This window comes from Heloderma suspectum, chromosome 2, assembly GCF_057233095.1.
Source record: "Heloderma suspectum isolate Gila_16-S chromosome 2, 16-S_ref, whole genome shotgun sequence".
Taxonomy (NCBI): domain Eukaryota; kingdom Metazoa; phylum Chordata; class Lepidosauria; order Squamata; family Helodermatidae; genus Heloderma; species Heloderma suspectum.
In genome coordinates this window covers 404,802,513-405,032,587 of record NC_139459.1, presented here as the reverse complement: position 1 = coordinate 405,032,587, position 230,075 = coordinate 404,802,513, and the positions used below count along the sequence as shown (strand labels likewise).

The window sequence follows — 230,075 nt, the reverse complement described above, 5'->3', positions numbered from 1 at the left end:
AATAATTCCGATTATTACAGGCCAGATTAATTGCAAGCCTGTTGACGGATGTAGATGGATTCAGAGGGGGGAAATCCACTCAGAGGGGCCCAAAGAGATCAAAATGCAAGGTGCTTTCAATATAAGCACAGTGACAACTCACAAATTGAGATAATTTAGCCTTCCTAGTTTTGCTATGCTAATTTAACACTTCCAAAAGGGGAGGTACCTCCTTCGTCCCAATTAAGTCCTAAAAGGATAGAATCAAACTTGCGGGTCATTCTAAGATAGCCACTTCATTCTGGAGCCTGTCCAAATATGGTCTGTCAAAAATGTCTCCCTTTGGGTCAGCAGCAGAGCATCCGAGGAGGCTGATGGGGTGGGGTCCCCCTCACTGGGCTGCAGCCCCCTGCCCTGCATAGCCTGCCAGTCTGGAAGGTCCGTCAGTCACTCAGAGTGGGCTGGTGGTGGCATGTGAGGGCTGCAGTGGGGAGGGGGGAGATGGGAAAGCCCCTGGGCAAGTCAACATTCCCATCCCTCCCCTCTTCTTGCGCATCATCCAAACATGCATTTTCCTATTCGTTTATGTGTTTCACTGTACGTTTTCATTTTTCCCTCCCAGCACTCATCAGCTAGTCCGTCCAGCTTCGAGTCCCAACATGGAAAATAACTCTTTTGAAAGCTGCTGGAGCTCTTTCCTTCCTGGAAGATGCAAAACTGGAGGGGGTGAAAAAGAGAGCCTGCCGCCTGGACCTCCTCCTGCCGCCACCTCCAGCACTGGCTGCCTTCTCCTGTGTCTCTGAATGTGCTTCTGGGGCTTTCTTTGGGGGGTGGGGTGGAGTGGGAGGGGGATTCGTCCTGCCAAGTGCTGAGAAGATCCCTCTCCTTCCCTGGATTTCTGATCAGGAGCAGAGAACGGGTCAGAGTCCATTCCTCGCCTGGCAGGACCCCGCAGACAACCCCATTCCCAAGGGGGGGTGAGACTCACTCCGGGGTCAGCTGTCTGCATCCAGGAGCTGCTGCATCTGCACTGCAGGCAGTTCTGAGCAACATCTCTGACACACTGGGCCCCTCGGATGTCTCGGACTCTGACTCCCGCCGCCCCCGAGCACTGGCCATGCTGGCTGGGGCTGGTGGGATTGTAGTCCAACGCATCTGGAGGGCAGCGCATTGCCTCCCCCGGTGCAGACACTGCTGAGCGAGGTGGACCAGGGGCCTGACTGCGCACGGCCTCATATCTGCGTTAGGCCCGTCCTGTCGCCCGTGTGATAAATGCGGTTAAGCCTACAGGCGTTAAATACCAGTGGGAAATGAATCTGAATTTTTTTTCTTTCAGGTTTGTGCTAATAGTTTGCTGTGATACATTATTCCAGGTCTAGGTCCAGGCGCTTACTGGAACCAGACAAGTTAGTGCTCTTTCCCAGCTTTTCTGATCATTACTAATTATAAGATCTGAATCTAAGAGAACTTTACAGGGCTTGCTTAATAAGGCTTCCTGATTTTGTATCATCAAAATTTCAAAAGCGTTTTTTTCCCGGAGAGACCCGGCTTTCCTTAAGAACCTTAAGGCTATGCTTCTAAGCTGTGGATGCTGAAAAAATAAAGGTTGGGAGTACTGCATTTCATTCTGTATTTGTTCGTATGATTTAAATGTTCCTTTGTCTATGACTGCGGTTATTTCTATTAGCCTATGATGGTGCCATAAGGACAGGCTGCTGAACTGCGTTTCATCTGTCATCTCTTCACTGTACATAATAGCTGTTAATGGAGATAAACTGGACTTAATACCCTTTTAAATTTCAACCAGTTGTTAAACATGGTTTTGGTACATGGGTTCGTTCTTAATATCTTTTTGTCAAATTTATTACAGGACCATAGAGTATTTTTCAACTCTGTTGAGACATGATGTTTTAATTCAGTTGCTCTATCTGGATTAAACCATGTCTTCAAATGCATAAGCATAGCCGCAACGTAATCATTTTTTATGGATGGGAAGGCTAATACACCCTTCTTTGTTGCTTTTATTAAAGTTTTTTGTGCTCCTCTTGGTTTTTTCCCATTCCAGACAAAATCTAAGAACATTGTTTGCCAGTCTCCAAGTATCTTTTGTGGGGGGTAGCGCACTTCAAGGACTTGAAAGGTTGTCACAGAGAGGAAGGCCCGGATCTCTTCTCGATCCTCCCAGAGCACAGGACACAGAATCATGGGCTCAAGCGGCAGGAAGCCAGATTCTGGCTGCACATGAGGAGAAACCTCCTGACTGTCAGAGCAATACAACAATGGAGCCAATGACCTAGGGAGGTGGCGGGCTCTCCCACGCTGGGCGCGTTCAAGGCGAGGCTGGACAGCCACCTGTCAGGGATGCTCTGACTTGCATTCCTGCACTGAGCAGGAGGTTGGACTCAATGGCCTTGTAGGCCTCTTCCAGCCCTATTATTCTATGATTCTATCAACTAGTACTTCACTTGATTTGGACGCTTTGTTGTTCAGTCGTGTCCGACTCTTCGTGACCCCATGGACCATAGCACGCCAGGCCTTCCTGTCCTGCGCTCTCTCCCGGCGTGTGCTCAAGTCCATATTGATTTGGACGCTATACTTCTATTAATGCAGCCAAAATAGCATTTGCCTATTTTGGGCTGCATTTTACACCATCCCCCTGGCTTGTCTCAGCCAAGCTTGAGGGCCTGGGGCCAGTCAGTCGGCCTGTTCGTCTGGTGATCTGTGGCAAACAGCAGCTCTGAGATGCCCAGCAGGCCCCGTGACCTGGGATGGTGCATTCATTCAGCTCTTAGTCATCATGGATAAATTCACACATACTGAGAAATGTATGTGTGAATACGTGACTCAACAACACTACTAGCGAGAAGGATCTTGGAATTGTTGTAGTTCACAAGCTGAATATGAGCCAACAATGTGATGTGGCTGCAAAAAAGGCAAATGCTATTTTGGGCTGCATGAATAGAAGCATAGCTTCCAAATCCTGGGAAGTACTAGTTCCCCTCTACTCAGCACTGGTTAGGCCTCATCTGGAGTACTGCATCCAGTTCTGGGCACCACACTTGAAGAAGGATTCAGACCAGCTGGAGAGGGTTCAGAGGAGGGCAAGAAAGATGATCAGGGGACTGGAAACAAAGCCCTGTGAAGAGAGACTGAAAGAACTGGGCATGTTTAGCCTTGAGAAGAGAAGACCGAGGGGAGATAGGATAGCGCTCTTCAACTACTTGAAAGGTTGTCACAGAGAGGAGGGCCAGGATGTCTTCTTGATCATCCCAGAGTGCAGGACACGGAATAATGGGCTCAAGTGACAGGAAGCCAAATTCTGGCTGAACATCAGGAAAAACTTGCCTTGAGAGGAGAAGGCAGAAGGGAGGTAGGTTAGCAAGATAGAATCATAGAATAGTAGGGTTGGAAGGGGCCTACAAGACCACTGAGTCCAACCCCCTGCTCAGTGCAGGAACCCAAGCCAGAGCATCCCTGACAGTTGGCTGTCCAGCCTCGTCTTGAAGGCCTCCAGTGTGGGAGAGCCCACCGCCTCCCTAGGTCATTGGTTCCATTGTCATATTGCTCTAACAGGAAGTTCTTCCTGATGTTCAGCCGGAATCCGGCTTCCTGTCACTTGAGCCCATTATTCCGTGTACTGCACTCTGGGATGATCGAGAAGGGATCCTGGCCTTCCTCTCTGGGACAGCCTTTCAAGGACTTGAAGAGCGCTATCATATCTCCTCTTCTCAAGGCTAAACATGCCCTGTTCTTTCAGTCTCTCCTCATAGGGCTTTGTTTCCAGTCCCCCGATCATCTTCGTTGCCCTCTTCAAGGACTTGAAAGTCACTCACTGGGTGACTTTGGGCCAGTCACAGACTTTCAGCCCAACCCACCTCACAGAGTTGTTGTTGTTGTGGGAATAAAATAGAGACGAGGAGGATTATGTATGCTGCCTTGGGTTTCTTAAGGAGGAAGAAAGGGGGGATATGAATGGAATGAATGAATGAATGAATGAATGAATGAGTGAAGAATAAAAAAGCTAGTTATAAAGGCACGTAAAGTGGCAGGAGACCCAGCAAGGCAGCAGGTGAGACAGGCAGCCCTGTGGCACTTAAAGACTGGCAAATGTATTGACGATGACGATGAACCCTTCTATTCTGTGATTCTGTGATTCTAGGATCTCTTTCGAAGGGGCAGAATTGAGACCCCTCGTCTCCCTCGGCCCTTTGAGAGGAAGGGGAGGGCCTCCGCTCGCTGGCACGGCGCCCGCCTTGGACGCAGAGGGTGCTGGGTTCAGCTCCCGGCACCTCCAGTTAAGGCTGGAAAGGCCTGAACCCCTGCAGGGCCACTGCTGTCGGTCAGTGTCGATGCTACGAAGAGAGGGGCTGAGGGGGCATTTTGAACGGCGGCCCATCCGTTTGAGCAATACATGAAGTAAACATGACTCTGTCTAAGGCAGCCGGCAACGTTGCTGATCCAACGGGAGAGGATGCTCTGGAACGGCCATTACGGCTACTCCCAGGAAGAGCCACGCAGACCGACTCCCCCGGCTGCTTGGGCTGGATCCGGGGGGTGGCGGACGGCGCAGGGCAAGCAAGGGCCCAGGAATGGCTGCCTCCTCCCTAGAAGGTGGAGGCTCTGCGTCCCTAAGAAGGCCGTGAGGTTCTGCCCAGGCCTGGGCGACCCACAGGGGCTCGTAGCCTTCAGCGGCAGGCCCTCCAGATGGCTCGAGCAAGTGCGCCCAGTCGCGTGTTTCAGGGGAAGGCAGACGTCCCCCAGACGCGGGAACCCTTCCTGGCCCCGGGGTGGCGATCCGCCAGAGCCTGAGCGTGGGGAAACGGATCCACGGAACGGCCCCCCTCGCAAATGGGGCCGGGCCATGCTCCACGCTCAGTCGGCCCTGTGAGCCTGGGTGGCGGGTGGGCTCCCCTCGCTTACGGCGTCCACGCCCAGCCATTCCGGAGGACCCCTCCGGGGGAACTGGCGACGTCGGTCCCTGCGGGGGAGGTGTGTGCGGGCGGGGCACTGGTTCCGGGGTGGGAGCTGGAGCGGCTTTGCGAGGAGGCTTCGCTTGTGCTGGCCACAGCCTCTTGGACTGTGGCCAGTTTCTCTGAACGAACGCTGAGCCCCGCTGGGTGCGTGGGGAAGCGAAACCTGAGCGCCTCTGCCGCGCCGGCGGGGGTCTCTGGGGAAAGGATGCTGCTGCTGGGGCGCGGGGGGGCAAGCCCCCAGAGTTGCTGCTTCTGCCACCAGAGAGGTGGAAACACATGGACGGGGGTGGCGGTGACTAGTCCCCGTGACCAGTGTGCATGAGTGTGTGTGTCTGCCCTGCCCTGCCCTTGTATGTAGCTGAAAAGAGGTACAGAGTGGCGGAATTTCAGGCTCTGATGCTGGAGAGCCACCCCCCTCCCTCTCTTACTTCTCTTCCGTTCTCTTCCCAGTCTCAGTGAAGCAGCATCTGCACCTGAAGTGGTAGAGTAGACTAACTCCCTGCAAGTAGAAATCTAGCACACCAGGGAGAAAGGTTGTCGTTCGAACTGTTGCTGGATTAGACCAAAAGGCCTCTCGAGCTCAGCACGCTACCTGGACTCTTTATCTTCCAAATTAAGTCTGGAAAATTACGGTTAATTGTGGCATAGCACACATTTAATAGGTGGAATATGGCCCAAAAGAGAGAGAGAATTATTTATCTTCTGTTACAAAAATGCAACAGATTCCAAAATTATGTGTTAATGGAGTCTGATATCTTCCAATTATATTCTCTCCCAATTTTGATAGCTTGTTAGCTGTAACTTCAGTATCACAGGAATTGAAGATACCTGCCCCAGTTCCCATAGCTCTCAGAATAGTGCCTCGTAACTCCCGCTTCCTTCTGTGGAGGATCTCGCTTGTGCCTTGATTCCACCATCCCTCAAATATAGGATCAGCTGAATGTTTGCACTGTGGGTGGGTTCTAGTTCCATTCACATTATGGAAATACAATAATACAGTGTCTTGGGAGATTCGAGGGGCTTCCAAAATTCTTTGTTGTAACTCTGTTTTGTTAATTCGGGCTATATGAGGAACATGTTTAAATTAGGGATGTTGGAGAATTCCGCCACGGACTCCAGAGAGGCCGGATTCTTTAGAATCCGTCGCTGGAGTCTGTGGCGGAATGGACTACCCCCTCACCCCCCACCCCGAAATCCTCCCCAGAATGGACCTACCTGGCTCCGGTGGCGGCAGCTCTGGCGGCGGCTCTGGTTTGTCTTCCGGCGCTGCTGGCTGGGCTGCAGCCGCAAATGGCGGCCGCTATGCTGGCCGCCATTTGTGTCCCTGCCAAGCCGTGACAGGCTACGTAAATACTTAGGTAGCCTATCATGGCCTAATGCAAGGACGCAAATGGCAGCTGCTACGACGGCCGCCATTTGCGGCCACAGCATTTTGCAGACTACCCCCCGCCGAAATCCTCCCCGGAATGGGTGCGGCCGGCCCTGGCTGGCGGCTCTGCGGCCTTGCCGCGGAGTGAAGCCGGCCAGGGAGGATTCCGGGGGAGAGGACCGGATCGCCTCCCTACCCCCGCAGACCCCAGCGGAACAAGGTAAGTGGGGTTTCGTACACCCCTAGTTTAAATATAGGAGACACTGGAGCCTTCAAATAAAAATATGTCCACACATATGGTACATGAAGTAAAAGATTGCAAGTCATGTCTTTACCTTCTACCTTTACCTGAAAATTATCTTTTCCATGAGTGATTGTTGACCATGTTTTGCTATTATTAAGCCACTGTTGTTCAATAGGACCTTTACTGGTCCATTTTTCCAAGGACGTGTTCCACATTTGTACTGTGAAACCTAATGTGGATGGTAAACTTAGGCTACTTGTATGCAGCTCAAACCCCTTCATGGATCACTGCATTGTTGTGGCGAAGGGGCTTGCGTAACTCAGTGAAGCCATAAGCTATGCCGTGCAGGGCCACCCAAGACGGACAGGTCATGGCAGAGAGTTCTGACAAAATGTGGTCCACTGGAGAAGGAAATGGCAGCCCACTCCAGTATTCTTGCCAAGAAAACCCCATGGAACGTATCACAAGGCTAAAAGAGATGACGCCGGAAGATGAGCCCCTCAGGTCGGAAGGTGTCCAATATACTACTGGGGAAGAGCAGAGGGAATTTGCAAGTAGCGCCAGAAAGAGTGAAGCGGCTGGGCCAAAACTGAAAGGACACTCAGCTGTGGATGTGTCTGGTGGTGAAAAGAAAATCCGATACTGTAAAGAACAATCTTGTTTAGGAACCTGGAATGTCAGATCAATGAATCAAGGTAAGCTGGAGGTGGTCAGACATGAGATGGAAAGATTGAACATCGACATCTTGGGAATCAGCGAACTAAAATGGACAGGCATGGGCGAATTTAATTCAGGTGACCATCATATCTACTACTGTGGGCAAGAATCCCTTAGAAGAAATGGAGTAGCACTCATAGTCAACAAAAGGGTGGGAAAAGCAGTACTGGGGTACAATCTCCAAAACGATAGAATGATCTCAGTACGAATCCAAGGCAAACCATTCAACATCACAGTAATTCAAGTCTATGCCCCAACCACTGAGGCCGAAGAAGCTGAGGGTGATCGGTTCTATGAAGACCTACAACAACTTCTAGAACTAACACCAACAAAAGATGTCCTCTTCATCATAGGGGATTAGAATGCTAAAGTAGGAAGTCAAGAAATCACCAGGATAACAGGCAGGCATGGCCTTGGTGTACAAAATGAAGCAGGACAAAGGCTAATAGAGTTCTGCCAAGAGAACACGCTGATCATAGCAAACACTCTTTTCCAACAGCACAAGAGGCGACTCTACACATGGACATCACCAGATGGTCAATATCGAAATCAGATTGATTATGTCCTTTGCAGCCAAAGATGGAGAAGCTCTATAGTACAGTCAGTAAAAACAAGACCGGGAGCTGACTGTGGGTGAGATCATGAGCTTCTCATTGCAAAATTATGGCTTAAATTGAAGAATGTAGGGAAAACCACTAAACCATTCAGGTATGACCTAAATCATATCCCTTATGAATACACAGTGGAGGTGAGGAATAGATTTCAGGGATTAGACCTGATAGACAGAGTGCCTGAGGAACTATGGACGGAGGTCTGTAACATTGTTCAGGAGGCAGCAACTCAATCCATCCCAAAGAAAAAGAAATGCAAGAAAGCCAAGTGGCTGTCTGATGAGGCTTTACAAGTAGCTGAGGAAAGAAGGGAAGCGAAAAGCAAGGGAGAAAGGGGAAGATATATCCAACTGAACGCAGAGTTCCAGAGAATAGCAAGGAGAAACAAGAAGGCCTTCTTAAATGAACAATGCAAAGAAATCGAGGAAAACAACAGAATGGGAAAGATTAGAGATCTTTTCAAGAAAATCAGAGATCTCAAGGGAATGTTTTGTGCAAAGACGGGCATGATAAAGGACAAAGAAGGCAGGGACCTAACAGAAGCAGATGAGATTAAGAATAGGTGGAAAGAATACACAGAAGAACTATACAGGAAAGATCTGAATGTCCCTGATAGCCATGATAGTGCGGTCACTGAACTTGAACCGGACATCCTCGAGAGTGAAGTCAAGTGGGCGTTAGGAAGCATTACTTACAACAAAGCTAGTGGAGATGACAGTATTCCAGCTGAGCTATTTAAAATCCTAAAAGGTGATGCTGTTAAAGTGCTGCACTCAATATGCCAACACATTTGGAACACTCAACAGTGGCCACAAGACTGGAAAAGGTCAGTTTACATTCCAATTCAAAAGAAGGGCAATGTCAAAGCGTGTTCAAACTACCGCACAATTTAGCTCATTTCACATGCCACCAAGGTGATGCTCAAAATCCTACAAGCTAGGCTTCAGCAGTATGCGAACCGAGAACTACCGGAAGTACAAGCTGGGTTTCGAAGAGGCAGAGGAACTAGAGATCAAATCGCCAACATTCGCTGCATCATGGAGAAAGCAAAAGAATTCCAGAAAAATGTCTATTTCTGCTTCATTGACTATGCTAAAGCCTTTGATTGTGTGGATCACAACAAACTGTGGCAAATTCTGAAAGAGATGGGGTACCAGACCACCTTACCTGTCTCCTGAGAAACCTGTAGGAAGGTCAAGAAGCAACAGTAAGAACCAGACATGGAACAACCGATTGGTTCAAAATTGGGAAAGGAGTACGACAAAGCTGTATATTGTCGCCCTGCTTATTTAACTTATATGCAGAGTACATCATGAGAAATGCCGGGTTGGATGAATCACAGGTTGGAATTAAGATTGCCGGGAGAATTATCAACAACCTCAGATACGCAGACGATACTACCCTAATGGCAGAAAGCGAAGAGGATCTAAAGAGCCTCTTGTTGAAGATGAAAGAGGAGAGTGCAAAAGCTGGTTTGAAACTCAACATTCAAAAAACTAAGATCATGGCATCTGGCCCCATCATTTCCTGGCATATAGAAGGGGAAGACATGGAAGGAGTGAGAGATTTTATTTTCTGGGGCTCCAAGATCACTGCAGATGGTGACTGTAGCCATGAAATTAAAAGACGCTTGCTCCTTGGGAGGAGAGCTATGGCAAACCTAGACAGCATAGTAAGAAGCAGAGACATCACCTTGCCGACAAAGGTCCGTCTAATCAAAGCTATGGTTTCCCCAGTAGTAACATATGGCTGTGAGAGCTGGACTATAAGGAAGGCTGAGCGCTGAAGAATTGATGCTTTCGAACTGTGGTGCTGGAGAAGACTCTTACAAGTCCCCTGAACTGCAAGGAGGTCAAATTAGTCCATCCTCAAGGAAATCAACCCCGACTGCTCATTGGACGGAAAGATACTGAAGCTGAAGCTCAAATATTTTGTCCACCTAATGCAAAGAGAAAACTCTGGAAAAGACCCTGATGCTGGGAAAGACTGAAGGCCAAAGGAGAAGGGGACAGCAGAGGATGAGATGGCTAGATAGCATCACTGATGCAATGAATATGGACTTGTGCACGCTCCAGGAGAGAGCGCAGGACAGGAAGGCCTGGCGAGCTATGGTCCATGGGGTCACGAAGAGTCGGACATGACTGAACGACTGAACAACAACAATGCAGATCAAATTGGAATGTTATATTACTTTTCTCTCCAGTTATGATATGTTTATCACCATCTTTTCTCCACCATACACATCCCATTGGATCTGATATCTGCACAGCCATTATAAGACTTTGTGTTGTATTGTGGCTGTCTTTCCACTTCCAGGTCATGTCTGTGTGCTTCACTAACATTAAGATAAGCCGTGTGTTCTTAGCGTGGTTCCCTCGAAGTCTGACGTCATCTACTTCAGGTCCCCCTGTGCCTTGTCCAGGGGGAGTACAGCTTGGTCTTGGGATGTCAGCTACTTCGGGCTCCCCCCTTCCTGGCCCTGGGGAGTCCCTTTTGTTGGCTAGCGGGTTGGCTAACAAGTTGTCATCTGGAGCCTCGACCCTAGGTACCCGAGCACAGTGGGTGTAATGGATCCACGGGTCCTCGCCAGCGGCCTTTAGAGCAATATGGGTAGTTAATAGTATGACATGTGGCCCAGTCCACCATCCTTTCAAGCCACTTGTGGTCCAGGCTCGAACGTAGACTTCTTCTGGCTGGAACTGGAGAGCTGGCACATGTTCGCAGAGGCGGAAGAACTGGGCCTGTAACTGGGTTACATAAGAGGTTCGTTCTTCATCCCCCGCCCAGCAATGAAACGTGAGGGGTGCCATACTCTCTAGCTACAGGTGGTGGCCTCCCATATAACATTTCATATGGAGACAATCCTAAGAGCTGCCTTGGGGATGTTCGAACTGAGTACAAGGCCAAGGGAAGAGCTGTCACTCAGGTGAGTTGACAGTAAGTGGCCTGTCTTCTTCCTTCGCTCAGCCTTATGGTCCAGCTCTCACAGCCATAGGCTACTACGGGGAATACCATTGCTTGAACTATGCGGACCTTTGTTGTCAGTGTGATGTCTCTGCTCTTCACTATTTTATCAAGATTTGTCATTGCTGTCCTCCCAAGAAGTAAACGTCTTCTGATTTCCTGGCTGCAGTCAGCCTCTGCAGTAATCTTTGTGCCTGGAAAGACAAAGTCTGTCAGTGCCTCCACATTTTCTCCCTCTATTTGCCGGTTATCAATCAAGCTGGTTGCCATAATGAAACAGAATGAGGGACCCACAGCTGGAGAGGATGTCCCAACACAATGTCCTGTACTTTCTCAAGGAGAAACGCAGCCGCCGCAACACTTCTTAAACATGCGGCCATTCCTTGAGCTGGTGGGTCCAGTAATCTAGAATAATAACCCACTGGATGCCGTTGGGACCCAAAACTTTGACATAGGACCCCAGAGGCACTTCCTTTCCTTTCATGAACAAAAAGCACAAAAGGCTTGGTATAATCTGGCAGACCCAAAGCAGGTGCAGACACCAGCAGGGATTTAACCTGCTCCCAGGCTTGTTGGTCCATGGCTGTTGGTCCATGGCTTTCCTTGTTCTTGGCTCTCCCCCGACCTGCCCTCTCAGTTCCTGTATTCCTTCCCTTCCCATTTTCGAACTCTATACCTTTTCCCCTAAAAAAATAAAACAGAAACCCCTTGCTTGTACGTAGTTCTGCATTCGCTTTTCTTTTGCTCTTGTGTGTCTGTGTGTGTGCTTTTGTTGCATTCAGGCAAAGCACGACGTCCACATTTCAAGATACAGTGGGTGAAGCACTGCACACACATCAACATCTATTATTTCCGCAAGATGCTACACTGTGTAGCAAAGCAGCCAGCCCAAAATAAGGCCTCTTCAGGGTCTGGGCAGGGGCAGCGGTGGGCGAGGTGCCGCTGGGACGAGCAGCACTGGTTGGCAAGCTGGCTCTGCCCCAGCTGGACAGGGCGTCCCGGTATAGCAGGGCAGCAGAGTGCGGAGGCAAGTTGCAGCGCCCGCTTGGCAGGGCTGCTGTTTTGCGTCCTGCCTCGGCCAGACAAGAGACCACTGTTGTCCTTCCTTCAAGTCAATGTGAAGCTGAAAAGGACAGCAGGACTAGGGGAGAGGGGTTTACACTTCAAAGAAACCTACAGCAGAGATTAGGGATCGTGACCTCCTCCTAGCCACAGCTTAAATGCCTAACTCCTCTGATTACCCCTTTCTGCCCTTTGGTTTGAGTTTCTGAACTACTGGGCCAATCTGTACGAAATTTGACAGGTGGTATCCCCTCCATGGGGGCTGACAGATCCCCAGATTTCATGCACCTCTGTGCAACCAGTGAAAAGTTATAGCTCTTTGCTTTGAGAGTTCTTGTTGAAAAAAATCAAATTTTACCTGTGCCTAGCACAAAAACTACTGGGCCAAACGGTCTGAACTTTGGCCGGTGGAATCCGCCCCATTGGAGCTGAGAGCGCCCCAAATTCCATGTATTTATCATGGAAACTGAAAAGGTTATGGCTGTTTCTATTTTCCAAAGCGAGTCAATGGGAAAATGTCATAGCAGAATGATTTGGATATCTGAATCGCGCTTCGGATCTGAATCCAAAACGAAGCCGATGGGGTCTGAAGTGAAGCGGGGGGCGGGGTCTGTGCACAGCCCCAATTTGTGCAGGGCTGTACCACAACATACATCCGAGTTTGCCTCTGCTGCTGTGGTCCTGCTCCCGTGTATGTCCTTCAGGGCGGCTCAGATGGCCGAGGCCGGGCAGGCAGGACGACCGGCACGGCCTTTCACCTGGTCTTCCATCTCAGCCGGGAACTCAGTCACTGCAAAGGGCTCGGATGTTATGCATCAGAAGCCAGCTTCTGGGAGTGTGTTTCTTTCCACCTGCAGGCTGGCTGGAAAGCAGAGTGCCCCGAGCATGTGCAGAGTGCACAATGTACAGCCGGTACATGTGCCTCTGGGATTCAGGGCAAGGGGCAGGGGCCCAGGGAGGCACCGTCCCTTGAATGGATTAGGATCAGCCAGGGCCAGTCTGAGTCCTCCTGCCTTGCGGAGTTCAGCCAGAGCCTGCCGGCAACTGGTGATGTCGGCCTCAATCTATCAGCGGATTGGGCGGGATGGGAGCCAAAAGGGGGCTATTCTCAGAAAAGGGGGGGCTGTCCGGAAAAGGCACTGGCCTGGGAGGGGGCGGCAGGAGGGAGCAAGATGCGGGAGGGAAATTCTGTGCAAAAGGAGCGTGTGTGTTTGCTCAGCGAACTTCTGTGTTGCCTCCTGCCTGAGGGGGCTCAGACGGGGTCCGGCCAACCTTGATTCCTGCCCCCCCGGAGATTAAAATCCTGATGCTCTCTGCCCCCCCCCCCACACCCAGCCCCTGATCATGGGCTGAGCAGCATAAAAACAGCACACTGAAAGTGATCAAAGGTGGATCAGGGCCTCTTTTCAGGACCACCAACACCGCGAATCCCCACTTCCCCCAGAGGCGCGAAGATGAGAATATGTGAGCAGCTCTGAGCCTGGACCGGCCCCAGGGACCCCCTAGTCCAGCACTCTGTTCCCACTGTGGCCGACCAGAGGCCACCCGCGAAGCCCGCAAGAGGACACGAGCGCCAGGGACCCTCCCGCGCCTGTTCCCCGGCAAGTGGTCGTGAGCGCTGTGCTGCCCCTGGCCACTGTCACAGGGCAGCAGGTGCTTTGCACTGAGCCCCCCCTTGCAGTAGCCCTTGCCAGCAGCGGCCCTCCCTACGCGTGCAGGAGCCCTTCCTTCCCTCTCCCGCCATTCAGCGTCATGGGACGACCCCGTGAGTTAGGGGAGAGGGGCCCCGGCTCAGGGGCTGAGCACCTGCGGGGCATGCAAAGGCTGCACCCCGGAAGCATCTGCAGGTGGGGCTGGGCGAGGCCTCCCCGCAAACCCTGAGAGCCCCCCCCAGTCCGCGGAGACGGTTCTGCACTGGAAGGGCCAGAGGCTTCAGTCGGGGGTCAGGCGGCTTCCTCCGTCCTCTTCGCAAGTGACCCATTTTGAAAGGGACCCATTTTGCCACCGTTCGGTTCCGTGCTCAGTCCGCGTCTCACCCTGGGAGCCTCCTGCTCTGCAGCCATGTCCGTGCCGGGCCCCGCCTGGCTGCTTCCCTCGGCCCGCTTGGGCAGCCTGGTCCCTCTGATGCTCACCTGTGAAGTGGAATCGGGGCTGGATCGGAGCCCGGGGCTGGAAACGCTTTTCCAGAATGGCATTCACCTCCGGATCACACATGTGGTGGTAATAGAAATGTGCCCCTGAGCATGTGCAGAGTGCATTTACTTCCCTGTGGGGTAGCCTCAACAAGCTCAGGCACAACTATGGGACACGTGGAGGACGCTGATTTTCCCAAGGAAGCCAGAACTGCTTGGCCCAGGCCTGGGGCGGGGAAGCAGGTCGGGTGCTGCCAGCCTGGCCTGGCCTGGCCTGTCCCTCCCCAGCCCGGCCCGCATGCTGCCTCTGAGCGGGGGCTTTCCAGGCCCAGCTGGTCACCGGATGCGGCTGTTGCGAGTTTGTCGAGGTTTCTGTTTCGCGGGGACTTTCGTCGAGTCGAGACTTGAGCTGCGCCAATCACAGGCTCCGGGACGGCCCTGGTCATCAGTTGCTAGCAGGGAAGGCATCATTTTGCAAATCCGTCCCTTGAATGGGGTCTTTACAGGCTGCCCTGAGCTTCTCGACTCCTGCAGGCTGGGGAGACTCTCTGGGGGAGGGGGGAGGAGACTGGCCCAGGGCTCCTTCTTGCACCATCGAACAGAACCTCAGAAGGGCCCAGATGCTGCTCAGGCCCCTGAGGGCCCATCCAGTCCAGCACCCTCTTTCCCACAGCGGCCAACCAGGCGCCCCTGGGGAGCTCACAGGGAGGGTCACATCCAAGGGGCAGCAGGGAATGGGTGACGCTTAGAGGGTCTTTTCAGTGGTGGCTCTCCACCGAGGGAGGGGCTGCAGGTCAGCGGAAGAACACCCGCTTTGCATACAGAAGGCCCCATCCCAGCCCCAGGCAAAGACTATCCCGGGGGCTTTTAAATCTCACTTGCCTTGGCTTGTGTTTTTTTTGGCTCGCTGCCACTTGGGATTTATGCTGCATTTCACTGTTATACTTCGGTGTTTTAGTGTAATGAGATATGCTTTATTATATTGAAAATGTGCTTTATTCCTTGTCTTCCGAGAGCGCTGTGATAGGCCTGTCCTGCACTGATCCATGGAGGGTCCCAAGCGCAGGTGCTCCATTGGAGGCCAAGGGGCCCAATCCCGGCAAACCCAGTTCAAAGGACCTCCGGGGAGCAGGTGGGAAAACGTCCCCCCTTCCGCTGGGCATCAGAAATAGCCGCCCAGGAGCTTCTCCGCAGCTTTACAGGTCTTGGGCTGTTCCCCAGCAGACCCCCACACAGAGACCCCTCCCACAAGGCTTGGGGGGGGGGAGTCCGGGTCCATCCTGAGGGGTCCGGTCCCAGGAAGACCAGCAGGTGGGAGCGGCCAGAGGGAGCAGCCCCAGAGTGGGAGGAAGGAAGAGCCGCTTTGGGTGGGTGGGGGGAGACAGAGCCTGCCTGAGAAAACCCTCTGGAAAAGACCCTGATGCTGGGAAAGATCGAAGGCCAAAGGAGAAGGGGACGGCAGAGGATGAGATGGCTAGATAGCATCACTGATGCAATGAATATGGACTTGAGCACACTCGGGGAGAGAGCGCAGGTCCATGGAGTCACGAAGAGTCGGACATGACTGAATGACTGAACAACAATAACAACAATTTGGTCAGTCGCTTCCGACTCTTCGTGACTTCATGGACCAGCCCACGCCAGAGCTTCCTGTCGGCCGTCGCCACCCCCAGCTCCCACAAGGTCAAGTAAGTCTGTCACCTCCAGAATATCATCCATCCACCTTGCCCTTGGTCGGCCCCTCTTCCTTTTGCCTTCCACTTTCCCTAGCATCAGCATCTTCTCCAGGGTGTCCTGTCTTCTCATGATGTGGCCAATGGACTTCAGTTTTGCCTTTCATATCATTCCTTCAAGTGAGCAGTCTGGCTTTATTTCCTGGAGTATGGACTGGTTTGGTCTTCTTGCAGTCCAAGGCACTCTCAGAATTCTCCTCCAGCACCACAGTTCAAAAGCATCTATCTTCCTTCGCTCAGCCTTCCTTATGGTCCAGCTCTCGCAGCCATAGGTTACTACGGGGAATACCATTGCTTGAACTATGCGGACCTTTGTTGTCCGTGTGATGTCTCTGCTCTTCACTATTTTATCAAGATTTGTCATTGCTCTCCTCCCAAGAAGTAAACGCCTTCTGATTTCCTGGCTGCAGTCAGCATCTGCAGGAAACTTTGTGCCTAGAAAGACAAAGTCTGTCACTGCCTCCATGTTTTCTCCCTCGATTTGCCAGTTCTCAATCAAGCGGGATGCCATCATCTTGGTTTTTTTGAGGTTTAACTGCAACCCAGCTTTTGCACTTTCTTCTTTCACTCCTCCTCGCTTTCAGCCATCAAAGTGGTATCATCTGCATATCTGAGACTGTTAATGTTTCTTCCAGCGATTTTAACTCCAGCCTTGGCTTCATCAAGCCCAGCACGTCGCATGATGTGTTCTGCGTACAGGTTGAATAGGTAGGGTGAGAGTATACAACCCTGCCGTACTCCTTTCCCAATCTTAAACCAGTCCGTTGTTCCGTGGTCTGTTCTTACCGTTGCTACTTGGTCGTTACACAGATTCCTCAGGAGGCAGACAAGATGACTTGGTATCCCCAGCCCACCAAGAACTTGCCACAGTTTGTTATGATCCACACAGTCAAAGGCTTTGGAATAGTCAATAAAACAGAAATAGATGTTTTTCTGAAACTCCCTGGCTTTCTCCATTATCCAGCGGATATTGGCAATTTGGTCTCGAGTTCCTCTGCCTTTTCCAAACCCAGCTGGTACATCTGGCAATTCTCGTTCCATGAATTGCTGGAGTCTACCTTGCAAGATCTTGAGCATTACCTTACTGGCATGTGAAATAAGTGCCACTGTTCGATAGTTTGAACATTCTTTGGTGCTTTCCTTTTTTGGTATGGGGATATAACTTGATTTTTTCCAGTTCCTGCACCGGGACAAGCAGCGGCAGCCCCTGCAAGAGCGGTGTGCAGCTGAGGGGCGGGGTGAGGGGCCTCCCTGGAGCTCTCCCCCCCGACCCTCCTTTCCCCCCCCCGGCCGCCCCTCCCCAGGGCATTTCCTGCACCAGGCCAAGCACGAGTGCCGCTTCGCCAATGGGATGGGCCGGCAGCCGCAGGCGCGCTACTTCCAGAGGTACTTCTACGACCGGCAGGAGCTCGTGCGCTTCGACAGCCACCGCGGGGTCTTCGAGGCCGTCACGCCGCTGGGGGAGCCCATAGCCAAGGACCTCAACAGCCGGAAGGAGGTTCTGCAGGACAGGTGGGCCGCGGTGGAGCTCTTCTGCCGGCACAACTGAGACAAGATCTTGGGGCCTTTCGCCCACGTGTGGCGGGGTGAGTAGGGGGCCCGGCCAGGGCCGGCGGGCAGCAGGAGGGAAGAGGACGGGGTCTCTTGGAAGCGTCTCCGTGGGGGGCAGCCCACTCTCAGGCTGCAGGGAAGACTCCTGTGAGGAAAGTCCCCCCCCCCGAAAGTTCAAAGGTGGGGGCGGGAAGGGCGGAGGACCAGGGAAGGGGAGGCAGAGAGACTGGCTGTGTGGGAAGAGTCTCTCTCCCGCTCCCTCCCTCGCCCTTTCCCTGCTCTGCAGTTACTGGGGCCATCTCTCCATGTGGGGGGCACCTGTAAGCCCCCCCAATACACAGATCTGGTGGGCTCTCCTACACTGGAGGCCTTAAAGACGAGGCTGGACAGCCATCTGTCAGGGATGCTCTGACTTGGACTCCTGCATTGAGCAGGGGGTTGGACTCGATGGCCTTGTAGGCCCCTTCCAACCCCACTATTCTATGATTCTATGATTCTAAGCCGGCTCAGAACCGCCCCTTGAGGCCCCCTCCCCACGGGCCGCACGGCCGGACAAGAGCCACCACTTGCCGCATGGCACCCTCAAGGGGACCCTGACACCCCCACCCCCAAGAACACAGCCAAGTGCAGGATCCACCAGGGTCCCTGGGAAGGGCCTCCTGCCCGCACTGTTTCACTGTATAAGGGGGTGAAAAACACATTTTCCCTCTTTCTCCTCCACTCATCTCTCTCTGACCTGGAACTTGTGAGACCGCAGCCCACCGTGGCTTCATTGAACCGTGGGGGCTGTTGCATCCTGCCACGTGCGCAGGGCACCATTTTTGCACAGCGCCCGTGGGAGCCTAGCTTGCCGTGGCTTGCCGTCTCATGCGAACCCAGGCAGCAGGGGTAGGAATGTACGAAAATCACTTACCTTTCGGGGATTATGTTGATGGTGCGGGGGGAGGCGTTCCGTCCCTCCCCCTGGAATTCTTGCCGGGGGGGGGAGGCGCTCTGTTCCTCCCCCTCCGGAATCCTGGCCAGCCGGCTGTGCTCCGCAGCGATTCTGCGGAGCGGCCAGCCAGCTCCGCCAGCAGCCGGACATCCTGCCGCTGGCTAGCAGGGACGCAAATGGCAGCGGCCGTAGCCGCCGCCATTTTTGCGTCCCTGCAGTCAGCCGTGATAGGCTACGTAAATGTTTACATAGCCTATCACGGCTGAGAAAAAAAAAACAATAACAACACGCGTACACAAATGGCGGTGCCCATGGCCGCCACCATTTGCGTTCCTTATTTTGGCACGTCTTAGTCTACGTAAACATTTACGTAGACTAAGACGGCGCTAATAAGGGGAACGCAAATAGCGTAGCATCTACGCTATTTGCGTTCCCCGTATTTTCACCGTCTTAGTCTAAGTAAATGTTTGCGTAGACTAAGACGTGCCAAAATAAGGAACACAAATGGCGACGCCCATGGGCACCGCCATTTGTGTACGCGCATTTTATTTTTTTTTTAAGTCAGCTGTGATAGGCTACGTAAAGATTTACGTAGCCTATCACGGTGTTTTTTTAAAATCTAGCCATGATAGGCTACGTAAATCTTTACGGAGCCACTGCCGGAGCCGCCGCCGCCAGGAATATCCGCCCCAGGCAAGTCTCGCCCCGGGGTGAGCAGACCGTTCCGCCACCAATTTCGGGGGGCCAAATGCGCTGGCATTCGGCCTCCCCGAGATCCGTGGCGGAATTCTCTGACATCCCTAAGCAGGGGTTGTTTGAGGGTTAGGCAACCGTCCAATAGCCCTGAAACAAGCCAGGGCCTAACACGGAGTTTGCCTTTTTACAGCGGCCGCACACAGGGTTGACATCATTGAGCTCTCCACCACACCCCCAAGATCTCTTTCGTGGTCGGTTACTGCTAGCTCAGATCCCATCAGGTTATACTTGATGCTGGGATTTTTTGCCCCAACGTGCATCACTTTACACTTGCTTACATTGAACCGCATTTGCCATTTGGATGCCCTTTTGGAACCTGGTATTGCCACCCTGCTTCTCTTTTTGTGTGCCTTCTCTTTCCTACAGTCACTCCTTTTGTCTTATCCACCTTCCCAAATTTTCAATCACGTATCATTCAGCATTTTCAGTAGTGCTTCAGCTCACTTTTCATAGCTAGACAGGCGTTCTTGCTTTGAGGGAGGAGAGTTAAGCATTTATCCCTAGATGCCTTAGCAATTCCGATACAGCAAAATCAGCCTTTGCCTTAAAATCTGTGACAGTCCCACCTGCCAACACCTGTGAGGCCAGATGACTGGAGGAGGGCTAACGTTGTCCCTATCTTCAAAAAGGGCAAAAAGGAGGAACCTGGGAACTACAGACCAGTCAGTCTGACATCAATCCCTGGGAAAATTCTGGAGCAGATCATAAAGCAATCCATCTGGAAGCACCTTGACAACAATGCAGTGATTACTCGAAGCCAACATGGATTTGTCAAAAACAAGTCCTGCCAGACAAATCTGATCTCATTTTTTGATCAAGTCACCTCCCTTGTAGACCGTGGGAATGCTGTAGACATCATATACCTCGACTTCAGCAAAGCTTTCGACAAAGTGCCCCATGATATCCTGATGAGCAAACTAGCTCGAAGTGGGCTAGATGAAACAACGATCCAGTGGATCCACAGTTGGCTACAGAATCGGACTCAAAGAGTGCTTATCAATGGGACCTTCTCAAGCTGGGGAGAGGTAACGAGTGGGGTACCGCAGGGCTCAGTCCTGGGCCCAGTGCTCTTCAATATTTTTATTAATGACTTGGAGGAGGAGGTGCAGGGAATGCTGATCAAATTCGCAGATGACACAAAATTGGGCGGGATAGCTAATACTTTGGAAGACAGAAACAAAATTCAAAGTGATCTGGATAGACTGGAGTGCTGGGCAGAAAACAACAGAATGACATTTATTAGGGATAAATGCCAAGTTCTGCACCTAGGAAAAAGAAACCAAATGCACAGTTACAAGATGGGGGATACGTGGCTCAACCACACTACGAGCGAGAAGGATCTTGGAATTGTCGTCGATCACAAGCTGAATATGAGCCAACAATGTGATGTGGCTGCAAAAAAGGCAAATGCTATTTTGGGCTGCATTCATAGAAGCATCGCTTCCAAATCCCGGGAAGTACTAGTTCCCCTCTACTCAGCACTGGTTAGGCCTCATCTGGAGTACTGTGTCCAGTTCTGGGCACCACACCTTAAGAAGGATGCAGACAAGCTGGAGAGGGTTCAAAGGAGGGCAACAAAGATGATCAGGGGACTGGAAACAAAGCCCTATGAAGAGAGACTGAAAGAACTGGGCATGTTTAGCCTTGAGAAGAGAAGACTGAGGGGAGATATGATAGCGCTCTTCAAGTACTTGAAAGGTTGTCACAGAGAAGAAGGCCAGGATCTCTTCTTGATCATCCCAGAGTGCAGGACACGGAATAATGGGCTCAAGTGACAGGAAGCCAGATTCCGACTGAACATCAGGAAAAACTTCCTGAGTGTCAGAGCAATACGGCAATGGAACCAATTACCTGGGGAGGTGGTGGGCTCTCCCACACTGGAGGCCTTCAAGACGAGGCTGGACAGCCATTTGTCAGGGATGCTCTGACTTGGATTCCTGCATTGAGCAGGGGGTTGGACTCGATGGCCTTGTAGGCCCCTTCCAACCCTACTATTCTATGATTCTATGATTCTATGATAGATACCTGCAGCCTCCCTGTGCGAGTGCAGCTTCCCTCTGAAGAAGTCCAGGTGTTTCCTCCCCTCTCTCCCCCCACCATGACATCCTTCTTCTTTCATTCCAGTTAAGCCCACAGTCTCCATCTCCCCCACCAAGGATGACCCCCTGTCCCCCCACACCCTGCTGCTCTGCACTGCGGCCAGTTTCTATCCCCTGGAGATCGAGATCAAGTGGCTGACGAATGGGTGGGAGGAGAAGGACGGGGTTGCCTACAGAGAAGAGCTCCGGAATGGAGACTGGATGTACCAGACCCAGGTGATGCTGGAGACGACGCCCGAGCAGGGAGATGTCTACACCTCCCAGGTGGAGCATGCCAGCCTGGAGATGCCCATCACCGTGCAGTGGGGTATGAGCCCCCCTCCCTCCCCCTTTCCCCTGGAGACACAGTCCTGCAAAGAGGGTGGGAATTCCACACTCCTGTGCACTCCTGACCTGCTCAAGAGGCTGAAAGAGAGGCCCCAGCACTCCTCAGGAGGTGCCCTGCTCTGAGGCTTGTGAGCAAAACCCAGAATCTGAAGCTCCATGGAAGATCATTGCACCCACGACTTCCGTCCAGCAGGCAGATCATCTTGCATGTGGCACTCGGTGCAATACACTGGATAGTCCCTGCCCCCCTGCTGGTGTTCTACATTCATTACTGGATTTTTAGTTGGGTGTGTTTCCCTGGAAAACATAGTTGTTTACTACAAGAAGGTGGGGAAATTATTTATAGTTATTTATTTACGTTACTTACTGAGGGTACGGAATAGGGAGGAAAGAGTTCACTGCCCTGGCTTCCTCGCCCTATTGCTAAACTCGCACTGTTGCTTAACTCGCTTGTTTGCTGAAGCTTTGTCCTTGGGGCTGAGATGCTTCATCACTGGGGCTCCTTGCGTGGGGAGAGCTGGCTCCCTCAGAAGCGTGCCTCCGCACAGAGACATGCCCAACTGCTGCTGCAGTGAATCTGATTGGAGGGCCTCGTTTGAAAAGCAAGGGAGGCTGTGTGTGAACTCCTGATCAGCCCTGGCTTTCAGTGGCTGGGAATGTAGGCAGTTGTCCCCCCAGGGAACGGTGATTCCTATTCAGGAAGGAGGACGGTTATCAGTAGTGAATGGGAGACCTGTTGAGGGGAGATCATCTATTCAATGAGTCCTTCATTGGAGGGGGCAGCAGACAAAGGGGAGGCGATTTGGGAGGGCTGCAGCTTGCAAGGTCTGCATCCTTTTCTGTGTGTGTTTTAAAACTTAATTGATATGCTGAACTCTTAAACTTGCTTTATTTAATGAACTGCTCTTTAAGGCCTAAGCATGAGCCTAAACTGATCCCATACTGAAGCTAGCCTGCACTTCTTCCTGCTTGAAGCAGACTCTTCCACCGCTTACTTTGTAAAAAGCTTGATATGCTGTGTAAATTCGGTCCTGTTTAACTTCGGAACCTGCAATAAATGGGTCTGAAGCACCCCGGTGCATAACCCAGCCAATTTCAACAGACAGACATTACTACGGACAAAATTGTAGATTGAAATCTCTGTAAGGCTTTATTTCAGGAAAATACAAAATATAAAGCAAGTGGCATAGTGGTTATATGAGCGTTAGAAACTTTCTCTGTAATTACAAGGAAAGAGAAAGCAAGAAAAATAGAAAAGGAATTAAAGGAATTGCAGTTGCCAAAGCTGGTATTACGAATTTGGCTAATGGGGTAACGGCTTGAGCTTCTCGCCTTGTTATGACTCCTCCATCCAACTTTCTCCTGTTCACTGCTTGCGGTTTAAAGCAAAACTAAAACAAAACTAAACTTAACTAAAAGGTGTTAACTCTCCCGCTACTTCCTCCTGCACTTGACTTAGATATATTACTTCTCTGCTAGAGCATTGCTAAGTTCCTCGAGGCCTGTGAAGACTAGAGGTGGAAGTTAGAGTGAAAGGAAAAGCTCAAGGCTTGGAAATAATTCTAAGCCCCATCTTCAGACATAACTCCCAAGACTCAAGCTCAGAAAGTCCTCCCCCTCAGAAAGTTCCAAAGTCTAAGAGTCTAAAGAGGTCCATAGTGACCCACATCCTCGGGCCTGGTGGCGAGGCAGAAAGAGCGCAGTGAAGCAGCAGCAGGAACAGCAGCGGGGATGGGCTGTCCCTGCCTGTCCTTTTGTACCCTCGCTCCGGTCAAAAGTGGGGCCCTGAGGAGGGAGGAGAGAACCATCTCCCCATCAAAACAGGGTGTGTGTGGTTGGACCACCTGCTCACCAATCAGAGGTCCGGGACTTCCTCTGTCTCCCACAATTTCAGGTGTTTGGGGAACTTCTCTGGCACCACCGCAAATGGCTTACTTTGAAATGTCCGCGAACATGGCCCGCAACCCGCCATCTGGGCAAGTTACCTTGACTGATGCATTTCTCCCTGGTGTTTCTCCTTTGATGCCACCGCCATCTTTGCCCGTCTTTGGCCATCTCTGCCCAAACACCTCCTCCTAGTTGTCACTCATGCTCAGGGCTACAGCTTCGCCACCCAACTCGCTTTGCGGAAGGCCACTCTCTTGTCAGTACCACAAGATGTCAGAACAGGACTTTTCCTCCTTTCAGGGGCCTCTGAGCAGGCTCCGTTCTGCCATTCATCTCGCTCATGCCCTCTGCCAGCGCTCCGTGGCCTTGAACAAGTCCTGTGAAGCCGCCTGTGAAGACAGCTGCATTTCCCCCGCTTCCTTCAAAGACGGTCCTGCAAAATCTTAAGAGTCTTAGCTAGTGAGATAAAATCAATGAGCATAGAATTAGACCTCGGGGTCTTTTTGTCCAGGGGCCAAAAGTCTGGAATATAAGACTGATTCGTAAATCTGAGTCTGGGGTCTTTTAGGGGATCTTCTTCTGTTGTTGTTGTTCAGTCATTCAGTCATGTCCGACTCTTCGTGACCCCATGGACCATAGCACGCCAGGCCTTTCTGTCCAGCGCTCTCTCCAGGAGTGGCTCAAGTCCATATTCATTGTATCGGTGATGCTATCTAGCCATCTCATCCTCTGCCGTCCCCTTCTTTGGCCTTCAATCTTTCCCAGCATCAGGGTCTTTTCCAGTGAGTTTTCTCTCCACATTAGGTGGCCAAAATATTTCAGCTTCAGCTTCACTATCTGTCCTTCCAATGAGCACTCAGGGTTGATTTCCTTTAGGATTTACTGATTTGACCTCCTTGTACTCCAGGGGACTCGGAAGAGCCTCCTCCAGCACCACAGTTCGAAGGCATCAATTCTTCGGCGCTCAGCCTTCCTTATAGTCCAGCTCTCACAGCCATATGTTACTACTGGGAAAACCATAGCTTTGATTAGACGGACCTTTGTCGGCAAGGTGATGTCTCTGCTTCTTACTATGCTGTCTAGGTTTGCCATAGCTTTCCTCCCAAGAAGCAAGCATCTTGTAATTTCATGGCTACAGTCACCGTCTGCAGTGATCTTGGAGCCCAAGAAAGTAAAATCTGTCACTGCTTCCATGTCTTCCCCTTCTATATGCCAGGAAATGATGGGGCCAGATGCCATGATCTTAGTTTTTTTAATGTTGAGTTTCAGACCAGCTTTTACGCTCTCCACTTTCACCCTCAACAAGAGGCTCTTTAGATCCTCTTCGCTTTAGGGTGGTATCGTCTGCGTATCTGAGGTTGCTGATAATTCTCCCAGCAATCTTAATTCCGACCTCTGATTCATCCAACCCAGCGTTTCTCATGATGTACTCTGCATATAAGTTAAATAAGCAGGGCGACAATATACAGCCTTGTCGTACTCCTTTCCCAATTTTGAACCAATCGGTTGTTCCATGTCCAGTTGTTACTTTTGCTTCTTGACCCTCGTACAGGTTTCTCAGGAGACAGATAAGGTGGTCTGGTACCCCCATCTCTTTCAGAATTTGCCAGAGTTTGTTGTGATCAACACAATCAAAGGCTTTAGCGCAGTCAATGAAGCAGAAATAGATGTTTTTCTGGAATTCTCTTGCTTTCTCCATGATCCAGCGAATGTTGGCGATTTGATCTCTAGTTCCTCTGCCTCTTCGAAAATAGGGATGTCAGAGAATTACGTAGCCTATCATGGTTGGGTGGGTTTAAAAAAAATGGTTGGGTGGGTTTAAAAAAAAAACAACCACGTACACAAATGGTGGCGGCTACAGCCGCCACCATTTGCGTTCCTTCTTTTTACCGTCTTAATCTATATAAATATTTACGTAGACTATAAGGGCGAAAATAAAGGGGAACGCAAATAGCGTAGCAGGCGCTATTTGAATCCCTTTTTGATTCCCCGTTTTAGCCTACGTAAATATTTACATAGATTAAGACGGCCAAAAAGAAGGAATGCAAATGGTAGCAGCCGTAGCCACCACCATTTTGCGTGCGCGGTTGTTTTTTTGTTTTTGCTTTTTTACCCAGAGCCCCCCATGGCTGGAAATCCGGCTGCGGATGGCTCTGGCCTGGCCGGGCCAGGCCAGGCCTGGCCGGCTGCTCCGCAGAGCTGCCGCGGAGCACACCCGGCCATTCGAGGATTCCGGGGGGAGGAACAGAGCACCTCCCCCCCTGGCTAGGATTCCGGGGTGAGGGACGGAACGCCTCCCCCCCCACCATCAACATAATCCGCGAAAGGTGAGTCACTTTCGTACATCCCTATTTGAAACCCAGTTTGTACTTCCGGTAGTTCTCGGTTCACATACTGCTGAAGCCTAGCTTGTAGGATTTTGAGCCTAACCTTGCTGGCATGTGAAATGAGTGCAATTGTGCGGTAGTTTGAACACTCTTTGGCGTTGCCCTTCTTTGGAATTGGAATGTAAACTGACCTTTTCCAGTCTTGTGGCCATTGTTGAGTGTTCCAAATTTGTCGGCATATTGAGTGCAGCACTTTAACAGCATCATCTTTTAGGATCTTAAATAGCTCAGCTGGAGGACTGCCATCTCCGCTAGCTTTGTTGTTAGTCATGCTTCCTAAGGCCCACTTGACTTCACTCTCGAGGATGTCCGGCTCAAGTTCAGTGACCGCACTATCATGGCTATCAGGGACATTCAGATCTTTCCTGTATAGTTCTTCTGTATCTTCTTTCCAGCTCTTCTTAATCTCATCTGCTTCTTTTAGGTCCCTGCCTTCTTTGTCCTTTATCATGCCCATCTTTGCACAAAACGTTCCCTTGAGATCTCCGATTTTCTTGAAAAGATCTCTTGTCTTTCCCATTCTATTGTTTTCTTTGATTTCTTTGCATTGTTCATTTAAGAAGGCCTTCTTGTCTCTCCTTGCTATTCTCTGTTGGGATGTATGAAAGTTCCACTACGGATCTCGGGGAGGCCGAATGCCAACGCATTCAGCCCCCCGAAATCGGTGGCAGAACGGCCCGCCCCCCCCGGGACGGGACTTACCTTGGGCGGATCTTCCTGGCAGCGGCGGCTCCAGCGGCGGCTCCAGCGGCGGTGCGGCGGCAGCGGCCGGTCTTCCGACCAGCCGCCGCCACCACCATTTCCAGGTTAAAAAAAAAACGTGATAGGCTACGTAAAGATTTATGTAGCCTATCATGGCTAGGTTTTTAAAAAACACCACGATAAGCTACGTAAACATACGTAGCCTATCACAGCTGACTGCAGGGACACAAACGGTGGCGGCTATGGCCTCCGCCATTTGCGTCCCTGCTAGTCAGCGGCCGGATGTCCGGCTGCTGTCGGAGGCGGCTGGCAGCTCCGCAGAATAGCTGCGGAGCACAGCCTGCCGGCCAGGATTCCGGGGGGAGGGACAGAGCGCCTCCCCCCCCACCATCAGCATAATCTGCGAAAGGTAAGTGATTTTCGTACATCCCTAATTCTCTGGAACTCTGCATTCAGTTGAGTGTATCTTCCCCTTTCTCCCTTGCTTTTCACTTCCCTTCTTTCCTCAGCTACTTGTAAAGCCTCATCAGCTCATCTTCCAGCATCATCTCTTTTAGCATTGTGATGCTTTCCATGGGGTTTTCTTGGCAGGAATACTGGAGTGGGTTGCCATTTCCTTCTCCAGTGGACCACATTTTGTCAGAACTCTCCACCATGACCTGTCCGTCTTGGGTTGCCCGGCACGGCATAGCTTATGGCTTCACTGAGTTACGCAAGCCCCTTCGCCACAACAAGGCAGTGATCCATGAAGGGGGATCTTCTTGTAGGTCTCCCCAAAACACTCACTCAGGTCATTCAACCATTCCAGATCATGTTGGCCATCCCCAGTCCTTGGTAGCAATGCTATTTCAGCCTTTCAGTACCAGATTAACACTCTGTACTCTTAAAGTTGCTTTACTGAATGCAAGAGACTGAGGAGAGGGCAGCAGTGTGGGCTGTAAAAGGCCCTCCCTGTGTGTAGCGCATGGAACGGATCCTCCTTTTCAAAGCTGGAGGCTGAGAGGCCAGACCTGCCCCGATCCTGCTGCTCACGTGAGGCTCCCCTTCTCCTCCTCCCACAGAGCCACGGAGGTCAGACTCTGCCAGGAGCAAAGTGTGGACGGGGCCGTGGGGGCTGTGCTGGGCGTGGTCTTTATGGCCGTGGGACTCGCCCTCCACCTGAAGAGCAAGAAAGGTAATCGTGTGTGTGTGTGTGTGTGAGAGAGAGAGAGAGAGAGAGAGAAATGGGTGGCAGCAGGGGAGCATTGTGGGGAAGGGATCATGGAATTTCGGATGGGGGTTGCCTGCCTCCTTCCCGCCCTCCTCCCCCAGCAGAAGCTGCCCAGGAATCTCCCAGGTTCTGCTCCCCCAGGATCCCCCTGGAGAAGGCCCTTCTAAAAGGTCCATGGGGCCTGATCCAAGGAGAGGGAGCACCCTCCTCCAAGCACAGTGGCTTAGAGATTGGGCTTTGAATCAGGAAGCCCCCAGTTCAAATCTCGCCTCTGCCATGAACTCACAGGTGGCCTTGGGCAAGCTGCTCTCTCTCAGCCGCCCTCCCCCCACCTGCAACATGGGCGATAAGAACACTGGCTTACCTTACAGGGTTGTTGTTGTAGTAAGGATGACAGCTGGGCAATGCATGTGAAGCGCTTTGAATACTTCAAAGCACTGTGGAAATGGGAAGTGTTATTGCTGCCTCTTCTGACTGGCAGCAGCACTCCAGGGCTTTGGTCAGAGAGAGGAGGGTCTCCCCATCACTTGTCATACCAGGCATTCTGCCTTCCCTGGAGATGCCAGGACTGACCCTGGGCGGAGGGAACTTCTGTATGCAAAGCCAGACTTGGAGCGCTGCAGCCCTTTCCCAGAACTCTTTTGCTGTACTCTTCAAGCACTTGAAAGGCTGTCACGGAGAGGAAGGCCGGGATCTCTTCTCGACCATCCCAGAGTGCAGGACACGGAAGAATGGGCTCAAGTGGCAGGAAGCCAGATTCCGGCTGCACATCAGGAGAAACGTCCTGACTGTTAGAGCAATACAACACTGGAACCAATTCCCTAGGGAGGTGGCGGGCTGTACCCCACTGGAGGCATCTGTCAGGGATGCTCTGACTTGGACTCCCACAGTGAGCAGGGGGTTGGACTTGGTGGTCTCATAGGCCCCTTCCAACCCGACTATTCTATGATTCTCCATCTCTTTCTCTTTTTAGCACCACCCATCCAACAATCTTCAGGTAAGGTCTCTCCACACCTCCTACCGCAATCCTTTATCTTTATCTTCATCCTACCATTTCAAAAGCATTTGTCCGAGGTAGTTTACAGATGTTTCAAAAAGACCCTGCAAAGCTGGCGACCAGAGTGCAGCCGCCCTGCTAGTCTCTTGCAGCCGAAACAACCAGGAGTCCTGTGCTACTTTGAAGACTTGCAGATTTATTGTGGCAGAACCTTTTATGGGCACAGCCCACCTCCTCAGATGTGTGTAGGGCTGTCCTCAGTTTGTGTGCTTGTTTGTTTATTCTAAATATAATAAAATCTCAGAGTGGATTACATATAACAGTATTAAATCACAGCTTAAAATACGTCATTGAAACAATTGCAACTACAACAACAATAAGAACAATATAAAAGCAGTAAATGCAGCAGCATCATGAATAATTGCCATTATTACAAGCCAGATTAATTGCAAGCCTGTTGACAGATGTAGATGGATTTAGAAGGGGCAAATTCACTCAGCGGGGCCCAAAGACATCAAAATTTCTTTTGATGTGCTTTCAATATAAGTACAGTGACAATTCACAAGTTGAGATAATTCAGCCTTCCTAGTTTTGCTGTGCTAATTTAGCACTTCCAAGGGGGCGAGTAGGGATGGCCGTGAATTTCTCCACGAATCTCGGGGAGGCCGAATGCCAACGCATTTGGCCCCCCGAAATTGTTGGTGAAATTCTCCGCCACCCCCCCGGGATGGGACTTACCTCCCTCGATTGTCCCTCTCGGCAGCGGGTCCCTGCAGCGTTTCAGCGGCGTTTCGGAGGGGGCGGCAGCTGGTCTTCTGACTGGCTGCCGCCGCCGCCATTACAAAATAAAGTAAAAAAAAACAAAACACCCATGATAGGCTACGTAACGATTTACGTAGCCTATCACGGATAGATTTCCAAAGTCAGCCGTGATAGGCTATGTTAATCGTTACGTAGCCTATCACAGGTGACTTTGGGGGGGGGGGAAACGTGTACGCAAATGGCGGCGCCCATGGGCGCCGCCATTTGAGTTCCTTATTTGGGCCCGGCTAGTCTACGTAAAGATTTACGTAGACTACGGCGAAAATAAGGGAACGCTATTTGCGTTGCCCTTATTTTCGCCGTAGTCTACGTAAATCTTTACGTAGACTACCCGGGCCCAAATAAGGAACGCAAATGGCGCCCTTGGGCACCGCCATTTGCGTACGCTTTTTTTTTTCAAAGTCACCCATGATAGGCTACGTAACAATTAACATAGCCTATCACAGGTGTGTGTTTTTTTCCATTCACTTTTTATTTCGCAGCCAGGGAGACGGGGCGCTTCTCCCCAGCCTGAATTTCGGCCAGGCGAGGCGAGGCACCTCCCCCCCCAGCCTGAACTTCGGGGGGAGAACCGAAGCACCTCCCCCCCACGCGAAGCAAGCTGCGGGACCAGGTAAGTGACTTTCGTACATCACATCACTAGGGGCAAGTACATCCTTCATCCCAGTTAAGCCCTAAATCAAACTTGCGGGTCATTCTAAGATAGCCACTTCATTCTGGAGCCTGTCCAAATATGGTCTGTCAAAAGATGTCGACCTTTGGGTCAGCAGCAGAGCATCCGAGGAGGCTGACCGGGGGTGGTTCTCCCTCACTGGGCTGCAGCCCCCTGCCCTGCATAGCCTGCCAGTCTGGAAGGTCCGTCAGTCACTCAGAGTGGGCTGGTGGTGGCATGTGAGTGTTTTATTGTGCATTTTCATTTTCTTCTCCCTTTCCCTCCCAGCACTCATCACCTAGTGCGTTCAGCTCTGAGTCCCAACATGGAAAATAACTCTTGAAAGCTGCTGGACCTCCTTCCTTTACTTCCTGGAAGATGCAAAACTGGAGGGGGTGAAAAAGAGAGCCTGCCGCCTGGACCTCCTCCTGCCGCCACCTCCAGCACTGGCTGCCTTCTCCTGTGTCTCTGAATGTGTTTCTGGGGCTTTCTTTGGGGGGTGGGGTGGAGTGGGAGGGGGATTCGTCCTGCCAAGTGCTGAGAAGATCCTTCTCCTTCCCTGGGTTTCTGATCAGGAGCAGAGTCAGAGTCCCTTCCTCACCTGGCAGGACCCCGCAGATGCCCCCCTTCCCAAGCAGGGGTGAGACTCGCTCCATGCTCAGCTGTCTGCATCCAGCTGGAGCTGCTGCGTCTGCATTGCAGGCGGTTCTGAGCAGCATCCCTGGGACCCGCCAGCAGATTCCGGTCTGTGCTGCTTCACCGCTGATTAGAAGTGCTGCTGCCTGTTGCTGGAAGTCACAAGGCTTAGTCGAAAGGCACTGAAAAAGCTCTCCGCCTTGTACTGTTAGGGGAGGGGCCATAGCTGGGTGGTAGAGCCCTTGCCTAGCGTGCAGAAGGCTCCAGGCCAAGTCCCCTGCAGCGTCTCCGGGCCGGGCCGGGCCAGGCCAGGAGATGGCAGCCTGGGCCCCTCGGATATCTCGGACTATAATTCCCGCAGTCCCTGAGCATTGGCCATGATGGCTGGGGCTGATGGGATTGTAGTCCAACACATCTGGAGGGCAGCGCATTGCCTCCCCTGGTGCAGACAGTGCTGAGCGAGGTGGACCAGGGCCCTGACTCTGCGCACGGCCGCAAGCTGTGTATTATTGCAGCCTGCCGACCTCCCAATGTGCCTTCCATGCCCAGCCAGCACAGCCATTGGGGATGATGGGACATGTGGTCCATCCCATCTTGCGGGCACCAGGATGCGGAAGGGTGCGTGTTGCTTTCCACAATGTAGATCATTGATCGCTTTTCACTTGGATTAGAGGGGAGGAGCTTTCAGTTTCCAAAATAGAGGCAAACATTCTAATAAAAAACGGAATCCTTCTTGGTGGGGAGCTGCGTGTGTGACTGGGAGCGAAACAGGACTGGCCCTTGGGAACAGGTAGGCCGGTCAGAGGGCTTGAGTGGTGGCCCAGTAGAGATGGAGGGGGGGTCCCCTCTGTGGAAGTGGAGGGTGTGTCTGAAATGAAATGCGTTTCCCGACAGTGCTGCCCTGTTTGAGGAGAGGAGCTCTTGAGGGGTGGGTGAGGCAGCACGCAGGTCCAGGGGAATGCAAATATGATCAGTATCCTGGCCCATTTTGGGAGGAACAGGCCCCTGGGGACTCAGGCGAGCTGGCATCCCGCTCCTGTCTTCTCACCCAGGCAAAACACCCCCTTCCCCTCCAGAGTAGGTCCAACCACTCTTCTGTCTTCCTGCTCTGCAGGGCATCCCGGCTCCCCTCTCCCCCTGCTGTGTTCCCATCGTGGTGGCCCCACTCTGGCATGAACCGCAGGGAGAACTGGCAGAAGGAGGTGGCCTCTGCATGGCTGAAGTCCAGCAGACTGCTCTCCCTGGATCCCCTTCAGGAGGGTCCTTTCGTTTGGCTGCCAAGTTTGAATAGGTTGCCCCCCGCACAGCTTTCTCGCGGCTCCACGGGGTTTGGAGGGCAGTCCAGCAGCGGGCAGAGGGACGGGGTCTCGGGTCCTTCACGGAGGGACAGTGGATGGAGGGGTCTCTCTGGGGTCTGACTCAGCATTGGCTGTGCAAGCCACGTCTGAGGGTCAGAGGTCACAACACGGAGAACAATATAATTCTATGCTTCCATGATAAAATCTTACAGTGTGTGCTGAAGCAAATTTGCGCAAATCTCCCCGACTCCATCCTCTTCAGCTGCCTTCTAAGGTTTTTAAAGAAACGTTTGGGGAGGTTTGCCCAAATGTGGGGGCTGGGGGCTCTGACAGGGGCTGGCGAGCCAATAACTGCCAAATGTCGATGCCATTGGGACTTGGGGAAGCGTTGAAAGGGGGGAGGACACTGACAAATTTGGTTCAAGTCACAATAGTGAGAAGATAACATTGCCAAATGGGAGTTATTGCTTCCCCCCTCGACCCTATGGCCCTTTGGTGCCCCTTTTGGAGCAATGACTTCTCTCACCCCCTTTCTTTGGTGCTTCTGAACTGCCAAACGGCTCGTCCTTTCTCTTACCCTTAGTTCCCCCCTGCCCCAGGTTCGCCACAAGCGTGTGCAGATCAGCCTGGGTAGCCTCACCTCGATCTCCTAGTCCATCACCCACCGCCCTCGGGGCTTCCCTTCCCACTCGCAGCGTACCGGAATGTCAGAGGGCCAGATTGCACGGAGCGGGGGGTGAACCTGCGCTTTTGTGCACTGGAGAGGCCGGCGGGGGGATTACAATCCCAGGGGGGAAAGTGCTGACGGAAGTAAGTGCTCCGAAAAGGGGTCGCGATTGGAGCGGGGAGGGGGGCCGGGAAAGTTTCCCGCCATAGGGACGAGGATACAAGAGGGGGTGCCATGCAAAGGACCCTGGGATACGTGCCGGGAGCAGGCTGGAGGGCTGAGGAGGAAAGAAGTGAAGGCGCCGTGTGCCCCCTTGTCAGAGTAACGTGGGTTGGCGAGCGAACAACCAATCTACAGTGGTTTATCTTTGGGGATAACTCAACATTAACAAAATTAAGATCATGGCATCTGGCCCCATCACTTCCTGGCATATGGAAGGGGAAGAAACGGAAGCAGTGACACATTCTATTTTCTTGGGCGCCAAGATCACCGCAGACGGTGACTGTAGCCATGAAATTAAAAGACGCTTGCTCCTTGGGAGGAAAGCTATGGCAAACCTAGACAGCATAGTGAGAAGCAGAGACATCACCTGGCCGGCCAAGGTCCGCATAATCAAAGCTATGGTTTTCCCAGTAGTAATGTATGGCTGTGACAGCTGGACTGTAAGGAAGGCTGAGTGCCGAAGACTGGATGTTTTCCAACTGTGGTGTTGGAGAAGACTCTCACGAGTCCCCTGGACTGCCAGGATGTCAAATCAGTCCATCCTAAAGGAAATCAACCCTGAGTGCTCATTGGAAGGACAGATACTGAAGCTGAAGCTCAAATATTTTGGCCACTTAATGCAAAGAGACAAGTCACTGGAAAAGACCCTGATGCTGGGAAAGACTGAAGGCCAAAGGAGAAGGGGACGGCAGAGGATGAGATGGCTAGATAGCATCACCGATGCAATGAATATGAACTTGAGCACGCTCCGGGAGAGAGCGCAGGACAGGAAGGCCTGGCGTGCTGTGGTCTATGGGGTCACGAAGAGTCGGACACGACTGAACGACTGAACAACATCCTTCGGGGTGGTTTAACATCTGTGAGAACTGGCCCAAAGTATATGAAGGGGCAGCCCACCGCCTCCCGCTTCCTAGCACCCCAGACTGTGCAGATATGGAGAGTTAACAAGCCCCTTCCAAACGTCTTGCCGACAAGCCTCGGAGCGGCCAGATCTCCCCCCTGCCCTTCTGTCGTTCCCCCCACTGTGCTGGAGAACCAGTCAACTCCCCCAGTCTTTCTTATCCCCAGGCTTGTGTGGCGTCAGGATCTCAGGAATAAGCCCCTTGCTGGCCGCCTCGCCGGGCCCACCAGCTCTGCTGCCAGCCTCTGCCCCCCCGCCAGCCCCCACCTCCGTCTCCCCCATCTCCCCGCTGCCCGGACTCCTTCCCCCTCTGCCTGCTAGTCCGGTACGCCGAGGCATTGCTTCAACGCGCCTTAATAATCAGAACTGGCGTCCTGTGCAAAGGAAGAGCAATCCTTCGAAAAGCCTCTTGCCGTGATCTGCTCTCTTGACTTAGGCTGCTTCCAGTTCTCTGCAGTAAATCGCTCCTGGGCTAAACAACGGTGTCTTCAGCCCCTAAACCCCCGGAACCCCTCGAGGCGCTGAACTTCGCCACGCGTAGGGCTCGATGTTGAGAGATCCCTTCACGTGCCAAGGTCGCACGTCTGAAAGTGTGCGCTCGGACACAGCACCACCGGGACGCTTGCTAAGGGTGTGCTTGCTTTAGAGTAACGTGAAGCAGCGCTTTTTAAAAAAGTTGTTCACTGGCCTGCAATGCAAGTGCCAAAGTGGAAGAGGGCGGTCCGGGGTGCTTGGCTAACTATCGGAGAGGCGGAGTTGCGCTCTCGCGGGACCGCACCCCCGCCCCCCAGCTGGCAGAGGCATCCCCATCTTCATGAGGGCTCAGAAACGGAATTGCATTTGGCCGCCTGGCGTTGGGGCGGGGAGATTCCCTCGGGAACCAGAAACCCCAGCAGACCCACTGCAGAAAGCGTGCTGACTCGGGACCGGGGCAACTCGGGGTTCTGCTGCAAAGGCTCCTGGGATATGTGCCAGAGCAGGTGTGAGGGCGGCGGGGGGGGGCGAGAACAGCCACGGCACGCCCGCTCCCCTGTCACGAGGACGGTGGGGCATTCAGGGAACGACCAGCCCCTGGCGGCTGATGGCAGCGGGGCTCAGTGCGACGTGGTCATTCCCTTATGTACGCAGAAAGCGAGGGGGGGCATGTTGGCCATAAGAACGCCCCCATCCTAGTGTAATTCCCTTCCTGGACCAACCAAAATGTCCGTAGAACTGTGCGCAATGACCAGATCTCTCCATCAGGGAAAACGTTACAAACAGCAGATTTGGGGGGAAGGAACATAAAAAGGCCGACGTGCGGCTGAAGCCCCAGGGCTGGGTCGCACGTCACCAGAAGCCACCCAGCGAAGAAGCCGCCTGGGCCAGTTCTTTGATGCTGAGCCACGATGGGCCAGGAGTCGATCAGCCCGTTGGAGGCGTCTCGTGGCTGGTTTCCTGCATCCTCCTCCTGGCCGCTCCTTGCACGTGTCCTGGGGGCCTTTGCGGCACGAGTCCGCTATGCGCCTGCTGGGATGAATTCTCACCCTGACACTAGGGATGTTGGAGATTCCGCCACTGACTCCAGTGAAGTCAGATTCTTTAGAATCCGCCACCCCGGAGTCCATTGGGGAACAGAGAAATCCCTACCACCACCCCGCGGAACCCCCCCCCCCCCCGGGACGGAGCCTACCTGGCTTCGGCAGCAGCTCTGGCAGCAGCGGCTCTGGGTCGTCTTCCAGCCACTGCCAGGCTGCAGCCACAAATGGCACCTGCTACGCCGGCCGCCATTTCCGTCCCTGCCAAGCCGTGATAGGCTAAGTAGATACTTATGTAGCCTATCACGGCTTGGCAGGGACACAAATGGCGGCCGGCGTAGCAGCCACCATTTGCGGCCGCAGCCCGGCAGCAGCCGGAAGTCCGGCTGTGGCCGGCCCCGGCCAGTGGCTCCGCAGCCTTGCCGCGGAGCAGAGCCGGCCAGGCAGGATTCCGGGGGGAGGGACGGATCGCCTCCCCACCCACGGATGCCCATCAGCGGAGCAAGGTAAGGGATTTGTACATCCCTACCCGACACCTTCGTGCCTTGCAAAGCACCTGCAGCTTAGGGATGTCGAAGAAATCCACAACGGAACCAAGTGACTTTGGGCTTTTATGAATCTGACCTGCGGATTCCTCAGGGGACTGGCTCCCCTCCTGTTGGGCGGTATCCATGGACCTGAGGGCCATTTTTCAAACCTCAGGAATTTTGCACCAATTTAGTCGAAGAAAAATATGCAACATTTTAAGAACCCAGCCAGAATATGCATTTCCCCATAGGGTAAAGCATGAAAATACAGGCTGTGGGAAAGGAGGACAGGATGTGTGTTGGGAAAAGGTGGGCAGGTCTCAGGGTTTCAGTGCCTGTCCCGTGGAGCTGGTTGTGGAGGCATACTCTGTGGAACTGCGGCGTGTCTGGAGTAGACCTTTCCTGGCGATCCAGCACTGTCTTAGGAGGAGCCCCCTGGGTGGCTGGGGGCTCCTGCACCCCCCGCCTTCTCCACCCTGGCCCGCAGACTGGGAACAGTTTCTGCCTGTCTTTGGACTTGGATCCCAGACCAGCCATCTTCATGGGCCTTTCCCAGTCTGGAGCTGCTCTCTGGGACTGGTCCCCCCCTCCCCAGGGCAAAGGGAGAAACTGCCACGCCCCAGCCCTGCTCTTTGCAACTCAGGGCTGAGTTCCTCTGAAGGATTTATTTCTTCCTTGCGTTGCAACTTTAAACCAATAGTCCTGCCTGCTGCAGACCCCAGCGGAGATGCCGTCTGTGGTGACCCCATTGCAGGGGGGAGGGGGCCGTGGGGAGGGGAGCGGCTGGCGACAGCCCTGCACGGGAGTCTCCTATTGCAGATTGAAGCTAAGGCGGGGGCTGGTTTCCAAACCAAACTCCCCTCCCCTGGAAAACACCCCTCTGGCTGCAGCAAAGGCCAGACTGGTTAAATGGCCCCCAGCCCAAAGTCCCGTGCTCCGTTGCCTTGTATTCAGACCTGTTGTGCTTTGAAATGTGAAAGCAGTGAGCACACAGCGGTGCCTCCAACAGAAGAGGCGGTCGGTCAAAACAGGAGTCCGCCATGTTAAAGGAAATCAGGGGGTGGGTTATTCTGACCTGAATTAAATCGCAAGGGTTCCGCCAATCTTCCCAAAAATCGCACGTGCCAGATGGAAATGTCTGTTTTACATAACCTGAACATTTCAGGAAGATTGGCTACAGGCTGAAGGAGAACGGGCAGTTAACAGAAAAAATAAAAGAAATACTCGGTCACGCAGTTTTGGCTCGGAAAACGTGTCGGCAGCCTTTTGTGCCCATCATTTGCCGAGGGACTGAGGGTTGTTTATGAAAACCATGCACGTTTTCCTATTTCCTTTGTATGGTAGTTGGTGGAACGGAGTTCCCTTCTTCAAAATTCAGTTCACCTATTGTTTAAATGATCGTTATTGGTATAATGGATCCCTCTGAGACTTCATAAGCCGGCGGCCGGGATGCAGGAGGGATGGGGCAGGGGGATAACAGCCGTGCAGAGGAAGAGCAGTAGCCGCTCCCTGGGTCTGGGGTCCTCTGTGTGCGGGACACGGACAAGCGATCCCCTCAGCGTGACCAGGCCCCACTGCTCTGGTCACTGGTCTGCTCTCCCAGCCGTTCCCCATCTTCCTCTGCTCCCCCCGGCCCCTTAATCTTTGGGGCTGCTAAGGTCCACTTCTGGATTCAAGAGCTGGGAACAGAGGCCTGAGAAGGGAGCTGCGGCATGGAAGGGGGGAACGTTGCTTCCTGAGCCGGCCTGTCTTTCCCTGCGGGCAGAACGCTCTGCTGCCTGCAGCCCGAGCAGCAGGCAGTTGTGCTGAGCAGGCTGAGGCCACGCCACGGAGCAGTGGGGCAGCGTGAGCAACGGCCATGTTTCTCGCTCCCTGCAGCCAGCAGCTCCAGTCCATATGTTGTTGTTGTTCAGTCGTTCAGTCGTGTCCGACTCTTCGTGACCCCATGGACCATAGCACGCCAGGCCTTCCTGTCCTGCGCTCTCTCCCGGAGCGTGCTCAAGTTCATATTCATTGCATCTGTGATGCTATCTAGCCATCTCATCCTCTGCCGTCCCCTTCTCCTTTTGCCTTCAGTCTTTCCCAGCATCAGGGTCTTTTCCAGGGAGTTTTCTCTTTGCATTAGGTGGCCAAAATATTGGAGCTTCAGCTTCATTATCTGTCCTTCCAATGAGCAGTCAGGGTTGATTTCCTTTAGGATGGACTGATTTGACCTCCTTGCAGTCCAGGGGACTCGTAAGAGTCTTCTCCAGCACCACACTTCGCAAGCATCCATTCTTCGGCGCTCAGCCTTCCTGATAGTCCAGCTCTCACAGCCATACATTACTACAGGGAAAACCATAGCTTTGATTAGACGGACCTTTGTCGGCAAGGTGATGTCTCTGCTTCTTACTATGCTGTCTAGGTTGGCCATAGCTTTCCTCCCAAGGAGCAAGCGTCTTTTAATTTCATGGCTACAGTCACCGTCTGCGATGATCTTGGAGCCCAAGAAAGTAAAATCTGTCACTGCTTCCATTTCTTCCCCTTCCATATGCCAGGAAGTGATGGGGCCAGATGCCATGATCTTAGTTTTTTTAATGTTGAGTTTCAAACCAGCTTTTGCACTCTCCTCTTTCACCCTCAACAAGAGGCTCTTGAGATCCTCTTCGCTTTCTGCCATTAGGCTGGTATCGTCTGCATATCGGAGGTTGTTGATAATTCTCCCAGCAATCTTAATTCCGACCTCTGATTCATCCACCCCGGTGTTTCTCATGATGTACTCTGCATATAAGTTAAATAAGCAGGGTGACAATATGCAGCCTTGTCGTACTCCTTTCCCAATTTTGAACCAATCGGTTGTTCCATGTCTGGTTCTTACTGTTGCTTCTTGACCCTCGTACAGGTTTCTCAGGAGACGGGTAAGGTGGTCTGGTATTCCCATCACTTTAAGAATTTGCCACAGTTTGTTGTGATCCACACAATCAAAGGCTTTAGCATAGTCAATGAAGCAGAAATAGACATTTTTCTGGAATTCTCTTGCTTTCTCCATGATGCAGCGAATGTTGGCGATTTGATCTCTAGTTCCTCTGCCTCTTCGAAACCCAGCTTGTACTTCCGGTAGTTCTCGGTTCGCATACTGCTGAAGCCTAGCTTGTAGGATTTTGAGCATCACCTTGGTGGCATGTGAAAGGAGCGCAATGGTGCGGTAGTTTGAACACTCTTTGGCATTGCCCTTCTTTGGAATTGGAATGTAAACTGACCTTTTCCAGTCTTGTGGCCACTGTTGAGTGTTCCAGATTTGTTGACATATTGAATGCAGCACTTTAACAGCATCATCTTTTAGGATTTTAAATAGCTCGGCTGGAATATTGTCATCTCCGCTAGCTTTGTTGTTACTAATGCTTCCTAAGGCCCACTTGACTTCACTCTCTAGGATGTCCGGCTCAAGTTCAGTGACCGCACTATCATGGCTATCAGGGACATTCAGATCTTTCCTGTATAGTTCTTCTGTGTATTCTTGCCACCTCTTCTTAATCTCATCTGCTTCTGTTAGGTCCCTGCCTTCTTTGTCCTTTATCATGCCCGTCTTTGCACAAAACGTTCCCTTGAGATCTCCAATTTTCTTGAAGAGATCTCTAGTCTTTCCCATTCTGTTGTTTTCCTCCATTTCTTTGCATTGTTCATTTAAGAAGGCCTTCTTGTCTCTCCTTGCTATTCTCTGGAACTCTGCATTCAGTTGGGTATATCTTCCCCTTTCTCCCTTGCTTTTCGCTTCCCTTCTTTCGTGAGCTACTTGTAAAGCCTCATCAGACAGCCACTTGGCTTTCTTGCATTTCTTTTTCTTTGGGATGGATTTCGTTGCTGCCTCCTGAACAATGTTACGGACCTCCGTCCATAGTTCCTCAGGCACTCTGTCTATCAGGTCTAATCCCTGAAATCTATTCCTCACCTCCACTGTATATTCATCAGGGATATGACTGAGGTCATACCTGAACGGTTTAGTGGTTTTCCCGACGTTCTTCAATTTAAGCCGAAATTTTGCAAGAAGCAGCTCATGATCTGAGCCACAGTCAGCTCCAGGTCTTGTTTTTACTGACTGTATGGAGCTTCTCCATCTTTGGCTGCAAAGGACATAATCAATCTGATTTCGATATTGACCATCTGGTGACGTCCATGTGTAGAGTCGCCTCTTGTGCTGTTGGAAAAGAGTGTTTGCTATGATCAGCATGTTCTCTTGGCAAAACTCTATTAGCCTTTGTCCTGCTTCATTTTGTACACCAAGGCCATGCCTGCCTGTTATCCCGGTGATTTCTTGACTTCCTACTTTAGCATTCCAATCCCCTATGATGAAGAGGACATCTTTTTTTGGTGTTAGTTCTAGAAGGTGTTGTAGGTCTTCACAGAACTGATCAACCTCAGCTTCTTCGGCCTCAGTGGTTGGGGCATAGACTTGAATTACTGTGATGTTGAATGGTTTGCCTTGGATTCGTACTGAGATCATTCTATCGTTTTTGAGATCGTACCCCAGTACTGCTTTTCCCACCCTTTTGTTGACTATGAGCGCTACTCCATTTCTTCTAAGGAATTCTTGCCCACAGTAGTAGATATGATGGTCACCTGAATTAAATTCGCCCATGCCTGTCCATTTGAGTTCGCTGATTCCCAAGATGTCGATGTTCAATCTTGCCATCTCATGTTTGACCACCTCCAGCTTACCTTGATTCATTGATCTGACGTTCCAGGTTCCTAAACAATATTGTTCTTTACAGCATCGGATTTTCTTTTCACCACCAGAGACATCCACAGCTGAGTGTCCTTTCGGCTTTGGCCCAGCCACTTCACTCTTTCTGGCGCTACTTGGAAATACCCTCTGCTCTTTCCCAGTAGCATATTGGACACCTTCCGACCTGAGGGGCTCATCTTCCGGCGTCATCTCTTTTAGCCTTGTGATACGTTCCATGGGGTTTTCTTGGCAAGAATACTGGAGTGGGTTGCCATTTCCTTCTCCAGTGGACCACATTTTGTCAGAACTCTCTGCCATGACCTGTCCGTCTTGGGTGGCCCTGCACGGCATAGCTTATGGCTTCACTGAGTTACGCAAGCCCCTTCGCCACAACAAGGCAATGATCCATGAAGGGGTCCAGTCCATATACTCCTGTATATGATCTTCTTCTGCACTTAATTTTCTTTATAAACCGTTCATATCTTAAGACTTCTCATGTGGCACGATTTCATTTGTTTAACAATTTAAAAGGGTATTCACTGTTTTCCTGCTGAAGTTTTAAAATATATTTTCAAACATATTTAACTTTTAGATAGCTTTTTAGATAGCAGGGATCTGTATTGGACCAATGCTTTTCAACTTGTTCATAAAGACAGTGTGGTGGAGTAGTTAGAGTGTTGGGAGTGGAACCTGGGAGAACTGGATTCTTGGGCCAATCTACAGGTTTTTTCACTTCCAATGAGGTTTCACCGCCCGCCTTTCACACTACGCAGCACCCGCCTCGAACTGGAACCGGAATTTCCCGCTTCTGTGCTCCCGCTTTCAATACCCTGATATCCCGGTATTTCCCCTTAATAAGCTCAGAACCCAGCAGGATCAGCACCCCAGGTACTGGTGTGTGTGTGTGGGGGGGTGCCCAGGGATGTGCGTGTGCGTGCGTGCGGGTTCCATGGGGGTGGGGTGGGGAAGCTGGAGTGGCTTTGCGAGGAGGCCGTGCTTCGCTTCTTGCTGCCCACAGCCACTTGGATCGTGGCCAGGTTCTCTGCGTCATTTCCTCAAATGCCGAGTCCGGCTTGGTGCGTGGGGGAGCGAAGCCTGAGCGCCTCTACAGTGCCCGTGGGGGTCTCAGGGACAGGAGGGATGTTATGGGGGCTGGGGGTGGGATGCCCAGGGCCCAGAGGTGCTGCGTCTGCCACCAGAGAGCTGGAAACAAATGGATAAGGGGAAGGCTCAACCCAGCGTGACCCATGCATGTGTGTGTGTGTGTGCGAGCCCTCCCCTTGCATATAGCTGAAAAGTGTGAGAGTGGTGGAATCTCAGGCTCTGACTGTGGAGAGCCACCCCCCTCCCTCTCTTACTTCTTTTCCATTCAGTTCCCAGTCTCAGAGAAGCAGCATCTGCCACAGTGAAGTGGGAGAGCAGACTAACTCCCTGCAAGTAGAAACCTAGCACATCAGGGAGAAAGGTTGTCCTTCAAACTGTGGCATAAGAAGAGCCCGGCTGGATCAGACCAAAAGGCCCCTCTAGCTCAGCAGGCCGTCTGGGCTCTTTATCTTCCAAATAAAGTCTGGAAAATTAAGGTTCAGTGTGGCATTACACACACTTAATGGGTGGAATATGGCCCAAAAGAGAGAGAGAATTATTTATCTTCTGTTACAAAAATACAAATATTTACATAAATGCACAACGACAACAACACTAAATAGGAACTTTTAAAAAGAAGTGAAACCTAAATAGGCCCTCTAAACAGCAGCAGCAAAAGTAGTTTCTTATGACTGCAGGAAAAGGCTCTAGAAGAATTAACATCCATTTCGTGATGCTTGTTCATGAATAAGACCAACGGGCCCCGGCGTACTTCACAGGGTTCCCAAGGCTGTGCACAATCCCATGAACAAAGTGGTGAGTTCAGTGGGAGTGCAAAACGCCACGTCTCTTGCATAAGAATACAAGGAGAGCCGCGCTGGATCAGACCACAGGCCAGCCCAGTTTGCCACAGTGGGCAACCAGAGGCCCCAGTGGGAAGCTCAGGCAGGACGTGAATCCAGTATCACCCTCCCGCTCGTGTTCCCCAGAAAATGCAGGTACTATATAGCCTCCATGACTACTTTCCTATCTGCAGGAAGGGTTTTTTTTCCATGGAGGGGAGCTTTATTTTTTTTTTAAGTGACTCACCAGCTGAAGTGGTACAGTCCATTCTACCACAGTAGGAGGACTCTACCACCTCGTCCTCTCCTTATCCCTCCCTAGAAAACTAGAGTGAGAATTCTGTTTGCACAAAATCCAAATATTTTAACCTTGACTCGTCAGGGGGTATTGCAGGCAGGAGTGGGGGTGGGGGCACTGGACCATAGCACAGCCTGCTTTGGGCCTCGACCCCCAGGGCGTGTGGCACGAGAGATGGGGCTATCTCCTGCTAAACTGCTCCCTCCCACGCCCTCCTGGCACCCTGTCAAAAACGCTGCTATGCTGATTGGTACTGGGGCTGTGCACCACTTCGGTCCGAATCCCGAATCCCGAATCCTACTGCTTTGGAGGTGCCTTGGCATGATCCGAAGCAGATCAGAACAGCACCAAGGCACCCTGAAGCGAAGTGGCTCATTGCTGAGGTGCCTCAGTCTGCCTCGGGGGGGAGGGGGGAGGAGGAGGGAGCTTTGGCGAATGGCAACTCTAGTTGGCAAATTGGGGCTGAACGGAACCCAGCAGTCTCCAGTCAGTGACAGGTGGAGGAGGGAGGGGAATACTGGGTATACTGGAGAAAAAAGCCTGCATTTGCTCATCAAGAGAGAGAGAGAGAGAGAGAGAGAGATCTGGAGCTTCATAGTTATTTGGCTAGATCTGTGGGGGGGGGGGACCCTTCCCCACCTAGCCTTTCTCCCTTTCTTTCTTCAAGATTATTTCTTTAAAAACCCACAACATTTAGTACCTCCTGCAGGCTCTCACCCCCCCCCCGCCCCTGCCTTTCTGAATTATTCAACCATCTCGTTTGTTTTCTATGTCTTGCTAAATTCTTTTTTTTTTTTTTTTAAGCAAGAAATATTGAAATAGTTGAGTTTTTCCTTGCCTGGCCTTTTCATAGAATAGTATAGAATAGTAGGGTTGGAAGGGGCTCTCCCTGCCCCCCCCCCCCCCGCCACCATTCTCAAGTCAATTATTTCTTTGTGGTGTTCTGGCTAGATCCGTGTTTAAAAACCACAAAAAAAAATATAGAAAAAGTATTACCCTTTCCTTGTTCTTGGCTCTCCCCCCACCAGCCCTTTCAATTCCTGTATTCCTCCCCCTCCCCTTTTTGGAACTATATCTGGAATATAATCCCTTTGCTTCTAGATAGCTCTGTGTTTGCTTTTCTTTTGGTGTGTCTGTGTGTGTGCTTGTTTTGCATTCAGGCAAAGCACGACGTCCACATTTCAAGATACAGTGGGTGAAGCACTGCACACACATCGACATCTATTATTTCCGCAAGATGCTACACTGTGTGGCAAAGCAGCCAGCCCAATGTGAGGCCTCTTCGGGGTCTGGGCAGGGACAGCGGTGGGCGAGGTGCCGCTGGGACGAGCAGCACTGGTCAGCAAGCTGGCTCTGCCCCAGCCAGACAGGGCGTCCTGGTGTAGCAGGGCAGCGGAGTGCGGAGGCAAGTTGCAGCGCCCGCCTGGCAGGGCTGCTGTGTTTGCATCCTGCCTTGGCCAGACAAGAGACCACTGTTGTTGTTCTTCGATCAAGTCCATGTGAAGCTGAAAAGGAACGTAGGACTAGGGGAGAGGAAACCTGCAGCAGAGATTAGGGATCGTGACCTCCTCCGAATCACTGCTTAAGCACCGAATGCCTCTGATTACCTCTTTATGCCCTTTGGTTTGAGTTCCTGAACTACTGGGCCAAACTGTCTGAAATCTGGCAGGTGAAATTTCCTCCATGGGGGCTGACTGGTACCCAAATGTCATATATTCATCGTGAAAACCAAAGACGTTACGGCCTTTTCTACTTTCCAATGCAAGCCAATGGGAAAACTTTTTTTTCCACCTGCAGGCTGGCTGGAAAGCAGAGTACCCCTGAGCATGTGCAGGGTGCATAATTCACAGCCAGTGTATGTGCCTCTGGGATTAAGGGCAGGGGGCCCTGGCAGGCTCTTGCCCGACACCTTTCCTTGTAGGAATTCGGATCAGCCAGCGCCACTCTGAGCCCTCCTGCCTTGCTGTGTCCAGCCAGAGCCTGCCGGCAACTGGTGATGTCGGCCTCAATCTATTAGCGGATTGGGCAGGATGGGAGGCGAAGGGGGGCTGTCCAGAAAAGCCATGGGGCTGGGAGGGGGCGGCAGGAGGGAGCAAGATGGGGCAGAGAAATTCTGTGCAAAAGGTGCGTGTTTGTTCACTCAGCGAACTCTTGCATGGCCTCCTTCCTGAGACGCCTGAGGATGCTCAGACGGAGTCCTGCCAACCTTCATTCCTGCCCCCAGGAGATTAAAATCTGGATGCTCTCTGACCCCCCTCCCTCCACACACACCTTCTGCCTGATCATTTGCTGGGCAGCATAAAAACAGCACACTGAAAGTGATCAAAGGTGGATCAGGTCCTCTTTTCTTGGTTTCATTCTTAGTCGCAGCCCCTTAACCTGCCCTGGGCGCCATCAGGACCACCAACACGGCGAACCCCCATTTCCCCCAGAGGCACAAACACGAGGACACAAGAAGAGCCCCAGAGCTGGACCAGACCCAGGGACCCCTCGTCCACCACTCTGTTCCTACTGTGGCCGACCAGAAGCCCCCCGGGAAGCCCACAAGCAGGACATGAGTACCAGGGACCCTCCCACCCATGTTCCCCAGCAACTGATGCTGAGTGCTGTGCTGCCTCGGATCCTGGCCGCCATCTCAGGACAGCAGGTGCTTTACACTGAGCCCCCCCCCCCAATCGTAGTAGCCCTGGACAGCAGCGGCCATCCCGAGGCACGTGGGGGCCAGTTCCTAGTGTGACTCCCTCCGCGCTGCCGTGGGAAGGAGCCCTTCCTTTCGTCTGTCCTGAGTCTCCCACTTTCAGCATCATGGGATGACCCGTTGGGTCCTGGGATCATGGAGAAGGGCCCTGGCTCAGGGGCTGAGCACCTGCATGGCACGCAGAGGCTTCATCCCCGGAAGCATCTACAGCTGGGGCTGGGCAAGACCCCCCAGCCCTGAGAGCCCCTCCCAGACCCCAGAGACCGTCCTGCGCTGGAAGGGCCGAGGCTTCAGTCGGGGACCAGGCAGCTTCCTCCATTCCTCTTCGCAAGGGGCCCATTTTGCCACCGTTCTGTTCCATGCTGAGTCTGGGCCGGTCTCACCCCGGGAGCCTGCTACTCTTCAGCCATTTCTGGGCCAGCCCCACCTGGCTGCTTCCCTCGGCCCGCTTGCGCAGCCCGGTCCCTCTATTGCTCACCTGCAGAGTGGCATTGGGGCTTATTTAATCTGAGCCCCAGGCTTTCCAGACTAGCATTCAACCCTGGATCAAACATGTGGTGGTAATGCAAATATGCCCTGAGCATGTGCAGAGTGTATTCACTTCCCTCTGGAGTAGCCTCAACAAGCTCATGCACAACTGTGGGATAGGCTGAGGACGTTGGTTTTCCCAAGGAAGCCAGAACTGCTTGGCCCAGGCCTGGGTGGGGGAGCAGGTCAGGTGTCGACCTTGCCTGGCCTGGCCTGTCCCTCCCCAGCCCGGCCCGCACGCTGCCTCTGCGCCGGGGCTTTCCAGGCCCGGCTGGTCACCGGATGTGGCCCCTGCGTGCCTGTCTGTCGAGGGGTCTGTTTCGCGGGGACTTTCATGAGTCGAGACTTGAGCTGCGCCAATCGCAGGCTCCGGGACGGCCCTGGTCATCGGTTGCTGGCAGGGAAGGCCTCGCCTTTGCAAATCCGTCCCTTGACCGGGTCTCTACAGAGGGGGGAGGAAAGGGAAGGGAAGGGAAGGTTTCTCCTGGGCAAGCGCCGGGTCATTGCTGACCCCAGAGGGACGCACTGGCGCCGTCATGGCGGACTGTAGCGGGGTGGTCTGCCCTGGCCCTCCCCAGGCGTGACCACCTTTCCCCCAGCAGGGTGGTCCTCATTTTACCGACCTCGGGAGGACGGAGGGCTGAGTCGACCTGAGCCGGCTACCCGAGACCCGGCTTCCGCTGGGACCGAGCTCAGGTCGTGGGGAGAGTTTCGGCTGCGATTCTGCCACCCACCACCCTGCGCCGCACGAGGCTCTTGGAGGAGGGGCAGGAGATCGAAAATGAGCCATTGCCAAGCCCCCCCCCCCCGCCTCTCTGGGCCAGGCGTTCCACGTGTCCTGCTTTGGGCATGAAACAAGCAGGGGTGAAACCCACTGAAGGTTTTCCACTGGCAGGCCCCCAGAGCAGATTCGGGTGGCATGCAGCGGTCTGCAGGGGAAGAGGAGAAAGTCTTGGTGTAGCGCCTACATTGTACTCCTTTCGGCGCCAGGTGAAGACCTTTTTATTTTCCCAGGGATTTTAGCTTTCTAAATTTTTATCGTTGCTGTTTTAAATCTGTATTTTAAACTCCTGTACTGCTGCTAGGTTTTATTGTGGTTGTATTGTTATATTGTGGTTTTAATGTTCTATATATTTTAAATTGTTTTATTGTGTGTTGTTTGGTTTTAATTTTTGTGAACTGCCCAGAGAGCTTCGGCTATTGGGCGGTATAGAAATGAAATAAATAAATAAATAAATTGGTGTACCAGCAGAAGCCCCTTGCGCAAAATCAGATCCTGCCCCAAGAGTCGCGGGGCTCCTGCAGGGCTCACAGATCGATTGGGGTCCGTATCGGCCTGGCTGCTTCCTCAGAGGCATGAGGGGTCTCCTCGGAGGGCAGCGAGGGGTCTACACGCATATAGGCACATGGAGACCAACAGCAGCCCCCAGAACAGGCTCTTCTTGGGTGGGGGCAGTGGAGGTGCAAAGCGGCCGAGGGGAGGCCAGACGGCCTGCCTGGCCCAGGGCTCCTTCTTGCATCATCGAACAGAACCTCAGAAGGGCCCAGATGCTGCTCAGGCCCCCGAGGGCCCATCCAGTCCAGCACCCTCTTTCCCACAGCGGCCAACCAGGCGCCCCTGGGGAGCTCACAGGGAGGGTCACATCCAGGGGGCAGCAGGGAATGGATGGCGCTTGGAGGGTCTTTTCAGTGGTGGCCCCCCAGTCCTGGAATGCCTTTCCCACTGAGGGAGGGGCTGCAGGTCAGTGGTAGAACACCCGCTTTGCAGGCAGAAGGCCCCATCCCAGCCCCAGGCAAAGACTCTTTTATTTCCCAGGGCCTTTTAAATCTCACTTGCCTTGACTGTTGTTGTTTTTTGCTTGCTGCCACTTGGGGTTTATGCTGCATTTCACTTCTATTGTTGTTGTTGTTCAGTCGTTCAGTCGTGTCCGACTCTTCGTGACCCCATGGACCACAGCACGCCAGGCCTTCCTGTCCTGCGCTCTCTCCCGGAGTGTGCTCAAGTTCATATTCATTGCATCAGTGATGCTATCTAGCCATCTCATCCTCTGCCGTCCCCTTCTCCTTTGGCCTTCAGTCTTTCCCAGCATCAGGGTCTTTTCCAGGGAGTTTTCTCTTTGCATTAGGTGGCCAAAATATTTCAGCTTCAGCTTCAGTATCTGTCCTTCCAATGAGCACTCAGGGTTGATTTCCTTTAGGATTTCACTTCTATACTTAACGTGTTTTCATGTAATGTTATGTGATATGTTATAATATATTGAAATTTTGTTTTATTCCTTGTCCTCAGCTGGCTGAGAGCTCTGTGATAGGCCTGTCCGGCACTGATCCTTGGAGGGTCCCAAGCACAGGTGCTCCATTGGAGGCCAAGGGGCCCAATCCCGGCAAACGCAGTCCAAAGGGCCTCCGGGGAGCAGGGATGGGAAACGTCCCCCCTTCCGCTGGGCATCAGAAACAGCCGCCCAGGAGCTTCTCCACAGCTTTTCAGGCCTTGGGCTGCTGGGTGACTTGGTCTGGCTGTGCTGTTCACCAGCAGAACCCTACACAGAGACCCCTCCCACAAGGCTTGTGGGGGCATCCAGATCCGTCCCAAGGGGTCCCATCCCAGGAAGATGAGCAGGTGGGGGCGGCCGGAGGGAGCAGCCCCAGAGTGGGAGCAAGGAAGAGCCGCTTTGGGTGGGTGGGGGGAGACATTGGTGAGAGGAGCCCTACTCCTCCTCCCCACACACCCCCGGCCCCAGTCCCAGGTCACAGGGCCTGCTGGGCATCTCAGGGCTGCTTGTCGCCAAAGATCATCAGACCAGCCGGCCGACTGACGCTCCGCTCGAGATGTGGCTTCCTCCTGGAGCCCCCTTGGCTGCAGCCCCCCTGGCCTGGAAGGAGGAGGAACCGGGGGGGCTCCTTAATTCACCCCCCCTCCAACACAGACACAGGGGGGGGAGAGGGAGAGAGAGAGGGAGGGAGACGTGGAGCCTCCTCTGCCTCCAAACCTCTCTCCTGCTTCTCCGTCTCTCTTTCCGTCTTCTGCTGGAGACGGATGACGCAGCTGAGGAGCGAATTCTCACTGGTGCTTCTCTCGCCCTCTCCGGCACTAAGGAGAAATATTGCTGCCCCCCTTCCCCATCACAGACCCCAAAGTTTCCCTCTGGGGCTGGAAGCAGATTTTCTCTCCCGTCCTTGTGGGGCTGCAGCCATGGGGCCGGCCTGGGCTCCCCCGGTGACGATGGTGCTGCTGATGGGGCCGTCCTTGGTCCCTGGGGCTGGAGGGAGGAAGGCGCCCCCAGGTAAGGGGAGGAGCTGTGCAAAAGGGGGGGTGAAGAAAGACCCCGCCTGATGCCCCTCACCATCCCAATGGGACCCCCCTAAACCCAAAGGCAGGTGGTCCCTGGGGAGAGAAAAGGGGGCAAGAGGGACCCAGGGAGCCTCCAAGGCCCAGGGAGGGGTGGGTGGAAAAGCGAAGCGGGGCCCCCAGGATCCTCACCCAGCCCCCAGCCCCCTTCTGCCTCCCCCCATTGCCTCTGGAGCTGCCTCGAGAGGAGTCGGACACTGGAGGGTCTGTCGCCCCCAAAGAGGCCCCCTTGGAAGGGCGGAGAGTGAAAGAGGAAGAACAGAACAGGGCAGGACTGGGGCAGAGAGGAGGTGGTGGGGTCTGTGCTGAAACGGCGCACTGCACACACTGTCCTTGCTGGATCAGGCCAAGAAGGCCCATCCAGCTCCCCCCCTTCTCCAAGCGTGGCCCCCCACGTGGCCCCCGCAGGCTCACAGAGCCACTGCCAGCCGCCCTTCCCCCCTCCAGAGCCCGCAGTCGAAGTCCAGCTGCAGCTAACAGTCCCAGCCAGGAGGTGCAGTGATGAGGGAAGTCCGCACCTGTTGAATGTCTGCCTGGCCTGCAGCTCTTAAGGGCAGAAGAGCCCTGCCAGGAAAGAGATGGTGGCCCCAACCCTTCTCCCTGTCACGCCCTTCCAAACTCCCCCCTGCCTCCCCCCCATCCCAAAATGGGCAGAGCCCAGTGTGGAGGAGTCGTGGGCTGGAGGGGACCCCCCTGCAAGGTCTGCCGGTGGTGGTCCTGGGAAGGCGCTGCTCAACCCCCTCCCCACTCCGCTGCCCTTGGATGGGGTGGTGTCGGGGCCGGTACTTTCGGGCCTGAATTGTGTTGGGTCCTGATTGCAGGCTGGGAGTTCGGCTGAGGGAGTAACTGACATCAGCCCTGCAATGTTGCCCAGTGCTGTTGTCCTTACGCTGCAGTTGGGGGAGACAGCTGTCTAGGACAACCCTGCAGTGCAGACTAGTGTTATTATGCGTCTGCTAGACTGGAGGGGCCTTTGGCTGTGCGAGAAGGGCGTGGGGCAGCCCTGCGGTGTAGTCCACTGCTGGGACGGAGGCTGGTTGGGACCACCAGCCAAAGCTCCTCTTCCAAAACAGCCTCAGCTTGCAGCACAGGCCCCCCGCTTCACTGGCAGCCCCTCAGCCCCCTCCCAAGTCCAAATCAAGCCTTGAGCTGCAGGCAGAATCTTCGTCCTCCATGGACTTTCAGTGTTCAAAAGCAAAACAGGAATGAATTGTTTTCGCAGAAAAGGGGACCTGAGCGAGGGGGGTGGGGGGCTCCTCCCTCTGCTGCTGCATTGTTTTCTGTGGGGAGAGGGAGCGACGTTCTGGGCACCTTCCCCTTCTGTCCTGCAAGAGAAGGAATCGTGTAATACGGTCTACTCAAACTGGTCCTTGGAGGGACTTTGAGATTAAATTTACAGAGACCTCGGGAAGGCAGCTAAAGCAGCAATCCTGTGCACGCTGACCTGGCAGAAAGCCCAATCGTTCAGGCATCAGGAGTTTTAGGCGTCAGGAGTTTTAAGGGCGATGCAGTCATGAGAGCCCCCCCCCCTCCAATCTCAGTTAAGAGTGTGCAGATCAGCTTTATGAGTTTGCTTTTTAAATAAAAGGTTCAAACGATGGGGGCATATTTGCAAGAGGAGGACAAGGGTCTGGCCATTCACAGCTCCAGACCCTCACTTCCTAAAGGCACATTAAATCTAATAGGGGTGACCAAAAGGAGTAAATATACTAATAGTAGTACTAAAGTTTATATAACCCCAAATTAAGTTTCAAACAGCTGTGCAACGGTTTAAACATGCATGAGATTGGACAGAAAGAGGGAGTGGAGCAGCAGCAGTAGCAGGAACAACCCCCCGCCCCGAGCTCCCATTCCCGGGGCTTTTATACCCCTGCCCTGGCCACAGGTGGGGCCCAAGGAGCAATGAGACAATCAGCCTCCAGTAGGAAATGGGGTGCATGTGGTTACAGCATTTGCTCACCAGCCAGAAGCAAGGTGTCCCATCTACCTCCCATAATTCCATGTGTCTGGGGAATGTGTCTGGCACCGTTACAAATGGGCTACTTTGAAATGTCCCAAAGGATGACCCACAGTCTGCCATCTGGGCATGCTATCTTGATTGACGCATTGCTCTTCCGTATATCTTCTTTGACCTCCCCGTCATCTTTGGCCATTTTGGGTCATATCCGCCCAGACGCCTCCTCCTAGTTGTCGCTTGTTCTCAGGGCTACACTTCCCCGCCCAACTCACATCGAGTCGGGACATCCTCTGAGCAGCAGGTGTGCTCCACAAGAAGTAACAACAGCCCTTTTCCTCCCCTCAGGGGCCTCTGAGAAGGCTCCGTCCTGCTGTTCCTCTCACTGAGACACTCTGCCAGCACGTCGGGGCCTTGAGCGAGCTCTGTGAAGCCGCCTGCAAAGACTGCTGCACTTTTTCCCCTTCTGCAAAGACAGTCCTGCAAAATCTCAGTTAGAGTCTCAGTTGGTGAAATAACATCATTTGGCATAGAGTCAAGCTTCACAGTCTCCTCGCCCAGGGGTCAAGAGTCTGCAATATAAAGCTGGTTACGAGTCTGGGGTCTTCTAGGGGCTCTTCTTGTAGGCCTCCCCCAGATTAAATCAGCCAACTTTACTCTGTTAACCCTCTTCAGTACCAGATTAACAATAAGAACACTGTTTTGTTTTTTAAATACGTGTGTGCCTCCTGTTCCCTTTACAGTAACATTTCTCTTGGGGATGGATTAAGCACACGCAGAAACAAAGGTGTGTGTGTGGGGGGAGAATTAGAAGGACAAAAATGCAGCAGGAAGGGGGGGTTGCAGCAGGCATTTATTCGTCCAAGGCTGAATGTCAAACAGCTATTATTTTTGCTCTTTGGCAAAGGAACGACACTAGTTGAGGGCGCCAGTCGCTTATTCTTTAGGTGTTCTATTACGTCACCTCTCCCTTCACGCTGCCCCGTGCTTCCTTGCCCCACTGGGGCCCTCCGGATGGCTTGGACTTCAACTCCCATCAGCCCCAGCCAGCATGGCCAATTGTCAGAGATACTGGGAGTTGTAGTCCAAAACACCAGGAGGGCACCAGGTTGGGGCAGGCTGGGGAGGCGAGGGTCCGCCAGGGCTTCTGTCTGTGTTGGGTTTTTCTGCTGCTGCTGGTTGATTTGGGTTGCATTGTGTGAGATTATTTATAACGTATCTGTACACACAGAGAGAGGGAGAGATAAAGGTTTTCCCTAAAAGGTGCATTAAAAAAGTTTAAGGAAATAAATAAAAATATGGGATGATATGGCTTGAAAGGGGGGTTAGTCAAAGCATGGAGGAGAAGCTCAGCAGTGGCTGCTAGTCATCATGGCTATTTGCTGCCTCCCGTATCAGAAGCAGCATGCTGGGGAAGGTGGGTGGGAGGGGGCGATTCCTCTCCTGCTCTGCCTGTGGGGCATCTGGCCGCCCACGGTGTGAACAGGACGCTGGACTAGAAAGGGCTTTGGTCTGATCCAGCATCAGGGCTCTTCTCATGTCCTTAGTGTTGCATTTTCCTTCCTCTCCTCTTCCCTGCAGCCCCCCCCATAGCCCACAATCTACTCTGGGGGGTCCCCAACTAGTGTCCCCAACCCCCTGGAGAGTCATGAAGGACGTTCTGTCATGTGTGTCGGGGGGAGACACTAGTTGGATACTCCCCCACACACACACATATCCCGCATCATAAGGGGATGTGTAAAAGCCAGAACGAAACAGGCCAGAATAGCCCCTTTGTTTAAAAAAAAAAAAAACACCATGCCCCAAATAGCAGCCTGTGTCAGAGGCACTTGGGGAGAATATTTTTTGCCGTTACAGGCAATAGTCCGTATTCAAGACAAACGGCCCAGGACGGCAACTTCTAGGTGCGCCAGATCAGCCAAACTCGCCAGTCACACATTGCTGTATGGGATCGATAGAATCAGTCACAAAATGTCCACAGAAACCGTGTTTCTGCAGCCACTCCAGGCAACAGACGGCACTCCGGAAAAATAGCCCGGAACGGCGCCTCCCAAGCAAGCCAAATCCACCAAATCCACCACTCAGACGTGACTCCATGGGAGGGATGGAATAAGCCGTTGAACCTCAGCAGAAACCTTATTCCGGCCTCTGTTCGGAGGAATGGTCCATATTCCTAAGAACCACCAGGAACGATAAGTTGCAAGTGAGCCAAACAAAGCAAGTTCACCAGCTACACAGAACTGTTTGGGACTGATGCAAGAAGCCACAAACCCTCCACCGAAACCACGTTCTGGTACCAGGGAATAAATGGCCCGTCACACCAACTGCTGAGTGAACCAACCCGACCAAAATAGCCAGGGACACACACTGGATGGAAAACCTCCACACAAACCAGGTTCTAGGATTTGTTCCAGGCAATAAATATTATTCTGGGAAAATGGCCCAGAATGCAAATTTCCGAGTTAGCCAAACTAAATTCCCCCACGACAAAAAATCAGAACACATCCTCAGGAACCACATTCTGAGATCTGTTGCAGGCAACTTAACATATTCTTGAAAAATGGTCTGGAATGCCAATTTCCCAGACGGTGAAACCAACCAAATTCAGACATTGGACACTGACTGAAATTATCTATGACTTAAATAAGGGTATTTGGGGCAATAGGCCATTGAGGAGGTCAGATTGCCGGTTCCGATGCATCCTTGCCCAGAAATTGACATACGGTATTGGATCCAATGGGAGTACGTAGCCTAAAAGGCTCAGGTTTAAAGCCTCCCAAGCCATGTAACTTTCCACTGTCTGACTTGCACACAGGAGACATGCTGGAATTGTTTTCTGGGGTAAATTAGACCAAAATAGCTGGTTTAATAGACAAATTTAATTTGACGATGTCAAATGCTACTTAGTAAGGCTAAGAGTTAAAGGCAAATTTCTGTAAATGTTTGAGTGTTTCGATTCTGTTATATTACTGCAATAGCCATTAAAGGTGGCTTTTCAGTCTGACAATGAGTGGTTTTTCTGGACGTTTTGTGGCTTATCGTATCGATCCCATCCAGTCTGGTGCGCCCGGTGAGTTTGGTTATAGAATAGAATCATAGAATAGTAGAATAGTAGGGTTGGAAGGGGCCTACAAGGCCATCGAGTCCAACCCCCTGCTCAATGCAGGAATCCAAGTCAGAGCATCCCTGACAAATGGCTGTCCAGCCTCGTCTTGAAGGCCTCCAGTGTGGGAGAGCCCACCACCTCCCCAGGTAATTGGTTCCATTGCCGTATTGCTCTGACACTCAGGAAGTTTTTCCTGATGTTCAGTCGGAATCTAGCTTCCTGTAACTTGAGCCCATTATTCCGTGTCCTGCACTCTGGGATGATCAAGAAGAGATCCTGGCCTTCTTCTCTGTGACAACCTTTCAAGTACTTGAAGAGCGCTATCATATCTCCCCTCAGTCTTCTCTTCTCAAGGCTAAACATGCCCAGTTCTTTCAGTCTCTCTTCATAGGGCTTTGTTTCCAGTCCCCTGATCATCTTTGTTGCCCTCCTTTGAACCCTCTCCAGCTTGTCTGCATCCTTCTTAAAGTGTGGTGCCCAGAACTGGACACAGTACTCCAGATGAGGCCTAACCAGTGCTGAGTAGAGGGGAACTAGTACTTCCCGGGATTTGGAAGCGATGCTTCTATGAATGCAGCCCAAAATAGCATTTGCCTTTTTTGCAGCCACATCACATTGTTGGCTCATATTCAGCTTGTGATCGACGACAATTCCAAGATCCTTCTCGCTCGTAGTGTGGTTGAGCCACGTATCCCCCATCTTGTAACTGTGCATTTGGTTTCTTTTTCCTAGGTGCAGAACTTGGCATTTGTCCCTATTAAATGCCATTCTGTTGTTTTCTGCCCAGCACTCCAGTCTATCCAGATCACTTTGAATTTTGTTTCTGTCTTCCAAAGTATTAGCTATCCCTCCCAATTTTGTGTCATCTGCAAATTTGATCAGCATTCCCTGCACCTCCTCCTCCAAGTCATTAATAAAAATATTGAAGAGCACTGGGCCCAGGACTGAGCCCTGCGGTACCCCACTCGTTACCTCTCCCCAGCTTGAGAAGGTCCCATTGATAAGCACTCTTTGGGTCCGATTCTGTAGCCAACTGTGGATCCATCGGATCGTTGTTTCATCTAGCCCACTTCGAGCTAGTTTGCTCATCAGGATATCATGGGGCACTTTGTCGAAAGCTTTGCTGAAGTCGAGGTATATGATGTCTACAGCATTCCCACGGTCTACAAGGGAGGTGACTTGATCAAAAAATGAGATCAGATTTGTCTGGCAGGACTTGTTTTTGACAAATCCATGTTGGCTTCGAGTAATCACTGCATTGTTGTCAAGGTGCTTCCAGATGGATTGCTTTATGATCTGCTCCAGAATTTTCCCAGGGATTGATGTCAGACTGACTGGTCTGTAGCTCCCAGGTTCCTCCTTTTTACCCTTTTTGAAGATAGGGACAACGTTAGCCCTCCTCCAGTCATCTGGCACTTCCCCGGTCCTCCATGATTTCTCAAAGAGAATAGACAGCGGTTCTGAGAGCTCTTCTGCCAGTTCCTTTATGACTCTAGGATGCAGTTCATCTGGCCCTGGAGATTTGAACTCATTCAAAGTAATTAGGTGTTCCTTGACCATATGCCTGTCGATCTCAAGCTGCAATCCTGCCCCTTCAGCCTGTACTTCGCCTTTGCCAGGGGGGTCATAGACCATCTTTTGGGAGAAGACTGAGCCAAAGTAGGAATTGAGCACCTCTGCCTTTTCTTTGTCCTCTGTTATCATTTTGCCATCCTTATTTAATAGCTGAACAACCATTTCTTTCCTCTGTCTTTTACTATGCACGTAGCTGAAGAAAGCCTTTTTGTTGTTTTTAGCATCCCTCACTAACCTCACCTCGTTCTCCGCTTTAGCCTTCCTGACGCCATCCCTGCAATTCTGTGCTACCTGCCTGTACTCTTCCTTTGTTACTTGGCCTTCTTTCCACTTCCTATATGTGTCCTTTTTTGTTTTCAGGTCATCCCTAAGCTTTTTGTGAAGCCACATTGGCTTCTTCTGTTGTCTTCCACCTTTTCTTCTTGTTGGAATTGTTTGTGATTGTGCCTTGAGAATTTCCTTTTTTAAAAGTTCCCACCCATCTTGGACTCCTTTTCTCGCTAGCATTGCTTGCCATGGGACCTTACTGATCATTGTTCTGAGTTTATTAAAATCAGCTTTCCTAAAATCCAGGGTACGCGTTTGAGTACACTCGGCTTTTGCTTCCCTTAGAACCAAGAACTCAAGTACAACTTGGTCGCTTTCCCCCAGAGTTCCTGTAACTGCTACTTTATCCACTAAGTCATCTCTGTTGGTTAGGATCAAGTCAAGGATAGCCGATCCTCTAGTTCCTTCCTCTACTTTCTGTAGGAGGAAGTTATCCGCCACACAAGTCAGGAATTTCCTGGAGGGGCCATGTTTTGCAGAATTTGTCTCCCAACAAATATCGGGGAAATTGAAGTCCCCCATTACTACTACATCATGCTTCCTTAAAACATTGGCTATTTGCTTTTCAAAAGTTTCATCCTTGTCTTCTCCTTGATTGGGTGGCCGGTAGTAGACTCCGACCACCAGGTTCCTTTTATTCTTTGCTCCATTTATTTCAACCCAGATGCTCTCGATGGGGCTACCAAGCTCCTCCTCCTGTATTTCTGTGCAGAGATATGTATTTTTCACATACAGTGCAACCCCGCCTCCCTTTCTGTTCCTCCTGTTCTTTTTGAACAAGTTATATCCTTCAACTGCTGTATTCCAGTCATGAGAGTCATCCCACCAAGTCTCAGTTATACCTATCAAGTCATAATTTCCCTCCTGTATTAAGAGTTCAAGTTCGTTCTGTTTGTTTCCCATACTCTGGGCATTAGTATATAGACATCGAAGACCATGTGCTTCATAGTCTGGCTTTCTTCCTACATGTGTCTGAAGACTATTATTGGGCGCTATCAGCGCTGTTCTCTCCATTGCAGTGCATGCGCCTACGTCCATTGTTACCCCCAACATTACATCTCCCTTCCCCGTACGATTCAGTTTAAAGCCCTCCTGATGAAGTTCTTCATGCTGTGGCCAAACACATTCTTCCCAGCCTTTGTGAGGTGCAACCCATCCCTAGCCAACAGCCCATCTTCCAGGAAGTATAGCCCGTGGTCCCAGAATCCAAATCTCTCTCGTCGGCACCACCTTCGTAGCCAGTCATTCACCCGGAGTATTTTTCGTTCCCTTTCTATCCCTCTTCTAACTACTGGAAGGATGGATGAGAAAACTATCTGGGCCCCAAAGTTCTTGAGTTTCCTTCCCAAAGCTTCAAAGTCTGACGTGATCTCTTCGTAGCTCCGCTTGGCGGTATCATTTGTTCCCACATGGATGAGAAGAAAGGGATACCTGTCAGTGGGCTTTATGAGTGCAGGCAACCTTTCAGTCACGTCTCTAATCTGTCCTCCCGGGAGACAACATACCTGGCGAGTCCACGGGTCTTCGCGACATACTTGGGTCTCGATCCCACGCAGCAAGGAGTCTCCCACTACTACCACTCTTCTCTTCTTCTTCTTGTAGGCCTGGGTTTCATCGCCTCTGTTTGACTGACCTTTAGCCTCTTGCTCACTCTCATGCAGGTTCCCCTGTGATTCTTCCTCTGCAGGCTGTCCTCCAGTCTCATCTGCAAGTACCTGGAATCGGTTCCACAGCTCCACTGCTTCCACCGGTGCAGAGTGGCGTCTAGTTCTTCTTCTCCTAACTGTCACCGTTTTCCAAGGAGTATCCTCTACTCCATTTTTCTTCACCTCAGCATTTCCCACTGCCTCATCTTGCTGTTGCTCTTCAAGCTTGTGGTCTGCCCTTTGCTGCTGTAGTTCCCCCATTCTGTCCAAGAACTCTTCGTGTTCTCTTATTCCCCGGAGGGTCGACAGTCGCCGCTCCAGTCCACTTACTTTTTCCTCCAGCAGCGTGATCAACTTGCACTTGTTGCAGGTGTAGGCCATGTTGTTCTCCGGCAAGAAAACAAACATTGCACACACCTTGCAGGTCACCACCACTGGAGAGTCTTGTCCTTCCATAGCCCCGTTTCCCTTTTTGTGTCTAGCTTTGTGATTGTTCTAGACTAGCCTGTGCCTGCTCCTCTACTCAGTAGAGGTTAAAAGCAGAGTCCCACTGGTGCGGAAGTGTGTGTTACAAGACAAATAAATGAAAAAAAGTTAGTAAAAAAAAATAAAAAAAAATGTTAGGGGCCTCCCCCTTGACCTCCCCTGCCGAACTCCCCTGGCCAACTCCTGTTTGCTCCCCCTGTGCGCTCGCTCTGTTCGCTCGCTCTCTGGGAGCTTGCCTGCTTCTGTAGTCCCTGGACCAGCTGGAGCAGCTTGCTCTGCTCTGCTCTGCTCTGCTCAGCTGGGAGGCGGGAAACAGACTGAAGCTTCCCGCCCAGTCAGCTGCTGGGAGTACTCAGGCCACACCCCTCCAATTCAGTTGGAGCTCTCAGAAGCTCCTGGTGAGCTCACAGCCAGTCAGAAGGATAAAGGGCAGCGCCCTGGGCTTCCTGCAACCCACTTACCTCTTAGCCTCTGTCTCCTTTGTCTCCTTTGTCTCTTCAACCACTGCAACTCCCCTGGCCAACTCCTGTTTGCTCCCCCTGGTCGCTCGCTCTGTTCGCTCGCTCTCTGGGAGCTTGCCTGCTTCTGTAGTCCCTGGACCAGCTGGAGCAGCTTGCTCTGCTCTGCTCTGCTCAGCTGGGAGGCGGGAAACAGACTGAAGCTTCCCGCCCAGTCAGCTGCTGGGAGTACTCAGGCCACACCCCTCCAATTCAGTTGGAGCTCTCAGAAGCTCCTGGTGAGCTCACAGCCAGTCAGAAGGATAAAGGGCAGCGCCCTGGGCTTCCTGCAACCCACTTACCTCTTAGCCTCTGTCTCCTTTGTCTCCTTTGTCTCTTCAACCACTGCAACTCCCCTGGCCAACTCCTGTTTGCTCCCCCTGGTCGCTCGCTCTGTTCGCTCGCTCTCTGGGAGCTTGCCTGCTTCTGTAGTCCCTGGACCAGCTGGAGCAGCTTGCTCTGCTCTGCTCTGCTCAGCTGGGAGGCGGGAAACAGGTTGATTTGGGTGACTTGGAAGTTGCCGTTCCGGGCTGTTTTGCAGAAGATGGACTATGGCCTGGAATGGCAACTGAAACGTGGGTTTCCTTGAACAGGGATTATTGCCCAGAATGGATACGGGAACGTGGTTGCTGTGGATGTTAACAGTTGCCACTATTTTTGACATGGTTTTTTTTTTTTAATTAAGGGCCCCTTCTGGCTGGTTGCGGCTTCCACACCATCCCCGTCGTCAGTGTGCCTGGGGCTTCACAGAGCAAGAGCGGGGAGGTCCCTGCCCCAAGGAGCTTCCAGTCCGGAACTGGGCCCTGGGGAAGCAGCAGAGGAAGGGGAGGGGAGGCCGGGGGGCACGAAGCGGGGGGGGGGCTCCGAGTGCCTGCTCCGGCTGGGGGTGCTTCGGCTCGGCCAGAGCTCACGAGAGGAAGGACAAGGGTGCCCAGGGTGGTCCTGCCCTCGCCTGAGTCCCGGGAGGGGCTTTGCTTCTGCCGAGTTGCAGCAGCAGTAAAAGCCCGGAGTTCTTGAGGCCGTTTTCTGCTTCGGGACACGAGGATACCTGAAGAGCCCCGAGGCTGGATCAGGCGCACGGCGCGCCCAGTCCGGCGTTCCGTTCACACTGCGGCCGCCCGGCTGCCCGCGGAACCCACCAGCAGGGCCCGCGCGCGGCAGCGCCTCCCGCCATGCTCCCGGCACGTGCCGCGCTCGGCTCGCTGCCTCTGGTCCGGGGGCGCCCTGACGACCCCAGGCCTGCCTTCCTGAACCACAGGTGTGCCGGTCTCCGGTTTAAAAACCTCTAGGCTAAGAGTGCTCGCCGCGGCGCCCCCCACGGGCTGAGGGCGCTGACAGGCGGGCAGACCCCTGCCCCGCAAAGGGATTGCTCAGAGTTGGTGGACGTGGGGGGCAGCGGGGTCTCCCTGACGGCCCCCCCCGCCCCTCCCCCCGCAGCCCCCAGTTCCGGCACCGGGACAAGCAGCGGCAGCCCCTGCAAGGGCGGTGTGCGGCGAGGGGGCCTCCCGGGAGCTCTCGCCCCCCTGACCCTCCCCCCCCCGCCGCCCCTCCCCAGGGCATCTCCTGGCCCAGGCCAAGGCCGAGTGCCGCTTCGCCAACGGGACGGGCCGGCAGCCGCAGGCGCGCTTCCTCGAGAGGCACGTCTACGACCGGCAGGAGCTCGTGCGCTTCGACAGCCACCGCGGGGTCTTCGAGGCCCTCTCGCCGCTGGGGGAGCCCGACGCCGAGGACCTCAACAGCCGGAGGGAGGTTCTGCAGGGCGCGCGGGCCGCGGTGGAGCGCTGCCGGCACAGCTACGTGACGGCCCAGAGCGGGCGCGTGGTCGGGAGGAGAAGTGAGTCTGTCCGGGAGGGGGGAGGGCGACCCCCGTCTCTGCAGCCCCCGCACTGAACTGGCTTCCTCGGCCTCCTGCCGCCCCGCCCCCTCCCCAGGCCTCCCGCAGCCCAGCCCCTCCCTCGGAGCCCCGCCCGTGGCCCCCCAGCTGCGACCCCCCCCACACACTCTCCATCCCCAACAGCTGCCGTGCATAACGGTGACGACGGCAACAGCGGGGCAGCGGCATCTCTTTCCTCCAGCACCTCCCGGAAGGGCTCCGCACGTTTCGAAAGAGGCATGTGAAAAGATGCATGAAGCCCCCCGTGCATGAAGCGCCTTGCGAAATGAAGTAGCCAGAAAAAGAGGCTGCCCTCAGGTAAAAAAAACCACGTCCCAGTACAACAGGGGTGACTCTGGCCACCAAGACATCCCAGTGGGGAGAGCGGTGCGCTCCTTGACACTACACCAGGGCACAGACCAGCGATCCGTGCGCACAGGTCCAACACAGCTTGAGCATGACAGTGAGCGACTGAGCAAGGGCCTGTCTCCACACGCTGTGCATGCAGTGAATGGGACACGTCAACCCCCGTAGCTCATCCACTCAAGAACCCCGTCCAGGCACTCTTCACAATAACACACCTTGACCTTCAGCACACCCAGGACGCAATCCCAGGCATGTTTGGACAGGAAGAGAGCCCGACGGTATCGGGAGCCAGGCTAGGGAATGCTGGGAGCTGTGCGCCTTCTTTCTGAACATACTTGGATTGCGCCTCGCATTTTCATCTTCCCTCCTGCAATGCTGCCTACTGTATCCGTGGAGGGTTTTTCCCTTTTTCCAAATGAATCAGGATGATCTCCTCTGCCCTTCTTTTGGCAATTTATCTTACAGTTTCATAGGTAAACTCTGGAAGAGAAAGACGGACTGTGGTATTATGGACATTTAGCCAGCAATCCCGCACCTACTTTCCTGGGAGTAAGCCCCAATGAACACAGTGGGACTAACTTCTGAGTGCTGATTGCACCGTTAATGACTGAAATACAGCCCTTTGAGCTCAGTGGGGCTTGAATGTATAAGTTTACAGGGTAGGGCAAATATTTTAAGATCAGGCGAATAGATGTCAGGGGCACCCTAGCTGCCTCTTGCAGTCCCCACCAATAGACAACTCAGGACACAGACGATGAGGAATTCTTTGCAAGACTTTATTCCTTTATTACTTTATGACTCTTTCAGAATACTAGTTGCTAGCGCCAAAGCAAGGAACAGCACTGGGAAAGATAGCTGAGTAGCCTAAGCTCCAGGTAAGGAAGTTGGTCCTCGTTTGAAGGGAATCATGGGAAGACCCTGAACTTATGGGCTAGGGAGAGATCCTCCCTCTTTCCCTTGGGTCCTCGGGACGCGACCGTTGCTTGCGCGCCAAGCGAGCACTACGCCTCCTTTCCGCGCCCTCCATCTGTCGCCACTCCCTGCGTCAGCGCTGAGCGTCCAGCAAGCCCCCCTCCAGTGCTCTATCGCTGCCAGGGTCACTATCTATCCCAGGAATGCTGGCAGGAGGAATCTCTGCCAGCTGCTGTGCTTGTGAGAGATGAGCGGGCTCTTCTCCCACGGATTGCTGTTCCACCTCAGAACTGCTCTGGGGCTCTATGGGCTCAGTTTCCACCCTGACAATAGATATATAAAAGGCTCCCAGAGCCATTGTCAATCAACCAGAAAACAAAGCAGCCCAGGCCCACAGGCCCACGATCTAGAAAGACATGATGCAAAAGGAAAAGGGGTTGGGGAGGGAAGAGGGAGAAATTGAGCAGATTTCCTTGCACGTCCCACTTGTTTTAGCCCTCATAGCCGCTCAGTAGCCTTCCACAAACCAGTAGCTGGGGCATAATCATAAAAAGCAACAGGGCTGCTCCCCCCACTTTACCCCCTCCTAATTTGAGCACAGGAAATCAGCCGGGAGCAGGATACCGTGTTCCTTTTCTTGTTCTGCCTCGGCTTGTCTGTGTCTCTAACGAACGTCCTTCTTCTTTCCTTCCAGCTTCACCCACTGTCACCATCTCCCCCACCAAGGAAGACCCCGTCTCCCCCCACACCCTCCTGCTTTGCACTGTGACAGGATTTTACCCCCTGGAGATTGAGATCAAGTGGCTGAAGAACAGGTGGGAGGAGAAGGAAGGGGTCGGCTACGGGGAAGAGCTCCGGAATGGAGACTGGACGTACCAGACCCAGGTGATGCTGGAGACGATGCCCGGGCTGGGAGACATCTACACCTGCCAGGTGGAGCACACCAGCCTGGAGACGCCCATCACCGTGCAGTGGGGTATGAGCCCCCCCCTCCCTCCCCCTGTCCCCTGGAGACATAATCCTGCAGACAGGAATTCCCCATTCCTGTGTCCATCCTGGTCAGGCTGCAGAAAGGCCCCACACTCTGCCCTTTCTCCAGGGTGTTCATAGTGGGAGCCAAGGTTTGAGCTGCGCCTTACTGATGATCACATGGAATCATTGTGCCTGTAAACTGCTCTAGTAGCAGCCTGTCTACGCCACTTGCTGGGGAACATGGGAGGGAGGGTGCTGCTGTGCTCCTGTCCTGCTTGTGGGCTTCCCACTGGGGCCTCTGGGGGCCACTGTGGGAACAGGATGCTTCTCCTTCACAGAGCCGCGGACTTCGGACTCTGCCAGGAACAAAGTGTGGATGGGGGTGGTGGGGGCCGTGCTGGGCGTGGTCTTTGTGGCCGTGGGACTCTCCCTCTACCTGAAGAGCAGGAAAGGTAAGTGTGTGTGTGTGTGTGTGTGTGAGAGAGAGAGAGAGAGACAGAGACAGAGAGAGATTGGTGGCACCAGAGGGACCTGGTGGGGAGGGGATCAAGGAAATGAGAGTAGGGGTTGCCTGCTCTCTCCCGTTCTTCCCCCCCCCCAGCAGAAGCTATCCAGGAATCTCCCAGTGTCTGCTTCCCCGGGATCCACCTGGATGAGACCCTTCTAAAAGGTGGGGGCCTGATCCAAGGAGAGTGACCGCCCTCCTCCTAGTGTAGTGGCTAAGACACTTGAGTGGTGAATCGGGAAGCCCCCAGTTTGAATCTCGCCTCTTCCGTGAACTCACCAGGTGGCCTTGGGCAAGCTGCTCTCTCTCAGCCTCGGTCTCCCCAGCTGCAGTATGGGGGACAGTAACACTGGCATACCTTACAGGGTTGCTGTCGTCAGGTTTAGATCACTTGAAAGCACCACTGAAATGTTCAGCATTATTACCGCCTGCTCTGACTGGCCATGGCTCTCCGGGGTCTGGGGGAAGAGAGAAGGATCTTTCCCCTCATCTCCTCCTGGCGTTCTTTCTTCACTGGAGCTGTCAGGACTGGACCTGGGTGGGCCTCCTGCATGCCAAGGAGCGCTGAGCTGTGCCCCCTCCCCTCCCCCAAATCCACATGCTGGCACTTGCTCAGACCCTGCGCTGGTTCTCAGGAGTTTCTGGCCCCAGGAAGGGGGTCCTTGTGCTTCAGTGCCAGCCCACCTTCCAGGAAAACAGGGGGCCTCTGAGGAGGGTTTGCTTGGAAAGATCCCCCCGAGTAGAGGTCAATGCAGCTGCTGGGCCCAGAGGGCAGGTTGTGCTTTGCAACAATACCAGGTTTTGGCTGCGCAGAGAAAAGAGGCACGAGAGGTTTGCGCTTTGCGGGGCAGTTCATGGTGGAGGGAAGGAGGGGTGATGCTTTCATCATCCAAATCCCTGCAATGGATTTACCGTTATCTCCATTTCTCTCTCTCTGTCTCTCTCTCGCTCTAGCAACACCCATCCAGCAACCTGCAGGTGAGATCACTGCACAACTCCCCAGTTCCCTGTGTTTATTTTTATCCTTCCTTTCCAAAATCACTTTGCTCAAGTGACTGACAAATGCTTTAAAATGGCTCCACAAAGCCAGCATGCAGAGTGCGACCAGAACAGCTGCCCTGTGAGTCTCTTGCAGCAGAAACTACCAAGAGTCTTGTGACACTTGAAAGAGTTGCAGATTGATTGTGGCAGAACCGTTTATGGGCAGAGCCCACTTCCTCAGATGTGTGAAGGGCTATCCTCAGTTTGTTTGCTTTTAATACAGCTTAATATATTAAAAGCGCTTACAGTTTACATATAACAATATTAAAAACACAGCTTAAAACACTGTTAAAAACAATTGCAACTACTACTACAAGAACAGTATAAAAAACAGTAAAAAGGAGCAGCATCATGATCAGTTATGAATATTACAAGCCAGATTAATAATAAGGCAGTTGAGAGATGTATATGGAAACAGAGGGGGGAAATCCAATCAGTGAGGCCCAGAGGTACTGAATTGCAAGGGTTGCTATGAGCAAAACTCTCATGTATATAAGATATGCACAGTGACAATTCACATCCACGAGAAGTTGAGATCATACAGCCTTCCTAGCGTTGCTACGTTAACACTTCCAAAGTTGCAGATACATCCCTGGTCTCAGTTAAGCCCTAAATGGATAAAATCAAACTTGCTGATCACTCGAAGTCAGAGAACTTTATTCTGGAGCCTCCCTTGACAGCTGGATTGTCAAAATATGATGACCTTTGGGTCAGCAGGAGAGCGCCCAAGGAGGCTGACATCGTGGGGGTCCTCCTCGCTTGGCTGCAGCCCCCTGACCTGCACAGCATGACATTCTGGGACATCCATCTGCCCTTCTGAGTGGGTTGGTGGTGCGATGGGAGGGACCGCAGTGGCCAGGGGGTGAATGGGAGAGCCCCAGGGCAAGTCAATATTCCCAACCATCTTCTCGCACACCATCCAGATATGTAGTTTCCTATGTATTTACGCATTTTACTGTGCAGTTTCCTTTTCTTCTCCCCTCCCTTCTCCCTCCCAGCACTCGTCAGCTAGTCCTTCCAGCTCTGAGTCCCAACATGGACAACATCTCTTTGGATCGCCACTGGAGCTCTTTCTTTTACTGCATTCCTTGGAAGATGCAAAACGGAGGAGGGAGGAAGAGAGAAAAGAGAATCTGCAGCCTGGACCTCCTCCTCCCGCCACCTCCCACTGGCTGGCCTCTGCTAATTTGGTGGTTTGGGGGAGGGGAGGGGGCTTCATCCTGCAACATTTTAAACTTTGATTCTGGGTTGCTGGGGGTGGAGGGGAGAGAGATGGGAGGCAGATTAATCCTGCCACGTGCTGAGAAGATCCTTATCCTTCCCTGGTCAGATTCTCCTCCCCACCAGGCAGAACCATACAGGTGACCCCCTTCCCAGATGGGAGTGAGATTCACTCCTGGGTCAGGTGTCTCAGTGCTCCCAGAACTGCTGCATCTGTCAGTCATGTTAGCCGTTCTGAAAAGCATCATGAAAGTGTTCCAGGGGATTCCTCTCTAAGTTGATTTACTGCTAATTAAAACTGTTGTTTCCTATTCCTTGAGCAGCAGGAAATCACAAGATTTAGTTGAAGGGCACTGAAAAATTAACCATTTCCTTTCAGGGGAGGGGCTGTAGCTCCATGGTACAGCCCTTGCTTTGCGTGCACAATGTCCCAGTTTGAATCTCCAGCAGCATCTCCAGCCAGGGCTGGAAAAGGCCTCTCTCTCTCTCTCTCTCTCTCTCTCTCTCTGCGTGAACCCCTGGAGAGCAGCTGCCCGTCAGCATAGAGCACAGGCGGGGAACTTGGTGTCCTCCTGACTTTTCCCTCTCCATCATTATACAAACGAAGAAAGAAATTACAACCCAAACTAAAGTACAACATTACACAGTCGCAACCTGTCCAAAGTACTACATAGATTTAATCCATAATAGTGTTCAAACTACCGTACAGTTGCACTCATTTCACATGCCAGCAAGGTGATGCTCAAAATCCTACAAGCTAGGCTTCAGCAGTATGCGAACCGAGAACTACCGGAAGTACAAGCTGGGTTTCGAAGAGGCAGAGGAACTAGAGATCAAATCGCCAACATTCGCTGGATCATGGAGAAAGCAAGAGAATTCCAGAAAAACGTCTATTTCTGCTTCATTGACTACACTAAAGCCTTTGATTGTGTGGATCACAACAAACTTTGGCAAATCCCTAAAAAGATGGGAGTACCAGGCCACCTTAGCTGTCTCCTGAGAAACCTGTATGAGGGTCAAGAAGCAACAGTAAGAACCGGACATGGAACAACCGATTGGTTCAAAATTGGGAAAGGAGTACGACAAGGCTGCATATTGTCACCCTGCTTATTTAATTTATATGCAGAGTACATCATGAGAAACGCCGGGTTGGATGAATCACAGGTCGGAATTAAGATTGTCGCGAGAATTATCAACAACCTCAGATATGCAGACGATATCACCCTAATGGCAGAAAGCGAAGAGGATCTCAAGAGCCTCTTGTTGAGGGTGAAAGAGGAGAGTGCAAAAGCGGGTTTGAAACTCAACATTACAAAAACGAAGATCATGGCATCTGGCCCCATCACTTCCTGGCATATGGAAGGGGAAGAAATGGAAGCAGTGACAGATTTTATTTTCTTGGGCTCCAAGATCACTGCAGATGGTGACTGTAGCCATGAAATTAAGACGCTTGCTCCTTGGGAGGAAAGCTATGGCCAACCTAGACAGCATAGTAAGAAGCAGAGACATCACCTTGCCGACAAAGGTCCGTCTAATCAAAGCTATGGTTTTCCAGTAGCAACATATGGCTGTGAGAGCTGGACTGTAAGGAAGGCTGAGCACTGAAGAATGGATGCTTTCAAACTGTGGTGCTGGAGAAGACTTCCGAGACCCCTGGGCTGCAAGGAGGTCAAATCAGTCAATCCTCAAGGAAATATTATGCTGCCTCCATCGCGTCTGCAGAGTGCTGTCCCAGGAGGCTGTTCCAAGTGGTCCGGAGCCTGGTCGGTCCTGTGGCTCCGGAACCACTGGAGCATTCTAAGGCCTCCTGTGAGGCTTTGGCAAGGCACTTTGCAGATAAAATTGATCAGATTAGGTGTGTTACTCTGCATGCTGTGGATACAGTTAGTGAGCAAGAGGCGGCCTGTGGCAAACCGGTTTTGTGGGATCGGTTCCAGCTTCTTCCTCCTGATGAAGTGGACAAGGTGCTTTCATCTGTGAGGCCGACCACCTGCTTACTTGATCCTTGCCCATCTTGGCTCATTATGAGCTGCAGAGAGAGACTGGGTGAGGGGATCAAGGCGGTGGTGAACGCCTCCCTTGAGGAGGGAGTGATGCCATCAGCCCTCAAGGAGGCAGTGATAAGACCACTCTTAAAGAAGCCCTCCTTGGATCCTCAAGTTCTGAACAACTTTCGCCCAGTCTCAAATCTGCCATTTTGGGGCAAGGTGATTGAGCAGGTGGTGGCGGTGCAGTTGAAGGCACACTTGGAAGAAACTGATTATCTAGACCCATTTCAGTCGGGCTTCAGGCCTGGGCATGGGACAGAAACGGCCTTGGTCGCCTTGGTGGATGATATGAGGAGGGCTCTGGATAGGGGTGAATGCTCCTTCCTTGTTCTCCTCGACCTCTCAGCGGCTTTTGATACCGTTGACCATGGTATCCTCCTGGACCGCCTGGAGGGGTTGGGCATTGGAGACACCGTATTACGGTGGTTCCGGTCCTTCCTCTCCGGCAGGTACCAGAGGGTAGCACTGGGAGAGGAGGTTTTGGACCCATGGCCACTCACTTGTGGGGTGCCACAGGGTTCCATCCTCTCCCCGATGCTATTTAACATCTATTTGAAGCCGCTGGGGGCTATCATCAGGAGGTTTGGGGTGCAGTGTCATCAATATGCAGATGACACACAGCTCTACCTCTCGTTCAAATCTTCACCAAGGTTGGCCGTAGAATCCCTGTCCAAATGTCCGGAGACGGTGAGTGGCTGGATGGGGAGGAATAAGCTGAAGCTGAACCCTGACAAGACTGAGGTACTTTTGGTGGGAGACAAGAGGAGGCTGGGGGGTGTTGACCTGGTGTTGAATGGGGTACGGCTACCCTTGAAAGACCAGGTCTGCAGCCTGGGGGTCATTTTGGACTCCCAGCTGTCCATGGAGGCTCAGGTGTCAGCTGTGAGCCGGACAGCGCTGTATCAACTCCATCTGATACGGCGGCTGCGCCCCTTCCTTCCCGACCATCTGCTCCCATCGGTAGTACATGCCCTGATCTCCTCTCGTTTAGACTACTGTAATACGCTCTACGTGGGGTTACCCTTGAAGATGGTTCGGAAGCTGCAGCTGGTACAGAACGCGGCGGCTCGCCTGATTAAAGGCAGCCGCCGGCGAGATCACATCACTCCAGTGCTGAAGGAGTTGCACTGGTTACCAGTTGTTTTCCAGGCCAAATTCAAGGTGTTGGTTTTGACCTTTAAAACCCTATATGGTTCCGGCCCAGCCTATCTTAAGGAGCGCCTCCAGCAACACCAGACAGGCCGCTTAACAAGATCAGCCTCGGATGGCCTTCTCTCTGTCCCATCAGCCAGGACAGCTAGACTGGTGGGGACGAGGGAGAGGGCCTTTTCTGTGGTGGCCCCCACTCTGTGGAACTCCCTCCCTAGGGACCTCCGTCATGCCCCCTCTTTAATGAGCTTCCATCATGCATTAAAAACGTGGTTGTTCAGGCAGGCATTTGGGGTGGGTTAGGGTATTTTAGAAAAAAAAATTATTGTAGAATTTTATTGTTTTAAACTGTTTTATTGTATGTTGTACATCGCCCAGAGTGGCTGGGTGACCAGCCAGATGGGCGATTAATAAATTTAATAAATAAATAAATAAATAAATCAACCCTGAGTGCTCATTGGAAGGACAGATACTGAAGCTGAAGCTCAAATATTTTGGCCACCTAATGCAAGGAGAAAACTCTCTGGAAAAGACCCCGATGCTGGGAAAGACTGAAGGCAAAAGGAGAAGGGGACGGCAGAGGATGAGATGGCTAGATAGCATCACTGATGCAATGAATATGGACTTGAGCACGCTCCAGGAGAGAGCGGAGGACGGGAAGGCCTGGCGTGCTATGGTCCATGGGGTCACGAAGAGACAGACATGACTGAACGACTGAACAACAGCAATTACAAATAAAAACAATCTTTTAACTATCCATGTCATGTTGTCTCACTGAACTCTGCCACAGGGAAACAGGGGAGGGTGGAGGGGGAAAGGAGGCAAGGACTGATCCACATATGTGAGGAAAGGGACCATTCAAACTCGTCTGCACTAGAGAAGCCACGCACTACTTTGTTGTGCTGGATTAATTTCTCTAGCAAGGCCATTTCCAACACTCTCGCCATCCACTTTTGCACAGATGTTTTTGACTATGATTCCCATCCTCCCAGAGCATTGGCCCTGCTGTTTGGGGCGTAGGGGAGTTGTAGCCCAAAATATCTGGAGGGCACCACATCGCCTCCCCTGTGGCAGACAATGCTGGGCTAGGTGGATCTGGGGCTGGCTCTGAAGGCCAAATGGTATCCACTATCGCAGCTTTCCTCAGCCTGGCACCTTCCAGATGTGCTGGACTACAATGCCTATCCTCCCCAAACACCAGGCCACTTGTCTGGAGGGCACAAGCTTGGGGGAAAGGCGCATTTCTGTTCCCATCGTTTGTATTGTTGGCCCCTTTTCACTGTGGAGAGGGATTCTTCTCCGTTAGAATGTCAGAGGCTAATGTCAGTAAAACAAGGGTGCCCTTTGCAGAGAGCGGCGGGGGATGTACGAAAGTCACTTACCTGAACCCAAACGGTGATTCGCGGTGGGGGGGAGGCGCTCCGTCCCTCCCCCCGAAATTCTGGCAGAACCGAATGTTAACACTTTCAAAGTTGCAGATACTGGGAAAGCCCCAGGGCGAGTCAATATTCCCAACCGTCTTCTGTTCTCGCAGACCATACAGATATGTAGGTTCCTATGTATTTTACTGTGCAGTTTCCTTTTCTTCTCCCCTCCCTCCCAGCACTCATCAGCTAGTCCTTCCAGCTCTGAGTCCCAGCATAGAAAACATCTCTGGAGCTCTTTCTTTTATTTGGAAGATGCAAAATGGACGGGGGAGGAAAAGTGAAAAGAGCATCTGCAGCCTGGAGCTCCTCCTGCTACCGCCTCTCAGCACAGGATGGTTTCTCCCATTGCTGTTAATTTGGGAGTTGAGGGGGAGAGGGGAGGGGGCTTCATCCTGCAAAATTTTAATCCTTTTCTGGGTTGCTGGTGGGGGGGAGATGGGCGGCAGATCAGTCCTGCCATGTGCTGAGAAGATCCTCATCCTTCCCTGGATTTCTGATCAGGAGCAGAGAACTGGTCAGATTCTCCTCCTTACCGGGCAGAACCGTACAGGTTTCCCCCTTCCCAGATGGGAATGAGATTCACTCCCAGGTCAGGCGTCTCAGGGCACCCAGAACTGCTGCATCTGTCCTGTTAGGCGTCCTGAAAAGCATCACTAAAATGGCCAAGCAGATTCTACTCTAAGTTGATTTACTGCCAATTAAAACTGCTGTTTCCCGTTGCTTGAGTAGTAGGAAATCGCAAGATTTAGTTGAATGGCACTGAAAAATTAACCGTTTACTTTTAGGGGAGGGGCCATAGCTCCATGGTACAGCCCGCACTTCGCATGTCGTAAGTCCCAGTTTGACTCTCCAGCAGCATCTCCAGGCAGAGCTAGGAAAGCGCCCCCCCCACCGCCCCCTTTCTGCCTGAACCCCTGGAGAGCAGCTGGCAGTCAGCCTCGAGCACAGGTAGGGAACTTGGTGCCTGCCTGATTTTCCCTCCCCTGTATTATACAAACTAAGAAAGAAATTACAACCAAACCTAAAGTACATCATTACACAGTCACGGCACAGTCTGAAGTACTACATAGGGCACAGTCTGAAGTACTACATAGATCAAATCCATAGTCTTAAAAATAAATGCACAGTCTTGTACCCATCTGTGTCCAGTTGTCTTATCGAACTCCGCCACAGGGAAACATGGGTAAGTGGAGGAGGAAAAAGAGGGAAGGACTGATTGAAATATGTGATGAAAGGGAACCATGCATACCCCATCCAACTTGTCTGTACTGGACAACCCACACGCAACCTTGCTGTGTTGCATAAATTTCTCTGGCAAGGCAATTTCCCACACTCTCGCCATCCGCTTTTGCAGACGTTTTTGATTATGATTCCCATACTCCCCGAGCATTTCCCATGGTGGCCGGGGCGTATGGGAGCTGCAGTCCAAAACAATGATCAGGTGGATCCACAGTTGACTACAGAATCGGACTCAAAGAGTGCTTATCAGTGGGACCTTCTCAAGCTGGGGAGAGGTAACAAGTGGGGTACCGCAGGGCTCAGTCCTGGGCCCAGCGCTCTTCCACATTTTTATTCATGACTTGGAGGAGGAGGTGCAGGGAATGCTGATCAAATCTGCAGATGACACAAAATTGGGAGGGATAGCTAATACACAGGAAGACAGAAACAAAATTCAAAGTGATCTTGATAGACTGGAGTGCTGGGCTGAAAACAACAGAATGACATTTAATAGGGATAAACATAAAGTTCTACACCTAGAAGAAAAAAACCAAATGCACAATTACCAGATGCGGGATACTTGGCTCAAAAACACTACAAGCAAGAAGGATCTTGGAATTGTTGTAGATCACAAGCTGAATATGAGCCAACAATGTGATGTGGCTGCAAAAAAAGCCAATGCTTTTTTGGGCTGCATTAATAGAAGTCTAGCTTCCAAATCCCAGGAAGTACTAGTTTTTATTATTTATTTATTTATTTCTATACGGCCCAATAGCCGAAGCTCTCTGGGCGGTTCACAATTTATTTATTTTTTAAGTTCCCCTCTACTCAGCACTGGTTAGGCCTCATCTGGAGTACTGGGTCCAGTTCTGGGCACCGCACTTTAAGAAGGATGCAGATCAGCTGGAAAGGGTTCAGAGGAGGGCAACAAAGATGATCAGGGGACTGGAAACAAAGCCCTATGAAGAGAGACTGAAAGAACTGGGCATGTTTAGCCTTGAGAAGAGAAGACTCAGGGGAGATATGATAGCACTCTTCAAGTACTTGAAAGGTTGTCACAGAGAAGAAGGCCAGGATCTCTTCTCGATCATCCCAGAGTGCAGGACACGGAATAATGGGCTCAAGTGACAGGAAGCCAGATTCCGGCTGAACATCAGGAAAAACGTCCTGACTGTTAGGGCAATACAACAATGGAACCAGTTACCTAGGGAGGCGGTGGGCTCTCCCACACTGGAGGCATTCAAGACGAGGCTGGACAGCCACCTGTTGGGGATGCTCTGACTTGGATTCCTGCATTGAGCAGGGGGTTGGACTCGATGGCCTTGTAGGCCCCTTCCAGCCCTACTATTCTATGATTCTAAGCCAGGTTCTTCACTTTGCAGCACATACTTGCCAAAATGCAGCATACACTTGCCAGACCCCAGGGCTGGTGGGGAGAACCGCAGCAGGGTGACCCGGGGCGGGTTGGAGAACACTGTTGAAGGGATGTGCAGAGAGAGGTAGAGAGCAACTGGGGGTGGATTGGAGCAGGCTGCAGGGAGGCGGGGAAGGCAGGCATTGATGTGTGCTTGTGTGAAAGCTGGATGGGATGCATGGTGCATGTCTGAAAGTGAGATGCCATAACTGGGCAGAATCCCATGGGCCACTGTGGAGAACAAGTTCTGTTAGCCAGAGACTACAGATCCTGCCTTTCCATATCATATAGTCTCTGGGTCAGATGTTTGGGGGCTTGTTGTTTCTCAAGCATTAGAAGGGATTCAAATGAAACAGCCATTGAGCTAATTTCATGTAAAATTATATGGGATCATTTACTAGAATGTGAGTCTGCTGGCAGAGAATATACAAAACAAGATGCTGGCGAAGAAAAATGCAGGCGTAACCAGAATTTTCGTGCCTGGGCCCACACTCTGGTTTCGACAAATCCTACACCCATTTCCAAAGACATGGTTGCATCTCCTACAATAGAGCAATAGGACAATGGAACAAATGACCCAGGGAGGTGGTGGGCTCTCCCACACTGGTGGCGTTCCAGATGAGGCTGGACAGCCATCTGTCAGGGACGCTCTGACCTGGATTTCTGCATTGAGCAGGGGGTTGGACAATATGGTCTTGTGGGCTCCTCCCAACCCTAGTATTCTATGATTGTATGACTCTAGGAGCTCATCCAAATCGCCAACATTCACTGTATCATGGAGAAAGCAAGAGAATTCCAGAAAAACGTCTATTTCTGCTTCATTGACTATGCTAAAGCCTTTGATTGTGTGGATCACAACAAACTGTGGCAAATTCTTAAAGTGATGGGAGTACCAGACCACCTTAGCTGTCTCTTGAGAAACCTGTACGAGGGTCAAGAAGCAACAGTAAGAACCAGACATGGAACAACCGAGTGGTTCAAAATTGGGAAAGGAGTACGACAAGGCTGCATATTGTCACCCTGCTTATTTAACTTAAATTGTGAACCGCCCAGAGAGCTTCGGCTATTGGGCGGTATAGAAATGAAATAAATAAAATAAATAAATAAAAATAATAACTTATATGCAGAGTACATCATGAGAAATGCCGGGTTGGATGAATCACAGGTCGGAATTAAGATTGTCGGGAGAATTATCAACAACCTCAGATACGCAAACGACACCACCCTAATGGCAGAAAGCGAAGAGGATCTCAAGAGCCTCTTGTTGAGGGTGAAAAAGGAGAGTGCAAAAGCTGGTTTGAAACTCAACATTACAAAAACGAACATCATGGCATCTGGCCCCATCACTTCCTGGCATATGGAAGGGGAAGAAACGGAAGCAGTGACACATTCTATTTTCTTGGGCTCCAAGATCACTGCAGATGGTGACTGTAGCCATGAAATTAAAAGACGCTTGCTCCTTGGGAGGAAAGCTATGGCAAACCTAGACAGCATAGTAAGAAGCAGAGGCATCACCTTGCCGACAAAGGTCCATCTAATCAAAGCTATGGTTTTCCCAGGAGTAAGGTATGGCTGTGAGAGCTGGACTATAAGGAAGGCTGAGCGCCGAAGAATTGATGCTTTCGAACTGTGGTGCTGGAGAAGACTCTTACGAGTCCCCTGGACTGCAAGGAGGTGAAATCAGTCCATCCTAAAGGAAATCAACCCTGAGTGCTCATTGGAAGGACAGATCCTGAAGCTGAAGCTCAAATATTTTGGCCACCTAATGCGAAGAGAAAACTCCCTGGAAAAGACCCTGATGCTGGGAAAGACTGAAAGCAAAAGGAGAAGGGGACGGCAGAGGATGAGATGGCTAGATAGCATCACCGATGCAATGAATATGAACTTGAGCACACTCCAGGAGAGAGCGGAGGACAGGAAGGCCTGGCGTGCTATGGTCCATGGGGTCACAAAGAGTCGGACACGACTGAACGACTGAACAAAAGGAGCTCATCCCTGTTGGCACGTCATCCCTGGAAGCCCCCTCACATCCCCCCAACTTCTTCTCACAGTAGAGGAGACCCAGGCACAGCTGTGGGTCTGCAGCACCCCATAATCTATCCTGGAACCTGGATCTGCTGGCAACCTGCAATTGTGGAAGGACGGAAGAGCTGACTTCGGTGGGGAGGGAGGCGGCAATCCCCAGTGGCCAAGACAGGCCCACTCCCATCAGTGGGGGGGGTCCCTACCTGCCTCTCCCCCTGCCCCAGGTGACAAGTCCTGCTGAGCCCCTCCGAAGGCTCTCCCATTGCTGACCCCAGAGAAGGGCTGAGATGCTTCTTTGTTGCACGTTGACTCTCCCTCTACCTGAAGAGCAAGAAAGGTAATCGAGTGAGTGGGGGGGGGAGTAATGGGTGGGCTCAGGAAGCCTCCAGTTTGAATCTCACCTCTGCCATGAACTCGCCAGGGGGGTTTAGTCAAGCTGCCTTCTCCCAGCCTCTCTCCGCCCACCTACACATGGGGGATCATAACACCTTGCAGGGTTGTTGTTGTTGCTGTCAGGTCTAGATCACCTGAAAGTGCAGTACAAATGGGAAGTATTCTTACTTCTTGCTCTGGGGCTCTCCAGGTCTTGGGCAGAGAGAGGAGGGTCACTCCCATCATCTCCTCCCTGCAGTTCCTTCTTAACTGGAGATGCCAGGACTGAACCTGGGGGGACCTCCTGCATGCAGAGGAGCCCTGAGCCACGGCCCCTCCCCTCCCCCAAACTCTCATGCTGGGAGTTGCACAGATCCTGCCCAGGTTCTTAGGGTAGTTTCATGACCACAGGAAGGGGGTCCCTTAAATGCCACCCCATCTGCCAGGAGAACCAGCGGCCTCTGGGAAGGGCTGGCTTAGAAAGATCCCCCTCAGGGAGAGGTCAGTTCAGCAGCTGGGTTAGGAAGGCAGGTTGTGTTTTGCACCAATGCTGGACTTTGGGTGGGCAGAGAAAAGAGGCAGGTTTGTGTTTCGAAGGGCAGTTCAGGGCCTAGGGCAGGAGGGTCCTGTTTTGTTTTATTTATTTATTTATTTATTCATTCATTCATTCATTCATTCATTCATCTCTATACTGCCCAATAGCCAAAGCTCTCTGGGCGGTTTTCATCCTGCCAGTAAGCGGCACCCCCCCCCCATGTACGTAGCTGTGTCTCCCTCACTCTCTCCCTTTAGCTACTCCCATCCAACAGCCTGCAGGTCAGGTCTCTCCGCAATTCCCCAGTTCCTTGTTCATATTTTTATCCCACCTTTCCAAAAACACTCCTCCAAAGCAGCTGATGGATTTTCAAACTGAGCCCAGAAAGCCGGTCTCCTGAGCGCAGCTCCCCTGCGGCGCCCAGACGCAGCTGCACGGTGCGTCTCTTGCGGCGGAAACAGCCATCCTCTTGTGGCATAGAATCATAGAATCATAGAATAGTAGGGTTGGAAGGGGCCTACAAGGCCATCGAGTCCAACCCCCTGCTCAAGGCAGGAATCCAAGTCAGAGCATCCCTGACAAATGGCTGTCCAGCCTCGTCTTGAAGGCCTCCAGTGTGGGAGAGCCCACCACCTCCCTGGGTAACTGGTTCCACTGTTGTATTGCTCTTACAGTCAGGACGTTTTTCCTGATGTTCAGCCGGAATCTGGCTTCCTGTCACTTGAGCCCATTATTCCGTGTCCTGCACTCTGGGATGATCGAGAAGAGATCCTGGCCTTCTTCTCTGTGACAACCTTTCAAGTACTTGAAGAGTGCTATCATGTCTCCCCTCAGTCTTCTCTTCTCAAGGCTAAACATGCCCAGTTCTTTCAGTCTCTCTTCAAAGGGCTTTGTTTCCAGTCCCCTGATCAACTTTGTTGCCCTCCTCTGAACCCTCTCCAGTTTGTCTGCATCCTTCTTCAAGTGTGGTGCCCAGAACTGGACACAGTACTCCAGATGAGGCCAAACCAGTGCTGAGTAGAGGGAACTAGTACTTCCCGGGATTTGGAAGCGATGCTTCTATGAATGCAGCCCAAAAGAGCATTTGCCTTTTTTGCAGCCACATCACATTGTTGGCTCATATTCAGCTTGTGATCGACAACAATTCCAAGATCCTTCTCACTTGTAGTGTGGTTGAGCCACGTATCCCCCATCTTGTAACTGTGCATTTGGTTTCTTTTTCCTAGGTGCAGAACTTGGCATTTGTCCCTATTAAATGTCATTCTGTTGTTTTCTGCCCAGCGCTCCAGTCTATCCAGATCACTTTGAATTTTGTTTCTGTCTTCCAAAGTATTAGCTATCCTGCCCAATTTTGTGTCATCTGCAAATTGGATCAGCATTCCCTGCACCTCCTCCTCCAAGTCATTCATACAAATGTTGAAGAGCACTGGGCCCAGGACTGAGCCCTGCGGTACCCCACTCGTTACCTCTCCCCAGCTTGAGAAGGTCCCATTGATAAGCCCTCTTTGAGTCCGATTCTGTAGCCAACTGTGGATCCATCGGATTGTTGTTTCATCTAGCCCACTTTGAGCTAGTTTGCTCATCAGGATATCATGGGGCACTTTGTCGAAAGCTTTGCTGAAGTCGAGGTATATGATGTCTACAGCATTCCCACGGTCTACAAGGGAGGTTACTTGACCCAAAAATGAGATCAGATTTGTCTGGCAGTACTTGTTCTTGACAAATCCATGTTGGCTTCGAGTAATCACGGCTTTGTTGTCAGGGTGCTTCCAGATGGATTGCTTGATCATCTGCTCCAGAATTTTCCCAGGGATTGATGTCAGGCTGACTGGTCTGTAGTTCCCAGGTTCCTCCTTTTTACCCTTTTTGAAGATAGGGACAACATTAGCCCTCCTCCAGTCATCTGGCACTTCTCCCATCCTCCATGATTTCTCAAAGAGAATAGACAGTGGTTCTGAGAGTTCTTCTGCCGGTTCCTTTATTACTCTAGGATGCAATTCATCTGGCCCTGGAGATTTGAGCTCATTCCAAGTAATGAGGTGTTCCTTGACCATATGCCTGTCGATCTCAAGCTGCAATCCTGCCCCTTCAGCCTGTACTTCGCCTTTGACAGGGGGGTCATAGACCCTCTTTTGGGAGAAGACTGAGCCAAAGTAGGAATTGAGCACCTCTGCCTTTTCTTTGTCATCTGTTATCATTTTGCCATCCTTATTTAATAGCTGAACAACCATTTCTTTCCTCTGCCTTTTACTATGCACGTAGCTGAAGAAAGCCTTTTTGTTGTTTTTAGCATCCCTCGCTAACCTCAGCTCATTCTCAGCTTTAGCCTTCCTGACGCCATCCCTGCAATTCTTTGCTACCTGCCTGTACTCTTCCTTTGTTACTTGGCCTTCTTTCCACTTCCTATATGTGTCCTTTTTTGTTTTCAGGTCATCCCTAAGCTTTTTGTGAAGCCACATTGGCTTCTTCTGTTGTCTTCCACCTTTTCTTCTTGTTGGAATGGTTTGTGATTGTGACTTGAGAATTTCCTTTTTTAAAAGCTCCCACCCATCTTGGACTCCTTTTCTCGTTAGCGTCTCTTGCCATGGGACCTTACGGATCATTGTTCTGAGTTTATTAAAATCAGCTTTCCTAAAATCCAGGGTACGTGTTTGACTACACTCAGCTTTTGCTTCCCTTAGAACCAAGAACTCAAGTACAACATGGTCGCTTTCCCCCAGAGTTCCTGTAACTGCTATTTTATCCACTAAGTCCTCTCTGTTGGTTAGGATCAAGTCAAGAATAGCCGATCCTCTAGTTACTTCCTCTACTTTCTGTAGGAGGAAGTTATCCGCCACACAAGTCAGGAATTTCCTGGAGGGGCCATGTTTTGCAGAATTTGTCTCCCAACAAAAAGAGGTTGGCTCTTTTCTAACTGAATCATTTATTGTCACAAGGCCAATCCATAAATTTGTTTAACAATTCAATATGTCACATTGCAACTATGAATGGAACTTGGGGTAAATCCCATGAAAAGGTTGAATGAAATATTAATAGGGCTACAGATCATATCCAGTGGCAACAGAGCGAATCTTGATGCATATTTTTGTTTACTTCATTTATTTCTGTTCTTTTACATTTATGAATTGGTAAGTGCCTACTTCTGCTTAATTTAGCAATGCTTTGCTGCTGTTTCAGTGTGATGGCTTACAGACTGATTCCTCACCTAAGCCTCTACTCATCCAGATGGTTTTTCAACATTATTGAAAGTGGCATGGGCTCACATTTCGCTGCAGAAATTATACCACACTTAGCAAGGTTGTTACAGATGGCCTGGAAACGACACACCCCTTATCACCCGCAGTCATCTGGGCAAGTAAAACGAATGAATTCCACCCTTAAAGTTAGGCTGTTAAAGATTTATAAAACAGGTCAACTCACCTGGGTGACAGCTCTTCCCTTGGCCTTGTACTCAGTTCGAACAGCCCCAAGGCAGCTCTTAGGATTGTCTCCATATGAAATGTTATATTGGAGGCCACCACCTGTAGCTAGAGAGTATGGCACCCCTCAAGTTTCATTGCTGGGCGGGGGATGAAGAACGAACCTCTTATGTAACCCAGTTACATGCCCAGTTCTTCTGCCTCCGTGAACATGTGCCAGCTCTCCAGTTCCAGCCAGAAGAAGTCTACGTTCGAGCTTGGACCACAAGCGGCTTGAAAGGATGGTGGACTGGGCCACATGTCGTACTATTAACTACCCATACTGCTCTAAAGGTCGCTGGCAAGGACCCGTGGATCCATTATACCCACTGCGCTCAGGTACCTAGGGTCAAGGCTCCAGATGACAACTTGCTAGCCAACCCGCTAGCCAACAAAAAGGACTCCACTGGCCCAGGAAGCGGGGAGCCCGAAGTAGCTGACATCCCAAGACCAAGCCGTACTCCCCCTGGACAAGGCACAGGGGGACCTGAAGTAGATGACGTCGGACTTCAAGGGAACCACGCTAAGAACACACGGCTTATCTTAATGTTAGTGAAGCACACGGACATGACCTGGAAGTGGAAAGACAGCCACAATACAACACAAAGTCCTATAATGGCTGTGCAGATATCATAGAATCATAGAATAGAATCATAGAATAGTAGGGTTGGAAGGGGCCTACAAGGCCATCGAGTCCAACCCCCTGCTCAATGCAGGAATCCAAGTCAGAGCATCCCTGACAAATGGCTGTCCAGCCTCGTCTTGAAGGCCTCCAGTGTGGGAGAGCCCACCACCTCCCCAGGTAATTGGTTCCATTGCCGTATTGCTCTGACACTCAGGAAGTTTTTCCTGATGTTCAGTCGGAATCTGGCTTCCTGTAACTTGAGCCCATTATTCCGTGTCCTGCACTCTGGGATGATCAAGAAGAGATCCTGGCCTTCTTCTCTGTGACAACCTTTCAAGTACTTGAAGAGTGCTATCATATCTCCCCTCAGTCTTCTCTTCTCAAGGCTAAACATGCCCAGTTCTTTCAGTCTCTCTTCATAGGGCTTTGTTTCCAGTCCCCTGATCATCTTTGTTGCCCTCCTTTGAACCCTCTCCAGCTTGTCTGCATCCTTCTTAAAGTGTGGTGCCCAGAACTGGACACAGTACTCCAGATGAGGCCTAACCAGTGCTGAGTAGAGGGGAACTAGTACTTCCCGGGATTGGAAGCAATGCTTCTATGAATGCAGCCCAAAATAGCATTTGCCTTTTTTGCAGCCACATCACATTGTTGGCTCATATTCAGCTTGTGATCGACGACAATTCCAAGATCCTTCTCGCTCGTAGTGTGGTTGAGCCACGTATCCCCCATCTTGTAACTGTGCATTTGGTTTCTTTTTCCTAGGTGCAGAACTTGGCATTTGTCCCTATTAAATGCCATTCTGTTGTTTTCTGCCCAGCACTCCAGTCTATCCAGATCACTTTGAATTTTGTTTCTGTCTTCCAAAGTATTAGCTATCCCTCCCAATTTTGTGTCATCTGCAAATTTGATCAGCATTCCCTGCACCTCCTCCTCCAAGTCATTAATAAAAATATTGAAGAGCACTGGGCCCAGGACTGAGCCCTGCGGTACCCCACTCGTTACCTCTCCCCAGCTTGAGAAGGTCCCATTGATAAGCACTCTTTGAGTCCGATTCTGTAGCCAACTGTGGATCCACATGATCGTTGTTTCATCTAGCCCACTTCGAGCTAGTTTGCTCATCAGGATATCATGGGGCACTTTGTCGAAAGCTTTGCTGAAGTCGAGGGATATGATGTCTACAGCATTCCCACGGTCTACAAGGGAGGTGACTTGATCAAAAAATGAGATCAGATTTGTCTGGCAGGACTTGTTTTTGACAAATCCATGTTGGCTTCGAGTAATCACGGCATTGTTGTCAAGGTGCTTCCAGATGGATTGCTTTATGATCTGCTCCAGAATTTTCCCAGGGATTGATGTCAGACTGACTGGTCTGTAGTTCCCAGGTTCCTCCTTTTTGCCCTTTTTGAAGATAGGGACAACGTTAGCCCTCCTCCAGTCATCTGGCACTTCCCCGGTCCTCCATGATTTCTCAAAGAGAATAGACAGCGGTTCTGAGAGTTCTTCTGCCAGTTCCTTTATGACTCTAGGATGCAGTTCATCTGGCCCTGGAGATCTGAACTCATTCAAAGTAATGAGGTGTTCCTTGACCATATGCCTGTCGATCTCAAGCTGCAATCCTGCCCCTTCAGCCTGTACTTCGCCTTTGCCAGGGGGGTCATAGACCCTCTTTTGGGAGAAGACTGAGCCAAAGTAGGAATTGAGCACCTCTGCCTTTTCTTTGTCCTCTGTTATCATTTTGCCATCCTTATTTAATAGCTGAACCACCATTTCTTTCCTCTGCCTTTTACTATGCACGTAGCTGAAGAAAGCCTTTTTGTTGTTTTTAGCATCCCTCGCTAACCTCACCTCGTTCTCCGCTTTAGCCTTCCTGACGCCATCCCTGCAATTCTGTGCTACCTGCCTGTACTCTTCCTTTGTTACTTGGCCTTCTTTCCACTTCCTATATGTGTCCTTTTTTGTTTTCAGGTCATCCCTAAGCTTTTTGTGAAGCCACATTGGCTTCTTCTGTTGTCTTCCACCTTTTCTTCTTGTTGGAATTGTTTGTGATTGTGCCTTGAGAATTTCCTTTTTTAAAAGTTCCCACCCATCTTGGACTCCTTTTCTCGCTAGCATTGCTTGCCATGGGACCTTACTGATCATTGTTCTGAGTTTATTAAAATCAGCTTTCCTAAAATCCAGGGTACGCGTTTGAGTACACTCGGCTTTTGCTTCCCTTAGAACCAAGAACTCAAGTACAACATGGTCGCTTTCCCCCAGAGTTCCTGTAACTGCTACTTTATCCACTAAGTCATCTCTGTTGGTTAGGATCAAGTCAAGGATAGCCGATCCTCTAGTTCCTTCCTCTACTTTCTGTAGGAGGAAGTTATCCGCCACACAAGTCAGGAATTTCCTGGAGGGGCCATGTTTTGCAGAATTTGTCTCCCAACAAATATCGGGGAAATTGAAGTCCCCCATTACTACTACATCATGCTTCCTTAAAACATTGGCTATTTGCTTTTCAAAAGTTTCATCCTTGTCTTCTCCTTGATTGGGTGGCCGGTAGTAGACTCCGACCACCAGGTTCCTTTTATTCTTTGCTCCATTTATTTCAACCCAGATGCTCTCGATGGGGCTACCAAGCTCCTCCTCCTGTATTTCTGTGCAGAGATATGTATTTTTCACATACAGTGCAACCCCGCCTCCCTTTCTGTTCCTCCTGTTCTTTTTGAACAAGTTATATCCTTCAACTGCTGTATTCCAGTCATGAGAGTCATCCCACCAAGTCTCAGTTATACCTATCAAGTCATAATTTCCCTCCTGTATTAAGAGTTCAAGTTCGTTCTGTTTGTTTCCCATACTCTGGGCATTAGTATATAGACATCGAAGACCATGTGCTTCATAGTCTGGCTTTCTTCCTACCTGTGTCTGAAGACTATTATTGGACGCTATCAGAGCTGTTCTCTCCATTGCAGTGCATGCGCCTACGTCCATTGTTACCCCCAACATTACATCTCCCTTCCCCGTAGGATTCAGTTTAAAGCCCTCCTGATGAAGTTCTTCATGCTGTGGCCAAACACATTCTTCCCAGCCTTTGTGAGGTGCAACCCATCCCTAGCCAACAGCCCATCTTCCAGGAAGTATAGCCCGTGGTCCCAGAATCCAAATCTCTCTCGTCGGCACCACCTTCGTAGCCAGTCATTCACCCGGAGTATTTTTCGTTCCCTTTCTATCCCTCTTCTAACTACTGGAAGGATGGATGAGAAAACTATCTGGGCCCCAAAGTTCTTGAGTTTCCTTCCCAAAGCTTCAAAGTCTGACGTGATCTCTTCGTAGCTCCGCTTGGCGGTATCATTTGTTCCCACATGGATGAGAAGAAAGGGATACCTGTCAGTGGGCTTTATGAGTGCAGGCAACCTTTCAGTCACGTCTCTAATCTGTCCTCCCGGGAGACAACATACCTGGCGAGTCCACGGGTCTTCGCGACATATTTGGGTCTCGATCCCACGCAGCAAGGAGTCTCCCACTACTACCACTCTTCTCTTCTTCTTCTTGTAGGCCTGGGTTTCATCGCCTCTGTTTGACTGACCTTTAGCCTCTTGCTCACTCTCATGCAGGTTCCCCTGTGATTCTTCCTCTGCAGGCTGTCCTCCAGTCTCATCTGCAAGTACCTGGAATCGGTTCCACAGCTCCACCGCTTCCACTGGTGCAGAGTGTCGTCTAGTTCTTCTTCTCCTAACTGTCACCGTTTTCCAAGGAGTATCCTCTACTCCATTTTTCTTCACCTCAGAATTTCCCACTGCCTCATCTTGCTGTTGCTCTTCAAGCTTGTGGTCTGCCCTTTGCTGCTGTAGTTCCCCCATTCTGTCCAAGAACTCTTCGTGTTCTCTTATTCCCCGGAGGGTTGACAGTCGCTGCTCCAGTCCACTTACTTTTTCCTCCAGCAGCGTGATCAACTTGCACTTGTTGCAGGTGTAGGCCATGTTGTTCTCAGGCAAGAAAACAAACATTGCACACACCTTGCAGGTCACCACCACTGGAGAGTCTTGTCCTTCCATAGCCTCTTTTCCCTTTTTGTGTCTAGCTTTGTGATTGTTCTAGACTAGCCTGTGCCTGCTCCTCTACTCAGTAGAGGTTAAAAGCAGAGTCCCACTGGTGTGGAAGTGTGTGTTACAAGACAAATAAATGAAAAAAAGTTAGTAAAAAAAAAATAAAATAAAAAAAATAAAAAAAAATAAAAAAAATGTTAGGGGCCTCCCCCTTGACCTCCCCTGCCGAACTCCCCTGGCCAACTCCTGTTTGCTCCCCCTGTCCGCTCGCTCTGTTCGCTCGCTCTCTGGGAGCTTGCCTGCTTCTGTAGTCCCTGGACCAGCTGGAGCAGCTTGCTCTGCTCTGCTCTGCTCAGCTGGGAGGCGGGAAACAGACTGAAGCTTCCCGCCCAGTCAGCTGCTGGGAGTACTCAGGCCACACCCCTCCAATTCAGTTGGAGCTCTCAGAAGCTCCTGGTGAGCTCACAGCCAGTCAGAAGGACAAAGGGCAGCGCCCTGGGCTTCCTGCAACCCACTTACCTCTTAGCCTCTGTTTCCTTTGTCTCTTCAACCACTGCAACTCCCCTGGCCAACTCCTGTTTGCTCCCCCTGTTCGCTCGCTCTGTTCGCTCGCTCTCTGGGAGCTTGCCTGCTTCTGTAGTCCCTGGACCAGCTGGAGCAGCTTGCTCTGCTCTGCTCTGCTCAGCTGGGAGGCGGGAAACAGACTGAAGCTTCCCGCCCAGTCAGCTGCTGGGAGTACTCAGGCCACACCCCTCCAATTCAGTTGGAGCTCTCAGAAGCTCCTGGTGAGCTCACAGCCAGTCAGAAGGATAAAGGGCAGCGCCCTGGGCTTCCTGCAACCCACTTACCTCTTAGCCTCTGTCTCCTTTGTCTCCTTTGTCTCTTCAACCACTGCAACTCCCCTGGCCAACTCCTGTTTGCTCCCCCTGTTCGCTCGCCCTGTTCGCTCGCTCTCTGGGAGCTTGCCTGCTTCTGTAGTCCCTGGACCAGCTGGAGCAGCTTGCTCTGCTCTGCTCTGCTCAGCTGGGAGGCGGGAAACGATCCAATGGGATGTGTACGGTGGACAAAAGATGGCGATAAACATATCATAACTGGAGAGAAAAGTAATATAACATTCCAATTTGATCTGCATACAAGTAGCCTAAGTTTACCATCCACATTAGGTTTCTCAGCACAAATGTGGAACAAGTCCTTGGAAAAATGGACAAGTAAAAGTCCTATTGAACAACAGTGGGTTAATAATAGCATAACATGGACAACAATCACTCATGGAAAAGATAATTTTCAGGTAAAGGTAGAAGGTAAAGACATGACTTGCAATCTTTCATTTTGTGTACCATATGGACATATTTTTATTTGAAGGCTCCAGCGTCTATTTAAACTAGGGGTGTACGAAACCCCACTTACCTTGTTCCGCTGGGGTCCACGGGGAGAGGGAGGCAACCCGGTCCTCCCCCCCAGAATCGTCCCCGGCTGGCTTCACTCAGCGGCAAGGCTGCAGAGCCGCCAGCCAGGTCCGGCCACAGCAAGACTTCCGGCCACTGCCAGGCTGCTGCGGCTGCAAATGGCGGCCGGCATAGCGGCCGCCATTTGCGGTTGCAGCCCGGCCAGCAGCGCCGGAAGACGACCCAGAGCCGCAACCAGAGCTGCCGCCACCAAAGCCACATAGGTCCATTCCGGGGAGGATTTCGGGGGGTGGCGGTGGGGTAATCCATTCCACCACAGACTCCGGGGGGCTAGATTCTAAAGAATCCAGCCTCACTGGAGTCCGTGCGGAATTCTCCAACATCCCTAATTTAAACATGTTCCTCATATAGCCCAAATTAACAAAACAGAGTTACAACAAAGAATTTTGGAAGCCCCTCGAATCTCCCAAGACACTGTATTATTGTATTTCCATAATGTGAATGGAACTAGAACCCACCCACAGTGCAAACATTCAGCTGATCCTATATTTGAGGGATGGTGGAATCAAGGTACAAGCGAGATCCTCCACAGAAGGAAGCGGGAGTTACGAGGCACTATTCTGAGAGCTATGGGAACTGGGGCAGGTATCTTCAATACTTATGATACTGAAGTTACAGCTAACAAGCTATCAAAATTGGGAGAGAATATAATTGGAAGATATCAGACTCCATTAACACATAATTTTGGAATCTGTTGCATTTTTGTAACAGAAGATAAATAATTCTCTCTCTCTTTCGGGCCATATTCCACCCATTAAATGTGTGCAATGCCACAATTAACCCTAATTTTCCAGACTTAATTTGGAAGATAAAGAGCCCAGGTAGCGTGCTGAGCTCGAGAGGCCTTTTGGTCTAATCCAGCAACAGTTCGAACAACAACCTTTCTCCCTGGTGTGCTAGATTTCTACTTGCAGGGAGTTAGTCTACTCTACCACTTCAGGTGCAGATGCTGCTTCACTGAGACTGGGAAGAGAACGGAAGAGAAGTAAGCGAGGGAGGGGGGTGGCTCTCCAGCATCAGAGCCTGAAATTCCGCCACTCTGTACCTCTTTTCAGCTACATACAAGGGCAGGGCAGGGCAGACACACACACTCAAGCACACTGGTCACGGGGACTAGTCACCGCCACCCCCGTCCATGTGTTTCCACCTCTCTGGTGGCAGAAGCAGCAACTCTGGGGGCTTGCCCCCCCGCGCCCCAGCAGCAGCATCCTTTCCCCAGAGACCCCCGCCGGCGCGGCAGAGGCGCTCAGGTTTCGCTTCCCCACGCACCCAGCGGGGCTCAGCGTTCGTTCAGAGAAACTGGCCACAGTCCAAGAGGCTGTGGCCAGCACAAGCGAAGCCTCCTCGCAAAGCCGCTCCAGCTCCCACCCCGGAACCAGTGCCCCGCCCGCACACACCTCCCCCGCAGGGACCGACGTCGCCAGTTCCCCCGGAGGGGTCCTCCGGAATGGCTGGGCGTGGACGCCGTAAGCGAGGGGAGCCCACCCGCCACCCAGGCTCACAGGGCCGACTGAGCGTGGAGCATGGCCCAGCCCCATTTGCGAGGGGGGCCGTTCCGTGGATCCGTTTCCCCACGCTCAGGCTCTGGCGGATCGCCACCCCGGGGCCAGGAAGGGTTCCCGCGTCTGGGGGACGTCTGCCTTCCCCTGAAACACGCGACTGGGCGCACTTGCTCGAGCCGTCTGGAGGGCCTGCCGCTGAAGGCTACGAGCACCTGTGGGTCGCCCAGGCCTGGGCAGAACCTCACGGCCTTCTTAGGGACGCAGAGCCTCCACCTTCTAGGGAGGAGGCAGCCATTCCTGGGCCCTTGCTTGCCCTGCGCCGTCCGCCACCCCCCGGATCCAGCCCAAGCAGCCGGGGGAGTCGGTCTGCGTGGCTCTTCCTGGGAGTAGCCGTAATGGCCGTTCCAGAGCATCCTCTCCCGTTGGATCAGCAACGTTGCCGGCTGCCTTAGACAGAGTCATGTTTACTTCATGTATTGCTCAAACGGATGGGCCGCCGTTCAAAATGCCCCCTCAGCCCCTCTCTTCGTAGCATCGACACTGACCGACAGCAGTGGCCCTGCAGGGGTTCAGGCCTTTCCAGCCTTAACTGGAGGTGCCGGGAGCTGAACCCAGCACCCTCTGCGTCCAAGGCGGGCGCCGTGCCAGCGAGCGGAGGCCCTCCCCTTCCTCTCAAAGGGCCGAGGGAGACGAGGGGTCTCAATTCTGCCCCTTCGAAAGAGATCCTAGAATCACAGAATCACAGAATAGAAGGGTTCATCGTCATCGTCAATACATTTGCCAGTCTTTAAGTGCCACAGGGCTGCCTGTCTCTCCTGCTGCCTTGCTGGGTCTCCTGCCACTTTACGTGCCTTTATAACTAGCTTTTTTATTCTTCACTCATTCATTCATTCATTCATTCCATTCATATCCCCCCTTTCTTCCTCCTTAAGAAACCCAAGGCAGCATACATAATCCTCCTCGTCTCTATTTTATTCCCACAACAACAACAACTCTGTGAGGTGGGTTGGGCTGAAAGTCTGTGACTCGCCCAAAGTCACCCAGTGAGTGACTTTCAAGTCCTTGAAGAGGGCAACGAAGATGATCGGGGGACTGGAAACAAAGCCCTATGAGGAGAGACTGAAAGAACAGGGCATGTTTAGCCTTGAGAAGAGGAGATATGATAGCGCTCTTCAAGTCCTTGAAAGGCTGTCCCAGAGAGGAAGGCCAGGATCCCTTCTCGATCATCCCAGAGTGCAGCACACGGAATAATGGGCTCAAGTGACAGGAAGCCGGATTCTGGCTGAACATCAGGAAGAACTTCCTGTTAGAGCAATATGACAATGGACCCAATTCCCTAGGGAGGTGGCGGGCTCTCCCACACTGGAGGCGTTCAAGACGAGGCTGGACAGCCAACTGTCAGGGATGCTCTGACTTGGGTTCCTGCACTGAGCAGGGGGTTGGACTCAGTGGTCTTGTAGGCCCCTTCCAACCCTACTATTCTATGATTCTATCATGCTATCCTACCTCCCTTCTGCCTTCTCCTCTCAAGGCTAAACATGCCCAGTTCTTTCAGTCTCTCCTCATAGGGCTTTGTTTCCAGTCCCCTGATCATCTTTCTTGCCCTCCTCTGAACCCTCTCCAGTTTGTCTGCATCCTTCTTCAAGTGCGGTGCCCAGAACTGGACACAGTACTCCAGATGAGGCCTAACCAGTGCTGAGGAGAGGGGAACTAGTTCTTCCCGGGATTTGGAAGCTATGCTTCTATTCATGCAGCCCAAAAGAGCATTGGCCTTTTTTGCAGCCACATCACATTGTTGGCTCATATTCAGCTTGTGATCTACAACAATTCCAAGATCCTTCTCGCTTGTAGTGTTGAGTCACGTATTCACACATGCATTTCTCAGTATGTGTGGATTTATCCATGATGACTAAGAGCTGAATGAGTGCACCATCCCAGGTCACGGGGCCTGCTGGGCATCTCAGAGCTGCTGTTTGCCACAGATCACCAGACGAACAGGCCAACTGACTGGCCCCAGCCCCTTTAGCCTGGCAGGAGGAGGAACGGGGGGGGCTTTAATCCCCCCCCCCCGCGCACGCACACACACACACACACACACACAGAGCTTCCTCTGCCTTCTTTTGCAGCCAAAACCATCTCCTCAGTCGAGACAAGCCAGGGGGATGGTGTAAAATGCAGCCCAAAATAGGCAAATGCTATTTTGGCTGCATTAATAGAAGTATAGTGGATCAATATGGACTTGAGCACACGCCGGGAGAGAGCACAGGACAGGAAGGCCTGGCGTGCTATGGTCCATGGGGTCACGAAGAGTCGGACACGACTGAACGACTGAACAACAAAGTGTCCAAATCAAGTGAAGTACTAGTTGATAGAATCATAGAATAGTAGGGCTGGAAGGGGCCTACAAGGCCATCGAGTCCAACCCCCTGCTCAGTGCAGGAATCCAAGTCAGAGCATCCCTGACAGGTGGCTGTCCAGCCTCGCCTGGAACGCCTCCAGCTTGGAGAGCCCCCACCTCCCTAGGTCATTGGTTCCATTGTCGTATTGCTCTGACAGTCAGGAGGTTTCTCCTGATGTGCAGCCGGAATCTGGCTTCCTGCCGCTTGAGCCCATGATTCCGTGTCCTGCGCTCTGGGAGGATCGAGGAGAGATCCGGGCCTTCCTCTCTGTGACAACCTTTCAAGTCCTTGAAGAGCGCTACCCCCCACAAAAGATACTTGGAGACTGGCAAACAATCTTAGATTTTGACTGGAATGGGAAAAAACCAAGAGGAGCACAAAAAACTTTAATAAAAGCAACAGAGAAGGGTGGATTGGCCTTCCCATCCATAAAAAATGATTACATTGCGGCTATGCTTATGCATTTGAAGACATGGTTTAATCCAGATAGAGTAACTGAATTAAAACATCATGTCTCAACAGAGTTGAAAAATACTCTATGGTCCTATAATAAATTTGACAAAAAGATATTAAGAATGAACCCATGTACCAAAACCATGTTTAACAACTGGTTGAAATTTAAAAGGGTATTAAGTCCAGTTTATCTCCATTAACAGCTATTATGTACAGTGAAGAGATGACAGATGAAACGCAGTTCGGCAGCCTGTCCTTATTGCACCATCATAGGCTAATAGAAATAACCGCAGTCATAGACAAAGGAACATTTAAATCATACGAACAAATACAGAATGAAATGCAGTACTCCCAACCTTTATTTTTTCAGCATCCACAGCTTAGAAGCATAGCCTTAAGGTTCTTAAGGAAAGCCGGGTCTCTCCGGGAAAAAAACGCTTTTGAAATTTTGATGATACAAAATCAGGAAGCCTTATTAAGCAAGCCCTGTAAAGTTCTCTTAGATTCAGATCTTATAATTAGTAATGATCAGAAAAGCTGGGAAAGAGCACTAACTTGTCTGGTTCCAGTAAGCGCCTGGACCTAGACCTGGAATAATGTATCACAGCAAACTATTAGCACAAACATGAAAGAAAAACATTCCAGATTCATTTCCCACTGGTATTTAACGCCTGTAGGCTTAACCGCATTTATCACACGGGCGACAGGACGGGCCTAACGCAGATATGAGGCCGTGCGCAGTCAGGCCCCTGGTCTACCTCGCTCAGCAGTGTCTGCACCGGGGGAGGCAATGCACTGCCCTCCAGATGCGTTGGACTACAATCCCACCAGCCCCAGCCAGCATGGCCAGTGCTCGGGGGCGGCGGGAGTCAGAGTCCGAGACATCCGAGGGGCCCAGGCTGCCAGCCCGGCCCGGCCTGGAGATGCTGCTGGAGACTCAACCTGGGGCCTTCTGCACACTAGGCAAGGGCTCTACCACGCAGCTACAGCCCCTCCCCTAACAGTACAAGGCGGAGAGTTTTTTCAGTGCCTTTCGACTAAGCCTTGTGACTTCCAGCAGCAGGCAGCAGCACTTCTAATCAGCGGTGAAGCAGCACAGACCGGAATCCGCTGGCAGGTCCCAGGGATGCTGCTCAGAACCGCCTGCAATGCAGACGCAGCAGCTCCGGCTGGATGCAGACAGCTGACCCCGGAGCGAGTCTCCCCCTGCTTGGGAAGGGGGTCGTCTGCAGGGTCCTGCCAGGTGAGGAAGAGACTCTGACCCGTTCTCTGCTCCTGATCAGAAATCCAGGGAAGGAGAAGGATCTTCTCAGCACTTGGCAGGACGAATCCCCCTCCCACTCCACCCCACCCCCCCAAAGAAAGCCCCAGAAGCACATTCAGAGACACAGGAGAAGGCAGCCAGTGCTGGAGGTGGCGGCAGGAGGAGGTCCAGGCGGCAGGCTCTCTTTTTCACCCCCTCCAGTTTTGCATCTTCCAGGAAGGAAAGAGCTCCAGCAGCTTTCAAAAGAGTTATTTTCCATGTTGGGACTCGAAGCTGGACGGACTAGCTGATGAGTGCTGGGAGGGAAAAATGAAAACGTACAGTAAAACACATAAACGAATAGGAAAATGCATGTTTGGATGATGTGCAAGAAGAGAAGACGGACGGGAACACTGACTTGCCCAGGGGCTTTCCCATCTCCCCCCTCCCCACTGCAGCCCTCACATGCCACCACCAGCCCACTCTGAGTGACTGACGGACCTTCCAGACTGGCAGGCTATGCAGGGCAGGGGGCTGCAGCCCAGTGAGGGAGAACCACCCCCCCGGTCAGCCTCCTCGGATGCTCTGCTGCTGACCCAAAGGTCGACATCTTTTGACAGACCATATTTGGACAGGCTCCAGAATGAAGTGGCTATCTTAGAATGACCCGCAAGTTTGATTCTATTCATTTAGGACTTAACTGGGACAAAGGAGGTACCTCCCCTTTTGGAAGTGTTAAATTAGCATAGCAAAACTAGGAAGGCTAAATTATCTCAATTTGTGAATTGTCACTGTGCTTATATTGAAAGCACCTTGCATTTTGATCTCTTTGGGCCCCTCTGAGTGGATTTCCCCCTTCTGAATCCATCTACATCCGTCAACAGGCTTGCAATTAATCTGGCCTGTAATAATCGGAATTATTCATGACGCTTCTCCATTTCCTGTTTTTGTATTGTTCTTCCTGTTGTAGCTGCAATTGTTTTTATGGTGTATTTTAAGCAGTGATTTTAATACTGTTATATGTAATCCACTCAAGAGATTTTATTTTATTTTATTCAGGATAAACAAATAAGCACACACACTGAGGACAGCCCGTCTGACATCTGAGGAAGTGGGCTGTGCCCATAAAAGGTTCTGCCACAAGAAATCTGTAAACTCTTTAAAGTGTCACAAGACTCCTGGTTGTTTCGGCTACAAGAGACTAGCAGGGCGGCTGCTTCTGGACGCCGCAGAGAAGCTGCACTCTGGACGCCGGCTTTGCGGGGTCTTTTTGAAACACTTGGAAACTACCCTGGACAAATGCTTTTGAAATGGCAGGATGAAAATAAACACAAGGAATTGGGGGAGAGGTGCGGAGACCTTACCTGCAGGTGGTTGGATGGGCGTTGCTAAAAGGAGAGAGAGACGGAGACACAGTTACATCCATGGAGGGGGGGTGCTGCTTATGGGAGGAGGAAAGCGAGACCCTCCTTCCCTCCACCATGAGCTGCCCCTCAAGGCACAAACCCCTCCTGCCTCTTTTCTCTGCCCAGCCGAAACCCGGGATTGTGGCAAGACGCAGCCTGCCTTCCCAACCCAGCAGCTGACCTGACTCTGCTTGAGGGGGATCTTTCCAAGCAAACTCTCCTCAGAGGGTCCTGCTGTCCTGGCGGATGGGATGGCGCTGAAGCACAAGGACCCCCTTCCTGGGGTCACAGGCTCCCCTGAGCGCCGGTGCAGGATCTGTGCGACTCCAGCATACGCATTGTGGGGAGGGAGGGGCTGCAGTGTTAGAGCCCCTGCTCTGCATGCAGAAGGTCCCTCTGCCCAGGTCCTTCCCAGCATCTCCAGGGAAGGAAGGGTGCCCGGCACGAGCAAGTGATGGGGGAGACCCCTCTCTCTCTGCCCAGAGCCCTGGAGTGCCGCCGCCAGTCAGGACAGGCTGCAAGAACACTTCCCATTTCCACAGCGCTTTGAACTATGCGAAGCGCTTCACATGCACTGCCCAGCTGTCATCCTTACGACAACCACCTCCACCCTGTCAGGTAGTCCCCCATGCTGCAGGTGGGAGGACGGAGGCTGAGAGAGAGCGGCTTGCCTAAGGCCACCTGTGAGTTCATGGCAGAGGTGAGATTCCACCTGGGGGCTTCCCGATTCAGAGCTCAACCTCTAAGCCACTGTGCTTGGAGGGGGGTGCTCTCCCTCTCCCCTTGGAACAGGCCCCATGGAGCTTTTAGAAGGGCCTTCTGCAGGGGGATGCTAGAAAACCTTATCCTGGGCAGCTTCTGCTGGGGGATGAGGATGTGGACGAGGCAGGCAACCCGCATCCAAAATTCATTGATCCCTTCGCCACAAAGTTCCTCTGGTGCCACCACTTCTCCCCCCCCACACACACACGATTACCTTTCTTGCTCTTCAGGTGGAGGGCGAGTCCCACGGCCACAAAGACCACGCCCAGCACGGCCCCCACGACCCCTGTCCACACTTTGCTCCTGGCAGAGTCCGACCTCCGTGGCTCTGTGGGAGGAGGAGAAGGGGAGCCTCACGTGAGCAGCAGGATCGGGGCAGGTCTGGCCTCTCAGCCTCCAGCTTTCGAAAGGGGGATCCGTTCCATGCGCTACACACAGGGAGGGCCTTTTTCAGCCCACGCTGCTGCCCTCTCCTCAGTCTCTTGCATTCAGTAAAGCAAGTTTAAGAGTACAGGGTGTTAATCTGGCACTGAAAGGGTCAAATAGCATTGCTGACAAAGACTGGGGTGGCCAATTTGATCTGGGATGGCTGAATGACCTGAGTGAGGGTTTGCGGAGACCTACAAGAAGAGCCCCTGAAAGACCCCAGACTCGGATTTACGAACCAGTCTTCTATTCCAGGCTCTTGGCCCCTGGGCAAAAAGACCTTGAGGTCTGATTCTGTGCTGCTGGATTTTATCTCACTAGCTAAGACTCTTAAGATTTGGCAGGACAGTCTTTGAAGGAAGGGGGGGAAATGCAGCTGTCTTCACAGGCGGCTTCACAGGGTTTGCTCAAGGCCATGGAGCGCTGGCAGAGCGCGTGAGTGAGATGAGCGGCAGAACGGAGCCTGCTCAGGGGCCCACTAAGAGGAGGAGAAGGGCTGCTTCGGCATCTCGCGGTGCACACCTGCTGACACGAGAGCGGCCTTCCTTGAGGCGAGTCGGGCGGCGGAGCTGTAGCCCTGCGCACGAGCGACAGCTGGCAGGAGGTGTTTGGGCGGAGATGGCCAAAGACGGGCAAAGGTGGCCGTGGCATCAAAGGAGATGCACCAGGGAGAAATGTGTCAGTCGAGGTCACATGCCCAGGTGGCGGGCTGCGGGCCACGTTTGGGGACATTTCAAAGTAACCCATGTGCAGTGGTGCCAGAGATGTTTCCCAAACACCTGAAACTGTGGGAGACAGAGGAGGCCCCGGACCTCTGATTGGTGAGCAGGTGGTCCAACCACACACGCCCCGTTTTGATGGGGAGATGGTTCTCTCCTCCCTCCTCAGGGCCCCACCTTTACCGGAGCGGGGGTACAGAAGGACAGGCAGGGAGAGCCCATCCCCGCTGCTGTTCCTGCTGCTTCACTGCGCTCTTTCTGCCTCGCCACCAGGCCCGAGGATGTGGGTCACTGTGGACCTCCTGAGACTCTTATTATTTGGAACTTAGAATATTTTCTGAACTAAGGACTAAGAGTATTTTCTGAAAGCAGAACTTAGAATTATTTCTGAGCTTGATACTCGGGAGTTGTGTCTGAAGGTGGGACTTAGAATTATTTCCAAGTCTTGGGCTTTTCCTTTCACGCTAACTTCCACCTCCATTCTTCACAGGCCTCGAGGAACTTAGTAATGCTCTAGCATAGTGTTCATATCCAAGTCAAGTGCAGGAGGAAGTAGCGGGAGAGTTAACACCTTTTAGTTACGTTTAGTTTAGTTTTAGTTTCGCTTTAAACCGCAAGCAGTAAACAGGAGAAAGTTGGACGGAGGAGGCATAACAAGGCGAGAAGCTCAAGCCGTTACCCTATCAGCCAAATCTGTAATACCAGCTTTGGCAACTGCCGTTCCTTTAATTAATATTCTATTTGTGTAGCTTTCTTTCCCTGTAATTATAGAGAAAGTTTCTAGTGCTCATATAACCACCCTGCCACTTGCTTTATATTTTGTATTTTCCTGAAATAAAGCCTTACATAGATTTCAGTCTACAATTTTGTCTGTAGTAATGTCTGTCTGTTGAAATTGGCTGGGTTACCCACTGGGGTGCTTCAGACCCATTTAGTGCTGGTTCTGAAGTTAAGTCGAGCCTCGTGTGGCGCAGAGTGGTAGGCGGCAGTATTGCAACCGAAACTCTCCCCACGACCTGAGTTCGATCCCAGCGGAAGCTGGGTCTTGGGTAGCCGGCTCAGGTCGCCTCAGCCCTCCATCCTTCCGAGGTCGGTAAAATGAGGACCCAGCTTGCTGGGGGAAAGGTGGTCACGCCTGGGGAAGGCCAGGGCAAACCAGCCCACTACAGTCTGCCACGAAAACGCCAGCGCAAGCGGCGCCCCTCTAGGGGTCAGCAATGACTCGGTGCTTGCACAGGAGGAACCTTTCCTTTCCTTCCTTTCTGAAGTTAAGCAGGAGTGAATTTACACAGCATATCAATTAAGTTTTTGACGAAGTAAGCAATGGAAGAGTGTGCTTCAAGCAGGAAACAGTGCAGGCCAGCTTCCGTTTGGGATCAGTTTAGGCTCATGCTTAGGCCTTAAAGAGCAGTTCATTAAATAAAGCAAGTTTAAGAGTTCAGCATATCAATTAAGTTTCAAAAAACACACAGAAAAGGATCCAGACCTCACAACCCACAGCCTCCCCAAATCGCCTCCCCTTTGTCTCCCCTTTATCTCCAGCGACGATACAGAGGATCTCCCCTCAACAGGTCTCCCATTCAATATTGTTAATGGTCCTCCTTGCTAGATAGGAATCACCATTCCCTGGGGGGCAACTGCCTACATTCCCAGCCCCTGGAGGCCAGGGCTGATCAGGAGTTCACACACAGCCTCCCTTGCTTTTCAAACGAGGCCCTCCAATCAGATTCACTGCAGCCGCAGTTGGGCCTGTCTCTATAGGGAGGCATGCGTGCGAAGGAGCCAGCTCTCCACGTGCGAGGAGCCCCAGGGACGAAGCGTCTCAGCCCCAGGGACAAGGCTTCAGGAAACAAACGAGTTAAGCAACTGTGTGAGTTTAGCAACAGTGCGAGGAAGCCAAAGCAGTGAACTCTTTCCTCCCTATTCCATACTCACAGTAAGTAACGTAAATAAATAACTATAAATAATTTCCCCACCTTCTTGTAGTAAACAACTAAGTTTTCCAGGGAAAACGTACCCAACTAAAAATCCAGTAATGAATGTAGAACACTGGCAGGGGGGCGGGGGCTATCCAGTGTATTGCACCGAGTGCCACATGCAAGATGATCTGCCTGCTGGATGGAAGTCGTGGGTGCAATGATCTCCCATGGAGCTCCAGACTTTGGCTTTTGCTCACATGCATCAGAATGGGGCACCTCCTGAGAAGTGCTGGGGCCTCTCTTTCAGCCTCTCGAGCAGGTCAGGAGTGACACAGGAATGTGGAATTCCCACCCTCTTTGCAGGATTGGGTCTCCAGGGGAAAGGGGGAGGGAGGCTCGTACCCCACTGCACCGTGATGGGCGTCTCCAGGCTGGTGTGCTCCACCTGGCAGGTGTAGACGTCTCCCCGCTCGGGCGACGTCTCCAGCATCACCTGGGTCTGGTACGTCCAGTCTCCGTTCCGGAGCTCTTCCCCATAGGCGACCCCTTCCTTCTCCTCTTGCCCGTTCTTCAGCCACTTGATCTCGATCTCCGGGGGATAGAAACTGGCCGCAGTGCAGAGCAGGAGGGTGTGGGGGGAGAGGGGGTCGTCCTTGGTGGGGGAGATGGAGACTGTGGGCTTAACTGGAAGGGAAGAAGAAGGACATCATGGTGGGGGGAGGGAGGGGAGGAAACAGGAGAAGCTGAGAAAGATCCAGAAAATGGAAGAGACCAACAGCAGCAATCTCTTTCCCTCTGCAGCCACCCAGACACGCTCTGGGAGGTCCAAAATGGGGCAGGGAGGTCGCAGCCCTTCCCTCTGGCTTCCCCAGCACCTGGCCTTCTTCAGAGGGAAGCTGCACTCTCACAGGGAGGCTGCAGGTATCTATCAGGCCTCACAGGTGTTGGCAGGTGGGACTGTCACAGATTTTAAGGCAAAAGCTGATTTTGCTGTATCGGAATTGCTAGGGTGTCTGGACAGTCTGGACAGATCTTTTTGGAGCGCCGCACAACCCCTTCTTGTTTTAACCACCTAAATAATTTGATGTCATCAGTAGGGAAGTACGAAAATCACTTACCTTTCAGGGATTATGCTGATGGTGCGGGGGGAGGCATTCTCTCCCTCCCCCCCAAATCCTCGCCAGGGGGGAGGCGCTCCGTTCCTCCCCCCCCCCCGGAAACCTGGCCAGCCGGCTGTGCTCCGCAGCAATTCTGCGGAGCCGCCAGCCAGCTCCGCCAGCAGCCGGACATCCAGCCGCTGGCTAGCAGGGACGCAAACGGTGGCGGCCTGCAGTCAGCAGTGATAGGCTACGTAAATGTTTACGTAGCCTATCACGGCTGATTTAAAAACACACACACAAAAAACACACGCGTACGCAAATGGCGGCAGCCATGGCCGCCACCATTTGCATTCCTTATTTTGGCACGTCTTAGTCTACGTAAACATTTACATAGACTAAGATGGCGAAAATAAGGGGAACGCAAATAGCGTGGTGTCTACAAATAGCGTACGTGCTTTTTTTTTTTTTTAACCTGGAAATGGTGGTGGCAGCAGCCGGTCGGAAGACCGGCCGCCGCAGCCGCTGCAGCTGCCGCACCGCCGCCGGAGCTGCTGCCGGAGCCGCCGTTGCCAGGAAGATCCACCCAAGGTAAGTCCCGTCCTGGCGGGTTGGGGGGGGGTGGCGGGCCGTGAGGACCACCTCACTCAGGGCCAAAGGGGCACTGTTCTGACTTACCCATTAATGAGCAAATAATATTGTGCAAGGCATGATCACTAACAAGTGTGATATACAGATGTTTAGAAACATTTATTTACTGAGGTTTAATACAGAAAGGTTGAGGAAAGTGTTGATTTCTCAAAGGTAAACTTCAGGACATATCTAACCTCAAAGGAGCCTTCCTGTTGAAGCCTTCTTGGCATGTTTTGGTATGTGGGGGCTATCCAGGGCACTGCTCCGAGTGCCACACGTACGACTATCTGCCTGCTGGATGGGCGTCCTGGGCGTGTGCTCGGTGTAACCAGCTGCTGGCCCTCAGGGAACAAGTGTGCTCCCTCAAGGCCAGGGTTGCTGACCTGGAGAAGCTAAGAGAGGCAGAGAGGTGGGTGGATGAGACCTTCAGGGACCTATCAGCTGTCCCACTCCCAGGGTGACCGCTCCTCTGCTGTCACGGAGAATGCGGGTCCAGGGGAAGGAGGGCGTCATTCCGAGGACGAGGGAAATTATCCCGTGGAAGGCAGCCATTCCTCGGAAGACGAACAAGTATCCTCTCGCACCAAGGAAGTGCCTCCTGGGGGAGGGGGGGTTGTGGTAGCTGGAGATTCAATGATTAGACACTTAGACAATTGGGTTTGTGATGGGCGTGTGGACCGCATGGTGAACTGTCTGCCTGGTGTGAAGGTTGCGGATGTCACGAGCCCTCTAGATACCCTAGGAGATGGTGCTGGGGCAGAGTCAGTGGTTGTGGTCCATGTTGGTACGAATGAAGCGAGAAAATGTAGTCGTGAGGTCCTGGAAGCCAAATCTAGGTTGCTAGGTAGGAGGGTGAAATCCGGGACCCCCAAGGTGGCTTTCTCGGAAATGCTACCTGTTCCACACGCAGGGCCAGCTAGACAGACAAAGCTGAGGAGCCTCAATGCATGGGGGAGATGGTGGTGCAGGGAGGAGGGGCTCAGATTTGTTAGGCCCTGGGGAACGTTTTGGGACAAGCTGGGCCTGTACAGGAGGGATGGGCTCCACTTGAACCAAAATGGAGCCAGACCGCTGGCACTAAACATTAGAAGGGTGGCAGAGCAGCTCTTCAACTAAACCCTGGGGGAAGCCGACCGGAGCTGGGAAGCATCTGGTTCGGGTTAAATCATCCCAAAGGGATGAAGTTGAAAATGTGTCCAATTGCCCAAATGTAGGAGGGGAGGAAATAGGCCAGGAGTACGTGGCAGAACATAATAGCCAATCAGAGCGGCCAAAGTCCCACAGCAAGCGATGCACACACCAGAGGCATCTGGGGAGGGACACTGCGTGTAGGTGTTTCGATGCAAATGCTAGCAGGCTTGAGCCAAGCGGGAGAGTTGGAGTGCTCGCTTTTAAAGGAAAACCTGGATACAGTGGGCATTGCAGAACCCTGGTGGAGCAGAGAGAACCAGTGGGATGCGGTCATCGCTGGATATGAGCTCTATCGGAAGGACGGGGAAGGGCGTACTGGGGAGGGTGGGCCTGTACGTCAAAGAGCACAGTGTCGAGCACCTGAAAGGGCTGGCTCTTCCCCAGAAGCGCCGTGGGTGACAACACCAGGCTCCAAAACTGATGTCGCGTTAGGAACATGCTGTTGTCCCCCAGACCACAATGCTCGGAGTGGCCCTTAAATGGAAAGCAACTCAGGGAGGCCTCCAAACATGGAAGTGTTGTAATAATGGGTGACTTCAATCAGCTCCACATTGACTGGATAAATGCATGTTCCGGCCGCGACAGGGACGTTACGCTTCTCGACGCCCTAAATGATTGTGCTCTAGAACAGTTGGTCATGGAACCAATCAGAGGGGAGGCGACCTTGGATTTAATCGTAAGTGGCGTCGCCCAGGACCTAGTGTGAGATGTAAATGTTGCTGAACCAATTGGAAACAGTGATCACAGGGCTCTCAGACTGAATGTATATTTAAGTGGAAAATTGCCCAGGAAGCCCAGCACAGTCACATTTGACTTCAAAAGAGGAAACCTCTCTAAAATGAGGGAACTGGTGAAAAGGACGCTGAAAGGGGCAGTCGAGAGGATTAGATCCCTTCAGAATGCTTGGAGGTTTAAAGCCACAATAATAGAAGCCCAGCTAACATGTGTAGCACAGGTTAGGAAAGGAGCACCAAGTCCAAGAGGTCTCCAGCATGGTTCACGAGCAGCGCGAACGAAGCTACTAGAGAAAAGAGAGCATTCTTCAGAAAATGGAAGTCTTGCCGGAACTGATGTTTTCGGGAAGGGAGTCTGAGGAACGGAGGCAAATGGTGGTGACAAAGGATGAAGTTCTCACCCTGATCGATACACTGAAAGCAAAGAGATCACTGGGCCCAGATGGTATCCATCCTAGAGTGCTCAAAGAACTCAAATATGACATTACTAATCTTCTGACCAAAATATGCAACCTGTCCCAAAGTTCAGCCTCTATACCAGAGGCCTGGAAGTTGGCCAGTGTAACACCAGTTTTCAAAAAGGGATCCAGGGGGGATTTGGGAAATTACAGGCCATTTAACTTAACGTCTGTTTCAGGCAAATTGGTTGAAGGCATTATTAATCATAAAATTAGTAAGCATACAGAAGGACAAGCCCTGCTGAGAAAGAATCGACCCAGCTTCCGCACGGTTGGTGAGTCCTGTCTCACCAAGCTTTTTGATTTCTTTGAGAGTGTCAGTAAACATGCAGACAAGGGTGATCTGGTAGATATTGTTTACTTGGACTTCCAAAAGGCTTTTGACAAAGTCCCCCACCAAAGACTCCTGAGCAAACTTGGCAGGCATGGAATAAGAGGAGAGGTCCTCTTATGGATCACTCACTGGTTAAAGAACAGAAAGCAGAGAGTAGGAATAAATGGTACATTCTCCCAAGGGAGGGAAGTAAATAGCAGCATCCCACAGGGATCTGTATTCGGACCAATGCTTCTCAACCTGTTCATCAATGATCTGGAATTCGGAGTGAGCAGTGAAGTGGCCAAGTTTGCCGATGACACCAAATTATTTAGGGAGATTAAAACAAAACAGGAATGTGAAGAGCTCGAAAAGGATCTCTCCAAACTGGGAGAAAGGGCATCCAAATGGCAAATGCGGTTCAATGTAAGCAAGTGTACAGTGATGCACGTTGGGGCAAAAAATCCCAGCGTCAAGTATAACCTGATGGGATCTGAGCTAGCGGTGACCGACCAGGAAAGAGATCTTGGGGGTGTGGTGGAGAGCTCAATGATGTCAACCCTGTGTGCGGCCGCTGTAAAAAAGGCAAACTCCATGTTAGGCATAATTAGAAAAGGAATAAAACTGCCAAGATCATACTGCCACATTCAAAACTATGGTGCGACCACACTTGGAATACTGTGTACAGTTCTGGTCACCACACCTAAAAAAAGGTGTTGTAGAGCTGGAAAAAGTGCAGAAAAGGGCAACTGAGATGATCAAGGGGCTGCAGCATCTCTCAAATTACTAGAACCCGGGGTCATCCTACAAAGCTGACTGGTGGGAGATGCAGGACAGACCAAAGGCAGGACTTCTTCACACAGTGTATAGTTAAAACTATGGAATTTGCTATCACAGGATGTAGTGTTGGCCGCCAATTTGGATGGCTTTAAAAGGGGGTTGGACAAATTCCTGGAGGAAAAGGCTATCCATGGCTTCTAGCCCTGATGGCTATGTGCTACCTCCAGTACCAGGAGCAGCGAGCTATGTACACCAGTTGCTGGGGAACATGGGCGGGAGGGTGCTGCTGCACTCATGCCCTGCTTGTGGGTTCCTGGTCGACAGCTGGTTGGCCACTGTGTGAACAGAATGGGGGACTAGATGGACCTTGGTCGGATCCAGAAGGGCTCTGCTTATGCTCTTAATCTTATGGGAATCTTCTAAGAGTTGAGACTGTGAGCTCAAATTTATGGGAGAGGAGATTATTTATTTATTTATTTATTTATTTACAATATTTCTATGCCGCTCCACATCAGAAGATCGCATTAGCTATGAGGCCACATGGACAGAAAGAGGTGGGGCTTGGCTTGGCTTCTGGCATGAGGAAGCTACTTTACCATCTGGAACAGCCACGGGGAACCTCTGGCCGGCAAGGGCGTTCCGGGAGGAAATGCCCGTTCTCTAGGCCACGGCCCCAAGGGAGTAAGCCCTGGCTTGTTCCAGGGCTACTGGACGGTTGCCTAACCCTCAAACAACCCCTGCTGCCTGGGTTCGCATGAGACGGCAAGCCACGGCAAGCTAGGCTCCCACGGGCGCCGCGCAAAAATGGTGCCCTGGGCACGTGGCGGGATGCAACAGCCCCCACGGTTCAATGAAGCCACGGTGGGCTGCGGTCTCACGAGTTCCAGGTCAGAGAGAGATGAGCGGGGGAGAAAGAGGGAAAGTGTGTTTTTCGCCCCCTTATACGGTGAAACGGTCCGGCCAGGAGGCCCTTCCCAGGGACCCCGGTGGATCCTGCACTTGGCTGTGTTCTTGGGGGGGGGGCTGTCAGGGTCCCCTTGAGGGTGCCACCCGGCAAGTGGTGGCTCTTGCCCTGCCGTGCGGCCCGTGGGGAGGGGGCCTCAAGGGGGGGTTCTGAGCCGGCTTGTGCGCAGGTCTGTGTATTGGGGGGCTTACGGGTGCAGGGAAAGGGGGAGGGAGGGAGGCTTCCCACTCGCCCACCCCGTCTCTGCCTCCCCTTCCCCTTCCCCGGCTCCCTCCTCCCTCCCTCGCTCCGCCCTTCCCACCACCGCCACCCTTGAGAGAGGGCTGCCCCCCCCGCGGAGACGCTCCCAAGAGACCCCTCCTCTCCCCTCCTGCTGCCCGCCCGCCCTGCCGGGCCCCACTCACCCCGCCGCGCGTGGGCGAAAGGCCCCAAGATCTCGTAGTTGTGCCGGCAGAAGCGCTCCACCGCGGCCCGCGCGTCCTGCAGAACCTCCCTCCGGCCGTTCCAGTACGCGGCGTCGGGCTCCCCCAGCGGCGAGAGGGCCTCGTAGACCCCGCGGTCGCTGTCGAAGCGCACGAACTCCTGCCGGTCGTAGAAGTACCTGTCGAGGAAGCGCGCCTGCGGCTGCCGGCCCGTCCCGTTGGCGAAGCGGCACTCGTGCTTGGCCTGGTGCAGGAAATGCCCTGGGGAGGGGCGGCGGGGGGGGAGGGAGAGGAGGGTCAGGGGGGCGAGAGCTCCCGGGAGGCCCCCCGCCCCCGCACACCGCCCTTGCAGGGGCTGCCGCTGCTTGTCCCGGTGCAGGAACTGGGAGGCTGCGGGGGGAGGGGCGGGGCGGGGAGGGGCCGTCAGGGAGACCCCGCTGCCCCCCACGTCCACCAACTCCGGCCAGCCCCTCGGCGGGGCAGGACCTGCGCCCGCCCTCAGCCCGCGGGAGGCGCCGCAGCGGGGCTCTCAGCCTAGAGGTTTTTAACCCGGAGACCGACACACCTGCGGCTCAGGAAGGCACGTCTGGGGCCGTGCGCCGCCCCCGGGACCAGAGGCGCTTCTGTCCTTCCTCTCGTGAGCCTCTCCCCCCCCCCGGCCTCCCCTCCCCTCCCCTCCCTCTGCTGCTTCCCCAGGCCCAGTTCCGGACTGGAAGCTCCTTGGGGCAGGGACCTCCCCGCTCGTGCTCTGTGAAGCCCCGGGCACACTGACGACGGGACGGTGTGAAAGCCACAACCGGCCAGAAAGGGCCCTGGATTGGGGGGAAAAAACCAACCATGCCAAAAGTAGCGGCAGGTGTTAGAGACTCTTGAGAACAATACTTTAGAACGAAAACCCTTCCAACACCGTATTACTACTAATCTCGTAATGCCCAGAACAGCCCGGAACGGCCGCTTCCGAATGAGCGAAATCAGCCACACTCACCAGTCGCACATCACTGCGTGGTGGCGGCCCAATAAGCCACAAAACATCCACAGCAACCCCGTTCCAGTATCCATTCTGGGCAACAATCCCTCCTCAAGTTTCAGTTGCCGTTCCGGGCCAAACTCACCAGGCAGCCCAGACTGGATGGGATCGATACAATAAGCCACAAAGCGTCCAGAGAAACCACTCATTGTCAGGCTGAAAAGCCACCTTTAATGGCTATTGCAGGAATGTAACAGAATCGAAACACTCAAACATTTACAGATATTTGCCTTTAACTCTTAGCCTTACTAAGTAGCATTTGACATCGTCAAATTAAATTTGTCTATTAAACCAGCTATTTTGGTCTACTTTACCCCAGAAAACAATTCCAGCATGTCTCCTGAATCTTTCCCTGTGTGTGTAAGTCAGACAGTGGAAAGTTACATGGCTTGGGAGGCTTTAAACCTGAGCCTTTTAGGCTACGTACTCCCATTGGATCCAATACTGTATGACAATTTCTGGGCAAGGATGCATCGGGAACCGGCAATCTGACCTCCTCAATGGCCTATTGCCCCAAATAAAAAAGGTAAAAGTAAAGGTGTCCCCAACCAGTCGTGTCCGACTCTAGGGTGTGGTGCTCATCCCCGTTTCTAAGCCGAAGAGCCAGCGCTGTCCGAAGACGCTTCCATGGTCATGTGGCCAGCATGACTGAACACGGAGGTGCACGGAACGCTGTTACCTTTCCCACCAAGGTGGTACCTATTTATCTACTTGCAATTTCTTGCTTTCAAACTGCTAGGTTGGCAGGAGCTGGGACTGAAGACGGGAGCTCACTCCATCATGCGGCACTTGGGTCTCGAACTGCTGTCCGACCTTCCGGTCTGCAGTTCAGCATCTTAACCACTAAGCCACCGCGGCCCTGCATTGCCCCAAATACCCTTATTGAAATCATAGATAATTTCAGTCAGTGTCCAATGTTTGAATTTGGTTGGTTTCACCACCTGGGAAATTGGCATTCCAGACCATTTTTCAAGAATATGTTAAGTTGCCTGCAACAGATCTCTGAATGTTCCTGAGGATGTGTTCTGATTTTTTTGTTGTGGGGGAATTTAGTTTGGCTAACTAGGAAATTTGCATTCTGGGCCATTTTCCCAGAATAATATTTATTGCCTGGAACAAATCCTAGAACCTGGTTTGTGTGGAGGTTTTCCATCCAGTGTGTGTCCCTGGTTATTTTGGTCGGGTTGGTTCACTCAGCAGTTGGTGTGACGGGCCATTTATTCCCTGGTACCAGAACATGGTTTCTGTGTAGGGTTTGTGGCTTCTTGCATCAGTCCCAAACAGTTCTGTGTAGCTGGTGAACTTGCTTTGTTTGGCTCACTTGCAACTTATCATTCCTGGTGGTTCTTAGGAATATGGACCATTCCTCTGATCAGAGGCCGGAATAAGGTTTCTGCTGAGGTTCAATGGCTTATTCCATCCCTCCCATGGAGTCACGTCTGAGTGGTGGATTTGGTGGATTTGGCTTGCTTGGGAGGCGCCATTCCGGGCTATTTTTCCAGAGTGCCATCTGTTGCCTGGAGTGACTGTAGAAACATGGTTTCTGTGGACATTTTGTGACTGTCTATCAATCCCATATAGCGATGTGTGACTGGTGAGTTTGGTTGATCTGGCACACTTAGATGTTGCCGTCCTGGGCCATTTGTCTTGAATATGGACTATTGCCTGTAACAGCAAAAAATATTCTCCCCAAGTGCCTCTGACACAGGCCGCTATTTGGGGCATGGTTTTTTAAAAAAATAAAGGGGCCATTCAGGCCTGTTTCGTTCTGGCTTTTACACATCCCCTTATGATGTGGGATATGTGGGGGGGGGAGTATCCAACTAGTGTCTCCCCCCGACACACATGACAGAACGTCATCCATGACTCTCCAGGGGGTTGGGGACACTAGTTGGGGACCCTCCGGAGTAGATTGTGGGCTATGGGGAGAGGACGGAAAATGCAACACTAAGGACATGAGAAGAGCCCTGATGCTGGACCAGACCAAAGCCCTTTCTAGTCCAGCATCCTGTTCACGCAGTGGCTGGCCAGATGCCCCACAGGCAGAGCAGGAGAGGAATTGCCCCCTCCCGCCCATGTTCCCCAGCATGCTGCTTCTGAGATGGGAGGCAGCAAATAGCCGTGATGACCAGTGGCCACTGCTAAGCTTCTCCTCCATGCTTTGACTAACCCCCCTTTCAAGCCATATCATCCCATATTTTTATTTACTTATTTAAATGTTTTTAATGCACCTTTTAGGGAAAACCTTTATCTCTCCCTCTCTGTGTGTGTATAGATACGTTATAGACTAGTAGAATCATAGAATAGTAGGGTTGGAAGGGGCCTACAAGGCCATGCAACCCAAATCAACCAGCAGCAGCAGAAAAACCCAACACAGACAGAAGCCCTGGCGGACCCTCGCCTCCCCCAACCTGGTGCCCTCCTGGTGTTTTGGACTACAACTCCCAGTATCTCTGACCATTGGCCATGCTGGCTGGGGCTGATGGGAGTTGAAGTCCAAGCCATCCGGAGGGCCCCAGGTAAGGTATGGAAGCATGCGGCAGCACAAAGGAAAAGGCAAGATAAGAAAACACAAAAAAATCAGAGACTAGCACTCTCAACTAGCGTCCGTCCTTCTCCAAGCAAAGAGCAAAAAGAATCGCTCTTTGACGTTCAGCCTCTGAAGAATAAATGTCTGCTTCAACTCTCCCTTCCTGCTGCATTTCTGTCCTTCTAATTCCCCAACACCAGCTTTCTTTCTGGGTGGCTTAATCCGTTCCCAAGAGAAATGTTACTGTAAAGGGAACAGGAGGCATTCACGTATTTAAAAAATAAAACAGTGTCCTTATCAACCCAATCTCATGCATGGTTAAAGGCTGAACAGCTGTTTGAAACTTAATTTTGAGTTATATAAACTTTATTGTTAGCATTAGTATTATTATATTTACTCCTTTTTTGTCACCCTTTTAGATATAATGTGCCTTTAGGAAGTGAGGGTCTGGAGCTGTGAATGGCCAGACCCTTGTCCTGCTCTTGCAAATATGCCCCCATCGTTTGAACCTTTTATTTAAAAAGCAAACTCATAAAGCTGATTTGCACACCCTTAACTGAGATGTGGGGGGGGGGCCCTCTCACGACTGCATCACCCTTAAAACTCCTGACGCCTAAAACTCCTGATGCCTGAACAATTGGGCTTTCCGCCAGGTCAGCGTGCACAGGATTGCGGCCTTAGCTGCCTTCCCGAGGTCTCTGTAAATTTAATCTCAAAGTCTGGTATTTTAATGCATTGCTTCCTTAGCTTTATATACCATCCAACTGACAAATTCCATCAGGACTATTAAGAATCGCTTGATGCATCTCATCTTTGTGCATGGGTGTCCCTGCGTGCGCATCTTAAGCAGCTGTGCAATGCACACATGGTCACTTTGCACACTGGGTGGCTTGTTTTGAACTGTTTATAGCATTTTGTCAGAATCATGTTTTTTCGACCACAGCTACTAATAACTTTATGTGATTACATTTATATTCCACCTTTTCTCCAGGAACAAAAGGTGGTGTACAAATCCTCTCCCCCCCCCATTTTATCCTCACAAGGGGATCCCAGGAGCTTCATGGGGAAGCTGGAATTTGGACCGAACATCTGAGGAGTGTGTGATAGTGTGTGCATGGGGAGGCGGGGCGCACCGAGCACAGCCGGGGCAGGGCAGATTTTCTGGTTCCCCTCAGGCAGCAAAATGTCTTGGGTGGCCCTGGACAGATCCCTCCAAGGACCAGTTTGAGTAGACCTTATTCCATGATTCCTTCTCTTGCGGGGCAGAAGGGGATGATGCCCAGAACATCGCTCCCTCTCCCCACAGAAAAATAACGCAGCAGCAGAGGGAGGAGTCCCCCCCCCCCGCCTCGCTCAGGTCCCCTTTTATGCGAAAACAATTCATCCCTGTTTTGCTTTTGAACACTGAAAAGTCCATGGAGGAAGAAGATTCTGCCTGCAGCTCAGGGCTTGATTTGGACTCGGGAGGGGGCTGAGGGGCTGCCAGCGAAGCAGGGGCTGTGCTGCAAGCTGAGGCTGTTTTGGAAGAGGAGCTTTGGCTGAGGGTCCCCAGCAGCCTCCGTCCCAGCAGTGGACTACACTGCAGGGCTGCCCTATGCCCTTCTCTCATGGCCAAAGGCCCCTCCATTCTGGAAGACGTATAATAACACTAGTCTGCACTGCAGGGTTGTCCTCCCCGACTCTCTCCCCCAACCTGCAGTGTAAGGAAAACAACACTGGGCAACACTGCAGGGTTGATGTCAGTTACTCCCTCAGCCGAACTCCCAGCCTGCAATCAAGACATAACAACAATTCAGGCCCAAAAATACTGGCCCTGACACCACCCCGTCCAAGGGCAGCGGAGTGGGGTTGAGCAGTGCCTTCCCAGGACCACCACCGGCAGGCCCTGCAGGGGGTCCCCCCTCCAACCCATGACTCCCCCACTCTGAACTCTGCCCATATTGGGATGGGGGGGAGTTTGGAAGGGCAGAGACAGGGAGAAGGGCTGGGGCCACCATCCCTTTCCTGGCAGGGCTCCTCTGCCCTTAAGAGTTGTGGGCCAGGCAGAAGTGCAACAGGTGCAGACATCCCTCATCAGTGCAGCTCCCTGCTGGGACTGCTGGGTGCAGGCTGGGCTCCTGCCCGTCCCCCTGGCTGCTCAAGGGCTCTCGGCTGATGCCAGGGCAGGCGGTGAGCATGGGCGGAAGAGCATCTCCCCACTTCTGGTGAGCTTTGCTCAAGAGGAGGCTGCCAAGCGGGGAGCCCAGAGGGGGGCAGACGATGGGAGGGGCTGGTTCAGTCAACCCCCACCCACCCCCATCCCTGCTTCTCTCTGGGGAGGCCCCCCCACCTCTTGAAGGCAACAAAGCCCTTCTGCCCATGGGGGGGGAGGGCGGCTGGCAGTGGCTTTGTGAGCCTGCGGGGGCCACGTGGGGGCCACGCTTGGAGAAAGGGGGAGAACTAGACAGACCTTCTTGGCCGGATCCAGCAAGGACAGTGTGCTCAGTGCGCCGTTTCAGCGCAGACGCCACCAGCTCCTCCCTGCCCCCGTCCTGCCCTGCTCTGTTCTTCCTCTTTCACCCTCCCCCCGCCCCCGCTCCAAAGGGTCCTGCTTGGGGGCGACAGACCCTCCAGTGCCCGACTCCTCTCGAGGCAGCTCCAGAGGCAATGGGCGGAGGCAGAAGTGGGGGGCTGGCTGAGGATCCCGGGGGCCCCGCTTCGCCTTTCCACCCACCCCTCCCTGGGCCTCGGAGGCTCCCTGGGTCCCTCTTGCCCCCTTTTCTCTCCCCAGGGACCACCTGCCTTTGGGCCTAAGGGGTCCCATTGGGATGGTGAGGGGCATCGGGAGGGGTCTGTCTCCTCCCCCCTTCGCCCATCTCCCTTACCTGGGGGCGCCTTCCTCCCTCCAGCCCCAGGGACCAAGGACGGCCCCATCAGCAGCACCATCGTCACCAGGGGAGCCCAGGCCGGCCCCATGGCTGCAGCCCCACAAGGACGGGAGAGAAATCTGCTTCCAGCCCCAGAGGGAAACTTTGGGGTCTGTGATGGGGAGGCAGCGATGTTTCTCCTTAGTCCGAAGTCTGAGAGGGGGCGAGAGACGCACCAGTGAGAATTCGCCCTCAGCCGCGTCATCCGTCTCCGGCAGAAGCGCGGCCGGTTCGCCCTGTATGAGAAGGTTTGCTGGAGGGGGGGGGGGGGCAGGGAGGCTCCGCGTCTCTCTCGCCCTCTGTGTCTGGGCTGGGGGGGGCGGGTTAAGGAGCCCCCCCGGTTCCTCCTCCTTCCAGGCCGGGGGGCTGCAGCCGAGGGGCTCCAGGAGGCAGCCGCGTCTCGAGCGGAGCGTCAGTCGGCCGGCTGGTCCGATGGGCTTTGGCGACGAGCAGCCCGGAGATGCCCAGCAGGCCCCGTGGCCTGGGATTGGGGCCGGGGGGGGAGGAAGGGGCTCCTCTCCCGATGGGGCCGGGCTTCCCCCCGCTCCTTGAGGGGTCTGGCAGGCAGGCCCTGTCTCCACCCACCCAAAGCGGCTCTTCCTTGCTCCCACTCTGGGGCTGCTCCCTCCGGCCGCCCCCACCTGCTGGTCTTCCTGGGACCGGACCCCTCAGGATGGACCCGGACTCCCCCCCAAGCCTTGTGGGAGGGGTCTCTGTGTGGGGGTCTGCTGGGGAACAGCCCAAGACCTGAAGAGCTGCGGAGAAGCTCCTGGGCGGCCGTTTCTGATGCCCAGCGGAAGGGGGGACGTTCCCATCCCTGCTCCCCGGAGGCCCTTTGAACTGGGTTTGCCGGGATTGGGCCCCTTGGCCTCCAATGGGGCACCTGCGCTTGGGACCCCCCACGGATCAGTGCAGGACAGGCCTATCACAGCGCTCTCGGAAGACAAGGAATAAAGCAAATTTTCAATATATTAAAGCATATCACATTACACTAAAACACCGAAGTATAACAGTGAAATGCAGCATAAATCCCAAGTGGCAGTGAGCCAAAAAAAACAAGCCAAGGCAAGAGAGATTTAAAAGGCCCCGGGAAATAAAAGGGTCTTTGCCTGGTGCTGGGATGGGGCCTTCTGCCTGCAAAGCGGGTGTTCTTCCGCTGACCTGCAGCCCCTCCCTCGGTGGAGAGCCACCACTGAAAAGACCCTCCAAGCGCCACCCATTCCCTGCTGCCCCCTGGATGCGACCCCCCCGTGAGCTCCCCAGGGGCGCCTGGTTGGCCGCTGTGGGAAAGAGGGTGCTGGACTGGATGGGCCCTCGGGGGCCTGAGCAGCATCTGGGCCCTTCTGAGGTTCTGTTCGATGGTGCAAGAAGGAGCCCTGGGCCAGGCAGGCCGTCCAGCCTCCCCCCGGCTGCTTTGCACCTCCACTGCCCCCAACAAGAAGAGCCTGTTCTGGGGGCTGCTATTTCTCTCCATGTGCCTATGTGTGTGTAGACCCCTCGCCGCCGAGGAGACCCCTCATGCCTCTGAGGAAGCAGCCAGGCCGATACGGACCCCAATCGATCTGTGAGCCCTGCAGGAGCCCCGCGACTCTTGGGGCGGGATCCGATTTTGCAGAAGGGGCTTCTGCTGGCACAACAAGACTTTCTCCTCTTCCCCTGCAGACCCCCGCAGACCCCCCAAATCTGCTCTGGGGGCCTGTCAGTGGAAAACCTTCAGTGGATTTCCCCTGCTTGTTTCATGCCCAAAGCAGGACACGTGAAACACCTGGCCCAGAGAGACCGGGGGGGGGGGCTTGGCAGTGGCTCATTCGTGGTCTCCTCCCCCCTCCCCCAGAGAGCCTCCCCAGCCTGCAGGAGTCGAGAAGCTCAGGGCAGCCTGTAAAGACCCCGTTCAAGGGACGGATTTGCAAAGGCGAAGTCTTCCCTGCCCAGCAACCGATGACCAGGGCCGTCCCGGAGCCTGTGATTGGCGCAGCTCAAGTCTCGACTCGACGAAAGTCCCCGCGAAACAGAAACCTCGACAAACTCGCAACAGCCGCATCCGGTGACCAGCCGGGCCTGGAAAGCCCCGGCGCAGAGGCAGCGTGCGGGCCGGGCTGGGGAGGGACAGGCCAGGCCAGGCAAGGTCGACACCTGACCTGCTCCCCCACCCAGGCCTGGGCCAAGCAGTTCTGGCTTCCTTGGGAAAACCAACGTCCTCAGCCTATCCCACAGTTGTGCATGAGCTTGTTGAGGCTGCTCCAGAGGGAAGTGAATACACTCTGCACATGCTCAGGGCATATTTGCATTACCACCACATGTTTGATCCAGAGGTGAATGCTAGTCTAGAAAACTTTCCAGCCTTGGGCTCCGAGCAGCAGAGAGACCAGGCTGCCCAAGCGGGCCGAGAGAAGCAGCCAGGAGGGGCCCGGCACGGAAATGGCTGCAGAGCAAGAGGCTCCGAGGGTGAGGTGCGGCCCGGACTCAGCACGGAACCGAACGGGGGCAAAATGGGTCCCTTTCAAAATGGGTCACTTGCGAAGAGGACGGAGGAAGCCGCCTGACCCCCGACTGAAGCCTCTGGCCCTTCCAGCACAGAACCATCTCCACGGACTGGGGGGGCTCTCAGGGTTTGCGGGGAGGCCTCGCCCAGCCCCACCTGCAGACGCTTCCGGGGTGCAGCCCTTGCGTGCCCCGCAGGTGCTCAGCCCCTGAGCCGGGGCCCCTCTCCCCTAACCCATGGGGTCGTCCCATGGCGCTGAATGGCGGGAGAGGGAAGGAAGGGCTCCTGCACGCGTAGGGAGGGCCGCTGCTGGCAAGGGCTACTGCAAGGGGGGGCTACGGGCAAAGCACCTGCTGCCCTGTGACGGCGGCCAGGGGCAGGGGCAGCACAGCGCTCAGGACCACTTGCCGGGGAACGGGCGCGGGAGGGTCCCTGGCGCTCGTGTCCTCTTGCGGGCTTCGCGGGGGGCCTCTGGTCGGCCGCAGTGGGAACAGAGTGCTGGACTAGGGGGTCCCTGGGGCCGGTCCAGGCTCAGAGCTGCTCGCATATTCTCATCTTCGCGCCTCTGGGGGAAGTGGGGATTTGCGGTGTTGGTGGTCCTGAAAAGGAGCCAGTGTAGAGCCAGTGTGGTGTAGTGGCGAGAGTGTTGGACTGGGAGCTGGGAGATCCGGGTTCTAGTCCCCACTCAGCCATGGAAGCTCACTGGGTGACTTTGGGCCTGTCACACACTCTCAGCCCAACCTACTTCACAGGGTTGTTGTTGGGAGGATAAAATGGAGAGGAGGAGGATAATGTAAGCCGCCTTGGGTTCCTTGCAAGAGAAAAAAAGGCGGGGTATAAATGCAATAATAAATAAATAAATAAAAAGAGGCCCTGATCCACCTTTGATCACTTTCAGTGTGCTGTTTTTATGCTGCTCAGCCCATGATCAGGGGCAAGGTGTGTGTGGGGGGGGGGCAGAGAGCATCAGGATTTTAATCTCTGGGGGGGCAGGAATCAAGGTTGGCCGGACCCCGTCTGAGCCCCCTCAGGCAGGAGGCAACACAGAAGTTCGCTGAGCAAACACACACGCTCCTTTTGCACAGAATTTCCCTCCCGCATCTTGCTCCCTCCTGCCGCCCCCTCCCAGCCCAGTGCCTTTTCCGGACAGCCCCCCCCCCTTTTCTGAGAATAGCCCCCTTTTGGCTCCCATCCCGCCCAATCCGCTGATAGATTGAGGCCGACATCACCAGTTGCCGGCAGGCTCTGGCTGAACTCCGCAAGGCAGGAGGACTCAGACTGGCCCTGGCTGATCCTAATCCATTCAAGGGACGGTGCCTCCCTGGGCCCCTGCCCCTTGCCCTGAATCCCAGAGGCACATGTACCGGCTGTACATTGTGCACTCTGCACATGCTCGGGGCACTCTGCTTCCCAGCCAGCCTGCAGGTGGAAAGAAACACACTCCCAGAAGCTGGCTTCTGATGCATAACATCCGAGCCCTTTGCAATGACTGAATCCCCGGCTGAGATGGAAGACCAGGTGAAAGGCCGTGCCGGTCGTCCCGCCTGCCCGGCCTCAGCCATCTGAGCCGCCCTGATGACATACACGGGAGCAGGACCACAGCGGCAGAGGCAAACTCGGATGCATGTTGTGGTACAGCCCTGCACAAATTGGGGCTGTGCACAGACCCCGCCCTCCGCTTCACTTCGGACCCCATCGGCTTCGTTTCGCATTCAGATCCGAAGCGTGATTCAGATATCCAAATCATTGTGATGTGACAGTTTCCCATTGACTTGCTTTGGAAAATAGAAACAGCCGTAAATTGTTCAGTTTTCATGATAAATACATGGAATTTGGGGAGCTCTCAGCTCCCATGGAGCGGATTCCACCTGCCGAAGTTCAGACCGTTTGGCCCAGTAGTTTTTGTGCTAGACACAGGTAAAATTCGATTTTTTTCAACAAAAACTCAACGCAAAGAGCTGTAACTTTTCACTGGTTGCACAGAGGTGCATGAAATCTGGGGATCTGTCAGCCCCCATGGAGGGGATACCACCTGTGAAATTTCGTACAGATCGGCCCAGTAGTTCAGAAACTCAAACCAAAGGGCAGAAAGGGGTAATCAGAGGAGTTAGGCGTTTAAACCGTGGCTAGGAGGAGGTCACGATCCCTAATCTCTGCTGTAGGGTTCTTTGAAGTGCAAACCCCTCTCCCCTAGTCCTACTGTCCTTTTCAGCTTCACATTGACTTGAAGGAAGGACAACAGTGGTCTCTTGTCTGGCCGAGGCAGGACGCAAACACAGCAACCCTGCCAGGTGGGCACTGCAACTTGCCTCCACACTCTGCTGCCCTGCTACACCAGTCCTAACTGTTTCAATATTTCTTGCTTCTTTTAAATAAAGAATCTAGGAGGACAGACAGAGAAAACAAATAAGATAGTTGAATAATTCTCTTAGCCGAACAACAAGCTAAGAGATACTAAATATTTTTGGTTTTTAAAGAAATAATCTAGAAGAAAGAGAGGGAGAAGGGCTGGGTGGGAAAGGGTTCAACACACAGAAACACCCAAAATCTAGCCAAATAACTACAAAGCTACAGATCTCTCTCTCTCTCTCTCTCTCAATAAGCAAACATAGGCTTTTTTCTCCAGTATATCCAACTTTCCCCTCCTTCTTCCACCGCTGTCACTGATTGGAGACTGCTGGGTTCAGCGCTAACTTGACAACGAGAGTTGCCATTCACCAAAACACCCTCCCTCCTCCTCCTCTCCCCCTCCCTGTTCCTTCTCAAGTTGATACATTTCGGAGACAGGCGGTCTGAGCTTCAGAAGGCATCAGAAGAGCTCCGAATTGCCAAGGTGGACCGAGGCACCTCGGGGATGAGCTGCTTAGCTTTGGGGTGTCTCGGTGCTGTTCCGATCCACTTCAGATCACGCCAAGGCACCTCCGAAGCAGCCTGCTTCGGGATTCGGACTGAAGAGGTGCACAGCCCTAGTACAAGTCAGTCAGCATAGCAGCATTTTTGACAGGGTGCCAGGAGGGCGCGGGAGGGAGGAGTTTGGCAGGAGATAGCCCCATCTCTCGTGCAACACGTCCTGGGGGTCGAGGCCGAAAGAAGGCTGTGCTATGGTCCAGTTGCCCCCCACTCCCACCCCCAATACCTCCTGATCAGTCAAGGTTAAAATATTTGAACTTTGTGCATTCAAACTGAATTCCCACTCTAGTTTTCTAGGGATGGGTGGGGTGAGGAGAGGATGAGGTGGCTGAGTCCTCCTAATTAGGGAGAATGTACTGTACCACTTATTTATTTATTTATTTAATTTCTATACCGCCCGATAGCTGAAGCTCTCTGGGCGGTTCACAAAAAAAAAACTTCCGCTGGTGGGTCACTGTTGTTGTTTTTAAGCTCCCCTCCATGGGGAAAGAACAACCTTCCTGCAGATAGGAAAGTAGTCATGATGTCTCTGTAGCACCTGCATTTCTGGGGAACACAAGCGGGAGGGTGCTACTGGATTCACGCCCTGCCCTGATGCAGATCCTGCTTCACCAAGACTGTGAACAGAAAGGAAGAGAAGTGAGCGAGGGAGGGGGGTGGCTGTGCAGGGTCAGATCCTGAGATTCCAGCACTCTGTACCTCTTTCCAGCTACGTACAAGGGCAGGGCAGACACACGCACTCATGCACACTGGTCACAGGGACTAGTCACCCCCCCCGTCCATTTGTTTCCAGCTCTCTGGGGGCAGAAGCAGCACCTGAGCGCTCGGCGTCCCCCAGCCCCCAGCCGCATCCTTCTCTCCCCAGAAACTCCCGCTGGCGCTGCGGAGGCGCTCAGGTTTCGCTTCCCCGCGCACCCAGCCAGACTCGGCGTTCCTGGAAGTGAAACAGAGAAACTGGCCACGATCCAAGCGACGGTGGTCAGCAAAAAGCGGAGCGGAGCCTCCTCACAAAGCCCCTCCAGCTTCCACCCCCCGCCCGCCCCCTGGAACCCATGTGCGCGCACCCTCCCCCCCCCGCAGCGGGGGCCTGCATCCCCATTTTCTCCGGGAGGGAGGCCCTAGGAATGGCCGTCACAAGCAAGGGGAGCCCCCCGCCACTCGGGCTCGCAGGAAGGATCGAGCGGGGAGCAGCCCGGCCCGTTTTGCACCGCAGGCAGTAAACGGGAGCACGTTGGAAAGAGGAGCCATAACAATCCCCCCCCGGGAAGAAAACGAAACCTTCCTGCAGATAGGAAAGTGGCCGTGGTGGCTCTGTGGCAGCTGCACCTCCGGGGGACACAAGCGGGAGGGTGCTACTGAATTCTCGTCCTGCCTGAGCTTCCACTGGGGCCTCCGGTTGCCCGCTGCGGCAGGCAAACTGGGCGGGCCTGTGGTCTGATCCAGCACGGGTCGCTTGGCAGTCTTACGCAAGAGACACGGCGTTTCGCCCTCACGCTGAGCTCACCACCCTCGTCCGCTCATGAGACTGTGCACAGCCGTGGGAGCCCTTTGGAGCACGCTGGGACCCGTTGGCCTTATTCATGAACAGGCATCACAGAATGGAATCATGGGATCACAGAATAGTGCACACTCTGCACATGCTCGGGGGCACTCTGCTTCCCAGCCAGCCTGCAGGTGGAAAGAAACACGCTCCCAGAAGCTGGCTTCTGATGCATGGCATCCGAGCCCTTTGCAGTGACTGAGTCCCGGCTGAGACGGAAGACCAGGTGAAAGGCCGTGCCGGTCGTCCCGCCTCCCGGCCTCGGCCATCTGAGCCGCCCGGAAGGACATACACGGGAGCAGGACCGCAGCGGCAGAGGCAAACTCGGATGCATGTTGTGGTACAGCCCTGCACAAATTGGGGCTGTGCACAGACCCCGCCCCCCGCTTCACTTCGGACCTCTTCGGACCCCATCGGCTTTGCTTTGGATTCAGATCCAAAGCACGATTCAGATATCCACCTTTTGACCAAACCAATCCTCCTAGCAACAAAATAAACTAGCAAAGTAGCTGAGAGAGAGAGAGAGAGAGCGAGCTATGAATGCGCAAGTCCGCAGTTCAAATCTCGCCTCTGACGTCTGAGGCCAGCCACTCCCTCTTTACCCCCACTCCCCGTCTGGCACGTCTGGGGATAATAACACGGATCTGCCTTGCAAAGTGGTTGTACGGATTACAGCAGTATAATCCGCGTGAAGCACATGGAACATTCACGAGCTCCACATGCCTTTCGAAGCCGAGACCACAGTTTCGGAAGTTGCAAAAGGAACGCTTTCGCCCGCCTTGCCCTGAAGCGATGTAGATTCCAAGGAGCGATAAACGCCGCGCTCGAAGAGCCTTAGCCAGCCCCCAAAAGGGAGAGGAGGGAGGGGGCCTCCTGCGTCTCCCTGGGGAGGGAGTGCCAGGGCAAGGCCCTCCCCGTCCGCGCCCTCTCACTGCCTTGGCGCGGCTCCCACCTCCAGCAGATGGGGAGGATGCCAGGCAGTGGCTGTGTCCTTCGCTAGCCTGGCATCCACGCTGAAACACGCAGACACAGACATATATGTGAATACATGCGCTGCAGCGCACCCGCCATTGCCATTCCTCCCCTGCCCATTGGAGGGCGCCCCTCCCCTTTCACAGGGGGTGCTAAAGCAAGGGCAGGCCAGGGTAAGAGGAGGGTGATAATATCATCATCAATACATTTCTCAGTCTTTAAGGTGCCACAGGACTGCCTGTCTCTCCTGCTGCCTTGCTGGGTCTCCTGCCACTTTACGTGCCTTCATAAACAGCTTTTTATTATTATTTATTTATTTATTACATTTCTATCCCGCCCTTTTTCCTCCTTAAGGGACCCAAGGCAGCACACATGATCCTCTTCGTCTCCATTTTATCCTCACAACAACAACCCTGTGAGGTGGGTTGGGCTGAAAGCCTGTGACGGGCCCAAAGTCACCCAGTGAGCTTCTGGGGCTGAGTGGGGACCACAACCCGGATCTCCCGGCTCCCAGTCCAACACTCTCGCCACTACACCACACAGGCTCTCACAGTTAGAAGCAACACTCATGTTCACACACACACACACACACACACACGCCCTGCCCTGCCCTGCCCTGCCTTGGAATCATAGACTAGTAGGGTTGGAAGGGGCCTACAAGGCCATCGAGTCCAATCCCCTGCTCATTGCAGGAATCCAGGTCACAGCATCCCTGACAGATGGCTGTCCAGCCTCGTCTTGGATGCCTCCAGGGTGGGAGAGCCCACCGCCTCCCCAGGTCATTGCTTCCATTGTCGTATTGCTCTAACAGTCAGGAAGCTTCTCCTGATGTTCAGCCGGAATGTGGCTTCCTGTCACTTGAGCCCATTATTCCGCGTCCTGCACTCTGGGATGATCGAGAAGAGATCCTGGCCTTCCTCTCTGGGGCAACCTTTCAAGGACTTGAAGAGCGCTATCCTATCTCCCCTCAGTCTTCTCTTCTCCAGGCTGAACAGGCCCAGTTCTTTCAATCTCTCCTTGTAGGGCTTTGTTTCCAGTCCCCTGATCATCTCCGTTGTCCTCCTCTGAACCCTCTCCAGTTTGTCTGCATCCTTCTTCAAGTGTGGTGCCCAGAACTGGACACAGTACTCCAGATGAGGCCTAACCAGTGCTGAGTAGAGGGGAACTAGGACTTCCCGGGATTTGGAAGCTATGCTTCTATGAATGCAGCCCAAAATAGCATTGGCCTTTTTTGCTGCCGCATCACATTGTTGGCTCATATTCAGCTTGTGATTGACAACAATTCCAAGATCTTTCTCGCTTGTAGTGTTGTTGAGCCACGTATCCCCCATCTTGTAAGTGTGCATTCGGTTTCTTTTTCCTAGGTGCAGAACTTGGCATTTATCCCTATTAAAGGTCATTCTGTTGTTTTCTGCCCAGCGCTCCAGTCTATCCAGATCACTTTGAATTTTGTTTCTGTCTTTCAAAGTATTAGCTATCCCACCCAATTTTGTGTCATCTGCAAATTGGATCAGCATTCCCTGCGTCTCCTCCTCCAAGTCATTCATAAAAATGTTGAAGAGCACTGGGCCCAGGACTGAGCCCTGCAGTACCCCACTCGTTACCTCTCCAAAGGTCAAACAGCCTTCCTAGTTTTGCCATGTTAATTTAACACTTCCATAGGGGGAGATACATCCTTCATCCCAATGAAGCTCTAATGAATAGAATCCAACTTGCTGATAATTCTAATGCAGCCATTTCATTCTCCAGCCTCCCTTTAGAGTCAGTCTGTCAAAGTGTATCGACTTTTGGGTCAGCAGAAGAGCATTCAAGGTGGCCGACAGGGTGGGGGTCCCCCTCACTCGGCTGCAGCCCCCTGCCCTGCACAGGATGCCCTTCTGGAAGGTCCAGCAGTCATTCTGAGTGGGCTGGTGCTGGTGTGTGAGGGGCTGAAGTGGGAAGGGGGTGAGTGAGAAAGCCCCTGGGCTAGTCAACATTCCCGTCGGTCCCCTCTTCTTCATGCCACTTAAATATGTACTTTCCTATTTATTTATGTGTTTTACTATACATTTTCATCTTCTTTTCTCCTGCCTTTTCCCTCCCAGCACTCACCAGCTAGTCCTCCCAGCTCTGGAAAACAGCTCTTTGATTAGCTACTTCTTTCCCTGGATGATGAAAAGCTGGAGGGGGTGAAAAAGAGAAAAGAGATTCTTCAGCCTGGAGCTCCTCCTGCTACGACTTCCCAGCTCTGGCTGCCTTTTCCTGCTTCTGATAATTTAGAGGGGGTGGCGTTCATCCTTATTCTTCCCTGGATTTTTGATCAGGAGCAGAAAAATGGTCAGAGCCTTGTCCAGCATCCCTGAGACACGCAAGTGGGTTCCACTCTCAGTGGATGGCCTGCTCATTCAAACTGCAGTTTCCTGTTTCTTGAGTAGCAGAAAAACACACGGTTTAGCCAAATAGCATTGAAACAAATCATCACCATTTCCTTTTAGGGGAGGGGCTGCAGCGCAGTGGTAGAGTGGAATGGTTGCAGTGCAGTGTAGGCAGAGTGGCGGACGCATCCCAGGCGAGGCTGGACAGCCACCTGCCAGGGATGCTCTGCCTTGGATTCCTGCACTGAGCAGGGGGCTGGACTCGATGGCCTTGTAGGCCCCTCCAACCCTACTATTCTATGATTCACCACACAGATCTAGCCAGCCAACTCTCTCTCTCTCTCTCTCTCTCTCTCTCTCTCCAACTCTCTCTCGCAGCAGAGTTGCCAATTCCCCAGGCTCACCATTTCTCCCCTCCCTCCTCCTCCTCGCCCCCTCCCTGATCTATCGCAAGTTGATACATTTTGGAGACAAGCTGTCTGGGCTTCAGAATGGCCGAATCTCCGAGGTGCACGGAGGCGCTTCGGGGGTGACCCCCTTCACTTAGAACCACCTCGGGGCTATTTTGACCCGCCTCCGAGCTCTACGAAGCCCCCGTGAAGCGCGCCAGTTCGGATTCCGCTCCGGAGCAGTGCGCAGCGCTAGAAACAGAGATGGCGAGACTGCACAGAGGATTATCTCCTATGAAGCCGGGGGGGAATAATACTACGAGAAACTACGAAGCCATTTGTGCAGTTCAGAAGCACTGACAAAGAGGAAAATAAGGTCGAGAGAGTAATTGCTCTGAAAAGGAGCGCCAAAGGAGGGGGGCAATAAGTCCCCCCTGGCAGTGCCAGCCCCTCGCTATTACGCCCTGAAGTGACCGCCGTCAATGCCCCCCCTTTGACACTTCCCCCGCGGAAGGTGGGAGGCACTCCCTCCACCCCCTTTTCAGAGCTCCCTTTGGGAGCAATTCCTGCTGGGGTTCGTGCTCGTGGCCTCCCTCCACGGCGACCTGCTGCTGCCGCTGAGCTCCCTCATCCCATCAGCGCCCCCAGCGCCCTGTTCCAAGCCTGTAAATGTGGGCAAATCTCCGTGAATGTGTCCCCCCCCCAAAAAAGAACCTTACAAGGCGGCTGAGCAGGCGGAGAGAGTCGGGGAGATCCCCGCGAATTTGCCGACGCGCGCGATACGATTTCGTGTCCTTCTCCGTGTTGCGAGCGAAGACCCTCGGCTGTAGCTTGCAGGGCCGGCGCGGAGTCAGACCGCAGCGAGACCCGCCCCTCCGCGAGGGACCCAAGACCCCGTCCTCCGCCTACGGAACCCCACGGAACTGGGAGGAAGCGGGGGGCGCCACCTTGCCAAACTCGGGGAGCCAAATCAAGAGGCGACCCGGGGAGAGGAGGGCCCGCCACGGGCTGCCGGGCTTCAAGCCTCCGTCTGCCAGTCCTCCCCGCAGCGCTTGGCAGAGCGGGGTGACCGTTGCGGCGCGCAGCAGCGAGAGCGGGAAGGCAGGACTCCTGGGCCCCGAGGAAGCCCGGAGAGCTTCTGGGCTTCCTCTGGAAGGGGGGGGAGCGGGTCCGCTGGGTTAGAACAGGGCGGAGCGGGATGCCAGCTTATCCCCGGGTTCCCTGGGATGCGTCCCTCTCAAAATGGCCAGGAGCCCGACCGTGGCTGCGTCCTCCTAGACCTGCGCGCTGCCCTGCGAACCCCTCCGGGCTCCTCTCCTCAAGCAGCGCAGCACTGCCAGGAAACGCATTTTCTTTCAGACAGACCCTCCGGCTCCACAGAGTAGACCTCCCCCTCCAGCTCCACCAGACAGGGGCTCAAACTCTCCGAGCTCCCCACCTTTCCCCAAAGACCAGTCCTGTTTTGCTCCAGGACACACACGCAGCTCTCCACCGAAAGGCACTGTTTGTATTCGAACGTTTGCCTCGAATATGGAAACGGGAAACTCTTCCCCTCTGATCAAAGTGAAAAGGGATCCGTGATCTAGACTTTGGAAACATGCGCCCTTCCAAAGCCTGGCACCCTCAAGATGTGATGGGCTACAAGTCCCATCATCCCCAGTGGCTGTGCTGGCTGGCTATTATACGAGTTGTAGTCCAAAACACTGGGAGGTCTGCAGGCTGGAGGGCACCAGGTTGCCAACTCTTCGCCCACCCTCCCTGGAGATGCTGCTGGAGCGTCAGTCTGGGACTTTGCCTTCCAAACCAGGGCTCTACCACAGACTACAGCCCCATCCCTAAAGGTACATGGTTAATTTTTCAATGCCGCTCAGCTAAATCTTGTGATTTCCTGCAACAGGAGCAATAGCCGACTACGTCCTTATCTGGGCAGTGACAGCCTGGCTACAGTTATCCAGGCTCTGGTACCTCTCGTCCGGATTACTGCAATGCATTGTACATGGGGCTGCCTTTGAAAATGATCTGGCAACTTCAGCTAGTCCACGACCCCCAGATTCCAATCACGATGTCATTCCAAGAGCAGCAACGGGGGCTGTGCCTGCCCTCTCCGTCTCCACTTTCACTTCCAGCCACACAGGTGAGGCGCAGGGCAGGGCAGGGCAGGGCAGGAATCTGTGACGCAAGCTCTCCAAGCTATTGAGCTCGATATGACGAAAGCAGGCAATCCTGTCCAGGACCTTTTAAGCGTGTTCCGTGGGCACAGAGAAAATGCGGAGAAGCGTTTCAAGGGGGTTTTTTTTATGTCTTTCAAGAACCAGCAGAAAAGATGGATATTGATCTGACTGCTCCCAGACAGTATGGGCGTGTATTGCCCCTGCAGTATAGAATCATAGAATAGTAGGGTTGGAAGGGGCCTACAAGGCCATCGAGTCCAACCCCCTGCTCAATGCAGGAATCCAAGTCAGAGCATCCCTGACAAATGGCTGTCCAGCCTCGTCTTGAAGGCCTCCAGTGTGGGAGAGCCCACCACCTCCCCAGGTAATTGGTTCCATTGCCGTATTGCTCTGACACTCAGGAAGTTTTTCCTGATGTTCAGCCGGAATCTGGCTTCCTGTAACTTGAGCCCATTATTCCGTGTCCTGCACTCTGGGATGATCAAGAAGAGATCCTGGCCTTCTTCTCTGTGACAACCTTTCAAGTACTTGAAGAGTGCTATCATATCTCCCCTCAGTCTTCTCTTCTCAAGGCTAAACATGCCCAGTTCTTTCAGTTTCTCTTCATAGGGCTTTGTTTCCAGTCCCCTGATCATCTTTGTTGCCCTCCTTTGAACCCTCTCCAGCTTGTCTGCATCCTTCTTAAAGTGTGGTGCTCAGAACTGGACACAGTACTCCAGATGAGGCCTAACCAGTGCTGAGTAGAGGGGAACTAGTACTTCCCGGGATTTGGAAGCGATGCTTCTATGAATGCAGCCCAAAATAGCATTTGCCTTTTTTGCAGCCACATCACATTGTTGGCTCATATTCAGCTTGTGATCGACGACAATTCCAAGATCCTTCTCGCTCGTAGTGTGGTTGAGCCACGTATCCCCCATCTTGTAACTGTGCATTTGGTTTCTTTTTCCTAGGTGCAGAACTTGGCATTTGTCCCTATTAAATGCCATTCTGTTGTTTTCTGCCCAGCACTCCAGTCTATCCAGATCACTTTGAATTTTGTTTCTGTCTTCCAAAGTATTAGCTATCCCTCCCAATTTTGTGTCATCTGCAAATTTGATCAGCATTCCCTGCACCTCCTCCTCCAAGTCATTAATAAAAATGTTGAAGAGCACTGGGCCCAGGACTGAGCCCTGCGGTACCCCACTCGTTACCTCTCCCCAGCTTGAGAAGGTCCCATTGAGAAGCACTCTTTGAGTCCGATTCTGTAGCCAACTGTGGATCCACCGGATCATTGTTTCATCTAGCCCACTTTGAGCTAGTTTGCTCATCAGGATATCATGGGGCACTTTGTCGAAAGCTTTGCTGAAGTCGAGGTATATGATGTCTACAGCATTCCCACGGTCTACAAGGGAGGTGACTTGATCCAAAAATGAGATCAGATTTGTCTGGCAGGACTTGTTTTTGACAAATCCATGTTGGCTTCGAGTAATCACGGCATTGTTGTCAAGGTGCTTCCAGATGGATTGCTTTATGATCTGCTCCAGAATTTTCCCAGGGATTGATGTCAGACTGACTGGTCTGTAGTTCCCAGGTTCCTCCTTTTTACCCTTTTTGAAGATAGGGACAACGTTAGCCCTCCTCCAGTCATCTGGCACTTCCCCCGTCCTCCATGATTTCTCAAAGAGAATAGACAGCGGTTCTGAGAGTTCTTCTGCCAGTTCCTTTATTACTCTAGGATGCAGTTCATCTGGCCCTGGAGATTTGAACTCATTCAAAGTAATGAGGTGTTCCTTGACCATATGCCTGTCGATCTCAAGCTGCAATCCTGCCCCTTCAGCCTGTACTTCGCCTTTGCCAGGGGGGTCATAGACCCTCTTTTGGGAGAAGACTGAGCCAAAGTAGGAATTGAGCACCTCTGCCTTTTCTTTGTCATCTGTTATCATTTTGCCATCCTTATTTAATAGCTGAACAACCATTTCTTTCCTCTGCCTTTTACTATGCACGTAGCTGAAGAAAGCCTTTTTGTTGTTTTTAGCATCCCTCGCTAACCTCACCTCGTTCTCCGCTTTAGCCTTCCTGACGCCATCCCTGCAATTCTGTGCTACCTGCCTGTACTCTTCCTTTGTTACTTGGCCTTCTTTCCACTTCCTATATGTGTCCTTTTTTGTTTTCAGGTCATCCCTAAGCTTTTTGTGAAGCCACATTGGCTTCTTCTGTTGTCTTCCACCTTTTCTTCTTGTTGGAATTGTTTGTGATTGTGCCTTGAGAATTTCCTTTTTTAAAAGTTCCCACCCATCTTGGACTCCTTTTCTCGCTAGCATTGTTTGCCATGGGACCTTACTTATCATTGTTCTGAGTTTATTAAAATCAGCTTTCCTAAAATCCAGGGTACGCGTTTGAGTACACTCGGCTTTTGCTTCCCTTAGAACCAAGAACTCAAATACAACATGGTCGCTTTCCCCCAGAGTTCCTGTAACTGCTACTTTATCCACTAAGTCATCTCTGTTGGTTAGGATCAAGTCAAGGATAGCCGATCCTCTAGTTCCTTCCTCTACTTTCTGTAGGAGGAAGTTATCCGCCACACAAGTCAGGAATTTCCTGGAGGGGCCATGTTTTGCAGAATTTGTCTCCCAACAAATATCGGGGAAATTGAAGTCCCCCATGACTACTACATCATGCTTCCTTAAAACATTGGCTATTTGCTTTTCAAAAGTTTCATCCTTGTCTTCTCCTTGATTGGGTGGCCGGTAGTAGACTCCGACCACCAGGTTCCTTTTATTCTTTGCTCCATTTATTTCAACCCAGATGCTCTCGATGGGGCTACCAAGCTCCTCCTCCTGTATTTCTGTGCAGAGATATGTATTTTTCACATACAGTGCAACCCCGCCTCCCTTTCTGTTCCTCCTGTTCTTTTTGAACAAGTTATATCCTTCAACTGCTGTATTCCAGTCATGAGAGTCATCCCACCAAGTCTCAGTTATACCTATCAAGTCATAATTTCCCTCCTGTATTAAGAGTTCAAGTTCGTTCTGTTTGTTTCCCATACTCTGGGCATTAGTATATAGACATCGAAGACCATGTGCTTCATAGTCTGGCTTTCTTCCTACATGTGTCTGAAGACTATTATTGGGCGCTATCAGCGCTGTTCTCTCCATTGCAGTGCATGCGCCTACGTCCATTGTTACCCCCAACATTACATCTCCCTTCCCCGTAGGATTCAGTTTAAAGCCCTCCTGATGAAGTTCTTCATGCTGTGGCCAAACACATTCTTCCCAGCCTTTGTGAGGTGCAACCCATCCCTAGCCAACAGCCCATCTTCCAGGAAGTATAGCCCGTGGTCCCAGAATCCAAATCTCTCTCGTCGGCACCACCTTCGTAGCCAGTCATTCACCCGGAGTATTTTTCGTTCCCTTTCTATCCCTCTTCTAACTACTGGAAGGATGGATGAGAAAACTATCTGGGCCCCAAAGTTCTTGAGTTTCCTTCCCAAAGCTTCAAAGTCTGACGTGATTTCTTCGTAGCTCCGCTTGGCGGTATCATTTGTTCCCACATGGATGAGAAGAAAGGGATACCTGTCAGTGGGCTTTATGAGTGCAGGCAACCTTTCAGTCACGTCTCTAATCTGTCCTCCCGGGAGACAACATACCTGGCGAAACATACCTAGTAGGCTTCAAACTCTTAATTTAGAGGTGCCACGATAGTGATAAATCAGATCCAGGTTTGCTTACAAGGAGACTTTATTGAGTCAGCACGCAGGCATACCCAATGGTTGGATCAGACAGCTTCTCTGAACCCAGAGCCGTGGGGTAAAATGGGTTTTATACCATACATGTCAGCAGTGAGGCAGCATGACAGCAGCAAGCATTAATTAGCATTCGTCTACAACCTTCCCATAATAGGCCAGCAGTGCTTGGTCAGAAGGAAACTCTCCCAGCACAGACACCTGCAGCTCAGCCCAAACACAGCTTCACTTCCCAGGCACATCTTGATAAGATGATCCACTCGTTAGTATGGAATGTGCTTGAGGCTGCCCTATCCGCCTTTGACTCTTCTCACATGCTCAGAGGCCCACTAGCAAGGGAATTACACTACTAATGAACCTAAGCAAGCATCATGGATCTCTAGGCCCCTCCAGAACGACAGGTGACATGGTTACAGGCCTGGGGCCAATGCATTCCACCGCCAGAGGATCAAAGGATGATACCAGTCTGCGCGTCACAATCTCTTCTTACCCAGAGGGTCAGATCTTCTTTGCCCTGCCGTTTGATCACCAGGGGATTGATAGCTACTGGAATGTATACTTTATAATACGACAGCCATATGAGCAGGCACGCAAAGCTGTAAAGCTGCCAATAACAGTCAAAATTATTGCAACCACTCGCTTCCACACACACACACCGATTCCTTGAAACTAGTCTGAAATCAGGTCGAAGAGGGACTCCCCTTCTAGGTGATGTATCTTCTCACTGTGCGCGTACAGAGCCCTGACGCTGTGATTTATCACGCTCCACTTGTCAGAAATATACAGGCAGCATTCCTGCTGCAGACAGCATGGCGCAATCCCCGTCCTGGGCCACTGCAAGCATGTCTAAGGCCAGGCGGTTCTGCAGAACAGCAGAGCCCCTAACTTCTCTCTGCCCCCTAATTTGTTTTACAAACAAACAATTAAAAAACATCTACAACTGGCTTGAAAGGCCTGCAAACCAGATGAACTGCCCCCTACTTTTTGGCAGCCCCCCCAAACTTTAGGCTGGCTACACCAAGCCACCCCACCCCCACCCCCCACCCCGCCTGGCTGCATCAGAATCAGCTGTAATGCTGTTCCTTCCATCGCGCAAAGTGAGGCTCCCCCATGAGGTCCCCGCTCCTCCAGGAGAAAGGAGGACTCGGAGGGGGCGCAAAAAGCCAGCGCCGCCCCCTAGCGGCTTCCCTCTGCTTGGGGCTCCGCTCCCATTTCTTCCCTTCCCTTGAGACATGGGAGCTGCCAGCCCTAGGCAGGACGTCCCGGGCCCTAAATAATTAAAAAACATCTACAACTGGCTTGAAAGGCCTGCAAACCAGATGAACTGCCCCCTACTTTTTGGCAGCCCCCCCAAACTTTAGGCTGGCTACACCACGCCCCCTCACCCCACCCCACCCCACCCCCACCCCGCCTGGCTGCATCAGAATCAGCTGTTAGCGATCCTGTTCCTTCCATCGTGCAAAGTGAGGCTCCTCCAGGAGGAAGGAGAACACCGCCCCCTAGCGGCTTCCCTCTGCTTGGGGCTCCGCTCCCATTTCCTCCCTTCCCTTGAGACATGGGAGCTGCCAGCCCTAGGCAGGACGTCCCCGGCCCTAAAGCCCAGCTAGCGCAACCCTCCCCGTCCTCCTCAGGCCATGCTTCTTCTCTTGCTCCGCTTTTTTTTGCAAAGAGGGTGTCAGAGGCTTCTGGAATGTCATGGCCCAGTTCCCTGCCGAGTCCCTGCAAGCGGTTTGGAGAGGACAGGGAGGGAGGACACTCCAGGGGTCCCAAAGGGGAGCTTGCTTTTCCCTCTCCTTTAGCCACCCCCCCTTTCTCCTAGCAACTGGGACACATCTTTGCTGTGGGGTGCAGGCCCATAGCCAGCCTAAAAGTTCAGGGAGGGGGCACCACAAAACCAGGGGGCAGTTCATCTCGTTTGCAGGCCTTTCAAAGACAAGACCGCAAACTGTTCTTTAACTATTTGCAAAAATAAGACTTAGGGGGGCAGAGATAATTGGGAGGGGCACAGCCCCCCCTGGTTACAGGCCCAGTGGTGTGTACGTCCCCCTAAGATGAAACCCCTCTGAAAGTTGTGTTCTGCATATACGACACTGGGGCAATTTGGGGCTCATGCTAAAGAATCTCTTCCAGCCGGGCAGCATCAATGCAAAAGAGCATAAACACAGAGTTAAAATTATTTTATTTTAAAAATGGGGCTATAAATCAAACAGTATAATTCAGTTAAATATTAAGCCAGTGGAATCATTCTGAAACATTTAAAAATAAGCTCCTGTCTGACTTCGAGTGGCTTTGCACTCACTGGGCAGGGAATCGGAAGGTCAGAGCGGGCGCGACACCTTACTGAGAAGGGGGTAGAATCCTGACTGCACACGCTCCCTTGCATTCCATGTAGTAGATGCAGACGCCTCGCTTGAAGGGAGGAAGGCAACTCCACTCCCCCAGCCCCAGACATCCGCAGCCTCCAGGCAGCTCCTCTTGAACCTGTGCTGTGCACACCAGCCTCAGAGGAAGCCCCACGGAAAGCAAGGGAGCCGTGACTTCTGAGGAAACACACGTTGGGCTGCACTGTCAATTCTTGGACAATAGTTTCTACAGTGAGCAGAACTGCCAAATGCTACCCGCCCCCACCGTTCTCAGCTACAATGTTTGGTACACGGCTGGCCAGTGCCCAAGTCCAAACGAGTTCTAAGAGCAGAAGCAACAGCCAGTCTGGGCAACAACTTCAGTTTGCATCCATGAAAGAAATGGCAACCCACTCCAGTATTCTTGCCAAGAAAACCCCATGGAACGTATCACAAGGCTAAAAGAGATGACGCCGGAAGATGAGCCCCTCAGGTCGGAAGGTGTCCAATATGCTACTGGGGAAGAGCAGAGGGTATTTCCAAGTAGCGCCAGAAAGAGTGAAGCGGCTGGGCCAAAGCCAAAAGGACACTCAGCTGTGGATGTGTCTGGTGGTGAAAAGAAAATCCGATGCTGTAAAGAACAATATTGTTTAGGAACCTGGAATGTCAGATCAATGAATCAAGGTAAGCTGGAGGTGGTCAAACATGAGATGGCAAGATTGAACATCGACATCTTGGGAATCAGCGAACTAAAATGGACAGGCATGGGCGAATTTAATTCAGGTGACCATCATATCTACTATTGTGGGCAAGAATCCCTTAGAAGAAATGGAGTAGCACTCATAGTCAACAAAAGGGTGGGAAAAGCAGTACTGGGGTAATCTCAAAAATCTCAATCTCAAAAACGACAGAATGATCTCAGTACGAATCCAAGGCAAACCATTCAACATCACAGTAATTCAAGTCTATGCCCCAACCACTGAGGCCGAAGAAGCTGAGGTTGATCGGTTCTACGAAGACCTACAACACCTAGAACTAACACCAAAAAAAGATGTCCTCTTCATCATAGGGGATTGGAATGCTAAAGTAGGAAGTCAAGAAATCACCGGGATAACAGGCAGGCATGGCCTTGGTGTACAAAATGAAGCAGGACAAAAGCTAATAGAGTTTTGCCAAGAGAACATGCTGATCATAGCAAACACTCTTTTCCAACAGCACAAGAGGCGACTCTACACATGGACGTCACCAGATGGTCAATATCGAAATCAGATTGATTATGTCCTTTGCAGCCAAAGATGGAGAAGCTCCATACAGTCAGTAAAAACAAGACCTGGAGCTGACTGTGGCTCAGATCATGAGCTGCTTCTTGCAAAATTTCGGCTTAAATTGAAGAACGTCGGGAAAACCACTAAACCATTCAGGTATGACCTAAATCATATCCCTGATGAATATACAGTGGAGGTGAGGAATAGATTTCAGGGATTAGACCTGATAGACAGAGTGCCTGAGGAACTATGGACGGAGGTCCGTAACATTGTTCAGGAGGCAGCAATGAAATCCATCCCAAAGAAAAAGAAATGCAAGAAAGCCAAGTGGCTGTCTGAGGAGGCTTTACAAGTAGCTGACGAAAGAAGGGAAGCGAAAAGCAAGGGAGAAAGGGGAAGATATACCCAACTGAATGCAGAGTTCCAGAGAATAGCAAGGAGAGACAAGAAGGCCTTCTTAAATGAACAATGCAAAGAAATCGAGGAAAACAACAGAATGGGAAAGACTAGAGATCTCTTCAAGAAAATTGGAGATCTCAAGGGAACGTTTTGTGCAAAGACGGGCATGATAAAGGACAAAGAAGGCAGGGACCTAACAGAAGCAGATGAGATTAAGAAGAGGTGGCAAGAATACACAGAAGAACTATACAGGAAAGATCTGAATGTCCCTGATAGCCATGATAGTGCGCTCACTGAACTTGAGCCGGACATCCTCGAGAGTGAAGTCAAGTGGGCCTTAGGAAGCATTAGTAACAACAAAGCTAGCGGAGATGACAGTATTCCAGCCTAGCTATTTAAAATCCTAACAGATGATGCTGTTAAAGTGCTGCATTCAATGTGCCAACAAATCTGGAACACTCAACAGTGGCCACAAGACTGGAAAAGGTCAGTTTACATTCCAATTCCAAAGAAGGGCAACGCCAAACAGTATTCAAACTACCGCACAATTGCGCTCATTTCACATGCCAGCAAGGTGATGCTCAAAATCCTACAAGCTCGGCTTCAGCAGTATACGAACCGAGAACTACCGGAAGTACAAGCTGGGTTTCGAAGAGGCAGAGGAACTAGAGATCAAATCGCCAACATTCGCTGCATCATGGAGAAAGCAAGAGAATTCCAGAAAAACGTCTATTTCTGCTTAATTGACTACGCTAAAGCCTTTGATTGTGTGGATCACAACAAACTGTGGCAAATTCTTAAAGTGATGGGAGTACCAGACCACCTTACCTGTCTCCTGAGAAACCTGTACGAGGGTCAAGAAGCAACAGTAAGAACCAGACATGGAACAACCGAGTGGTTCAAAATTGGGAAAGGAGTACGACAAGGCTGCATATTGTCACCCTGCTTATTTAACTTATATGCAGAGTACATCATGAGAAACGCCAGGTTGGATGAATCAGAGGTCGGAATTAAGATTGCTGGGAGAATTATCAACAACCTCCGATATGCAGTCGATACCACCCTAATGGCAGAAAGCGAAGAGGATCTCAAGAGCCTCTTGTTGAGGGTGAAAGAGGAGAGTACAAAAGCTGGTTTGAAACTCAACATTAAAAAAACTAAGATCATGGCATCTGGCCCCATCACTTCCTGGCATATCGAAGGGGAAGAAATGGAAGCAGTGACAGATTTTACTTTCTTGGGCTCCAAGATCACCGCAGACGGTGACTGTAGCCATGAAATTAAAAGACGCTTGCTCCTTGTGAGGAAAGCTATGGCCAACCTAGACAGCATAGTCAGAAGCAGAGACATCACCTTGCCGACAAAGGTCCGTCTAATCAAAGCTATGGTTTTCCCAGTAGTAATGTATGGCTGTGAGAGCTGGACTATAAGGAAGGCTGAGCGCCGAAGAATTGATGCTTTCGAACTGTGGTGCTGGAAAAGACTCTTACGAGTACCCTGGACTGCAAGGAGGTCAAATCAGTCCATCCTAAAGGAAATCAACCCTGAGTGCTCATTGGAAGGACAGATAATGAAGCTGAAGCTCCAATATTTTGGCCACCTAATGCGAAGAGAAAACTCCCAGGAAAAGACCCTGATGCTGGGAAAGACTGAAGGCAAAAGGAGAAGGGGACGGCAGAGGATGAGATGGCTAGATAGCATCACCGATGCAATGAATATGAACTTGAGCACGCTCCGGGAGAGAGCGCAGGACAGGAAGGCCTGGCGTGCTATGGTCCATGGGGTCACGAAGAGTCGGACACGACTGAACAACAACAACAACCTATACTTGCACTACAGGAAGTCGTGAGGGGTCCCATTTCAGACTTCTGGGGCAGGGATTCAGGGTGGCCCAAAGTACCCTGCTTTAAGAATGCGGTGCCAGCCCTATCAACAGGCGGCGTGAGGGGCCTCTTTGGGCGGCTGATTTAGGGTGGCATGAAAGGACAGCAAATTGCCATTTATTTATTTATTTATTTATTTATTTATTTTTGTGTGTTTATTCCCAGGGAGAGCAATGGAGCGCCACCCGTGGGCCCAGGGAAGGGGCGCCATTTGCTCTTCTGCCTCTGGCAGCAAAACGTCTTGGGCCAGCCCTGCAGACAGCTGACCCCGGAGGGAACCCCTCAGCCACTTGGGAAGGGGGTCGCCTCTTTCCTGTCCACGGCTTTTCCACCCCTTCTGTTTTGCATCTGCCAAGGAAAGAAGTCAGGGAAAGAGCTTCACTGGCCGTCAGAAGGATTATTTTATTTCCCGTGGGGGACCCAGAGCTGGAAGGACTCGCTGATGAGCGCTGCGAGGAAAAAGCGGGGGAGAAGAAAAGGGAAACGTCATGCTAACCCCATAAATCAGGGGGGCCCATCCAGCCCTCCGGGTGTCGCAGTCCAGCCTTGCAAGGTGACTTAACGGAACCGAGAGAGTCGGGGAGATTTGCACAACCTTGCTGATATATGACATTATGTTGTTCTCAGTGTTGTGAGCTTGCATCCTCAGACATAGCTTGCAGGGCCGACGCTGAGTCAGACCCCAGAGAGACCCCCTCCACTGTCCCTCTGTTAAGGACCCAAGACCCCGTCCCTCTGCCCACTGGTAGGTTGCCTCCCAAACCCCGTGGAGCTGGGAGAAAGCAGCAGGAGGGCAACCTCTGCAGCCTTGGGAAGCCAAACTCAGTCATCCCCATGCAGGAAGAGAGGGCCCACCACGGGCCGCCGGGCTTCAAGCCGTGAAATGGCCACCTCCATCTGCAAGTTCCCCGTGCAGCTCATGCCAGAGCAGGGTGACTATCATGGGAACACAGCAGGGGGAGGGGGGAGCCAGGACCCCTGGGCCCAGAGGAAGCCAGCAGTTTTTGGAGTTCCTCCTTGAGGGGAGGGCAGTGGGTCTCCTGGGTTAGACCAGACAGGGGCTGGATGCCAGCTGGCCCGAGTTCCCTGGGACGTGTCCCTCCCAAAATGGCCCCGGGGTCTGCTGGTGCTCCCTTTCTCCTGGATCTGCGTGCTGCCCCACCAACTCTCCTCTCCTAAACCAGCACAGCATTGTCAGGAAACGGAGGGAGCGACGCACCCTCCAGCCCCACAGAGGAGCCTCCCCCTCTGCCTCCCCCGGACAGGTGCTCAGATCCTCAGGCCTCCTCCCCTTTTCCCAAAGACAAACCGTCTTTCCCTCCAGGACACACACAGCCCTCCACAAAAGAAGTACTGGAAGTGCCTGATCTCATCTGATCCCGGAAGCCAAGCAAGGTCAGCCCTGGTCAGTACTTGGACGGGATGGGGACCGCCTGGGAACCAGGCTTCCTGCACGGAGCAGGGGTTGGACTCGATGGTCTTGCAGGGCCCCTCCAACCCTAGGAGTCTATGATACTTTTTTGTTACCGTGTTTTCCTCAAATAGGGAAACGGGGAACAAGCCAGTTAAAAGGGAACAGCATGGATTCCGGAAACGCCCTTTCCCAACCGGGGCCTTCAAGAGGTGTTGGACTACAAGTCCCATGAGCTCCAATGGCTGCGCTGTCTGCGGATGACCGAGGCTGTAGTCCGAAACCTGTGGAAGGGCCCAGGCTGAGGAAAGCGGCGATCGCGCACAGCACGCGGCCAGGCCCCGCGTCCATCCCGCTCAGCCGTGTCCGCAGCGCGAAACCTTCGCCCGGGGCCCCGCCCCTCGGTCCGTCTTGGCCCCGCCCCTCGGTCCGTCTTGGCCCCGCCCCGCGCCGCGCCCGGCGAGCTCCGCTCCTCCCCGCCCCTGGCGGGCGAGGCGTGGCCGCGAGGCATGCTGGGAGCGGCGGTTCTCTGGGCCCGGCCTTCCCCGCGCGGCCGGAGCGGCGGACTGCAGCTCCCGTGGGGCAAGGCGACAAGGGACGGCGGGGGCGCGGCCTCCCGCCGCCGCCGCGCCAGAGGTGACCTCGAGGCGGGCGCCGGTCGCTGCCCCGCTGCCGCCATGGTCGGTGCAGCCGCGCTCGGCGGGGGCGGAAGGGGGCCCGTTGTTATTGCTGGCGGGAGCTCTGGGCCCCCGGGGGGAGCAGGGCGGCCTGTGGGGGGGCCGGGGGCTGTGGGGGGGATCCTGGGGGGGCGGGGGGCTGTGGGGGGATCCTGGGGGGGCGAGGGGCTGGGGGGGGATCCTGTGGGGGGGCGAGGGGCTGTGGGGGGCATCCTGTGGGGGGGGCGAGGGGCTGTGGGGGGCATCCTGTGGGGGGGCGAGGGGCTGTGGGGGGGATCCTGGGGGGGGCGAGGGGCTGTGGGGGGGATCCTGGGGGGGGCGAGGGGCTGTGGGGGGCATCCTGTGGCGAGGGGCTGTGGGGGGCATCCTGTGGGGGGGCGAGGGGCCGTGGGGGGGATCCTGGGGGGGGCGAGGGGCCGTGGGGGGGATCCTGGGGGGGGCGAGGGGCTGTGGGGGGGATCCTGGGGGGGGCGAGGGGCTGTGGGGGGCATCCTGTGGGGGGGCGAGGGGCCGTGGGGGGGATCCTGGGGGGGGCGAGGGGCCGTGGGGGGGATCCTGGGGGGGGCGAGGGGCTGGGGGGGGAATCCTGGGGGGGCGAGGGGCTGTGGGGGGGAATCCTGTGCATGGGGCGAGGGGCTGTGGGGAATGGGCGAAACTGCTAATTTTCTCCATCCGTTGTTGAGGGCTCAGTGCTTGAATTACAGCGGGGGGCCAGGGGACCCAGGCCCCATTAACTCTGAGGACGCCGACGTCAGGGTGCGATCCTACGCAGGTGTACACAGGAAAATGTCCTACAACACCCGGCGTTCCTCAGCCAGCATGTGTTGGACTACAGCTCCCATAATCTACAGCTGGGGGGTAATGGGAGCTGAAGTCCAACACATAGTGGCTGAAGAATGCTGGGAGTTGAAGGACATTTTTCTGTCTAAACCTGCATAGGATTGTGCCCTTAGCTATTCCTTCTAGAAGGCTATGCAGGGTGTGTGTGTGTATGACTTGCTGATTTACTGCATTTATATCCCGCCTTGTTTCCTCCTCAAGGAACCCAAGGCGGTGTACATAATCCTCCTCCTCCTCCTCTCCATTTTAGCCTCACAACAACAACCCTGTGAGGTGGGTTGGGCTGAGAGTCTGTGGCTGGCCCAAAGTCACCCAGTGAGCTTCCATGGCCGAGTGGGGACTAGAGCCCGTGTCTCCCAGCTCCCAGTCCAGCACTCTAGCCATTACACTACACCACACTGGCTGGCTGTGATTTGATTAAAATCAGGAGTCGGCTTGGGGCTTTATGGATTTCATTTTTTAAAGAAATTACCATGCACTCTGAATTCGAGCACTGGCTGAGACACTTTGTTAACGTTGGTGGAGGGCAGGCGATGGCAGCCCTTGTCTGAAAGAGAGTTTTCTGGGGAAGTACTCTGAGCATGGGCTAGGGAGGTTAGAAAGGGCTTTGGAAATGGGGAATGCAGGTGTGTGGTGCTGAGTTATGAACCCCGCTGTAATTAAGGAGTGACTCTTTTAAGCGGTAGATGTTCCATTGTTAATGCCTGAGAATTGGGATGAACCCAAGCAAGCCCTGAGTTGCTTGTTCCCCATATGGCAGCCAGAGTAGCCCCCTAAGAAATTGGGAACTTATCTGGGTTAGGCTGCTTGGCTTTTGTGACAGGTGCTGTCGTGAGCCTCTGCGGGTGCGGGAGGCTGGGGTGGAAGGAAAGGCCCGTACAGCTCTTTGCTATTCTGCAGTACCAGTGTTTTAAAAATTAGAACCGGGTCTCCTACTGCTTTTGCCAGTTGGACGGAAGAGATAGGTAGCCTCCCAAAATTTGTGTGAGGTGGGGACTTTGTCTCAAACTAGAAGGCGCTGACTGTGATTCATAGCTAAGGTACTTAGATATGGCATTTGTGGGGACAGCTGCAGGAGGAGCTGCCAGACTTGCCCGGTGACAGTGCCCCGTTCGTTGCCTTGCACTTTGCAATTGCTGCAGTGTGTGACCCGGGTGCTGCTACTGGAATGTCTTATGACTTTCAAGGTGCTTCACAAGTAGGCACAGACTTCATTTCCAAATTCTGGCGAGGACTACAGTCTCAACGTTTTGAAATTTGCCACTTTCCAATAAAATATGTGACTTAAATTGCCGCTACATATTAATCAGGTCCTGCCTATGTAATCATTTGCAAATTCCTCTGTGGAGCAGTACACAAGCTTACAAATGCTCCCTCGCTGGGAGGAAAGAGAGGTGCTCAGCAAGACACACCTTAGCCTTGTGGCCTGCAACTTCTAGTTAATAGGCGGGAATATTATCTGCAATGACCTGATTTCTTTCTCAAAATAGGTATTACTGACTTGTGTAATCTAAAATGTCACAGAGTTGTACTCTTTATGCTCCTACTGCTTTTACTGAGGAATATGCCCTTTGGTCTGACATCGGGATTAAATGCCGTGTTGAAGATCATAGGGAAATGGTTGCCGTCAATAGCCAGCATGAAACACTGGCAGTTTGTTAATGATGCCATTTCTTTTGTCCTCTAGTAGTTATAGCGAACCAATCTTTTCCTGTGTAGTAACAGGATTGTGTTGCAGATTAAAACTAATGACTTCTCTGTTCTGGGATCTTTTGTGCCGCTGGAGTTTGTAACACGGTGGTAGAGCGCATCATCTTTGCCCAATGCATGTTCTTTGTGCCCAGCTGCTTGTAACACAGACTGCACAGTCTTAACAGCCTGATCCTGTGAGCTTCATGTAGCAGCTCATAAATGAGTCCCAGTGTTGTTAGGATTGCACTATTGCTTTATGCTCTTCCAACTAGAATTGGTCCATAAGGCTAGCCCTTGCGTAAATCTGCTAGGCAACTATAATCTTATGCAATGTCTCCAGTGAATATGCCACATAGTATTCCTAATGCTTCCTGTGTGTGCATGAGAGTATTTTGAACTTAATTTGGTCCTGGAAATCAGATTTGAATTTTAAACTATTTCTTTGTATGTTGATATGTAAGCTGTTCTATAGCAAATGGCCCATCTCAGGACACATGCACCTCCAAGTCTAAGGAAGAAAGCAGAATATAGTTCACCCGCTGTAATACAGCCTGTACTGTAAACCTTGTGAAACCCTTTTCACTCCTACATGCACACACTTTGTCCTCTTCCCAATTTCAGTTATTAAATCCCCAATTAAAAAAATAACAATACACATCCGGGTTTTGAATTCTGCTTGAGGTCTTAACTCTGGGGCTCTGGAAATTTTCATAGCCTCAACTCCCTCCCCCCCTCCCCAGCAGTTTATGCCTTTTAATGAACAATCCTATTTTCAGTCATTTTTTAAAGTAAGTTTTGAGTCCATGTGGCTGCAGGGGCATATGAAAATATGTTGGCAGTCCCCCCCCCCCAAAAAAAAAACACAGCAGAGGATTTGGATAGTGATAATTGGGAGGCGGGAATACTTCACTTAATCACAGCTACCACCTGTTCCCTGTGTCCTTGCATCTACCTCTCTTCCCCTGGCATTTCCTCCAACTTTTCCAGTCTCTTCCTTCTCCTGTCAGAAAACCATCCACAACCATACACTTTTCAGGGGGGAATGTCTCAAAGATCTTTTAGGATGCAGAATTGTCTATTCAGTGTTTCTTTGCATTTAAGCTAAAGTACTTAATTAGGGTGCCTTTGTGCCCCTAGATGATGAATATACATACTGAATTCTCATATATTGGTATATTTTGTTAAGTCGTGTCCGGCTCTTCGTGACCCCACGGACCATAGCACGCCAGGCCTTCCTGTCCTCCGCTCTCTCCCGGAGCATGCTCAAGTTCATATTCATTGCATCGGTGATGCTATCTAGCCATGTCATCCTCTGCCGTCCCCTTCTCCTTTTGCCTTCAATCTTTCCCAGCATCAGGGTCTTTTCCAGGGAGTTTTCTCTTCACATTAGGTGGCCAAAATATTTGAGCTTCAGCTTCAGGATCTGTCCTTCCAATGAGCACTCAGGGTTGATTTCCTTTAGGATGGACTGATTTGACCTCCTTGCAGTCCAGGGCACTCGTAAGAGTCTTCTCCAGCACCACAGTTTGAAAGCATCCATTCTTCAGCGCTCAGCCTTCCTTATAGTCCAGCTCTCACAGCCATACATTACTACTGGGAAAACCATAGCTTTGATTAGACGGACCTTTGTCGGCAAGGTGACCCTGCTTAGCTTGCAAGGTCAGGCACATCCAGCCCTTTGCTCTGCTTGTCCTCCTCTTTCCTTGCACCTCTGTCTCTCTGTAAAGCTGCAGCTTTTGTCCTTATAATTACACTGTCTCACAAATATTGCCTCAACAAATATTGCCTCACAAGTTTCTTTGATACTTATTTATATTTTACATGATATGACTGCTGAGTTCGAAACTCATTCCAGCAGCATTTCCACTGGCAAAGGTGTTGGGAGGAGTGGAGAAAATAGGCAATTTCTTCGACATCCTTGTAGCAGTATTCAGAAGTGCAGTGCTTACTGTAGATTCCTATCCTTGTGTTTGTCCTCTGAGATAGTCAACCTGTGACTGAGGGATTGCATAATTGGTGTGTGTGTGTGTGTAATCCCTGCACATAGGAAGCTAGCATTTCAGGAAGAGGGCTAGGAAAAGCATTCAAATATGTGGTACAGCCAATAATGTTTTATGCTATAAGGGAGATAAGACTATTTTGATCTTGAGACTTTATTACTCCACTTCTATCTCTCATGAAGGAATTGAACATTATTATTCTACCACTCTACTTGCTCTGTGGAGGTTTTAGAAAATGGGGTGGGGAAAAGATTAGTTTGTAAACTCCAGTTCCTGCAACTGTTCCCCCTGCCTTTTCAGTTCGGGGAGGGTTTACAAACACAAATCAGATCAAGGCCAGACTACGTAAACATGTATCCATGCATATAGTTAGCATTATATGGCCTTCTGCCATAATTGCTTTCATCAACAATAGATTCCTTACTAGTAATGAATCATAATGTAAAAATGAACTTGTATTTCTCTAACCAATCCTGTTTAGAGGCAATTGTGAATATTCCCCCCAATTATTTAACTTCTCTTCATTGGGAAGAAAATCTTTTTAAGGATGACTGTAGCTCATATTGGCTTCAAATATCTGCCATCCAGTATTATATATTATATATCACGAATCATGTAACAGGCAGGGAGGGTTTTCTGTCAAAAACTGCATCTTGTTTATACCTTCTTTATTGTTTTGTTCAAGCATTTCAATCCAAGTGCTGTGCGAAGCTTAAATCTCTCCTGCTTTGATATAGCAGAGCAGCTCTGAAGGACGGCCTGCACTTGGTAATGATGAACTGACCCAAGTGCCTGTATGTTGCCTTTCTTATATGGGCATAACTAATACCTTTTTTAAAAGCCCTAACTGACAGCCCTAAGTTCATCAGTGTTAAAAAGGGAACCATATTAACTCCGTTACATATATACATGCATCCTCTGCAGTTTCCCTGTCTGACTGCCTGCAGTTAGACATTTAACTGTAGATTTCAAAGTGCTTCTTTCTGTATTTTTCTGTCACACAGAGTCAAGTTCTGAGGCAGTTTCTGTTCTACCTATGATAGGGGTGAGCAGACAACAGGCTTGCTAGATGTACTAGGGCTTTAAAAAAAAATGGGAACCCTGGTGTCCACCAGGTACAAAATAGTGGTGGGCAGGAGAGCAGGGTGCCTCTGAGCATATGGGCAGCCCAGGAATTTGTTTTGGGACCAGAATTGAGCTTGTAGTCCTTTCACATACAAATTCACTCCTTTATTTCCACCAAAATTCTCAACATTTTGTTGCCACTGTTAAAACAATTGGGAGTAGGAACCCCTTGCCTACCTACTGCAGATCATCCAGAGATCTACAGTAGATCCCAATCTACCGTTTGCCCACCCTGATCTAGTATATCTCAATTTTGGGCTATGAAGAATACTTAGCATTTTTCCCCTTGTCTTACTTTATGATGACCTTAAGTTAAAAATAGTCTCCCCGTTTCTTAACTTCTGTAAATTTACTGGACTTTCTCCAAAACACTGTAGTTCTTTAAAATAGCCTATGTTTAAACTAGCATGGAACATCTAGGAGATCCCTGTATACTGGATAGAGCTTTCTATTTTGAACCTTTTCATTCCATTTATAATTTTAAAGCAACAAGTCTTGGCTATCCTAGGACTAAATTATTACAGTTCCTGGAAGTCTGCTGATCTTGCCCTTTTGACTACACCAGGAGACAGATTTATAATAGCCTTTCTGAAAAGATATATCCTAACCACTAACCATTACAAATTTCATGCTACAGAAAGAACACTTTCTGTAGCGTGCTTAAGAACACAGTACATGCTTAAGTAACAAGAGAAAACGTGTTATCTAGATATTCTGGAGGTGACGGACTCGACCTTGGGGGAGCTGGGCGGGGCGACAGCCGACAGAAAGCTCTGGCATGGGCTGGTCCATGAAGTCACGAAGAGTCGGAAGCGACTGAACAAATAAACAACAACAAAAAGTGTTTACTAAAATGTGCAAATACCCTTTCTCTTGCAGTCCCAACCAATCAAAGTCCTAGTGACTGGCGCTGCTGGACAGATTGCATATTCTCTACTCTACAGCATCGCTAAGGGTGATGTCTTTGGCCAGGATCAGGTAATGGATAAAAGGAATTACAACATACTTGTAAGCAGTGAAGAACCTGAAGGTCAACTCTGCAGTTGGTGTAGGACCTCGTAGCACGGATAAGGCATCTGTCACGATTCCCTTGGCCCCCTCTTTCCTTAAGCACTCACACTAGGGGTGTACAGATTCCCCATCGTCTGTTCCAGTGGGGAATCCATGGGGGGGAGGCGACCCGTCCCTCCCCCTGGGATCCTCCAGAGCAGCTCCACTCCACTCGGATTCCGGGGGAGGGGGACGGGGACTGGCTTGGGGGCCACTTACCTTCCCTCCTGCCAGCCAGAGCCATTCGCCTCCTCCCTGTCCCTGTCGATTGCCATGTATTTTTTTTTAAAAAAAATGGTGATCGGGAGGATGTGCCCATAGACTTAGACGCAAATAGAGTCATGAATCTTGTGTCTAAGTCTGTATGTCCAGATTTCTCTGACATCCCTAACTCACACACACACAAAAGGAGAGGCTTCAGTCTCACACCTTTAATTCATTATTCACAGGTTCATTGCAGTTGCAAATCCTCGAAGATTCTCCAGCTACAAAGGAATGCTTCCAGGGGATTCAAATGGCATCACTTAAAGCTGCCAGCAGTTTGAAAGGGAGGCTTTCTGGCTAGGCTAACTTAGGAAGGGAGGTCCCGCCCCTCGCGTGCTGCTTCCCTGCATAGCCTCTCACACATCCCTAACCGGTTCGGCCGTCTGAGCTCTGCCCCCCCGATGCTTCCCTCTTAGCTCTGCATCTCTTAGGTCACAGTCCTCAAGCCGCTCCTTCTCCTGCTCCTCACAGAGCGGGGTGAGGAGGAAGCTTCATGCCCTGCCATCTGGGAGTTGGTAACCTGAGAAGCACGCCTACCCATACCTGAACTGGCTTGTGAAAATGCCTCCCCCAGTTCTGGCGGCTCCTCTTCTGAATCTGAGCTGCTAACTATCCCTGCACCCAGAATCAATCCTGACAGCATCATTGAATCCTACTCAGTTGGCTTTAGTTTCTTAGAAGGACTAACTTTTAGAGGGGAATGAGGTTCCATTATGTGGAAATAAAGTTTCCATTACTGTGCTGCTTGCTGGATATGTTTCTGGTACAATTGTAGGGTAGAAAGTTATAGATTAGTCTTGTATATATTTTGTACTTAATGAATGTGGTGATCCATACAGTTCTGACCACAAAATGAAAGGAATCGAGTCAGCCTGGTCTTGCACATAATCTGTTTGATCTTGCCACATGTTTGTATATCTAAGTAATTTCCACAATGTTTATTGTTTTGCAGCCTCTTGCTCTTGTGCTGCTGGATATCACCCCCATGATGACTGTACTGGATGGTGTACTTATGGAATTGCAAGACTGCGCTCATCCTCTGTTAAGAGGTGACAACCAGTCAAAACTGATCTTGTGGTCTGATCCTAAAATGTGCTCTCTCTGCAGATCCTCGGGTTTGGTGTGTATAGACCATTGGGCCAACGCAAGAGACACTGCCAGTTTTGCAGCATTCAGTGCTCATTATGGCAGGATGTACAAGGATCATGCAGCCATTTTGTAAACTGGAGAGATGTTGGTTTGGATAAGGAATGGAGTACCAGAGGCTTAAAAGCCTAACAGTTAAAGCAAACTGTGGGAAGCTTTGTCTGGAGTATTGGAAGAAAAGAACTTAAAAAGGCTTAAAACCCCACTGATGGGCTTTGTCTAGTACTGCACTCACAGATTTTCCCAAATGAACCATTTTTCCAGTTAAAAAGAAGGCTAATTGAGAAGAAACTTGTTTCATGTTGATTCCATGATTTCTACTTTAGTGTAGTGCAGTTCACCTCAGCGGCGAAGACTTCTGCCTTGGGTTATGCTAAACCAGTCAACTGGCGCTAAATCATTATTTCCTGTACCTTTGAAAGAAGTTGGGAGAAAGAAAGAATTGTGTTTTAACGTGTATCAAAGAAAGCTTAGATGTTTATTTGAAATATTTTTATGCTGCTCCTCAGCCAAAAAGGCTCCCAGAGTGGCTTATCAATTCAACAAGTAGGCTTACAATCTAAAAAGACGCTCACACAAGGAAAACGGAATGGGGAGGGAAGAGGGGAAAATAATTATTTTGGCAGGCCTAGTGAAATGGCCCTGCTCTCCCTCTCATCTCACTCTGCACAGCCAGCTGGGATGGCAGCTGGATAAGATCAGATAATGAAAGCCATGAAGCTAACTCACTTCAGTACAATGCATTAATATATTTCCTGACTTCCCTAGGCTGAAGGATTTGCCTAGGAAATGATAAATTGGCACTTGAATATAAACCTTACCAGACCTTTTTGATTTCCATGGGGATTTTGATCAGAGCTGTGATCAAATATAAGTCATCAAGATACTAGCATGAGCTCATTTTTCAAATATAATGGTTGGTTTCTTCCTCTCTACTTAGAGGTAATTTCAACTGACAAAGAAGATGTTGCATTCAAAGACATTGATGTAGCTGTCCTGGTTGGCTCCATGCCAAGGAAAGAGGGTATGGAACGGAAAGATCTACTCAAGGCAAATGTGAAAATTTTTAAGTCCCAAGGTGCAGCATTGGACAAGTATGCAAAGAAGACTGTTAAGGTGAATATAGCTGGTGTAAAGCAGTGGGTAAGAGAATGAGCTGTGATGCAGGAGGCTGTTGGTTCACTCAGTTACTCTCACGCCCATCTATAATATAGAGATTTTAATTATGGCCTGCCTTATAGGACTGTTATAAGGATCACTGTGATTATGTTTGTGGAGTGCTTTGGGCCCTAAAATGCTCTAGAAATATATTACAGAAACAGAGTTGCCATTTCTGTAATTGAAAGTGAAGTTCTTTACTACTAGAGTCTCTAAAAAAGAAAAGAAAAGATTTTTTGCTGAAATATATGTAGTGTCCAATATAGATGATACCCATTGCTTTATTTTTTATATATATTTATTTATTTATTGAGAGGGGTGGGGAGTCTTGCCCCACTCTTGTGTAGTTCTAATTGCTGAGGCTAAAAATTAAGGGCATACGTTTTGGGTTCTGGTGTATTGCTGTAATAGCAAATGAGAACTGAAAATACTTTAAAAGCTGCTTCTTAAAAAAAATTGGGAGCAGATTACAGGTTATTTAATACATTTCTGTACTGCCTTTCTGCCAAGGAACCCAAGATGGTTTACAGTTTTTAAATGCAGAAACAACAAGCAAATGTTACCACAAAAAACAAAAATGTTAATAAACACCAGAACACAATTCTGTCAGGCTGCTTAAGGTCCCCTCAGGGACGTATGGCAAAAACGTCCCAGCCTGGGCTTCTCCTTTATTCCAGTTTGAGTAATTTGCCATTCATCCTGTTTAAATGTGCATATGATGAAATAACTTTGGTTGATCATTCAACACCCTGACTGTAAATAAGTCTTAACTTTCCTTTCTCTCCTTTCCAGGTTCTTGTGGTAGGCAATCCAGCAAACACCAATTGCTTGATTGCTTCGAAATCTGCTCCATCCATACCAAAGGAGAATTTCAGCTGTTTAACTCGTCTGGATCACAACAGAGCTAAAGCACAGGTAGGAATGGTCTTCTGGGTTCCAGAGGGCACTGTTCATGTTTCCTAATCTAAACTGTAGTGTTGAAAGCAGTGTATTTGACTAAAAAAAAGGCACTGGAATATTTGAAATTGCTAAGCCAATACTGACATTTTCTTTTTCCCTCAATCAACTAGATTGCTCTAAAAGTTGGCGTAACTGCTAAGGATGTGAAGAATGTAATCATCTGGGGTAATCACTCCTCTACTCAGTATCCGGATGTTAACCATGCCAAGGTGAAAGTGCAAGGGAAAGATGTTGGCGTTTATGAAGCTGTGAAAAATGATAACTGGCTGAAGGGTGACTTCATTACAGTAAGTTATGACTTGGATTTCTTAAATCTTTTCCAGTTCTTGTCAGTTTATCGCAGCTGTGTAACAGGAGTAGTAAATGTTCCAGCATGAGAAGAGCAGTATTATACATCAGGACCGTTGCTGACTTACTATGAGGAACAGCAGTGAGTGTTGTGCACCCTCTACATTACAGACATTTTGCATGTAACATAAGCAAAGGAGGATTCCATCAAATAAGATGGAAGAACATTTACTTGTGTTTGGGTTAAATAATTTGATGTGCTTTCTGATAATACTTAATAGAATACTGGTATCTTAGCTACACTGATTTGGGACGAAGATATGTTGCAAAATGGGTTGAGTAATGCAAAGGATGCAAAACGGGTTGAGCAATGAATCTAACAAAGCCAGAACCAGACTACTTGTAGTTCTGCCCTAAATCTTTGCGATGTCTGAACTAGCTCTAAGATGCTCTTGCCCACTAGTCCAGGCAACGGTTTATGGGTAAATGACAATGTTTCATGGTGTTAAGATGGCTTCTCGGCAACTGAGCTATACTGTATCCTTGTTGTTGTTCAGTCGTTAAGTCGTGTCCGACTCTTCGTGACCCCATGGACCAGAGCACGCCAGGCCTTCCTGTCCTCCGCTCTCTCCCGGAGTGTGCTCAAGTTCATATTCATTGCATCGGTGATGCTATCTAGCCATCTCATCCTCTGCCGTCCCCTTCTCCTTTGGCCTTCAGTCTTTCCCAGCATCAGGGTCTTTTCCAGGGAGTTTTCTCTTCGCATTAGGTAGCCAGTCAGGGGTGATTTCCTTTAGGATTGACTGATTTTGACCTCCTTGCAGTCCATGGGACTTGTAAGAATCTTCTCCAGCACCACAGCTCGAAAGCATCGATTCTTCGGCGCTCAGCCTTCCTTACAGTCCAGCTCTCACAGCCATACATTACTACTGGGAAAACCATAGCTTTGATAATATGGACCTTTGTCGGCAAGGTGATGTCTCCGCTTCTTACTATGCTGTCTAGGTGTGCCATAGCTTTCCCCCCAAGGAGCAAGCGTCTTTTAATTTCATGGCTACAGTCACCTTCTGCAGTGATCTTGGAGCCCAAGAAAGTAAAATCTGTCACTGCTTCCATTTCTTCCCCTTCTATATGCCAGGAAGTGATGGGGCCAGATGCCATGATCTTAGTTTTCTTAATGTTGAGTTTCAAACCAGCTTTTGCACTCTCCTCTTTCACCCTCAACAAGAGGCTCTTGAGATCCTCTTCGCTTTCTGCCATTAGGGTGGTATCGTCTGCATATCGGAGGTTGTTGATAATTCTCCCAGCAATCTTAATTCCGACCTCTGATTCATCCAACCTGGCGTTTCTCACGATGTACTCTGCATATAAGTTAAATAAGCAGGGTGACAATATGCAGCCTTGTCGTACTCCTTTCCCAATTTTGAACCAATCGGTTGTTCCATGTCTGGTTCTTACTGTTACTTCTTGACCCTCATACAGGTTTCTCAGGAGACAGGTAAGGTGGTCTGGTACTCCCATCTCTTTCAGAATTTGCCACAGTTTGTTGTGATCCACACAATCAAAGGCTTTAGCATAGTCAATGAAGCAGAAATAGACATTTTTCTGGAATTCTTTTGCTTTCTCCATGATGCAGCGAATGTTGGCGATTTGATCTCTAGTTCCTCTGCCTCTTCGAAACCCAGCTTGTACTTCCAGTAGTTCTTGGTTCGCATACCGCTGAAGCCTAGCTTGTAGGATTTTGAGCTTCACCTTGCTGGTATGTGAAATGAGCGCAATTGTACGGTAGTTTGAATACTGTTTGGCATTGCCCTTCTTTTGAATTGTAATGTAAACTGACCTTTTCCAGTCTTGTGGCCACTGTTGAGTGTTCCAAATGTGTTGGCATATTGAGTGCAGCACTTTAACAGCATCATCTTTTAGGATTTTAAATAGCTCAGCTGGAATACTGTCATCTCCACTAGCTTTGTTGTTAGTAATGCTTCCAAAGGCCCACTTGACTTCACTCTTGAGGATGTCCGGCTCAAGTTCAGTGATCGCACTATCATGGCTTTCAGGGACATTAAGATCTTTCCTGTATAGTTCTTCTGTGTATTCTTGCCACCTCTTCTTAATCTCATCTGCTTCTGTTAGGTCCCTGCCTTCTTTGTCCTTCATCATGCCCGTCTTTGCACAAAAAGTTCCCTTAATATCTCCAATTTTCTTGAAGAGATCTCTAGTCTTTCCCATTCTGTTGTTTTCCTCGATTTCTGTGCATTGTTCATTTAAGAAGTCCTGCAACAAGCAGCTCATGATCTGAGCCACAGTCAGCTCCAGGTCTTGTTTTTACTGCCTGAATAGAGCTTCTCCATCTTTGACTGCAAAGGACATAATCTGATTTCGATATTGACCATCTGGTGATGTCCATGTGTAGAGTCGCCTCTTGTGCTGTTGGAAAAGCGTGTTTGCTATGATCAGTGTGTTGTCTTCACAAAACTCTATTAGCCTTTATTCTGCTTCGTTTTGTGCACCAAGGCCATGCTTGCCTGTTATCCCGGTGATTTCTTGACTTCCTACTTTAGCATTCCAGTCCCCTATGGTGAAGAGGACATCTTTTTTTGGTGCTAGTTCTAGAAGGTGTTGTAGGTCTTCATAGAACCGATCAACCTCAGCTTCTTCGGCCTCAGTGGTTGGGGCATAGACTTGAATTACTGTGATGTTGAATGGTTTGCCTTGGATTCGTACTGAGATCATTCTATCGTTTTGGAGATTGTACCCCAGTACTGCTTTTCCCACCCTTTTGTTGACTATGAGTGCTACTCCATTTCTTCTAAGGAATTCTTGCCCACAGTAGTAGATATGATGGTCACCTGAATTAAATTCACCCATGCTTGTCCATTTGAGTTCGCTGATTCCCAAGATGTCGATGTTCAATCTTGCCATCTCATACTTGACCACCTCCAGCTTACCTTCATTCATTGATCTTACATTCCAGGTTCCTAAACAATATTGTTCTTTACAGCATCGGACTTTCTTTTCACCACCAGACACATCCACAGCTGAGTGTCCTTTCGGCTTTGGCCCAGCCGCTTCACTCTTTCTGGCGCTATTTGGAAATTCCCTCTGCTCTTCCCCAGTAGTATACTGGACACCTTCGGATCTGAGGGGCTCATCTTCCGGCGTCATCTCTTTTAGCCTTGTGATACGTCCCATGGGGTTTTCTTGGCGAGAATACTGGAGTGGGTTGCCATTTCCTTCTCCAGTGGACCACATTTTGTCAGAACTCTCTGCCATGACCTGTCCGTCTTGGGTGGCCCTGCACGGCATAGCTTATGGCTCCAGTGAGTTACGCAAGCCCCTTCGCCACAACAAGGCAGTGATCCATGAAGGGGATACTGTATCCTAGTTCGCAGTTATTATATCTGACTACATTCAACCTGAGTTTAGTACTGTTCTCGTGACTTAAGATACTACAATTAATGATATATTGGGAAGGTTTTTGTCCATAACTAGAGAGAACAGCTAGTCTTGGACTTGCTAAACATGCTTAATAATTATAGAACTAGGTACATGTAATTCAGTCATTTCCTTCTGTCAATAATACAGACTGTTCAGCAGCGGGGGGCAGCTGTAATTAAAGCGAGAAAGCTCTCGAGTGCAATGTCGGCAGCCAAAGCCATCTGTGATCATATACGAGACATCTGGTTTGGCACTCCAGAGGTAAGTCTTGCCACAACCCATGAAGATGTTTGTCTTGACAATAGCTATTCAGAGAGGTGTTCGCTCGGTATATATTGGGCACGAAACTGATAATCCTGTATATCTTTCCATTGAACATCTTGCAGAAGAGTAGACACAAACGTGAGAAGTGATCTTAAGTGTAAAAGAGGAAATTATTTGATCTCTGTAGAATACAATGAAATGTTGCAATATGCAGAACCTTCCTTCTGAAATATATTTTCACACAAAGTACTACAACATCCATCCCCAGCCTGGCTGATTGGGGGGTGCTGGGAGTCCAACAAATTTGGAGGGCACCAGGTTGGGAAAGACTGTGCTGCAATGTGAATTAGTGATTGGGGCGTAAGCACGACACTGATTACTTCTGTTTATTTTACATAGGGCGAATTTGTTTCCATGGGTGTTATTTCTGATGGAAATTCCTATGCTGTACCTGAAGATTTGATCTATTCATTTCCTGTTGTAATAAAGGTACGTAAGAAATGTATGCAATTTTTGAAACACCTCTGATGAAGTGTGATCCTATGTATACCTCATATTCATTGGTTATAAATACTGATGTCATGGGCAATATCTAGTGTCCTCCTTCATGCTTGGGTAGGGCTTGTAGCTTGGAGTCCCCTTCAGGATTTTACAGCAAAATAGCAGTGCCTATAAATCTGCACTGATTAAGTTGAACTCCTGAGGCTAATGTGAGCAAGGCAATTATAAAGCACTCTGCACATTAAAGATTTCTGTGGGATCATAGAATAGTAGGGTTGGAAGGGGCCTATAAGACCATCGAGTCCAACCCCCTGCTCAAGGCAAGAATCTAAGTCAAAGCATCCCTGACAAATAGTTGTCCAGCCTCATCTTGAATGCCTCCAGTGTGGGAGAGCCCACTACTTCCCTATAGTAATTGGTTCCATTGTCGTATCGCTCTAACAGTCAGGAGATTTTCCTGATGTTCAGCCGGAATCAGGCTTCCTATAACTTGAGCCCATTATTCCGTGTCCTGCACTCTGGGATGATCAAGAAGAGATCCTGGCCTGATAACAGCAGTTCAGATGTTATCCCTAAAATGTGTAAAAAGTTGGGTACAACTGCAAGCACAGGATATACTCAAGTCTTAGATTATGCAACACTTTACATTGGCTTTATAGCAGTTCAACACTCAGAGCTTTACCCCAAAGAATCCTTGGGATTCTAATTTGGTGAGTGGGTGAAGAATTCCTTGATAGATCCCTAGAATTCCCCCCCCCCAAAAAAAAACCCTCATCTCCCTGGGGAGGGGGAATGACAAACTAATTTAATAAAGTCTGTGTGGTGTTATGCCCTTTAGCTAATATCCAGGCTAGTCTCAAGCTAGGCTTAAACTATTCAGTGCACTGATTGCACATTTATACTATAACGTTGCAGAGTTAATTTTTGATGTGGTTTAGTCTTACCAATGTATTCTTCACAGGATAAAACATGGAAGTTTGTTGAAGGGCTTCCTATTAATGATTTCTCTCGTGAGAAGATGGATGGAACCGCTAAGGAATTAACCGAGGAAAAGGAGACTGCTGTGGAGTTTCTGTCCTGCGCATGACTAGATGCTCATCAAGATGCGGGAGAGGGCTTAAACCCTGAAGAGTCTAAAAGTCGTCTCTAAATTCAACACTGAATGCTATTATTGTATCCACCAGCTGTTTATTCTGTGTAGCAATCCATTAATTACCTGCTTTATTGGTACATCCGTGCCTGCTATTGAATGCTCTTAGTAATGAGATGATTGCACAAACAATTTCAAATGTAGTTTGCAGACTTGACCAAATTTTCTTGAACTGTTACTGTTAGCTTCTTGTATTGCGTAGTACATGGGACTACTTTGCCTCTGTGACCAAAGGGGCAGCAGCCTTTCAGGCTGAGTCACACTAAAACCAGCTGTACAGCGCTAAAGGTGATGTTATGAAATGGGCTTTAGCGTTGTATTCATCAAGTACAATTAAGTTAACTAGTGGTGTTTATGAAAGGACCCAGGAGCCTCTATTTCTTTCTACTACTGAAACCTAAGTAGGAAATGGTTATTGAATATGATGAAAGTACTATGTATTTGCCACCACTCTCTCTCAAGAAATCTTATTAGCAGTTCCATTAAATGTTGAGTAAATACTCCTATTTTTCTGTGGTGGTGTTCTGTTTGCCTTGCATGCAAAGTATGTAAAACACAATCTTCACAAGAAAATTGACTGTTAAATCTTAAAGTAAAGCAAAATCTTAAAGTATTCATCTCAAAGTAGTTTGGAGACGTAACCATGCTTGGGAAATAAAATGTCTAAAAAGCAAGCTCAGATGAAATAGTTTCCCAAGTTATGATAGTGGCAACACGCACTAAATCAAATGGCTTAGGTCACTGGATAGAGTTTAATCCGTTACAAGATGTTCTGGAACAGATGCATTCTGGGTAGCCACCAAGTTAGATTGGTAGCCAGCAGCCTCTGCTTTCATAATAGGAGGGAAGAAGGGAGACCTCCAACAAAACGTTGCCGTGTATCGCCATGCCCTAGCAGGAGCGCTCTGATTCAGGGCAACTTCCTAACATAGAGCAAGTGATGGGGGCAAGTAATAAAGGAACAGCTTCCTTCTTTTGGGATGAGAATATTTCATGTCCAAACTTGATAACCAACGAATAGCACCCGTGTTTGCCATCAGTGCAGATGCTCGTTGCATCCTCGGTGTGCGTGTGCTGCCTCAGCCTGTGGCTATGGGAGCTGTCGACGCAGGAGCAGGGACGCAATTCTGCCTCTCTGGAGAGGCACTCATGGGCCCTCTCACAAGTTCCTGGTGGGCTACAGTTCTGGTCCCCTCAGGACAGCGACAGGCCCCCCACTGTCCCCTTTTACTCTTGTCAATCGTCCAGCCTTTCCTCTTCTTCACATCTATTTGTGGCTCCTGCTTTCTTTCCTTACGTTTAACTTTCTGTTCTCCTTTTGGAGTTTTGCTTTAGCTGACACTGAGCCGAGAAGGGGTCAGATAAGTTAAGATCTTGGATGTATACGTTGATATTTATTGTCAGTTCTCACTTCTGTCCTTGGGCATATTTTAAAAATAGCTTCCCAGTATGAACCAGGGACTGACCTATTCAGATAACGAGAGAGTTCTCTGCCCTTCTAATATCTGTGTCTCTGCTTAGTTTCTCTCAATTTTTCTTAAGACACAAGGGAATGAGAGAAATGGAGGAAGATACACACAGATATGGGGCCCTTGGGTGGGCAGCCGGATCTGCCTGTCCTGGCATGTGCACAGCTGGTCCTGCCGGGCATGCAGTCCCTACCTGTCCCAGAAATGAGGGCTTCCAGTCGTTTCAGGGCTCGCCCCCAGAAGTGCTGGCCGCTAGGGCCAGTGAATCTCCACCCTGGAACCATCCCAGGATCTCAGCTGAGCTTCTCTGGGATCAAGAATGTTGCATCCTCAGAGCCCCAGGAAGCAGGAGGAGACAGACAGCCTCTCAGGGCACATCCTCCACCTCTGCTCCCTGGACGGAGTCGTCTCCAGGGTGCAGTCCTTCCCTCTTGGGGAGAAGCGCTGGAGGCACTGGAGTGGAGCCCCCCTCCCCCGGCAGGCAGAAGGCACAAGAAGAGGGTCTCTGCTGTTGAGCAAACCAAAGTTGCTTTGTGCCTGACGGGGCTGGAATTCACACCCCTTGGGGGGCTGTCTCTGGGGCAATGCTCTTGGCACACCATCCTTCCTTCCCCGTTCTGGACCCTCGTCTGTCCTGCTGGCCCTTTTCAAGGTGAGCACGGGGTTTGGGGGAGAAGCCATGTTGCAGAGTGCCAGCAAAGTGCCCCCGCCATTTCTCCAAGCGGATTGAGGAGAGGGAAAGCCTTACCATGGGAGTGGCTTTGCTGAGAAGGGATCCTGGAAGTTCAGGGGAAGGCAGGAGCAGACCTCACCGGAAGGAGCTGGAGCATGGCACCTCCTTCACCTGAGAGGGGAGGAAAGGAGAGGCGTATGAGAACTCTCCCAGACAGAGGCGGACAGATCTCGAAGGAGAAAGACCCTCCGCATCTGAAACAACCGGGCACCACACTTAAGTTGTGGCTTTGACAGCTCTCTCTGCTCCCCCAGGCGCTACACAGATCTTCTTTCATTCCTTTTCTTCACTGACCCATCTACTGTTCCCCCACCCCCATATTTCCTCCTCCCTCTGCCCCTCTTCCGTGGCTTCTTCCCGGCTCATCCTTCTGCTTGGAGTGTCATCATCCCCACCCATTTACACATCTCTTCCCCAGGCTGCCTCCCATGTATGACTGGGCACCACTCTATGTGGGGGCCATGACGACAAACATTTGTTTGTTCAATCAAAACTTACTGGCCTTGCAGGAGAAGGTTGCTAGGCCTCATGAAGGAGAAAAGGGATGGCAGAGATCTGCCCCGTATAGTTCTCCCCATGGTGACAGCATCCCTGGCTTGACAAGGGCGTCGTCCCCTCCCCACTCTATGGGAAGGAATGTGATCCCCGCCCCCGCAGATACACCCATTGAGGCCTTCTGCAGGCAGCTGGAACTCACAGGGCCCCCTGTCGGAAGCTGCCTCCGTTCTGCCGAATCTTAATGCGGAGGGCGGTGCCCACGATGCCCAGAGCCAGGCCACATACCACGTCCTCCGTGGTCTCCGGGAGGGGCTCTGGCATGTTGATGTCTGAGAGCAAGGGCAAGGGGGTCATCAGAAGGACGAAAGAAAACACCCAGACCCTCCTCTGCCTTTTCTGCCCCTGTGATGCTGGATCTGCCATAGACATGACTGGGTCCTTTGCTCCTCACTTGGCCCCATCAGGATGCTGAGAAGCAAGCAAGGGTCCCGGGGCTGAGCCCCACTGAGCTGCCCTTCCGTGGAGCCCCCACAAAAGGGCATCTCCCAGGGGAGCCCGGAGGCCCACATTTCTCAGGCTTCCTTAAGGCTACATGGCCCATTCAGACTGATCTGCTGATCTCTTGTATAGACTTCCCAGCAGCCGCATGATGCAATTTCTAGGCACCTGTTTTTAACAGAGAGGGAGGTATCTCTAAGGTCCATTTCATAGAATCAGAATGGGAGGGTTGGAAGGGGCCTACAAGGCCATCAAGTCCAACCCCCTGCTCAGTGCAGGAATCCAAGTCAGAGCATCCCTGATAGGTGGCTGCCCAGCCTCATCTTGAATGTCTCCAGTGTGGGAGAGCCCGCCACCTCCCTAGGGAATTGGTTCCACCGTCATATTATTCTAACAGTCAGGATGTTTTTCCTGATGTTCAGCCAGAATCTGGCTTCCTGTCACTTGAGCCCATGATTCCGTGTCTGGCACTCTGGGATGATCAAGAAGAGATCCTGGCCTTCCTCTCTGTGACAACCTTTCAAGTACTTCAAGAGCACTATCCTAGCTCCCCTCAGTCTTCTCTTCTCCAGGCTAAACATGCCCAGTTCTTTCAGTCTCTCCTCACAGGGCTTTGTTTCCAGTCCCCTGATCATCTTTGTTGCCCTCCTCTGAACCCGCTCCAGTTTGTCTGCATCCTTCTTCAAGTGTGGTGCCCAGAACTGGACACAGTACTCCAGATGAGGCCTAACCAGTGCTGAGTAGAGGGGAACTAGCACTTCCCGGGATTTGGAAGCTATGCCTCTGTTAATGCAGCCCAAAATGGCATTGGCCTTTTTTGCAGCCACATCACATTGTTGGCTCATATTCAGCTTGTGATCGACAACAATTCCAAGATCCTTCTTGCTTGTAGTGTGGTTGAGTCCATATTCACACATGCATTCCTCAGTATGTGTGGATTTATCCCATGATGACTAAGAGCTGAATGAGTGCACCGCCTCCATGGCAAAGTTTTGCATTTGAAGATCAAAACCCTATGATCTGGGATGGCTGCTCTGTAGCTGTGAAGAACCATTTAATGCGTCCATCATGAAGTGATGGGCATGCCTGTGCGAACACCCCTTCAGCCTGTGCTTCCTTCCCCCCACTCCTTCAAAGAGAGCCCCCCCCCCCCCGCTTACTCCACTCCTTGACCAGGGGCTGATCCAGGCCCCAGTGCGCCACTTGGCAGGAGTAATTGTCGCCCCTGCTTGGGATGAAGGTCAAGTAGGAGAGCTCCTGGAAGGAGTTGTCCTTGTTGGGGCAGAAATCCATCTCTCCCATTCCTTCCATCACCACCTGCCTGTTCTTCAGCCACGTGATGTTCACCACGGAGGGAGAGAAGTCGTTCACCAAGCAGATCAGGATGTTGGGCTCCCCCTCCTCTGCCGGCTTCTCTGGGGACACTGTCGCTTTCGGAGGAACAGGGGGTGGGGAGAAGAGTTTGTGTTTGGGAGAGCCAGATTGCAGGTGAAGTGGTCACAACAGGAGGGCCACCTCCAGCACAGTTCCTCCATCTGTCCCCTGCCTCGATTCCACATTTTCCTGCCTGCATCTTCAGTGGGATTGTGCTGCTGTTCTGCTCTTTCCCTCATTAAGGGATTTTCTACATTAAGAAAAAAGGTCAGGAGAGTCTAAACCCATAGTGTAGATGTGCTCTAGAAACCCCAAATAGTCCACTTTGAGGTCCTTCCAAAGTCTCACCCACAGACCTCCTGAGCGGCTCTGAGTGTACTAAAAATTTTATTTTCTGGTGTTATGGAAAGGTAACAACTCTGAGGACTGTTTACATATATCTCCCCCTTTTTTCTCTCTCTTTTTCTTACTTCCTCTTTTTTATATTAGACATGATATACTGTATAATAAAATTCCTGCTCGTGTGTGTATAGATATGTATACATTCATATATAGATTTAGAAATGACAATAAAATATAGATAGTATAAAATATATTAGTGATTTGTTGTTATTATTATTTCTTATCCTTTTAAAAAAAATTCTTATCCTTTTTTATTATTATTACTATCATTATTATGAGACTTGGATCAGTAATATTTTGGCTGGTTAAATTGTTAAGCTTTACTATTATATGTTAACTGAAGGGCAATATATGGCTATTGGAAATGAATTGTAGGCTTGCTCCCTTGCTATAAGACTGATGATATGATACTGAAATGTAAGGTTGATTATCTATGCTGTACTGAATTGTAATGTTGGCAATATTATAGGTATAATTTTTAAGTAGAATGATATTTGAAGTTTGTGTGTAATGGAGTTTAAATTTAATCCTTTTAAGTAACTTTCTAATATTTTTTCCTTTTTTCTTGCTTTCTTCTTCCTTTTCCTTCTTCTGTTCCCACCCCCCCTTTGTTTTCGTTATTGCTGTGTCCTCCTAAGAATACTGTATTGTTGGAAACTGTAGATAATGACTAGGTTGTTGGTACTGTTTATTTCATTTATAAAGATTTTAAAAAATAGAATAAAAAGTTTTTTGGGTTTTTTTAAAAAAGGAAAGGTAATGACTCTGGTGTTTCAGAAATCATTCTGAGAAATGGGGGCGGACTTCTGCTGCTCAGTGGGTAAGGAAGCTGCCATCATGAGAAGAAGGAGATGTCAGGCCGAACCCCACTCATGGGAGAAGGAGCTGTTGTCTATGGGTTCTATGCTAGGCACATGCTCTAAACAGCTTTCGTTGGTCAGGGTAAACAAAATGATCTTGCTGTCCATCATGTGCTATTTTCTAAGAATTTAGATTTCCCCGGACTAGGCAGGTGGGTTAGAAGGGCATGTGAACATAGATGTGGGATCTGAGCATCAGCTAAGAAGGGAAGAGCAGAGAGTCTGAGGACAGGAGTGAATGAGACCCTGCCACCATACCGCCACTCAGAGCTGGTACCGTTCTCGGCGGGCGTGTAGTTGGAGCGCTTCATGAGGATGTCCAGGTTGGAGCGGAGGACGGTGATGTTGCCCTGGGCGCCCTCAGCCTGGAAGCTGGTGAACTCCTTGAACTCGGGCAGCCTCCAGATGGTCTCTTTCTTCTCCAGGTCCACATGGAAGATCTCATCGTCATCAAACTCGAACATGAACTCCCCAGGCCCCTTGGCGGAGTCATATGTCCTCTGGACAAAGGCCACCTGGGACAGGATGTCCTCCCCTGCAGGGCAGAGATGGAGGGAGGGACCAGGGGGTGAAAGTGGGCAGGAGCAGAGGAGGATGGAACAGAAGGAAGAGGTGCTCCCAGGAAGCTCAGGCGGGTGGGAAATTGCTTGGATTTTATGGCTCCTGGAGACCATAAACCCTCTGTCCAAATTATGAAGATAGTAATTAATAGTACTAATAATTAATAATGTGCTCTCTTTGAGATAGACATAAGACTGGGAAATATGAAAACGGAAAACAAATGCCATAACCTAGCCGTGGAGAAGAAGGGAACACAGAAACTCTAGAAAATAAATACATTCCCCGCTCCCCGAATATCAGCCATGGGAGGCAGCGATCCCGAATACTTGGAAGGAGCAGAACTTGGAGAAATGCAGCTGCCCGCAACATGAGCATCAACCTCGTGGCAGTGAAGCCGTGCCCCCAGCAGCGCATGCGCATCCAGGGCCTGCTGCCCCCCTCCTCCGGATGGGGCTGGGGGAGGAAGTGCCTTGCCGTGAAGGGGGAGATAGTTTGGCTTTCTGCAGGGGGGCGGAGAGGGGAGGGGACCTGGCTGTGCGGCACAAAGTGCACGGAGAGCAATCCAGGTTGCAGGTCATGTAGGAAGAGGAGGCGGGACGGGGAGGCGGAGGGGTGGTGCTGGTATTTTCCTCCCTGCTGAGGCCCCCTTCTGGTCCACCGCAACATGCTGGTGGAGGGTGGGGAGCAGAGAATCCGGGTCCCCCTCAATCCTATGGGTTGCTACTTGGAGCAGCAGGAGGGGTGGCGGGAGGGAAGGCCCTAGAAGCACAGGCTCCTAGAGGTGGACGGGACCTCAGAGGTCACCTAGTCGCTCCCCCCCCCCCCCCCCGCAGCCAGTGCAGGGAATCCACAGTCGCAGCATCCCTGACGGGAGGCCCTCCAGCCTCTCCTTGAAACCCTGAGGAGGGAGAGTCCGGCACTTTCAGGAGCAGCCGGTTCCGCTGCTGAGCAGCGCCTGCTGTCATCAGGTTCTTCCTGAAGTTCAGTCTAAGCTCAGAGGGACTTTGCATGGCAGAAAAGACACCCTCTCTTCCCAGGGTGTTTCTCAAACCGCCACCCCACCTCTAAAGAGAATGCTCCAGGGGCTGACAAAATCCCCGCGGCAGAGCTGATAATTTGACCGGATCCTCCGCCGCAAATGAGGGAGCGGGGCGGGGGTCTCGCTTTCTCTCTGTCTTCGGGATGGAAGTGGGTTGCGTGCACCCCGGGGCGCCCGTCCCCTCCCCTCCCCTCCCCCCCCGAGTGGGCACGAGCTGTCAGCCCTGCGTCTCTTCCGCAACTCCGGCTCTCCCCCCCAAAGCGCCGCCACGCGGGGGGCACGTCAGGAGCGGAGACCAGGTTCCCCCCTGCCCCCGGGGCGAGGAGACGCGGAGGGCCGCGGGCGGCGTGCCGTTCGCGGAGAGCCCGGAGACTGATGACGCTGCTGAGCAGCGAATTCTCACTGGTGCTTCTCTGTGCCTGGGCGGACCTGCGTCTCCGGGACTTTGCAGAAATACTGCTCCCCCCCCTCTCCCTCCCCCTCCCCTTAACAAAACAAAAAGTTTCCCTTCGGGGCCTGGAAGCCGATTTCTCTCTCCCCACCTTGTGGGGCAGCAGCCATGGGGCCGGCCCGGGCTCTCCCAGTGATGATGGTGCTGCTGATGGGGCCGTCCCTGGTCCCTGGTCCCGGAGGAAGAAAAGAGCCCCCAGGTAAGGGTAGATCGGGGGGGGGGCTTGGAGAGAGACCCCCGTATGCCCCTCACCGTCCCAGTGGCGTGCCAAATAAGCCTCCCCGGAGGAGGAGACCCCCTTAAACCCAAAGGCAGGTGGTCCTTGGGGAGAAAAAAGGGGCAAGAGGGATCCAGGGAGCCTCCGAGGCTCAGGGAGGGGTGGGTGGAAAGGGGAGTGGATCTAGGATCCTCGCTCCCCCCGCCCTCGCCTTGCCTATTGCCGCTGGACCCTTTGGAAGGGCGGGGGAGTGAGAGGGAAAGGAGGGCAGGGCAGGGCAGGGGGAGAGAGGCGGCGGCGGCGGCGGCGGCGGGTGCCTGTGCCGAAATGGCGCACTTAGCAGACGGTCCGTGCTGGATCAGGGCAAAGCGGTGCGTCTAGCTGGCCCTCTTTCTCCAAACTGGCCCTCTTTCTCCTAGCTGGCCCTCTTTCTCCAAGCCCCCCCCCCTCCGGGGGGCTCCTGCAGGCTCACAAAGCCCTCGCCCGCCAGCCTGTTCCCCAGAGCTTCGTGGCAGGCTGTGCCTGTTCCGGCGGGGGGGGGGGGGTCGGCTCGGCCACCGGCGCACCCAGAGGAAGCCCGAGAGCGCCCAGGGCTGTCCTGCCCCCCCCCCCCGTCCTGGGAGGCGGGTCCGATCCTGCCCCTTTGCAGCGGCAGTGCAGTGCTGAAATGCCTGCAGCTGTCTTCTGCTTGGAGCAATTGGTTCTTCTCCACCAGGGAAGGCAAAAAAAGAAAGCGCGCGGGGGGGGGGGGTCATAACGAGGCCGGTAGCGGTGATGCCCCCGTGGGCTACAGGCGGGCGCAGGCTCCCTTCTCCCAGCGACGGGGCCAGAAGCTGGGCAGGCCGGGAGGGGCAACAGGCGGCGGCACGCGCGCGGGGCTCCCCTCACTAGGCGGCGCAGCCCCGCCCGTCTTCCCTGGCGGACCCCGCAGTGCTGCCCCGCGCCGCCCTCCTCCCGCAGCCCCCGGCTCCTGCCCCAGCGGAAGACGGAGCGCGCGCCTCCTGGCAGGCGCATCTTCGGCCGGCGGGAGCTCGCCCGCTTCGACAGCGCCCCGGGCCGGAGCGGGGCCGACGCGGCGCGGGCCGAGGAAGACGTCCGCGGCGGGACCAAGACGAGGCCGAGCTGCGGGCTGACACGGGCCGGGCGGAGCGCTGCTGCGGCACACCCGCGGGACGGCCGAGAGGCTGGGCCTGGCGGGCAGGAGAAGCGAGTCTGTCCGGGACGGAGCGGGGGACCCCTCCCCTCCCCTCCCCCCCTGCCCCCTCCCGCTGAACCGGCTTCCTCGCCCTTCTCCTTCGCACCCCCTCCCCTGTCCTCCTTCAACCCCCCAGTGAGTTCCCATGGCAACTCCCCCCCCCCCCCGCACAGGCCAACACCCCACACATCATTTCCAAGGCAGGCAGCCCAATGCTTCTCCTTTAATGTGCGCTTTAGTAAGACTAGGAGAAGATCCTGACAGCACAGAATCATAACTCACGTGCTCTGAGGACTGCAAAATACAGTGGCTAGTAACAATAATAACAATACTACAACTACTACTACAATAATAATAATAATGGGGCAGCGGAGGCTCCTTTATCCAGTCACTTCTAAAAAGTTACCGTATATTAAGAAAACAGAGGTTCATAAAAAGATTTCACTCAAATGCATGAAAGCTCATCAATCAATCCACCTTTATTTACAGTCGACAGACCATTAAATATACTGCATCATATTAAATATACTGCATCCTTGTGTCAGGGTAGACACTGAGCCCATAGAATCCCAGAGAAGTTCTGATGCTGAGGAAGAGCGGTCGCTCCTGGGAGAGGGGCGCACTCCTCTTTCCCAGGGCCCACAGCTGACGGAGATTCCTCCCACCCACATTCCTAGTTTAGTTAGCAGTCCAGGGAGTGACCGAGCACAGATAGCAGACTGGGTGGATGCGCGACGCAGATGCAGAGAGTGGCGCCAGATGGAGGGCACCGAGAGAAGCGTAGTGCCCGGTTGGCGCGCACTCAATCGGCTGTGCCCCGGGGATCCAAGGGAAAAGGGGAGGGATTCTCCCTAGTCCTTAAATACAGGGGTCTGCCAGTAATTGCCTTTCAAACGGGGACCAACTGTTCCAACTTAGGGCATAGGGATGCTGCTGCTCAGATCTAGTTGCTACCTGTAGAGTTGTTAAGTTATAAAAGAAGAATAAAGCTTTAAAAAGAATCCCTTTGTCTGTGTCTGGACTTGGCTACTGGATTAGACTGAGAGAGACCTCCAAAAAGCCCTTGACACCTAGAGTAATCAAGGAACTGGCAGAAGAACTCTCAGAACCGCTGTCTATTCTCTTTGAGAAATCATGGAGGACCGGGGAAGTGCCAGATGACTGGAGGAGGGCTAACGTCCCTCTCTTCAAAAAGGGCAAAAAGGAGGAACCTGGGAACTACAGACCAGTCAGTCTGACATCAATCCCAGGGAACATTCTGGAGCAGATGATAAAGGAATCCATCTGGAAGCACCTTGACAACAATGCCGTGATTACTCGAAGCCAACGTGGATTTGTCAAGAACAAGTCCTGCCAGACAAATCTGATCTCATTTTTGGATCAAGTCACCTCCCTTGTGGACCGGGGGAATGCTGTAGACATCATATACCTCGACTTCAGCAAAGCTTTCAACAAAGTGCCTCATGATATCCTGATGAGCAAACTAGCTCAAAGTGGGCTAGATGAAACAACGATCCGGTGGATCCACAGTTGGCTACAGAATCGGACTCAAAGAGTGCTTATCAATGGGACCTGTTCAAACTGGGGAGAGGTAACGAGTGGGGTACCGCAGGGCTCAGTCCTGGGCCCAGTGCTCTTCAACGTTTTTAATGACTTGGAGGAGGAGGTGCAGGGAATGCTGATCAGATTTGCAGATGACAAAAAATTGGGTGGGATAGCTAATACCCTGGAAGACAGAAACAAAACTCAAAGTGATCTTGATAGACTGGAGTGCTGGGCAGAAAACAACAAAATGACATTTAATAGGGACAAATGCCAAGTTCTGCACCTCGGAAAAAGAAACCAAATGCACAGTTACAACATGGGGGATATGTGGCTCAACAACACTACAAGCAAGAAGGATCTTGGAACTGTTGTCGATCACAAGCTGAAGATGAGCCAACAATGTGATGTGGCTGCAAAAAAGGCAAATGCTATTTTGGGCTGCATTAATAGAAGCATAGCTTCCAAATCCCGGGAAGTACTAGTCCCCCTCTACTCAGCACTAGTTAGGCCTCATCTGGAGTACTGTGTCCAGTTCTGGGCACCACACTTGAAGAAGGATGCAGACAAACTGGAGAGGGTTCAGAGGAGGACAACAAAGATGATCAGGGGACTCGAAACAAAGCCCTATGAGGAGAGACTGAAAGAACTGGGCATGTTCAGCCTTGAGAAGAGAAGACTGAGGGGAGATATGATAGCGCTCTTCAAGTACTTGAAAAGTTGTCACAAAGAGGAAGGCCAGGATCTCTTCTGGAACATCCCAGAGTGCAGGACACGGAATAATGGGCTCAAGTGACAGGAAGCCAGATTCCGGCTGAACATCAGGAAAAACGTCCTGACTGTAAGAGCAATATGACAATGGAACCAGTTACCCGGCGAGGTGGTGGGCTCTCCCACACTGGAGGCGTTCAAGACGAGGCTGGACAGCCCCCTGTCAGGGATGCTCTGACTTGGATTCCTGCATTGAGCAGCGGGTTGGACTCGATGGCCTTGTAAGCCCCTCCAACCCTACTATTCTATGATTCTATGATACATGTATTACTAAATATATACTAGTAAAAGGGAGGGATACAAATTCCAAAAAAAAAACCCGAAATGTTAAATTTGTCTCCACAAGGAGTATAAATGAAAGCTTATCATATAACAAATGAATGGGTTAGAAAATTGGGACGATATTCTCTGCTATGCTTTTATCTTCCAGTTTCATAGGTAAATTCTGACAGGGAAAGGTTAATTGTTAATCAGTATTTAGGCTGCAATCCAATACCCATTTTTCTGCGAGTAAGCCCCATTGAACCCAGTGGGACTTACGTCTGAGTAGACATGCACTGGATTGCACTGTGATTGACTGGAATACAGTCAAAGAAGACAGAAATTGATTTATTTCCTGGTTTTAAAAAATACAAATATTGACACAAGTGCGGGAATGACAACATTAAATGTGACTTTAAAAAAGAAATTAAACAAATCAAGGACACCGAACATAGCGGCTCAAGACAGCAGTGAAAGACCTTTATAAGGATTAAGGTCCGTTCTGGAATGTCTCTTCATAAAGTAAACCAAAGTTGTCCAACACGTCTCAAAGGGATCCCAGTGTTGTGTACAGTCTTCGAAATGAGCAAAGTGGGGGGGGAGTCCTGCCTTGAGTGCAAAATGCCACATCCTTTGAAGCTATTCCTTGACTCTTGATCCATTGGTTCTATGAACTGAGTCCATTTCTCAAGTTATTATCTCACTATTTTCAAGAAAATCCTCAGTTATTCTCCAAAAGTTTATTCTTGTTTTCCAGGTTGAAGAAAAAGCAGACATCACAGTATTTAACAACACACACATAAAGATAAAGATAATAGAAGGTGTGTAAAAAATACTAGACCAGAATGTCTATCCTGAGCCCACTTACCTGGAAGCCCCTTTGAACTCAATGGGACTTAGAAATGTCTAAGATGGCACTGTAGGACAAATATTTTAAGATCATGGGAATAGATATATAAAAAGTTCCCAGAGCAGCTTACAATCAGTCAGAAAACAAAGCAGCCCATGCCCAGAGGTTTATAATCTAGAAAGACATGACACAAAAGGAAAAAAGGATGGGGAGGGAAGAGGAAGAAATTAAGCAGACTTCCTTGCATGTCCCACTTGTCTTAGCCCTCATGGCCCCTCAGTAGCCTTCCACAAAGCAGTAGTTGGGTTGTAATCATAAAAAGAAATGGGGCTGCTTCTTCCCCCTCTTTTGAATTTGAGCACCGCAAATCAGCTGGGAGCAGGCTAACATGTTCCTTTTTCCTGTTCTGTCTCAGCTTCCCTGTGTCTCTCACAAATGTCCTTCTTCTTTCCTTCCAGCTTCACCCACAGTCACCATCTCCCCCACCAAGGAAGACCCTGTCTCCCCCCACACCGTGCTGCTTTGCACAGTGACAGCATTTTACCCCCTGGAGATCGAGATCAAGTGGCTGAAGAACGGGCAGGAGAAGGAAGGGGTCGGCTACGGGGAAGAGCTCCACAATGGAGACTGGACATACCAGACCCAGGTGATGCTGGAGATGACGCCCGAACGGGGAGACATCTACACCTGCCAGGTGGAGCAGGCCAGCCTGGAGACGCCCATCACCATGCACTGGGGTATGAGCCTCCCTCCATCCCCTTTCCCCTGGAGACTCAATCCTGCAAATGGGGTGGGAATTCCTCATTCCTGTGTTTCTCCTGGTCAGGCTGCAGAAAGGCCCCCACACTTTGCCCCCTTCTCCAAGGTGTTCGTAGTGAGAGGCAAGGTTTTGAGCTCTGCCTTGTTGATGATCACATATAGTCATTGTGCCTGAATATCATTCTAGCAGTATCAGAGGCAGTATGTTGGGGCACGGTGGGGGGGCTGCTGCGCTCCTGTCCTGGGAACAGGATGCTTCTCCTTCCACAGAGCCATGGATGTCGGACTCTGCCAGGAGCAAAGTGTGGACAGGGGTTGTGGGGGCCATGCTGGGCGTGGTCTTTGTGGCCGTGGGACTCGCCCACTATCTGAAGAGCAAGAAAGGTAATCAAGTGTCTGTGTGTGTATGAGAGAGAGAGAAATGGGTGGCACCAGAGGGACCTGGTGGGGAGGGGATCAAATAAATTGGGGTGGGGGTTGCCTGCTCTCTCCCATTCCTCACCTCCAGCAGAAGCTATGCAGGAATCTCCCAGCTTCTGCTCCCCCAGGATCCCCCTGGATGAGACCCTTCTAAAAGGCTGGGGCTGATCCAGTGTGAGTGACCGCTCTCCTCCTAGCACAGTGGGTAAGAGACGGAGGGATGAATCAGGAAGTCCTCAGTTTGAATCTCGCCTCTTCCATGAACCCACCAGGTGTCCTTGGGCAAGCCACTCTTTCTCAGCCTCCATCCCCCACCTGCAGTATGTGGGACAATGACACTGGCATACCTTATAGGGTTGTTGTTGTCAGGTTTAGAACACTTGAAAGCACGATCAAAATGTTTAGCATTATTACTGCCTGCTGTGACTGGCCATGGCTCTCCAGGGCCTTGGGCAGAGAGAGAAGGGTCTCTCCCATCATCTCCTCCCTGGTGTTCTCTCTTAACTGGAGATGCCAGGATTGAACCTGGGGGGAACTTCTGCATGCAAAGCATGAGTGAGCCACAGCCCCTCCTCTCCCCAATATTCTCTTGCTGAGAGCTGCACAGATTCTGCACTGGTTCTCAGGGGAGTTTCTGACCCCAGGACAGGACAACAGGAGGCCTCTGAGGACGGCTTGCTTAGAAAGATCCCCCTCAGGGAGAGGTCAGTTCAGCTGCTGGGTCAGGAAGGCAGGTTGTGTTTTGCAATACTGGATTTTGGGTGGGCAGAGAAAAGAGGCAGGGGAGGTTTGTGCTTTGAGGGGCAGCTCATGGTGGAGGGAAGGAGGGGTGTAGTTTTCTTCCCCCATGGATTTAACGGTATCTACCTCTCTGTTTCTTTAGCAGCGTCCATCCAACAACCTGCAGGTAAGGTCACAAGTCCCAATTCCTTGTACTTATTTTTCATAGAATCATAGGGTTGGAAGGGGCCTACAAGACCATCGAGTCCAACCCCCTGCTTAATGCAGGAATCCAAGCCAGAGCATCCCTGACAGATGGCTGTCCAGCCTCGTCTTGAACGCCTCCAGTGTGGGAGAGCCCACCGCCTCCCCAGGTCATGGGTTCCATTGTCGTATTGCTCTAACAGTATTGCTTCCTGATGTTCAGACTTCAGCAAAGCTTTCGAGAAAGTGCCCCATGATATCCTGATGAGCAAACTAGCTCGAAGTGGGCTAGATGGAACAACGATGCAGTGGATCCACAGTTGGCTACAGAATCGGACTCAAAGAGTGCTTCTCAATGGGACCTTCTCAAGCTGGGGAGAGGTAACGAGTGGGGTACCGCAGGGCTCAGTCCTGGGCCCAGTGCTCTTCAACATTTGTATTAATGACTTGGAGGAGGAGGTGCAGGGAATGCTGATCAAAGCTGCAGATGACACAAAATTGGGAGGGATAGCTAATACCCTGGAAGACAGAAACAAGGTTCAAAGTGATCTTGATAGACTGGAGTGCTGGGCAGAAAACCACAGAATGAAATTGAATAGGGATAAATGCCCAGTTCTGCACCTAGGAAAAAGAAACCAAATGCACAGTTACAAGATGGGGGATACATGGCTCAACAACACTACAAGCGAGAAAGATCTTGGAATGGTTGTCGATCACAAGCTGAATATGAGCCAACAATGTGATATGGCTGCAAAAAAGGCCAATGCCATTTTGGGCTGCATTAATAGAAGCATAGCTTCCAAATCCCGGGAAGTACTAGCTCCCCTCTACTCAGCACTGGTCAGGCCTCATCTGGAGTACTGTGTCCAGTTCTGTGCATGGCACTTTAAGAAGGATGCAGACAAACTGGAGAGGGTTCAGAGGAGGGCAACAAAGATGATCAAGGGACTGGAAACAAAGCCCTATGAAGAGAGTCTGAACTGGGCATGTTTAGCCTTGAGAAGAGAAGCCTGAGGGGAGATAAGATAGCACTCTTCAAGTACTTGAAAGGTTGTCACAGAGAAGAAGGCCAGGATCTCTTCTCAGTCATCCCAGAATACAGGACACGGAAGAATGGGCTCAAGTGACAGGAAACCAGATTCTGGCTGAACATCAGGAAGCAATGCTGTTAGAGCACTACGACAATGGAGCCAATTCCCTGGGGAGGTGGTGGGCTTTCCCACACTGGAGGCCTTCAAGACGAGGCTGGACAGCCATCTGTCAGGGATGTTCTGACTTGGATTCCTGCACTGATCAGAGGGTTGGACTCGATGGTCTTGTAGGCCCCTTCCAACCCTACTATTCTATGATTCTATGATTGTATTACAAGCCAGATTAATAACAAGGCAGTTAGGGGAGGTATATGGATACAGAGGGGGCAGGGGAATCCAATCAGAGAGGCCCAAAGGCACTGGAATGCAAGGGGTGCTTTGAGCAAAATTCTCATGCATGTAAGATATGCACAGTGACAATTCACATCCAAGAGAAACTGAGATCATACAGCCTTCCTAGTTTTGCTATGTTAACACTTCCAAAGTTGCAGATACATCCCTGGTCTCAATTAAGCCCTAAATGCATAAAATCAAACTTGCTGATCATTCTAAGTCAGCCATTTTATTCCAGAGCCTCCCTTTACACCTGGATTGTCAAAATGTGACAACCTTTGGGCCAGCAGGAGAGCGCCCAAGGAGCCTAACGTGGTGGTTCTCCTCACTGGGCTGCAACCCCCTGCCCTTTCTGGCATCCCATTCTGGAACATCCATCAGCCCTTTTGAGTGGGAGGGGGTGAGGGGCTGCATTGGCCAGGGGGTGAATGGGAAAGCCCCTGGGTGAGTCGATATTCCCGAACCATCTTTTTTTCTTGCACCCCATCTCAATATGTAGGTTCCCATGCATTTATGTATTTTACTATGCAGGTTCCTTTTCTTCTCCCCCCTATTCTCCCTCCCAGCACTCATCAACTAATCCTTCCAGCTCTGACTCCCAACATGGAGAACAGCTCTTTCCAGAGCTACTGGAGCTCTTTCTTTTACTGCTTTCCTTGGAAGATGCAGAACGGAGGGGGGTGAGGAAAAAAGCGAAACTGCAGCCTGGACCTCCTGCTGCTGCCACCTCCCAGCACTGGCTGGCTTCTCCTGTTGCTGTTTGTTTGGGGGGTTGAGGGGAGAGGGGAGGGTGTTTCATCCTGCAAAATCTTAAAATTTGTTTCTGTGTTGCCGGGGGGGGGGGGGGAGATGAGATGCAGATTAATCCTGCCACGTGCTGAGAAGATCCTTATCCTTCCCGGGATTTCTGATCAGGAGCAGAACATTGGTCAGGTTCTCCTCCTCACTGGGCAGAATCACACAGTTGACCCCCTTCCCAGATGTGGAGGACATTCAGTCTGGGGTCAGGTGTCTCAGTTTACCCAGAACTGCTGCATCTGTCCTGTTAGGCGTCCTTAAAAGCATCACTAAAACAGTCAAGTGGATTCCTCTCTGAGTTGATTTACTGCCAATTAAAACTGCTGTTTCCTGTTGCTTGAGCAGCAGGAAATCGCAAGATATAGTTGAATGGCACTGAAAAATTAACCATTTACTTTTAGGGGAGGGGGTGTAGCTCCATGGTACAGCCCTCACTTTGCACGTAGTAAGTCCCAGTTTGAATCGCCAACACCATCTCCAGGCAAGGCTGGGAAAGCCCCCCCCCCCCCGCCTGAACCCCTGGAGAGCAGCTGCCAGTCAGTGCAGAGCACAAGTAGGGATTTTGTAAAACTTTATTATACAAACTAAGAAACAAAGTACAACCAAAGTACATCATTACACAGTCACGACACAGTCTAAAGTACTGCATGGATCTTATCCATAATATTAAACATAAAACCACAATCTTTTAACCATCCATGTCAAGTTGTCTTATTGAACACTACCACGGGGAAACTAGGGATGTACAAAACGACTTACCTGTTTCATTTCGTGACATCCGCGGTGGCGGGGAGGCACTCCATCCTTCCCCCCGAGATCTTGGCCAGCCAGCTCTGCTCTGCGGCAACTCCACAGAGCTACCGGCCGGGGCTGCCCGCAGCGACATCCGGCCGCTGCTGTGCTGCACAGGGACGCAAATGGCGGCCACCGTAGCCGCCGCCATTTGCGTCCCTTTTTTTTCCCGTGATAGGCTACATAAATATTTACGTACCCTATCACGGCCTCTGCAGGGACACAAATGGTGTCCCTGCATTAGCTGTGATAGGCTACGTAAGTATTTACGTAGCCTATCACAGGAAAAATGCGGCTGCCATCGCAAAGCAGCATGAACAGCACCAGGTAGGTGCTCTGTTTCGCGTGCCTTTCGTGGGGGGGGGGCTTCATTCCACCACGGATTTCGGGGGACCGAATGCACTGGCATTCAGCCTCACTGAGATCCGTGGCAGAATTCTCCGCCATCCCTAGGGGAAACATGGGTGAGTGGAGGGGGGAAAAGAGGTAAGGACTGATTGATATGCATGATGAAAAGGAAAGGAACTGTACCCCATCAAAGCTCTGCAAGGCAAGTAGGACTAGGGATGTCATGGGCGTCCGATTCAGTCTGGGAATCTGGCGGACCTGCTCCTGCCCACACCCCCAAGCCCCGCTCGCTGAGCCCCTGCTCGCCCCCTGCTTGTGCTTGACAAATGGCCTGCACTTACCCTGGCAGCCTTGTTGAGCTTTGCAATCACCATTTTCTGAGAAATAAAATAGCGATTGCAAAAATGCACAAATTTGCACACATGCGAAAATGTGCATTCTGTGAATGTGCATATTTGCATGTGCAAAGATGCACATTTTGTGAATGTGCATATTTGTGTGTGTGCAAAAATGCATATTTTATGAAAAATGGACTTTTTCATGCACACACTAATGTGTGCCTTCCCAAAAATGCACATTTTGCACATGAGATTATGCGCATTTGCAAAATGCACATTTTCGCACATACAAAAATGTGTATTTTTGTGATCACCCTTTTGTTTTAGAAATGGCAACCGTGGAGCTTGATGAGTCTGCTGGGGTGAGTGCGGGCTGCTCACTGAGAGTGGGAGGGGCTCGAGTGCAGTTCGGGGACCGGCAAGAGGGGGCAGAGGCTAGGCAGGAGTCTGGAGAACTGGGATGGGGGTGAGTTCACACATCCCTGAACTGTAGGACCAATTAACATTCAGGCCCCCTCCCCACCCTCTGTGGCCTCTCAAAGCCTTCAATGGGGACTGGCTGTGGGAACTGCGGGGCGGAGTCATGGCGGAGGGGCTGTGGAGGTGGGGGAAGAGAACTTGATTTCGGGATGGTAGAGGGATCAGGCGGGCTTTTCTCAAAGGGGGTCTTCTCTGCAATCCACAGCGATGGGGAGGAGCCCGAGAAGGGGATGGACGCCCCCAACGGCCCACCTTATTTATGTATTAATTTAGTTATTTATCTCTATACCTCCCAATAGCCGAAGCTCTCTGGGCGGTTCGCAAAAATTAAAACCAAACGGCACACAATAAAACAATATAAAATATATAGAACATTAAAAACTACCCTGGCCCTTGGGAGAGACGCCTCTTCCTTTCCTCTCCGCCATCACTTGCCTGCCTGGCCCTGGCAGGACCCTCCTGCACTCACCCCGTCGCGAGTGGGCAAGAGGCCCCAAGACCATGTCGTAGTTCTGCCGGCAGAAGGTCCCCCTCCCTCCCCCCACTGCCCCCCTTCAATCCCCCCTCCCGCCCGGAAAGACTCACCTTTCCTGCCAACCACGCGCCCTCGCTAAGCCATCCTGTAGTTGTGCCAGCAGAAGTACTCCACCGAGGCCCTCTTGTCCTGCATGGAGCCCTTGCGGCTGTTCCATCCCTTGGCCGTGGGCGCCCCCAGCAGCGTGACAGCCTCGAACTCCCCACAGTCACTGTCGAAGCGGACCAGGTCCTGCCGGTCGTAGATGTACCTGTGCAGGAAGCATACCTGCACCTGCTGCCCTGCCCCGTGACTGAAGCGGCACTCGTCCGTCTCCTGGGCCAGGAAATGGGGGGCTGTAGGAGGGGGGAGAGGAAGAACCCTGGGAGCATGAGAAGAAGTGGGTGGGGAGAGCCGCCCCCTCCCTCTGCACCATGGGGAAGACCCTCTGGCTGGTTTGTGCAGCATGGTCCTCCCTTGGCTGGGCCTTGCCCAGGCTCCAGCCACCCTGGCACCTCCACTCTGGCTCCCAGGATTCACTTTGAAAAAGTCAAGTCGCTAGCCCTTGCTGAGCCAGGGGGGAAAGGGCGAAATGGGCAAGCAGGCCCCCTCCTGCCCAACCATTTTGCAAGAAACAAGCCTGATCCCGCCTCTCAGTACCTTTAGCCAATTTAGCCAGTCACAACTTCGACTGGGAAACAGAGAAAATGTTACACTAACACATGCGCACCGTCTGAAAAGGGGCTTCCTGGTTCCCTATGAATCTTTTTTTTTTACTGGTCTTCTCTGAGTTAGACTAATTGCTCCCAAAGAAAACAACTTCAGAAGTTTCACAGTGTCACCGTTGCTGCCATCAGGCTGCAGCAGATCCAGCTGCACAGACTGCGGAGACGAGGACGCCCCAGCCCGTTCTTTCCCCGGTGCCTCGTTTCAGATTAGAAGCTCTTTGGGGCAGGGACCTGCCCTCCAGGACTCTCAAAGGCCCCAGACACACTGAGGAGGCTGCATTGACACTTATATGGAGGATATCCAACAAGCAACTCCCCCCACTCCACACTGCACACCACGACACACACCCACACACACCCCACCCAGAACAGCATCCGTGACAAGATAGGAACGTCTGCCGGTGACACAGCAAAGACGCCTCCAGGAGGGTTACAAGCGGAAGATGACGACATCACGACCCCCCCCATGAAATCTTGTAACTGAGGCAGGACGATGGCACCATTAAGGCCTCATCCAGAAGCACGCTGAGAGTACGGCTTGCATGTGCTCGGAGAGGGTCTTGAGGAGGGATTTTGCACTGTAACCATATTTCTTGTGGGGCCTGTGCATTGCGCCCCCCCCACTTCTCGCATACTTTATTGCTGTCACCTTTCAGAAGCCTGAATCAATTAGATTGTGTTTGAATGCATCTGTGTTTTGTTGTTCAGTCATTCAGTCATGTCCGACTCTTCGTGACCCCATGGACCACAGCACGCCAGGCCTTCCTGTCCTGCGCTCTCTCCCAGAGCGAGCTCAAGTCCATATTCATTGCATCAGTGATGTTATCTAGCCATCTCATCCTCTGCCGTCCCCTTCTCCTTTTGCCTTCAGTCTTTCCCAGCATCAGGGTCTTTTCCAGTGACTTTTCTCTTCGCATTAGGTGGCCAAAATATTGGAGCTTCAGCTTCAGTATCTGTCCTTCCAATGAGCACTCAGGGTTGATTTCCTTTAGGTTGGACTGATTTGACCTCCTTGCAGTCCAGGGGACTCATAAGAGTCTTCTCCAGCACCACAGTTCGAAAGCTCTCAGCCTTCCTTATAGTCCAGCTCTCACAGCCATACATTGCTACTGGGAAAACCATAGCTTTGATTATATGAACCTTTGTCGGCAAGGTGATGTCTCTGCTTTTTACTATGCTGTCTAGGTTTGCCATCTGTGTTTAGCCCCCTTTTAAAAGAGTGTGCATTATTTTTACATCGCCCAATACAGCTTCGGCTATTGGGTTTATAAAAATTAAATACCACAACGCTGTAACGATCTCTTAAGGGTGCCATCGGGGCCTGTCCACACATTCCATGACTGCGATTCAATGTTTGCGAACAAGAATATGTTTGCCAGGTTGCCGCAGCCAGTCCGGCCCCTCTGATCAGGGTACACAGGGCTTTGACCACTATCTCATTCATGCATTATGCTTCCTAGAATGTAGGATATGTTGATCAGATTTTTTCAAGCATATCAAACATGGAGGGTCATAAGACCTCAGAAAATCATCTCCCCCAGCTCCCTGTTCCAAGCCTTTAAATTTGGACAAATCTCCCTGAACATTTTTTTTTTAAAAAACTTTACAGGGTGGCTGAACAGGACACAGAGTGTCAGGGAGATCTGCACAAATTTGCTAAAGCACACTAAGATTTTATGTCATTCTCCGTGTTGTGAGGAAACACCCTCAGATGTAGCTTGCAAGGCCTATGCTGCGGCAGACCCCAGAGAGTTCCCCTCCACTGCCCCTCCATGAAGGACCCAAGACCCTGTCCCTCAGCCTACTGGTGGACTGCCACCAAACTTCATGGAACTGGGAGAAAAAGGCAGGTGGGAGGGTCCCACTCTTCCACCTTGGGGAGCCAAACTCAGTGACCCTCCTGCAGGGGATCCAGGGACAGGAGGGTCCGCCAGGCGCTGTTGGACTTCACCCTGTAAAAGGGCCGCCTCCTTCTGGCAGTTCCCCCTGCAGTTCAAGGCAGAGCGGGGTGACCATTATGGGAACGCGGCAGAGGGCGGGGGAGAGGGGGAGCCAGGACTCCTGGGCCCAGAGGAAGCCAGCAGAGGTTTTGGACTTACTCTGGGAGGGGAAGGGAGTGTGTCTGATGGGTTAGAACAGAGAGGAGCTGGATGTGTCCCTCTCAAAAATGGCCCCAGGATTCTGACCATGGTCCTTTCTCTTGGATCTCCATGCTGCCCCACCAACCCCGCAAGAGATCCTCTCCAAAAACAGCACAGCATTGTCAGGAAATGTATTTGTGCCAGACACTCCCTCCAGCTACGCAGAGGAGACCTCCCCCTCCAATTCCACCAGGGGGGTGCTCAAACCCTCAGATGCCCCACCTTTTCCCAGAGACAAATCCTGTTTTGCCCCCAGACACACACGCAGCTCTCCACAAAAAAGTCTTCTTCTTTTATTAGAACATTTGCCTCTAATATGGAAACAGGAAACAATCCAAGTGAAAAGGGAACAATGACATGAATTTCCCAGCCGGGCGCCCTCAAGATGTGTTGGACTACAAGTCCCATAAGCTGGAATGGCCATGCTGTCTGGGGATGATAGGGGTTGTAGTCCAAACAACCTATGGAAGGCCCAAGGTTGAGGAAGGCTGCAGTCATGCACAGCACGCAGCCTTAGGCAGAGTCAGGCCGCTGGCCGATCCAGCTCAGCAGTGTCTGCAGCAGGGGCAGGCAATCTTGCGTCCTCCAGATGTTTTTGACTGCAACTCCCAAAAGCCCCAGCCAGCACGGCCAATGCTCAGGGAGGATGGCAATCATAGTCAAAAACATCTGGAGGGTACCACATTACCAACTAGATGGACTGGCAGCTACTCTCTGGGGTTTCAGGCCTTTCCCAGCCCTGCCTGGAGGTACTGTGGGAGACTCAACCTGGGACCTTCTGCATGCAAAGTGAGGGCTGTACCACTGCGCTATAGCCCCTCCCCTAAATGAAAATGGTGATTTTTTTTTTCAGTGCTATTTGACTAAACCTTGTGATTTTCTGCTACTCAAGAAACAGGCAAGAGCAGTTTGACTTAGCAGTCCATCTACTGAGAGTGGAATGGAATCCACTGGAGTGTCTCAGGGATGCTGTTCAGGATGCCCAGCAATACAGATGCAATGGAGATGCTGCAGCTCTAGGTGGATGCAGGCAGCTGAGCACAGAGGGGATCTCATTCTCATTCCCAGTTGGGGAGGGGGTTGTCCGTATGGTCCTGCCAGGTGAGAAGGGGACTCTGACCATTTTTCTGCTCCTGATCAGAAATCCAGGGAAGGATAAGGATCTTCTCAAAATTTCGCAGGATGAACCCCACCCCCTCTAAATTATCAGAAGCAGGAAAAGGCAGCCAGTGCTGGGAGGTGGTAGCAGGAGGAGCTCCAGGCTGCAGATTCTCTTTTCTCTTTTTCACCCCCTCCAGTTTTGCATCTTCCAAGGAAAGAAGTAAAGGAAAGAGTTTCAGTAGTTGTCAAAAGCATTTTTTCCCCCATGTGGGACTTACAGCTGGAAGGACTAACTGATGAGTGCTGGGAGGGAAAACAGAGGAGAAAAGAAAATAGGAAAATATATAGTAAAACACATAAATAAATAGGAAAATATATGTTTGGATGATGTGCCAGAAGAGGGGACGGACGGGAATGTTGACTAGCCCAGGGGCTTTCTCACTCGCCCCCTTCCCACTGCAGCCCCTCACACGCCAGCACCAGCCCACTCAGAATGACTGATGGACCTTCCAGAAGGGCATCCTGTGCAGGGCAGGGGGCTGCAGCCAAGTGAGAGGGATCCCCACCATATCAGGCTCCGTGGATACTCTGCTGCTGACCCAAAGGTTGACGTATTTTGACACACCAACCATAAAAGGAAGCTGCAGAATGAAATGCCTGAATCAGAATTATTAGCAAGTTTGATTCTGTTCATTTAGAGCTTAATTGGGATAAGGGATGTATCTCCCCCTTTGGAAGTGTTAGATTAACATGGCAAAACTAGGAAGGCTGTATGATCTCAACTTCTTGCAGTCATGAATTGCCACTGTGCTTTGCTGTATATATGAGAGTTTTGCTCAAAGCCCCCTTGCATTTCAAGGCCTTGGGACATCTCTGACTGGATCCCCCCGCCCCCTCTGTATCCATATACAAATGTCAACTAGCTTGCAATTAATCTGGTTTATAATAATCATAATCATGGTGCTGCTTCTTTTTATTACTGTTGTACCTGCAATTGTTTTTAATAGTGTGTTTTAAGCTGTGATTTAGATATTATGGAATGGAATCCGCCTAGAGAATGTATTATGTTAAGCGGCATATAAGTTTTAAAAATAAATGAATCGAGAAACAAACTGAGGAGAACCCTTCATGCATCTGTGGTAGAGGGCTCTGCCCATAGAAGATTCTGACAGAATAAATCTGCAGGTCTTCAGAGTGCCACAGGACGTTGCTTGCTTCTGTTACAAGAGACTCACAGAGAAGCTTCTCGTCGTGGCAGAGGAGCTGCACTCGGGACACTGGCTCTGTGGGGTCATTTTGAAACCTCTGTAAGCTACTGTGGAGAAAGGCCTTTGCAAGGCAGGATAAAAAATAAACACACGGGACTGGGGGAGGAGGTGCAGAGCGTCTTTACCTGCAGGTTGCTGGATGGGTATTCCTAAAAGGAGAGAGAGATGGAGATATAGTTATATCAACGGAGGCAGAGTGCTGCTTATTGGGGGGGGGTCAAAACGACACCCTCCTCCACCGGGCCCTGAACTGCCCTTCAAAGCACAAACCTCTTCCACCTTTTTTCTCTGCCCAGCCAAAACCCAGCATTGGTGCAAAACACAACTTGCCTTCCTGACCCAGCAGCTGAACTGACCTCTCCCTGAGGGGGGCATTTCTAAGCAAGCCCTCCTCAGAGGCCTGTCCTGGTGGATGTGATGGCGCTGAATTACAAGGATCCTCTTCCTGTGTCAAAAACTGCCCTGAGAACCCGTGCAGGATCTGTGCAACCGTGAGCACAACAGTTGTGGGGAGGGGAGGGGCTGTCACTTGGGGCTCCTTTGCATGCAGAAGTTCCACCCAGGCTCACAGCTGGCATCTCCAGCCAAGAAAGAACACCAGGGAGGAGAGGATGGGAGAGATCCTTCTCTCTCTGCCCAAGGCCCAGTCAGAATCCTTCCCATTTAGGTAAGTGTTTAGGTAAACATTTCCCATTTAGGCAGTAATAACACTTCCCATTTCAATAGCACTCTCAAGAGTTCTAAGCTTTCCAACAACAACCCTGAAAGGTAAAAAGGTGTCCCCAACCAGTCGTGTCCGACTCTAGGGTGTGGTGCTCATCCCCATTTCTAAGCAGAAGAGCCAGCGCTGTCTGAAGACGCTTCCGTGGTCATGTGGCCGGCATGACTGAACACCAAGGTGCACGGAATGCTGTTACCTTTCCGCCGAGGCGGTACCTATTTATCTACTTGCAATTTCTTGCTTTCGAACTGCTAGGTTGGCAGAAGCTGGGACTGAAGACGGGAGCTCACTCCGTCACGCAGCACTCGGGTCTCGAACTGCTGACCTGCCGACCTTCCAGTCTGCAGTTCAGCGTCTTAACCAGTGTTATTATCCCTCATATTGCAGGTGGGGGGATTGAAGCGGAGAGAGAGTGGCTTGCCTAAGGCCACCTGGTGATTTCATGGCATAGCTGAGATTCGAACTGGGGGCTTCCTGATTCACCACTCAGCCTCATAGCTACTACGCTAAGAGGAGGGAGGTCTCTCTCCTTGGATCAGGCCCCAACCTTTTAGAAGGACCTTATCCAGGTGGATCTTGGGGGAGCAGAAGCTGGGAGATGTCTGCTGGGGGATGAGATGTGGGAGGAGGTCATGGAACTCCCAGCCCAACTGCCTTGATCCCCTCCCCACAATCCTCCTCTGGTGCCACCCATTTCTCTCTCTCTCTCTCTCTCACACACACACACACACTGGATTACCTTTCTTGCTCTTCAGGTGGAGGGAGAGTCCCATGGCCACCAAGACCACACCCAGCACAGCCCCCACAGCCCATGTCCACACTTTGCTCCTGGCAGAGCCCGGCCTCCTTGGCTCTGTGGAAGGAGGAGGAGGAAGAGCCTCACGTGAGCAGGAGGATCAGGGCCAGGTCTGGCCTCTCAGCCTTCCAGTTTCAAAAGGAGATGCCTTACACACAGGCAGGGTATTTTCCAGTGCCCATGGCCGACACCTCAAGGGCTCACAGATGCCAGCCTGGGCTGTGAGGTCTGCATGGCTGCCTTCCCGGAAGGATCTCCCAGGGGAGTGAAAATTATATAATTCCCAGGATCTTTTCTGGGTTCCCACTTTCAGACTGAAGCACTACACCAGGAGTAAGGGAAGAGGTGTCCAAAGGCAGACCAAATGGGGGCCAATCAGGAACAAAGATGCCTCTGCTGAGGGATGTGAAACTGCATATGAGATGCTGAAATACAGCAATATCTTATGGACAGATGTGGGGTCTTCCTATGGTCTGACTATGGATGAAATGGGAGTTCAAAGACCCAAGAGCCTGGCGCACCTATTCCTGGGGACTTTAGGGAGCTGGTGGGTTCCCATCCCCACCAGTGTGTGTTGGAGACTCTCAGCCACCCGCAGGTCTCCTGCTGCCTCAAAAGACTCACATGCAAGTGAAACAACCGAGTATTGCTTTCCTGTTCCCTGAAACAACTGCATCTGGCTACTCCTGCCTCCACTTACCTCCCATGATAATTTCTCAAATATTTGTTGGGAGACAAATTCTGCAAAACATGGCCCCTCCAGGAAATTCCTGACTTGTGTGGCGGATAACTTCCTCCTACAGAAAGCAGAGGAAGGAACTAGAGGATCGGCTATCCTTGACTTGATCCTAACCAACAGAGATGACTTAGTGGAGAAAGTAGCAGTTACAGGAACTCTGGGGGAAAGCGACCATGTTGCACTTGAGTTCTTGGTTCTAAGGGAAGCAAAAGCCGAGTGTACTCAAACGCGTACCCTGGATTTTAGGAAAGCTGATTTTCATAAACTCAGAACAATGATCAGTAAGGTCCCGTGGCAAGCGACACTAGCGAGAAAAGGAGTCCAAGATGGGTGGGAGCTTTTAAAAAAGGAAATTCTCAAGGCACAATCACAAGCAATTCCAAAAGAAGGAAAGGTGGAAGACAACAGAAGAAGCCAATGTGGCTTCACAAAAAGCTTAGGGATGACCTGAAATCAAAAAAGGACACATATAGGAAGTGGAAAGAAGGCCAAGCAACAAAGGAAGAGTGCAGGCAGGTAGCACAGAATTGCAGGGATGGCGTCAGGAAGGCTAAAGCTGAGAATGAGCTGAGGTTAGCGAGGGATGCTAAAAACAACAAAAAGGCTTTCTTCAGCTCCGTGCAGAGTAAAAGGCAGAGGAAAGAAATGGTTGTTCAGCTATTAAATAAGGATGGCAAAATGATAACAGATGACAAAGAAAAGGCAGAGGTGCTCAATTCCCACTTTGGCTCAGTCTTCTCCCAAAAGAGGGTCTATGACCCCCCTGGCAAAGGCGAAGTACAGGCTGAAGGAGCAGGATTGCAGCTTGAGATCGATAGGCGTATGGTCAAGGAACACCTAATTACTTTGAATGAGTTCAAATCTCCAGGGCCAGATGAACTGCATCCTAGAGTCATAAAGGAAATGGCAGAAGAATTCTCAGAACCGCTGTCTATTCTCTTTGAGAAATCATGGAGGACGGGGGAAGTGCCAGATGACTGGAGGAGGGCTAACGCTGTCCCTCTCTTCAAAAAGGGTAAAAAGGAGGAACCTGGGAATACAGACCAGTCAATCTGACATCAATCCCTGGGAAAATGCTGGAGCAGATGATAAAGTAATCCATCTGTAAGGACCTTGAAAACAATGCAGTGATGACTCGAAGCCAACATGGATTTGTCAAGAACAAGTCCTGCCAGACGATCCGATGGATCAACAGTTGGCTACAGAATCGGACTCAAAGAGTGCTTATCAATGGGATCTTCTCAAACTGGGGAGAGGTAACGAGTGGGGTCCTGCAGGGCTCAGTCCTGGGCCCAGTGCTCTTCAACATTTTTATGAATGACTTGGAGGAGGAGGTGCAGGGAATGCTGATCAAATCTGCAGATGACACAAAATTGGGAGGGATAGCTAATAGCTTGCAAGACAGAAAGAAAATTCAAAGTGGTCTTGACAGGATGGAGCGCTGGGCAGAAAACAACAGAATGACCTTTAATAAGGAGAAATGCCAAGTTCTGCACCTAGGAAAAAGAAACCAAATGCACAGTTACAAGATGGGGGTTATGTGGCTCAACAACACTACAAGCAAGAAGGATCTTGGAACTGTTGTTGATCACAAGCTGAATATGAGCCAACTATGTGATGTGGCTGCAAAAAAGGCCAATGCCATTTTGGGCTGCATTAATAGAAGCATAGCTTCCCCAGGAAGTCCTAGTTCCCCTCTACTCAGCACTGGTTAGGCCTCATCTGGAGTACTGTGTCCAGTTCTGGGCACCACATTTTAAGAAGGATGCAGACAAACTGGAGAGGGTTCAGAGGAGGGCAACAAAGATGATCAGGGGACTGGAAACAAAGCCCTCTGAAGAGAGACTGAAAGAACTGGGCATGTTTAGCCTAGAGAAGAGAAGACTGAGGGGAGATATGATAGTGCTCTTCAAGGATTTGAAAGGTTGTTACAGAGAGGAAGGCCAGGATCTCTTCTCCATTATCCCAGAGTGCAGGACACGGAATAATGGACTCAAGTGACAGGAAGCCAGATTCCGGCTGAACAATAGGAAAAATGTCCTGACTGTTAGAGCAACACGACAACGGAGCCAATGACCTAGGGAGGTGGTGGGCTCTCCCACACTGGAGGTGTTCAAGACGAGGCTGGGCAGCCATCCGTCACGGATGCTCTGACTTGGATTCCTGCACTGAGCAGGGGGTTGGACTCGATGGCCTTGTAGGCCCCTTCCAGCCCTACTATTCTATGATTCTATGAAAGCATAAGAGGAGCCCTGAGGCTGGATCAGACAAGGGACTCTCTAGCTCAGCATCCTGCTCCCACAGTGGCCAACCAGAGGCCCCAATGGGAAGCCCAGAAGCAGGACAGGAGCACAACAGCCCCCCCCCCCCCCCTGTTCCCCAGGGAGGAATATTCAGAGGGTGCTTCCAGGCAGAGAGCTTCTGGCACTACCTTCATCCGTGGAAGAAAAAAGATGGAAGAAGTGGTGAGAAAATATGGGAGGGTTGCAAACAGAAGTCACTGACATTTGAAACCCTGTAAAATTCTGTCAACGAAGTAGGATGATTGCTCAAGAAAAGCCTCACCCAGAGGCAGACCCAGAGGCATACTGCCTCTGGCACTCCAGGTGTCATGTAGCCCTTAGGACTAGTGGCCATGGATGGCCGTCTCCTCCATGAATTTGTCTAAAACCCTTCTAAAGCCCCCCAAGTTCAGGGCCATCACTCCATTTTGAGGTGGCGGAGTCCACAGTTGAACAATGCGCTCTGCACTACTGGTATTAGTGAATGAATTCTTGTCCCACCTTTTAACAGAAGGACGCAAGGCAGCTCACGCAAATCGACGTAGCACAAAATCACATAACAGCGGTTAAAACAAGCCACAGTTCTAAAAGCAGCAACTCACATAATCAAGGATTGGGAGCCGAGGTGGGATGGCACGATTCTCCCCTTGTCCTGCTCAAATCTCTCCCACCAGCCCTAAGCAGGACCCACGATTGGAGGCTGTTTCCAGGGTTCACAGGAGGCTGTTTCCAGGGTTCACAGGAGGCTGTTTCCAGGGTTCACAGGAGGCTGTTTCCAGGGTTCACAGGAGGCTGTTTCCAGGGTTCACAGGAGGCTGTTTCCAGGGTTCACAGGGAGCCTTGCTTGGGTTAACTGCAGGTGACGTTAGTTCTGATGAAGCTGGATTCAAGGCTGATGGGGCAAAATCGTGAGAGACGGGAGAGGCCAGGAGAGGGAGTGTATAAATCCTGCGCCCCCCTGACAAATCTTGTAAGAGTGGTTGAGAGAGTGACAGTGTTACATCTGCACTAGCTCAACACACCTTATCCTTTTACTTCATACAATTCACCCACCTGAATCTCCCACCATTCAGGTTCATGGAATGACCCCATTGGGTCCTGGTAACAAGACAGGAAGCTCTGGCGTGGGCTGGTCCATGAAGTCACGAAGAGTCGGAAGCGACTGACCGAATAAACAACAACACCAACAACAAATCAAGAGAGAGAGAGACAAGAATGTCTCCCTGTCTACTTTCTCCACACCATGTCCATTTTTCAATTGCAGATTCCTGTCCTTGTACACGTTGTGAAGTGCATTGCACACTGAGGGCGCTATATACATCACCACCACCAGCCCTGGAATGCCTGGCCGATCCTCCAGAATGTGGCACAGGGAATGTGGAAGAGCTCCAGACTTTGGGTCTTGCTAAGAACATGCATCAGAACGGGGCACCTCCTGAGACGTGTGGGGGGCCTTTTAGCATCCTGACCAGGTCAGGAATGAGACAGGAATACAGAATTAACGCCATGTTTGCAGGATTGTGTCCCCAGGGGAAAAGGAGAGGGAGGGGGGCTCGTATCCCACTGCATGGTGATGGGCATCTCCAGGCTGGCATGCTCCACCTGGCAGGTGTAGACGTCTCCCCGCTCGTGCATCGTCTCCAGCATCACCTGGGTCTGGTAGGTCCAGTCTCCATTCTGGAGCTCTTCCCCATAGGCAACCCCTTCCTTCTCCTCCCGCCCGTTCTTCAGCCACTTGATCTCAGTCTCCAGGGGGTAGAAACTGGCCGCAGTGCAGAGCAGCAGGGTGTGGGGGGAGAGGGGGTCGTCCTTGGTGGGGGAGATGGAGATTGTGGGCTGAACTGGAGGCAAAGAATGATGTCATGGTGGTGGGTGGGGAGGAAACAGGAGAAGCTGAGGGAGATCCAGGAAACAGAGGATTTTCTGGGCAGACATCCTCCAGCAGCATTCTCTTTCCCTCTGCAGCCAGCCAGATGCCCTCCTGGGGGGGGTCCACAAATAGGGCAGGGAGGTCGCAGCCCCTCCCTCTGGCTTCCCCCACACCTGGCCTTCTTTAGAGGGAAGCTGCATTCACACAGGGAGGCTGCAGGTGTCGATCAGACCTCACAGGTTTTGGCAAGTGGGACTGTCACAGATTTTAAGACAATGGCTGGTTTTGCTGTATTGGAATTGCTAAAGTGTCTCAGGATAAATGGTTAACTCACCTCCTTCAAAGCAAGAAAAGATGTCTTGTTATGAAATGCCAGTTGAAGCACTACTGAAAATGCTCATTGATACATGACTAAAGATTTGGGAAGGTGAATAAGCAGAAGCAGGAAGTGTAACAATGCCTCATTCAGGGTCAAAGGGCCACCATTTTCCCTTATCCATTAATGAGCAAAAACTACTGTGCAAGGCATGATCATTAAAAAAGCTTGATATATCAACGTCTAGAAAGATTTCTGTACTTCGGTTTAATAGTGAAGGTTGAGTAAAGAGATGTTTTCTCAAAGATATACTTCAAAATATAGAGTGCAGCTATTGGGCAGTATGTTGTCGTTCAGTCGTGTCCGACTCTTTGTGACCCCACGGACCATAGCACGCCAGGCCTTCCTGTCCTGCGCTCTCTCCCGGAGCATGCTCAAGTCCATATTCATTGCATCGGTGATGCTATCTAGCCATCTCATCCTCTGCCGTCCCCTTCTCCTTTTGCCTTCAATCTTTCCCAGCATCAGGATCTTTTCCACTGAGTTTTCTCTTCACATTAGGTGGCCAAAATATTTGAGCTTCAGCTTCAGTATCTGTCCTTCCAATAAGCAGTCAGGGTTGATTTCCTTTAGGATTGACTGATTTGACCTCCTTGCAGTCCAGGGGACTCGTTTTCTTGGCAAGAATACTGGAGTGGGTTGCCATTTCCTTCTCCAGCGGACCACATTTTGTCAGAACTCTCCGCCATGACCTGTCCGTCTTGGGTGGCCCTGCACGGCATAGCTTATGGCTTCACTGAGTTACGCAAGCCCCTTCGCCACAACAAGGCAGTGATCCATGAAGGGGATTGGGCAGTATAGAAATGTATAAATACATACATACATACATACAATTAACTATCTCTAGCCTGAAAGGAGTACGTTTAAGCCTTCCTTGTAAGTTTGAATCTTATGGGAATCTTCTAGGAGTTGAGACTGTGAGCCCCAATTTATGGGAGAGGAGATCCCAACTATGAGGCCACATTGACACAAAGAGGTGGTGGTTGGGTGGGGTGGTGTTGTTTCTGGAATGAGGAAGCTACTTCACCATCTAGATCAGCCATGCAGAATTTCTGGCCTGCAAGGGTATTCTGGGAAGAAACGCCCCCTTCCCTATGCCATGGCCCCTGGGGAATAACCCCTGGCTTGTTTTAGGGATATTGGGGGTTGTCAAACCCTTAACCAATGCTCAAACAGACCCTGCCGCCTGGGCTCACATGGCGTGCCAACCAGGCGCCCACGGCTATCATACAAAAATGGTGCCCGTGGGCACCTGGCATCAACGGTCATGGGGAAATTCAACCATGGTGGGCTGCCCTGTAGTGGGAACCAGGTCAGAGAGAGGTAAGTGGAGGAGAAAGAGGGGGAATGTGTTTCTCACCCTCCTAAAATGGAAGGAGGTCCTTCTCCAGGTATCCCGGTAGGTCCCGGTCTTGTATATCTGTGTGTGGGGGGGGGGGTTACACAGCTCCCCCTGAAGGTGCCAAGAGACTCCCGGATGCTCTTGCTCTGTGTGTGTCTCTGTCCTGCCCTGTGGCACATGGGGAGAGGGCGCTCAGTGCAGGCTTCTGAGCCTGCTTGGGTCTAGATCTGTTTATTGAGGGTGGGAAGTCACAGGTCCCTCCCCCACAGAGAAACCCCCAGAAACTGCAGAGCAGAGAAAGGGGGGGGAGAAGAGAGACAGAGAGAGAGTCCCTTCCAACCCATCCACCCCACTGCCCACCTCTGCCTCCCCTTCCCCATCTCCTTCCATCTCCTCCTCCTCCTCTCTACCCAGCCCTTCCTCCCTCCATCCCCCCGCCTCTGATCTCTCATTCCTGATGGGGGGGCGCCTTCATCTAACTCTCCCCATTTCAAATTGTGGAGGACAAATAAAAGACCTTTAAGAAAAATAAATTCATGTTAACTTCTGCAGCCAACACCATCATCCTTACCTCCTGTCTATACAGACTCTGTTGTTCCGAGAGAAATTGCTTTGGGTCATCTCATCTCTGCCTTTGCTGCCTGGAAAAGTGTGTGTGTGTGTGGTGGTGGTGGTGGTGATGATGAAGGAATGACATCATAACTTTGACAACAATCTGAATGTTTATTGTCATTATGTGTAAACATAAAGAAATATAAATATTTATTAGTATAAATATTACAAATGAATATTAAAACATTTTCTTCCCCTCTGTTGATGTTCATAGCAGTGGTTTAAATATGAAAAGAGGGTCCTGTATGCAGAAGGCTGGGCAGGAAGGGCTTTTTCCCCTGTTGCTCACACACTGTGCAATCCCCCCCCCCGAACTACGATGCCCCCCACTCTTCTGACTTTGAGAAAGGGGTAGGGGGAAGGTGTATCTCTTTAGGCTTCAGCCTTTCAAAATGTGTAGTTTTCAATGTTATTATTATTCTTGTTGTTTTAAGTGGCTGTGCATGGCCTTGACGGCGTTTTCGTTATGGGGGTGGGCATCGAGTGATAAACAATACGGAGCGCTCTGCAAGGCAATTGTTGTTGTTCAGTCGTTCAGACGTGTCCGACTCTTCGTGACCCCCTGGACCATAGCACGCCAGGCCTTCCTGTCCTGCGCTCTCTCCCGGAGCGTGCTCAAGTTCATATTCATTGCATCCGTGATGCTATCTAGCCATCTCATCCTCTGCCGTCCCCTTCTCCTTTTGCCTTCAGTCTTTCCCAGCATCAGGGTCTTTTCCAGAGAGTTTTCTCTTCGCATTAGGCGGCCAAAATAGTTGAGCTTCAGCTTCAGTATCTGTCCTTCCAATGAGCACTCAGGGTTGATTTCCTTTAGGATGGACTGATTTTGACCTCCTTGCAGTCCAGGGGACTCGGAAGAGTCTTCTCCAGCACCACAGTTCGAAAGCATCAATTCTTCGGCGCTCAGCCTTCCTTATAGTCCAGCTCTCACAGCCATACGTTACTACTGGGAAAACCATAGCTTTGATTAGACGGACCTTTGTCGGCAAGGTGATGTCTCTGCTTCTTACTATGCTGTCTAGGTTGGCCATAGCTTTCCTCCCAAGGAGCAAGCGTCTTTTAATTTCATGGCTACAGTCACCGTCTGCGATGATCTTGGAGCCCAAGAAAGTAAAATCTGTCACTGCTTCCATTTCTTCCCCTTCTATATGCCAGGAAGTGATGGGGCCAGATGCCATGATCTTTGTTTTTTTAATGTTGAGTTTCAAACCAGCTTTTGGACTCTCCTCTTTCACCCTCAACAAGAGGCTCTTGAGATCCTCTTCACTTTCTGCCATTAGGATGGTATCGTCTGCATATCGGAGGTTGTTGATAATTCTCCCAGCAATCTTAATTCCGACCTCTGATTCATCCAACCCAGCATTTCTCATGATGTACTCTGCATATAAGTTAAATAAGCAGGGCAACCATATGCAGCCTTGTCGTACTCCTTTCCCAATTTTGAACCACTCGGTTGTTCCATGTCTGGTTCTTACTGTTGCATCTCGACCCTCGTACAGGTTTCTCAGGAGACAGGTAAGGTGGTCTGGTACTCCCATCACTTTAAGAATTTGCCACAGTTTGTTGTGATCCACACAATCAAAGGCTTTAGCGTAATCAATGAAGCAGAAATAGATGTTTTTCTGGAATTCTCTTGCTTTCTCCATGATGCAGCGAATGTTGGCGATTTGATCTCTAGTTCCTCTGCCTCTTCGAAACCCAGCTTGTACTTCCGGTAGTTCTCAGTTCGCATACTGCTGAAGCCTAGCTTGTAGGATTTTGAGCATCACCTTGCTGGCATGTGAAATGAGCGCAATTGTGCGGTAGTTTGAACACTCTTTGGCGTTGCCCTTCTTTGGAATTGGAATGTAAACTGACCTTTTCCAGTTTTGTGGCCACTGTTGAGTGTTCCAGATTTGTTGGCATATTGAGTGCAGCACTTTAACAGCATCATCTTTTAGGATTTTAAATAGCTCAGCTGGAATGCTGTCATCTCCACTAGCTTAGTTGTTACTAATGCTTCCTAAGGCCCACTTGACTTCACTCTCGAGGATGTCCGGCTCAAGTTCAGTGACCGCACTATCATGGCTATCATGGACATGAAGCTCTTTCCTGTATAGTTCTTCTGTGTATTCTTGCCACCTCTTCTTAATCTCATCTGCTTCTGTTAGCTCCCTGCCTTCTTTGTCCTTTATCATGCCCGTCGCTGCACAAAACGTTCCCTTGAGATCTCCAATTTTCTTGAAGAGATCTCTAGTCTTTCCCATTCTGTTGTTTTCCTCCATTTCTTTGCATTGTTCATTTAAGAAGGCCTTCTTGTCTCTCCTTGCTATTCTCTGGAACTCTGCATTCAGTTGGATAGATCTTCCCCTTTCTCCCTTGCTTTTCGCTTCCCTTCTTTCGTGAGCTACTTGTAAAGCCTCCTCAGACAGCCATTTTGCTTTCTTGCATTTCTTTTTCTTTGGGATGGATTGAGTTGCTGCCTCCTGAACAATGTGACGGACCTCCGTCCATAGTTCCTCAGGCACTCTGTCTATCAGGTCTAATCCCTGAAATCTATTCCTCACCTCCACTGTATATTCAGAAGGGATATGGTTTAGGTCATACCTGAATGGTTTAGTGGTTTTCCCTACATTCTTCAATTTAAACCAAAATTTTGCAAGAAGCAGCTCATGACCTGAGCCACAGTCAGCTCCAGGTCTTGTTTTTACTGACTGTATGGAGCTTCTCCATCTTTGGCTGCAAAGGACATAATCAATCTGATTTCGATATTGACCATCTGGTGATGTCCATGTGTAGAGTCATCTCTTGTGCTGTTGGAAAAGAGTGTTTGCTATGATCAGCATGTTCTCTTGGCAAAATTCTATTAGCTTTTGTCCTGCTTCATTTTTTACACCAAGGCCATGCTTGCCTGTTATCCCGGTGATTTCTTGACTTCCTACTTTAGCATTCCAATCCCCTATGATGAAGAGGACATCTTTTGTTGGTGTTAGTTCTAGAAGCTGTTGTAGGTCTTCATAGAACCGATCAACCTCAGCTTCTTCGGCCTCAGTGGTTGGGGCATAGACTTGAATTACTGTGATGTTGAATGGTTTGCCTTGGATTCGTACTGAGATCATTCTATCGTTTTTGAGATTGTACCCCAGTACTGCTTTTCCCACCCTTTTGTTGACTATGAGTGCTACTCCATTTCTTCTAAGGGATTCTTGCCCACAGTAGTAGATATCATGGTCACCTGAATTAAATTCGCCCATGCTTGCCATTTTAGTTCGCTGATTCCCAAGATGTCGATGTTCAATCTTTCCATCTCATGTCTGACCACCTCCAGCTTACCTTGATTCATTCATCTGACATTCCAGGTTCCTAAACAATATTGTTCTTTACAGCATCGGATTTTCTTTTCACCACCAGACACATCCACAGCTGAGTGTCCTTTTGGCTCTGGCCCAGCCGCTTCACTCTTTCTGGCACTACTTGGAAATACCCTCTGCTCTTCCCCAGTAGTATATTGGACCCCTTCCGACCTGAGGGGCTCATCTTTTGGCATCATCTCTTTTAGCCTTGTGATACGTTCCATGGGGTTTTCTTGGCAGGAATACTGGAGTGTGTTGCCATTTCCTTCCCCAGCGGACCACATTTTGTCAGAACTCTCTGCCATGACCTGTCCATCTTGGGTGGCCCTGCACGGCATAGCTTATGGCTTCACTGAGTTACGCAAGCCCCTTCGCCACAACAAGGCAGTGATCCATGAAGGGGCTGCAAGGCAAGTAGGTCCCATCAATGTTCAGGCCCCGCACTCCACCCTCCGCGGCCTCTCAGAGCCTTCAATGGGGCCTGGCTGTGTGAACTGGGGGGGTCGTGGCGGAGGGGCTGGGGAAGTGGGGGAATAGGAACTCGGCTTGGGGACGGGGGAGGTATGGGGGCTTTTCTCGAAGGGGGTCTTATCTGCCAGAGAAGGGGATGGCCACGCCCGGCGACCCCCACCCCTGGCGCTTGGAAGAGACGCCCCCTCCTCTCCGACCCCCGCCTGCCCTGCCCTGCCCTGCCCTGGCCGGGACGCTCCGCTGCGCGTGGGCGAAGCTCCCATCAGTCTGTGCCGGCAGAAGCCCCGCCGCCCTCCGCCCTCCGCCAGGACAGGCTCGCGTCTCCTGCAGACCTCGGCTGTCTCGCAGCTGCGCCGGCGGAAGCGATCGATCCGCTGCAGACCGCGGATGCTCCGGCGCCCCCGCCGGCCGTCCCAGGCCTCGGCGTCGGGCTCCCCCGCGGCGTGACGGCCGCGTGTTGCCCACGGTCGCTGTCGAGGCGCGCGAGCTCCCGCCGGCCGCGGAAGCGCCTGTCGAGGAGGCGCGCCTGCGGCTGCCGGCCCGGCCCGTTCGCGCCGCGGCACTCGGACTTCCCCTGGGCCAGGAACTGGGGGGCTGCAGGACGGGGGGAGGGCCCCGAGAGCGTGAGGAGAAGGGGGAGGGGAGGGCCCCCATGCCGCCCCCACCATGGGGAAGACCCTGCGTCGGGTTGGTGCAGCGTGTTCGTCCCTTGGCCGGGACGTGCCCATCTCCAGCCGCTCCGGCACATTCACTCTGGCTCCCAGGATTCGCTTTTAAAAGGTCAAGTCACTAGCCCTCACTGAGCCACAGAGAAAAGGGCGAAATGGGCACGCGGGCCCTCTCCTGCCCAATCAGCTGGCGAGAAAGGAGCCTGCTCCCGCCTTTCGCACCCTTCGCCCCTGACAGAAGTCACAACTTCGCCTGGGACACAGAGGAAATGTTGCGCTGACACACACCGTCTGAAAAGGGGCTTCCAGGTTCCTTACGACTCCCTGGGGAGGAAATGTCGCCGCTGTTGTCATCAGGCTGCAGCAGATCCACCTCCAGAGACTCGGACGCCCCAGCCTGGTCTTTCCGCGGCGCCTCATCGTACGTTAGAGACGCGTTGGCGCAGGGAGCTGCCCCCAGGGCTCTCGGAAGCCCCGGACGCGCTGAAGACGCTGCGTTTATACGGGCGATATCCAGCGAGCGTCTCCCCCCGCTCCGCCCACCCCGCCCCGCCCCGCCCCACCCCCAGAACGGCATCCGTGCCAAGATAGGAATGTCTGCCAATGACACAGCAAGCCAAGACACCTCCAGAGGAAGCCCACGCGGTGCCCTGGGTGGCGCATTGGACTGGGACCAGAAACGCCCGTCCCCACTCAGCCATGGGACCCCCTGGGTGGCCTCAGTTGTGCGTGTTGGGGGGGATTTCTTGGGGAGGGGCTCAAGCAGTGCCTTCCTGCAGCCACCACTGGACCACTCCTGAGGTTTTGGCGGACACCTCAGTGAAAATGACGTCCCAATGTGCAGCTGCTGTGAAAGAGGCAAAGTCCATGTTAGGCATCACTAGGAAAGGGGCGGAAAATGAAACTGCCGAGATCCCAGGGCCCTGATACATATCTGTGGTGTGACCACAATTAGAATACTGTGCACAGTCCCCGTCACCCTCACTCAAAAAGGATATTGTAGAGTTGGGGGTGGGGGGGCACAGAAAAGGGCAACTAAAACGATCTAGGGGCAGGAGCATCTCCCTAGCAGGGAACTTTAGGAAGTGTCTGGGACTGTTTTGCTGATTACAAATCATGCCTGGTGTGGAGAAAGTAGAGAGGGAGACAAAATACTAGAACCCGGGTCCATCCTGTGAAAGGGACTGGTGGGACATTCAGGACAGATAAAAGGAAGTCCTTCACACTGCGCATAGTTAAACTATGGAATTTGCTACCACAGGACGTAGTGATGGCCACCAAATTGGGTGGCTTGAAAAGGGGGTTGGACAAATTCCTGGAGGAGAAGGCTACCAATGGCTACTAGTTCTGAGGGCTCTATGCTACTTCCAGTATCAGAGGCTGCAAGCCTATGTGCAACAGTTGCTTGGGAAAATGGGTGGGAGAGTAATATTGCTCTCTTGTCCTGCTTGTGGGCTTCCCATTGGGGCATCTGGTTGGCCACTGTGAGAAGAGAATGCTGGACTAGACGGACTCTTTGTCTGATCCAGCATCAGGGCTCTTCTAATGTTCAGGCTCCTAGGGCAGCCTTCCCAACCTGGTGCCCTCCAGCTGTGTTGGACTCTAACTCCCATTATTGTCTGCTAGGCAGAAGTTCAACAGGCAGTGACATCCTTTGCTACTACACCTCTCTGCTGAGAATGTTGGGTCCAGGTTAGACCTCTGCCCATCCCCTTAGTCGTTGAAAGGCCTCTTGGCTGATACCAGGGCAGGCAGTGAGAGGGAACAGAGGAGCATCTCCTCCACTTCAGGTGATCCTTCCTCAAGAGGGGGCTGAGAGGGGAGAGACTATGAAATTATAGTCCAGTTCTGACCAAGAGAAAATAGTTAGTTTTTTCTCATTTCCCATGGTGGTCAACAGGAAGCATAAAGACTCATTTTTCCAAACATTGACTCAAGCTTGGTGCTGCCCTGAAGTGGTCCAACCACAAATTGGCCAGAGCAGAAGTGGGATGTTTTCCAGAATGCTGAATCGGGGTCTGAGTTGAAGTGGGGTGGGGGGGCAGTGCACACTTCTTATGCATGTATGTATGTAATCTATACGCACACACGAGCACACTGCAATCACACACCACACACACACATTAGACGTGCGCAAATTTGTGTTACGGGCCTGTGCCCCAGACCTTTTAAGAGCTAGCAGTGCCCCTGCCTCTTGGGGAGGGGGCAGAGGGGCCTTCATGGGGGGCACAGTGCTCCCCCATGGTGGAACATTCATTGACTGCTTGCACTCTGCAAGCACTGCACAGAACACGGAGGATGCGCAGCCGCTCCTCACCTGCAATACGTTGCATGTATGTATGTATTTCTATCCCGCCCAATAGCCGAAGCTATTGAATACTTGGGCAAGAGTGGCAGCAGCAGCAGCAGCAGGAGGAGGAGGAGGAGGAGTGGGGGCCCAGTTAGCGGGCTTCAGAAATAAGGAATCCCCCCTGCCGCACTTTGGCCGGGGCCAGGGGTCTCCGGCTCCCCCCGGGTTCCTTGGCTGGAAATTCGCAGCCTGCCTCCCTGCCCCGGGACTCTTTCGCCCACCAACAGCTCAGTCGGCACCAGGGCCTTTTCCCACGGGCTGAGCTTGCCTGGAAAAGACCCCCCCCCCCGCGCGCGCGCGCGCCTGCCTCCTCCGCCTCCTCTTCCTGCACCACCAGCAGCCTGGATGGCTTCCCTTTCACTTCGTGCCGCGCAGCCGGCCCGCGCCCCGCTCCGGGCCCCTGCAGTTCCTCCCGCCGGGGCGAGCGCTTCCTCCCCCGAGGAGGACGGCAGCAGGCCCGGGGCGCGCGCGCGCTGTCGGCGGCCCGGCTTCGCTGCCCGGAGGTTCCCCGCCAATGCCGAGGACAGCGGCATTTTCCCCGCGTGCAGCCCCTTCGCAGGGCTGCCTCCCTCCCCCGAGGAGGACCGGACTCATTTCTCTCCTTTCTTTTCCATGGCGAGGTTACATATTTATGTCCTATTTCCATATTTTCCCCATCTGATATGTATCTGAGAAAAACCACATCACTAATTATCTGCAGTATTATTAACTACCATCATCACTACGTCCAAAGGGCTTATAGACTCTAGAAGCCAGGAAATCCAAGAGGGTCCCACCCAACTGAGCTTCGTTCTGTTTGTTTCCCATACTCTGGGCATTAGTATATGGAGATTGAAGACCATGTGCTACATAGTCTGGCTTTCTTCCTACATATGTCTGAAGACTATTATTGGGCGCTATTAGAACTGTTCTCTCCCTTGCGGTGCATGAGTCCTCGTCCATTGTTACCCCCAACTTTACATCTCCCTTCCCCGTAGGATTCAGTTTAAAGCCCTCCTGATGAAGTTCTTCATGCTGTGGCCAAACACATTCTTCCCATCCTTTGTGAGGTGCAACCCGTCCCTTGCCCACAGCCCATCTTCCAGGAAGTATAGCCCGTGGTCCCAGAATCCAAATCTCTCTCGTCGGCACCACCTTCGTAGCCAGTCATACCCGGAGTATTTTTCGTTCCCTTTCTATCCTTCTTCTAACTGCTGGAAGGATGGATGAGAAAACTATCTGGGCCCCAAAGTTCTGGAGATTCCAAAACTCAAGAACTCTTTCCCCCGTAGAGGAGGGTATTTCAAAGAGCAGGATTTCTTTCCCCCATGTTCTAAATTCGAAATGTTTCCAATCGAAAACAGTCCTTGGGGTCGGCAGAGCAGAAGACCCCTGCTTCTTGCCTTTCTGATTTGGACCACCTGACAGGAAAAGTGTTCACCACCACAAAGCCACCAACCACCTGTCTAAATATTTTAGTTCTTGGGTAGGATCCAGTGAAGACAACTGAGAGAGGCTGAAGGAAATTGCATCGAGAGACGTGTGTAATTTTGGATAGATTTAAGTGAGTCAGATGTAGTCCACAGCAAGAAGTGTTTTTTTTAATTATCAGAAAATAATTGGAAATTTACAAAACAATTAATTATTAGCCATAAACGAATACAGCCAGCGGGGGAGTCTGTCCCTGGAGGCTGGACTCATCAGTGCCCGCGGTGGGGGTTGCTGAAGCGACGTCCCTCTCCCACCCCCCAGGGAACGATCTACAAACGGGCAGCAGCCAAACTGCAGTACCTCCTCGGGAGCCGGCGGGGGGGGGGGGATCTGAGCTGAACGCCTTTCTCTTTGGCTCCACGGGGGGGGGGGGTCACACATGGGACCATTGGGCCACAGACCCCTCCTCCCACCTGCTGGGGACTGACCCGCCCCCTCCCAACGGGACAAGAAAACGCTGAGCGGGGGTGGAAGAGGATTAAAGGGGGAAAAACGCTTTCCATACGTGGGGCGAATTGCAGCTAAGCGACGACGTTAGGAGCTGGCCCACTGTGACAGACCATTGCCCCGTTTTGCGGGAATAAAATAGCGCAGACCTTTTCCTCGCCAGTCCCGGCCCGAACCCCGCGGCGCCGAGCCCGGGAGACCCTCCGTGCCAGGAGCACACGCAGAAGGGGCGGCGGAGGCGGGAGGGAAGGGGGGCGGCCAGCGGACCTCCGCGCGCGGCGCAGCCGGAGCCGCCCACGGGGAAGCCCGCGTTCCGCGGGTGGCGAGCGTCGCTGCCATTCCGGGGCGGAGGGGGCCCGAGCCGGACTCAGGCCGCTGAGCTGGCCGGGGACGGTCCGAGCTGCCGAGAGCGGGGGGGGGCGGCGCGCCCGTCGGGGGGGACCGGGCGAAGCATGTCCCTCTCCGAGAGGCCAGTTCATGTGCGGGAAGAGCTCTAACCCGGAGCACTGACGCCGCGCCCGGAGGGACGCGCGCTCAAGGCAGAGGGCGATCCCGCCCAACCCCCGCCCGAAGGTGGCGGGAGAGCTGGCAGCGGAGGAGCGGGGCGGAGCCCCGGGTGGAAAGGGGGCGCGGGGGCGGCAGGCAGGGGCGCGGGGGTCCGGGCTTGGGCCAGGCGCCGCACCTGGTGCGCCCCCCATCCCAAGCCGCCGCGTTTCCCTTCTCCCCCCCGGAAATGAGAGGCGAACAAGGGGCGATGCGATGGAGGGACGAAGCTCCGTCTGTGGTCGTCTTTCTCCAACCTTCCTCCGCCTCCTCCGGGGCTTGCGTGGTCTTAGCGAGGAAAGGGGCTACAGGCAGGGGAAAAGGTGCTTCTCCACTCTAATCCATGAGTGCTGCGGGCAGAGAAAGAGAAACCCCGACTGCGGCTCTGGAGGGTGGGGGGCGGTGGAGAATAGTCCCTGCCAGGCTCTGGGGCAACCTCAGCTATGGGGTCACGGGTAGTAGCCAGGGGGGTAGGGGTAGCCAGGGCCTTCAAATCCCCGCCCCGATTGGCTTGCTCCTCCCCAAAGAACCCCTTGAAGCACCAGGTGGAGCGCCATCTGCTGCCAATTGAGGGAAAGCGCTGCGCAAGGCATCCGCATGCACGTTAACGTGGCTCAGTTAACTCCAACTGATCTGGCATGGATCTAGTGGGGCTGCCGAGCGGGGCATGGAGGAGGGACGAACGGCTGCTGAAGGAGACTTGCGGGCTCTGGAAACGGCCCTGCGGCACAGAAGGGAGGCGAGGAGGCGCAAAATGAGGTGTACTGCGGGAAGAAATCTTGGGATCAGAGGCCCAGCACAGCGACCCCTTCTCCTCACCTGCCCCTGCTAAGGAAGCCTGCCTGATCCTTCCAGAGATGGGGGGCTCTCTTGCAGACTCTGGCAAGTCGCCCAGGAAGCGCCCCCCCCCCCCGCAATACGGAGTCTGCGGCTGGAAAGCAAGCAGAGGACAGCCGGGGCAACCCAAGCAGGGGGTGGACGGGGCCGTAGCAATCACGTGGAAAGGCTGCGGGGAAGGTTACCTGGAGGCTGAGGGGTGGCCCGACCTGGGGGGAAGGAACAGAAAGACGCGGTCAGGATCGGAGCCCGTCACACGCCCAGCCCCCCGGCTGCCCGATCAGAACTGCACCGCGAAGGGACAGATGGAACTACTGTGTGCAAAATGGAGCTCAAACTCTGCGTCCCGCAAGTAACACGGTCCAAAGCAGGGCACAGTTTTCAGGGAAGGGTGCACACGGAATACAAAAAATTAAGGTAAGCTGAGGGGCTTCTCAAAATCGATGGCTGCCCCCCGAAAACCAGGCATCACAGCCTCCGAGCTCAGTGCCCCTGTGCCAGCCGGACAGGAGCCCAAATGGGACCGCAGAGAAACAAGACGGGGCGGGGGCAGCTGCGCGCTCACGGGGACGCTGAGGATTGACGCCCATGGGACTGGGCCTGCACCCTGGCCTCCAGAAGCCACCGAATGTGGACTGCCGGTTGGAAAGGGGAAGTCGGTGCGGGGGAGTAGGATGCCCCCTTGAGCCCCCTGCAGCTTATAGCACCCTGGAGGAAGGCAAGGCTGGCTGGCAGGAACCCTGAACAGGAGCGTGTCTCCCAGGAGGGCAGGATACGCTGCAGAAACCCTTTATCCTGCCCTAACGTGTTGTCTGCTTGACTCGAGTTTACAGTTACCAGCTTGCCACTCGGTGTGAGGGAAGCGGAAGTAACGGCATGTTTACTCGGAAGTAAGCCTCACTCTGCCCAACAGTAAGTGTGTCTAGGGTTGCAATCCTCTTCATGTCAACTCAGAAGTAAGTCCCTCTGAATTTGGTGGAACTTACTCCCAGGAAAGTGGGTGTAGGGTCACAGCCTTGGAAACATTTACTAAGGAGTAGGTTTGTTGAAGGCAGTGGGGCGCCCTCCTGAGTAACATGCTTGGGTCGCCCTGCATGTCATATGCGCACCAAACTGTGGGAAACTTTGGAGCAGATCGTAATGCGCAGTTCACCATTTTGAGTTTGGGATTTTCCATCATGCAAATAGGGGAGAGCTCAGAGTGAGGTCACTGGGGGACTAGTAGATGATGTCACACTGGCCCTTCATTCTGCAGCGAGAGATCCCATTTCTTAAGGGAAAGGGAGAATGCCCCTTGATGGGTTTCACACATTTCATCCTATGGATTGCCAAGTTATTTTTCTCCCTCTTTCATCATGCTAGGACCCCATGAGGTCATTCAGAAGCCACAGAATGTTGAAGCTGGTTGGTGGGAGATTCTGGACAGATAAAAGGCAGGAATTCTTCATGTCGCGCAGAGTTACTCTGTGGCATTCACTACCACAAGATGCAGTGATGGCCACCAATTTGGATGGTTTTAAAGGGGGATTGGACAAATGCATGGAGGAGAAGGCTGTCCATGGCTACTAGTCACTATGGCTATGTGCTGCCCCCAGGATCAGAGGCAGTGAGCCTATGCACACCGGTTGCTGGAGAACATGGACAGGAGGGTGCTGTTGTGCTCATGCCCTGCTTGTGGGTTCCTGGTCGACAGCTGGCTGGCCACTGTGGGAACAGAATGCTGGACTAGATGGACCTTGGTCAGATCCCCGTCATATGTTCTTATACCGGTTGACTTCACCTGACTTTTCATACACAGATATCGATATTAGAGGGATTATTATACTCAGTCAGCATAGGAAATGGCCATCTGTACATATTTTTCAACAACAATAATCTGTAAGAAGATAGATGGTTGTTCCCTGTGCTGAGCTCAGCAAAGTCTGGTGGCACCTCGGAGACAGGGATCACACAAGGTGCCACAGTTATTTGGGCTGTTTTTCCTGCTGCCAGAAGTTTGGTCCAGCAGTTGATAGCTTGGGCTGCCCTTCTGGTCGAAGGGGAGCCCCTATGCCTGGCCAACCTCCCCGCCTCCCCCTAGTTCTCAGTGCTGAGAGGCACTTGACATACCCAGTTAGACGCAGGATCTATTTGCAGCTCTGAGGTGCTTGGGGGCTGGGGGCTCACTCAAGGGGGGCCTTCCTTCCCACTGTGTCCATGTCATTCCTTTTTCTGAGTTGGAGTGTTTGGCAGTGTCCGTGTGATTCCATGTGGGAGGCCTGGAGCAAATGCTCACACTGAGTGCTTCACACACACCCCACCCCACCCCACCCCACCCCAGGGCTTGGTTCAAGGGGTCTTACGTAGCTATGCATGCCGATGACAAAAATCTCTTTGTTTGAAAGAAAGGATTCCCAGTTTTCCAAAGCTTCATGGAGAACTGCTGGAAGGTGGACAGAAAATAACTACAACTGATACCCTTCCCACACGGTGCATTTGTTCCCCTAGGCCTGGGCCACTTTAGCCCCCTGAATGTGAAACCCCATCTATGTCCAAGACACTGCTCCCCTTCCTCTGGAAGTGGAGGAATAGCAAACCTCAGAGCTCCAGCCTGGAGAGAGGAGGAGTGAGGTCTACTTACACACACACACACACACACACACACACGGCTTCCCTGGCACTGCCCTCACCTTTCTTCTTCTTCAGGTGGACAATGAGTCCAGGTGCCAGAAAGACCAGCCCCAGCACGATCCCCGCAATCCCCGTCCACATCTTGCTCTTGGCAGCATCCGACTGGGCTTCTGCAGAAAGAGAAGGCGCCCCGGGTGACAAAGGGCAGGCTTAGGGTCTGCCTCTTGCTCCCCACAGGGGGTCCTTAGGCCCCAGAAGCATTGGCCCAGGGAGGCCCCTTTGGCAGGAGTCTCCCTCCAGCAGATTAAGAAGATGGATCTCATACCCCACCGCACTGTGACAGGTTCTGGGAGGCTGGCATGCTCCACTTTGCAAGTGTAGGCATCTCCGCGTTCTGGCCATGTTTCCAGCATCACATGGATCTGGAAGGTCCAGTCCCCGTTCCGGATCAGATCTGTGGACAGCACTCCGAACTCCTCCTCCTTCCCATTCTTCAGCCACTTGATGTCGATCTTCGGAGGGAAAAAGCCAGCTACGTTGCAAATCAGCAGAGTGCTGCGGGAGGAGGGGTCGTACTCTGTGGGGCTGATCATCACCTTGGGCTGAACTGCAGAGGGGACAGAGAAGGGGGGGGGGACAGAGGCTGCAGGAGATGTGGACACACAGGCTTGAGATGAGGCCAGGGCAGGGAGAACCCTTGGCACGAGCTCCAACCCCACCACAAAACACAACACTCCCACAGCTACCTGTTGTTTCACTGTACCCCCACACACACACACATCACTCCCAAGGTCCCCCCCCCTTTATCTCCCTTCATGGTCACATTCAGGGCCAAACTGTTTGTGATGTTCAGTCACAGGTCGTCTTTCCCAGAGGTTTTTTTTTCTTTTTCTAAATGAAAGATGTCGCACCAGGAGAAAAGCTTATCAAGCCCCTCAGAGCGCCTCCCCGCTTTTTGCTGGTCGTCCACTTCAGTGGCTGCATTTTCTATTAAAAGCTTTTCTCTTTGTGCAGCATCTTTATACCTCACCAAGGGAAAAAGCAATTGGGGGGGGGGGTGATTCTGTTTTTTTACAGACACACACCACTTATCCAGAAAAGCTCAAAAGCAAAAATATTAGAGTCCTAAGTAGAGAAAAAAATAAATAAACTGTGAAAATGAACAAAAACAAAGTGCACTGGAGGATATGTAAGCAGAAAGGATAAATATTAAGTTGCCAGATGTTCTTGGCAGTGTCCTACACCCAAAGAAAGCATATACTGGTCCAGATGTTATTCAAAGCATTCTCATAGAATGCTAGGAAGAACTCTCTTGGATGTGTGGAAATATGATTTTTCAGTGACCCAAACTTATTCTGGGTTGTGCCCCCCTCCCGCCCCCATTCCTTATTTATTTTCACAGATGTTGGCTGTTATGGGCTTGGAAAAAATGTGCTTAATAGCATCATGCTCCCCAACAACGCATCGGCCAGGTGTGGTTCTACGTCGTCCCGTAGTGGGTAGTCACTGGGGCAATTGGGTATGTCATTTGGGGTCACCCAAAGCTCCGTGGATGCATTGTGCCATGCATATGCCCATTTCCTTATTTTTAGATTTTATCTGGGGTCTCGGTCCACCTGTGCATGGGCCCCAGATCTTCTGAGCTGTCCTAAATGCCATTTTTTAAAACATTTTCCCATTGACTTGCATTGGAAAACAGAAACGGCCATAATGTTTTTAATATGTATGATAAATACATGAAATTTGGAGACCTCATAGCCCCCATGGATGTGACTGAACCTGCCAAATTTCTGGCAGTGACGTCCAGTGGCGTTTGTGCTACTCACAGGTAAAATTTGCTTTTTTCAAGAAAATCTATATTTTTTTGTGCTATAATTATAATTTTTTTTGTGCTTCCACATAAGCGCATGGAATTTGAGGACCCGGCAGCCCCTAAGGAGCTGACTGAACCTACCAAATTTCACACAGTTAGGCCCAGTGACTTTTGTGCTAGCCATTCATAAAATTTCCTTTTCTCAAAGACTAAAAAGAAAGGTAAAATCTGTCAAGCCATGCAGGGGATAAAGAGCTCCTAATCAGAAGGTGTTTATGGTGACCATTAGGAGGTCACTATCCCTAATCTCTGGTGTAGGTTTTTTTGAACTGCAAATAGTACTTTCCTTTTGTCTATCTTGAATATGCCACTATTCAGCTTCATTGGATGACCTGAGGCTCCTCATTAAGGGAAGAAAAAAGTTAAACATCTCTTTGGCTGCAATACACATGACCTGGGAAAAAGTCACACTGAACTCAGCTTATTTATTGCACTGCTCCACTTTCACGATTCCATAGAATATTATAAACCTCCCCCACCCCATTTGCCTTTCTTCTAAATTAAACAGCCCATGCATTGAAGCCTTTCTTTACACAGCAGTGACTGCACCCCAATCTCAGTCACCCCACTCTGACTGTAGACTGCCGGGTCAAAAGTTCAGCCCGCTTAGCAGCTAGATGTCACTTGCCAAGGCTCAGTTCCCCCCTCCCAACTCCTCTCCCCCTCCCTTATCTTAAGGAAATTGTTACATTTCCCAGGCAGGCTGTCTGGGTTTCCGAACCATCCGAAGCAATCCAACCTGCTGCAGACTGATCCAGACCTGCTTTGGATCTGGACGGATTTGTTCCAAATCACCCTGCTTCAGTTCAGAATTCCATTCCGGATCCAAAGCAGTGCACAGCCCTACTTAATACAAGCCTGCTTCTTCCCTCTGAGCTCTTGCTGTTACTAGGAGGCCTTAGGACTTTCTCCCTTGGCAGACCACTGGGGACTCTAGCGTGAATGCACCAGCCTTTTAAACTAGAGGGGAGACCGCCACCTTTCCTTCCACTGTCTGCTCTTTTTTTTTTCTCTCCCCCTACTTTTCTTTTCTGCTCTTACATGCCCACTGTTGGGAGCTTGCTTGCAATGACATTTTGAAGAGGGAGAAGGAAGAGAAGAAAGAGCTCCATGTGAAATACTGGTATTCCACAGAGCATCTGATTTTACTGCCCCAAACGGGAACCTTCGGTTTCTGCAGTAATTTACTAGCTTCAGTACAGCAAAGGATCCAATCAGCCTCCATAAACTTCTCCTCCCACCCACCCTTCCACTTTAATTTCTCCTAAATAGCCGTAGGACTCAAATGATTCCAAAGGGAGGGTTAGGACTATGTGGTGTCATAATTGAGGAACTGCTGAGGCTCTTAAATAGGTTCTACAGTTTTAAAAAATCTAGAAAAAGCTCTCAGCCAGCTCAATTACCGAAAAGTTTTTTTAATGGATGGACAATTTGGCTTTAGTAGATGTGGAGAGACAAAAATGGAAACTCAAAAGCATAGACATATTTTTCAGAAAGACATCAATCTTTTTCAAGGATTGATATGATTTTGACAACTAAAGAGCTTGCTACAAATATTGGCAAAATACACGTCCTACCAAGATCATTTTCGGACCATAACCCTATATCTATGTCATATGTGAAAGGAAGCACTACTTTTAGATGGAGATTGAATGAAAAGGTATTTCAAAATAAAAGTATTGCGGATGACATTAAAAAGAATTTGAGAGATTTTTTTTATTTGAATCTGGACAAGGGAACAAATATCCAAACAGTATGGGATGCAAGTAAGGCCTGTATGAGAGGTTATTTTATACAAAACATGCAACTGAAAAAGAAAAGAGAAGAGAAGGTACAAAATATTTTAAAACAGAGAAAGGAGAAAGAATTCCTAAAGAAAAAAATGGGAAAGGCAAGAGTCCTCCGACAGATTAAGTTACTCCAACAACAATTGTCGATGTTAACAGTTCAGGATAAGAAAAAAAAAATAACCTTTGTAAAACAAAGGAATTTTGAATTTGCTAATAAACCAGGACGATGGTTGGCCTATAAACTTAGAAAAGAAAAAGAAAAGAAAACAATTGTGAAAATAAGTGAACGTGGATTAGAATTAGCCGATAATGTGGCAATTCAGAAAGTCTTTCATCAATATTATTCGAATTTGTATAAAGGACATGATATCTCCCCAGAATTAATGGATAAATATATTCATAAACAAAATGTATGAATGGCCCAATAACAGCAAATAAAATGGTGGAAGCAATAAAAATAAATAAATTGGGGAAAACTCCGGGACCAGATGGAATATCAGGCTTATATTATAAGAAGAGTGAAGAAGAAATTTTACAACCCTGGAAAAATATGATGAACGGTATTTTAGAAAAGGGGGAGATACCGGAAACATGGAAAACAGCATATATAACATTAATACCTAAAGAAGGCAGGATTCAGCCTCGACAAAAATCTATAGACCAATCTCATTATTAAACAATGACTATAAGATATTTGCAACAATTTTGGCAGAAAGGCTCAAGAAAATATTGCAGGAGTTTGTATATGAGGATCAGAGTGGTTTCTTACCAAGGAGACAGATGAGAGATAATGGAAGAACAGTCTTGAAAGTGGTGGAATATCTGGAAAAACACCCCCAAAAACAGGCAGCTCTGATCTTTTTAGCTGCAGAGAAAGCATTTGAGAATCTCAACTGGAAATTCTTAATTAAGACTTTAGAAGAACTGGACTTTGGAGAAAACTTTATAAAACGGGTGAAATCAGTATATACCAATCAAAAGGCTCAAATAATTATAAATGGGGATTTGAATAAAACCTTGTGAGATACAGCGAGGAACAAGACAAGGTTGCCCACTGTCACTGCTATTGTTTATACTGGTTCTAGAATTATTGAACGGAGATAGAAGACAAGATGATCGAATTACAGGAATAAAGATTAAAGGGGAGAAATATAAGCTGAGGGCTTTTGCAGATGACTTGGTGTTCATGTTGGGAGAACCTTTAAAGGGAATTGAAATCTTAATGGAAAATTAAAAGAATTTGGAGCAGTGGCAGGGTTCAAAGTTAATAAACAGAAAACAAAAATTTTAACGAAGAATATGAATGTCCAAGAAAAAAAAGTTGATGGACAAGACTGGCTTCCAAACTGAAAAGAAAGTACAGTCTTTTTGACAAATATGACTTGTATGCTTTTTCAAAATAACTATGTTAAAGTGTGGAATGAAATTAAACAAGACCTATTAAAATGGGAAAAATTACAGCTATCACTTTTGGGAAGCATTGCAACGATTAAATGAATGTACTACCTAGAATGTTATTTTTCTTTCAAATGATACCCATTATTACATCGGATTTACCTTATGTACAAATCTTGAAGAGAATTTGTATAAGATGATGTATAGATGGTACTTATATGTCACCGTTTAAACTGTCTAAAATGTATAAGGGTGCTTCTGGAAAATGTTCGAAATGTGAAGATCAAGAGGGAACGTTTTATCATTTACGGTGGACTTGTAAAAAACCGAAAACATTTTGGGAACGAATACAGTCTTTAGCTCAAAGAATATTAAAGAATTAAAGCCAGAAACTTTTTTATTGGGACTAACAGATAAACACATAGAAGAGAAGGGGGAACCCTCTTTCTCTGCATGACAACAGCTGCAAGGTTATTGTATGCACAAAAGTGGAAGAATGAAACAATGCTAACTGGGAGCGAGTGGATCGTGAAAATGATGGAGCTGAGAGATGGCAGAACTTACTATTCTAATTAAAGAAGGGTCAAGAACTAAATTTACGTTAGAATGGAAACCTTTTATAGAATTTGTACAAGAAAAAGAGGGAAATGATATCTATGTATGTGGATTTTGAACTTTGAGATGGTTGATTCTGTCTTTTTTTGTTGTTAAAATTAGGAGAGAAATGAGATAATGTCTGTGAACTCAATATATGATTTAACTAAGACAAGAACTAGAGAATAATAATAATAATAATAATAATAATAAGCATTTGTTGTGTAAGGGGAGCCAAAGGTAGATATCTTACAATCTTAAGAGATATTTTAGTGTATGTGTATTGTGTGTTTTTGCTGTTGTAGTTGTTTTCTTTTAAAAAATAATTATATCCAAAAAAAAAAGGGAAGTGTGCATAGGATTCCAGCACAAGTTACGTTTGCAGGGAGGTTTGCACCCTGATGTTACTCAGAAATAAGTCCCGAGTTGTGAGCATGGCACTGCAGGCTTAAGACAGTGCCTGCCCAATTCTAGTCTAATAAATTGACTACCTTTTCAGCTCAGTCCGATAAATGTTTTGTGTTTTGTTTTGTTTCCATTTTGCATGAACTCTAGGTTCAGTGATGAGGGAAAGACACTTAATGTATGCTCAGAGTTTCTCCATAATGTAGCCCTAATTTTGAAAACAGACTAAATGGCTGAATCCTGGTGAAGTCTTGGCACAAATGAAGTTATGGGGAGGAAGATACAATGAGAACTTGTGCATAACAATGAAGAGGTAGAGGACAGTTGCGCAAAACAAGACATCTGTTTTGATGAAGAGTTGCTGGAGGATGGTAGGATGAGGAGGGATGGTTGCACGGAGGGGAATGCAATTGGTAGCCATCTGTCAGGGTGCTCTGACTTGGATTCCTGCATGGACTCGATGGTCTTATAGGCCCCTTCCAACCCTACTATTCTATGATTCTATGATTGCCTGGGGGACACCTCTAATGAACTGTGCATTTTCATACAAATCTCCCCAAAAACTATTGGGGTGGGGTTAAAGGGAAGGGAAAGCAAATCACTCCCTCCCCCAAATTGGAGAACTCCCCTTCCAAATAAACCACTGCTCCTGTCCTTCTGAAACTTGACTGGTTTCTTACTTAGGGACAAGAAAGGCTTGAAGAAGGAAATTACTTAGGCTGCTGCAATTTTCAGAACGATGGTCCGCAAGGAACATAGGGAGAGAAGTATGTCCCCTTTTGGAGACCTCCAAATGTCAAGGCCACCCTTGCATAAAAACCCTTGTGGCTCTGTCATTCTGAAATTTGGCAGACATGATCTCCTCTGAAGGGGCAATGCATCCTGACATTTTTATCCAATTCTTCCAAGGAAGAAAAATGTTATCGGCAGTTCCCTTTAAAAGAAAATCAAAATATAAACCCTGCACCTATCTTTCTGACATTGGCCAGGTGCAATCCCCTTCTAGGGGGCTGCTACGCCTGAAATGATCATCCAGTTCTGACCAAGAGAAAGAAGTCACCGTTTGTTTTCTAATTTCCTGTGGTGGTCAACAGGAAGCATAAAGCCTCTTTTTTCCAAACCTTGATTCAGGTCTGGTGCTGAGCTGAAGTGGACCGAATTGTTCTGAGCAGAAGCAGGATGTTTTCCAAAATGCTGAACTGGGGTCTGACTTGAAGTGGAGCGGGGGTGAGTGCACATTTCTTATGTATGTATGTATGTATGTATTATGTATGTAATCTATACATACACAGAGAGAGGGGGATGCGCTTAGACTCTGACATACATGTATGCAAATTTGTGTTATGGGCCTGTGCCCCGAACCTGCTAAGAACCTAGCAACGCCCCCGCTTGAAGCCCAGAACACTCAGCTGAGATGGACACACCTGTGGCTGAGTGGGGTCTGTCCCTGCAGCCGCAGTTTTCTCTCGGGCAAGTGGGTCACAGACACACTTGTTCAGAGAAGAGAAACAGGCTAGTCGGACGGAGCAGGTCTCCCATCTCACACTGATCACAAAGCAAAGCAGTGAAGTGTCAGCTACAAGGGTCTGGAATGGGGTGTGGCAAAATGCTGTGGTGTCAAAGTTTTGTTAACGTAGAGAAAGATAGAAAGACTGGCAACAGGTATTCAAAAATCTATTTCAGCTAAACGGTTCGGCTTCTGCCCTCAGTAGCTGTGCTGTTAAAGTTGTATAATTTGAAGAAACGGGCTTGGATAGTCGGGTTCTGAAGGCAGCTGACAGTTGGGGATAAAAATAGTAAAGCTGTTTCCAGCACAAGCTTCGGGGCTCTCGAATGAGTGTTTTGTGGCGTGTCTCCCACCCTGTAGAACCAGGAAATAACCAGGCAGGTGGAACCTCTTTGCCTTGACATACTAAAACAGCTTTTATCCAAGAAGGCTTTTGAAAAGGTCCTGTTGAGAGAGGGCTGAGTGGAGCTTAATTTTAAATAGGAACTGTATCGCTGCTGCCTTTACTTGGCTTCTTGTTTGTTTGTTTGACAGCCAGATAAAATGAAGAATGAAAATTATCACACTGCCTGTGCCTTAGGGGTTTCCTAGAGGAATGACTCAGGGCCTTTAGATGGCGGTGGAGTTTTATTCCTGCCTCATGTTCCTGCTTTGCTGAACTGTACAGCTGTGCAGCGTGTGACCCTGGGCAAGTTTACTCGGGGGAAAGTCCCCCCGAGTTAAAGGGCACTTCCTCTCAAGTACCCTTGCACAGGATCGCACATGCATTTTGGGTTTGGTGTGTGTGTGTGTGTCTGTGTGTGTCTGTGTGAGAGAGAGAGAGAGAGAGAGAGAGAGAGCGCCACACACACGTTTTGAGCTGCCCTCTGCCCCTCAGCGCCCCGGGGATGTGAGCTGGTCCTTTGCTGAAGGGGGTGGAACGGGCTGGCGCTGTTTCTTCCTTTCGCGGCTGTGCTCCGAACTGAAATGTTACTGCGTTAGTTAATCACGGTTTTGTTTCGACCTGGATGCGTGTGTGTGTCGGTTCGCGGCGTTGTGTTCCAGGGCCGCGGGCTTCCCTCGGGCGCAGCACGGCAGCGGCGGAGGCTCGCGGGGCCCGCACCGACGCGCCCTGGATCCCAAGGATGCTCGCGGGGCTCCGCCTCGGCCCGCGGACGGGCCCTCCGGACGGACGGGCCGCCCCCGCTGCCGCTCTCGCGCCGGCCACCTGCTCCGCCCTCGCGCCCCAGGGAGGGTCTCCCGCCAGGGGCCCCGCCGCCAGCGCCTGGAGCGGAGGCGCTGCGCAGCCCCGGCTCCCGGCGCTCCCTCAGCCGCCCGCCCGCCCGCCTGCCCCGCGGGCCGAGCAGGGGGCGGAGGGGCGCGGGCGGCCGGGCGGGCGGCGCCCCCGGCTCGAGCCGGCGCCGTGCCCCACCCGCTCCTCCGGGCCGGGCCGGGCCCCACTCACCCCGCCGCGCGTGGGCGAAGGTCCCGTCGATGGCGTAGTTGTGCCGGCAGAAGTAGTCCACCGCGGCCCGCGCGTCCTGCAGAACCTCCCTCTGGCCGTTCCAATACGCGGCTGTCGGCTCCCCCAGCGGCGAGAGGGCCTCGTAGACCCCGCGGTGGCTGTCGAAGCGCACGAACTCCTGCCGGTCGTAGAAGTACCTGTCGAGGAAGCGCGCCTGCGGCTGCCGGCCCGTCCCGTTGGCGAAGCGGCACTCGTGCTTGGCCTGGTGCAGGAAATGCCCTGGGGAGGGGCGGCGGGGGGGGAGGGAGAGGAGGGTCAGGGGGGAGAGCTCCCGGGAGGCCCCCTCGCCCCGCCCCGCCCCTCATCCGCACGCCGCCCTTGCAGGGGCTGCCGCTGCTTCTCTGCCCCGCGCCAAGAGTGCAGGCTGCGCGAGGGAGCAGGAGCCCCCCCAGGTGGGTTCCTGTTAAAAGGGGGGGTCCCGGGCTCACCAAGGAGAACGCCCTCCCTCCTCCTCCCCCCCTCGTCTCACGCATAACAGGGGAAAGGGGTAGACCGGCAACGCCACTGTTCGGAAACGGGGCTTCCACATCCCGCCAGACTGTCTTTTCGGGAGGGTGCAAATGAACCACATTCGGACACCCATCCCAGGCCATAGCCTGTACCAGGGGCGCCGTTAGAGAAGAGCCCACCTGGGCACGGCACGGATCTTTTGAGCTGTGCCCGGGATCAGGGCACTGACTCTGCCAAATTTCAGGCAGTTAGGTCCAGTGGTTTTAGTCACAGGTAAAAGTTGCTATTTCCAAGAAAATCTGTCAAAGTAAAGAGCTATAATTTTTTTGTACTTCCACATAAATTCATGGAGTTTGGGGACCTAGCAGGCCCTATGAAGCGGACTGAACCTGCCAAATTTCTGACAGGTAGGTCCAGTGGCTTTTGCGCTAGCCATGCGAAAAGTTTCCTTTTCTCAAAGTCTAAAACAAAAAGTAAAAACTGTCAAGTCACCCAGGGGATTCGAGATCCTAATCAGAAGGTGTTTAAGGTGACCATTAGGAGGTCACTATCCCTCATCTCTGGTGCAGGGTTTTTTTGAGGTCCAAAAAACCTCTCTCCCCCTACTTTTCTGTTCTGCTCTTACATGCCCACTGTTGGGAGCTTGCCTGCAATGAAATTTTGAAGAGGGAGAAGGAAGGGAAGAAAGAGCTCCATGTGAATGACTGAAAGGTCCCTTAATACACAAGATAGGGGACCCCGCAGTCCAACATCCCCTGCAGATGTGTTGGACTGCAGCTCCCATAATGCCTACTGGTCAAAGTAGTTTGGACCTGAGCATATGGTGAAACATGATAGCCAGCCAAATAGACCATAGCAGAAGGTTTGGAAAGGAGGATCCGTTCCATGCCCTACACATGGGGGAGGGGGGGGCTTTTCTAGCCCAGACTGCTGCCCTCTCCTCAGTCTCTTGCATTCAATAAAGCAAGTTTACGAGTACAGCATGTTAATCTGGTACTGAAAGGGTTAAAGAGCGTGGCTGACAAAGAGTGAAGATGCCCAGTTTGACCTGGAATGGTTGGATGATCTGATGAGGGTTTGGGGGAGACCTACAAGAAGAGCCCCCAAGAGATCCCAGATTCATATTCACAAATCGGTCTTCTATTCCAGACTCTTGGCCCCTGGGTGAGAAGAGCTTGAAGTGCAGGACACGGAATCATGGGCTCAAGTGACAGGAAGCCAGATTCCGGCTGAACATCAGGACAAACGTCCTGACTGTTAGAGCAATACGACAGTGGAACCAGTTACCCGGGGAGGCGGTGGGCTCTCCCACGCTGGAGGCCTTCAAGACGAGGCTGGACAGCCACCTGTCAGGGATGCTCTGACTTGGATTCCTGCATTGAGCAGGGGGTTGGACTCGATGGCCTTGTAGGCCTCTTCCAACCCTATTATTCTATGATTCTAAGTTTGTACTCTATTCCAATTGATGTAATTTCACTACCTGAGACTCTGAGATTCTTGGACCATGGTCTTCGCAACAGGGACAAAGGATGTCTGGCAGAAGGCGGGTGGCACCTCACAAGTGTTGGATAACAGGAACAAGTCTGCATGCTTCCAGACACTAGGGGGCCATAGAGGATGTCCTGTAGCTTGATCAGTTCCTGTTTTCCTGCTCCTTCCCATTCCTCTTCCTCCTTTTCCTCTGCCTCTGCAACAAGGACCATGTGGCCACTCCCTGAAGGAAGCAACCATATCTCATGCCTCCGGTTACTTACACTCATGTATGCAGCTTTAGGGGGTGCTTGTAGTTAAAAAAAAACATGTTAGATAGCCTTCTCTGATGATGTGTATAAAAGCACTAATAAAGGAATAAAGTAAGTTGATTTGAATGTCTTGGCTCTAGCCTGCGTTTATTGCCTCCAATACTAAATGCTGTGTTGCCACACTTTCTCTATCAAAAGCAACTCTGCTGTAAGTCACACCAGGCTTTCCAACAAAAAGGACTGGGAAGAATGTGTTTGGCAGAAGTATCACTTTAAATTAAATCCTACAGGGGAGGGCGATGAAATCCCAAAAGACAGCATGATGCCAAATTCTGGGGACAGAGTGTGAGTGGAACCAGGACGTCAGTGCGGATACCCACAGCTAGGGAGGGGGTGGGGTGTACACCCAAGCCTTCTGATGTCTTTACCAATTCACAGTATGGGGAATGAACAGGATGAAGTTGAAAACTTAATACAGGAAGAGAAATATGATTGGATTTAATTTGATTAATCGGAGCATGGGAGGTCAGCTGAGAGCATGTGGGTAAAAATAAAAGAGAGGGAAATAATAGTGATACCATTGTGGGAGTCTGCGACAGACCCCCAGGCCAGGCAGAAGGCCTGGGTGATGCCCTCTCAGGCCAGATCGCCAAACTTCCAAAGAGAAACATAGTCGTACTGTGAGACGTCAACTGCCCTGTTATCTCCTGGAAGTCAAACTCTGCTAAGAGGGCAGGGTCAAATGCATTCAAATTCCAAATTCTTATCAAAAAATAAGAGGGCAGGGTCAAATTCCGTACTCGACTGGCTGGTGCTTTCTTCATCTGAAATGAAGAAATGAAATGAAATGAAATCTTCATTTCTTCAGGCTGGGGGGCTAGCTCTTTCGGTCCCGGGGCAGGATTGTCTCCCAAATGACGCCCGGTGGGCCAAATGCCAGCTCTGCACACACACCCTCCAGACTCTTAGAGGGCAGCAGGTTTAATAACGCTCCAGTGAATAACAGATGCTGCCCCGTAACCATGCTGAGGTGCAGTCCATCTTGCCTGCTCTGTTCCATTGTGGCTGTTGTCAAGAGGCCAGAAAAGACCTGGCACATCCCGTCGCACAGTTTTTCCCTAGCTGCTCTTTTGAGTCCCTTGTGACTATTTTGCTCCGGGAGAGAGCGGGGGACAGGAAGGCCTGGCGTGCTCTGGTCCATGGGGTCACGAAGAGTCGGACACGACTTGATGACTGAACGACAACCAATAAGTTAATTACTGAGAAAGTGACTAAATTCCTGAACCTGGTTATCCTCACTAGACCACTTATGATTGTTTGATTATATTCCACATGGAGACAAATTAATGTTTAGTTTGTTATAGATTTTGTATCCCTCCATTTTACTAATATGTATTTTCTGTATTTTCTTAATTATGTATTATTTTATTAATATATGTATATTTAATATGACATACTAATGGTCTGCTGACTGTAAATAAAGACTGATTGACCACTCTGCCCCTGATGCCCCTCCCCCTGTTTTTCAGGGGTGCCTGCTTTTTTTCTCTGCGGAGAAAGGCACAGAGCTCCCTGCCTTTCTCTGCACGGAAAGTGACTCAGACAGCGCTTGCAGGAACCTGCTCGTGCAAGCAGCGGCTTCATGTAGTGGTTCCTTCCCTCCCTGCTCACGGGCCAAACAGGGTGGGAAGGGACTCAGACAGCACTCGCACAAGGTGGCCCCTGCAAGCACCAGCTGAGCTGAGCACCTTCCCACCGCACTTGCATCTCCAGAGGGGCACGAGTGAGGCAGGAAAGGGCTCACGGCAGAGCGGAGCAGGAAATCCGCAGCTTGTCTCTGATCGGAAACAGCCAGCGTGGGGAAACAGCGTGGGGCTTCCTCTTCCCCTGGAGGCGGGGCTTGGAGGCAGGGGGCAGGACCCACGGGGGGGGGTGCAACCTTCTGTAGGCCAGACTGGACCTCCGCGTAGGCAGGATTACGCCCCTGGGCCAGGGGTGGTCCTCCTCTGATCAATAAGGTGGAAGGAGAGACATGGAGAACAGCTGGCCTGATCATCACCAACTGGGACAAACTGGTTGATGAGGGGAAAATAGTGGGGACCTTGGGGGGAAGTGGCCACATCTTCTTGGGGGTCATGATAGCCTAGGAAAGGGGAAGATGTGCACGCTAGGCGAATGTCAGTAAGTTGAAAGAAAACTGGGTGTGAGCCCCATGGGTAGAAATGCTCCAGGAAAAAGGGAGTTCAGGATGGGCGGGAGTTTCTTAAAAGCAAGGCACGCATCTGGGAGGAGGAGCTAACCCTCCAGTATCTCCGCATACTCTGTCCACTTCAGACTAACAAAATTAATTTCAACCGAGATAAATACAAAGTTCCACATTTCAGTAGGAAAAATCAGATGGAAAAAAAACCAGGATGGGGTGACACCTAGTTTGACCACAGTTGGTGTCCAAAGAATGCAAGATCTCAGGACACCACTAGCGAAACGTGAGTCAGCAGTGTGATGTGATGGCTAAAAGGGCTAGTGCAGTTCTGGGCTAGCGCAACAGAAGTAAGCTGGCCGGTTCATGAGAAGTAAGGGTGCCACTCCTCTCTGTGTTGGTCAGACCTTGCATGGAGTATAGTGCAGGGCGCAGTCATCGCAGTAGATCAGCAAACTGGAACTTGTGCAGAGGAGGGTGGCAGAGATGGTGAGGGCCTGGAGACCAAGTACTGTGAGGAAAAGTTGAAGGGGCAGGGTGTGTCTACCCTGGAGAAGAGACAATTGAGAGACTACAAGATCGCCATCTTCACTCATTCGAAGGGCCGCCCCATAGATGATGAAGCAAATTTGTTTTCTGTTGCACCAGAGAGCAGGATTCAAGCCAATGTGTACATATGACAAAATCAGGGATTTTGAATGAACATGAGGAAGGGCTTCCTTGTGGTCTGAGCTGTTTGACAATGAGGCGCGATGCTTCAGAAGGTGGTGGGCTTCTTCAGTAGAGGGGCTTAAGCAGATGCTGCATGGCCACCTGTCAGGGATGCAGGAAAGTCGCAGCAACAGCAGCGAGCTGAACTAGATGACCTTTAAAGTCCATTCCAAATCTAGCTTTGTATAACAGAGGAATAAAAGGGGACTATTTCATAAGAACATAAGAGAAGCCCTGATGCTGGTTTAGACCAAGGTCCATGTAGGCCAGCATTCTGTTCTCACAGTGGCTAACCGCATGCCCCAATGGGAAGCCCACGAGCAGGGCAGGAGTGCAACAGCACTCTCCCACCCATGTTCCCCAACAACTGGCATTTAGGAGAGGGCAAAATGCCTCTCAGTCCTAAAGGAAATCAACCCTGAGTGCTCATTGGAAGGACAGATACTGAAGCTGAAGCTCAAATATTTTGGCCACCTAATGCAAAGAGAAAACTCCTTGGAAAAGACCCTGCTGCTGGGAAAAATTGAAGGCAAAAGGAGAAGGGGACGGCAGAGGATGAGATGGCTGGATAGCATCACCGATGCAATGAATATGAACTTGAGCACGCTCCGGGAGAGAGCGCAGGACAGGAAGGCCTGGCGTGCTCTGGTCCATGGGGTCACGAAGAGTCGGACACGACTGAACGACTGAACAACAAAAATGCCTCTGGTCCTGGAGAGAGCCAATAGCCGTCACGACTAGAAGGCGCCTAAGTACGTAAAGGGGGATCTCTGAGCGCGCTGTTGTGGATTGCGAACGAGGGACCGGGCAGGGGCAGTTGCTCCGGAATAACTGACCCCAAATCGTTAGCTCAAAGTGGAAGAAGTTGCGAGGCGAAGAGAACAGGACAAAGGAGCGGGAGGGACAGACAGGGTGGGCGGAGGGAGATACAGGACTCCAAGCAGGGACAGAGGGACCAGCTCAGAGGATGAGCGAGGAATCGGGGGTTGGGAGTCCTGTGGTTCCTTGGAAGCACCGTCCTTGACACCAGTTTTAATGATGGGGGGGGGGGGTCTTGTGACCCGCTTTCTCTCCTTCCCACCCAAAGGTGAGCTGCTGTTTCTCTGCTGGATGGGGGGGGGCATGTTTCTCTGCCAGCCCCACCAGAAGACCCTTTTGCTGCTCGGGGGGGGGGGGCTCTGAGGGCACTTTTCTCCTCCTGCCGGCACCCCCCCCCCCCGCCCCGTACTTGCTCACCTGGAGGCTGGTCCACGCTCCGCACCCCAGGGGGGAAGGCCGCCACCATCCCCACCGCAAGCAGGACCCCAAAGCCCCTGGCGCACCGCATGTTCCGGCGGCGGCGGCAGCAGGGAGGAGAGGGGCCGCTCCTTCGCCCCCGGCTCCGCAGTGGGGCTGTCTGCGCTCGGCCCCGGGGAAAACTGCTCCCCACCGCCAAGCGGGGGCTGGGCCGTGCCCGCGCCGGGCCAATCGGCTTCGGAGCGGAGGCGGCGTCATCAGTCGCTGGGCAGGGGAGCCCCGAAAACGTCCCGCTCCGACGGGGCCCCCGAGCGCCGGAAAGAGGCCGCGGCGCGGAGATCCGCGGCGGCGGCTGCCTGGGCGCGGCGTCGCTCTGTACTCGCTGCTCGCGGCTTCTCGAGGTGTTGCTGGGAGCTGCCCTGAACTCCGGACCGCCGCTCATCCGGAAGACCGAAACGTCCACGGAGGCCCGGGCGCCTGAGGCCCTTTGTCGCGGCGGGAGCTGTGGGCTCACGACGCCCCCCGCCCGCTGCAGTCCCGCAGGCAGCCCGCCCCGCTCACCCACCGCCCAGCCCTCTGCGCCGCGCCCCAGTTGGCCGCGGGTTCGGCTGGAGGTTTCGGAAGAGAGCCGCTCGGTCAGCGGCTGAGGAAGGGCCGAGCGCTGGAGGGTCCTGCGCCCAGCTGCGGCCGGCTCCCTCCAGGCCGTGCCGCTGGAGATCGTCGCTGCTGATCTCGACGGGGGCGGTGGGTCTCCCGGTCACGGAGGGAGGAGGGTGGGCCCCACGCGCAGCGCCGGGTGCGGGGACATCGGCGGGCAGCGTGGGGTAGCGGCTGGCGTGTTGGGCCGGGACAGGGACAGGGAGTCCCCACGAAGCTCACGGGTTGCCGGGGAACATGGCGGGGGGGCGCTGTCGCTCCCCCGCCTGTCTGCGGGTCTCCCATCGACAGCTGGCCGGCCCCTGGCTGAGCAGAACGGTGGACGGGATGGACCCGGGTCAGATCCAGCCTCAGGGCTCTTCTGATGTTCTCCTGGTGGCTTGGGCCGGTCACAGACTCTCAGCCTAACCTACCGCACAGGGTTGTTGTGAGGATAAAATCATTCATGCACCCATCTCATTTCTATACCGCCCAACAGCCGAAGCTCTCTGGGCGGTTTACAAAAATTCATACCAAGGAGCACACAATAAAGCAATGTGAAACATATAAAACATTAAAACCAGAGTAAATGGAGAGGAAGGGGGCCGTGTACACCGCCTTGGGTTCCTGGCAAGAGGGGGAAAGGTGGGACGGCAACGTAATAACCAATCAATGAATCGCATTTCAACTTGTAACGTTTTGGCCTTTGTGAACCGCCCAGAGAGCTTCGGCTATGGGGCGGTGTAGAGAGATGAGGACGATGGACAGCGTTAGGCGCCTTGCGCTTGCTGGTGGGCCCCCCCTTGAAGCGTCGGACACATAAGCGACCACCTCCAGCATCGCTCTCCCTCCTCCCTCGGCAGGCGCCGGCGCGGGAGACCCCGAGGCAGCTGGACGGGGGGCGGGGGAGAGGCCGCGCGCCCTGTTTGTCCCCTAGGCGGGAGGACGGAGCCCGCCCCGGTCCCGGGCCCCTCCGCCCGCCCCGGCGTGCGCCCCCTCCTCGCGGGCGGCGCTGGGAGGGGCTCCTCTGCCCGCCCATTCCGCCCCGCCCCCTCGGCCGCAGGAGCGGGCTGGCGCGTCGGCCCCGCGGCTCCTGTGCGCCTTTGCGCGCGCTCGCTCGCTCGCGCCGTGCCGTGCCGTGCCGCGCCGCGCCGCGCCCGCGTTTCCCGTCCGTCGTCCCTCAGCCCGCGGAGATGGCGGCAGCCGCAGCAGGCGGAGGCGGGGGGGCCCTTGGCCGGCTGCGCCTCTGGGGGCTCCTCGCGCTGCTGCCGGGCGCCGCGGGAGTGACAGGTGAGAGGGCCGGGGGGGCTTCGCGCCGGGCAGAGCAGGGCAGGGGGGAGATGGGCCGTGGCGGGACCCCCGGACGTGCCCGCACCCAGGAGCGGGGGGCGCTGCGGGAGGCACGTGCTGGGCGCGGGGGTCTCTGGCAGCGACAGGCCCGCGCAGGGCAGGGCGCGCCAGGGCGAGTGCCCGCGGGAGAGGGGCGCGGGAGCGGGGGGCTGGCCCCGGCCCCCCCTGGCCAGGCGCCTGGCCCGCGCGCGGCTCGGAGGGCGCGGGAGCCGCGCCAGGGCTTCTGTCGTGGGAAGACTGCGGGGCGGGGGCGGGGGGGCTGGCACGGCCCCACCGCGCAGGAAGAGCCCCGGACGCAGCTGCGCTCGCTGGCGCGGGGAGCGGCGCGAGCCCGGGTCGGGCCTTCAGTCGGCGCGGTCTCTTCTCGTCGGGGAGGTCGTGCGATGCCAAGCCGGCGACCCGCGGCCAGCGAAAGGAACGGGGTGTGCGAGGGGCAGTGAGGCGATTCTGCTTCCGGGGAGGGAAGGAATTCGGAACCAAACTCCCCTCCTTGAAAGCACGCTGGGCTGGCTGCCTCGTGCGGAAACCCCGGGGGCTCCGGGGAAAGGCGGCCCGCCCAGGGGGGCCATACCGGCCCCTCCGGCCCTCCCCAAGGCAGGACGCTCTCTCTCCGCCCCAGCGCCGCAAACGGGAGCGCAGCCGCAAGATGGATCCGGCTTCATCCATTTCCCCCACCCGATATGGTATCTTCGTCTGCGTGTTTACCCGTTTTAAAATTGCTTCTCACCAGCAGCTGCCACAGGCAGGACGTGTGTGTGAATGGTGTGCGTGTGTGAAAAGGGCGAGCGTGTGAGTAGGGCATGTATGTGCGTGAAGGAGGTGAGGATGTGTGTAAGCGTGTGCGCATGAGCGTGTGTGTGTGTGTGAGAGAGAGAGAGAGAGAGAGAAGGGGGGGCGACTTCTGTACCCCTGATTTAATTGCTGTATCAGGCGACAAACACTTCAGATTAGATCAATTGATTGATCATGCATTTCCTTGTTAGAGCCCCTTTTCTCCAAGGAGCTCAGGGCAGGGTTCCTCCCATTTTATCCTCACGACAAGCCTGCGAGGTAGGCTAGGCACCTGGGGTGGGGGACAGTGACTGGTTTCTTGGGTCCGAGCCCAGGCACACTGGTTTGAGTGCCAAAAGCACACAGGCTAACTTTCTGGCCTACCATGGCTCTGGGATGTTACTGCTGGAGGGCATTTAAAAGTGGGCAGCACGCGGAGCCTTCCTCGGCGCTCTGCAGGTGTCAGCCTTCCACCCTGCTCATTCTCGTGTCCTCCCTTCCCCCCACCCCGCCCCCCTTCTGCGCAGTGGAGGACACTCTGGTGGAGCTGGACTACTTCCAGGAGAGTTTCCCTTCCGGGAAGGAGTCCGGGGAGTTCCTGCAGAACTTTGATGAGGAGGAGACCCTCCACGTGGACTGGGATCGGAAGCAGAACGTGTGGCGGCTGCCCAACTATGCCCAGTATGGTGATTTTGATGTGCAGGGGGCCCTGGCCAACCTGGCCATCATGAAGAGCAACCTGGAGATCCTGATGAAACGCAGCAACTGGACCCGGGCCCAGAACGGTACCAGACAGCCTGGGAATCCCCTCTCCCTCCCCCCTCCTTCCCCCATTTACCTGGACTTGCCCCTCTGCATCCCCTGAGCTCCCTGTGATGTTTATGTGTGCGAGAGCTGACCATCCAAGATGAATTATCTTCTCCCTTAATCACCCATTAAATGAATCATAGAATCACAGAATCATAGAATAGTAGGGTTGGAAGGGGCCTACAAGGCCATGGAGTCCAACCCCCTGAACATTCCTCGCTGGTGGCTAAGCCCTGCTGAAGGGAGGGCAGTGCAGGGCTTCCTGGTCACTGGTCTCTCCTGCTTCCCCAGCAGCACTGTGGGGTGGGCAGGGTGGGGGACAGCCCCCAATTCACCTAGCCACGCTGCAAGGGAAGAAAGGCCTCCACCCACTCACACCGCTGCATTGGCTGCTGCTGGTGCAGGGGGCAAGGGAGGTGGTCCCAGGCATGGTCTGAAGGCACATGAGACAGCCGCCTTGCTGAAGCTAAGCATAAAATCATAGAATAGTAGGGTTGGAAGGGGCCTACAAGGCCATCGAGTCCAACCCCCTGCTCAATGCAGGAATCCAAGTCAGAGCATCCCTGACAGGTGGCTGTCCAGCCTCGTCTTGAAGGCCTCCAGTGTGGGAGAGCCCACCACCTCCTTAGGGAATGGGTTCCAGTGTTGTATTGCTCTAACAGTCAGGAATTTTTTCCTGATTCTCAGCCGGAATCCGGCTTCCTGTCACTTGAGCCCATTATTCTGTGTCCTGCACTCTGGGATGATCGAGAAGAGATCCTGGCCTTCCTTTCTGGGACAACCTTTCAAGGACTTGAAGACTGCTATCCTATCTCCCCTCAGTCTTCTTTTCTCAAGGCTAAACGTGCTCAGTTCTTTCAGTCTCTCTTCATCGGGCTTGGTTTCCAGTCCCCTGATCATCTTTGTTGCCCTCCTCTGAACCCTCTCCAGTTTGTCTGCATCCTTCTTAATGTGCGGTGCCCAGAACTGGACACAGTACTCCAGATGAGGCCTAACCAGTGCTGAGTAGAGGGGAACTAGTACTTCCCGGGATTTGGAAGCGATGCTTCTATTAATGCAGCCCAAAAGAGCATTGGCCTTTTTTGCAGCCACATCACATTGTTGGCTCATATTGAGCTTGTGATCACCAACAATTCCAAGATCCTTCTCGCTTGTAGTGTTGTTGAGCCACGTATCCCCCATCTTGTAACTGTGCATTTGGTTTCTTTTTCCTAGGTGCAGAACTTGGCATTTATCCCTATTAAATGTCATTCTGTTGTTTTCTGCCTAGCGCTCCAGTCTCTCAAGATCACATTGAATTTTGTTTCTGTCTTCCAAAATATTAGCTGTCCCGCCCCATTTTGTGTCATCTGCAAATTTGATCAGCATTCCCTGCACCTCCTCCTCCAAGTCATTCATAGAAATGTTGAAGAGCACTGGGCCCAGGACTGAGCCCTGTGGTACCCCACTCGTTACCTCTCCCCAGTTTGAGAAGGTCCCATTGAGAAGCACTCTTTGAGTCCGATTCCGTAGCCAACTGTGGATCCACCGGATCGTTGTTTCATCTAGCCCACTTTGAGCTAGTTTGCTCATCAGGAGATCATGGGGCACTTTGTCGAAAGCTTTGCTGAAGTCGAGGGATATGATGTCTGCAGCATTCCCACGGTCTACAAGGGAGGTGACTTGATCAAAAAATGAGATCAGATTTGTCTGGCAGGACTTGTTTTTGACAAATCCATGTTGGCTTCGAGTCATCACGGCATTGTTGTCAAGGTGCTTCCAGATGGATTCCTTTATCATCTGCTCCAGAATTTTCCCAGGGATTGATGTCAGACTGACTGGTCTGTAGTTCCCAGGTTCCTCCTTTTTACTCTTTTTGAAGATAGGGACAACGTTAGCCCTCCTCCAGTCATCTGGCACTTCCCCCGTCCTCCATGATTTCTCAAAGAGAATAGACAGCGGTTCTGAGAGTTCCTCTGCCAGTCCCTTTATGACTCTAGGATGCAGTTCCTCTGGCCCTGGAGATGTGAACTCATTCAACGTAATTCAAATTACTTTTAAGCAGGTCTGGGTCTGGTCAGTGCTTGGAGGGGAGACCACCTGGGAACCACAGGTAGCCACCTTGAGTTCCAGGATGGAAGAAAGGTGGGATATAAATGAAATAAATAAATGTATAAATAATAAACCACCCCTGCTTGGAGCAAGGTGTGTACTAGAGGAGAGGATCCATCTCTCTCTCTCTCTCACACACACACACACACGTCTCCAACTACCCAGCACTTCTCTTCCCCTTCCTTGAGACTCACCAGCCAGGCTAAGAACTGCTGTGAGCACAGCCCTCCTCAAACTGTTGGCTCTAATGTTGCCCTGAGCAAGTCTGAATTCTTCAATGTAACAGCAAAAGAAGAGTCCTGACGCTGGCTCAGACCACAGTGGGCCCATCTCGTGCAGCATTCTGTTCACACAACCAGCTGCCCCAATGGGAAACCCACAAGCAGGACAAGGGTGCAACAGCACCCTCCCACCCATGTTCCCCAGCAACTGGTCTCCATAGGTGCACTGCCTCGGATACAGCGTGCCTATGGAGACCATCAGGACTAGTAGCCATGGATAGCCTTCTCCTCCTCCAAGAATTTGTCCAATCCCCTTAAAAAGCCATCCACATTGGTGGCCATCATCACATCTTGTGGCAGTGAATTCCATAGGTTAACTATGTACTCTGTGAAGAAGGACTTCCTTTGATCCATCCTGAATCTCCCACCAATCAGCTTCATGGGATGTAGTATTATGGAGTGGGGGGGGGGACTTCCAAATCTATCCACTTTCTCCACACCACCCATAGTTTTATATGTCTCTCCATCCTTACTGGCATTTTTTTTCTAAACTAAACAGCCTCAAACGTCGTAACTTCTCTTTATAGTGGAGTTTCTCGAGAGGGAGGATGCTGTTGCACTCATGTCCTGCTTGTGGGTTTCCCAGGCTGGTTGGCCACTGTGGGAAGAGAATGCTGGACCAGACAGACCTTGGTCTGATCCAGAATCAGGGCTCCTCTTATGTTCTTACATGCTCCAGGCCCTGGATGGTCCTTTTCTGTCCCTTTTCCAGCACTACAATATACTTTTTGAGGTGACCAGAACTGTACACAGTATTTCCAGTCTGGTCACAGATTTGGGTAGAACCATGCACTTATTTCACGTGCCAGCAAGGTTATGCTCAAAATCCTGCAAGCTAGGCTTCAGCAGCATGTGAACCGAGAACTACCAGAAGTACAAGCTGGGTTTCGAAGAGGCAGAGGAACTAGAGGTCAAATCGCCAACATTCGCTGGATCATGGAGAAAGCAAGAGAATTCCAGAAAAACGTCTATTTCTGCTTCATTGACTATGCCAAAGCCTTTGATTGTGTGGATCACAACAAATTGTGGCCAATTCTGAAAGGGATGGGAGTACCAGACCACCTTACCTGTCTCCTGAGAAACCTGTACGAGGGTCAAGAAGCAACAGTAAGAACCAGACATCGAACAATTGGAAGTTACATTTTCTATTTCTTTCCTAATGGTCCCCAATGTAGAATTTGCCTTTTTCACAGCAGATGGACTGATATTTTCACTGTTCCAGTGTGCATCACTTTACAGACACTGAAGCACATTTGCCATTTTAATGTCCATTGAAATGGCTGTTTGGGGAAACCCTTTTGAAGCTCTTTCTTATCCCTTTTGTTTTTACAGTCTGAATAACTGGGTGTCCAAATGTCCATAGTATGTGCCTTTTCCCCTAAGAGCACAAAAGGTCTTATATTCCCACAGTCTCCCAGATTCTTGAACACATGTGAGCATTCTTGCACGCTTGGCAACAATGTTAAGTGGTGAGGGGGCACAACACTTTGTCCTTGCTCAGAGGCATTGCCTAACCTTCACAGAAAGAAAAAAGTGGTCACCGCTAATGTATGATGTGTGTGGGGGGGTGAGTTCTATTCCTAACTCCCACCCCCTGGAGGGGGGCTCAATGGCAGCCTTTTGAAAGCTCCCCTGGGTTAGGCATCACCTGTATAGACTAAGTTACAGCCCATTTCTTCTGAGATATTCCTGTATATCAGTGCAGAATGGCTGCCCCGAGGAGGCATCAAGGAACAGAAACCCCAGGCTTCTGTGGGGACGCTGATTCCAGCCAGGGACGGGGTCACATGGGGTCAGTGGGGGATGAGGCTTCTGACACAGGTGATCACAAACCTTGTCCATCTTTCTCAGTCGCTCCTTCGGCAACAGTGTACCCTGAAAACCCCGTGGAGCTGGGGGACCCCAACGTGCTGATCTGCTTCGTGGACAAGTTCTCTCCCCCAGTGCTGAACATCACGTGGCTGAAGAACGGGGAGGTGGTCTCCAAGGGCGTGGAGGAGACAGGTTTCTACCCCAGCATGGACAACACCTTCCGCAAGTTCTCCTACCTCCCCTTCATCCCGGAGCAGGGAGATGACTACATCTGCCGAGTGGGCCACTGGGGCCTCCCTGAGAGTCTGAGCAAGATATGGTGTAAGCAGCGTTTGGCCTCGCTGTGCTTTATGTCTTAAGAACTATTTGAACGTATTTTGCTAGCTGTGGGGGGAGAGTAAGGAGCTATGCAGTGTCCTACTCAGCCCCTTTGGGGCATTTCATGAAATACTGCCACTTACTTTCAGTTTCAAGTTCATCTTAAGATCTAGTAACTTGCATAGTCTTTTGTTTTAATGAAGTAAAATGCAGGATTCTCAGGAGGACCCTGAATTCTGTGCGCACAACTCCCCTTGTGTTGTGGGGTCATACAAACCCATCCTGGGGTATCAGCGACATGTAGCTCATGGGCATCCTTTGGGGCAGGGGGCAGAGAACGGGGGCAGAGAACGGGGGCAGAGAACGTTCTCTTTCATTCCAGAGAATGGGGGGGGAGTCGTTACAGTGGTGGGGGCGAGGGAGGAGCAGGGCCAAAATCTCAAAAATAGCAGCATCTTTTCCCTTACAGCTCTTATGGCCAGTAACTGAGCCTAAGGAGAGGTATTTCAAGAAGGGGGGGACAGAGAGAGAGAGACTGTACAAAAGCTGGGAAATCAGTCGTTGGGGGGAAGGGGTGACAGAGGAAGGAGGTGTAGCCATCTGGAAAACCCCAGAAGGCCAGATTTGCCCCACATGCCTGAGGTTCTGCACCCATCCTTTGGGAGGACAGGTAGAACACGACAGAAGGCCTTTCTGGGGCAGGAAGAGGAGAAATGGGTGAGCTTGTTCTTCGTGGGGCAAGGTGGTGGGGGGAGAAGCAGGACTCCTAGGTTCTCTCCTCAGCTGAACAGGACACGTGGGTGGGGGGAGACACATGCACGCACTGAGCCTGGTCTTACCCCTGCCCTGTCTTTCCCCGCACCCAGATGCCAAGGCACCAACGCCCATCCCCGAGACGATGGAGAACGTGCTCTGCGGCCTGGGCCTGGCTTTTGGCACTCTGGGCATCATCGCTGGCCCCATCATTTTCTTCAAGGCCATCCAGGTGAATGACAGCAACCGGCGCAGCAGAGGTGGCCACATGTGAGTCAAATCAGGTTATTTATGTCTTGATGTACAACATTGTTACCCTGCTCTTCAGCCAAAAACAGCTCCCAGAGTGGCTTACAAAGATTAATAATATCTGATTATTAATAATAATCTTTGATTATTATTAAGAGAGCTTCGGCTATTGGGCGGTATAGAAATGAAATAGATAGATAGATAGATAGATAGATAGATAGATAGATAGATAGATAGATAGATAGATAAATAGATAAATAGATAAATAGATAAATAGATAAATAGATAGATAGATAGAAAGAATAATGCCAGTCCTGTGCTCAGGCTTACAATCCACAGGACATGACAGAAAAGGAAAAGTGGTTGGGAGGGAGGGATGATATGGTCTTGTGTCTAGGGATGAGGCAGTGAAGGACTCTCTACAGCCCCAGGGGCTTCCTCCGCTCTGGAAGATGCCCTCCAACTCCAAGCCTGCATTGTTCAGCCTTTGATGATGAATTATTTGAAAGGCCTGGTTGAACAGAAAGTTCTTCACTGGGTGCCAAAAAGACCACGGGGATGGCACCAGGCAAAACTCCCTGGGAAGGCTGTTCCATAACAGGGGGGCCACCACTGAAAAGGCCCCCTCCTTGGTAGATGCTTGCTTTACATCATTTGGTTTGAGGCCCTCAGAGTAGGGCCCCTGAGGAAGATCGTAAGTTTGAGGCTGGTTCCTGTGGAGAAGGCGATCTTTCAGGTAACTGGGTCCCATGACATGTAGGGCTTTAAAGGTTAAAACCAGCACTTCAAATTGGACCTGGAAACTAAATGGGAGCCAGTGCAGCTGATCAAGCACAGGGGTCTTGTGGCCAACCCCCCCTCCCCCCCGTTGCACTTGGTGATCCAGCAGCCCTCTTTTGGATCAACCACTTTTAAAGGCAGCCCCACGTGCAATGCATTGCAAAAACAGGAGGGTGCCAGAGCCTGAGTCACTGTGGCCAAGCCATTTCCATCCAGGTAAGATCACAAATGGTGCATCAGCCGATGCTGATAAACAGCGCCTCGAGCCACGGGGTCACTTGGGCCTCTAAGTACAGTGCTGGCTCAGTAAGTAATGGGCGACTTTGGGGAGGGCCATGTGGTTAAGAAGGGAGGTTTCGTGTGGAGGCAGCCAGAGGAACATCAGGAGCTGCCTGGTGCGGAGTCAGACCCTGGGCCCATCGAGGCCAGTGTTGTTGACACTGATGGGCAGCAGCGGCTCTCCAGGGCCCAGGCAAGAGTTTTTCCTGCCCTTCCTGGAGATGACAGAGACTGAGCTGGGGACTTTCTGCATGCAAAGCAGGGGCTCCACCACTGAGCTACTGAGGTGGCAGGGTGGGGCAGGAAGGTGTGAGAAGCAGGGGCCATGGGATGGCAGCCAGAGATGAGGGAGATGAGGGGGCCCTCTCTCTTCAGCCCCAAGGTCCAGAAACTCACCTTAAACTTTTTTCCAAAATGATGAGCATTTGATGCTCTAGATACCACATGCCACACCAGACAGCTGATGACACTCTGCACAAATTGCAGATGTGCAGAATATATCCAGCTGCTGGTAACCGTGGAGCCTCTCTCATTCATTTTCAGATAATCAAGGAGCAGGTGGCCAACTCCTCTCCCTGTGAGCCTCTTCTGCAAGGCCCTTCACTGCCTCTCTTGCTTGCCAAGACTGTCCTGCTAGACTCACCTGGAAGAAACTGGGACTTGCTCCCCTGCAGCACCCAGCTGGCATCCCGTTGAGGAAAGGAGAACTGATGCAACAACCTTGCTGTTCCACTAGCATCTGTCACCTGGAAACCCTGCGCTCTGGAATGCAAGCATTGGCCACATAGGGCTCATATGTGCAGCGCTTTTCAGAAGTGTTTCTGCTTGCCTTGTAATGGGATGAGGACCTCTGCGGGGTCCCCCACCTCACTATTCACTTCTCAGATTTCACTAGGCACCACTTCCACATTTTCAAGTCTGACATCCCAGTTAAAAGAGCTGGAAACATATGGGGGGGTGGGGTTACAATAGAAGGTTAATGTTTTAGAATGCTAAATTCTGCATAGAGAGCAAGGCACAGAATACCCATGGCCCTGCTGTGTGAGTTACGTGGCTCAGGAATGGTTACTTCTCTGTATTTTTAGTTTTACTTACATTATCCTGCAACCTATGTTATTATCATCCATGTAAAGTGCATTGAATCTTCCTCTGCAAATGTTCCAGACAGCATCTGTGCAATCCTAAATCTACCTTTCTTATATGCTTCCATATTTTTTAAAAAACAAAACTCTGATGAATAAAATTTACATTTTGGGGATACATTTTCAGCTATGTTGATCTTCTTTTAAGTTCTGGATGAGTTTTACTGTAACATAAAGCCAAACAGTTCAGGGAACAGCTGTTTTGCAAACCATGCAATAGAGGGGAGCAGAAATAGGACAGACCATTTCCTCCTCCTCCAAAGAGACATCATTAGAAATCCGCCCTTCCTGATTGGAAAGGTGGATTAGCGGGTGAAGGGTGCCTTTTCTGGTATCTTGCCCTGATAATTTACTCTCCCTATTTAGTCCCTGTTTTTTGCCTTGCACGCAGTTAGTCCACGCAGCTGGAGTTGTCATTCTCCCAGATCCAGCCCCCTCCCCAGAGAATCCCCAGGAGTTCAGTATCTCGGAGAGGGAGACGCATCCATCCCTTCTCGTTCCAATGCTTGTGCAGGAGGACTAAGGCACCGCATAATACCCAGTGGGCTATTTCACACATTGCAGCTGCTGAGACCTATTTTGAACTGTTGGTAACTTTTTGTAGGACAATTCTGATTTCGGGGTTGAGGGGGGTATCTTTAATCAAAAGCACAAACATTCATCTGGGTCTTAAATTGGTGGATGACCAGCTTAAATTAGAACGTTTAATAAGCACTGGAGGCCTTTGCAAAGCTGTTTTGCACCTTCCCTCCCTCCCCTCCCCCAGATATGCTCTTCTAGCCTGCAGCAAGCTGGGAGGTTCGGGGATGATAAGTGTTGGTTCTTGCAAAAGTGATGCCTTCCTTGCCCAGCAACGGATGAGCAGGCAGTCTTGAAGCCTGTGACTGGCACAGCTTCAGGAAAGTCCCTGGCCAAACTCGAACAAACACCATCAAGCCAAGCCCCTCGTCGGGTGACAAGCCAGGGCTGGAAAATTCCTGGCACAAACCCAGCGTGCAAAAAGGGGAAGCACGTTGGCGCTGGTGAAACACCACGGCACAGTGTGAGTAGCAACAGACCTGCTTCACCCCCAGGACTAGCCAGAACTGTTCTTCCTTCCTTTAAAAAGAACAAGAACAACAAGATGCCATTTTTCTAATTTTCACCCCTAATTTCAGTAATTTAATCAGGCCCAACGCAGGTCAAATACTGCACACATGGCTGACTTTTTTCTTTTTAAAAAAGTCCCAAAGCCTAGAAGCTTTGCTCTACCCCCATTGCCCCAGTCCCAGAGTTATGCATTAGTTTACTGAGGCTACTCCATACTGAAGGAAATGTACTCTGCACATGCTCAGAGGTAACTCTTATCACCACCACTTATTCGAGCCAGAGTTGAGTACTACTGTGTATGTAAAAAGGTTATTAGGCTAAATCCTGGCAGGCTTTGGGTCAGATTAAGCTCTGTTGGCACCTCAAAGATGAGAAAGTAGACTCCAGTGGGGTGTGCCATGAGCTAGCTGAGAGAAGCAGCAAGATGGGACCCACCACAGCATTTCTTGCACAGAGTTTCGTGCACAGCAGACAGCTCCCAGGGGGAGATGCGACCCAGCCTCACACTGTCCTGGATTTTAGGAAATAGCTGATTTTGCTTTATTGGACTTGCTGGGACGACTATTGAAAAAATGCCAACCCACCTCTCTTAGAATAATATAATCTGTCTTATTATGAAATGCAAATGCCAAATATTTCATGATAAGTAAGAAATGTAAATAGGTAAGAAGTATTGTAGTAAAGTGTATTAAAGTGAATACAGAGGGCTCCTTCACTCGGAGCTTTTATGCTGCGATTGAGATTGCTCCTTCACGGAAGTTTGCGGGCTCTTTACATGACGCCGTGGTCATCCCAGGCATCTCCTGCACTTAAATGCCCTTTGTTCTGTTTTTAAATAGATCGCAGATAATGAGCCATCAAATTACCCCGCTGTGTTCTGCTTCAGTTTCCTCCATGAAAGGAGTTAAAGCGGCAAGAAGAGGAGCGAGATCGATGGAAGATAGTGGAAGATTCAGATACGGGGAGAAGGGGGGGGAGCGCATGTAAAGGGAGTCAGTGGTCATCCGGCATTTAAAACGGAAGCAGAAAGCCCTGTTTTAAATGCAGGGTTTTAGGCTGGTGAAGAGATCCCCTTTGCTAGATCAATAGACATGGGACGCTGCCTCTGTGGTACCACGTTAGAGCCTTGGTCCACCTAACTCAATATTGTTTCCACTGACTGGTAGCAGCTGTCCAGCGTTTCAGAAAGGGGCCTTTCCCAGCCCTACCAGATGCCAGGAATCGAACCTGGGACCATTTGCATGCCAACCATGGGCTCCCCCACTGAGCTACAGCCCTTCCCCAAAGCTCCATCTCACCCAGCGTCCTGTTCCCACAGGAACTAACCAGATACCTCCAGGAAGTCCACAATCCAGACATGAGTGCAATAGTTTAAGCGGTCCACAGCCTCTGAGCCTGAATTTAAGTAGCTACTCCCCCCCCCCTTTTTCCCCTCTTTTTCTTGTTTTCTTTTGTTGAAATTTTACAATAAAGAATTAAATTAAGAAAAAACCCCGAGGGTTCTGTTATCCACTATGGCTCATAGGTGATGACACGTCCAGAGAGCTTCGGCTATGGGGCGGTATAGAAATGTTAATCCCCCTCCTCCATGAATTTGCTGAATCCCCCCTCCAAGCCATCTGAGCTGGTGGCATCTTTGCATTGCATCGTGGCAGCGAATCCCACACATTAATGATGTGTTGAGAAGAACTCCTTTTGCCTGTCCATAATATACAGAACTGACTATGGTCACTGAGGAAATCAAACTGGAATATGTTCCTTTGGTTTAATATACAGTAATTCCCAGTTTGTATAGTTAGAGCTTCCATTGCAAGTTTCTGCTTTTTCCCTGCCGGCTGATTGGAAAAGGAGAGGCGCGCCCAGCCGCTGAGCCCTGCGCCCTGGGCCAGCCCGCCCGGGAAGGCGGCCCCGGCAGCCTGCTGAGGTGCCGGAATGCCAAGGGTGCCTCTCGGCTCTGCTCAGCGCCTTGGAGACCCCCGGCGGCACTCTGAGGCTGACCCCTTTCCCGGGCGTGCTTAGAGGTGGGACACAGCAAGCAAGGAGAGACGCAGCAGACGTTCGCTGGGCAAACGACGGCGCGCCCTTCTCCTGCTCGCCCCGCTGCCCTCCCGCGTGGCCCTCCCTCCTGCCCCGCGCCCCGCCCTGGCAGCTGGTGCACCGTCCGGAGGGCCCGCGCCTGCCTCTCCGCGAACAGCCCCCTCCGGCCCCGGGCCCTTCCGTCCTGCCCAGTCCGCCGACGGGCAGAGGCCGACATCGCCAGGGGGACTCGGACGGGCGCTGGCTGGTCGGGTGCATACCAGGACAGGCGCCGGGCGTGAGCCCCCCGCGCCCCCCGCCCCCCGCCCCAGAGGCACATGTCCCGTCTGTGCTATGCGCTCTGTATGTGCTCAGGGGCACGGTGCTTCCCAGCCTGACTGCGGGGGGAAGAAACGCGCTCCCAGGCGCTGGGCCCAGCACGTGAAGCTGGCTTCCCACACACAGCACCCCGCCGCTGCGCAGTGACTGAGCCCGCAGCTGAACCCAAAGGCCGACGCCGGCAGGCCTGCTTGCCGAGCCTGGGCCCAGAGCCGCTTCCCGAAACGGCGGAGGCAAGCTCTGCGGCAGGCTGCGGCACGGCACGGCGCTGCGCGCAGGGGCGCGGCAGCATTTTCGGCGAGGCGATGGGAGAGAGACGGCTCTCCTTCGGCGGGAAGCCGCCCCAGCTCTCATTTCATACCTCCCGGAGACTGAGCCTCGACGCAGGTTCTGTTAGGGGCCCGCTCCCACCCCCTGCCCGGCCGTACATCCCGAGGAGGCCCAGGTTAGGCTGTTTGGACCTTCCGTGCCCAGGCTGAACCCCACCTCATCACTAGCATTACTAATGAGGTGATGAGGTAAGGGTCAGGTGGTGGAGTCCTCGTATAGTAGAATGGACTCTACCACTGGTCACTTTTTAAAATTAAGGTACTGAAATTAAAAATGAAATTAAGGAAAGAGGATCCTGCTCAGACGTGATCGTTTTGAATATCTTGCCGTTGTGCTTCTCTATGTCTGTATGTATGTATTATACTTCTATACTGCCCAATAGCTCAACAGATGCTAAGACCCAAGAGGGGGGAGGTTACTGCCCAGGGCCCTTTTCGGTAAGCCCCCACTTTCCTGAGAACAGCCCCCCTTTGGCTCTTGGACCCTATCCGTCCTACCCGATCCGCTAACACAGTGAGGTCAGCTAAGAACCACCACGCTGGCTCAGGCCACAGGCCTCTCTGGCCCAGCATCCTGTTCCCAGAGTGGTCGCCCAGAGGACGCAATGGGGAGCTCGCAAGCGAGACCCTGAATGCAACGGGACCCTCCTCTTCATGTCCCCAGCAACTGCCTCTGGTCCCGGAGGTGTTTGTTTTCATTTATTTTAAATGGTTTTAAGGCCACTTTTAAGGGTGGAGCCCTCCCAAGATAAAAACAATACAAAACATGCAAAAACAAGTGCGGAGGCGATACATATTCAGTAAAATACTATAAAAACAGAAAAACACCCCTAAAACTTGCTGCCCACGGGTTATGGAAAGGGTAGTGAAAACAAGCAGGGATTCAGAGCCTTCCTGAAGACCTGCAAAGAAGGCGAGAAAGGCTTCTGCTGATGACCTCAGAGTGCAGGCCGGCTGCTCCTAAATGGAAGTGGCTAAAGCGGGAGGCATGGCAGAGTCACAGCCTGAGACACCATCGCTCTGTAGCTCTCTGCAGTGACATAGCAAGGAGAGGGCAGATACTCCCCCCCCCACACACACACACACGTAGGTCACTGGGTCTAGGCATCCCCCTATCCATTCATTTTCAGTTCTCTGCTGGCGGATGCCACACCTCTGGGCCCATGGCATCCCCCCTCCCCTGCCCCCAGCCCCAACAACATCCTTCCTTTCCCAGAGTCCCCCTCTGGCAGCAGACACAACGCTGCAGAGACGCTCAGGTTACGCTTCCCCATGCACCAAACTGCACTCAGCGTCCAGGGAAATGAAAGAGAGAAACTGGCCACGATCCAAGCAACTGTGGTCAGCAAAGAGGGAAACAAAACCCTCCCCACAAAGCCATTTCAGCTTTCACCCCACCCACCCAACCAGTGCAGTCCTCCCCCCCCCCCGCCCCCATCCCGGCCACTGGGGCCTAGCTGCATCACCAGTTCCTCTGGGAAGGTGCCCTTAGGAACGATGGAGCTGGATGTAAACACAGGAAGTCTAACCCAGAACAAGTGAGCAAGCAGCCAAATGGGGCCAGAGCAACGGCTCTGGCCCCATCTGGCAAAAGGGGGGCCTTTTCATGGATTCTGTTTTCTCCTGCTCGCCCTGCGCACCCTCCCTGGAGCCAGGAAGGAATCTGCGCCTGTCTTGGGGAAGGTTGCCTTCCTTTGCAGCATGCGGCTGGGCTCGTTTGCGCAAGCCATCTGGGGGCCTGCCCCTGAAGGTGACCAGCTGCCGCTTCACCTGAAGCCCCACAGTCCCTCGCCAGCACTAGTCCATCCTTGGCAACATGAGAGCCAGCGTGGCGCAGTGGCGAGAGTGCTGCACTGGGAGCCGGGAGATCCGGGTTCTAGTCCCTGCTCGGCCATGAAGCTCACTGGGTGACTCTGGGCCAGTCACAGACCCTCAGCCCAACCCACGTCACAGAGTGGTTGTTGTGAGGCTAAAATGGAGAGGAGGAGGACGATGTAAGCTGCCTTGGGTTCCTTGCAAGAGGAAAAAGGGTGGGATAGAAATGTAATAAATAAAATAAAATAAACATTCCCCCCTCCTGGATCCGCTTGGAGAATTCGGGGGGGCAACGGCTTTGCTGGCACTCTCTCATTCCCCCCGGCCTGCGCCATGGCCTCTCTCCCAGACCCTGTGCTCACCTTGAAATGGGCCAGCAGCCCCTCAGGGGCCCCAGACAGGGAGGGAGGGTGGGTGGGGTGCCCAGAGCAATGCCCCAGAGACAGCCACCCGAGGGATGCGAATTCTGGCCCCGTCAGGCACAGCGCAACACTTTCTGATTAGACTATGGCGAAGCGAGGCCCTGTTCTGGTGCCCTGGATTGCCCGGGATGGCTCGGTTCATGATACCATCCGGGAAGCAGTGGACATGCAGTGAGATGCCGTCTGCCTCTCTGAGGACACAACCCGAGAAGCTCAGCAAAGATCCTGGTGTGGGTGGAATATTCTGGCCACTTCTTCCTACCACTCTGGGTTTGGGTGACAGCCTGTGATGGTTCCGGGCATTAGACACAAAAGGGATCTAATGACCTTGGAGGTCATCTAGTCCAGCCCCTTGCTCAGTACAGGCTCTGCAATGCAGGACACAGCTGCAGCATCCCTGACAGAAGGCCGTCCCTCCCTCTGCTTCATTTCCTCCAGCCAAGGAAAACCCACCGCCTCCAGAGACTGCTCTGCTGAACAGCTCCAACTGCGGGATGCTTTCCCTAATGTTTAGCCAAAATCTGTCTCCCTACAACTTCCACCCTTGGTTCTAGTCCTGCCATCTGGAGCCATAGAGGACAACTCTGCTGCATCTACTGCATGTCAGTCCTTCACATATGTGAAGATGGCTCTCATGACTCCCCTTCATTTTCTCTTCTCCAAGCTGGACACGCAAGTTCTTTCAGCCTTTCCTCATAGAACTGGTTTTCCACACAGATGACCATCTTCGTTGCCCTCCTCTGAACCCATTCCAATTTCTCTATATCCTTCTTAAAGTGTGGTACCCAGAACAGGGCACAGCGCTCCAGATGAGATCTGACCAGCAGAGAATAGAGTCCAACTATTACGACTTGTGATCTGGACACTCGGCTTCTGTTAAATGCACACCCTAGGATTGCATCGGCTTTTTTAGCAGCTCCATCACGTTGTGAGCTCATTCATTGCACTGTTAAGCATTATTAGATCAATGTGTTAGCAGCAAAATGCCTCCCCCAAGGCTTCCTCTCAGGGAAATCACTCATGGCATGTTTGCCTTTGGTCAACGATCCATAAAGTTCGCTTCCAGACGGAGAGCTCCTAGACCTACTGACTGGAAGGCATTGTGCAGCTATTACACCCTTTTCTCCTTAATGGGTTTTCCATGGTAAGAGAAAAGATGGAAGACGCAGTGGGAAAAAACATGGGAAGGATACAAGTGGAAGATGATGGTGACATCCGGACCCCCCACAAAATTTGGTCAATGAGGCAGGACGATGGCACCATAAAAGCCTCATCTGG

The 230,075-nt window shown here is 51.7% G+C and overlaps 7 protein-coding genes across 10 annotated transcripts in view; 5 read left to right on the top strand and 2 right to left on the bottom strand.

The window, feature by feature from the left end:
* The window catches only part of LOC146356734 (H-2 class II histocompatibility antigen, E-S beta chain-like), a 21,448-nt gene extending 19,390 nt beyond the window's left edge, over window positions 1-2,058 (top strand). Inside the window, exon 6 of the mRNA XM_084831954.1 lies at window positions 602-2,058. Within this exon, the coding sequence (XP_084688080.1) occupies window positions 602-615 (14 nt within the window). The 3' untranslated portion in view covers window positions 616-2,058. The remainder of the gene's footprint in view (window positions 1-601) is intronic.
* A 45,372-nt stretch (window positions 2,059-47,430) lies between these two features.
* Window positions 47,431-65,871, top strand: LOC146356733 (uncharacterized). The gene is made up of 8 exons (XM_084830275.1): window positions 47,431-47,607; window positions 48,312-48,697; window positions 49,151-49,305; window positions 60,517-60,795; window positions 62,807-63,088; window positions 63,423-63,536; window positions 64,544-64,567; window positions 65,639-65,871. Exons 1-8 carry the CDS (start codon window positions 47,431-47,433, stop codon window positions 65,869-65,871), a joined length of 1,650 nt encoding a protein of 549 aa, XP_084686401.1.
* Window positions 65,872-89,826: 23,955 nt separating this feature from the next.
* LOC146356729 (H-2 class II histocompatibility antigen, E-S beta chain-like) lies at window positions 89,827-211,967 on the bottom strand. 3 transcript variants are annotated; one of them, XM_084831925.1, is made up of 6 exons: window positions 211,519-211,967; window positions 205,120-205,398; window positions 96,845-97,126; window positions 93,593-93,706; window positions 92,575-92,598; window positions 89,827-91,527 (listed from the first exon to the last, which is right to left on the bottom strand). In XM_084831925.1, the coding sequence occupies exons 1-6, from the start codon at window positions 211,958-211,960 to the stop codon at window positions 91,514-91,516; spliced, it is 1,155 nt and encodes a 384-aa protein (XP_084688051.1). In that variant the 5' UTR covers window positions 211,961-211,967; the 3' UTR covers window positions 89,827-91,513. The 3 variants fall into 3 exon arrangements, with proteins under 3 accessions (XP_084688051.1, XP_084688053.1, XP_084688052.1); XM_084831927.1 differs by lacking the exons at window positions 205,120-205,398; window positions 211,519-211,967 and adding exons at window positions 103,017-103,295; window positions 109,456-109,613 and having other exon boundaries at window positions 89,830-91,527; XM_084831926.1 differs by lacking the exons at window positions 89,827-91,527; window positions 92,575-92,598; window positions 93,593-93,706; window positions 96,845-97,126 and adding exons at window positions 191,706-193,014; window positions 193,687-193,710; window positions 196,171-196,281; window positions 196,437-196,718.
* Window positions 133,833-150,395, top strand: LOC146356732 (malate dehydrogenase, cytoplasmic). The gene is made up of 9 exons (XM_084831924.1): window positions 133,833-134,016; window positions 140,550-140,648; window positions 141,937-142,033; window positions 143,071-143,246; window positions 144,081-144,203; window positions 144,359-144,535; window positions 148,122-148,235; window positions 148,638-148,727; window positions 149,701-150,395. The coding sequence occupies exons 1-9, from the start codon at window positions 133,846-133,848 to the stop codon at window positions 149,824-149,826; spliced, it is 1,173 nt and encodes a 390-aa protein (XP_084688050.1). The 5' UTR covers window positions 133,833-133,845; the 3' UTR covers window positions 149,827-150,395.
* LOC146356731 (HLA class II histocompatibility antigen, DR alpha chain-like) lies at window positions 152,785-158,118 on the bottom strand. Its single transcript, XM_084831946.1, has 4 exons — window positions 157,866-158,118; window positions 156,003-156,258; window positions 154,248-154,531; window positions 152,785-152,918 (listed from the first exon to the last, which is right to left on the bottom strand). The coding sequence occupies exons 1-4, from the start codon at window positions 157,882-157,884 to the stop codon at window positions 152,785-152,787; spliced, it is 693 nt and encodes a 230-aa protein (XP_084688072.1). The 5' UTR covers window positions 157,885-158,118.
* Window positions 157,739-167,626, top strand: LOC146356730 (HLA class II histocompatibility antigen, DQ beta 2 chain-like). 2 transcript variants are annotated; one of them, XM_084831948.1, is made up of 5 exons: window positions 157,739-157,973; window positions 163,069-163,347; window positions 163,640-163,753; window positions 164,676-164,696; window positions 166,704-167,625. In XM_084831948.1, exons 1-5 carry the CDS (start codon window positions 157,883-157,885, stop codon window positions 166,715-166,717), a joined length of 519 nt encoding a protein of 172 aa, XP_084688074.1. In that variant the 5' UTR covers window positions 157,739-157,882; the 3' UTR covers window positions 166,718-167,625. The 2 variants fall into 2 exon arrangements, with proteins under 2 accessions (XP_084688074.1, XP_084688075.1); XM_084831949.1 differs by lacking the exon at window positions 163,640-163,753 and having other exon boundaries at window positions 164,673-164,696; window positions 166,704-167,626.
* A 445-nt stretch (window positions 211,968-212,412) lies between the features above and the next one.
* LOC146356728 (H-2 class II histocompatibility antigen, E-D alpha chain-like) lies at window positions 212,413-222,912 on the top strand. The gene is made up of 6 exons (XM_084830274.1): window positions 212,413-212,512; window positions 212,929-213,444; window positions 214,803-215,060; window positions 219,306-219,587; window positions 220,451-220,607; window positions 222,189-222,912. Exons 1-6 carry the CDS (start codon window positions 212,413-212,415, stop codon window positions 222,190-222,192), a joined length of 1,317 nt encoding a protein of 438 aa, XP_084686400.1. The 3' UTR covers window positions 222,193-222,912.
* The last annotated feature ends 7,163 nt before the right edge of the window (window positions 222,913-230,075 follow it).

Bases quoted from the DNA above. Each gene is read 5' to 3' on its own strand.
- LOC146356733 (XM_084830275.1), top strand. From the start codon at position 47,431: ATGGAGACCAACAGCAGCCCCCAGAACAGGCTCTTCTTGGGTGGGGGC. The intron at 48,698-49,150 runs GTGGGTGGGGGG...TCCCCATCACAG, and splicing joins GCAAGGAAGAGCCGCTTTGG to ACCCCAAAGTTTCCCTCTGG. The intron at 63,537-64,543 runs GTAAGTGTGTGT...CTCTCGCTCTAG, and splicing joins CTACCTGAAGAGCAGGAAAG to CAACACCCATCCAGCAACCT.
- LOC146356732 (XM_084831924.1), top strand. From the start codon at position 133,846: ATGCTGGGAGCGGCGGTTCTCTGGGCCCGGCCTTCCCCGCGCGGCCGG. The intron at 148,236-148,637 runs GTAAGTCTTGCC...TATTTTACATAG, and splicing joins TCTGGTTTGGCACTCCAGAG to GGCGAATTTGTTTCCATGGG. The intron at 148,728-149,700 runs GTACGTAAGAAA...TATTCTTCACAG, and splicing joins CATTTCCTGTTGTAATAAAG to GATAAAACATGGAAGTTTGT.
- LOC146356730 (XM_084831948.1), top strand. From the start codon at position 157,883: ATGGGGCCGGCCCGGGCTCTCCCAGTGATGATGGTGCTGCTGATGGGG. The intron at 157,974-163,068 runs GTAAGGGTAGAT...CTTTCCTTCCAG, and splicing joins AGGAAGAAAAGAGCCCCCAG to CTTCACCCACAGTCACCATC. The intron at 163,348-163,639 runs GTATGAGCCTCC...CTCCTTCCACAG, and splicing joins GCCCATCACCATGCACTGGG to AGCCATGGATGTCGGACTCT.
- LOC146356731 (XM_084831946.1), bottom strand. The intron at 154,532-156,002 runs CGGTACCAGCTC...CTCCCCACCCCC, and splicing joins AACTACACGCCCGCCGAGAA to TGTTCCTCCGAAAGCGACAG. The intron at 152,919-154,247 runs GTAAGCGGGGGG...CCTTGCTCTCAG, and splicing joins GCCCCTGGTCAAGGAGTGGA to ACATCAACATGCCAGAGCCC.
- LOC146356729 (XM_084831925.1), bottom strand. From the start codon at position 211,960: ATGAGCGGCGGTCCGGAGTTCAGGGCAGCTCCCAGCAACACCTCGAGA. The intron at 205,399-211,518 runs GTGAGCAAGTAC...GCCCCTCCCCAG, and splicing joins GAGCGTGGACCAGCCTCCAG to GGCATTTCCTGCACCAGGCC. The intron at 93,707-96,844 runs GTACGAGCCTCC...CTCCTCCCACAG, and splicing joins GCCCATCACGGTGCAGTGGG to AGCCACGGAGGTCGGACTCT.
- LOC146356728 (XM_084830274.1), top strand. From the start codon at position 212,413: ATGGCGGGGGGGCGCTGTCGCTCCCCCGCCTGTCTGCGGGTCTCCCAT. The intron at 213,445-214,802 runs GTGAGAGGGCCG...CCTTCTGCGCAG, and splicing joins GGGCGCCGCGGGAGTGACAG to TGGAGGACACTCTGGTGGAG. The intron at 219,588-220,450 runs GTAAGCAGCGTT...CCCCGCACCCAG, and splicing joins GAGTCTGAGCAAGATATGGT to ATGCCAAGGCACCAACGCCC.